This window comes from Pseudophryne corroboree, chromosome 7, assembly GCF_028390025.1.
Source record: "Pseudophryne corroboree isolate aPseCor3 chromosome 7, aPseCor3.hap2, whole genome shotgun sequence".
NCBI classification, from domain to species: domain Eukaryota; kingdom Metazoa; phylum Chordata; class Amphibia; order Anura; family Myobatrachidae; genus Pseudophryne; species Pseudophryne corroboree.
In genome coordinates, this window is record NC_086450.1 from 304,240,840 (window position 1) to 304,529,197 (window position 288,358).

Below are 288,358 nucleotides of genomic sequence, written 5' to 3' on the forward strand. Positions count from 1 at the left end.
TGGCCCTACACCGCAGTGCCATCAAGAAAGCGTATGAGAAGGGACAGAGCGAGCAGCCCTTTGCTCGACATTGCCTGGAGGCCAAACATAATGTTGCATCAATTAGGGCTATTCTAATAGATCATGTACCCAAGTCACATAGGGGGGGTGATAGGAATAGGACCCTTATGCAAAAGGAATCCAGATGGATATTTTCATTGGGGACTATTTCCCCTAAGGGCCTTAACGAGAATCTGGGTTTGCAATGCTTTATGTAATCATACTAATGGCTTTGTGGTCTTTACTTACGCACACTAGTTTAGTATACTATAGATGGTTCTAGTGTTTAGTATAAGCCATGATGGCACTAATAGTATGTATTTTTGTGTAATATTACTGCTATTAATAAGAAGGGACTTACGAGCTATTTATGTCAGAGCCTGTTTTTAAATGATGTTTATGTTTCACTTTGTTTATTTTAGATTTTTTCGATTTTATTTGCTATAGCCAGTACCAACAGGCGGCTCTATGGACGCAGTGTGTTGGCGTCCCGGTTACTATGGATGCTCCCTGCGACACGGCGCGCCATGATGACGTCACCCGCGAGACGCGGCAGTGCACCGGGAGAGCGGCATCGCTGGCGTGCAGTGGAGCAGGTGAGTGTCATTAGACCTTATTATGATTTTGATTTTGGTGGGGATTTAAGTCAGTGTGTTGTTGCACAATTGTTATTACTGCCCTGAGGACGGAGGAAACTCCGAAACATGTCGGTTGTTGAATAAAAGTTTATATGGAATTCAGACTGCTGAGTGCCGCCTGCTTTACCCTTGGATATATATATATATATATATATATATATATATGCGATAGCCCTCCCTTACTCACTCACTGACTCATCACTAATTCTCTTCCTGATATGTTAGGAAGATGACATTTAACATAGGTATTCTGCAGGTGGGAAATAGGAAAACTATGTAATTTGAAATTTAATAAACCTCCCCTAAGGGGATGAAAAAGGGGTTGACATAATGACATCATTAACGATGCGTGGCTTGCGTTGCGTGAGCGATAATGCCCAAGCGGACAAATGGATCAAAATTTGGATTGCACCTCTAGTGTGTAGAATTTAAAAAACTACAACAATTGTCCTGTCACTGTTTACCGAATCTGCTATGGGTGCTCCTCGAGTAACACCAAGAACCATGAATTAATATTTACTTACATTAAGATGTCTCAAATATACAGCTCTATAGATTTGCCAAATTTTTAAGACTTATTTATATTTACAACTGTGGAAATCAGAAACTCCCATATGAACAACGGGTAGAACAGCTAGTTTTAAATAATTAATGATATTTGTCGCACAGCTGTGGATGTTTTAATGTGAATAAATTGGATTAATGTGGAATATAGCATATATGAAATAATATAAACTTTTTTATTGAATAAATACCCATTTCAATATGGACAGCCGTTTCTACTTTTTTGGTTGTTGATGTTTATATATTGAGAGTAAGCATCTCAGTTTGAAATCTGCAGTTCATATCATAAGGTAATTATATTGAGAAAAAGTGTAGAAACTGACACACACCCCAACTAGCGCTTTCCTATTTTGTTTCCATACTCTCAATACTCTCTTCTCTCCTCTATACACCATGGCCTGTACCAACCAGGTGGTCACCTTCTACATACCTCACCCTCATCTCCACACTCGATAACATTGCCCCATCTCCTTTGCCCCCTCCCCCATTACAAACCCCAACCATTGTACGCCAAACTGACCCAGCTCCTGCAAAAAAGCTTGTGTACTGCAGAGTGGCTCTTGCAGAAATCTCCCTCTCTTGCAGACTTCCTCCACTTTAAGTTCATCCTCTCTTCCTACAGCTCTGCCAACTCCCTTGCCAAGCAATCCTTCTTCCAGTCACTTATCTCCTCTTAGTCCTCCAATCCCTGCTGCCTCTTTGGTACTTTCAAAATTCTTCTTCACCCCAATTTAACTCTCTCTGCAAATGTTATATCTTCCACACCTGCAGTGCACATGGTTTTGCCCAACTGCTAATAAATTTGCTGCTACGATCAACTCTGAATTAGGCCCTAAGTCACTTGTGCAATTGTTGTTTGGCACAGTTTGGATCTAGTCACTTAATCTAGAGATCGATGCAGCTGGGGACTACACTCTTGAAGTTGCCATTACATTGCTTGAGTGGGAAGCTGGCTTGCTGTGAGTGGGACAGCTAAGTTTTTGAAATGGATTCTGGGTCCCGACATTCAGCAGTTCATCAGGTTAAACTGTCAAAAGAGAAGGTAATCGCTTATTTGCACCGAACTGTTCTCCCTAAGCTGTGGGTCGATTCATAAAGCAGTTTAGAGATAAGAATATTGGAGGTTATAGAGATCTGATCGCATTGTTGCAAAAATCACAGTCAGGTATCAGCAGCCTGCGAATGCGCCGCAATCGCATAGTCATTGGCAGGCAGTCAGGGAGTGGCGGCGCAGCGTGGGTGAGGAGTGGTGCAGGAAACGCAGGCATGTCATGGCCATTGTCAGAGCATCCAGGTGATGTCACCTGCGTTTCCTGCGTTTGCCCATGCCCATGCACCGCGACCATGCACCGTGACCAGGTGACATTATTACATGGGTCCCTAACATCTCTAAAACTATCACTTTATAGAAATATATATATAGGTCTTACCTTCAAATAGAGCCATTATTAATGTGTGATCTGCAATGTAGAAACCTGTGCTATATAAAAAACCTGAGGGTTAATGGGAGGGCTGCCATTACCAGAGAGAAGGAGACTTGTCTTCCAGTGTACAATATATACACAGATATAGAGGTGGGGAAGGGGGGAGAAGGGGGTGGACTGCACACCTTATTACTAAAGATATTGAGAGGTGTCACCATGTTTCGGCTTTCAGTAGCGCACGCACAACTGCAGTAGCGACCGCGGAACTGCAGCAGCAGTAGCAAAGAGCTACAGCAAATAGCTCTCTGCAGTGCATAGTGAAAGTCCGGGGGAAGCTGCTGGCTTTGGAAGCTCCTCCACATCACCTCCCCCCTTCCTCACAAAGCTCCTGCTCCTAGTCCATGGTGGTATGTATATCACCATATATTGTATGATTGATATTGATATTGATATTATACATATATGTGTGTGTATTTATATATGTGTATTTATGAGTATATATATATATATATATATATTTATACCCATACTGATAGGTGCAGCATTCCTGGTGTCTTAAGTAATGCAGGCTCAAACAGGCATAGGTAATAGCAACGTTTCAGTGCCATTTATTACCGGCACTTTCGTCAGTGATGAAAGTGCTGGTAAAAAAGGGCACTGAAACATTGCCATTACCTATGCCTGTTTGAGCCTGCATTACTTAAGACACCAGGAGTGCTGCACCAATCTGTATGTATATATTTATCCATTGGGCAGGCACCCGGTGCATTGTGACTTATACAAGGAGAGTCGGATCTCCCATGTATTTTATATATATATATATATATATATATATATATGGAATCTGTATGTTTTGGTTGGTGGCTTGGACCCACCAATTAAGTGGAATACCCTGTGGATGTCAGGATTCTGGCATCGGTCTCCTAAACAGGGGTATCCCGACAGACGCCATTTTAAGTGCATCCCATATATATATACACTGCTCAAGTGTTTTTCCACTTTAATTTTGAGGGTGACTCCACATCCAGACCTCCATGGGTTAATAAATTTGATTTCCATTGATAATTTTTGTGTGATTTTGTTGTCAGCACATTCAACTATGTAAAGAACAAAGTATTTAATAAGAATATTTCATTCATTCAGATCTAGGATGTGTTAATTTAGTGTTCCCTTTATTTTTTTGAGCAGTGTATATATATGCTTGTATATATATATATATATATATATATATATATATATATATATACACAGAGAAAAAACCACAGGGGTGCATGAGAAAGCTAGTGGCCACGGTTAATAAGAGCTAACCATAGATTAACCCCATCGTATACACACAGAGAAAAAACCACAGCACTCACCACACCAGAAGCGGGGCACAGCCATGCACTTACCACTCACAGGGTGGGGTGCATGTAACACAGCACTCTCCACCACAAAAGCGGGGTACACAGCTGTACTTACCACTCACAGGGCGGGGTGCATGTAGCCCATGACCACATCGCTCTAATAAATACAAACAAAGAACCCAGCACTCACCAAAGTAAACTCACTTATCCTCAACAATTCAATAAATAAATGATGGGGGTTTAGTTGGTGGATTGGCCAATGCACGGAAGCCTGCATACCGATTTTCAAGGTACCCCACCTTCATGCAGGGCCTACACTATCACAGAGTCTTAAAACCTGACTACTTCACTGCTGTTACACACATCATCTGCCTGCTAGATTTAATGTGTACCTGCCACAGACTTTATGGCTTTTAAAGGCACACTAGTCACCTATTGCACTGGCTCAAAGATGATTGCTAAGGAACAGGTGAGACAGGTTCAGGATAATAAAGTCCACACAGGGGTGCATGAGAAAGCTAGTGGCCACGATTAATAAGAGCTACCTTGAAAATCGGTATGCAGGCTTCCGTGCATTGGCCAATCCACCAACTAAACCCCCATCATTTATTTATTGAATTGTTGAGGATAAGTGAGTTTAGCTTGGTGAGTGCTGGGTTCTTTGTTTGTATTTATTAGAGCGATGTGGTCATGGGCTACATGCACCCCGCCCTGTGAGTGGTAAGTACAGCTGTGTACCCCGCTTTTGTGGTGGAGAGTGCTGTGCTACATGCACCCCACCCTGTGAGTGGTAAGTGCATGGCTGTGCCCCGCTTCTGGTGTTGTGAGTGCTGTGGTTTTTTTCTCCGTGTGTACACGATGGGGTTAATCTATGGTTAGCTCTTATTAACCGTGGCCACTAGCTTTCTCATGCACCCCTGTGTGGACTTTATTATCCTGAACCTGTCTCAGCTGTTCCTTAGCAATCATCTTTGATCCAGTGCAATAGGTGACTAGTGTGCCTTTAAAAGCCATAAAGTCTGTGGCAGGTACACATTACATCTAGCAGGCAGATGATGTGTGTAACAGCAGTGAAGTAGTCAGGTTTTAAGACTCTGTGATAGTGTAGGACCTGCATGAAGGTGGGGTACCTTGAAAATCGGTATGCAGGCTTCCGTGCATTGTCCAATCCACCAACTAAACCCCCATCATTTATTTATTGAATTGTTGAGGATAAGTGAGTTTGTATATATATATATATCTTTGTTTGTATATATATATATATATATATATATATATAAAATAGAAAAGTGCAGTTTGGTGAGTGCACTTTTCTATTTTCTATATATGAACTTCCTTATTGGACTTCCTTAGTGACACCCCGGTGGCTGACTACTGAATTGATGAGAGTGCGACCCACACATATATATATATATATATATATATATAGAGAGAGAGAGAGAGAGAGAGAGAGAGAGAGAGAGAGACATACACACCCATGGAAACTACCTTGGATAAATCCTGCATTTGCCCCTGGCTTCTAATACTATGCTGGCGGAAGAAAAATGCTGATGCACTCTCAGTAGCACTAAGAAAACTGTTAGTAAAAATAATTTTGATAGACTCTCACAATTAGAATGGAGTATAAATGAAGCTCTTAGCACACATTTGTGCAAATATGTGGGCCCATGCACAGCGACCGAGTGACTTCATTACATGGTTCTCTAACATCTCAAATACTATCACGTTATATAAATTAATTTAGGTCTTACATTCAAAACAACTACCTGGTGTGCTTATATACCTGATGCTGTTTGCATGTATCCACTATGACATTAACAAAGTTAAAAAGTTCCATAAGTACTACTAACAAGCTAATTGCTAACTACTAAAAGTTTCTACTAATACATTGTTGGACTCTGTGTGAACTGAACCTATGTAAAATTGGCATTAAAAAATAAGCTTTGCTTGCCAAGTCATTAACAGACTAAGGGCCTAATTCAGGTTGGATCACATAAGCGATCTAACAAACAGTTTCCCGCAAATTTGCTCGGATATTGGTCCCAATTGCAAGCATTAATTGAACAAGAACTATACCTGTCTCCCAGCAGTATCATTCCTTTCCATATAGCAGGGGATTTGAATAAGAACTGGTCCATTTACTGCTATTGATATTATGACAGCCTGCCAAGAGCTTATTTAAACAGAGATAACATTTTCAAGAGTATTTCTCTGTTTATTATCAATGGTTTATTTTATATGCTTTCATATGGGAAATTGTATTGTCAAATAATTTGTATTATATTCATACTTTATCCACTTTGCTTTTACTACCTTTTTTATTTTATTATTCATCATCAAGGTAACAAATATTTGTGAAAGACAATCCGTTGTCTCACAGGTTTTGTGATTCTTGCACTGATACACTTTTCTCTATTTTGCATCCTTCAGTCAACAGTTGGTAAGTCTTGAATTCTAGCAGTGTTCTTTACCTACTTTGTCAAAAATAATATCTCATTCATCACTCCATTCATCTCTTATTATTGTTCTAAGTAAAGTTTTAATAACCATTTAGATCATTCTAAAGAGAGCCTAGAAGGTATAGTATAGTTCCTTTCTGATTTTTTTATTTGTTTATGGATAAGGAAAAATCAGAAGGGCTCAGGGCATACAGTATTCCCAAGGAAAAATGGTCCAAAGGGTTAATGCTGGCAATATAGAACTGCCTGAACCCTTCTTTAGAAATATTTGTAGTACACCTACAGGAGAAATACTTCCAGGCAAAGAGACATATACATATATATATATAAACATATACATGCAAATTATATAAGCCTGGATAAGGCCATTAAAAGTTGTGTCTACTTCCTTATCTTCATCACTAACTTGAGTGACATCTGGTCCTGTTGTATTTAGCAGGAACATTCTCTTTTATGTAAATAAAGTATCAGTTGTTGAGAATGGGGTACGTGATACTTGAACTCAAGTCAAGATGGATGAGTTACATTTTCTAAAGCCAGATTAGTTTTAAAATTATTGCTTCTCTAAAAAATTGGACAGACTCACCAGAATCATGCTGAGGATTGTATCTCTCAGGCTATTGCATTTGCACCCAGAATTTCGTTTTACATAGCCACTTCAACATAACACAATTATCGTTGGTATTGAAATATCAAATGAGTGAATGAACTCAATAGGATAAATGTTAAATATTTTCCACAAATGCTGTGTAATAATGAAAAGTTTATAAAATATCATATCTAAATCTACAGCAATTGTTAAATAGTGATTTATTTATTTTATTATTGCAAAATGGGAGATAATTTAAATAAATCTATAAAACCAATAATTTAAAAATAATATATTTGTTAATACTAACTGTAGTTTTCTATAAATATTTTATAAAATCAAATGTTTAATAAAGCCTAGTTCCTCTGCAATTAAATGCATGATCCATTGCCATACAGATTGCTTGCCAATTAAAATAAAGCCCATCCAAAAGCTGCAATAAAACCACATGCTTTTGTCTAAGTTTTCATGAAAAATGGTAAAATCCTTATTTGGATATACAGTATCAAGCAATACTTTTGAAACAATGATTCTCACACCATGTTTTATGTGCAAACAGGTAGTATTTCAATAAAATGTCCCTTTAATGTATACAAGTTGTTATCACCACTTTGTTTGCTACATTCATATTTTACATAATTAGATCAAGACTACACAGCTGTTTAATCAGTGTGAGCATTACTAGAATGTTTTAACAGTGAAGCACTACACAGGTTGATCTGCTGATCCATAACTTGCACTGATAAGATGTAACATTAAACAGGCAATTTGAAAAGTGGATTTATACTTTATACTAAGGAAGTATCATTAAGCAAGTAGCTCTAGATCAGGAGTGTCAAACTTGCGGCCCCTGCTGCATCCTTTTGTGGCCTGCGTGCAGGGGTCCTTTGCAGCCTGTTGGTGGTGGTTAACTTGGGCCAGAATGGGACAGAACTGTGTCCCCAGCATTTTCGCCTGCTTCCGCCCATGGTGACATTGCCCCACTGCCTGCACTGCTCACCGGCACCCATGTGGCACTGTGAAGCAGCCAGCAGGCCTGATAGACAGCTGCAGCCCTGACTACCACAGCTCTTAAAGCTGCAGCCCTTACAGCTGGAGCCCTGATGCACTGACCCCTGAAGCAGCAAGCCCGCGAAGGAGCATCTGCTAATGTAAGTTTCTGTAGCATGCATGCTGCACTGGGGATGGGGGTGCAATGGGGGCATTATGTGTATCAGGCACTATACTGGTGGACATTATGTGTAACTAGAACTATGCTGGGGGACATTATGTGTAGCTGGCACTATACTTGGAGAAATTTTGTGTAGCTGGCACTATACTAGGAGACATTATGTTAACTGACACTATGCTGCCAGTTACAACTGTAACTGCCACTATGCTGAGAGAAATTATGTGTAACTGGCACTATACTGTGGACATTATGTGTAACTGGCACTATACTAGGGACATTATGTGTAACTGGCACTATACTGGGAGACATTATGTGTAACTGGCACTATACTGGGGGGCATTATGTTTAACTGCCACTATACTGGGGGACATTATGTGTAACTGGCACTATACTGGGGGACAGTATGTGATGTGTAACTGGCACTATACTGGGGACATTATGTGTAACTGGCACTATACTTGGAGATATTATGTGTAACTGGCACTATACTGGGGGGCATTATGTTTAACTGCCACTATACTGGGGGACATTATGTGTAACTGGCACTATACTGGGGGACAGTATGTGTAACTGGCATTATACTGGGGACATTATGTTTAACTGCTACTATACTGGGGGACATTATGTGTAACTGGCACTATACTGGGGGACAGTATGTGTAACTGGCATTATACTGGGGACATTATGTTTAACTGCTATGCTACTAAACTGGGGGACATTATGTGTAACTGGTACTATACTGGGGGACATTATGTGCAACTGGCACTAGACTGGGGTACATTATGTGTAACTGGCACCATACTGGGGGCATTACTTGTATCTGGCATTATACTGGGGGCATTATGTATAACTGGCACTATAGTGGGGGCATACAAATATTCAGAAGTATGGAATAATCCCTTATTCCCAAAAAAACATGCTTCTGGTCCCAAGCATTCTGTATAAGAGATGCTCAACCTGTATATATAATCTCTTTCTTTATATTGCTCCCTACACAACACTTAGACCTTCATAATTCAGCCCAGTTGAGATTTTGAGTTTGACATGCCTACTATGGATGCAAAGTTGAGTAATACGGGCACATACCTCAATTCACAATCCTTCATTTGAAGCCTAAACTTTTAATTTGTGGATTGGTGGTATAATGATGATTTACTATACTTTACATTATCAAGCAGGTTTTTTTTATATACTAACTGTCTCCAGAGCATTTTCTTTATACACTCATGTATTTTTTGAGCAGAGATTGTTCCTTTTTACATTCTTTGAGCCAATAGACTTACAAAATTCCCAGAAAAGTGTTATGCAATAAAATATTCCACATATACTTCAAAGTACATACTGTAATACAGATGACTAGTAAAAAGACGGCAATATGTAGAGGAATATTGATGACTCAAAAATACATTAACACTGCTGATAATAAGAGGCATCCATAAATATCTACTGTAGAATATTCCAACCAATACAAAGACATTGGTCTTCTCTGAGTAATTGTTTATAGCTGTTCTTTACAGGAATGAAGTATGTGTATATAAATCTCAATGTGAGGCACGCAAATTTAAAATGTAATCTTCTTGCTGAAGTTCTCTGTAAAGACCATAATTTGTATTCCAAATGTCATCTTCAATCTCCTCATTAGAGGTAACAGAAGATGCTATGTATGATTCTCCATCATGTTCTTCATATATGCACATATAACAATCATGCTACGATTCAGTAGGCAGGAGGTACCGAAATGTACATCATTTATATAACTTGATCTCGAGTTCGTTTGAGGCCAGTAACTCTGGCAGCCAAGAGAAAGGCCATCCCAGTGAGAACTTCTGTGATAAAGGATATCCATGCCAAAGCCAATGACCAACCAAACCGTATTTCAATTTCAGACAGAATTTCACTACCTACAGAGTACAGTGCATAGTTAAATGCTGCAGCTGAATAGGCAATATAAATGCTGATTCCAGTGAGAGTTACCAATGCTGAAAGGAAAAGAAAAAAAAATATTTAACATATTAGAACATCAGTATTACTTCAAGAATCATTAAGAACCTTATTTATTTGACAATGAAATACATTATGGAAATAATTAGTGTATAAGAGCATTATTGGCGAAAATATAACTTATTAATACATTTTCTTTGTTTTTTCCTAATGGCCAGCTGTATTACATTTTGTAGTGAACTTAATATACCAGGAATTTTTATTTATATTGTGTGAGATTTACACAGAAAAACAAGTTTTTTTAAATTAAGTTTCACAATTGACTAATATTGACACTTATAAACAAAGTATATCTGTGGCACCTAATAAGAGTTTTCCAAACCCAAATGCAGCCTCAGAGGAAAAACAACTTAAGAAAATCACACAAAAAAATCATAAATAAGATAAAAACAATGAGGGGTAAACACCTTGAAAAGAAAAAGGTGAGACAACAATATTCCAATAAACCATACATCAATGAAGGTAAAAAAAAAAAACCTTGTAATACTTATACGTATCTAGTCTATTATGCCATGATGGAAATTATATTTTTCATTCAGTCCTAGTATATGACACTAGAAGAAATAGTTTATCCCAATGGTAATTGTCAATACTGAAAGTTCTAGAATGATAAAGGAAAGTCTAAGATGGTACTTTTCAATGCCCGTGCAATATATTGAACAGGAAAAAAATTAAAGTATAGTAATATTCTCTATGCTAATAGGAAAAAAAGAATCAAAATGAGCAAACATCTGGTGGAATGCTCTAAAATAACCTGAATGTCTCCTTTTAATTTCTTTGGAGTAGAAAGAACATCTGATTCAGGATTACCTCCAAGTGGTTTTTAATGAAGAATATACATATAAAAAAGACTGTCACACTGTGCAGTATACTGCACATGTATTTTATGAGGAGGGGGAGGGCGCAATTTATGGTGGAGAGGGCTGCTAGTCGCCACCAATATTTGTGCAGGAGGAGAGGCCTCATATCATCCAGAATAAGTACCATCCTGAGACTGAACACGGGGACCAACCAATCATTGTGGTCCAGAGATCATCGGCATGGAGAAGACTTTATGAAGACCGTGGAAGCTTACCAGGATGATGAGTGGATTAACCACACTGAAGAATTGCAGCACCTGAATCCTTGTTTAACCAAAATATAAATAAACTATATACTACAGTATTTTGTCCATAAAAACGGGGGAACAATAAGGGTATACATTCGCCTCTATAAAGTATTTGTGTAATAATCCTTGATAGTGAAATAATTAAAGAGAAAAATAGATACGCTCATAAACCCTAATATTCTGCACCTGAAGTGTGTCAGCCAAAGAAGTCCAAAAACTAATAATAAATTAGAATTTATTAAAAACAATTGTATATGCTATATCACTAAAAACATAACGTGTTTATGTAGCAATACTGTAACAATTTTTCAAGCAATTGCAAACGTTGTTATATCCTTGTACCAAATTATACTGTTTAAAAAGTACTGTTGTCATTCAGGTATAATACCGGGCGTCCCCGTCTCTGATAATTGGCATTTAACTGGAATTGCTGTGGTGGAAAAGCAATAGAGCTAAGTAAAGCCGCTGAGATGGAATAGCTGTTTATTGTTACCAAGTCCAGTAAAGTGGTGGATAACATGGGGCGGAGGCTGAGTAGCTGCTGATGTAAAATAAATTGCCGCGGTGAGGTGCCTTAAGCTGCCGTGTCCATGCCGTGTAAATATAAATAGTGGATGGAGCTGTCAGTGTCGGCGGTGTATGAACCGCTCCAGCAATCAATGATGATAGCCACTGATTGAGGCGGAGAATGTGGTCTCGCAAGTGGATGTAAAGGATTGCAGTCAAACAGACAAGCTGGAGGGAGATTTTCTGCCCATCTCCCGTGCAGTGCTTGAAGCGATTTGTGATAATAGGCGATGTCTGTGATGTCCACCTGAGACTGGCTTGCGGCAACAGTGGGCGGAGTCCTGACGCATTTCGTCACGACTACACGTAACTTTTCCAAAGAGATGACTCCCAAAGTCGAGTATGCTCTATTTAAGGAACTCCCAATAAAGCAAACACCTGTGCAATTGATGTGTTTATACAGAACTGCTGCTATATACATGGTTAATTAGGACTTCAATGGCTGCAATTTTAATCTATTCATTGGACCAACCTTTATATATATATATATATTTATCATGACAATTGCTATCAAATATAAATATAAGTACAGTAGACATATTTTAAATAAACCGCTTAGGTAAACAATGGTATGAGAAAATATAGCTCTTAAAGGCATAGTGAATATAGAATCTATTATACTATTTAGATTCTTATAAATTATACTCAACTAAGTTCACATATCAGATGATATATATGATTAACATACTAACGATTTACCCAAATACAATAGACACTGTGAAATAAAGATAAAGAAAATAAGTATTAAAAAAACAGATTATAAGACAAAATAGGCTGTAATAGAGAATAAGAAAACCAAAAATTGTTTTCTAATGTAAAATAACCGGAATTATTACATGTTGTTTATAATAATAACATAATCCTGATTCATGTTTTATCTTTTAATTTTTAGTGTTCATTACTTAATTATCTAAAGAAGAAAAAGGTGAAAAAAGAACCAAGTATGGTGGCTCCTGCAACGTTTGTATTGAGCCGCCATATATAATGGTTCACACATGAACTAAAGGAGAAGGGGGAGAGATGAACCTGATAGGGATGTGTCAGGGGTCAACCTCAATACACTCATTGACGCCATTGAGAGCGAGGGTCCTCAGTTTGTGGATCCAGAAGTTTTCCCTCTGACACAGTCTATTGTATCTATCTCCACCCCTTTTGGTGAGATTGATAGTTTCAATGCCTATCAATTTGTTATGAAAACCAAAAAAATGTTTGGAGACCCCATGATTCAGAAAACCCTTGGAAATGTTGCGTCTATGTTCTAAAAAATGAATTCTTAATTTGCGTGTGGTTCTGCCCACATAGTGGAGACCACAGGGGCAGATTAATAGATATATTACATATTGGCTGTTACAATTTATGAAGGATTTGATGCTGAAATCTTCTCCTTTAGAAGATGTAAAGGATTGAATGTTGTTTCGGATGTGAGAACAGGTAATGCAATTACCTGAACCACAACGAAAACAACCTTGGGGTTTCGATGTGAGCCATGACAAGGATGATTCTTGTATATCAACATTTGGTGTTCTTTTGTCTACAAATAGACACGGCGCCAAATGTTGTGTAAGGTTCTCAGATTTTTTGAAGATGATTGAAGGGGCATGTCCAATCTCTGGTCTCAAAATCTTGTCAGTTAATAAAATCGGAAGTTGTTTTTAAAGATCTTTTTTTATCTTCCCTGAGGCACTATTATACTTTGAACAGAAGTGTGGAGATCTTTATTGAAGGATGTGTTCTTAACCTTGTAATTGAGAAGATGATCCCGATCCAATAGATCAGCTTTACTCAATGCAGATTCAATTAAACTTGTGGGGTAACCTCTAGTGCATAAAGCACTAGTGAGTTCTTGCGCTTGTATAATAAAATCACTTATTAGTGCAGTTGCGTCATAACCAACGCAATTGACCTAGGGGTATATTTTTCACCCATGGTTTGGAGTGCATGCTGTCATAATGAATGAAATTAAAATTATCCACTTCCTTCCTAAAGGTTTTCGTGGTGATGGTGCCATCAATAATAGTTATGGCAATATCTAGAAAGGATATGGACTTATTGTCCGATGTGCTCGTGAACTGTAAATTATATTCATTTAAATTTAATAGTGAGGTTGAATCGGTGAACTGTGAATAATCCCCATCCAAAATAAAAAAACAAATCAGACATATAACGGCCATAGAAGATGAGGTCTGCGCCCAAGTCTCGCCCCCATATGTGCGCGTCCTCGAACGTGCCCATATATATGTCGGCGAAACTAGGTGCGAACCTCGTCCCCATGGCCGTCCCAAGTGACTGTAAATAATAAGTGTTATTAAACAAAAAATATTGTGTGACAGTATAAATGATATAGAATCCACAATAAATCTCTGCAGTCTCTCTGACATGGTATCTAGATTGTTCAACTATTGTTCAATTACTGCAACTCCCTTATCATGGGGAATAATGGAATATAGTGAATTAACATCACATGTTACAAAAAATATGAATTTTCCCACTCAATTCTTGAGATAGAGTTTAAAAAAGCAGTAGTATCTTTAATATGAGATCGCAGAGAGACTGCGTGGGTATTTTTTTTAAAGTCAACAAAATGGGATAAATTAGCAGTGAGGGACTCAACACCCGAAATAATAGGTCTACCCGGTGGAGTTAAAAGTGACTTATGAATTTTGGGGAGGTGATAGTATATGGCTGTGACTGGATGTGAAGGGATTAGATATTTAACCTCTTCCATAGATAGAGCTCCATCGTTAAATGCCTCTTGTATCATTGTAGTCATGGCAGCTAAAAAGGTATTGGTTGGATTATACTTCAATTTGATGTAGATATTAATGTCCCCCAATTGTTTTTCTGCCTCTAAAAGGATAAACAATGGTATTCTGAATGACAATTCCTCCTCCCTTGTCAGCCTGCTTGATGACAAGGGAGGGGTCTTTCTTGAGCCTCTTCAGAGATGCTTTCTCTTTATTGTGCAGATTATGTTTATATTTGATGTTCTTAATTTCCATGATACATAATTCATCAAAATCGTCCAATGTTTTATTATAAAATATGTCAATTTGGGGACTCCTATGGTGCAGAGGAAAAAATTGAGTCCTGCTTCTAAATTTAGTTATTCGTTCATTATATCTGTCTGAACTATAAATAGGCATGGTGACTGATGATATATTGCTCTCCAATTGGAGTGACTAGAGCATATCTATACCCAGTCTATCTATATCATTCAAAATAGTAAGAGAACCAATGTCATTGTTTCCACCTACTTTTTTTGACGCAAAATATATTTTCCTCGCTAAAGTTCTGACATATCTGTTGAGATCAACAAATAAGTTAAAATGGTCAGGGGGTTTAGTAGGGGCAAATTTCAGCCCTGGAGTTAATAATCTAATATCATCTACATTAAATTTAATTGAAGATAAATTATGAATGGTAGATTTACCTAGTACTTCACGTCTCTCTTGGCCTCTATGCTGGGGTCTCTTCATCTTTTGGGAGTATTAAGCCAAAGTAAACTGTATCTGTTCTGATGATGATGATATGGAGATAGAGTGTGATAGTCTCTTTTGTGTTTTCCTAAAAAAATAGAGTTGCTTTTCTGCTCCTGACTCTCATTATTGCTGTAAGAGACCTGTTGTTTGGGTCTCACTACCATTCCATCCCTCCGATGACTATCAGGAGATGGTTTGGAATATTGATGCATGTCATCATGAGTAACATGTTCATATCGGGAAGATGTAAATCTCTGATTATTTTTTGAGGTGTTACTACCTACCCGGGAAAAAGAATGATTGGCATATTGATACCTCCCATTTGATCTACTTTGAGGTCTCCCTCTATAGCTCTGTTTCTTATTGAAAGTACGGACTTGATTATTACTATAATCATCTGAATCTCATTCAAATTTACAAATTTTACTGTCAATAATCTCCCTTTCGTAGGTCTCAAGTTTATGATTCAATTTTTGGTCATTATGTTTGTATTGTGGGTGTTCTGAATAGGTTAAGAGTATTTTCTTTGTCTCCTCAATCTCTTTAGAAATAGAGGAAATCTTTTAATTACGATATTTGATAAGTAAGTCCATTAAGGCAAATGAACACCCATCCAAAATGGAGTCCCATTTCCCTTTCAAGGTAGGATCATCTATAAAGGAAAGTGTTTTAAAATCCTAAGACCTCTCGGAATTTTTTTACTTTTTACATATTTTTGTAAAGTCACCATGTCCCACCAATGTCGGGTTTCTGTTTTTAACAAATCTTCTAATGTGTAAAAAATGATGTTAAATTCCCTGTCTTTATCTATCAGAATAGTGGAGGGAACAATGGAATCATAATTATCATTAAGTTCTTCAACATATTGTTGTCTCCTCTTTATTCTTTCAGAGAAACAAGTAAGTTCAGCCATTCTACTTTTAGAAAAATGGAGTTGAATTAACTGTCAATTAAATAAAGAATTACCAATAAATAGTTTTTTCAAATGAAGTAACAGTCTGGTTATATGAGACCGGCAGCTGCAGATATACACAAATTAAAGAACAACCACACTGAAGAATTGCAGCGCCTGAATCCTTGTTTAACCAAAATATAAATAAACCATATACTATTTGGTCCAATAAAACGGGGGAACAATAAGGGTATACATTCGCCTCTATAAAAGATTTGTGTAATAATCCTTGATGGTGGAATAATTAAAGAGAAAAATAGAAGCGCTCATAAACCCTAATATTGTGCACCTGAAGTTTCTCAGCCAAAGAAGTCCAAAAACTAATAATAAAATAGAATTTATTAAAAACAATTGTATATTCTATATCACTAAAAACATAACATGTGTTTATGTAGCAATACTGTAACAATTTTTCAAGCAATTGCAAACGTTGTTATATCCTTGTATCAAATTATGCTGTTTAAAAAGTACTGTTGTCATTCAGGTATAATACCGGGCATCCCCGTCTCTGATAATTGGCATTTAATTGGAATTGCTGTGGTGGAAAAGCAATAGAGCTTGGTAACTATAAACAGCTATTCCATCTCAGCAGCTTTACTTAGCTCTATTGCTTTTCCACCAATTAAATGCCAATTATCAGATCCGGGGATGCCCGGTATTATACCTGAATGACAACAGTACCTTTTAAACAGTATAATTTGATTCAAGGATAGAAACATAGAAACATAGAAACATAGAATTTGACGGCAGATTAGAACCACTTGGCCCATCTAGTCTGCCCATTGTTTTTATCCTTTAGGTAATCGCAACCCTCTTGGAACCTTAATTCCTTGTAAGGATATTCACATGCCTATCCCAAGCATGTTTAAACTGCTCCACAGTCTTAGCCGCTACCACCTCTGATGGGAGGCTATTCCACTTATCCACTACCCTTTCTGTGAAATAATTTTTCCTTAAATTTCCCCTGAACCTGCCTCCCTCCAGTTTCAGTATATGTCCTCGAGTTCTAATACTTCTCTTCCTTTGAAAAATGTTTCCCTCCTGAACTTTGTTAAAACCTTTGGTATATTTGAAAGTTTCTATCATGTCTCCCCTTTCCCTTCTCTCCTCCATACTATACATGTTAAGATCTTTTAGCCTTTCCGGGTAAGTTTTGTGATGTAGGCCATGCACCATTTTAGTTGCCCTTCTTTGTACACTCTCTAATGTATTTATATCCTTCTGGAGATATGGTCTCCAGAACTGGACACAGTATTCCAGATGAGGCCACACCAATGACCTATACAGTGGCATTATTACTTCTCTTTTCCTGCTACTGATTCCTCTCCCTATGCAACCAAGCATCTGACTTGCCTTTCTCATTGCTTTGTTGCATTGCTTTCCTGCCTTTAAGTCACTTGAAATAGTGACTCCTAAATCCCTTTCCTCCTCAGTAGTTTCCATTATAGTACCCTTGATACTATATTTAGCCTTTGGGTTTTTGAGACCCAAGTGCATGATTTTGCATTTTTTAGCATTAAACTGTAGTTGACATGTTCTTGACCATTTTTCAAGCCTAGCTAGGTCATCAATCAATTAGGATATAACAACATTTGCAATTGCTTGAAAAATTGTTACAGTATTGCTACATAAACACGTTATGTTTTTAGTGATATAGCGTATACAATTGTTTTTAATAAATTCTAATTTATTATTAGTTTTTGGACTTCTTTGGCTGACACACTTCAGGTGCACAATATTAGGGTTTATGAGCGCTTCTATTTTTTCTCTTTGATGAGTGTATTGCTATCTTCTGTATGTCTCGTGCAACCTTTGATTACATCCTGGGCTTACTTACCCCAGCACTTGACATGCAGACCACCAGGCTTAGGAGACCCATCGAGGCAAGCAGGAGGCTAGCCATTGCATTGTGGTGGTATGCTACCCCGTGAGAGTACCGCACAATTTCGTGCTTATTGGGTGTTGGGATCTCCACAGTCTGTGTCATAGTCCACCATGTGACTCAGGCAATGGTGTCTACCTTATACAAGTGCTTCATATCTTTACCACAAGGACAGTGCTTATAGGATACCATAGAAGGATTTGTGAAGTGAGGCTATTCGCAGTGTGCAGGAGTGATTGATGGGACACACATCCCCATTATTGCCCGACGTGACAACCCTGTAGACTATTTTAACACGAAAGGCTGGCACTGGACCACAAATATTATTAAGTGGTTTTTTTTGGGTGGTGGGATGATTTGCATGGGTGTTTTACAGTATAACTTTTTTAAATTTAAATGTATTTCATTTTCCTAGATGTGTTTATTGGCTGGCCAGGATGATCTCATGACTCCCATGTTCTTGCCAATTCAGATCTTTTCAACATTGTAGAGGAGAAGCAGGGTGGCTGGATGTACCCCAAAGAGGTAAACATTTTTTTAAATGATCTCCTATGTGCTGTACTTTAGCTGTAATGGTTGTATATAATTACCTAAATCAATTTTTATCCCTATCTTATTATAGTTTTGACTGACTCCTCTGCAATATATTATTTTCTCTATTTTAAAAAGGTATTCTAAGATCGTGAATGGGGTGGATATCCCTGTTCACATCATCGGGGATGCAGCATACCCTTTACGCCACTGAATTATGAAGGGCTACACCCAACAGGTCCAGTTGAGCCCTGAAAAAGAAACATATACACACACCCTGAGTTCGGCAAGGATAGTGGTAGAGAACGCCTTTGGCAGGTTAAAAGGAAGATGGCGTTGTTTGCTGAAGCGAAATGATGTTGACCTAAAGATCATGCCTAATGTAGCAGCTGCGTGCTGTATATTGCACAACATCTGCGAACTTAAAAATGAACTATTTCTACCTGAGTGGACTGTGCAGGACCCTGATGTTGGAAACCCATCTGTTGGATGTACATTTTTTGGTGCTGACACAAACTCCACAGCAGATCAAATCCGTGACACTATTACGGCAAACCTTGCAGCACAGTTACCCTTTCATCATTATTAGAAAAGTTGAGTATTAGAAAAGTCATCACAACATGTTTGGTCAATTATATTTTGTTTATTTTGATTACCACCTTTGTGTTTTTTGTAGCCCAAAAATGAAACACATTAACAGCATGTGTACTGTATATATGGTGAAACAATAGTTTCTATTAGTTCCCAAACAAGGAAAACATGGTCTACAGATATGCACATTTGGGTACATTATGCATATATGGGGTCATTCTGACCTGTTCACACGCAGCAGTTCTTCGCTGTGGTGCGAACGGGCCAGAAATGCGGCTGCGCAGCACCTGCAATGACCAGAAGAAAGAAGAAAGTGATCACTAGCGCAATCGCAAGAAGATTGATAGTGGGGAGGTGTTCCGGGGCTTCTACTCACCATTTTCTGGGCATGGAGATCCGACGTCGGCGTGTCCAGGCGTTTGGAGGGCGGATGTTTGATGTCAATCCCGGGACCTTCGTCGCTGGATCCATCGCACAGGGTAAGTAGGTCTGACCCTGGTCTTGTTTTGCAGGAAAATTTTTTAGCATAGTAGAGCTTCACAAGCGAACGCAGCCCTGCTATGCTAAAATACACTCCCCCATAGGCGGCGTCAAGTTGATCGCACGAGCAGCAAAAAGTTACTAGTTGCTATCAACTCAGAATGACCACCATAGTTTCACATACCTTTTGAATTCCCCCCCAAAAAATGCACACTGGTAGGCTTTTAGATACAATTACACCAATGTATAGCCACAGTAACCCTGCAGTATATTGCAGTGAAAAATACAAAAATAACTGTTTATTTTGAGGTTTGTACATACTATACAAAATAAACACAACAGCCATAAGAAACCCTCTCTCCTCCCATAACAATTCCATCCCAAACAAAAATTGCAATAAATAAACCATTAGAATTAAACATAATGAACAAACAGTTGTGCATAAACACTTTTTTATTAACCACACTGTGGTTATTTATCAACAAGTGATACATTTTACTGTGAGTGATAATTTGCTCCAGCCAATCAGCACCTAACTGCCATCTGTTATAAAAAAAAACACCTGGGAGCTGTTTGGATGGTGCAATTTATCACTCACATTGAAATGTATCACTCATTGATAAATGTGCCCATAAGTTCAAGTTAAATTAGGGTATACACTAAACTCTGTGCGTTAGATGCTGCAGTACTTGTGGCACAGTATGGGCCAGGATTAAATGTTCCACTCCCTTGGAACGCAAGCCACTTCCGGCGGATGTCCGGTCCGGGCCTTATAAGATCCTAGGAATCTCTAAACTGGGCCCACGCCCATTCGTCCCCTTCTCCTTGTTCCCTATGAGTGACGGAGGCGCAGTTTGGACGGCCTCCGTCTTCATTAAGTGCCCAGTTTAGAGATTCCTAGGACCTTATAAGGCCCGGACCAGACATCCGCCGGAAGTGGCTTGCGTTCCAAGGGAGTGGAACGCAAGCCAGTAATTAGGGTTTTTTATAGGTTTTGCTGGTATTTTCTAAGCATGTGTTTTGTTTAAGTATTTTTTCACATCTTTTGCTCTATACTACATATATTATCTATTTCTCAGTCCAGTAATAAGGGCTTATTTGATGTTTTATAATTAACCTCCTGTCCCCGCCCCCTAGGGGGAAGGACTGGGATCTTCTGCTATAAAAAGATAGTATTTACTTCACACACTTACCTTGAGAAAGACTGTATGTCGAAACGCGTTGGTTTTATTTGGAAGGCACCTGTTTACTTGGGGGTTAAGTCCCTAGGAGTGTGACGGTCCGGACATCATCACTATCCAGGTTCTGTTTTTTTCATCTGTCCCCCAAGTCACATGTGCTTCTGCTCACATCATTGGAGATGTTAGTTTAATGGTTTATTATTAAATTTGTGTTTTTTTATTTAATTTGTGGACAACCCCTTCATTTATATATACGGGAATTATTGGGAGTATACCCATCTCCCATATACTGTGACACGTGAATTGACCGGCTTATCACCCACAACTGGTTCCCTGTTTCTGCTTGTTTTCCGTGGTGCCACGAGAGAAAGCAGAGAGAAGGAGGCCTTTGGAACTACCTTTCCTGCTGGAAAGCGAGTATTGTCCCCAGGAAGATAGAATACCTGTAGGAGACATCATTTAAAGATACCTTTATGAGCTTCGTTCTCCGTCTCTTCCATGTGAGTTCGGTACGCACCATTTTAAGACCTCCCCCCACTTTTCAGTTCACCTGTTAAAGATACCTTTATATGAGGACCTCTGTTTATGTCTATGTGAGTTTGGTACGTTTCTTTTGTCTGTATCACCTCCTTTTTACCCTCACCCTTTCCACACGAGTGAGATATACCACACCATTAGGGTTTTTTTACCGCTTATATTTCTGGTCCGCCTGGGATAGTATCCATCACTACGAATGAAGTTCTAATAAGAGGACATCAACCAGACGAACCACTGACCAGAAAAAGAACAAAAAAGAAACCTTTATGAGCTTCTATCATCCAGAATCAACGTGAGTACGGTGTGTACCAAGAAAGAATACCAACTCCTGTATCTTAGGATATTCCCTCCTGTAAATTATCCATCAAAGATACCTTTATATGAGGATTTGCATACGTACCAACTTTCTTCACTTTTTTCCGAGGGAATCATACACCCGTGTTTGAAGAACCTCCTACCCCCATGGATACCCCGTCAGTGAACTCCGGATGGGAAAAGAAACCCTCACGAACATTGATTTTCCCTTGTTCATGTGAGTACAGTGTTGACCCCGGGGATTCTTCTCCTCTTTCAAGAACTCCCTTCCGTGAACCTTTCTTTTTCAAGACAAGAGACTTCTTCATTATTTGGGACACTAATCAATCATTGTTGGGATATCCCCATTTATGTTTATATATTTATAATACATTGTGATTGGATAGCGCGTTAAGGTGGTAGAACTTTCTTTTTCTGTCCATTTGCCCCCTTGGAGATTGTGTGACATCTCCCTCTATCTACCTTTCGCAGCAGTCCAGAGGGCGCGGCAGGATTTTCTCCAATTTCAAAAATTTTCATAAAAATAGCAGCATTAGCAAACGTGTTTGTGGCATTAACACACTAGCTTAACTCTGCAACAAGTTACAGTGATCTTTATATCTAGTGCAGTGCAAACTATATCCCGTGGTTCTCAATGCAGGCTTTCTGAGCATGGCAATCCTGAACATATAGTAATTAGTCATTATGGTACCCCCCCTACCCTGTCACCAAGTACATACGTAAGTACATACCTCCATGTCCCCCTGGGTGGTGGATAACCCCACAGCCAACCCTAAGCTTTCCCCCCTCCCTACCCTAACCCCCTTTTCCTGACTGCATACTCAACTCCCGTGGTCAGATGTTCAGGATCCTGACTGCCAGTATTGTCACCACATGTTGTGAAAAAATTGGGGAAGTGCAGCAGTGTAGAAAACGGCCACCCACCTTTAACACTGGCTCATATTTAACCCTATGCTGTGCTATGTATGTTTAAAATTGAAAAAAATATACTTACTGTTTTTCTGCAAAGTTGGGTTGACGGCGACGGCACTTTGCACAGTCACACTGTCACTGGACTGAGCTTCCACGACCTCATCAATGGTGTCAGTTATACTGTCATCATGGCTAGATGTATGCGTGGACAGGTGGGTGAATGTGTCATGTTCATGTTCGCTATTCCCAGGTGTGTCCTCAATTAACAGGGGTGATGGTGGGCAGACTTTACTGGTTGTCTGTGTATCTTCAGGACCTTGACTGCCTTCTGTAGCAGTGTACTGAGAACTGGAAGACAGACTCACAGGATTGCAGATAGCTTTGTGTCCAAAGACATTTGCGCAGATATCATAGTATTGCCACTCGATCCGGCCAGCCCCACTCTTTTTACAGTTTTTATCATGCACCTTCAAGAACTGCTTTTTCAGAATCTTCATTTTATTAACAACTTGCTGTTGTGTAATTCCTCTGGCTTCAAGCAGTTTGCAATGCTTTTATAAATAATAGCATCCTTCACTGTGCCTGTTATCTGTCTCTTTATTTTCTTTTCCCCCTTATGCTGAGCAGCTCTCTGATATCCATATCAGTCCAGTTAGCCATATTGCCTGTCTCCTCCATTTCCAGGATGCTTCCCAGGGCTCTGGATGATGACATCATCTTTTCTGAGCCCAAGAAAGCTCCAATGAGAGGCCTTTTAACAGTCCCTTGTACTGAATACCGGGTAGGGCCCATTCACACTACACTGCATCCTGGGACGATTCCGGATTCAACCCAGGAGACCTGGGATGAAATGCCGGGACGCTCGACCCGGTATATTCTTTCAGTACCCTTTCACACTGAGCAATGCGCAATCATATGCAATAACCGGGGAAATATTTGTCAGTCTGAAAGGGGTATTACTTAGCACCAATGTCTTATCAAATAGGTATTCCGCCCTTTAACTAGAACCAGAATCATCAGATGTTAATTTTTTATAAGAAACCACTCTAAGATATAAAAAAAAAGGAATTCTCTTTGACCAAAAGAGACACCATGGGGGCAAGCTCCAGAAGTAAACACAGGAAAATATTAAAAAACAAATAAACCTAGAAAATTCATCTCATCTATGTCAAACATCTCTAACACTATGATGAAAATGTTCAATTTGAGCGTCAATGCATTAACAGGAACAGAAATGTCTGTCCTCATGAAATGTTTAACCCTTACATCAAGTATCAATTTGTTGGAATTATATTTTGTTTTGCATAAATGTATCCATGAGCAATGTTTAAAACAATTCTTCCTAAATGGAAAGGATACTATGACCATAGAGCGAGGCAATTATTAAGGAAATAATAACCCTGCAGTGGAAAGGTCAGGAATTTTCAGAAACACAAGAAGTCTACATTAAGACTAGAAACCTAATTCAGACCTGATCGTAGCTGTGCAAAATTTTGCACGGCTACGATCAGTTACTCAGACATGCGGTGGGATTCCCAGCACAGGGCTAGTCCGCCCCACATGTCTGGCCCTCCCCCTCCCCCCGTACAAGTACAAAAGCATTGTGGTGATGCTTTTGTACTTGACGAGTAGCTACCTACCTGTGCAGCTCCTGCACGCTGTCAGGGAGCTACTCATCACTGCCCGGGTCGCAGTGGCCCGCCCTCAGCATGCAGGTGTGCCTGGACCTTGCCCCCAAAATGGTGTCCAAATGCCACCGGCCCGCCTCCTCCCGCCCAGCAACCGCCTCTGCCTGTCAATCAGATCACTGGGCTGAGATGGGCTGAGATGGCCATCAGCTGTCTGGCATGCTCCAGCGCACTGCAGCACTGGCACATGCACAGTTCAGACCTGATCTGCTGCTGTGCGAAAACACACAGCAGCGATCAGGTCTGAATTAGGCCCAATGTTAGCACCAACAACAAACTTGTTACAGATAGTTTCAAGGAAATTTCTAAAAAAAAAACTAATAAGGAGTTTAACAATTAAACATTTAAAGAAGGAGAAGCATTGAAACATGTACAACAAAATAACTTGCTGGTCATCAAACCAGCTGAAAAGGAAGGCAGGTAATATTCATGGACCATGCTAAGTATGAGGATGAGGTCTATAGACAATTAATAGAGGGCAGTACTTATTTACTATTAAAAAGAGATCATATAACTAAAATAGTAGATGTGAAGAACTTATCAAAAAAATATAAATGCAAATGCATGTATAAATCCTTTATAACCACCATATAAATCCTACCAAAGGTTCATATAGACTAGTCACACACTAGAGAGGCCTGTTGTATCTGGAATAAACACAGTTACAGCCAATTTCCACTATTTATGTCTACCTACTTACCTTAAATAAACTAATGAAGTCTTGGTAAATAAAAAATAAAGAATTTAACATGGAAGGAGAATTATGTCAGTTGTCGGTGACAACTGACATGAAGTCACTTTTTACTATTATGGATCAAACACAAGGGATTAATGCCACTAAAAAGTTTTTTGCTAAATTCAACTACGATCCCTCATTATCAAAAAGCAGAGAACTTATATTCAAAAATTATTATTTTGGTGCCAACATGGACAGCAGAAATGCCCCTAGCTCTATCAATTTCTTCATGGCCTTCTGGGAAGACCTAGCAGTCTGGAATGGCCATGAAAAAAGTAAGTCTGGTATCCTGGTACAGGTACAGTACATTACATTTCTTTTCTTTGGGAAGGTGACAGAGATAAATTGAACAATTGATGTAGACATCTTAACAATAATGAAATGAACATTGCCCATACTTTTGAAGTTAGTTAGCTCTCAATAAATTTCTTGGCACTTACAATCTACAAGTATGTCCAAGATAATATTTTAAATCAGGGGCATATCTAGAGTGGAGGGGACCCGTGTGCAGTCGCCGTGTGTGGGCCCCTCCTCTCCCATAGCCGGCACTGCCACTGTTAGCGCTCTGAGCACTAGAGACTCTGGCACTGTGCCAGAGTCTCTAGTGCTCAGAGTGCTAACAGTGGCAGTGCCGGCTACGGGAGAGGAGGGGGCCCCCACCCGGACACCAGACATGTAAGTATAGAAGAGATTATTGCAATGGGTGCGCTGTGGGCCCCCTCTCGACCCAGGGGCCCGTGTGCACTGCACACACTGCACCCATTATAGATACACCACTGTTTTAAATACATAATGTAAACCTATAAGAATCCAACAGACTGTAACTTCTAGTAACAAAGTAAGTAAACAGTGCTCTAGGATGGTAATAAATGTGCAGTGGTGCTAAGAATTATCACTTATTTATTTATTAAAACATATATGAATCTAATAAATTTTCTTTGAAAAAACCTGCAGGTTGTAGAAACTAGTGAAAGACTAGCAAGACTAGTGAAACTTTGTATTTTTGTTCTATTTACAAAGTAACTGTTGCCTGTGCCAGGTAGCATTACAAAGGAAAACATCCTTTACCGGGCTGTGATAAGAATCTTGTTCTCATGTTTAAAGGAACTATTAGTGGTGTTCAGAGATAATAATCGCAGCACCTTTACAGCATACTACTATTTTTACACTGGTGCAATGTTATTGCTTTTAAGAAAATTGCATCTTGTGACCATACCAAGGTGATTATTGATTTGCTTTTTAATACATCACCACACAACTGGGATTACCTCAGTGCCACTTTAACTAAAATTGGCTATACATGGCCATTGGTTTACCACAGCACAAAGAAAAACCATTCCCAGATAATCCAGCAGTCTACTGAACAAAAACTGATATGGATTAGCACATCAATGTTTGCCAAAGGGCTAATCTTGCAGGTGATTCCTGCAAAAGCAGTATAACATAATTTTATTGAGGAATTCACCAGCCTCTAATTATTGTTTATTCAGCATCACGCTGATCATCACTGACTATATATGGCTATAAGTTCACTGTTACGCTGATGAATTAATCAGTGTCAGAGGCAGAATTTCCATTGGTGCAGCAGGTGCATTGTACTGTGGCCCCTAAGGACTAAGGGGCCCACTGGTTCCCAGACCAGCAATGAGTTATCCACTGGCAGCCCCGCAGACCATTTTGAGAAATGTTGGATGAATGGTCTGGTGAAGAGAGCAGGGTGGGCTCCACTCCCTGAGGGATCGGCCCTTTACCTTAGGAAGACAGAGCTGACTTGGTAAGGTATCCAATTTGCCATGATCAATAACCTCAGGTAATTGTATTGCCAGTGGCTATCCAATTAGCCCTGATTTGGTGCACTCCTTCCTCCGATGCCGGTACTTAATGGGTATTATACTTTGGGTGTCTCAGGCATCCGAAGCATTATCCGTGATAAGTGGCCTGCCGGAGCCGCAAAATCACATGGGATTGGGAGCTTATCCCGGATCCCATATGTTATAACAAGATCTCCCGTACATTTTTGGCTGATCAAATTGGATACTGCGATAGTGACCATTGGTCAAAAATCACAATATGCGGTAATTTTGCTTGTACCCCTGTCACCCATTGTTTATCACTGTCACCCACTTCCTTCCCCTGTATTCTGCTGTCACCCTCAGCCTCCACTTTGCCTCTTCCAGTAATCCAATGTTGTGTGGCATATTATTAATTAGGTTGGAATGGAAGAGGGGGACCCAAATTATATTTTTGCACCTGGGCCCACCACTGACAAGTTCCATCACTGATCAGCAGTCCCACTGAGAAGACATCAGTATGCAACAGTGTCCCTTACAACTATAGTAGCTGTCATTCCAATATCACAGATTTTAACAACTGCTCTACATACAGAATAGCATATTTTGGCATGAGAGACTTTTAACTCCAGATTAACCTTTGCAGCATCACTCTTGGGACATATAGAAGTGTGTCTTTAGTACCAGGTATATGTAATACTCTCTGCTTATTGATATAATAATTTGTATAGTGCTCTTTCTCCTATAGGACTCAAGGAGCTTAACAGATAGAATGAACATAATACAGTACAGAACAATGAAGTACAGAGCTTTTTATTACTATATGAGTATATATTAATCACATGTATTAGTGTTTATAGTAGGGATGAGCAGGTCTGGGTCTTGGAGTACCGGACCCACCCAAACTTCCCGATCCGAGCTGGAATCCGAGTTCGGCTTGGAACTTTCCACCTTACTCTGATCCCAAAATGAGGCAAAATATAAAATCATGTAAAATCAAAGAAGCAATATTTTACAGTGATAAAAAAAGTACAGTTAGCTGATGAGAAACATAAAATTGGTAATATGCCATTCACTACACAAAGTGGCAAGAAAAGGCTAAGACTTTGGCCTGTGTTTATGACTGGTGGTTCTGCATCTCATAATGAAGATGTAATCCCTCCTCCCTGTAGAAAAGTTAAAAAATGAATCTTGTTAAGGCACAGGAACCAACTGTGCATTCAGAAATATCACCAATTCCCATCCAAGTGTGTCCGTGGTTGCAATGTATGAGCCTGACTTTTCCAATACTGTACTGGAAGAGGAGGTGCCTTCCACCATTCAAACACCCTCTGCAAGTGTTGGGAGGAGCTGTGCCAGTAAATGTGCTGACATTGAGATTGAGTATGTCACGGAAGAAGTTCACCAGGATGAGGAGGATATTGGTGTAGCAAGCGCTAATGAGAATGTTGACGATTAGTATTCTGATGATGGTGATGTTGTTTGTTTAAATAAGGCTCCAGTGGAGATAGTTGTTGCCCATGTTATGAAAAAGCCCATTGTCATGCCTGGGCAAAAGACAAAAAAATCCACCTCCGCTGTGTGGAATTATTTCTACCCAAATCTGGACAAGTGTCAAGCCATCTGTAGCCTTTGTAAAGCCATAGTAAGTAGGGGTAAGGACGTTAACCACCTAGGAACATCATCTCTTATACTGTAAATCACTTGCAGCACATTCATCAAAAGTCATTTTCAAATTTAGAAACTGTGGCTAAGAATGTAACAAGTCCAGCGACACCTAGCTCCCTTTTCTCTGTTGGATCCAAGTGGCTGCAATCCAAACCACCAACACCCTCATCATCAATTTCCTCCTTATTCAGGATCAGAAGTAGTCTTGTATGCATTTTCATAGGCATGACTGACACCTATCCGGGATTCCTCCAGAGGATCCTGAATTGCTATACCTACTGCTGCATCTGTTACTGCTAGGAGTCGATTGTCATCTCAGAAAAGGACCATGAAGATCATTTGAGGTTTAACAAAACAACTGACTGTTCAACAATCCTTTGCAAGGAAATGAAGAATGACAGCAGTCACCCAGTTGCAAAGAGGATTACTGAGGTCATAACAACTATGCTGGTGTTAGACGTGCATCCAGTATCCGCCATTAGTGCAGTGTGTCACGATCCATGCAGTTTCTCCTCCATGCTTGGGGTGGCACTCTCTGCTCTGGTGCTCAGCACTCTCTGCTCTGTATCTGCAGCTTGGTAATTAGCTGTTACCACAGCTGTGAGCAGCACCTGAACTCACTATATAGGCCAGCCACACAGGCTCCCAGTTGCCAGTTCATCGTGTCAAGGTTGTCTCAGTTTCTGGTCCTGGTTATGCTGGTCTCTACTGCTGAAATCACCCATAGTACTGCCAGGCTCCAACAGCTATCCCGTGTAGCTACTCTGCTACAGTGCAATCCTGTGATCCTGCTACAGTGCAATCCTGTTATCCTGCTACATTGCATACTCTACCACAGTGCTATCCTGTGATCCTGCTACAGTGCAATCCTGTTATCCTGCTACGTTGCATACTCTACCACAGTGCTATCCTGTGATCCTGCTACAGTGCAATCCTGTTATCCTGCTACATTGCATACTCTACCACAGTGCTATCCTGTGATCCTGCTACAGTGCAATCATGTTATCCTGCTACGTTGCATACTCTACCACAGTGCTATCCTGTGATCCTGCTACAGTGCAATCCTGTTATCCTGCTACGTTGCATACTCTACCACAGTGCTATCCTGTGATCCTGCTACAGTGCAATCCTGTTATCCTGCTACGTTGCATACTCTACCACAGTGCTATCCTGTGATCCTGCTACAGTGCAATCCTGTTATCCTGCTACGTTGCATACTCTACCACAGTGCTATCCTGTGATCCTGCTACAGTGCAATCCTGTTATCCTGCTACGTTGCATACTCTACCACAGTGCTATCCTGTGATCCTGCTACAGTGCAATCCTGTTATCCTGCTACGTTGCATACTCTACCACAGTGCTATCCTGTGATCCTGCTACAGTGCAATCCTGTTATCCTGCTACGTTGCATACTCTACCACAGTGCTATCCTGTGATCCTGCTACAGTGCCTTCACAGTCCACAGTGTCTCAAGTGTTTCCACAGTCTACACCGTTTTCATGTACTCACAGTCTCCCGGCATCCCGTGTATTCACAGTCTCCTGGCATCCCGTGTATTCACAGTCTCCTGGCATCCTGTGTGTTCACAGTCTCCTGGCATCCCATGTCCCCTCAGTTCTCCCTTTCATTTTGTGTTCTCTAATTATTCCTGGTTTATACTTATTGTTTACAGTTGTACACTGCTTTAATAAACTTGCTATTGTACCGTGAACATCAGTCCCTGCGAATATGTTCTCACAAAGGGAAATCCAAATGGATTCTGACACAGTGGGATTTAGACAGTTGATACTGTGTCTCCGATACCAAATCCTGTCTAGATTCCACTTCACTAGACAAGAAATTCACAGACTGTACAAGGACATTAAAAAAGTGTCATTAGTGTCCTCAGAAATGCCGTTGTACCCACTGTCCACTTAAACACAGACATGTAGACAAGTGGAACAGGGCAAACTAAAGACTACATGACTGTGACAGCCCACTGGGTAGATGTATGGCCTTCTGCATCATCAACAGCAGCAGCAGCAGCACCAGCAGCATATCACAAATGCCAACTAATTCCTAGGAAGGCTACGCTGTGTACCACCAGTTTCAGTATGAGGCACACCACTGAGAATCTCTTAGAAAAACTCAGGAACATCATTGGACTCTCCTCGAGATTTGTGATATCTGACAATGCCACCAATATTGTGAGAGCATTACAGCTGGGCAAATTCCAACATGTCCCATGTTTTGCTCACACAATTAATTTGGTGGTGTAAAATTTTTAAAAAATGAAAGGGACATGCAGGAGATACTGCCAGTGGCCTGAAAAATTTCTGGCCATTTTCGAAATTCAGCAACTGCATGTTGAAGACTGGAGCACCAGCAAACACTCTTGAACTTGCCCTGCGATCACCTGAAGCAAGAGGTAGTAACAAGGTGGAATTCTACCCTTTATATACTTCAGAGGATGAAGGAGCAGCAAAAGGCCGGGAAATTACATAGGCAAAGGAGCGGGAATGCACCTGAGTCAAGCACAGTGGAGAATAATTTCCATGTTGTGCAAAGTTTTCAAACCCTTCGAAATTGCCACATGTGAAGTAAGTTCAGACACTGCCAGCATTAGTCAGGTCATTCCCCTCATCAGGCTTTTGCAAAAACAGCTGGAAAAAGTGAAGGAGGAGCTGAAATGTAGTGATTCCGCTAAGGATGTCGGACTTGTAGATGAAGCCCTTCATTTGTTTTGCCAGGATTAAAGGATAGTTAATCTCTTGAAATCAGATCACTATATTTTGGTGACCATACTTGATCCTAGGTTTAAAGCAGGGATGAGCCACTCTGGTTCCAGAGGAACCAAACTCCCCTGAACTTTGCTATCCGGCTCGGGACTTCCCGCCTTACTCAGATTCCAAAATGAGGCAAAACGTGATCATCCCGCTGTCGGATTCTTACGGGTTTTGGATTCTATATATGTCCCTGGTGATTGGCGTCATCTTCACTCCGGCATTGGAGAGTGTACTGAATGGACGTGTCCATCTACAGTACTGTGTGGCATGGCATGGTGTGGGGCAGGTGCTCTGTCTGCTGTATCTGAAAGGGGTGCTCTCTCAGATGTGTCAATTCAGGGGTGCCATGTCTGTTGTATCAGTCCTGGTGTGCCCTGTCTGCTGTATAGGTCCAGGGGTACCCTATCTGCTGTATCAGTCCAGGAGTTCCCTGTCTGCTATATAAGTCCAGTGGTGTCCATTCTGCTGTACAAGTCCTGGGGTGCCCTGTCTGCTGTATACCTCCAGGGGTACCCTGTCTGCTGTATAAGTCAAGGGGTGCCCTGTCTGCCATATCAGTCCCAGGATATCCTATCTGCTGTATTAGCCAGGGGTGCCCTGTTTGCTGTATAAATCAAGGGGTGCCCTGTCTACTGTATAAGTCCATGGGTACCCTGTCTGCTGTATAAGTACTGGGTGCCCTGTCTGCTTTATAAGTCCAGGGGTACCCTGTCTGCTGTACCAGTCCCAAGGGTACCCTGTCTGCTGTATTAGCCAGGGTACCCTGTCTGCTGTATAAGTCCATGGGTACCCTATCTGCTGTATAAGTACTGGGTGTCATGTCTGCTGTTAAAGTCCAGGGGTGCCCTGTCTGCTGTACCAGTACCAAGGGTACCCTGTCTGCTGTATATGTCAAGGGGTGCCCTGTCTGCTGTATCATTCCAGGAGTACCTTGTCTGCTGTATAAGTCAAGGAGTACCCTGTCTGATGTAAAATTCCAGGGGTGCACTGTCTGCTGTATCAGTCCAGGGGTGCCCTGTCTGATGTATCAGTCCCGGGGTACCCTGTTTGCTGTATCATCTAAGGGTGCCCTGTCTGCTTTATCAGTCCAGGAGTGCTGCTAAGTATGCAGTATCAGTCCAGAAGTGCTGCAAAGTCTGCCATATTAGTCCTTGTGTGCAGCGGCGTAACTCCCAGGCACAATGGAGACATTTGATGCCAGGCTACAGCTGTCAGAGGGGCCCTGAGAAAGAGAGAAAGCTTCTGATCTAGAAAAGATCTCTTGCCACTCATTTCATAGTGACTTGCTGCAGTCACTGCTGAATGCTGTCCAAGCTCAGAAACCTCATTCGAAGACCCCTTCAGCTGAATAGTCTAGAATGTGTCTGATAACAGATCAAAGTGTGTACACTGTTCTACAGCCATGCTGCTGTGTCTTATATGAGGAAAGAAAGGAAAGAAGTAGTTGGGATTAAGAAAATGCACTATTCATTATAATAAAACTTTTAAGGAAGGGTATTTCTCAGAGCATGGAGAGAGATATAATTGTGAGAGATAAAGTAGCAACGAATTCGCTCCTGTCATTTTTCAAACACCTGGTACTTTATCTCTAACAATTTTATCTCTCTCTGAGCTCTGATAAAACCCCTCCTCAGGGCTATATTTATTATCATTTGCAGCCAGCACCTAAAAATAAATATTCCTTTTCACCACAATTAGCTTTAATAAAGAATCTTTATTCTTCCAGATTCTACCATTTGCAAGTCACTGGGATGTCAGCATGTGCTAGTCGGACTCACTGGCGGGGTCACCACCTTCTATTTTGCCTCTGGAAGCCTGGCATGAGCTTATGCACCTGCATGGGTGCCCTGTCTGCAATATCAGTCCAGGGTTGCTGCTAAGTCTGCCGTATCAGTCCAGGGGTGCCCTGGCTGCCATATCAGTCCAGGGGTGCTCTATCTGCTGTATCTGAAAAATGGGTGCTCTGTCTGCTGTATCTGAAAGGGGTGATGTGTCTGTCCATCCAGGGGCTCCACCCCAGTGTAAAATTAAAATAATAAAAGTAAATACAAAAGCCTAAAATTATAATTATAAAAAATACATACTTTTTTATTGTTTGTGCTGTACCCCAGTGTACTATACAATTTTTATTTTATTTTTATAAGTACTGTGACACTGCCGGTCAGACTGCAGTATATTATGTCCTACTCATAAATGCATTGTGCGATGCTGTTGGTGAAGTCAACCGCAGTGTATAATTATTATATATATCTCTGACTCATTTGTGTGACACTGTAACCGCTGGTGTGTGATATAAAAAAACACTTCTACATATTTTTGACTAATTTGTGTGACACTGCTGGTGCAGTCAACTGCAGTGTGTAATTATTATATATATTTCTGATTCATTTGTGCGACACTATCACCACAGTGTGTGATATAAAAATAATATATAGATTTTGTTTTAAATTATTATTTTGTGATGTGTCATCCCAGTATACATCCAGGGACTGCAGCTGCTCCATCCATCTAGGGGTGTTCTGTCAGTCCACACTATATACAATAACATGTTTTTTTTTATATTTTGTGCTGTATCCTCCCAGAATACATCCAGGCATGCTCCGTCCATTTCAGGGTGTGGTGTCCATAGCTCATATCCTTATTTTATAACTTATTGTCCTATTTTCTAAATTCTTCTTATCAACACATTGTGAATAATTCAAATTAATATTATTAATGAAAATTATAAATTAGCTACATTTAAATTAAATTAATTAAATAAAATAAACTCTCCACACTTGTATAATGAACTTTCTGCATACCCAAGTTATCTCTAAGGAAATTAAGAATTTGATCCTAAATAAATTAAATAAATTAAATAAATTAAATTAAAATAAATATAAATTAAAATTAATTATATTAAATAAATCAAAGCTAAAATATTGTGTTTATTATTCTTTGTCTTAGTCATCTTTTTGTGAACTGAAATCTTGAGCCTTGCATAATGCGTTGGTTTTTTAAATGCATTCTTTTTTAAATATTTTGTCCTCACAGTATATACATCCAAGGACTACTGCTGCTCCATCCACCTACCTCGGTGCAACCTTTTGGCTTAAACTGAGTAAACACAATATTGTGAGCTGTGAGGTATTCAGAAATTAGTGGAAATGAATGTTATTGAGGTTAGTAGTACTGTAGGAACAAAAAAACTCCCAAATTCTGTTATTTTTGCTGTTTTTATTTTTTAACAAAAAATACAGATCCAAAACCAAAATCAAAACATGCAAGGGTGGTTTTGTAAAAACCAATACAGATCCAAAACACGAGGGAGCTACAGATCCGAAACCACAACACAAAACCCGAAAAATGACTCGGCACATGCCCTTAGTGCAAACATAGAAATATGGACTCAGCAAAGGAGTGAGAAAACCCTCAGCAGCAAAGGGGATATTTGACTGAAAAATGCAAAATAATAAATGGATGACAAAGCCTCCTAAATTATATAAACAGTACTTAAACCACTATGGTCAATGATCTGTTTAATTTTGAGCACAGATATACTGTAGTTTATGGCTCATACTTTATTTCATTTTATTTTGAATATAGAACAATCGCAAGCCATACACAACATAGTACTATGTAAATAGAAAGGAGATTCTGATTGCAAAATTGCTTATATGCATACATTTGAATTAAAATATATTGTAAAGAAAAAAAAATATTCTTTCTTACTGTACTTTTAGACAGTTATTTTTGCTTTAAGGCAGTAAGTAGAGAGCACGAATGTCTTTTGCATAACTTGATAAAACTGCCAACCTTAAGCTAAAACTGAATTATTGACACTAATGCAAGTTTTGTCACTGTGCTTTCAAGTAAATTAGACAGGTGTTTTACATGTAATACATTCCCCTCGAGATCAGAAGTATATTTTATGCTATTTGATTTATGGATGTGCTTTAAGTGATCATAATTCATTTTCTATTCCATTACGGAATAGCAAGAGAGATAGCTTTTCTTTGTTTTTAAGTATTGAAAGAAGCATTGAAATATCACATTTATTCACAATTATCGCTAGTTTATTTTGCAATAAACTAGCATGCATTATTATTATTATTAATAATAATAATAATAATAATAATAATAATATATTAGAGCCATTTAGTTTGTTAATGTTATTGATGCTTGTTCTCATCTGTACCTTCGGCAGTTGCATTTCTCTTGTGCTTGAAATCTGTACACTCCAACAGTTTCAGCATCATTTTAGTAGTAGTGACTAGCCCCACAATAGTCAGTTGCAAAGCACATTTAGTCAGGATAATATTATTTGCATTATTTTTCCAATTGTTGAGAAATGAAAAAAAAGTTTACCACTATAATCCCATTAACATACAGCATAAGTCACATGCACACATGTAGTATGGTAGGATCCTTTGTAAATACTGGAGATGATACAGAGCTGTATGCAGGTAAAGCATTGGGCACAAGCTCCCAATGTGTTACCTATACACATGCGCCTGAAGAAATAATATTATATAAAATAAAGTTTAACGGAACTGCAAAGGTTAACACCAGTCACTCTCTGATACCCCTTTTCCACTGGCTGTTTTTACCCGTGTTTTTGCACGGGGGCGCGCATCGACACGGATTTTTAGTAGGTGGAAACGGGTCAACACGGGTTGAGTGACCCGGGAATCCAACCCGGCTATTTACCTGGGTAGAACACGCTAATGACACGGATAGCGGTGCAGTGGAAACGGTCATTACACGTGTTTTCAGACCCGAGTAACGCTCTGAGACGCTGATTGGCTGCTTCTGGGGCACTGGAAGATGATGTCATCCCTGGGAAACACGCTGGGCACATGCAGGCACCGCAGCAGCAAACAACACTACGCTGGGCACATGCAGGCATTGAGGCAGCTTGCAAACAAAACACTCTGAAGTCGCGCTGGGTACATACAGATATTTTTATTGCAGCAGCTTCCAAACAAACAGACAATATACAGCAGCAGAAGCTCCAGCACAGCAACATGGCTAGCCATACCTGGTCAGACACAGAGATCAAAGAGCTGCTTAATATTCGGGGAGAGGAAGAAATAAGAAGGCAGGTGACTGGAACAGTTAAGGATGCTATCGTCTACAAGAACATATCCCTTATGCTGGCAGAAAGGGGCATCCAAAAAACCCAGCAACAAGTCGTTAACAAATTGAAGGCACTACGCAGACAATTCACCAAAGTACACGACCATAACCGCAAGAAAAGTGGTGCTGGGCGTATGGAATGGCCATATTATGACCTATGCTATAGTGTCTTCGGCAAAACTGCGATAACAAATCCCATAGCACTTTCGTCATCCAGCTCTGCCAGTCGCCAGATGTCAGTCGACGAGGACTGTGACGAAACACATCACAGCCTTCCCAGCTCACAATGCAGCCCATCATCCCCGCTGCTTATATCGGACAGCAGTTTCGAAGACTCGACCGTCAATGATGATTCCATCAGTGCCACTATTGAGGACGTACCACAGTCTCAGGCGGAGACGTCGCAACCCCCCAAGACCACGACTTTGCGCTCAAATAGTAAGTATTACTATTACAAATACAGTTGCAGCAGTCCCTATATGTAAAGGCATGGTAATGTTGCAGAGTATAGCTAGTGTGCAGGTGGGAGAAGGCCACAAACACGTATATGCTACCACTGCTATTTTTATATTGTTGCTTACATTCTGTTTCATCTCCTTCACAGTCTACAACGATCCACAGCGGAAAAAGAAACTGAACAAAACAGAACAAACGGTCAAAGCAATGAAGTCCATTATCGTGGATCACCTGCGTGAGGCAGATAGTGAGCTCAATGCCCAGGAAGATGCACGGCTTGAGAGATTTCTTGTGTCAGAAAAAGAAATGCATCAAACTTTTATGAGTCAGTTAATGACCATGCATGATAGGCAGATAACATTTTTTGAACGCACGTTTGCACGTACCATAGGGAATACCACACAAACACAACAGCAAGACACAGCCTACCCACAGCACCCATATGGTCCATACAACTATGAGCCTCCCTCAAATCCCCCAACACAAATCCCGCAATCCTCAGAATTTTGGGTATATAGACAACTGCCTTAGAGCAGCGGGTTATAAAACAATGTTTGTGTTTTAAAGGTTCTGTTTGCACTGTATCCTCAACCCTGATACCTACAAATGCAAACATTATTTTTATTTTACAGAGTGCCCTGTTGGCACTTTAAACTTTTATATTGTTACCTCAGTAAATGGGCAGTGGGATCCAGATATTGGGGCTACCTTTTTATATTGTTACCTCAGAAAATGTGCGGCAGTGTGATCCAAATATTGGGGGTAACCCGATACCTGCCAAACCAAACATTAGGTTTTTTTTTTTACAGAGTGCCCTGTTTGCACTTTACTCTTTTACCTCAGGGCAGGTGTCTTCACCATGTGGCCCTCTAGCTGTTGTGGAAACACATAGCAACACATGCTGGTACATGTTGTTCCACAACAGCTGGACGGACACATGTTGAAGACCCCTTGCGTTATGTGGAATTTTACAGTGACATGTTTGCACTTAAATATTTTATATTGTTACCTCAGAAAATGTGTGCCAACTGTTTAAAAGAAAAAATATAATAACAACTTTTGAACCAAATTTTTATAACTGAAAAACGAAATAAACAAAAATTGTTTGCACACAAAAACTTGTCTGTCTTCTCTACTGCAACATTGTTTGAAGATTAGCTGCAATGGTGGCCCTTATGCACTCGCTGGCAGCGTCATGCCCCCCCACCAAGCCTGGTGCATCATGTACAGCGACCCCCGCCCCATGATCATGTATATTCCACTCGGGGAGAAAGTTTTCCTTTTGAATCTCACATATGTTATGGAGAATGCAGCAGGCCGCTACTATATCTGGCATTATTTTCAAGTCCACATCATTCCTCTTCATGAGGCAGCGCCAGCGTCCTTTTAAACGCCAAAACGCATTCTCCACTGCCATACAGGCCGAACTTAGGGCATGGGTATATGATGTCTGTTCGGGGGATAAGTGAACATGCTGGGTGTAGCCCTTCATTAGCCAGCGCTGTTATGGGTATGCTGCATCACCATTGAGATGGACCGGGATGTCCACACCATGTACGATCACTGATTTCTGTTAATAAAACATTAATATTATTACAGGGGTAAAACTTGACTATTGGTTTATGGGCGAACATTAGTTTAAGTAATAAATAATCTTACCTCTCGAGGGAAAAGCCATCCACCAAGCTTGTCCTCAGCAATACTGTAAAGATCGGAGTTGGCGAGAACCCTTGCATCATGTGACCGTCCGGGCCACCCTATGAAGACATCTGTGAAACTAAAAATAAAGGTTTATGCATTATCATAAAACAGGCCAAGCCTATTTCAAACACATTAGTGAAACAGTGCTTACCAGTATTTGTGGTCCACTACCGCTTGCAGAACAATGGAATGCCAACCCTTACGATTGTAATAGTCTGCTGGGTTGTCACGGGGGGCGATGATTGGGATGTGGGTCCCATCTATGGCACCAGCACACTGTGGGTAGCCACGCTTCTTAAACCCTTTTATAGTCTCATCTAGCCGCTGTCCTTGTGGCAAGGAAATAAAGCGATGGTACATGGTATCCAGCAATGCCCGCGTGACCTGGTAGACAATCTTGCAGACCGTGCCAATCCCTACTCCAAATAAACTGGAAACTGTGCGATACTCTCCAGGGGTAGCATACCACCAGAGAGCAATCGCTAATCTCCTGGCTGGCTCAATGGGCTTACGGAACCTGGTGGTCTGCATGGTTATTGCGGGGGACAGTAGTTCCAAAACATACTCGAATGTAGCGCGAGACATCCTGAAGTTTTCCTTCCACTGCTCCTCCTGATATGCTAGAATAGTCTGCATGAATGCTTCCCCATGTCTGCGATCTCTCATCCACATTCTTCGGCTTGGTGTACAGTTCATTGTTATGAGAGAAATAACAACAGTGGATGATATACGCGCTCTCCTCCTTTTAAAATATTTGCGTCGATAGGTAGCCCTCTCTGCAAAGAATTGAGCTCTCCTTCTCCAGCTCTGCAGTAGGTAGCACAAGGTGAAAAGCTGCATCAAGCTGTCTGTAGCAGAAAGCAGCAGTAAACTGCAAACAGTCTGCGACTCCATGCTAGACACAGCTACTGCACCGGCGTCCATTGCTGCAATGCTGTGAGCAGGCCCCACCCCTCTATTTTGGTCCTTTTGATGACATCATCTTGATGAGACAGTAAAAAGTCCATTTGTAATGACAGCAATAGGCTTTTACAGAGCTTACCCGGGTTAGGTGGAAACAGATCAGACACGGGAATAACCTGTGTCGAAGTGTAGTGGAAACGGGGGAGCCGACACGGGTTGTAGCCGTGTTAAACATCCCGGATCGGACACGGTACGTAGGTGGAAAAGTGGTATGAGTGTGTGTGTACTGCCAGCTGTGTTACCTACAGTCCTCTCACTTTGTACTCAGCCTGAGGTGAAGGGTGCTGCTCTGCTTCCATCAATCACTGCTGGTGTCAGTGACTCAGCGCTGAATGCAGGGCTGCATTGAGTTGGAGAAGTCTCAGCTCAGCAGCATTACAAAAGAGTCACAGCTAAGGTGGGCTGCTGGTGTAACTTTTTTGTTTGCCGCTTAGGATAGCTGACTATTGTAGCTCCATCTTTCTAAAGGGTGCAATGCATCATGGGATTTGTAGTCTCTCCGTTACTGCTCAGAGTCTGAGAGGTAACAGACATAACTACAAATCCCATGTCACTCCACTTTCTTCTCTGCTGTGTGTGTCAGACGTAGCCAGTTCCCAGTGCCCTGTAAAGTTCGGTTACCCAGGATACTCGGGCGCCTTAAGTATGGGATGCTCCAACAAGCTGCGGCCTCGGAATAGGGGAAGTCACCCCCACAGAGGTAAACAAAAAACAAATATAGAGGCTGCTCTATTCCAAAGATGTACCAACAATGGTATAAATGTATTAATAATACTTTTTAATATTAAAATATCTAAAATAATGTGGTGAATACACCATAGGCATGCAACATTAAAATATGCAATGAAAAGTAAAAAACATGCAATTTTGAGCTGTATGTATTAGTTAGGTTACCCAAGTTAGCAGGAATTGGAAATGATTGAAGAGTGGAAAGTCCGTTCCTATATAGTCCCCCAAAAGAGTATAATGTCCAGTTCAAGCAATTTAAGGAGATAAGCAATGTCCGATTTAGTAGCAGGTTACCGCTAGAGGTTGTGATGCTCCAGAGTTATAGATGGTGAGCTCCTCATGCGATGCGGTGGAAAGAAATCATCGGTTCGACTTGCTATTGGAATCCTCCATAAACAGATTGTAATCTGGATTGATATGGCGGTGGTTCGGTCTTCCAGCAATTAATCCAGGCTTGGGTCCTGATGTATCTGACGCGTTTCGCTGCTGTCAGCTAGCAGCTTTTTCAAAGGATTTATTATGTGTACAGTATTACTGAACTGAAATAGATGCATGGAATAACTGCACTTTCCTACAGTATATAGCTAAAAACTGTATGCTCAATTTTACCATTCTCTCTCTCATCCCTCTTTAATAGATTAAAATGATAGGAAGGTCTTACTACAGTATTCTTAGTTTTTAAACCTGTATGAGATCCTATCAGAAAGATGTTGTAGGTGAGACCTACTCTATGTTTTCTTAAAAGCCATCTCTATGTTGTTCCTGTTTATATTCTATTGGTGCCCCATATTTATTCTTATTGGTGCCATATATTTATTCTTAACCACTACTGCATCAGAGTGGCTAGGAAGAGACCATGTGAATTTTCTAGACTCAATTGATTGGCATAACAAGTATACCTTATTTAAAGCAATACCACCACAAATGAAAATAATTGTTCTGTGTTCCAGATTGCTAGATTTAACAAGTGTCCACTAGTTGACAGAAACAGTATGCCAGTTTTTTTTATCAAATCTATGAAGCACCTTACCTAATATATTAGAGATCAGAAAACTCTCCATGTTTTATTTTGCTAAACAAATTAAATAACCGGTATGCTGTGGTAGTTTAGAAAGTCAAATTTTGAAATATTGTAGATAGAGTTTAATACTGGACCCCAGTCCCTTCTCTTTGACTGCACGAACAGCCTATATTGATTTAATTACATGACCATACTCTGAAGCTACACCCACAGCTTCAGCAAAAGCTTATGTTGCGCACTCAGTTTAAGAAGGGTGAGCTCATTAAGAAGCTAATGCCCTTCACAGTCATTTCCCCCAGCCTATGAAGCTCTCAAATAAAGTATTTTACTTAGCTTTAGATTTCACTAATAATAGCAGTACTTTTCTTCCTAAAAATAACTTATCACATGTGTATCTATAATGGTGCATGGTGTGTGGTGCACATGGGCCCCTGGGTCCAGGGGGGTCACACCGCACACTCTGCACCCATATAATTATACTTACCACTCGCAGAGCCGGCCCTAGGCTTAGGCAAACTAGGCAAATGCCTAGGCATTGGCTATGTCTAGGGGCACCAGCAGCTTCTGCTGATTAAAATGATATGCAACATGCCTATATTCTGCTTGTAGCATTTCGTATGCAGATACAGCTACAGTTGCACACAGAATAATATCATTTTAAACAGCAGAAGCTGCTTGTGTATCCTAGGCACATAGCAATGCAAATAAGATGCATTTTCATCAAAAAGGACACTCAACGTTAGCAGAGCTGCTAGCTGACCCATGCCAGGCATCTTCTGCTGCATGGTGTATTGAGGCAAGATTTATGAGGACACATCTGTATCCAAGCAGAGGCAGAGGTCACAGTGTAAATGGGCATGTGAGTGCTGTGTGTGAGTGGGTTGGTTGTGCAATAGTATTCGGTATATGTGTAAGGGGCATTATGCATGTCATGTGTAAAAATGCATTAATAATGTGCGGCATATGTGTAAGGGGCACTATGTGTGTCATTGTGTGTATAAGGGCATTAATGATGTGCAGTATATGTGTAAGGGACATTATGTATGTCATTATGTGTATAAGGGCACTATTAATTGCAGCATATGTGTAAGGGACATTATGTGTATAAGGGCATTAATAAAGGTTGGCATAATGTGTAAGGTGCATTATGTTTATAAGGACATTAATAATGTGTGTTATATGTGTAAGGGGCATTACTGTGTGGTATTATATGTATAAAGGCATACTAATGTGTGGCATTATGTGTATAAGGTGTCTACTGTGTGGTGTTACGTATAGAAAGGGCACTACTGTGTGGTCTAATGTGAATAAAGAGCAATATGGTATGGTGTAATGTAAATAAGGAGCAATTCAGTGTGATAATAAAGTTGCAGTACTGTGTAGCGTAATTTTAATTGGGGGTACTATTGTGTGGCCATGCCTCTTGCCAGCAAAAACACACCCCTTTTTGGGTGCACTGTTCCTATTTAAAATATAGGTAGTAGGAACACCAAAATAAGGACTTCTATGGGTGAGGGGTGATGGTGCTGGGAAAGGGGTGCAGGGTCATAGGCTGAACTAGCGGTGGTGCTAGGGGGCACCAGCCAAAATCTTGCCTAGGGCATCATATTGGTTAGGGCTGGCTCTGACCACTTGGGAGTCCTGTGGCTGGCACCAGAGCCATCCCTAGGCATAGGCAAACTAGGCAAATGCCTAGGGCATTTGGTATGGCTAGGGGCACAAGCAGATTCTGCTGATTAAAATGATATTCGGCATGCCTATATTCTGTGTGTGACTGCGGATGTATCTGTATACAAAATGCTACTTTACATCACAGTGTTTTCTGGAAATCACTGTAACATAGCATTTCATATGCAGCTAGTCACACACAGAATATAGGCATGCTGCATATAATTTTAATCAGCTGCTTGTGCATCCTAGTCACACAGTTCATCAAAAAAAGGCACCCAACATTAGCAGAGTTGCCAGCTCACTTACACCAGGCATCTCCTGCTGCATGGCGTACTGAGGCAAGATGTATGAGGACACATCTGTATCCAAGCAGAGGCAGAGGTCACAGTGTTAGCAGCCGTGTGAGTGCTGTGTGTGAGTGGGTTGGTTGTGCAATAGTGTTCGGCATATGTGTAAGGGGCATTATGTGTGTCATGTGTATAAATGCATTAATAATGTGCAACAAATGTGTAAGGGGCACTATGTGCATCATTATGTGTATAAGGGCACTAATAATGTGCGGCATATGTGTAAGGGACATTATGTGTATAAGGGCATTATTAAAGGTTGGCATAATGTGAAAGGTGCATTCTGTTTATAAGGACATTCCTAATATGTGGTATTATGCGTATAAATGCATTACTAATATGTGGCATTATGTGTAGGAGGTGCTCTAGTGTGCGGCATAACATATAGAAAGAGCACTACTGTGTGATCTGATGTGAATAAAGAGGAATATGTATGGTGTAATGTGAATGAGGAGCAATTCAGTGTGATGTAACGTTAATTAGGGACACTATGGCATGATATAATGTGAATAAAGTTGCACTACTGTGTAGCGTAATTTGAATTAGGGGTACTATTGTGTGACCATACCTCTTCCCAGCAAGAACACTCCCCTTTTTGGGCTGTGAGCTGAATGTGCGCACTGTTCCTATTTAAAATATAGGGGGTAGGAACACCAATATGAGGACTACTATGGTCAAGGAGTGAAGGTGCTGGCTGATGTGCAGGGTCGGAGGCAGAACTAGCAGCAGTGCTAGGGGGCACCAGCCAAACTCTTGCCTAGGGCCTCATATTGGTTAGGGCCTGCTCTGGCTGGCAGTGAAGACATAAATAACTGGGAAAATGGCTGTCGTGGCCATTTTCCTAGTGATTTCTGCATGTGCAATTTGATGTCTCCAGGAACAAGGTGTGGGTGACATGTTCCCAAAGACCTGTGCATGCGCAGTAGACTCTGGCAGTAGTCTGCTTGCTGACAGAGAGGAGGCAACCCGCACGGATTCAGGATGCGGAGACTTCTCCTATCTTAAAAAAGCCCCTGCTTGTCAAAATACTTTCTTAAGCAAACATTACTAAGTTTCACTAAAAAATACAAGTTTTAAAATAGAACCATAAAAAGTAGAGCCTCTACCAGAATTTCAGTTGATAAAGCTGCCAAAATGCCAGCGAAACGCGTTAGAGGACCAGCCTTGACCCTGACTTTTGGAAGCCACCATCAGGATACCTGGGCAGTCATTGTCATTTTGGACATTTCCTATCCATGGACGTGGAAAATTAATACAGGGATAACCACCAAACATCTGTGTCGGATCGGAGACAGCCTCTGGACCTTCGCTAGATGGGATACCCGGCTAATCCACTAAAATTCTGGTAATTATACCACAAGATTGGATACGTCTACAAATTGCTATTAAGGATCCTGTTGATATTGTGACCGGTCACAGGGACATTACCATTATTAATAGGTGTGCCTATATATATATCAATTGTCGGTGGTCAGAGACTGGCTATAGAGGCTCTACTTTTTATGGTTTTATATGTGCAAAATGATATTACTTTTACATGCTGAGTATCATTAAATAAATGTGATTTATTTTATGAAAACACCTGTTTTTTAGATTATCGTTAGCGCTGTTTTTTTTTCTTTTATCTGTGTAATTTCCAGTTATATGAGAGATTGACTGTCTCTCACCCTGATAGCAGCTTAGAGGACCAGCACAGTCATAGCGCCAGAACCTGTATTAAGCAATTAATACAAATACATTACCTTTGCACAAGTTTTAAAATAGGTATGCAAGATTTACAAGAGACATGGAAATGCATATAATTTTGCTGGCATGATGAACTACAAGTGCAGTACAAGTTTCCTATTGTGCATACCCGGGAAGTGCACTCAGGGTAGGCAGGAGAGGCAGTGCCTCACCTGTCATACACCAATATACTCCAATGTATTGACTATAAAAATGATTTGAATAATGCAGAAAAAAATATATTTATAACTTATAACTATCATCATGTGTAAATCTGTCTCTGATATTTGCCAGTGTCTCACCAGCTATTGACCTCATTTCACTTCACTGGTACATACTGTATACCATGACAGTATTTATAGAGAAGGTCTAAAACAGGGATATACTGAGCCGACTTTGTGGGGTCCAAGCCTTGGACCTATGCTTAGTTAGGGACCTCCAGCAATAGAGCAGCCGTGAAGTGGCCTTGAGGCTTATCATATCTTTTGCAAAACATATGTAACGAAGAGCTCTAAATTTCCTATTATTACATAGTATATACTAGTTCTTCTTACTAACAGCCAGCAGAGTGCGTGGGAAAATCCCTTTTGTATTTCTTGTCTAGAGTAACCCCCTCCCGCAGCACCTGGGGATTGTTACCAGCTTGATTAGAGCAGTTTTCCACTATTTATTGCATATACTGTAGGTTGAACTTGATACATACAGTACTGTAGAGTACTTTACTAATGGTGCTCTTATTTAAAGTTTAGTGTATAAAATAAAAACATAGGGATACATGCATGTACATGAACATGAAATAAATGGATACAACTTTCTAAAAATAAATGTATACATTACCTCCAAATAGAAAAAGCATTCCTGCCAATAGCAGCAGCAGGTACGCCCTTGCGAGTATACTAACAAATCCAGTCATTCCTCCAAATATCATCAGAATCAGACTGAGGGGTAGTAAGATCACTAGTGTCCCATGCATACCTGCAAAATAAAAGGTTACTCTTGTAAAATTGCTCCTTTCATTTCATGAAATTACCATGTAACATGTGTAATTACTGTTTAATAGCATGGCAGATTACTTTGTACTTTACATATATATGACAGTAGTGTATAGTCCCAGTTTCCATCAAAAGGAACCTAGGGTGGGCGGACTGCGCACCGAGGTGCACTATGTTACGGGGAGTGCTGCTAGTGTGTAACAAGTCGGTCCTTCTTGTTATCAGTCAATATAACAAAATTAGAATTACACTGCGCTCAACCCCGATTTCTTGTCGTGTATGAATATATGGGCTTGTCAAATGATGCAATAATGTATACGTTGCATAAATAAATTTATTAAATCAAATGTGTGATAACTGTTGTTAATTTCAAAGTTCTGAGTCTCTGATAAGAAAAACGTCCAAAATACCATGGTATTCGTGCTGTGATGTTGGTGATTTGATCAAGCACTGGCTGAATTGTCCAGGGGTGCAATTGGTCATGTAAGTTCAATTTAGGTTGTCCAAATGAGGCAAATAGAAAAGGGAAAGAAAAGTCCTTGTTTAAAACCAGATTGTGGCGTCCCGCTGATCTGTATATGTGATAGTGCACTTAGAGGGATGGAAGCTGTGCTTGGTGTGCAGTTAAAGACAGCTTGTGGAGGTATGAACAAAAAGGGGGTCTCCGGACTGGTCCTCCGTCCTCTAGCTACCACCGCCGGCGCTGTGACTATGATTGGTCACGTGCCGGAGGCCGGTCAGCCCTGGTTCGGTGCCTGTCTTGGGGGGGGGGGGGGGAGTGTGCACGATGGCAGCTCTCAGAGCGGCTCGTTGCTGCACTCCCTCCGCCTACAGAGACTCACCTTAGTTCTCCTCCGACGCTCCCTGCATCCAGCATAGGTTTCCTCCCAGATGACTCTCTGCCATTCGTAGACTGCTATCACTTCCTGGTCCTCAGTCACGTGACCAGGTGTCATCTCGGGTGATGCTGCTCCTTCTTCTTCATAGCGCTGTTGACGTTCGTGGTTCTGTAGTGCGCCAACGCGTTTCGGCCCTTGGGGGCCTTCCTCTTGGAGAAAAGTGTATGGGAATTTCTCCTATAGTGGGTTTAAATAACCTAATGTGTGTTCCCTTCAATTTGGTTGGTTCTCGTTATCCGTATGGTGATAGGTTGCTGTTCCCATCAATCACATATTACGACCAATTGGGATATGGGTGGTGTCTTCACCTATATTAAATCCTGTGCTGTCCCTGGTTGGTTGCTGTTTCTGTCAATCATGTACCCTAACCAATAAATTTAAATGATGTTTCTGACTGTGATGTTTTCAGTTATTTTACAATGTATCCTTTGGACAATAGTGCTAACCTGATTAATGGATTGGAATCGGTATGCATGACGGTCACAGGTAGAAAATAATTGGTCCTAGATATTTGAATTGTCACTGATAGATGATTACAGGTATATTATGTGGCTATTACTACTCATTTGCATATAATGGATCTGACCTTATTATCAAAATTAAGTCCTTTGGGTACTAGTGTATCCATCTCAATCATAACTCTTAGTTCCTCTTTGTTGATGTGTTGAATATAATCGCCCCCTCTCCATTTCGGTTTCACTTCTTTTAATCCTATGAATGTGAGTAATGTAAGGTCACTGTTGTGGAATTGTTTAAAGGATTTAGATAGTGGGTGTTCCTCTGACCCTTTTGTTATGTTTCGAATGTGTTCACTTAACCTTATCTTAAGCTGTCTGACTGTTCTACCTACGTACTGCTTGTGGCATGGGCATTCAAGAATGTACACCACCCCCTTGCTGTGACACGTCACCATGGTTCTGATGTGCATTATTTTCTTGTTTGAGGTGGATGTAACTTTGTATACAGGTTTGGTGCTCCTGCTTCTGGTAGTCGTGCATGCTTTGCAGGAGCCGCAGTAGTAAAATCCTCCTTTCATGCTAGTTTTGTCAATGGTACTCTGTATCTGTGTTTTGGGTGCAATGTGATTCCTCACAATTTTCTGCTTAATATCTGGTGCTCTCCTGAATATTACTTTGGGTTTTGATGGTAGTACATCCACCAGTGTTCCATCTTGTAGCAAGATGGGCCAGTACTTGTTACTTGTTAATGAACTTTCAAACCTGATGTGAATTACTAGAATATTGTGTGATAAAATATATGTTGTCATCTAGGGCTTGTTTCTGCTTGTGGTTGTATTGTAACAATGGTTCTCTATCCATTTCCCATACTTGAAGGTTTCTTGAATAGTAACGCTATTGTATTTCTTTTCTATAAACTGGCTTATTAGATTTTGTCCCTGTGTGTCATAATCTGTTAGTCGTGAACAATTCCTCCGTAAACGTTTGAACTGTCCCGTAGGGATGTTCTTCAGCCAGTTGTAATAATGGCCGCTGGATGTAAGGATGTGACTGTTCACGTCTACTGGTTTGTGAAAAGTGTTCGTGTGGATGGTATTATTTGCAATGAAGATATTAAGATCTAAAAAATAAACTTTTTCTTTGCTGTAATTGGTGGTGAAATTCTGATCGTTGTTGTTAATGTAACTTAAAAAGTTTTCGAGTGATGTTTGGCTACCCTTCCATATGAAAAATATATCATCTATAAATCTGGACCACAGGACGAGGCTCGTGTCGAGCTCCGACATGGACCAGATGAAGAGGACCTCCCAGTGGCTCATGAAAAGATTTGCGTAGCTCGGTGCGAACCTCGACCGTATGGCTGTGCCGGTAACCTGAAGGTAAAATTTGTCCTCAAACCACAAGTAGTTGTGGGTGAGTATGTATTGTATGCAATCTATGATGAAATCTCTCTGAGCGGGTGTCATTGTTTCACCTTTGGTCAAGAAGTAGTGTACACTAGAGATGCCCTGACTATGATCTATCACTGTGTATAGTGATGTTACATCACATGTGACTAACCAATAGTCTTCCTGCCACTTAATTTTCTGTAGTTTGTTCAGTATATCAGTTGTATCTTTTAAATGTAATGGTTGTGCTGCTACATATGATTGTAGAAAGGTGTCTATACTGAGAGAGGTTAGAGGTGAGTGAGTCAATTCCTGATATAATCGGTCTACCTGGTGGATTTTGTTTGTCTTTGTGTATTTTGGGAAGATAATTAAATACTGGCATTATTAGATGTGATGTGTCTAAAAATGAATGTTCTTTTGGTGTCAGGATCTCTGTGTCCAAGCCTCTCCTAAGGAGTGACCGGAATTCTTTTTGAAATTTGGCCTTGGGGTCTGTGGGCAATTTCTTATACGTGGTAGTATCATCAAGTATTCTATGTGCCTCCTTGAGGTAATCTTCGCTGTTTAATACAACTATTCCCCCTCCCTTGTCGGCTGGTTTCACTACAATAATCGCATCTTTACTTAAGTCCGTGAGTGCTTTAAGTTCAGCTTTTGTCATGTTGTTCATGTGCCTTGATGGTTGATCACAGATTTTAAGTATGTCATGTTGGATCATGTTGGTGAATGTCTCTATCTGTTTTCCCATTACATAGCTGGGGTAAAAGGTGGATGCTGGACGGTGTTCAGTATATTTGTATATGTCTGTAGCTGGTGGTTTGTGTTGTGGTAATAGTGTCTGTTGGAAGAATTTTTTAAGAGTGAGTTTGCATGTTAATTTTTGAATATCCAGATATGTGTTGAATATGTTTATGTTGGATGTTGGGGCAAATTTAAGGCCTTTGTCAAGTGCGCTTATGTGTACTTAATGTTGCATTGCTAAGGTTAAAAATTCCCTTTCCTGGAGTGACGTGGATCCTTGGTCCTGTCTTTTTGCAACTTTGTCCCCTTTTACATCCTCATCTACCTCCTCCTTTTTTCTTTTCAGTGGTTTCCTCTGTGTTGTGACGGGTTCCACTTGTGGGCCCGTTTCCTGATCTAAAAAATGCTGATTGGCACATGATTTGTCTGGAATTAGCTTTATTAGGTTCAGTCTCAGTTGTAATTGTTTGTGATTCTTCTGGTTGTAATGCGAGTAATGGCTGTATGTCACGCCACCCTTGTTCTAGAGAGTGTCGTGCTGTCTCAAATTGTAGGTCGTCCTCTATGTCATGTAAAGAGAATGAGATGTCAGTGGTTGAACTGATGGTAGATAAGTTGTCAAGATCAATAATGTCTGGGTCCCAGTTTCCATCAAACTTGACAGTTGCTCCTCTCACATTTGATTCCACGTCTCCTTTTGATATAGATGTGGCATTAATTGGATATCAGATTGATATCCAATTTTTAAAACATTTGTGTGAGAATACCTCGTACACAAGTTATTTAGTAACTTGATCTTATTATGACTAGCCAAAAAAAGCAGAGTATGAAAAAAGGCATATTATACGGCTATAATGCCGGGTAGTTATTGTGGATTGGACAAATATTATAAGGATAATAAAGATAAATATAAAAGTGGGGTCTGCTAAAACACAGTTACTACAACAAGATACCTATTCATCCACAGTGTGACAGGTTCTATAGGCTTGACAGTTGATATAAAAAACATAAAGATCCGGTGCCAAGACAATAGCTATCAGCATGCATTATTTCTGTAACTATAGGTTGTACTTTCATTCACATGAGAAAAAATTAGACATGGCTAAAAGTGTAGATAGTTTCAGAAAAATAAGGATTGTTTTAAATATACATTAACTATGCATTGGAAGTTTCCACACCTTAGTCATCATGTGACAATCACTGTTCAAAAGACTTGAGCTAACCGCAGGGGGCTGATTCTGTCACAAAAGAACAGAGATTTGTCTTCATGAGGAAAACTACAGGCCATGTGTTAACACGTCCTAATGGAGGGTTTAATAGAAACAAAAGACTTGAGCTAACCGCTTGGGCTGGTTCTGTCACAAAATAACAGAGATACAGTAGATTCCTATGAGAACAGCTACAGACATGAAATAACGTACTTTTGGCTTTTTATTTTTAAATGCATCTGATAGAGCTTCATTCATAGTGTGTAATATAACAACTTGATTCCTTTTTTAAATATATATATATATATATATATTATTTTCACCATCTTCATTCAAGAATATACGGTCGCTTTTATTAGCATGAGATTTGAAAATTGACATGTAGAACAAAAATAACTAAAATATTTATATTTTTACCTGATAGAACTTCATGCAGAATGTGTAGTATAACAGCCTGACTCCTTTTAAAAATTTTTTTATATTTTTACCCAGCCTAGACTAGTTCCTTTACATAAAAAAGATAGATCTTGCAAAAGTATAACGAGGATTTTAAAAATATATACATTAACCACTAAAGATAAATTTAAAACAACAAATTGAACAAACTTGGTCTTACCTTTATACATTAAAAAAATCACCACATGTGCTCGTCCACGGAGCCCCAGGGACGAACTTCCAGAAACGTCATCCCATCCTGACAATCCTGTCCAGCAGATGACGTGACCCGAATGTATAAAGGTAAGACCGAGTTTGTTCAATTTGTTGCTTCTGACGACGGTTTTAATAAAACGAAACTTAAAGCTTTAGAATGGAGTGATCTCTATTCATTCTTTTAAAGTCCGTGAGTGCCGCCTATCGTGGGTTTTAAATTGTTGCATAAGCTGTGAAGGGCGCCGGGCAAGCTGCATGTTATATGATACCAGAGTGCAGAATATCTTCACTGTATATATATATATATATATATATATATATATACAAAGAAATATGTTGCACAGAGTCTGCTCAGGTCCTTATTATTGCTTCCAAAGCAAGTTCTTTGTCCTTAATATAGAAGTTTAGTGCTGCCTCCTCTGGTTTGAACCTTACCACAGGTTCATCGGACACATGTAAAAAACAGAAAGTGAGGGGCGCACCAGGTGAGTATAAAAGTATCAATGATTTAATGATTTTATTACAAAGTAAAAGGTTCACATACATCTGAGAAAGAAATCATCAGCCTCACGCTGCTTATGCGATACCTCCGGATGGCTCACAGTGTAAAACCTGTACAACAATAATTTAACTAAAAATTGGTGTCAAATTGAAGAGCATGATTTGTAGAACATTATTCTGTATAATAATATTTTGGTTATAATTATTTGAGTTATCAAGAGAAAAATAATTAGATTAATAAACAAATTAAAAAACAAACCAGACTGCAATTGTATACACTCACATGTTTTCAAAGTGGATCAGAATAATTCAATCATATATATATTGCTTTATAATAGATGTTGTAATTTTTATATTTGTTATAATTCATTTACTAGTTTACTATAATAGATCTTTTCAGACTGTGTAATAATTGTTTAGTGTTCAAGCGTAGTTTACTTTTGATTTAAATTGGAAATATTTTTAATAGGGTTAGGTTAGTAATAATTCTATTAATACTGCGTATATTGTGTGTTTTAGAATGGGTATTGTATTTCAACATTTGTTATAATATATTTACTAGTTTACTGCAATAGATTTATCAGACTTTCTGAGATCATTTTAATTCTAATACTTGTTTAGCATCAAATGCTGTTTACTGTTGCTTTAAACATGCTTTTTAGATGTTATGGTCTTGTTTATTGAATTGCTCATCATAGATGTGTATGTATTTCATGATTGTGCGTATATAGATAATTATTACGATTGCACATTTTTTGTGCTACAAAATGGGGCTCTATAGGCCTGTGTACAGTCTGTGTTTCATTTTTAAAATTATACATATAGAAATGATTAGAGGTATCATGAGAGAGAATGAGCCATCCTGTAGTAATGTTATCTTGTTTCATAATTGTGATAATTATTATGATTACGCATTTTTTGTGCTACAAAATGGGGCTCTATAGGCCTGTGTACAGCCTGTGTTTCATCTTTAAAAGTAGACCTATAGAAATTAATAGAGGTATCATGAGAGAGAATGAGCAATCCTGAATTAATGTATCTTGTTTCATAATTGTGATAATTATTATGATTGAGTGTTTTTGTGCTACAAAATGGGCTCTATAGGCTTGTGTACAGTCTGTGTTTCACTTTTTAAATTATACCTATAGAAACAATTAAATGTATAATGAGAGAATGAGCAATCTTATATTAATGTATCTTGTTTCATAATTGTATACTGAAAGTTTTCTGTTTCTCTATTAAACTATATAAACGTATATATATTAAACTATATATCAACTACATGAGCCTACTCAAGCTGTACAATGAAGGTTTGTTATTTGTATGAAGCATTGTATGTCTCTGAATTAAATTGCTACATTTGAACCATTGAATGATTGTTATACACTTATTTCAACGTTTGCATTTGTTAAGTAGAATGCTTGTCTTTAACATGTTTGAAGTCAATAATTTAAATACTGCTATCATTGTAAAATTGTATTTATTTGTTTAAAATCAGTAAACTATCACTATAAGCATTGAAATATCTTTAAATATATAATATAAATAATGTGTAAAAGATCTAAAAATGGCATAATCCATGACGCGACACCGCAATGTCAAATCATTTTATAGCATATTAAATATGTGATGGTGTTATTATTGTAACTTATAATACGTTAGAGAACTAAGAGTATGCAAATATGAATATCACATTATATGCACAAACAAATTTATACTTTAAACAGCTCAAATAAACCTTACATGTTTTCACAGTCAACAAATCAGACACCCTTGATTACTGATGATGAGTGTGTCACGAGTCTTATGGATATGGAAGACAGTCTTAGCTATTAACAGCATAATGGTGAGTGGTCATAAATACCTTGTTTTAACAGCTGAAATTATTTATTTATGGCAAACAAAGTTTTAATTTTTTGTTAACGGTTGTAACGGTTACTTGCATTTGAAAATATCTAATTATGCATCCACAGGTAGTGTAAACTATGCTGGCTATGGCGAAATGGGTGCAGAAGGGCCAAATGTCAAAAATTACTCTTACACGGCTGATCAGTATGGTCTTACACCATTTCAGAACTATTACCTGTCATATGATGACTTATCAAGACCACCAGTCAGCTGTAAGTTTGTTAAATAAAGAGTCTTATCTATTAATTGTATCTTTAAAAAAAAATATGCTATGTAATTCACAGTTAGCCCCACAATTCCTCTTGATGTATCAATCGCTGGAAGAAGCTATGTTCCACTGCCAGCTTCTCAGGAACTGGTACCAGACATGGCTCAAATGCCCTTAATGCATAGTAAGTTAAACAAACTACACAAAACTATATGGCTAATAGCTGACATATGATCCTGATAGAACTGACAAGAACAACCATGCAGCAGCTGACAAGCAATAACATTGCAGAAGTCCTAAAACATTAACACCACTATACACACAGCATCGTTTAGCTGGTACTGAACCAACGATTATGGAACATCTTTATTCTAAATAAAAAAATAAACGAATAAGAGGTACAACACAACTGTTGAATGATCTAGGTTTAAACCAGAATATTGACTGCCTAAAGAGAAAGTTATCTTACCCAGAAGAAAGTTGGTGTTAGGATCTCCTGCTCTGTGCTGCCACGTCGCCATGGCAACCGGGAGGCAAGTGTTAGCAAAGTAACCTGAGCGCAGCTGATACTCCGGTCCGGGTTTTTACTGTGTAGTGGTTACAGGCTCTGTGCACGGCAGGGAATCTGGCGCTGGTTTTGTGCTTACAGTCTGTGAGGTCTGAGTGGGGCGTGGACAGCACCTGCTATATAAACCATCCTCTCAGGCTAGGCAAATGCTGCTGAATCTTTGTTTGTTAGTCAGTTCCAGAGAGTTAGCTAGTACTGTGTGACTTTGTATTTACTTGTTGCTTACTGCGAATAGGCCTTGGGATTCGGTACTTCATTCTGCCAATCCGGACCTAGCAGTAAGACTGGAGTCAGTTGTTTGACCTGCTGGGGTTCTTTTGTTATTCTGTGAACCCAGCAGGTTAGCGGCTGTACTCTCAGACCTGCTTGCTTAATCCTCCCTCACTGTGCAGGGCGTCCAGGTGTCAGTTTAGTGGCAGTAAGCTGAACCTGTGCCCTGCAAGTGGGGGTTAGGATTGTGGATACTCTCCTTGTGTCTATATTTCTATCTCTGACCAAGGAGTTTATTCCCACACCCGTTGGTAACCCTTTGGGGTTTTTTCTGTTGCTCTTAGCAACATCATTTCAGGTGCTCCACATGTTAAATCACTACACATCGCTTCATTGTCCGCTCTATTCCATCTGAGCATTCCTGACACTAGGGAGACACCCAATTCCTGAGCCTTTGGGCTTCTCCGTTCACTTTGTGTTTATTAGTTATTCCATCACCTCCTGTGTATGTTATGTTATACTGTCTGTGAGTTCGTTTGCTTCGCTTCCCTCTCTGTTCATACACCGGTATACTCCTGTTAGCACTGGTGTGCGTAACATATTCAGCAGCCTTACTCCTGTTGAAATTTTGTGTGAATATGGAGCATACCCCTCAAAATACTTTGCAACAGGTGGTCGATCAGGTGCAGGTCCTGACTCGACAATTTAATGAGATGTCCATTAAAATGAACACCCCGCAGGCCGCTAGCGGAGCTCCCGCAGCAGCAGCGGCAAGTTCAGGGGTTAAGGAGCCGAAAGTAAATCTCCCGGATCGTTTTTCTGGAGATCGCTTTCAGTTCTTTTGTTTCAAGGAGAGCTGTAAGCTATATTTCAGGCTTAGGCCCCAGTCTTCTGGGTCGGAGATTCAGCGGGTGGGCATGGTGATTTCCTTGCTACAAGGAGACCCACAGGTCTGGGCATATGGGTTACAGCCTGACTGTCCATCGCTTAAAAGTGTTGATGCTTTTTTTTTTACGGCACTGGGCATTTTGTATGATGACCCTGACAGGATGGCTTCAGCCGAGGCTCAGATTACGGTTCTTAAGCAAGGGCGACGGCCAGCTGAGGTTTATAGTACGGAGTTTCGGAGGTTGGCTCATGATACCCAGTGGAATGACCCAGCCCTGAGAAACCAGTAACGAAGGGGCCTTTCTGACCAGATAAAGGACCAACTGGTACAATATCCCTCGCCTGATAGCTTAGATCAGCTCATGCAGTTATTCATCCGGGTGGATAGATGGCTGAGAGAGCGTAGGCTTGAAAGGGAGACCGCAGTTTCCTTTTTTCCCAAGGGAACCTCAGACTCTGAGGAATATTCCGAGGAGCCTATGCAGATTGGGGCTACCCGCCTCTCCTCGCGTGAGAAGACGCGGAGGAGACAGCAGGGTTTGTGTTTGTACTGTGGGAATAAAGGTCATGTTGTAGTATCATGCCCAGAAAAACCGGAAAACTTCAGTGCCTGAGGGTGATGGGAAATATCCTGTCATGCCAGAAGTCAGAATTTCCTAAAAAGACTTTTCTCATTCCGGTGACTTTGGAGATCCTCGGTCAAACTGTCAAGACTGAGGCCTTTCTTGACAGTGGGGCCGATGGGGTTTTCATGGACCGTCAATTCGCCCTGGAACACTCTGTTCCCTCAGTACCTTTGGCATCAGAGATTGAGATCTGTGGGTTAAACGGGGAACCATTGTCCCAGGGTAAAATTACCTCCTGCACCAGCCAAATTCCTTTGTTTATTGGAGCCACACACTCTGAAAATTTGTCTTTTTATGTGACTGTCTGTTCTTTTGCCCCATTGGTTTTGGGGTTACCCTGGTTAAGGGCCCATAACCCTCAATTTGACTGGGTCTCTGGGGAGATTCTTAGTTGGGGTAGTGATTGTTTCAGGAGTTGCTTGAGCCTTCCAGTCAGGCTCTCGCAGCTAAGTTTGCCAGGATTGCCAGGATGTTATGCAGATTTTGCGGATGTGTTCTCCAAAAAAGTTGCGGAGGTACTACCTCCCCATCGCCCCTATGACTGTGCCATTGATTTGTTGCCGGATGCTAAGCTTCCCAAGAGCAGGTTGTACTAGCAGGTTGTACTCCCTGTCACGTCCTGAGACTCAGGCTATGGCAGAGTACATTCAGGAGAACTTGGCTAAGGGATTTATCAGACCCACACAGTCCCCAGTTGGGTCGGGGTTCTTTTTCGTGAGTAAAAAGGACGGTTCGTTGCGACCCTGCATCGACTTCAGGGAGTTGAACCGTATCACGATTAAAAACTCGTACCCACTGCCTCTCATTTCGGTTTTGTTTGACCAGCTTCGTACTGCCACCATTTTTTCTAAGATTGACCTACGCGGTGCTTACAATCTAATCCGAATAAGAGAGGGGGATGAATGGAAGACTGCCTTTAATACCCACTCAGGGCATTATGAATATTTGGGGATGCCTTTTGGGCTCTCTAATGACCCGGCAGTCTTCCAGGAATTCATGAACGATGTGCTCAGGGAATATTTGGATAGATTCTTAGTTGTTTATCTAGATGACATCCTAATCTTCTCTCATTCCCTGGAGGAACATCGGAAGCATGTAGCTTAGTCCTCCAGAAACTCAGAGACCACCAGCTTGGGGCGAAGCTGGAGAAGTGCGAGTTTGAAGTCCAGCAAATCGCATTTCTAGGGTATATTATCTCCTCAGAAGGTTTCCAAATGGAGGGTTCTAAGGTACAGGCAGTCCTGGATTGGGTGCAGCCCACTAGTTTGAAGGCGCTTCAGCGTTTTCTGGGCTTTGCGAATTTTTATAGACGGTTCATCGCTGGATTTTCGTCTATAGTGGCCCCCTTGGTGGCACTCACTAAGAAAGGGGCGGATGTTGCTCACTGGTCTTGTGAGGCCAAAGCGGCCTTTGCCCGTCTCAAAAGGGCATTTGTCTCGGCCAAGGTGCTGCGACACCCAGATCCAGAGCGTCCTTTTGTGGTAGAAGTGGATGCCTCTGAGATAGGTATTGGGGCAGTGCTCTCTCAGATGGGGGTGTCTGATAATCACCTTCATCCCTGTGCTTACTTTTCCCGTAAATTTTCGTCTGCCGAGATGAATTATGATGTGGGTAACCGGGAATTGTTGGCTATAAAGGATGCACTCGGGGAGTGGAGACACTGGCTTGAGGGGGCTAAGTTTGTGGTCTCAATTCTCACTGACCATAAGAATCTGGCATATTTAGAGTCAGCGAAGCGGCTCAATGCCAGGCAGGCACAATGGGCTTTGTTTTTTGCTCGCTTTAATTTTTTGATAACATATCGCCCTGGGTCAAAAAACATCAAGGCTGATGCGCTCTCGCGGAGTTTTGCTCCAGTTCAAGAGACCATCGAGGAGCCATTGCCCATTGTGTCCCCATCATGTATTAAAGTGGGCATTACCCAGGACCTCTTGTCATTAGTCCTTAGAGCACAGGAGCAGGCTCCTCCAGACCTTCCGGTAGGTCTCTTGTTTGTGCCTCCTAGGTTAAGACAGCGAGTGTTCCTGGAATTCCATGCCAAGAGGCCGGCAGGGAATCCGGGTATTGCCAGAACTCGGGAGTTGCTGTCTAGGGCGGTGTGGTGGCCCTCGGTGGCTAGGGATGTGGATCAATGGGTTCGGGCATGTGACGTTTGTGCCCGAAATAAAACTCCTAGAGGGGTTCCTGTCGGCCCATTACATCCACTCTCTATTCCGTCTAAGCCATGGACCCACATTTCCATGGATTTTGTGGTGGACTTGCCCAAATCCTCGGGGATGACAGCCATTTGGGTTGTCGTTGACAGGTTTTCGAAGATGGCGCATTTCGTTCCACTGGTTGGGTTGCCATCGGCCAGACGCCTGTCTGAGTTATTTATGCAGCATGTTGTGCGCCTCCACGGGTTGCCACTTGATGTGGTCTCTGTGGCCAAATTCTGGAGGGCATTTTGTTCTGATCTCCAGATTTCTGTGAGCTTGTCGTCAGGCTACCATCCACAGTCTAATGGGCAGACTGAGAGGGTGAACCAGTCCTTGGAGCAGTTCCTCAGGTGTTATGTCTCCAAGTGTCATACTGACTGGGTTGCTCATCTGTCCATGGCGGAGTTTGCCTATAACAACGCGGCTCACTCTGCTACAGGGATCTCTCCCTTCCTTTGTGTGTATGGGCATCATCATAAGGCCAATTCTTTTGACCCCCTGGATTCCACGTCTGGTGGTTCCTCTGTTGTTTCGGTCCTTAGGGGTATTTGGAGGAAAGTGAAGAAAGCCCTTGTGTCTGTGTCATTAGTGACCAAAAGGGTTTTTGATAAGCGGAGAAGACCCTGCAGCTTCAAATTAGGAGACTTCGTCTGGTTGTCCACCAAGAATTTGAAGTTGAGACAGCCATCTCATAAGTTTGGCCCCTGGTTCATCGGCCCTTATAAGATCACCAGGGTTATCAATCCGGTGGCATTTCAGTTAGATCTGCCCCGTTCATTGTTCCCTTTTAAAACTGGCGGTTAGTAATCCTTCTTCCAGTGGAAGACCTTCTCCTCTTCTGATACGGGGTCAGAGGGAGTTTGTGGTTGAAAGGGTTCTTGACTCCAAGATGGTTCGGGGTCAGCTGTCATTTTTGGTGCACTGGAAGGGGTATGGCCCGGAGGAGCGGTCGTGGGTGCGCAGTTGTGATCTTCATGCCCCCAGACTGATATGCTCTTTCTTCTCGCAGTTCCCCGATAATCGCGGTGGTAGGGGTTCTTTGACCCCTCATCAGAGGGGGGGTACTGTTAGGATCTCCTGCTCTGTGCTGCCACGTCGCCATGGCAACCGGGAGGCAAGTGTTAGCAAAGTAACCTGAGCGCAGCTGATACTCCGGTCCGGGTTTTTACTGTGTAGTGGTTACAGGCTCTGTGCACGGCAGGGAATCCGGCGCTGGTTTTGTGCTCACAGTCTGTGAGGTCTGAGTGGGGCGTGGACAGCACCTGCTATATAAACCATCCTCTCAGGCTAGGCAAATGCTGCTGAATCTTTGTTTGTTAGTCAGTTCCAGAGAGTTAGCTAGTACTGTGTGACTTTGTATTTACTTGTTGCTTACTGCGAATAGGCCTTGGGATTCGGTACTTCATTCTGCCAATCCGGACCTAGCAGTAAGACTGGAGTCAGTTGTTTGACCTGCTGGGGTTCTTTTGTTATTCTGTGAACCCAGCAGGTTTGCGGCTGTACTCTCAGACCTGCTTGCTTAATCCTCCCTCACTGTGCAGGGCATCCAGGTGTCAGTTTAGTGGCAGTAAGCTGAACCTGTGCCCTGCAAGTGGGGGTTAGGATTGTGGATACTCTCCTTGTGTCTATATTTCTATCTCTGACCAAGGAGTTTATTCCCACACCCGTTGGTAACCCTTTGGGGTTTTTTCTGTTGCTCTTAGCAACATCATTTCAGGTGTTCCACATGTTAAATCACTACACATCGCTTCATTGTCCGCTCTATTCCATCTGAGCATTCCTGACACTAGGGAGACACCCAATTCCTGAGCCTTTGGGCTTCTCCATTCACTTTGTGTTTATTAGTTATTCCATCACCTCCTGTGTATGTTATGTTATACTGTCTGTGAGTTCGTTTGCTTCGCTTCCCTCTCTGTTCATACACCGGTATACTCCTGTTAGCACTGGTGTGCGTAACAGTTTGTAACTTCAGCCTTGATGGTAATGCAGTGATTAATGGTGTACTCACAGCATTTAAATTCCAAGGTTGTTTTTATCATGGTTGTGGTGCCTGTTACAATGCAGATGATGAAAACAAACTCAATAAAATGACCTACCGTTAATTGCGTCACAAGATGGAGGTGAAAATACATTTTCTGAAAAACTGCAGTTTTAAGGTGCGCATTTTGTGGGAGTGTGAGTGAAAAAAAACTGCTAGAGACTGATTCATTCAGGTTGTTCTGAAGGGTAAAGATATACCCGAACCCTTGGACCCACGATCAGCACTTTACGGCGGTGGTACAAATGCCATAAAGCTGTATCATAAAACACAACAGGATGAGCAGATACACTACTGTGATTTTACTAGTCTGTACCCTTTTGTACACAAAACCAAAACTTACCCAATAAAACACCCAAGCATCATTTATAAAGCTGACAAGCTTTTTGAATACGCATTTTTACAGCACAATGAGGTGTCTGCTTTAGACTTCATATATTTTGATATGGTCATGGTGAATTGGAAGTATGCAAAAGATCATTAATCCAGTAATACAACACCAATATTTTCACTGCTGCAATGACCATTGCCCTTACAAGGATTGAAATGTACAAACTATTGAATAGATTACAAGATAGTTGTCTTTACCATGATACAGACTCTGTGATTTTTGTCAGCAGGCCCTGTGATTGGAATCCGCAATTTGGTGATTATCTAGGTGAACTGACTAGCGAACTGCCACCGGGGATGCATATAACTGAGTTTGTCTCATCAGGCCCCAAATCATATGGCTATCGTCTAAACAATGAAAAGACCAGTTTTACAGTTAAAGGCATAACGCTCATTGTTGATAATGTTCAACACGTTAATGTTGACAGTCTGTAGGACCTGGTCTTAAATTATCCTTTAAACAACGAGGGCAACGATCAGAAAAAATAGTGTTCCACCAACCTGGTATAGTCCGGTTTAAAAAGTACTGGCAGATTGAAACGCGCATGGTGCAGAAAATGCAAAAGTGTGTTTACACTAAACGGAAACTTACTGCTAACTTTACACCAGTTCCATTTGGGTATTAAGATGGATACCCATTTTCAACACCCCTTCTCATGTATTTTAGCTGGTTCTTCCAATTGGGGGAAAAGTTATTTTGTGAAAATGTTGCTGCAAAACGCCTCTACGTATCTATCGCATGTAACTTAAAATATTGTTTAGTTTTATGGCTGTTGGTAGCCTATGTACGATCAGCTTCTGCGTGATTTCCCAAATATTTTTTTATAGAGGGTATACCTGAGACTTTTAATGATGACCAACTTTTTCCCCATGATAGGATTCATTTAGCGGTTGTTGATGATCTGATGGAGTTGGCTAGTAATAATTCTGAGATTGAGAAAGCTTTTACAAAGTATGTACACCATAGAAATCTCAGCATTATGTACCTTGTGAAAAATGTATTTTGTCAAGGTAAAAAGAGCAGGACAATACATTTAAATGCAAAATATATGATCCTTTTTAAAAACCACCAGAATAAATTGCAGGTGACAAATCTGGAGAGACAAATGTATCCAATTAAAAGTAAATACCTTTTAGATGCTTTTGAAAATGCTACTAGCCCACCTTATGGAAACTTACTGGTTGATTTAAGAACTAATATGCTTAAAGTGTACTGTTTACGAAGCGGGTTATACCCAACAGATGCACCAGTTGATTATGTCATTAAAAAGTGTAGTTCTAAAAAGCTATAATTCTACAACTTTTAGTCATTCATCATAACTCTTTCAGCTGTGAACATGTCAGCTCAAATACGTCGTAATTGTGTATTTTTAAAAACGCTAATAAAGGCAACACCAACCCAAAGAAATGCTATTTTACCCATGGTTTCAAATGATTTAGTGACAGCCATTTGTGAGATAGCCCTCAACACTCTTAAAGATAAAATACCATTTACACAATGACAGTTTAATTACCTTTAAAAAAGTGCGGTGTTATAAAGACGCTTTGCAATAATAAATGCTCCATTGGTAAAAAGAAGTGTTTGGTGAAACAGTCTGGTGGTTTTATTGGTTCACTACTTGGTTTTGCTATCCCATTAATAATGGGGCTTCTGACTAATCGTTGATGGAATACATTGAGAAAATGTATCTGGTGCCTCAGCATCAGATAGAGCATTTACACAACAAACCAAGTAACAATGATACACGTAAAACAGCCACACAAGGTCTAGATGTGGAGATTGTAAATATACAGAACAACAGTTTATCAGAACATGATAACTTACCTTTAACTTGTACTACTCTACGTTGACATCTCACCAAATCCAACAGATTGCATTCCTGCTCTGAGATACACATTGGATTGAAACCTCTGCATCTCTCCACTGAGAAGTCCTTCAGTTTAGCATCTACTGTGTTCTGCATTGTAAATCCCAGGAAAGGTACTGTGGACTACAACCTGTCTTTGGCTCCATCCAGCCTGTCACTTAGACATCATAAACCTATGTTCTCTGAGTAACAAATAACTTTGACTTGTTGCATTAATCAACTAATATACAGTATATTCAGGCTCTGAATTGCTAAAGGGTCACTGTTCATTTCAAATCGCAGGACCCCAGTCATTCTCCAGGACACATTATCACTACCCCCACAAGAAATCTATTCCAAAGGCCTCTCACACTGAGATTTTTAACACCTACACAACAGGAATTGGATTTTAACACCTTTCCACAAGTCTTCTTTGTCCTAGAATAATTGACTAAATCAGCAACAGGAAAAGCAAAGTTATTTTATTTATCACTTGTTTCAAATTTACCCGTTGGATTAAAGAGCAGCAATGTTTTTTTTTTGTTGTTGATTTTTTTTTGGAGGGGAAAAAAAAGTGTGAGGAGAAAGCCAGAGGGAGGGGGTTGAATCAGGTGTGAGTAATCAGGAGGAGGAGTGGCTGACTAAAGCAGCTGGCTGAGCCTATATAATCAGTGATTAGACTCATTGGAGCTTGCTCATTGTAAGGGCTTGTATTTTAAAGTGTTGCTTGGATTTGTAAGTGTTTGTGAGTTGGAATCAGCAGAAGGTTAGTTAGAATACAGAAACAGGTGAGTTTTATAATATGCAATCAGGAACACACATATTTGCAGTATCATTAAACTTCTGGTGAGGCTGCAAGGGGCTGACCTTGTGAGTGAGTGAGAGGGTCTCTTACTTGGAGTAGCAGAGGGGCTGTGATTGTGCGTGTGTGAGGGGCATTTTTTTTTTAGCAGGAGCTGGAAGCCGAGTGAAAAGGAGGTGCAGTGAGCTGGTACAACTGCAACTGCTAAGTGGAGTATCGGTGCCGCAGGAGAGGTCCCACTCAGAGGGGGCACTGGAGTACTACGGCTGCATAAAAGCGAAGGACCAAGAACCGCAAAAAGATAGATAAGTATAAGCCAGCTTAATTATTGTATAAGTGAGTATTTGCCAAGATTGTTTGTCTTCTACTTTTTCTTTTTGCTTCTTTTTCTTTGAGAGTAACAGGGAGTTAGACCTTACAAACAATATGGGAGGGGCTGTGATTGGGGACCTCACTCAGTGCATGTCGTGCAAAATGTATGCACACTTGGAGCTACCGGCCCAGTGTGATTACATCTGCACGAGGTGTGCGCGAACGGTTGCCCTGGAAGCCTAGGTAACTGATCTAGAGCAAACCGTTACGCCACTGTGGGAGATTCACAATCTCGAGCGAAGTTTAGACAGAACGGTGGAGGAGTTGCGGGAGGGGTCACTGGTAGAAGAGGATGATGATCAGGTAGCCAGCTGGGTCACAGTTAGAAGGAAGAAAAAGAGGGGGAGGCTCGACATCTCCGAACTATCAAACCCGAACAAATTTGCCTGACTGGACGAGGAATCAGAGGATGATAGTGAAGAAATGACGGTGCCGGAGGAGACTGCTCCCTCTAGCATCCAGAGGAGCTGTCTATCTGGCGCAGTTGGGATAAATGATAGTGAGGTACCTAGTCAGATGGTGGTGGTAGGGGATTCTATCATCAGGAAGGCAGATAGGGCAATCTGCTTCCGGGACTATGATTGTTGGGAGGGGCTGGGAAAGACCCGGCGGTCTTGGTGCACATTGGCACCAATGACAAAGTTAGCGGAAGGTGGGATGTCCTTAAGAAAGACTATAGGGACTTAGGAAAGAAACTTAAGGCAAGGACATCTAAGGTAATATGCTCCGAAACATAACCCATGCCACGCGCTGGTCCAGGGAGGCAGAGGGAGATTAGGTAGGTAAATGTGTGGCTTAGGGATTGGTGCAGGAAAGAGGGGTATGTGTTCCTGGAACACTGGGCGGACTTCTCAGTAAGGCTCCATCTCTTTTGTCGTGACGAATTGCACCTGAGTGAGGAGGGGGCAGCGGTGCGGGGGGAAGGATGGTTAGAAGGTTGGAGGAGATTTTAAACTAGGATCCTGGGGGGAGGGTTTAGCTAGAAACTACGGGTCATGCAGTGAGAGCAGTGGGGATGGCGGTAGTAAATGAAATGGGGAGAAGTTGGGGGGAGGGTAAGAGCAGGTGGTAAGGTAACTAACATGGGTACTAAAAGAGATTTTACCAAAGCACTAACCAATGACGATTGCTACATAAGGTGAAAGATGTCCCTAACGCAATGGAAAATACTTATCTTAGTTGTATGTATGTAAACGCTAGAAGCATTACTGGTAAATAGGGCGAACTAGAAATACTTGCAGCAAGCAAACAGTATGATATTATAGGCATTACTGAAACTTGGTGGGATGAATCTCATGATTGGACAGTCAATCTAGAGGGCTATACACTGTTTAGGAGAGACAGACTAAATAAAAAGGGTGGAGGGGTGTGTCTTTACGTAAAGCCGTTTTTAAAACCTGATATACGGGAAAATATTCAGGAGGGGACTGTAGACACTGTCAAGACATTATGGGTAGAAATTGCATGCGTGGAAAAAGGAATAAAAAAGTTAGTATTGGGTGTATGCTATAGGCCGCCTGGTATCAACGTATCTGATGAGGAATTGTTACTAAAAGCAAATTGAAAGAGCAGCAGGAGTAGGAGACATAGTAGTGATGGGAGATTTTAACTATCCAGAGATAAACTGGAAAAACCATTCATGTTATACTGCTAGGGGCAATATGTTTTTAAACACACTTAATGATTACTTAGTTCAACTAATTGAGGAACCAACTAGGTACAATGCAATCTTAGATCTGGTATTAACAAACAATCGTGATTTGGTATCAGGTATTATAGGGGAACCCATAGGAAATAGCGACCACAATATGGTCACATTCAATATCAGTTTTCATAAACAGCCCTATACTGGCTCAACTAGGACTCTAAACTTTAGCAAAGCGAATTTTGAAAAGATGAGGGTATTTTTTAGGGATATTGAATGGAAAGGTTTTTTTTTAGGAGAAAATACTACGGAGAAATGGGAGGTACTAAAATTCCTGCTAGCTAAAAATACTCTCAAATTTATTCCTACGAGCAGCAAAAAAAGGATTAAAAATCATAAACCGATGTGGCTTAACAAAAAGATAAAGGAATTTATGGGCAAGAAAAGGAGAGCATTTAAAAAATACAAATCTGACGGGGAAGCAGAGTCATTTCAGCACTATAAGGAATGTAACAAAATATGCAAAAAGGAAATAAGAGCGGCTAAAGTAGAAACTGACTAATTTTTCAGTAGCAAAGGAAAGCAAAGCAAATCCCCAAAGATTATTTAAATACATTAATAGCAAGAGATTAAAGAAGGAGAGTATATGCCATTTAAAAGACAAGTTAGGATTCTTAAGCAAAATGATAATGACATAGCGGACACACTAAATGAGTTTTTTTCAACAGTATTTACTAGAGAGGACCCAATTCAGGGACTAACACATAATCTCAATAATGAGAATATCCCACTGATAGGTACTTATTTAAGGGAGGAAGTAGTCTGTGACTGATTAAAACATTTAAAGATTAATAAGTCACCAGGTCCCGATGGTATTCACCCAAGGGTTCTAAAGGAACTTCACTCTGAACTTGCAAAACCACTATTTTTGATCTTTAAGGATTCAGTAATATCAGGTAAAGACTGGCGTATAGCGGATGTAGTGCCTATATTCAAAAAGGGAAGTAAAGCTGAACCAGGTAATTATAGACCAGTTAGTCTTACATCTATAGTGGGGAAAGTATTGGAAGGTATTCTAAGAGATAGTATTCAGAAGTTCCTTGAAGTCAATAAGGTCATTAAAAGGAATCAACATGGGTTTATGAAGGACAGATCCTGTCAACCCAACTTACTTGGCTTTTATGAAACAGTAAGCGCAAACCTAGATCAGGGTAAAGAGGTGGATGTAATCTTTTTAGATTTTGCCAAAGCATTCGACACTGTACCACACATTAGACTGATCTACAAGCTACAAGAAACAGGGCTAGGAAGCACAATATGCACTTGGGTCAAAAACTGGTTAGATAATAGGGAGCAGCGCGTTGTGGTTAATGGATCTTTTTCAAATTGGACTGAAGTGCTAAGTTGTGTGCTGCAAGGCTCAGTATTAGGACCACAATTGTTCAATATTTTCATTAACGACCTAACAGAAGGTCTAGAGAGCATGGTGTCCATTTTTGCAGATGATACCAAATTGTGTAAAGTTATAAATGCTTAGGGGGATGCTGAGTCACTTCAGAATGACTTAGTTAAATAAGAAGCTTGGGCAGCGAAATGGAGAATGCGCTTCAATACAGACAAGTGTAAGTTAATGCACTGTGGTAACAAGAACAAAAATGACACCTACCTACTAAATGGGGTAAAAGTAGGGGATTCTGTGTACAATTCTGGGCACCTTACTACAAAAAGGATATCCTGGAGCTAGAAAAGGTTCAGAGGCGGGCGACCAAACTAATTAAAGGTATAGAGACCCTGGAATACGAGGAAAGGCTTGCAAGACTAGGCATGTTTACACTGGAAAAGAGGAGATTAAGAGGGGACATGATCAACATTTACAAATATATAAGGGGACAATATACAAATATTGCGCAGGACCTGTTTTTGGTTAGATCAACACAGAGAACTCTTGGATACTCGCACAGGTTAGAGGAGAGGAGATTCCGCACAATACGGCGTAAAGGCTTTTTTACGGTAAGGACGATACATGTTTGGAATTCCCTGCCTGAGGGCGTTGTAATGGCCAACTCAGTCAACACCTTTAAGAATGGGTTAGATAAATTCCTAATGGATAAGGATATCCAGGGTTACGGGGCATAGTCACGCACTATGGTTATTATAAAAAAAGAGGGGTAAAACGTAACGGCAGTCATCAACTTCAGTCAAAATTTGATACAAAATAATCGTGCATAGGAGACCACAAATAGGTTGTACTCGATGGACAATTGTCTTTTTTCAACCTTAGATACTATGTTTTATGTTAATAAGTTATAGTGATAACTTTGTTCATGAAGCCATTATAATTTTTGGATCACATAACATTATAAATGAGTTCAAGATGGCACCGCGGATGGCTGCCTCGGTGCTGCTCTTCCAAGCAACCTTCTTTTTTTATATGTTTTTATATATATATATATATATATATATATAACCCGGTCTACTCCCACAAGAATTTGTCTCAACAGCACTGGTGGGGGTGTATATTCCCCCCAAGCACAAATGATGCCCTGCAACAGCTGGCCACCAGGATACCAGATACAGAACTCAAAAATCCAGACTCACTGCTTATAGTACTGGGAGACTTCAACAATGTCAACCTGAGCCAGGAGCTGCCGAAGTACAAGCAGCAAATCAAGTGCCACACTAGGGAGGGGTGAACCCTGGACCACTGCTATACTGTACCTCCACCAAGACAGCTTACATGTTCATCCCCCATGCAACCCTAGGCCTCTCCAAACACTGCATAGTCCACCTGCTCCCCACATACATCCAGAAGCTGAGGAAGGAAAAGCCTGTGGTCAGATCCGTCAAACGCTGGACAAGCGAAGTAAAGCTGAAGCTTTAGGCCTGTTTTGACTACACATATTGGAGGTTTTTTAAACTTCTGCTACCGACCTGGACATCCTGGCTGATGTAGTGACATCCTACAACAGCTTCTGTGAGGACACATGTGTGCCAACAAAAACAGTCCGCACCTTCAATAACAACAAGCCTTGGTTCAACTCCCAGCTTAGGAACCTTCATCGGGCCAAGGAGGAGACATACAGCAGTGGGGCAAGGCTCTGTACAAACAGGCCAGGAACACCCTGACATGCAAAATCAGGCTGGCTAAAAACCGATTCTCCAACAAGCTGACTAACAACTTTTCGGCCAATGACTCCACGTCAGTTTGGAGAGGTATGCAAGCCATAACCAGCTACAAGAAAACCTGACAATCCACTGTCATGCACCAGGAACTGGTGGACGATCTGAACAACTTTTACTGCAGATTTGAGAAGGAGGCCGCCTGTCCCAGACCTACCTCAGCTGACCACCCACCCTAAGCTGACCAACCACTCCTCTATCCTGGTCTAACACTCCCAGGCACTGCGGGTGGATCAGAAAGAGGTAGAAGGAATGTTCACAAGGGTCAAACCTAGGAAAGCCACAGGCCCGGATGGAGTATTGCCATCTGCCCTAAAGAACTGTGCTGTTTAGCTCACCCCCATCTTCTCCAGGATCTTCAACACCTCAATGGAGATGTTCAAATTTCCTTCCTGCCTTAAATGTTTAACAATCATCCCGGTTCCAAAGAGCGCAATTGCAATAGCCCTAAACGACTACAGACCGATCGCACTAACATCTGTGGCAATGAAAGTGTTTGAATGGCTGGTGCTGAACCACCTGAGAGAAGTGAACAGGACTGTTGAGGATGCAGGTAACTTGGGGCTGCACTACATCCTACAGTACCTAAACTGATTAGGCTCTTATGTGAGGGTCCTATTTGTCTACTTCAGTTTGGCATTCAGCACAATCATCCCCAGTATCCTGCAAGCCAAACCTTTCCTTAGGGGTCCCAGAATCAACACGCTTTTGGATCATCGACTTCCTGACAGCAAGGAAACAGGTGGTGAAAGCTGGGTCATTCACGTCTAGTGGGTGCATGATCAGCACAGGGGCCCTTCGAGGATGTGTCCTCTCCCCCATGCTCCTCTTTCTATATACCAATGACTGCACCTCGGCCGAGCAATCAGTAAAAATGATAAAATTTGCAGACACCACCATCATCAGCTTAATCGAGGACAAAAAGCTTCATAAGGAAATCCAATGCCATGCAAACACTCCTCATTTATGACAGTGTGGTTTCGTGGGTCGACTCAAATTCTTAGGGTCAAAAATTTCCAGAGGCCTTAAATGGGGACCCAACATAAGCGCTGTCGTAAGGAAGGCCAAGCAGTAGATGATCTGTCTGAGGCAACTCAGGAAATTCAACATCCCGCAGAAGCTGCTGCTCATCTTCTACACAGCAATCTTAGAATCGGTCCTGTGGTCCTCGATCACAATCTGATATGGAGCTGCCAATGAGAGTGACAGATGGAGGCTGCAAAGGGTGGGAAGACAGCTGAAAAGATTGTTAGGGCTGACCTCTGTCCCATCCAGGATTTATACAAGTCAAGGGTCAGGAAGCGAGCGGAGAAAATCGTGGCAGATATGCAGCACCCAGGTCACAAACTGTTTGAGCTACTTCCATCAGGCAGACGCTACAGGTCCATTCCCGCAAAGTTTACCAGATCCATTAAAAGCTTCTTCCCACTAGCTGTCCACCAGCTGAACAATATATAAAAAGTCTAACATTTATAATATGTCTAATATGTCTATCGTACAGTTGTAATGTGCAGCATGAACTCATATGTTTAATGTTTGTAATGTATGCTACTTTTTTCCCCTTCTTATGCTATGTATTCCCCCTTCATTTTGCTGCTTGGCAATGCAGTGTACTGCAAAAAAAAAATCCTAGTGTACGTGAGTATACCTGGCCAATAAAGCTGATTCTGATTCTGATTGTGATAAGGCTACATGTTACACAGCAGCGCTGCAGAAATATCTGGTGTGGAGTAAACAGGGTGATAGAAAATTGTCAACTTTAACTCTTATAACGCAAGCACTGTGCATTAAACAACTAACTCTGAGCAGTCTGATACTGCTGATGGTATTTATCATGAAATGTTGGATGCTGTTAATTCAAGGTATATGAAAAACTGTGAAATATGACTGAGCAAATTGATGCGCTACAAACATATTACAAACTGGAATGCTAAAGGTGAGTTTCTGTATAAAGGCCAAGCTCTACCAGGTTCCAAAATGCTGGATTTAATAAGAAACATTACGCAAAACCAAAGCGTGTCAAGCTGTAATGTGCAAAATGGCTGGCCTGAATTTAAGCGCACTATGTCTGAATTCATTATTCCATCTACAGTTATTGGTAATACAGCAAATAGGTTGTACCTAGACCATTTGAAAGCAGAAACATAGGATGCTGATAGTGGTTTTGCAACATTGACCGCTCCATGTCAGCCCCTTAAAAAAAGACACATAAATGTTTTCATTTTCCCTGGACTAACAACACCCCACGGCTACTTGATACCTAGAAAAAGTACTGTTGATCTGTTTCAGGAAGCACCATGGGTGACTCTATAACATATGCCTGTTTTATGCTATTTGTATACATTAGAATTTGTAAGTTTGTTTATTTTGAACCATGGTATTTGTATTGTGCTAAAACTGAAATGTATAAAACTGTAAAGAAAAAGCTTTGTTATAATATTTAATCGACTATGTATCTGTAAATATAATTTTTATGTTATAATAAAATATGTTTATGGTTTAGAAAGACCTGTTTTGTTCTTTATTTATAAGCAGGGATTTTAGAAGAAGCTTACGTTCACACATCAGCATAAAGTTTAAAAACATTGTTTATTATAAAATCATGATAGTTATGACACATCGTACATTTAATGCTTCAAACACACTGGTAATTACAAGTTACACATTTCTGTATAATTATATCCATATAATGGATCAAACAGTAACTTCTTGGCAGCCGCATTACAAAGTTTGAAACTAAACAATCATTACATTGTGTATCAGTACTAAAATGGGTCAATATCTCCTATTATTTGTAGCTTTTACACATAAAAAATATAAAGTAAATACGACATTGACCACATATATCACTTGAAAAGTCTTGCAACTTTTGTTTTTGGTGATAAATACTTTTTGAATTAAAATGTAAAAAATGTGTTATACTCTTTGGGAATATGACACTTTCCAGTGAGAGACCATAAGAATAAAAAAAATAACAAACACCTGACTCATTAAAACAAACGGTCAACCAGTGTTTACCGGGTTGCCTGCTACTATGTGTATTGATTACAAATACACTAGGATATTGTGACAGTTTATCGGTAGGCAACAAATAGCATGGATAGGTTCCTTTAAAAACATGCCACGTGATTGGTTATGCATACAAAATACAATTTATCTGTAGTGTGTTCATTTTTCAGCGTAATTACTATCGTTAAAATATGCGTTAAAATATTAAAATAAATTATTTCACTTATAGGCAATCATACATCACATCTTTTAAATAAAGAAATCTTTCTATGGCGCTGCAAAATGGAGCTGCAGAAGACAGTACAAATAGGTCACCAACCTACAAAGACAATATGTAACAGAAAAAAACAGTCTCACTTTCTGCGCTCCAAATGTCCCCTTGTTTTAAACGATCATCACAGCGATGTCATGATATGCATGAAAAAAAGAAAAACAAAATACAATAGTGTAATCCTGTATGGACACTACAGTTCTTTCCACTGTGTAAAGGGGAAACTAGGTGATGAAGATGGTCCCAGAAAAGAGATACGACGTCCACCTTCTTATGGGGTCACCCAAAAGTGATGCCGTGAAGATACGGTAATGAATCCTTACGTGTATGCTTACTTGAAAAAGTGAGATAGAAAGCACATAAAGGTTTCTTTTCTGTGGATATTATTTTCTCTTTCGCCCGTATAATGAGTATGGATATCACTCATATGGTGGGTATGTAATTAAAAAAGGGAAGCCAATTAGGGCAAAGGAAACCCTTTTTAATTAAAATTCACAAATAGAACACAAATAGACAACCGGCCATACCAATTTGGGGAACAGAGATGGAATTCGACTGACATGACCACACAGGAGAGTCCACATATCAGTGTCATATACACTGTTTAATCTTGATAAAGATGCCGCCGAGCGTCGAAACAGTGCAATATTGATGTCCTAACCGGTTCATCCATTGAGGGGAGCATATGACAAATTGTTGTGATATCCGGACAATTTCATGTCAGTCGAATTCCATCTCTGTTCCCCAAATTGGTATGGCCGGTTGTCTATTCCACGGAAAAGAAACCTTTATGTGCTTTCTCTCTCACTTTTTCAAGTAAGCATACACGTAAGGATTCATTACCCTATCTTCACGGCATCACTTTTGGGTGACCCCATAAGAAGGTGGACGTCGTATCTCTTTTCTGGGACCATCTTCATCACCTAGTTTCCCCTTTACACAGTGGAAAGAACTGTAGTGTCCATACAGGATTACACTATTGTATTTTGTTTTTCTTTTTTTTATGCATATCATGACATCGCTGTGAGGATCGTTTAAAACAAGGGGACATTTGGAGCGCAGAAAGTGAGACTGTATTTTTCTGTTACATACATCACATCTTTGATTAATCTCAATGATAATATCAAATAGAGTATATATTATAACATTAACTATATGGTCCAATGCTTCTGCAAAGGGGAATATTAGCATGTAGATTGCCGGTTCTTAATAGCGATAGGTGTTCAACACACTCCTGTTTAGGTGACAGGTCAAAAGCAAATAGCGTGTAGCCATCAAGGTACTCTTCGCGGTCAATCAGTATTCATGAATCTGACTTCTGTTTATTATTGATCTGTATGAGTGACATGTATTCACGAATGGCATTACCGTGTACAAAGTCCAGTTGAAGTGGCATAGCTGGGTGTGGGGATCCGTCCCAGTAAAGGGATGCAAAGGTTATATTCAAAACATAATGGATTCTGATCATAGGCTTCTGAAAATGCTTACAAGCGCCGCTATGACTATTTTTGGTACTTGACCTAAAAACAAATTTTCTAGATTAAACACTGTACTGCCTACAGGCACACAGTAGACCTTTATCCCAACACAGTCAATCACGTATTTTGCATTTCCATTTAACAGTGCCTGCCCGTGTCCGATCCAGACAGTCATCGAGACCTGAACTCTTTTCACAGATGGGGATGCTGCAACGATCTTTATTTTATAAGCATCTGCCTCTGCTGACATTAAGCAGAATACATCTTTGTTTCTGGTAAGTTTAATCTTCAAATCAACTGCGCTTAAAATGAACTTATGTTGGTGAAAAAGGTCACAGTGCAGGGGACCCATTAATTCAACCGTGTGACTCTGTGCAGTCACTCTTGCCCATTTTATAAAGCCTGTAATTGCTCTATCCAGAGATTTTGTGTTGTGTTCTCCAGCTACATCTTAATAAAATAAGCCTGTTGTGTGCTTTGTTGATAAAGCGTCAGAGCTGTACAGATGGAGCCTCCGTTATCTTTGCTGGCTGAGGCGTTAGTTGCGATCAGGCATACGAAGTGTGCCTGGGCGCAAGGAGGTTTGCCTAGTCATAGGGAGGTGGACATAGCGTTTGGCGTTAACTTTGATTGTAATACCTGCGATCATCCACCGGATGTGCTTTTTGAAATCACCATTACACATGCGTGTGGTCTCCATTAAAATACAATACTGAACTACAGCATAAGAACTACTTTACTGGTGCATCTCATTATGCTACAACATGCTACAGTATGTCATACAGTATATAACAGTATATACAGTACAGACGCAAATAGTACAGCATATACAGATGCAAACGAATGTGTTACAGGTTCAGTATGGTTTATTGGTGTTAGGGATATGTGAGCGTCCAAATCAAGTAGTATTAAGTATAATCGGGAGAAAGCTCCTTCCTAAGTTCCTGGGTGCCAAATCACCTTGCTTAGCATCTCTGTACAGTATTTTGTATTTGAGTACTAAATAGCATGAACAGCTTGTACACTTGTTACAATAAATGTACAACACAAATTTGTACTGTATATGAAAATCAGATAGAGAACTGCAGTCGCTTTGATAGATGTGTAAATGGTACAGTAGCAGTGATCCCTTCTTATAAAGTACAACACAGATTCTCTAACACCGACGATCTACAGTATTGTGTTGCTCGAACAGTTAGTTGCGTCAGAATACACTAATTTATATTAATTGGTATGTCTATGGGTCCTCATTGCTGCTGTGTATTTTAGATAGCGGAATGAGTCACTCCTGCCGATTTACCCTGATTTATGTAAAACCTGTGTGCACACTTCTATTGAATGTGAAGGTATATCACAATAGCTTAAAAAGAAAAAAGAAAATAAAGAAAGTGATTGTAAGGAAAAATAAAAATACACTTGCACTTTGGGAATCCAACTCGGGACTCTCAGCATGGGCGGCGGAAGACTCCACTACTTGGCCCACACCACTTTATAGAAGATACACAAGCTCATGTGTAAAAGTACTGTAAGCAGCAATTCCTTCCCATTGGTGTTTGTTTATGCCATTAAGGGACTTGGACATTCATATTGCAGACCACGGTATTTAGCCACCACCTCCCCCTACCCCCATCCCACTTACCCCTTGGGAGCCTGCACAGTTCATACAGTAGACAGAGAAGGGGGGAGGTCAGGTTACAATAAATGTACAACACAATACTGTACTGTATATGAAAATCAGATAGAGAACTGCAGTCGCTTTGATACAGTAGATGTGTAAATGGTACAGTAGCAGTGATATCTTCTCATAAAGTACAACACAGATCTTTAACGCAGACGATCTACAGTACTATGTTGCTTGAACAGTTAGTTGCATCACAATACACTAATTTATTTTAATTGTTATGTCTACGGATCCTCAAACCTGTGTGCACACTTCTATTGAATGTGAAGGTATATTACAATAAATGTAAAAAAAAATTAATAAAGTGAGTGTCAGGAAAAAAAATACACTTGCACTTTGGGAATCGAACCTGGGACTCTCACCATGGGAGGCAGAAGACTTCACCGCTTGCCCACACCACTTCATTGAAGATAAGCAAGCTCATGTGTAAAAGTACTGTAAGCAGCAATTCCTTTCCATTGGTGTTTGTTTATGCCGTTAAGGGACTTGGACACTCACATTGTACAAAACATACAGTATACTGTACATACTTTAATGTCAATGAACTACATTATTGCTTTCACACATTAGTTGCATCTTCATACAGTTTATTAATTTTTACTCTATTGCTTTGTCTACAGAACTTGGATGATCACATGCAGTAACATGGCAATTGACAAGCATTTTAATACATTCGTTTGTGTCTGTACAAACTATATATTTTTGTTTTAATTGACCCTCTCCATCTGACCATTGGTCTGTGTGTACATTAACATTACAGTCGTCACTGACCATTTTTGCGACAGTTTGTACTGTAGATCATTCTGCCGCTTTTCGCTCTAAAGTACTGGATTAGTGGAGCTTTAGCCACCCAGTGGTGGAGATGTGTATTGCATGTTGAGTAACCTAAACTTAGCAACCTAAGCTATCGCCTAGGTGTGACTAAACCTCCATTTAGGTGGAGAAACAGCCAAGATAACGGAGGCTCCATCTGTAATTCAATATATTCTCAATGTAGGCTTGATAGGCATAAAAATTGTTGGATTGTGATATGAGTCTGTCACCCAAAGAAACATCCACCTGACTGAATAAAGTCGCTATGGGTTAATTAATAAGGGCAACCCGAGCCCCTTGGGTATCAGATTGTTATCAGGGCATACGATCTTCCACGTCATGTACAGCAGCATGTTGTTCAGATCGTAGTAGTGTTCGCCGCTGGCTGCTATATAAAATTCAAGCGGTGCTGTCTCGGATAATGCCGCTAAAGGTTGTAGTTCAACGTATAGACTTTTCTCTATGCTAATTTGCATTGGGGGTACATCAAATAGATCCAGCTCTGATTTTGCACATTCAGCGGACTCTGTATATATAAAAGACATGATGTTTAAAAAATATCACCAACCCTTTGCGTCAATTTTATTTTTTTATTTAAAAGTGGTATGCACCAAGGCACCAATGGTATACCGCGTTTCTGTTTTCTTTTATCCCCACCTTTTCTTGTATATATTAACCCCAAACAATCTTGACTTGGTTGTTGCACCTCATGCTATTTATTCATAGCAGCTGTTGTGGCATGTCCGATAACATCTTTTGCAAAATTCTGTGCAGCCTTCCTCATGTGTGGCTTAGCTAACTCTAGACCCCTTCGGAAAAGAGGCACCACTTTTCTGAACAGACTTCGAAAAATACCGCCTAATCTGCATGCAACATGTACGCGTTACCATGAAAACTTGGTAAACCATTACCCACTTGCGCTTTATAATATTGTGCGTAAAGCACCGGATCACCATAATTTTTAACAGCTACCATTCTGATTATTTAATAAAAAGCAGCCTTGCATCATCTAAAGTGTAGTTTCGCAATTGCTTTCCCAAAGTTAAATATGATGTTCTCATTCTGGTTGTTCTTTATCTCTATGGCTTTTGTGTCAAAATGCGCTCTGCACAAATGTATGTAATCGGGCTTCTCTTAGCGTATTGTGACCATATAATTGTTATGCCCCTTAAATTCAACATTACGTAGCAGCAGCACAAAAACTGTCACCGACCCTCTGATGTTCAATAATGTCTGTGTATACATATAGCATATATTGACTACCATTGATGTTGATACATGGTTTAAGAAACTTAGTTTTAGGTTTTAGTATGAGCCTTTATCATGATGCCTTACTGTAGACAAATCACATGGCCCTATGTGGGCACTGTCATTATGTAATGTTATAACTGCTGATATCAGTGAATCATCCCCCCTCTCTTTCTGGTGTTGGTTTGTGACCCCTCCCCCTTTAAAGCACCTGATTTATAATTATCTCCAGAAATGATTGAGCAACTACCACTGTTTGTCTGCATGTGTGAGAAGGCATTTGATGGGAGCAGCATGTGAAGGAATGTTGTTCCTTGTAGTGCTTATGGGAGATCTTGGGGGTGGCTCCCAGGTAAGTTAGTCCTGTGGATGCAGTTTTAGAATGACCCTTTATCATGAGGCTTTACTGTAGACAAATCACATGGCCCTATGTGGGCACTGCCATTATGTAGTGTTAGAACTGCTAATACCTGTATCATAGAAGCCTTGATGCGGCCAGCAGCTAAACATGTCTTTGCAAATGCATGTGACCAATTTCTCTGAAATTCTATTACCAGATAGGTGCAGGTATTGTCACAGGTAATTTTTAGTGTGCTGGGGGGATACCGGGGGGGGGGGGGGGGGGGAAGCATCCCCTTCCCTGTCTGCTGTTAGTTTTAGGTTGTAAACCAAGTATTCTTGTCAGTTTAGAGCTGGCAGTGAGTTGACACAGTGGCTTACTGTCAAACGATACACTGCGGTCAAGCGGTTCATGACGTAGTCTTAATCTACCCTCCAGTTTATGTTGTGCAATTTCTGCATTGATTACATCGAGCAGTGAATTGATTGTTTCATAACAACCGGGTTTCACGCACACATTTGTGATGTTCACGACCGGACCATCCTACTTTGTTATTTGCAATACTGTATATCCAAAGTATTCCATGTGTGTGGATATTGTATTTCTGTAAGAATTATTTCCCATTCACAATTTAAGTCTATCACTTTTGCCAGTTTTGTCGTATACTTAGAAATCTTATTATGCGGGAATGCATCTGCTGAGGCATTACTTGGTAGGGTTATGTGGAATGATTTGTCATCCATTGCTTGTCTTGTTTAGGGAGAGCATTGCATTTTATATATCTTTTATCGCTGATGCAGGGACCCAACTATTACATTTTGTGGGATACCCACGCCACTTGACTAACACGTATTTCCGATATCTGACTGTCTTAATTTTTAAATTCATCTCCCCTTTGTAAACTCTATTATAGTTTTTTGGTATGCTTTGATGTTCTTCAGGGTAAAAACTGCCGGTTATACTGTAGCTTCACCATACAGGTCCACCAACATATAAAGCAGCTTATGGCCTTTAGTGTTCACGCCGTGTATTACAAATATTTCCTCGGAAAAATTCTGTTCATAACCTTTCTGAAATATGTCCTTTTATTTGATAATGTGTACATGATCACCAATGGCAAAATGTGGCTTGGTTTTCTTAGTTTCAAAGTAATCGCAGTATGTTGTCTTGAAAACGCTCAGTGTTAGAGCGATTCACTTCACACGGTGCACACTTAATCATTCTATGATAAGTGTTATTATAGCTGTGTATGAAGGCCTGTAAAACATCTATATATCTGTAAGTATTCTGTGTTGTGAAATAACACCACATCCATGTTTTTAAAGTCCTATTGAAGCTTTCTATAACAGCTGCTTTCACATCATTATTGGTTGTGAAATGTTGTATACAGTATTTTTCTAACAATTTTTTTAAGTTCCTGTTTAGAAACTCTACCTTGATCAGTTTGCAGCTTCTTTGGTATGTGTCCCTGTTGAAATATTTTTCAAAAGCTTTAGCAACACTTATAGCGCTCTTAGTTGTTAGGCTTACAGCCCAGGCCATCTTACTAATTATATTGATAATGGTTAAAATATATTTAAAACCATCATTGTACTTTGCAAGATCTATGAGCGAGATCAAGTCGCATTGCCATTGCCGTTTATACCTGATACGCAGGTCATGTCCCTTATATAGGTTTTTCTTGCAGGCTTATGTAATGTATAGACATCTTGCTGTAGTAACCATGTTTTATAAGCCCCCCTTTTAAATGTATCTTTATTAGCCCTATAATATTTGTCCATTGCGCCATAACTACCCGGCATTAATGCATGTGTTATGCAAAAAGTTATGCATGTGTTCATGAGTGTTCTGAGGCCGTGGTATATAAATAGTATGAGAAGACCCAAAGAGGAGAGAGCTCTGGATTTATAACAGCATTGTCGTTGGCTTTTCCAGGAACTTTTTGAATTCCACTAACCACTGTGCTCCTACAGCCCCATCTACCACGCGTATAATATGCCTTTTTCATACTCTGCTTTTTTAGGCTAGTCATAACAAGATCAAGATACTAAATAACTAGTGTACGAGGTATTCTCACACAAATGTATTAAAAATTGGATATCAATCTGATATCCAATTAATACCATATATATATCAAAAGGAGACGTGGAATCAAATGTGGGAGGAGCAACTGTCAAGATTGATGGAAATTGGGACTATACACTACTTCTGACACTGCTGAATTGGATTAATAAAATGCATTTAATTTTCCTGAAATATAAATTGTGTTTCAAATTACTGTAGTTAGTGCTTTATACATTTGTTAACAAACTATTTTGTAGTATATAATTAACTTTTTTACATTCCGTTCATAACGCTAAAGGTAAAACAGCTAATAAAAAATGTTCATGTATAACGTGAAAGGAATAGTTAACGCTGTGTTTTCCTAAAGATATTAATGTATTTTAGATTTATTGAACACTTAGATATATTGTAGGTTGCATGGGAGAATTCGTTTTGAAAAGGGGTTTTTAGTTTCATGATTTGAGAATTTATTAATTTCTGCATTCCACCGAACTCAATGTTCAAAAATCTGAACACTCTCGTGCTCCCAATGAAGCCACATATCAAACATTTTGCTGGCACTGGGTTGCTGGATTTTAGAATTTATGAGAAAGGCTTGCAAACATCTAATAAAAAAATATACACAGCTTCGCTGTAGTAAGTGTGTGAGAGTGTATGGAAAATCCCCACAAATATGGATTAAATAGTATATAAATCTCATTGAATACACATACCTTGCTAGAAAAAATCTAACAATGGAAGAATACTAGTTACTAGTCAATACTAATAATACTTAACTAATTCAGTGTATTAAAATTAACATATTACTAGCTATTGATAACATAGATAAGCATCAAACAAAAGTAAAAGTGCTGCTTTTAACTAGAGATGAGCGCCTGAAATTTTTCGGGTTTTGTGTTTTGGTTTTGGGTTCGGTTCCGCGGCCGTGTTTTGGGTTCGAACGCGTTTTGGCAAAACCTCACCGAATTTTTTTTGTCGGATTCGGGAGTGTTTTGGATTCGGGTGTTTTTTTCAAAAAACACTAAAAAACAGCTTAAATCATAGAATTTGGGGGTCATTTTGATCCCAAAGTATTATTAACCTCAAAAACCATAATTTACACTCATTTTCAGTCTATTCTGAATACCTCACACCTCACAATATTATTTTTAGTCCTAAAATTTGCACCGAGGTCGCTGTGTGAGTAAGATAAGCGACCCTAGTGGCCGACACAAACACCGGGCCCATCTAGGAGTGGCACTGCAGTGTCACGCAGGATGTCCCTTCCAAAAAACCCTCCCCAAACAGCACATGACGCAAAGAAAAAAAGAGGCGCAATGAGGTTGCTGTGTGAGTAAGATTAGCGACCCTAGTGGCCGACACAAACACCGGGCCCATCTAGGAGTGGCACTGCAGTGTCACGCAGGATGGCCCTTCCAAAAAACCCTCCCCAAACAGCACATGACGCAAAGAAAAAAAGAGGCGCAATGAGGTAGCTGTGTGAGTAAGATTAGCGACCCTAGTGGCCGACACAAACACCGGGCCCATCTAGGAGTGGCACTGCAGTGTCACGCAGGATGTCCCTTCCAAAAAACCCTCCCCAAACAGCACATGACGCAAAGAAAAAAAGAGGCGCAATGAGGTAGCTGTGTGAGTAAGATTAGCGACCCTAGTGGCCGACACAAACACCGGGCCCATCTAGGAGTGGCACTGCAGTGTCACGCAGGATGTCCCTTCCAAAAAACCCTCCCCAAACAGCACATGACGCAAAGAAAAAAAGAGGCGCAATGAGGTAGCTGACTGTGTGAGTAAGATTAGCGACCCTAGTGGCCGACACAAACACCGGGCCCATCTAGGAGTGGCACTGCAGTGTCACGCAGGATGTCCCTTCCAAAAAACCCTCCCCAATCAGCACATGATGCAAAGAAAAAGAAAAGAAAAAAGAGGTGCAAGATGGAATTGTCCTTGGGCCCTCCCACCCACCCTTATGTTGTATAAACAAAACAGGACATGCACACTTTAACCAACCCATCATTTCAGTGACAGGGTCTGCCACACGACTGTGACTGATATGACGGGTTGGTTTGGACCCCCCCCAAAAAAGAAGCAATTAATCTCTCCTTGCACAAACTGGCTCTACAGAGGCAAGATGTCCACCTCATCTTCACCCTCCGATATATCACCGTGTACATCCCCCTCCTCACAGATTATCAATTCGTCCCCACTGGAATCCACCATCTCAGCTCCCTGTGTACTTTGTGGAGGCAATTGCTGCTGGTCAATGTCTCCGCGGAGGAATTGATTATAATTCATTTTAATGAACATCATCTTCTCCACATTTTCTGGATGTAACCTCGTACGCCGATTGCTGACAAGGTGAGCGGCGGCACTAAACACTCTTTCGGAGTACACACTTGTGGGAGGGCAACTTAGGTAGAATAAAGCCAGTTTGTGCAAGGGCCTCCAAATTGCCTCTTTTTCCTGCCAGTATAAGTACGGACTGTGTGACGTGCCTACTTGGATGCGGTCACTCATATAATCCTCCACCATTCTATCAATGTTGAGAGAATCATATGCAGTGACAGTAGACGACATGTCCGTAATCGTTGTCAGGTCCTTCAGTCCGGACCAGATGTCAGCATCAGCAGTCGCTCCAGACTGCCCTGCATCACCGCCAGCGGGTGGGCTCGGAATTCTGAGCCTTTTCCTCGCACCCCCAGTTGCGGGAGAATGTGAAGGAGGAGATGTTGACAGGTCGCGTTCCGCTTGACTTGACAATTTTGTCACCAGCAGGTCTTTCAACCCCAGCAGACTTGTGTCTGCCGGAAAGAGAGATCCAAGGTAGGCTTTAAATCTAGGATCGAGCACGGTGGCCAAAATGTAGTGCTCTGATTTCAACAGATTGACCACCCGTGAATCCTTGTTAAGCGAATTAAGGGCTGCATCCACAAGTCCCACATGCCTAGCGGAATCGCTCCCTTTTAGCTCCTTCTTCAATGCCTCCAGCTTCTTCTGCAAAAGCCTGATGAGGGGAATGACCTGACTCAGGCTGGCAGTGTCTGAACTGACTTCACGTGTGGCAAGTTCAAAGGGCATCAGAACCTTGCACAACGTTGAAATCATTCTCCACTGCACTTGAGACAGGTGCATTCCACCTCCTATATCGTGCTCAATTGTATAGGCTTGAATGGCCTTTTGCTGCTCCTCCAACCTCTGAAGCATATAGAGGGTTGAATTCCACCTCGTTACCACTTCTTGCTTCAGATGATGGCAGGGCAGGTTCAGTAGTTTTTGGTGGTGCTCCAGTCTTCTGTACGTGGTGCCTGTACGCCGAAAGTGTCCCGCAATTTTTCTGGCCACCGACAGCATCTCTTGCACGCCCCTGTCGTTTTTTTAAAAATTCTGCACCACCAAATTCAAGGTATGTGCAAAACATGGGACGTGCTGGAATTTGCCCATATTTAATGCACACACAATATTGCTGGCGTTGTCCGATGCCACAAATCCACAGGAGAGTCCAATTGGGGTAAGCCATTCCGCGATGATCTTCCTCAGTTGCCGTAAGAGGTTTTCAGCTGTGTGCGTATTCTGGAAACCGGTGATACAAAGCGTAGCCTGCCTAGGAAAGAGTTGGCGTTTGCGAGATGCTGCTACTGGTGCCGCCGCTGCTGTTCTTGCGGCGGGAGTCCATACATCTACCCAGTGGGCTGTCACAGTCATATAGTCCTGACCCTGCCCTGCTCCACTTGTCCACATGTCCGTGGTTAAGTGGACATTGGGTACAACTGCATTTTTTAGGACACTGGTGAGTCTTTTTCTGATGTCCGTGTACATTCTCGGTATCGCCTGCCTAGAGAAGTGGAACCTAGATGGTATTTGGTAACGGGGGCACACTGCCTCAATAAATTGTCTAGTTCCCTGTGAACTAACGGCGGATACCGGACGCACGTCTAACACCAACATAGTTGTCAAGGCCTCAGTTATCCGCTTTGCAGTAGGATGACTGCTGTGATATTTCATCTTCCTCGCAAAGGACTGTTGAACAGTCAATTGCTTACTGGAAGTAGTACAAGTGGGCTTACGACTTCCCCTCTGGGATGACCATCGACTCCCAGCGGCAACAACAGCAGCGCCAGCAGCAGTAGGCGTTACACGCAAGGATGCATCGGAGGAATCCCAGGCAGGAGAGGACTCGTCAGAATTGCCAGTGACATGGCCTGCAGGACTATTGGCATTCCTGGGGAAGGAGGAAATTGACACTGAGGGAGTTGGTGGGGTGGTTTGCGTGAGCTTGGTTACAAGAGGAAGGGATTTACTGGTCAGTGGACTGCTTCCGCTGTCACCCAAAGTTTTTGAACTTGTCACTGACTTATTATGAATGCGCTGCAGGTGACGTATAAGGGAGGATGTTCCGAGGTGGTTAACGTCCTTACCCCTACTTATTACAGCTTGACAAAGGGAACACACGGCTTGACACCTGTTGTCCGCATTTCTGGTGAAATACCTCCACACCGAAGAGCTGATTTTTTTGGTATTTTCACCTGGCATGTCAACGGCCATATTCCTCCCACGGACAACAGGTGTCTCCCCGGGTGCCTGACTTAAACAAACCACCTCACCATCAGAATCCTCCTGGTCAATTTCCTCCCCAGCGCCAGCAACACCCATATCCTCCTCATCCTGGTGTACTTCAACACTGACATCTTCAATCTGACTATCAGGAACTGGACTGCGGGTGCTCCTTCCAGCACTTGCAGGGGGCGTGCAAATGGTGGAAGGCGCATGCTCTTCACGTCCAGTGTTGGGAAGGTCAGGCATCGCAACCGACACAATTGGACTCTCCTTGTGGATTTGGGATTTCGAAGAATGCACAGTTCTTTGCTGTGCTGCTTTTGCCAGCTTGAGTCTTTTCATTTTTCTAGCGAGAGGCTGAGTGCTTCCATCCTCATGTGAAGCTGAACCACTAGCCATGAACATAGGCCAGGGCCTCAGCCGTTCCTTGCCACTCCGTGTGGTAAATGGCATATTGGCAAGTTTACGCTTCTCCTCCGACAATTTTATTTTAGGTTTTGGAGTCCTTTTTTTACTGATATTTGGTGTTTTGGATTTGACATGCTCTGTACTATGACATTGGGCATTGGCCTTGGCAGACGACGTTGCTGGCATTTCATCGTCTCGGCCATGACTAGTGGCAGCAGCTTCAGCACGAGGTGGAAGTGGATCTTGATCTTTCCCTAATTTTGGAACCTCAACATTTTTGTTCTCCATATTTTAATAGGCACAACTAAAAGGCACCTCAGGTAAACAATGGAGATGGATGGATTGGATACTAGTATACAATTATGGACGGGCTGCCGAGTGCCGACACAGAGGTAGCCACAGCCGTGAACTACCGCACTGTACTGTGTCTGCTGCTAATATATAGACTGGTTGATAAAGAGATAGTATACTCGTAACTAGTATGTATGTATAAAGAAAGAAAAAAAAACCACGGTTAGGTGGTATATACAATTATGGACGGGCTGCCGAGTGCCGACACAGAGGTAGCCACAGCCGTGAACTACCGCACTGTACTGTGTCTGCTGCTAATATAGACTGGTTGATAAAGAGATAGTATACTCGTAACTAGTATGTATGTATAAAGAAAGAAAAAAAAACCACGGTTAGGTGGTATATACAATTATGGACGGGCTGCCGAGTGCCGACACAGAGGTAGCCACAGCCGTGAACTACCGCACTGTACTGTGTCTGCTGCTAATATAGACTGGTTGATAAAGAGATAGTATACTCGTAACTAGTATGACTATAAAGAAAGAAAAAAAAAACACGGTTAGGTGGTATATACAATTATGGACGGGCTGCCGAGTGCCGACACAGAGGTAGCCACAGCCGTGAACTACCGCACTGTACTGTGTCTGCTGCTAATATATAGACTGGTTGATAAAGAGATAGTATACTCGTAACTAGTATGTATGTATAAAGAAAGAAAAAAAAACCACGGTTAGGTGGTATATACAATTATGGACGGGCTGCCGAGTGCCGACACAGAGGTAGCCACAGCCGTGAACTACCGCACTGTACTGTGTCTGCTGCTAATATAGACTGGTTGATAAAGAGATAGTATACTACTAATATTATATATACTGGTGGTCAGGTCACTGGTCACTAGTCACACTGGCAGTGGCACTCCTGCAGCAAAAGTGTGCACTGTTTAATTTTAATATAATATTATGTACTCCTGGCTCCTGCTATAACCTATAACTGGCACTGCAGTAGTGCTCCCCAGTCTCCCCCACAATTATAAGCTGTGTGAGCTGAGCAGTCAGACAGATATATAATATATATAGATGATGCAGCACACTGGCCTGAGCCTGAGCAGTGCACACAGATATGGTATGTGACTGACTGAGTCACTGTGTGTATCGCTTTTTTCAGGCAGAGAACGGATATATTAAATAAACTGCACTGTGTGTCTGGTGGTCACTCACTATATAATATATTATGTACTCCTGGCTCCTGCTATAACCTATAACTGGCACTGCAGTAGTGCTCCCCAGTCTCCCCCACAATTATAAGCTGTGTGAGCTGAGCAGTCAGACAGATATATATAATATTATATATAGATAGATAATAGATGATGCAGCACACTGGCCTGAGCCTGAGCAGTGCACACAGATATGGTATGTGACTGAGTCACTGTGTGCTGTGTATCGCTTTTTTCAGGCAGAGAACGGATTATAAAGTAAACTGCACTGTCCTCACTAGTAAACTCTCTCCACTCAGTCTCTACACTTCTACAGTAACAGTACTCCTCCTAGTCAGCTCCAGTAAATCTCTCTCAGTCTCTTATAATCTAAATGGAGAGGACGCCAGCCACGTCCTCTCCCTATCAATCTCAATGCACGTGTGAAAATGGCGGCGACGCGCGGCTCCTTATATAGAATCCGAGTCTCGCGATAGAATCCGAGCCTCGCGAGAATCCGACAGCGTCATGATGACGTTCGGGCGCGCTCGGGTTAACCGAGCAAGGCGGGAAGATCCGAGTCGCTCGGACCCGTGAAAAAAAACATGAAGTTCTGGCGGGTTCGGATTCAGAGAAACCGAACCCGCTCATCTCTACTTTTAACACCTACATCACCAAATTAATTAACATTGTAAACTACTTCTTATCACACTAAGGATGATTTCTCCCACAAACTTCAGAGGGGTGTAAAAAAGGCTAGGCAAGTCATTCATTTCCTCATGTGTTTCCAGTTCAGAGACACAAATAACTGTCCCATAAGTTGGCCTAATTAATAAAGGTAATACTAAAGCTGGGTACACACTGGAACAATTTCTGCCTGATATGCCATTTGCAGCCAAATCGGAACAACATTTCAGGCATATCATTCAGTGTGTATGCCGGATATGCAGGCGCTCGCAGTTGCTAGAGACGTTGCCCGGTCAACCCTGGGGCACGGCCAACCGGGCGATAAGGCTAGTGACATAGTGTATGCCAAAGATGGAACAGTGATCGTTCTGTCCTTCATTAGATTGTTCTTCTCAGCAGGTAAGAGTTAAAAAAAATAGTGGCACTAATAAGTGCAAAACACACTGGGTTTTGCACTTGATATTAATTTACATTTTGAGCTCAAACCTGCCACTTTAGAAATATAACGATGAATGCCAATATAACCTTTGTGCAACTCTGAAGATGCTGGTTTTCTGAATCAGAAAGAGCTCCAGTCTGTGGATTGGTTTGTGCATTTCATTTTAAGGATTTTTTTTTAAACTGAGCTATTATGCATAAACATAAACTTATCCAAATTTATATGGGGGGTATACAATTACCAGCCGTCAATGAGTGCGGGTAATTGTATCTTGGCTAATTGGATATCCCCCTATGAGTGCAAAGGAACACTAAGCTTGCCTACAGAAGATTAATTAATACTGTAATAAAAATAAACTAAGTTCCCCCACCCCGTGTAACTTTCAAGAAACTTTATTTATTGAAGCACTAAATCCGATTCAAATATAAAATACTAATATTGCATAGGAATAAGAAAATACAGGCACAGGTACAGAATAATACATCAGCATTCCATTGAAGATACATGTAAAATAGAATAAAACCAAAAAAGAATAAGTTAATGAACAAGGAATTAAAGGAAGGTCCTGGATAAATGTACTGAAAAATAAAATAAAAATATGAAGAGAAAGACTAGCAGCTGCAACTTACATAGAACACAGACTGGCTGAAAAAGAAATACACAGTAAATTTCTAATGTGAGATATTTCTTCATCTGCAGAATTCCCCATGTACTTCATGGAATATCTACATGTAATCTTAACAATTAAAATTCAGAAATGAAAACTGCATGTCATGCCTGTTTGGTGAACAGACCACCAAATTGGATACAATGTTAGTAGTTATGCTGAAGATTCACAGTAAATCTAAATTAACAAATAAGTGAATATTTCAGGTGTACTATGAAATACTGGCGCTCGGGATCCCGGCGCCCAGCACACCGGCGCTGGGATCCCAACTGCCAGAATGCCGGTAGTGGGGTGAGCGCAAAAGAGCCCCTTGCGGGCTTGCTGCGCTCACCATGCTTACAGGCAATGGTTTTACGTCTCCCTCCAGGGGTGTCATGGACACAGCAAGAGGGAGAATAGTTGTCGGTATCCCAGCGGTCGGAGTCCCGGCGCCGGTATGCAGATCAGCGGGATCCCGACAGCTGGGCTATCAAGTGCCTTACGAATATTTCTACAAAATAAAACTTTAGACTTTTTTTCATCTTTATTTATTGACAGAAAAGAAACTATGGGGTATATTTACTAAAATTCGTATTTTTCTGAATTAGGTTAAAGTTCAAACACGAATGACATCGAATGTGTGATTTTGCAACTTTTTGAATTTTGTACGCCTCATTTACTATGCTGTCGTATTCTGCATTTTCGTTTTTTTCCGATATCGATGTCATTCGTATTTTCGGCAAGTGTTTTACGGGAGTGAATAGTAAAACACTGCCGAAATTAACACAATGAATCTCTGCCGAATCTGTGAGATCTGTGCAGGGATTCATTGTGCACCTTTAAAAAAAAATTAAAGTATTAAAAATCAAGAAAAAAAATTGCGTGGGGTCCCCCCTCCTAAGCATAACCAGCCTTGGGCTCTTTGAGCCGGTCCTGGTTGTAAAAATTTTGGGGGGAAATTGACAGGGGTTCCCCCATATTTTAACAACCAGCACCGGGCTCTGCGCCTGGTCCTGGTGCAAAAAAATACGGGGGATAAAAAGCGTAGGGGTCCCCCGTATTTTTTGAACCAGCACCGGGCTCCACTAGTCAGAGAGATCATGCCACAGCTGGGGGACACTTTTATCTTGGTCCCTGCGGCCCTGGTATTAAATCACTAACTAGTCACCCCTGGACAGGGTACCCTGGAGGAGTGGGAACCCCTTAAATCAAGGGGTCCGCCCCTCCAGCCACCCAAGGGCCAGGGGTGAAGCCCGAAGCTGTCCCCCACATCCAAGGGCGGCGGATGGGGGGCTGATAGCCATAGTGTAAAAAAAAGAATATTGTTTTTTGTAGCAGTACTACAAGTACCAGCAAGCCTCCCCCGCAAGCTGGTACTTGGAGAACCACAAGTACCAGCATCCGGGGGGGAAACGTAGTTCTACTACAAAAAAAATACCCCCAAAAAAACAATACATAGACACCGTGAAAGTATAACTTTATTACATACATGCACACTTACATTCATACATACTTACCTATGTTGACACGAAGAGTCGGTCCCCTTCTCCACGTAGAATCCTGGGGTACCTGTAAATAAAATTATACTTACAAAAAATCCTGTGTAGATCAGTCCTCTTCTTATAAATTATAATCAGTGCACGGCAGAGATACAATGTAGCGCATAGGTGCTACATTGTATCCAATGGTGGGAACTTTGCGGTCAGCGGTAGACCGTGAGGTTATGTGAGGTCACTCTTGTGGTCTACCGCTGACCGCAAAGTTCTCTGCTGTGCGCTGCCTGACTGACAGCTCAGGAGCGCACAGCCAATCAGGAGAGTGCCATGACGTGGTGCTCCCTGATTGGCTGAAGGGACCCTCTTTGACAGGAGTCATGGGGGGTCCTGGCAGTCGGGGAAAGGGGATCCATGTGTAAACATGGATCCCCTTTCAGTGCATGGTTCGGGTAATGCGTTTTATTGTTTTGCCAAGTCCCTGGATTATAATTTATAAGAAGAGGACCGATCTACACAGGATTTTTTGTAAGTATAATTTTATTTACAGGTACCCGAGATTCTACGTGGAGAAGGGGACCGACTCTTCGTGTTAACATAGGTAAGTGTGTATGAATGTAAGTCTGCATGTATGTAATAAAGTTATACTTTCATGGTGTCTGTGTATTGTTTTTTGGGGGTATTTTTTTGTAGTAGAACTACAGGTACCAGCGGGCCCGTTTTTCCCCTGCATGTCGGTACTTGTGGTTCACCAAGTACCAGCTTGCGGGGGAGGCTTGCTGGGACTTGTAGTACTGCTACAAAAAACAATATTCTTTTTTTTACACTATGGCTATCAGCCCCCCATCTGCCGCCCTTGGATGTGGGAGACAACCTCGGGCTTCACCCCTGGCCCTTGGGTAGCTGGAGGGGGACACCCCTTGATTTAAGGGGTTCCCACTCCTCCAGGGTACCCCATCCAGGGGTGACTAGTTAGTGATTTAATGCCAGGGCCACAGGGACCAAGATAAGTGTCCCCCAGCTGTGGCATTATCTCTCTGACTAGTGGAGCCCGGTGCTGGTTCAAAAAATACGGGGGACCCCTATGCTTTTTGTTTCCCCTGTATTTTTTGCACCAGGACCAGGCGCAGAGCCCGGTGCTGGTTGTTAAAATATGGGGGAACCCCTGTCAATTTTTCCCCCATATTTTTACAACCAGGACCGGCTCAAAGAGCCCGAGGCTGGTTATGCTTAGGAGGGGGGAACCCACACAAAAAAAAAATTCTACTTTAACACTTTCCCACCCCTTCCCACTGATAAACATGCACGGATCTCATGGATCCGTGCATGACTATCAGAACACGGTAAAAAAAAGCAGGTCTGTTTTAAAACTGCTTTTTTTTTACGATTTGTATTTTTTCACGGCAGTGTTTGGCTATTGCCAGCAGTGGTTGTGAATTTGAATTTTTAGTAAATTACAGAGTTCTATACCTAAACAGCCGCGTTTCACCGATGGTGTAATCATTCGTATTTTTTATCTTTGAATTTCAAAAAAATACGAATGCCCTCATCACTGCCAAGATTTCAGTTTAGTAAATTCCCGAGATGACACTTTGATGAAAAAACATCAAATCGGTCAAAATCGGGAGCTTAGTAAATATACCCCTAAGTTGGCTTTACCTTTTCAAAAAGCATTAAATTCTCTCACACTATTTAATTAAGTGAATTTTCTCATTTCCATAAGTATATTTTTGAGAATATGAAGACCTCTCAGTACATATATACTGAGAGGTCGATCTATATAGGTATTGTTCAAGACCTGCATTTCAGTGTGGCAATTTTGCACAAGAATATATACTCATGCAAGAGAACCATGGGTGTGTTGAGGTGTGTCATGGCCATGTAGCCAAAGTTACTCACTGTTCTGAGTTGTGCCTCTGCATTCTGGATGCCAAATTCAGTTGGATGTCCTGCACCTAGCATGGTGTAGGTAAATGCCAATGATACTGATCATGACTATTCTCATGTACGAGAACAGTGGGGCAATACAATACAGATTAAGACATGCATATAGCTGCATAATCATTCTGTTTGCTATCCTTTCCTATTAAGGATGTGGTCACACTCAGACACATAAATCAGAACCACACTCCATTGGATACCACAATCTGGGATCTGGTTAACAGTGGAACCATGTGATGCAGTTTATATATATTATAGTATTATGCAGCCCAAGCTGGCTAGCTTTGCTTCTGTAAGGGATAATGAATATGTTTTTAATTATTTGGTAATTTTGTGTATCACTGATATACAAAATAGTTGGTAACTTCAATATCATAAAAGGGTGTTTTAACTTCATCACTGAGCAAATCCATTATATAGTGGCTTAATAATGTTCATAACTGGGAGTGTGGCCTAAATACTTAAGGAGGCAGATGTACTTTTGTAGAGCTCCTTCTCTGATCCCTTCCCTAATCCCTATAACCTTCTCTCCAAGCCGGTGTGACCCTGCTCCCCCTCATCTTGCAGACCTCTCGACAACTACCAGCACTCCTGGAGCTCCCGCGGATTGCGGCCTACCTGACACTGATGAGCAGCGGCCTTGATTCTTGGTGACTGCCAGTGGACGGGCCTCCGGTGAAGCTCGATGGGGGTTTCCAGACCTCTGGCCACAGAGCTGACTCCCCACCGCTGCCTCTCTTACCGCTCCAGCAGGGCTCCCTCTATCTAGCTTGCTGCTCTGCAGCCACTCATCCCGTCCTGCACAGACGCTGCCTGGACGGCTGGCCTCAGCTGAGCTCCTCTCTGATGGCGGCCACAACAGCTCCTGCCAGCCCCAACCGTCCGGCGTGCCTATCACCCTGCAGAGGGCCCTGACCTTCTGGATACAAGTGAGGGTGCCCGAGTACGGCGCTGCTTCCCCTGCACACTCTCAAGGCAGTGGATGGCGGCCATAGCTGTGTGTGCTACCTGTGCTTCCACGTGACCCCTGCACTGAGAGGTGACCCCCTCTGCCACACGCATGGTCTGATACTGAGGACCCTGGTTGTTGTCTGGCCCAGGTCAGGTGTCCCTTGGTGAAAACGTCCTTCAGGATGCCTAAGGTCCCACTCACGGAAGCTTCACGATTTCCTGCAGGTGGAGGTGGGGTAAGTTTACAGAGATCACTCCTTTTCTCTCTATTTGATTGTTCTACTGGACCCATCTGAGATTCCAGTCCCTCAACCCCCTGGAGACCCCTTCATTACAGGCTATTTTACTCTGGATTGTTTTAAAGAAATATAACAAAGGAAGGAGCACCCAGATATCATACTTTCTGCTCCTGGCAGCTTACACAGCCTCTCCATTAATAATCCTCCAGCACCATCTTGTGGCCAAATCAGATATAGGTCTGCTACGACCTCACTGTGGATTGAAAGGTGTGATTGTTTCCGAGAGGATTTGAAAAGTGTGTAAAGATGAAATTGGCCTCCTAAGCTCACCCACTCACTTCTTCGCTTCTTATTTATTGGAATGACCCTTCTGTATGTGTAACTGCTCCATGACAGAGTTTTCTCTTATATCTTGCTGGTTTCGTTATCGGTCACTGATTCCTGTAGTCTCCACTATGCCTCCTAAACATCAAAAGGATCAACCCTCTGTCCTCACAGTGAATTTCTTCAAACATTCCCCGTCGGAGTCGGTCTCTAAAACCTCTGTTAAAGGCGACATGGAGACAAAGCTTACTCAGAGTCAAAGGTCCAAAATAGATCACCTTCTCACTGATAATACACCCAAACAAGAGCAAGGTGATGACTCGCCGCTGACATTGGGGCTTAGGAAACAACTGCTGACTTCATTTAAAATCGACATTGTGGCTGACTTCACGGCTGCCTTACAGACCTGTCAACAGTCTGTGGATGCGGTTGGACAAAGAACGGACCACCTCAAAAATAAGCTTGAGGAAGTGGTTAAGTCCCACAATGAAGTGATCGATAAATGCGAAGATTTACAATCTGAAGTCACAGAATTCAGACGAAAAAACATGTGACTTAGAAGATAGATCACAACATCAAAACATTAAAGTCAGAGGGATCCGTGAAGATGTCGCAAACTCAGATTTACCCCAATTCATCACTGGCATATTTATGAAACTGATATTAAAAATTAATTTACTGCGCTTGTTAAATAAAAAAGCTGCTTTCTTAGAGAATAGTATTATGATAGTAAATAGAAAGCGCTATAAGGGCTAAATGGTTATATATAGAAATGAAATGGATAAAATGTTATTTAAAACAGAAATATGCGGTACCTGTAAAAAAGATTTTTGGTTAAATGAAAATGTTTACACTCCTTTGAGTGAATATGTGATGGAGTAGCCAGCAACACTAAGTTTGATTGATCCTGGTTTGCAGGTGATTGCCCTACCTTTCCCTGCGCTACGATGTTCCTGAGCCTCTGCGGCTGTGATGTCTCCTGCTGTGCGGCGGCCTGCGGGGTTGGTGGCGCTTCAAGTCCCGCTGCGTCCAGCGGGGCTGTGCGCTGTTGTAGTCTCTCTCCTGTCTCCAGGTGCAGCCGTTAATAGCTGCTCGTGTTGCGGCCGATGGCAAGGCCGTGCTGTGGGCTTCCTCCTTGTTAAAAAAGACTCTCCAACGCGTTTCATGCAAATAAATGCACTTTTTCGAGGAGTGAAAGTGAATTAAATGTCTTTATTGAATTAGATTTTTTTCATATTAAAAATACCGGTACTTCCGGACGGAAATGACATCACTTTTTGGTGGGAACCATATGTTCAGTTTTACACTTATATAGGAAATATAAAAGGGAAAATGAAATATCTAGTTTAATAATATATTAGAAAATTATATCAGGTACCGCACAAATGGGGATATTGTTCATTTGTTCTTTTGTTTATTTTATGAAAGCAAAAATAATTTTAGATTACTATAAACGAAATATTAATAAATTACTTTTATCTGGAAATTTATGGTCTATATTTTTGTTCCTTATACATTTCATGCTGTTATTTTTGAAGAAATGGGTTTAGTTCAATTTCTACATTCAGGCCTTTTGGAGTCATAGTTTTTAGGTCAAAAATCCATTTTGTTTCTGCCATTTTTAGTTCCTCCGAAATATTGCCACCTCTCCAATTAGGTTGAACTTTTTTAATCACCATGAATTTTGTTCCTGTAGGATTTTTATTGTGAACTTCTGAATGTTTTGAAACATTATGGGGTATATGCAATTGCGGTCGAATTCTAGAAATTGTCGAATTTCGGGTCATTTTCGCCCAAAAAAAAAAATTCGCCTATGCAATTCAGTGCTTTCCGACCAAAAAACGGACTTTCAAAATTCGACTTTTTGAAATTCGAATTTTTGCAAATTCGACTTTTCTGCAATGATACAAGTGCTGCAATTCGACCAAAGCATATTCAATTCAAGTTTGGAAATTCGACAGCAGTGCTTTTAGACAGCAAATTCGTCATTTTCAATCCGCCACACTTTGGAGGGTGAAAACAATAAAAAAAAATTTAAACATGTTTTTTTTGTGTTTTTTTTTTAGGAATAGCATATCTATTTATATTAGAAGGGATTAGGTACTTTTTTTTTTTGGAGGCACAAATATTATTTATATATTTTTTAAAATATTATTTTTTTTTTATTTTTTTTATTTATTGCTGGAACGGTAAAATCCTAAAAAAAAATGGTGTGGGGTCCCCCCTCCAAAGCATAACCAGCCTCGGGCTCTTCGAGCTGGTCCTGGTTCTAAAAATGCGGGGGAAAAATTGACAGGGGATCCCCCGTATTTTTAAAACCAGCACCGGGCTCTGCGCCTGGTGCTGGTGCCAAAAATACGGGGGACAAAAAGAGTAGGGGTCCCCCGTATTTTTAACACCAGCATCGGGCTCCACTAGCTGGACAGATAATGCCACAGCCGGGGGTCACTTTTATGCCGTGCCCTGCGGCCGTGGCATTAAATATCCAACTAGTCACCCCTGGCCGGGGTACCCTGGGGGAGTGGGGACCCCTTAAATCAAGGGGTCCCCCCCCCAGCCACCCAAGGGCCAGGGGTGAAGCCCGAGGCTGTCCCCCCCCCATCCAATGGGCTGCGGATGGGGGGGCTGATAGCCTTTTGTGATCATGAAAAGATATTGTTTTTTCCAGCAGTACTACAAGTCCCAGCAAGCCTCCCCCGCAAGCTGGTACTTGGAGAACCACAAGTACCAGCATGCGGGAGAAAAACGGGCCCGCTGGTACCTGTAGTACTACTGGGGAAAAAATACCCAAATAAAAACAGGACACACACACCGTGACAGTAAAACTTTATTACACACTGCCGACACACACATACTTACCTATGTTCACACGCCGACATCGGTCCTCTTCTCCAAGTAGAATCCACGGATACCTGAAAAGAAAAGTTCAATATACTCACCTCAGCCATGGTCCAGAGATAAATCCACGTACTTGGCAAAATAACAAATCGCAAATACCCGACCACCGGACTGAAAGGGGTCCCATGCTGACACATGAGACCCCTTTCCACGAATGAGACCTGTCAGTGACAGCTGTCACACAAAGGTCTCTAAAGCCAATCAGGAAGCGCAACTTCGTTGCGCTCACCTGATTGGCTGTGCGCTGTCTGAACTCAGACAGCGCATCGCACAGCCCCGTCCATTTTATTCAATGGTGGGAACTTAGCGGCTAGCGGTGAGGTCACCCGCCGGTCAGCGGATGACCGCGGGTAACCCCACCGCTAGCCGCTAAGTTCCCACCATTGAAACTAATGGAGCAGCTTTGCAATGCGCTGTCACAGCTCAGACAGCGCACAGCCAATCAGGTGAGCGCCACGGAAGTAGCGCTTCCTGATTGGCTGAAGGGACTTCAGTGACAGGAGTCACGTGATGTCCCGGCATTCGGGAGAAAGGGGTCTGATGTGAAAGCATGGGACCCCTTTTAGTCCGGTATGGAGCGGGTGTTCGGTTTGTTTTTTTAACAAGTACGTGGATTTATATCTGGACGTGGATGTACCTCTTGACGCTGGAAGGTGAGTATAATTTTTTCACAGGTACCCTCGGATCGTCGGAGACCGTGGCAGTCGGCGTGTCAACATAGGTAAGTATGTGTGTGTCGGTAGTGTGTAATAAAGTTTTACTATCAAGGTGTCTGTGTACTGTTTTTATTTGGGTATTTTTTTTCCAGTAGTACTACAGGTACCAGCGGGCCCGTTTTTCTCCCGCATGCTGGTACTTGTGGTTCTCCAAGTACCAGCTTGCGGGGGAGGCTTGCTGGGACTTGTAGTACTGCTGGAAAAAACAATATTATTTTCATTATCACAAAAGGCTATCAGCCCCCCCATCCGCAGCCCATTGGATGGGGGGGGACAGCCTCGGGCTTCACCCCTGGCCCTTGGGTGGCTGGGGGGGTGGACCCCTTGATTGTAGGGGTCCCCACTCCCCCAGGGTACCCCGGCCAGGGGTGACTAGTTGGATATTTAATGCCACGGCCGCAGGGCACGGCATAAAAGTGACCCCCGGCTGTGGCATTATCTGTCCAGCTAGTGGAGCCCGATGCTGGTGTTAAAAATACGGGGGACCCCTACTCTTTTTGTCCCCCGTATTTTTGGCACCAGCACCAGGCGCAGAGCCCGGTGCTGGTTTTAAAAATACGGGGGATCCCTGCCCAATTTTTCCCCGCATTTTTAGAACCAGGACCAGCTCGAAGAGCCCGAGGCTGGTTATGCTTTGGAGGGGGGACCCCACGCCATTTTTTTTTCTCGGGTTTTTCCCGTTTTTTCCCGTTTTTTAAAATCGCGGCAAAATCCGCCAAATCGGCCGATTTTCGCCCGCGGTTCTGTCGAATCCGATTTTCATTGAATATGGTGAATTCCGGCAGCCACCTGCCGGAATTCACCTGTCGAATTGAGTCGAATTAAAAAACGGCGAAAAATTGCCGCGATTCGCCGTGAATTGCATATACCCCTATGTGTAATCAGTCCTTTTTTGATATTATTAATATGTTCTGCAAATCTAACCTTTGCTTTTCTTTTTGTTTGTCCCACATATTGAAGGTTGCATGGACATTGTAGGAGGTAGATAACTCCTTCTGTATCGCAGCTTAGCACTTGATTAATGTAGTATGATTTTCTTGTTGCTGTGGATGAGAAGTTTGTAATATTCTTCGTTGTTCTATCACTTATTCTGCATGCTTTACAATTTAGACATTGTCTGTATCCTTTGTTAGTGAGATCATGGTCTTTTTTACCTTGTTGATGTAAATGGCTTTTTACAATTGTCTGTTTGATGGATTTAGCTCTTCGGTAAATAATCTTGGGATGTTCTGGTATTATATGTTTGAGTGTCTCATCTAATTGTAGGATGTGCCAATGTCTGCGTATCATCTTCTCCACTGCTATTGTGTTGCTGCTGTATTGGGTGATGAATGGCAGTACAAGAGAATTTTCTTTTTTATCTTTATATTTGATCAGTTCCTTTCTGTCCATTTGTTTCAACTTATCGATGTGTTTTTGAATTTCAAAGTCCGAGTATCCTTTTTCTACGAAGTTCTTTTTCATAAGTTCACTTTGTTCTAGAAAGATGTTGTCGTCCGTGCAGTTTCTTCGTAGTCTTTGTAATTGGCCTCCAGGAATATTTTTGATCCATTGTCTGTGATGATTGCTATGAGTAGGTAGTGTGTTGTTGCCGTTAACCTCTTAAAAATGTGTTTTGGTTTTGATTTTATGATGTTCAATGAAGATTTCCAGATCTAGAAAAATGACTTGTTCTTTGCTGGTTGTTGTAGTGAATTCCAAATTTAATGAGTTACTGTTGATGTACATAATGAATTGTTGTAGTTTATCTTCTGGTCCGTCCCAGATGAACAGCACATCTATGTAACGATACCAACCAATTAGATTTTTTGAAAAAATATTTTCTGTCCAGATGGTGTCATCTTCTCATTTTGACACGAAAAGATTGGCATAACTTGGGGCTAAATGTGTGCCCATGGCTATGCCGCATTTTTGAAGGTAGAATTTGTCGTTGTACCAGAAATAGTTGTGTTTTAATATGAATTCAATGTTTGCCATGATGAAGTTGATTTGCTGATTGGGAATTGTAGTTTGAGTGGAGAGGTAGTGTCTGGTGTGCATGCATCCTGCTTCGTGTTCGATGCAGGTGTACAGTGATTTTACATCCGCTGTTCCTAGTATGTATGATATTTTCCACGTGACATTTTCCAAAATTTGAAGAATGTTAATGGTGTCCTTAAGGTAACTTTTTTGTTGAGTAAACAAATTTTGTAAAAAATGATCGGTATATTTGAATAAGTTTGATGTAATGGAATTAATGCCAGAGATGATGGGTCGTCTAGGTGGATTTGTGAGATGTTTGTGGATTTTTGGCAAGAAATAGAACGTCGGAATTTTGGGGTTTGGTTGTATAAGATATTCAAATTCTTTTTTATTAATAATGCCTATTTCTAGGCCTTCTTCAAGATGTTCTTGTAACTCTCTCGTGAATTCTTGTGTAGGATCTTGCTTTAAAATGATGTACGTCTCTAGATCCCCTAATAGACGCTCTGCTTCTGCTTCATACATGTCTCTTTGCATTATGACAATCCGCCTTTATCTGCGGGCTTAATGACTATCGTTTCATCCTTTTTTAGTTCCATCAAGGCTGTGTTTTCTTCTTTTGTTAAATTGTGTCTTATTTTTTGTTTTTGAGGGATTTTGTCGATATCTTCCTCCATGGCTTTTTGAAATGTATTGATAAATGGACCTTTACAGTGACCTGGATTAAATATTGATGTGGGTTTGAAATGAGTATGTTGATATTCATCAGTAGGTATCTGTGGAACTCCAATTTGTGTGTTGTGAAAGTATTTCTTAATTGTTACTTTTCTTGTAAATTTTTGTAGATCTATATATAGATTGAAGTTGCCCACCTTGGAATGGGGTGAAAATTTGAGACCTTTTTTTAGGAGTTGTTTTTGTGATGGTGTTAATTCTTTTTTGCTCAGATTAAAGATGGTTGTTTTTGTTTCCAAGTGTTCTATTTTCTTTTTGTTTCTTTTTCCACCTCTTGTTCCTCTTTGACTTGTTCTTTGTTTTTCTTTGATTTTTTGTTCATAGGCGATGTTCTCTGGTCTGGTGGTTTTCTGCCTATATGGCTGTTCTCTAAAAAAACTTGTAAATCTTCATCTGAGGAATATTCATCCGTATCGTCACAATGATTTCTTTTGGTTGATTGTTTCCTTCCTCTATCTACTTGTGTGAATGTTGATTTGTTTTCTCCTTGTTGGTGTTTCTTCTGGATTGTTTCTAGGAGGGACGAGAATTGTTTTTCATCTTCTTGTCTTGCCATGTCTTGACCTTGATTGTATATCAAGATACACTAGCAAGAACCTCATACAAAGTTTCTTTGGTTATATGGCTTATATACTCTTTGGTTTTTGATTTGAGGTTTCTGTTTTATTAGTGGTCTCTTTCCTATTGGTTGTTTGTAAGGGGTTTTCACAGAAAATTTTCTTTGGTTTTTTGTCTCATTATATGTGAATTTTCTGCCTATGTTCTGTATTGGTTTGGTTGTTTGTGTCGTTCTTTTCTCATTTTGAGATTTCTGGTAGATCTGTTGTTCATCTATGTCACGTTTAAATTTTCTTTGTTTTTGAGTCAATGTTATTTTCTAATTTGTTAATTTTTTCATCTGTCATTTTCATGAGATTCTTGAAATCTTCCATATTTGACAATTGCTCGAACCGTTTTTCATAGATTTGTATGTTCTCACTGATTTTATTTATGGATATTTCTCTGTCTTTGATGATTAATTTTATTAAATCTTTTGAACAGGTGTCTAAAATTTGATTCCATTGTGTGTAAAAGTCTGTTTGTGCAGGTTCAAATGTAGCATTTTTTGGACCCTCAGACCTTTCCTATATAAGTGTAAAACTGAACATATGGTTCCCCCCAAAAAAATGCTACATTTGAACCTGCACAAACAGATTTTACACACAATGGAATCAAATTTTAGACACCTGTTCAAAAGATTTAATAAAATTAATCATCAAAGACAGAGAAATATCCATAAATAAAATCAGTGAGAACATACAAATCTATGAAAAATGGTTCGAGCCATTGTCAAATATGGAAGATTTCAAGAATCTCATGAAAATGACAGATGAAAAAAATAACAAATTAGAAAATAACATTATGACTCAAAAACAAAGAAAATTTAAACGTGACATAGACGAACAACAGATCTACCAGAAATCTCAAAATGAGAAAAGAACGACACAAACAACCAAACCAATACAAAACATAGGCAGAAAATTCACATATAATGAGACGAAAAACCAAAGAAAATTTTCTGTGAAAACCCCTTACAAACAACCAATAGGAAAGAGACCACTAATACAACAGAAACCTCAAATCAAAAACCAAAGAGTATATAAGCCATATAACCAAAGAAACTTTGTATATCAAGATACACTAGCAAGAACCTCATACAATCAAGGTCAAGACATGGCAAGACAAGAAAATGAAAAACAATTCTCGTCCCTCCTAGAAACAATCCAGAAGAAACACCAACAAGGAGAAAACAAATCAACATTCACACAAGTAGATAGAGGAAGGAAACAATCAATCAACCAAAAGAAATCATTGTGACGATACGGATGAATATTCCTCAGATGAAGATTTACAAGTTTTTTTAGAGAACAGCCATATAGGCAGAAAACCACCAGACCAGAGAACATTGCCTATGAACAAAAAATCAAAGAAAAACAAAGAACAAGACAAAGAGGAACAAGAGGTGGAAAAAGAAACAAAAAGAAGATAGAACACTTGGAAACAAAAACAACCATCTTTAATCTGAGCAAAAAAGAATTAACACCATCACAAAAACAACTCCTAAAAAAGGTCTCAAATTTTCACCCCATTCCAAGGTGGACAACTTCAATCTATATATAGATCTACAAAAATGTATAAGAAAAGTAACAATTAAGAAATACTTTCACAACACACAAATTGGAGTTCCACAGATACCTACTGATGAATATCAACACTCATTTCAAACCCACATCAATATTTAATCCAGGTCACTGTAAAGGTCCATTTATCAATACATTTCAAAAAGCCATGGAGGAAGATATCGACAAAATCCCTCAAAAACAATAAATAAGACACAATTTAACAAAAGAAGAAAACACAGCCTTGATGGAACTAAAAAAGGATGAAATGATAGTCATTTAGCCCGCAGATAAAGGCGGAGGGATCATCATAATGCAAAGAGACATGTATGAAGCAGAGCGTCTATTAGGGGATCTAGAGACCTACATAATTTTAAAGCAAGATCCTACACAAGAATTCACGAGAGAGTTACAAGAACATCTTGAAGAAGGCCTAGAAATAGGCATTACTAATAAAAAGAAATTGAATATCTTATACAACCAAACCCCAAAATTCCGACATTCTATTTCTTGCCAAAAATCCACAAACATCTCACAAATTCACCTGGACGACCCATCATCTCTGGCATTAATTCCATTACATCAAACTTATCCAAATATACCGATCATTTTTTACAAAATTTTGTTACTCAACAAAAAAGTTACCTTAAGGACACCATTAATATTCTTCAAATTTTGGAAAATGTCACGTGAAAAAAAACATCATACATACTAGGAACAGCGTATGTAAAATCACTGTACACCTGCATCGAACACGAAGCAGGATGCATGCACACCAGACACTACCTCTCCACTCAAACTACAATTCCCAATCAGCAAATCAACATCATGGCAAACATTGAATTCATATTAAAACATAACTATTTCTGGTACAACGACAAATTCTACCTTCAAAAATGCGGCACAGCCATGGGCACACCTTTAGCCCCAAGTTATGCCAATCTTTGTGTCAAAATGGGAAGATGATACCATCTGGACAGAAAATATTTTTTCAAAAAATCTAATTGGTTGGTATCATTACATAGATGATGTGCTGTTCATCTGGGACGGACCAGAAGATAAACTACAACAATTCATTATGTACATCAACAGTAACTCATTAAATTTGGAATTCAATACAACAACCAGCAAAGAACAAGTCATTTTTCTAGATCTGGAAATCTTCATTGAACATCATAAAATCAAAACCAAAACACATTTTTAAGAGGTTAACGGCAACAACACACTACCTACTCATAGCAATCATCGCAGACAATGGATCAAAAATATTCCTGGAGGCCAATTACAAAGACTACGAAGAAACTGCATGGACGACAACATCTTTCTAGAACAAAGTGAACTTATGAAAAAGAACTTCGTAGAAAAAGGATACTCGGACTTTGAAATTCAAAAACACAATCGATAAGTTGAAACAAATGGACTGATCAAATATACTGATCAAATCAAGAACTGATCAAATATAAAGATAAAAAAGAAAATTCTCTTGAACTGCCATTCATCACCCAATACAGCAGCAACACAATAGCAGTGGAGAAGATGATACGCAAACATTGGCACATCCTACAATTAGATGAGACACTCAAACATTTAATACCAGAACATCCCAAGATTATTTACCGACGAGCTAAATCCATCAAACAGACAATTGTAAAAAGCCATTTACATCAACAAGGTAAAAAAGACCATGATCTCACTAACAAAGGATACAGACAATGTCTAAATTGTAAAGCATGCGGAATAAGTGATAGAACAACGAAGAATATTACAAACTTCTCATCCACAGCAACAAGAAAATCATACTACATTAATCAAGTGCTAAGCTGCGATACAGAAGGAGTTATCTACCTCCTACAATGTCCATGCAACCTTCAATACGTGGGACAAACAAAAAGAAAAGCAAAGGTTAGATTTGCAGAACATATTAATAATATAAAAAAAGGACTGATTACACATGTTTCAAAACATTGGCCCTCATTCCGAGTTGATCGCTCGCAAGGCGATTTTAGCAGAGTTACACACGCTAAGCCGCCGCCTACTGGGAGTGAATCTTAGCTTCTTAAAATTGCGAACGATGTATTCGCAATATTGCGATTACAAACTACTTAGCAGGTTCAGAGTAGCTTCAGACTTACTCGGCATCTGCGATCAGTTCAGTGCTTGTCGTTCCTGGTTTGATGTCACAAACACACCCAGCGTTCGCCCAGACACTCCCCCGTTTCTCCGGCCACTCCTGCGTTTTTTCCGGAAACGGTAGCGTTTTTATCCACACGCCCATAAAACGCCGTGTTTCCGCCCAGTAACACCCATTTCCTGTCAATCACACTACGATCGCCGGAGCGAAGAAAAAGCCGTGAGTAAAAATACTATCTTCATTGTAAAATTACTTGGCGCAGTCGCAGTGCGAATATTGCGCATGCGTACTAAGCGGAATTTCATTGCGATGCGATGAAAATTACCGAGCGAACGACTCGGAATGAGGGCCATTATTCAGAAGTTCACAATAAAAATCCAACAGGAACAAAATTCATGGTGATTAGAAAAATTCAACCTAATTGGAGAGGTGGCAATATTTCGGAGGAACTAAAAATGGCAGAAACAAAATGGATTTTTGACCTAAAAACTATGACTCCAAAAGGCCTGAATGTAGAAATTGAACTAAACCCATTTCTTCGAAAATAACAGCATGAAATTTATAAGGAACAAAAATATAGACAATAAATTTCCAGATAAAAGTAATTTTTTTAATATTTCGTTTATAGTAATCTAAAATTATTTTTGCTTTCATAAAATAAACAAAAGAACAAATGAACAATATCCCCATTTTTGCGGTACCTGATATAATTTTCTAATATATTATTAAACTGGATATTTCATTTCCCCTTTTATATTTCCTATATAAGTGTAAAACTGAACATATGGTTCCCACCAAAAAGTGATGTCATTTCCGGCCGGAAGTACCGGTATTTTTAATATTAAAAAAATCTAATTCAATAAAGACATTTAATTCACTTTCACTCCTCGAAAAAGTGCATTTAATTGCATGAAACGCGTTGGAGAGTCTTTTTTAACAAGGAGGAAGCCAACAGCACGGCCTTGCCATCGGCCGCAACATGAGCAGCTATTAACGGCTGCACCTGGAGACAGGAGAGAGACTACAACAGCGCACAGCCCCGCTGGACGCAGCAGGACTTGAAGCGCCGCCAACCCCGCCGGCCGCCGCACAGCAGGAGACATCAGAGCCGCAGCGGCTCAGGAACATCGTAGCGCAGGGAAAGGTAGGGCAATCACCTGCAAACCAGGATCAATCAAACTTAGTGTTGCTGGCTACTCCATCACATATTCACTCAAAGGAGTGTAAACATTTTTCATTTAACCAAAAATCTTTTTTACAGGTACCGCATATTTCTGTTTTAAATAACATTTTATCCATTTAATTTCTATATATAACCATTTAGCCCTTATAGCGCTTTCTATATTTATGAAACTACTTGGTACGGTGATGATGCACAAATTTTTGATAGACCGCATTCACAGGTTGCCAAGAGCTAGAAATGCTCCAAGGGACGCACTTAGAGACACCTTGCTGATGATGCACTATTACCATATCAAGGAGAAAATTCTCCGGGCGGCTCTCCCTTCGACCACTTCGTCCGCTATCTTAGGCGATCTTCAAATATTTGGTGACCTCTCTGCGGCAACACTTGCTATGCGGAGATCCTACTACCCAGTAACCAAAGCGCTTCGATCAGCGGACATCCCCTACAAGTGGGGCTACCCTGTAAAACTTCTGATCTGATGTAATGGAACTACCACCTCAATCACCACTCCGGAGGTGGGTATTCAGCTTCTGACTACCTGGAATTTGACTGACCCTTCCGCTAAATCTCCTCGTGACCTCAAAGTGGAACAAGAGTGGACAGTAGTGGGTGGTTTAAAATGATCCTTTCTTCATTCCAGCAGGTTGTATGATAAGGAGAATGTGTTGTCTTTTAATCTTTTTACAGGTATGGACTTTACTTGACCCTGTCTGATATTTACCTGGACTCATTATTGCTCTAAAAAGTTTAAATTTCAGATTGCCTATTCTCTCTCCTCTTTTTTCCTTCCTGACAGGGAAAAGTTAGCATTGCTAGAACTGTGTTTATTCCGGTCTGTAGGATGTTTCATGTACAGGTTGACACAGGGTCCATCGTGAGGCGACGTGTCTGTTGGTTTCTTCACCATGAGTGACATATATGGTATATCTGTCCAATGCCGTTTAGCCGTTACATGAGTGTTTCTTGTTTTACATGTGTTTATGGTAAGTTATATCGTTCGCTGGTTGCTTCTAAGATGGTTGCTTTCTTCAAGGCAATGACCCGAAGTAAAGATTATTATCTGGCCGGACCGCAAGTTCATATCTGAAACTATCTTACTAGATTTATGACAGCACTGTTCTCCTTACCTAGTTTTATAGTTACATTTATTTGATACTGCCGTCCAATGGGTTTTATTTGCATCATTGTTTACTTTGTAGCGATGGTGGGCTTTTTGACCCCACCACTTCCTTGTTGTGTTGCCTTCTTGGGCAGCCCCCGGCGACACCTAATAGGTGCCCTTTTTTTCTCCCTTTTCCCTTTACTTTTTTTCCCCTCCCTATGTTCGATGATTCCCGCTCTCTCACGAGAGATCTTGCAATAATTATGGTACATCTACTGGTTCTTTTTATGATACTCGCTCCCTCGACAAAGATAGCCTGCTTTTCATTTCTAAGCAACCCTTTCTTTGGGAGTCATTATGGTTAATATACTTTCAGTTAATGCAAAGGGTTTAAACTCCCCAAACAAATGCAAAATTGCCATGAACTATTTTGCTAAACAAAAAGCCCACATTGTGGCAGTTCAGGAAACGCACTTCATAAATTCTAACCCCCACGTTGTTTATTAACAACAAATTCCCTCATTGCTATACAGCAAACGGCCCCTCCAAAAAAGCAGGGGTTGCAGTTCTCATATCTAATTCGTGTGACTTTATACTGGACAAATAATTATCTGATCAAGAGGGTAGATACATTATTTTCCAGGGGAAATTGAATAATAAACCATTTACGTTAGCTGCTATTTATGTTCCCAACACTAAACAAATTTATTTTCTTAGGAAATTCTGTAAAATCCTCCAGAAAAATATTGTGGGGCCTCTCTTAATCTTGGGCAATTTTAATATCGCTCCGGATCCACTAGTGGATAGGTCATCCACTCGACGCCTGCTGCGCCAGACCATGACATATGATGGCTCCCGAGCATTTCAACATATTTTCCATGAGAATGAACTGTATGATATATGGAGGGCTAAGAATCCCTCCGGTAGGGACTTCACCTTTTTCTCCCCAGTCCACTCCTCTTTCTCGAGGATCGATCTTGCTATTTCTTATAAATGGACTCTACAATGTGTTAAAAAGGCCTCTATCTTGCCAGTGTCCTGGTCGGATCATTCTGCACTACTTCTATGGTATATATCCTCTCCCTCTAAAATCCCTACTAGAATATGGCGCTTTGGGGATTATCTCCCGAAGGACTCAGTAGCTCAGCAATCTCTTGCCCTGGCCATTTCTCAATACCGAGAGGTAAACCGCCTGGAGGACACATCTCAATTCAATAATTGGTGTGCCCTGAAGGCTGTAATTAGAGGTGGAGCTATTCAGGCTGCAGCTCATATTAAAAAATGTCACTACAGAAACAGGTGGAGTTGGAGGCTCTTATTTTGGACTTAGAAAATAAACTCAAACTATCCCCTGATAATAAAAAAATCTACTGAACCCTTGTGACTGCTAGAGAAGAAATTAATAAAATCTCGCTTCAAGAGGTCCACAAAAACCTATTTAAATTACAGCAAAAATGTTATACCCATGGTGACAACGCAGGCAGAATGCTCGCTCGTAAACTGCGGGGTAAAGCCGCTCGATATCGTGTTAAATCAATCCACACTCTCAGCCCAACGAAGGTTACCAATCCCTCTGACATAGCAAATGCCTTCACCTATTACTATACGTCCTTATATAACTTTAAGGATGATCCCTTGACCCCTCAACCCACATTACCATTAATTGAAAATTATTTGAATGGCCTTAACCTCCCGTCTCTAACCAAGGAAGCTTTACAGTCCTTAACTTTACCATGGTCCCTAGAAGAAGTCTCAGCTACTATCGATTCCCTCCCATTAAATAAATCCCCAGGTCCGGATGGGTATACCAATAATTTTTACAAAATATTTAAAGAATCCCCGGCCCCTCCCCTGACTGCTGTCTTTAACCATGCATCTGAATGTGGTGTGTTCCCGGATGAGATGCTGGAAGCTCACATAATCACTTTCCCGAAACCGGGTAAAAACCCGGCACCTATGTCCAATTATCGCCCGATAGCCCTTTTGAACATGGACATCAAAATCTAAGCAAAACTAGTCATAAACCGATTGTGCCCCTATCTACCTACTCTGTTGCATCAAGATCAAGCTGGATTTGCCCAGGGTCAACAAGCCCCCAACAATACTAGACGGATTATTGATCTGATGGACGTATACTTAAACACTAATTCTCCTCTTTTGCTTTTATCGCTAGATGCCGAAAAGGTATTTAACCGTGTTCATTGGGGCTATATGCGAAAAGTACTGGATAAGTTTGGATTCTCGGGTAGAATCTTGTCCTCCATACTCACCCTCTAAACCAACCCATAAGCCATGGTGTTCATAAATGGCATGCTTTTCTCAAAATTTCCAATCACAAATGGGACACGACAAGGCTGTCCCCTTTCCCTGCTGGTATTTGCGTTATTGATTGAACCCCTTGCCGAAAAAATCAGATCAAACCATAATATAAAAGGACCAGAACTATTAGGCAAAACTTACATAATTTGTATTTTTGCTGACGATGTTCTTCTTACGTTAGAGGACCCTCACTCTTCGCTTTCCCATCTCTTTCCAGTACTAGACGACTTTTCTACGATCTCGTATTATAAATTGAATTGTGCCAAAACCGAAGCATTACCTATTTGCCTGCCCACTACTGAGATCTGCAAACTGAAAGCTGCATACACATTTGACTGGCAAGGTGGAGGTCTGAAATACTTGGGTATAAAGATCACAACAACTGTTTCGGATATATCAGCTAACTATCTACCCCTACTGCGACAAATCACACTATTAACGACAGACTGGATGCTATATAATGTGTCTTGGTTCGGTCGTATAGCGGCTCTAAAGATAATGGTCCTCCCCAAAATTCTATACTTATTTAGAACTATCCCAATCCTTCGCCCCAAACACCTGATGAATAAATTTTATTCCGTTTTTAATAAATATGTCTGGAAGGTTAAAAACCTTGATTGTCGATAAAAATAATGTCGCTTGACAAAATGGAAGGGGGCCTGGCCTACCCAGATCTCCATAAATACCAAGCGCCATGTATTTTATCACAATTGGGTTCCTGGATGACCTTAGATAACTCCATGACCTGGGTAAGGCTAGAACACGAGAAACCTCCCTTTACCTCTAGCCGATCTCCTTTGGCTTTCATCAGCTGAGGGTAAATCTTATACTAATAGACTACATTCCGTGAAGGCTTTCCGTAAAATTTGGTTGGACTCTATACATATCTTTGGAGATGTTTGCCTCCCTTCCTCCGATTTATCTTTACCAGGTTTAGCGTCCCTCATACCAGACTTAAGATTAGATGACTGGGTTTCATGTGGTTTACCTACTCTGAATGATATGATGGATGGCGACTCCCTCACTTCATTCACGAAAATTACTACCCCATTTTCAGTGTCACATCGAGAAGTTCTTACAAATAAGTCACTGGTGGAAGCAGACCATATCCTCATAAACTCTCTCCAGTGACATATCACGTCAATGCTGGCGAGAGTGTGGCAATGTATGATCTTTATCACATATCTTCTGGTCATGCCCAGCTGTCACTAGTCTATGGATTTCTGTATTCTCCCTTATATCTGAAGTTTTAGGCTTTAGGGTATTCCCTCACCCCAAATTGGCCCTCCTTCATATCTACACGGGACACCTTTCGAATAACGACAGATATATAATGAATCATATCATAATTGCCACCAAGATACTCCTTGCATACCACTGGTGCACAAGCATAATTCTCACACAGGAGTCTATTGAAAATGCGATTCAATCACATTTCGAGTTTGAAACCGCAGGGGTGGCTTACTCCTCTTCAGCCTCTTGTCCACATATTAGATGGTTCCCATGGAGTGTTTATAGAACCTTAAGGGACTCTGGTGCCCATTCGCAATTATTATAAGCCTGCACTATAGACTACCTACCTGTCCCTTCCATAACATTGTTTAGCTCTTCTTTATTTACAATTCCCTACTTCTCTTGCGGCTTATTTGTCCTACAGTATGTCTACGACGATGTGTTTGAGCTCTATTGTTAATTGTTATGTCTATGTGAAATTTTCGGTACCTGTTTGTAGCTGTGCCAATATTATCGGAAATCTGTCTGTACCATACTGCCATACTCCCCCCTCCCCCTCCCCTTTTTCTTTCTGTGCCCCCATTTCCCCTTCTACTACATATGTTAAAACTAAAATAAAAATTTTATTTGAAAAATAAAAATAATGTTCACAACTGTGTGTGTTCCAAAAATGATAGTGGCATTATATGCAGAGTCTGATTTATGTAGTTTTTTGCTGTGTCCAGTCTTTTTATTTTCCTATTAAGCCATTACAGGCTTAATTACAAGTGTGTTGTCTAACAGATGGTCTACATATTTTGAATCATCAGATCTAGCATGTATTCTAGGGGAGCCACTCAGTGGGAATAGCTTGCCAATTTAAGTGTATCGATGGCCGGAATCTTTTAAGTTTGGGTATCAGAGTCTTTCTTGTCTGCTGCCTCCCTGGAGATGATAAAATATTTCTCCAAGACGTTTCAGGTATTTTTGCTGGTCTCACACATTAGTCAAAACCCATAGCTGCACAATGAATGCTCTGGGCCTCATACAATTTATTCCCTCTGCTATGTATAAAAGTAGAGACACACTTGATCTTGTCTCCCAGAATGTGTGAGAAGTCCCAAGCTTAATAACCCAGTTATTTAGTCATACCACACTACATTTGGTTCTCAGTTGTAACCACTCAAAATAATGGTTGCCAAAGTAAATGACCAGTTATTGCCTAATGATGACTGTTACTTCCCAGGATATGACAACAATTCTTAATTTCTCAAATATAGTGGGTGCCTGTGAGGATTCCTGTTCTGTTACTTTAAGAATGTGATTGGTACACAGGCTTGAAAAGCCATGGTAGAAGACTCCCATAGTAGGATAAACTAAAAAAAACAAAGTATTCCAAAAAAATTCTAGTACCCTATTAAGAACTTAATGTTCCTGTCAAGCAAGGCACAGGCAGAAACAAACCCCTCACTTTTTACATATCCGGGAGAAGCTTTGCAGACCAGCATGTCTGAAGCCTTATGCAATCCTCTCCCAGTCAAGGTGCAAATCATTTGCAATCTTCTATGCTGAAAATGTATCCTCCATACAGACTGGAATTCCAGCAGTACAGCAAATGAATGACTTGTAAATGTGAGTTATCTGGACTCTTGGACTAGCTTTTTGACCCCTGAATATAGAAGATATTGTTAAAAATCTTAATTTCTCAAATATAATGGTTGCCTGTGAGGATCCCTGTTGTGTTACTGTAATACAAACGTGGTGGGTACAATGGATTCACAGGCTTGAAAAACCACGGTGGAAGACTCCCATAGCAGAGGATAAACTAAAACTAATTAAGAGTTCCCAAAAATACCAGTCCTCAATAACCTATACATAACTTAAAGTTCCTATCAAGTGAAGCACAGTTGTATCCCATTACTTGTAATCTGGACACAGCTCCAACAATCCTTTTAATAGGGTATAATGATGTAATTGGTCCAGTACTTGTAAAAATAGTCCAGTTTTGCTTCTAATCATATTTCCTAAACTAATACATAAAAGGTGAAAAACATTGCTAAACATGCTACTAATCACTAAATAAAAACAGAGAGCTTGACTACATACATCGTTCCGTAAAATGTTTGGTCCAGTTCAAGCAAAAGTTTTTCTTTTTTTACTATAAGAAATCAATTCATATTCTCAGTACCATTTTTATCTCTTCACTGTACTTTGGATCAGGAATAAGTATGATTTAAGCACAGTGCCAGAAAAGATAAAACAAATACTGTATGTCTAGTGCAGATAAAACCAGTAAAAACCAGTAAAAGAAATTTTAGGGCATATACATCATCCATTATCTGTCACAATAGTTTTAGAGTTTGAAAGGGAAACTGTTTGCAGACGGGGGAGGGGGGGGGGGCCTACAACCTCTAGTGCCACATAGCCCAGTAGTTAGGTGATGGCAGGGAGGGTACACACACAGCAAAAAGGTGCTATTGGGGGAAGGAGGGCTGCGGCTGCAGTGGTAAGGGTTGGGTGACCGTGCGGGGGAGCATGGCTGGCACATCAATAAGGTGGTGGGGGAGGGGGTCCGTGGCTGCAGTGTTAAGGTTCATGGGTCATGGCTGCTGCCAAATACAACAGCAACAAGGTGCTGGTGGGTGAAGGGGGGCTGTGGCGGTTATGCTGGGAGGGCTCATGGAAAACACATCAATATGGTGTTGGGGAAAGGGGTCCACGGCTGTGGTGGTAAGGTGTGGTGAGGCCGCAGCTGCAGTAAGACAAAACAGCAACAAGGTGCAGGCGGGTGGGGAGAAAGCCAAGTGGACCTCTGCAGCCAGAAGAGAAAAATATCACTTTCCAAAAAGCTGTCTCCGCAAAAGGAGCAGCTTTTCGGAAGTGAAACATTTAATATGAAACAATGATGAATGCCAAAAAAACTGAATGAGAAGGCTGAGAATTGAAAACTAAAAATTCTCAATTCACATTTTTTTATGATGAATATGCCCCTTTATTACATTAAAATAAGGTCACAAAAACGATCGAGCTGAATATAGTACAGAATAAAATATAACAAATCAAGCATCAAGGTTTTGAGTAAACAGTGTAAGTTAATGATTTATCCAAAGGGGGAATTCTACAAAGGGGTTCATATAACCCCAGATTCCAATCAATATATTAATAAGCATAACATCATCCAAATTGGCTCCAATGTGTTCCGAACAGCCTATTTATTCACTTAAAGAGAAATTGTAGGGTCAACAAAGAGTTTTTTTCTAAAGTAGAGGATATGAGCCAGATGTTCATTGTGCAGGGTTGTAAAGAAAGTGAGAAAGAAGATAGAAGTAAGAAAGTAGATTCAACAGTACAAAAAAAATATAAAAATACAGAAAGTTTTAAGAACTACGGAAAATTCATGTTGTGGTTGGGTACCATTTGGAAACATTGAGGCTTCATATATAGGGCACCAGTGAATATTACACTTTGTTCTATGATTTTTTTCCTAAACTGTTACATGAAGCAGCTGTTAAACCTCTCATACAAATCCTTTTTTAAATCCAGACAGATTGACTAACTACAGAGCAGTTTTTTTTTTTTTTTAAACCTTCCACTTCTACGGAAAGATATTGAGAAAATGGTTATGACACAACTGGAATGATTTTTATCATCCATTACAGCTAGAAGTGTGCTATTACTGCAAATGACAGCAGTATATTTCCCACAGGTAGCAGTGGAACCTGAACAATGTTCTGCTTCATACAACAATGAATTTGAACTGAAGACTTGCTCGTTGGACTGTAGTAGGTAACACATTTTATTTTATAATATTCAAAAGTGTGTGCACATTTCAGGGATTAGAAATTGGGTATTAAAGAGAGTGAGAAAATAGGCTGAAGCTTTGCTTACGATGCCACTGTCTTTGGCTTTTTAAAAAAAAAAATTCTATTAAATAAATGTTGTTTGTTTAACACTGTAACCCTAATTTCTAACCCTTTATCAAAAGTGCAAACATAAATATATCAGTTTCAAAATAATGCACTTATAGTAGATCCCTATCTACCAGTGGTGCAAGTGTGTGGGTACGGGTGGGTACGGCGTACCCGTAAGAATTTAGCCGTGGGTACGCCGTACCCACACCGACGGGCCGCCGCTCCTCTTCCCTCCCTCCCTCTGCTGCTCCCCGCCGTCCCCGCCGCACCGCCGCTGATGTGAGGGAAGGAGAGCGCAGCCTGCACCCTCTCCTTCCCCTCAGTCTCCGGCGGGTGTCTCAGTTTAATTCAGCGCCGATCCGTGAGCCAATCAGAGCTCGCACTCGCACATAAAAATAATAGTAGTACACTGGGGTATAGTATATATATATATATATATATTGTGGAAACAAAGAAAAGTACTGCGCCACAGATGGAAATAATGTCCTTTCTTAAAAACCACAAATAAGTTAAATTATATCGGACACTCCCTGTTTGTGGGTGTCAGCTATGCCCCCAAATACAATCGGGATGGTAAGCCCACGAATTGATTTGTGTTTATAAAGGGAAGGGATGGGGGCAGCGACCACTGGTGTCTATAAATAATAATAACAGTATATTTAAAAAATATAAAACATAAACATTTATTTAGAATCTGATAACAGGACTTTTCCTAAAAATGGGATAAAAAGGCTAATGCACAATTATAAAAGCAATAAAAGCAATAAAGTGCAAATAACGTATTAAAGTGCTTATCTGAGTCAGAGGTCATCCATTTGACCTCTGACTCAGATAAGCACTTTAATACGTTATTTGCACTTTATTGACAATCAATTTCACATGCTGTTGTGCAAATGGAATAGACACCAGGTGGGAATTATAGGCAATTAGCAAGACACCCCCAATAAAGGAGTTGTTCTGCAGGTGGTGACCACAGACCACTTCTCAGCTCCTATGCTTTCTGGCTGATGTTTTGGTCACTTTTGAAAGCTGGCGGTGCTTTCACTCTAGTGGTAGCAGGAGACGGAGTCTACAACCCACACAAGTGGCTCAGGTAGTGCAGCTCATCCAGGATGGCACATCAATGCGTGCTGTGGCAAGAAGGTTTGCTGTGTCTGTCAGCGTAGTGTCCAGAGCATGGAGGTGCTACCAGGAGACAGGCCAGTACATCAGGAGACGTGGAGGAGGCCGTAGGAGGGCAACAACCCAGCAGCAGGACCGCTACCTCCGCCTTTGTGCAAGGAGGAACAGGAGGATCACTGCCAGAGCCCTGCAAAATGACCTCCAGCAAGCCACAAATGTGCATGTGTCTACTCAAACGATCAGAAACAAACAGACACCATGAGGGTGGTATGAGGGCACGACATCCACAGGTGGGGGTTGGGCTTACAGCTCAACACCGTGCAGGACGTTTGGCATTTGCCAGAGAACACCAAGATTGGCAAATTCGCCACTGGTGCCCTGTGCTCTTCACAGATGAAAGCAGGTTCTCACTGAGCACATGTGACTGACGTGACAGAGTCTGGAGACGCCAAGGAGAATGTTCTGCTGTCTACAACATCCTCCAGCATGACCGGTTTGGCAGTGGGTCAGTAATGGTGTGGGGTGGCATTTCTTTGGGGGGCCGCACAGCCCTCCATGTGCTTGCCAGAGGTAGCCTGACTGCCATTAGGTACCGAGACGAGATCCTCAGACCCCTTGTGAGACCATATGCTGGTGCGGTTGGCCCTGGGTTCCTCCTAATGCAAGACAATGCTAGACCTCATGTGGCTGGAGTGTGTCAGCAGTTCCTGCAAGATGAAGGCATTGATGCTATGGACTGGCCCGCCCGTTCCCCAGACCGGAATCCAATTGAGCACATCTGGGACATCATGTCTCGCTCCATCCACCAACGCCACATTGCACCACAGACTGTCCAGGAGTTGGCCGATGCTTTAGTCCAAGTCTGGGAGGAGATCCCTCAGGAGACCATCTGCCACCTCATCAGGAGCATGCCTAGGCATTGTAGGGAGGTCATACAGGCACATGGAGGCCACACACACTACTGAGCCTCATTTTGACTTGTTTTAAGGACATTACATAAAAGTTGGATCAGCCTGTAGTGTGTTTTTCCACTTTAATTTTGAGTTTGACTCCAAATCCAGACCTCCATGGGTTAATACATTTGATTTCCATTGATAATTTTTGTGTGATTTTGTTGTCAGCACATTCAACTATGTAAAGAACAAAGTATTTAATAAGAATATTTCATTCATTCAGATCTAGGATGTGTTATTTTAGTGTTCCCTTTATTTTTTTGAGCTATATATTATAGATAGATATATATATATATATATATATATATATACACACACACACACACACACACACACCGGAAAATATGAAAAGACGAAAAGAGCAGGGAGCGCCAATAGTGCATTAAAAGTGTAAACAATTTATTTAAATCACATCCACGGTAATCAAGTAAAAACCCGTACCGTAAAAGGTGGTTAAACCACCGCTTGTATAACCAGCATGAAATTATCCCACAGTGTAAATCAGCATTCGGGATTCAGTGTCCGCACGTCAGACCACGCCCATACACGTTTTGTCATCAGACTTCGTCAGTGGGTTTGGTCTGAAGTCACAATCACATTATTTAAATACCTGCCACAGCATTCTGATTGGCCAGTACAAAATGTGTTAAAAAACCACAAATAATCCATACAGCGGCATACCCCCATGATGGATTCATATATCTAATACTACATTTTATACACACTTAGGCAATAAGGATAATTCATAAGGCATCAAAATACAATAATATGTACATAGCATCAACATTAAAAATTAAATAAAAAAAAATATATTAAAATATAATACAAACGTGTACAAACAACGCCAGGAACTGATCATATTTAACTATTCAAATATCTGAAAGATGGATAATCTCGTAATCTACGATATCCTATATATACACACTATAATATAATAAGTAGTAGTGACTCTGCCCATAAATACATCACTTTTCATGAATTAAAGACTATGTCAGAGTAGTGTGAGCAGTGTTCACTTCTATGTTACATACTAGTAAACCATGTGTTGATTGTAACCTCGTTACCATTAGTAACCCCACCAAGGTGATTAGGCAGACAGATTTTTTATGACATCGACAGGTTTAAATGATGAACTAAATATAAGGACATAGCAAATATACCCATGTCCAAAAAAGCCCTTTTTAACATTAACATTTAACCAAGGAGAGACTAAAAGTTGGTTGAAAATCTTACCACAACCAGAGAAGATTCTTAAATAGAGATATAATGCTATTAAGGTAAATGCTCAGGAGGAACGTCACATAAAACAGAATGATTTAACAAACTGCACAATAGGCGGAGAGGCCTGACCTATTTGAGGAACGGAGTAAGTTCATACCTCTCATTCAGACCACTTGGATGTAGAGTATTCAGTGTAAGTATCCAAAATGTTTCTCTTTTGTTCAGCATGTTTTCTCTATCTCCGCCACGCTTATCAAGTGGTATGTGCTCCAAACCTATGAATTTTAACGAGGCTGGATTGCTGCAATGATGCTGCTTGAAATGACGAGGAACACTATGATTTTCAACATTGTTCCTGATAGTTCTTAGGTGCTCTAAAATTCGCAACTTTAGCACTCTCTTCGTCTTACCAATATATCGCATCCCGCATCCACATTCTAACAAATAGACGACGTATGTAGTATTACAGTTGATAAAATTATTTATTCTAAAAAATTTTGCTATACCTGGACTGCTAAAGGATTTTGTACCTTTTAGTCCGTGTTGACATACCTTACATTTACCACATGTATAGAATCCATTTACTTTAGGCAGCACAGTGCTATTGGATGAACGATCTTCTTTGTTATTCAAGACTGGCAGCAAACTAGGTGCTAGATGGGTTTTAAGAGTTTTCGCTCGTCTAAACACCATATCTGGTCTTGCTGGTATATGTTGTGATAATACCGGATCCATTTGTAGGATGTGCCAATTTCGTTTGAGGCTCTTCTGAATTTCATAATTGGATGAATTGAACTGAGTCACGAAAGGACAGAACATCCTCTCATTTTTCACTTGGTTCTTATCCTCACGTTTCTTATACTTAATAAGCTCTGTTCTATCCAGCGCACTTGCTTTTTTAAAGGCCGCTTCAATTAAAGGCAAAGGGTAGCCTTTTTCTAAAAATCTCCTTTTATATTCTAGAGCTTGTTCTTCAAACTTAACTACTGAGGTACAATTTCTTCTCAAACGTATTAATTGAGAAAAAGGTAGATTGCTCTTCCATTTCTTTAAATGGCAGCTATTATAGTCCAAATAATTATTACTATCTACCTCTTTAAAGAACGTAAAAGTTTCTATGGAATTAGTAGACACATAATCCCTAGTATCAAGAACTAGGTCTAAAAACTCAATTTGTTTTTCTTGTAAGTTAGATGTGAATTGAAGATTAAATTCATTGATGTTTAAATATTGTACAAACTCATTGAATTCCTCATCCGTTCCACGCCATATGACCAAAACATCATCGATATAGCGTTTGAACAGGATGATTTTATCAAGAAAAGGATTATTAGCTAATATATGACCCTTTTCCCACTCACCCATATACAGGTTGGCGACACTGGGGGCGCAAATCGTCCCCATCGCCACACCACATACCTGTATAAAGGATTCTTCCAAAAAGGTGAAATAGTTGTGTTTGAAGATATACCTGACACAATCTATAAGAAACTGCACTCTAGGCATGTCCATTTCCAAATCACTCTTCAAAACCTCCTCCAAACAAAATAAACATTTATCATGTGGTATTGAAGTATAGAGTGATATAACGTCGATTGTTCCCCACTTATAATCATCGCACCAAACAATATTCTCTAATAACTGTAAAATATGGGTTGAATCTTTTACATATGTCTCGAATAATGGAACATATTTCTTTAAAAAAATATCTACATACTCAGAAACACGGGAGGTAAGAGAATCAATCCCCGAAACTATAGGGCGACCAGGGGGTTTAGATTGATTTTTATGGATCTTTGGTAAATAATATATTGTGGCAATCCTAGGATGTTCATTCCACAAATATCCAAATTCTGCCTCACTTATAACCCCCTTTTTGCAACCCTCATTCAATAAATCAAGAAGTTCTGACAAAAAATCTTTAGTGGGGTCATTCTTTAGCTTGAAATAAGAAGTAGGGTCCGACAATAGCCTATACATTTCAGCTTCATAGTCGGATCGATTCAATAAGACCAAACCTCCCTTCTTGTCGGCCAGCTTGATTACTAGTGTCGTATTCCCCTTTAATTTATCTAAAGAAAGCTGTTCTGCCCTCGTTAGATTTGGAGTTATTTTCCCCTTTTCATTAATTTTGTCAAAGTCTTTCTTGACCGACTGAGCAAATAAATCGAGGTGTGTACCTCGTGATTCAACAGGGTAAAAAGTAGACCTTTTTTTTAAACCTGAGACATTCACTGTTTCCTCACTTACATAATTTTTTAAAGGAGCCAAAGATTTATTACCTTGTCTAATGTAGTGTCTCTTTAAGGTCATTTTACGTACATAAAGATTAAGATCCATATATAGACTAAATTTATTCACTCCTGCCGTGGGCGCAAAAGATAAACCTTTCTGTAATACGTTTACATCTGTGTCAGTAAGTTTCACATCTGAAAGGTTAAAAATACCCACTTTCTCCTTAGCTAATGGGGTTGTATTGAGGCTTTTTTGTGGGGCACTCTGTCCTCCTCTCTTCCCTCTTTGTCTCTGATTATTTTTCCCCACATACGTAGGGGTACCTGACTCAAACCCTGTTCTCTTTCTTGTCTCATAGAATCTCCTCGTTTCCCTAAAAAAGACCCCTGCCTCGGGGAATATTCCTGACCCTGTAATTGTTGGAGAGTATCAAACCTATTCTTGGTTATAAACTTAGGGGAGTCCACCCATTCAGTTTGTGGTCTCCATGATCTGTCTCTCCCTACCTTTTGCCATCGCTGAGCAAATCTCTCACGCTGGGGTTTAGGTCTAGAATAATCAGTATTCCATTTATCCCTTTTATCGTTATTGTACCTCAATTTATTATTGTATTCATTAGCATATGTCTGTCCTCTTTGTCTGGATTGATCTCTGTCTAGAAACAAACCTTTTTCTCTGTTGGAATTGAGGTTCTCATCTGCTCATTATCCAATTTAGCCTGTGACCAGTTTCTCACCTGACCTGTCTCATAATCAGTTTTATCTCTGATAAACTTTTTCCTTTTAGTTTGTAAAATATCACCCTCAATCTTGGCAATTTTCTGTTCCATATAAGCTGAAAATTCCTTAAATTCAGCATCGTCCCTTTTAGTATCACAATGCTTTTCAACAGATATTAATTCTTTTTCTATCTCCTGTAACAATTTTTTCTTCTCATATACAATTAGTCTCATAAGTTCTAAAGAACATTCATCTAAGATGCGATGCCATTCTCTCATGAATTTCTCATTAGAAGATCCGAATGTGGGGTTTTTTGTGATTCGTAATCCGTGAGGTACTCTCTCGCATTTGATATAATTTTCTAAACCCACAATATCCCACCACATTCGGGTTTCCTTAAACAGGCGTTCCGCCTTGGAATAATCATCTTCAGTTGTACAAGCCTCAAAGGTTTTCTCTGATATTTTTTCACTAAACAATTCAGCACATTGTAGTGATCTCTTTGTTCTTACATCTACAAATTTAAACATAATCCTTGAATGGCAGCTACAAATATACGGAATAAAAACACAACGTATAAAGTAAAAAGTATGAGCGCCAAGAAAAGGAAAAGTCAGAGTCCCGTGGAACTACAAGTCCCAGGCTGGACGAGAAGCAAATGTTCCTCACAATCACTGACACCAAGTCTCTCTGGTCAATCGATCTTTATCAGTGTGCACCTCTGGAACTTCCAACTGTCGCTTCCCCACCACAACCCGATTCCGAACGGGTAATGATTCTGCCGGAAAATATGAAAATAGCAGGGAGCGCCAATAGTGCAAGAAAGACTTTGACAAAATTAATGAAAAGGGGAAAATAACTCCCAATCTAACGAGGGCAGAACAGCTTTCTTTAGATAAATTAAAGGGGAATACGACACTAGTAATCAAGCAGGCCGACAAGGGGGGAGGTTTGGTCTTATTGAATCGATCCGACTATGAAGCTGAAATGTATAGGCTATTGTCGGACCCTACTTCTTATTTCAAGCTAAAGAATGACCCCACTAAAGATTTTTTGTCAGAACTTCTTGATTTATTGAATGAGGGTTGCAAAAAGGGGGTTATAAGTGAGGCAGAATTTGGATATTTGTGGAATGAACATCCTAGGATTGCCACAATATATTATTTACCAAAGATCCATAAAAATCAATCTAAACCCCCTGGTCGCCCTATAGTTTCGGGGATTGATTCTCTTACCTCCCGTGTTTGAGTATGTAGATATTTTTTTAAAGAAATATGTTCCATTAATAGAGACATATGTAAAAGATTCAACCAATATTTTACAGTTATTAGAGAATATTGTTTGGTGCGATGATTATAAGTGGGGAACAATCGACGTTATATCACTCTATACTTCAATACCACATGATAAATGTTTATTTTGTTTGGAGGAGGTTTTGAAGAGTGATTTGGAAATGGACATGCCTAGAGTGCAGTTTCTTATAGATTGTGTCAGGTATATCTTCAAACACAACTATTTCACCTTTTTGGAAGAATCCTTTATACAGGTATGTGGTGTGGCGATGGGGACGATTTGCGCCCCCAGTGTCGCCAACCTGTATATGGGTGAGTGGGAAAAGGGTCATATATTAGCTAATAATCCTTTACTTGATAAAATCATCCTGTTCAAACGCTATATCGATGATGTTTTGGTCATATGGCGTGGAACGGATGAGGAATTCAATGAGTTTGTACAATATTTAAACATCAATGAATTTAATCTTCAATTCACATCTAACTTACAAGAAAAACAAATTGAGTTTTTAGACCTAGTTCTTGATACTAGGGATTATGTGTCTACTAATTCCATAGAAACTTTTACGTTCTTTAAAGAGGTAGATAGTAATAATTATTTGGACTATAATCGCTGCCATTTAAAGAAATGGAAAAGCAATCTACCTTTTTCTCAATTAATACGTTTGAGAAGAAATTGTACCTCAGTAGTTAAGTTTGAAGAACAAGCTCTAGAATATAAAAGGAGATTTTTAGAAAAAGGCTACCCTTTGCCTTTAATTGAAGCGGCCTTTAAAAAAGCAAGTGCGCTGGATAGAACAGAGCTTATTAAGTATAAGAAACGTGAGGATAAGAACCAAGTGAAAAATTAGAGGATGTTCTGTCCTTTCGTGACTCAGTTCAATTCATCAAATTATGAAATTCAGAAGAGCCTCAAACGAAATTGGCACATCCTACAAATGGATCCGGTATTATCACAACATATACCAGCAAGACCAGATATGGTGTTTAGACGAGCGAAAACTCTTAAAACCCATCTAGCACCTAGTTCTATACATGTGGTAAATGTAAGGTATGTCAACACGGACTAATAGGTACAAAAACCTTTAGCAGTCCAGGTATAGCAAAAAAATTTAGAATAAATTATTTTATCAACTGTAATACTACATACGTCGTCTATTTGTTAGAATGTGGATGCGATATATTGGTAAGACGAAGAGAGTGCTAAAGTTGCGAATTTTAGAGCACCTAAGAACTATCAGGAACGATGTTGAAAATCATAGTGTTCCTCGTCATTTCAAGCAGCATCATTGCAGCAATCCAGCCTCGTTAAAATTCATAGGTTTGGAGCACATACCACTTGATAAGCGTGGCGGAGATAGAGAAAACATGCTGAACAAAAGAGAAACATTTTGGATACTTACACTGACTACTCTACATCCAAGTGGTCTGAATGAGGGGTATGAACTTACTCCGTTCCTCAAATAGGTCAGGCCTCTCCGCCTATTGTGCAGTTTGTTAAATCATTCTGTTTTATGTGACGTTCCTCTGAGCATTTACCTTAATAGCATTATATCTCTATTTAAGAATCTTCTCTGGTTGTGGTAAGATTTTCAACCAACTTTTTAGTCTCTCCTTGGTTAAATGTTAATGTTAAAAAGGGCTTTTTTGGACATGGGTATATTTGCTATGTCCTTATAATTAGTTCATCATTTAAACCTGTCGATGTCATAAAAAATCTCTGTCTGCCTAATCACCTTGGTGGGGTTACTAATGGTAACGAGGTTACAATCAACACAGGGTTTACTAGTATGTAACAAAGAAGTGAACACTGCTCACACTACTCTGACATAGTCTTTAATTCATGAAAAGTGATGTATTTATGGGCAGAGTCACTAATACTTATTATATTATAGTGTATATATAGGATATCGTAGATTACGAGATTATCCATCTTTCAGATATTTGAATAGTTAAATATGATCAGTTCCTGGCGTTGTTTGTACACGTTTGTATTATATTTTAATATTTTTTTTTAATTAAATTTTTAATGTTGATGCTATGTACATATTATTGTATTTTGATGCCTTATGAATTATCCTTATTGCCTAAGTGTGTATAAAATGTAGTATTAGATATATGAATCCATCATGGGGCTATGCCGCTGTATGGATTATTTGTGGCAGGTATTTAAATAATGTGATTGTGACTTCAGACCAAGCCCACTGACGAAGTCTGATGACGAAATGCGTATGGAAGTGGTCTGACGTACGGACACTGAATCCCGAATGCTGATTTACACTGTGGGATAATTTCATGCCGGTTATACAAGCGGTGGTTTAACCACCTTTTACGGTACGGGTTTTTACTTGATTACCGTGGATGTGTTTTAAATAAATTGTTTACACTTTTAATGCACTATTGGCGCTCCCTGCTCTTTTCATATTTTCCGGCAAAATCATTACCCGTTCGGAATCGGGTTGTGGTGGGGAAGCGACAGTTGGAAGTTCCAGAGGTGCACACTGATAAAGATCGATTGACCAGAGAGACTGGGTGTCAGTGATTGTGAGGAACATTTGCTTCTCGTCCAGCCTGGGACTTGTAGTTCCACGGGACTCTGACTTCCTTTTCTTGGCGCTCATACTTTTTACTTATATATATATATATATATATATATATATCTTTTTTTTCAATTCTGTATGGGAATTTATTTATTTTTTTACTCTGGGGTCACACCCCTACTTTGACAAAGCACCTCTTGATGGACAACGCAGCACCTCTGGGGATGGACCATCTACAGTCTCATAAAATAATTGTGTGATACACTGTGGTCCGACTGGCAGTATAGTACACTGGGGTATAGCACAAAAATAAATATTTGTTTTTCCAATTCGCACCCCTAGTTTGACAGAGCACCCATGGATGAACAACTGGACAACGTAGCACCCCTGGAGGTAGACCACCTACAGTGTCACACAATATGGTATGATACTCTGCAGTCTGGCTGACAGTGTCACAGAAAAATAATTGTATATTACACTGGGGTATAGCAAAAAAAAATGGGGGTTAAAAATAAAAATTATATATATATATATATATATATATATAATTATTGTTTCCAGTTCTATTTATGGCTTTAATTTGTTTTTTACGCTGAGGTCACACCACTAGTTTGGCAGAGCACCCCTGGATGGACAACACAGAAACCCTGGTGGGGACGAACCACCTATAGATATGTATAAATATATATGCTATGGGCAGCTTCTCCACTGGTCCACTTCTCCACTCTTTTAAATGATTGATATATCAAACTGTGTATCTCTTTTGACAGTCTGTCAGTTTGCGAATGGTTTTACACTTTTCTGGGCTTTTTTTTATCATACAGTGTACATATTTGCTCTTTACCCCATAGAAAGAATTTGAGCATAAGATTTTGTGTTATTATTTGACATGAAACTACAGTACAGTGTGAACAGACTTTACAGTACATACTTAAGTACTAGATCAGATCATATGAAAAATATCAATTCATTTGTGCCCCACCCTGCCTTTTTCCATCTCTTCTCCCTCTCACACTATTAAGGTATTGCTGCAAGGATTATTACTAAACTAATACTATGGATGTAAAGTTAGTCACAAAGATATGAATAACCATTGGCATATCTATAATTAGTGCATGGTGTGCATTGCACATGGGCCCCTAGGTCCAGGGTAGCCAACACCGCACACCAGGCACCCATATAATTATACTTACCCCAGCAGAGTCCTGCGGTGGCCAGTGCTGTTGACATAAATCAGGAAAATGAAACTGCTGCATTTTCTCTGTGATTTGCACATACTGTATGCAGTAGATATGTCTCAACGGGAATATAGGCTTAGTGAGATTGGACACCACACTGGATTTCTGTTTGCGGAGGGATTTGCATATGCCTTCACAGAGACCAACAATATGTAACAAATAAATGATGCCTATTATGGGTATCTATTGTGTATCTGTATATGTTGGTGGTGCTCCCAGAGTCAGTAATACAAGTGGTAGTTTTGGAAAGAAAAAGAAAGACTCTGTGTTGGAGCACACTTTGGAAATATGAAATATGTTAAAATTTTATGTTTATTAAAGTTAATCTTCAGAAAAAGGATCGACATAGACTTCAGTATAAAAACAAACACCTATAGGATACTTAAATTATGTAAATATTAGGGTTAAAATGCCCTCTATTGACACTAATCATATTTCATAGTGGGCAATGTTAATTTGAGATTTACACCTAAGGTAAAAAATATTTCAAAACAGAGATATATATGATATCTAAGTTTATCAGGAGTACATTTACTATTGTTACAAAATTAAATGAGTATCGTGTAAACTCCTTGATAATTGCTCCCTTGGTGCTGTGGGTAATCAGCTGAACAAAGGTTAATTTTTTGGTATTTGAATATGTGTCATTAGATTTCTTTTCCTAACAAGAGGATGTAGATATAGAGGAAAAGCCAATGTTTCCTCCACCACTTCTGCTGTTTGCTGGGAAATAGTGCTACTGCACCTGATATTCCAAGGTAGTCACCTTACCTTGAACTGATCAGGCCTATACCCTGCTTAGTTTCCAAGATCAGACGGTTTTGGGCGTGGCCAGTGAAGTGTGGCAGTAGTATTGTGACCCAACAAATGAGAGAGCTTATGGTTTTGGCATGTATACCAAAAGTGAGAACTTCTACTGTCCCGCTAGTCTACCCCAAGTCCCTGTTACAGTGTGCATTGCAGGAAACTTGATGTCTGGCAATGGATGAGAGAGTTCTCGAATAAGTAGGGATAGAGAGGGTGCACCCCTACTTCTGCTGTCCAATGTCATATACGGTTATAGAAGTCATTGGATGAGAGAGATGGGGTGCTGAAAGTTTTTAATAGAAATGTATGACAGATATTTCTACCAGGTGGTTTGTAAACATCATAACCTTTTCTGCCATAAATGTGTGGTAAAACTGTCACCTTTTTCCAGACAATGGTTTTATTAGGTATTGGTGGACATTATAACCTCCTTTGTCAGAAATGCATGACAAGTACTTAGTAGAAATAAGCACAAGCACCTTAAGCAGTAGGTGATAATTAATGAGCAATGAGTTAACACATATCAGTAATTTGTATATTCAAAATGTGCCCTCAAATTCCTGTGGCTTTTTAAATAAAGTCTAAAGCATATGTTGGTACATCAAATTGGGAAAAGCAATAATGACCCCTTATAAGGAAAATGGATTGATCATAGGCACATATCCTGTATACTGACTGATTACAATGGTTCTATGAAGCTTATTCAGAAAAAATGAGATTCCAAATATCAGATAAACTTATCAGTTAGCAAAACATAGGCATAGATAATTAAAGGCCCAAAAGGGCTATATAACCTTTTTTGCCAGAAATGTAAGGTAAAACTTTCACCTTTTCCAGACTGAATGGTTTTTATTAGGTATTGGTGGACATTATAACTAGTGATGAGCGGGTTCGGTTTCTCGGAAACCGAACCCCCCCGAACTTCACCCATTTTACACGGGTCCAAGCCATACTCGGATTCTCCCGTATGGCTCGGTTAACCCGAGTGCGCCCGAACGTCATCATCCCGCTGTTGGATTCTCGCGAGATTCAGATTCTATATAAGCAGCCGCGCGTCGCCGCCATTTTCACTCGTGCATTGGAAATGTTAGGGAGAGGACGTGGCTGGCATCCTCTCCGTTTATGTTGATGCATTGCAAATATTTTGTGCTTGCTTATTAGTTAATTGTTGGGACTGGGGAGCAGCTGTATATAGGAGGAGTACAGTGCAGAGTTTTGCTGACAGTGACCACCAGTAATACGTTGTCTGCCTGAAAAACACTCCATATCTGTGCTCAGTGTGCTGCATATATCTGTGCTCACACTGCTTAATTGTGGGGACTGGGGAGCAGCTGTATTATATAGCAGGAGTACAGTGCAGAGTTTTGCTGACAGTGACCACCAGTATACGTTGTCTGCCTGAAAAACACTCCATATCTGTGCTCAGTGTGCTGCTTTATTGTGGGGACTGGGGACCACCAGTATAATATTATATAGGAGGAGTACAGTGCAGAGTTTTGCTGACCAGTGACCACCAGTATATAATATATAGCATTACGGTACAGTAGGCCACTGCTGTACCTACCTCTGTGTCGTCATTAAGTATACTATCCATCTAGATTCTATACCTGTGGTGCATTTCAGTTGTGCAGTTTGCTGACACAGTGACCACCAGTATACTATATATAGCAGTACGGTACGGAAGGCCACTGCTGTACCTACCTCTGTGTCGTCATTAAGTATACTATCCATCTAGATTCTATACCTGTGGTGCATTTTAGTTTTGCAGTTTGCCGACACAGTGACCACCAGTATATATAGCAGTACGGTACGGAAGGCCACTGCTGTACCTACCTCTGTGTCGTCATTAAGTATACTATCCATCTACATTCTATACCTGTGGTGCATTTTAGTTTTGCAGTTTGCTGACACAGTGACCACCAGTATACTATATATAGCAGTACGGTACGGAAGGCCACTGCTGTACCTACCTCTGTGTTGTCATTAAGTATACTATCCATCTACATTTTATACCTGTGGTGCATTTTAGTTTTGCAGTTTGCTGACACAGTGACCACCAGTATACTATATATAGCAGTACGGTACGGAAGGCCACTGCTGTACCTACCTCTGTGTCATCATTAAGTATACTATCCATCTACATTCTATACCTGTGGTGCATTTTAGTTTTGCAGTTTGCTGACACAGTGACCACCAGTATACTATATATAGCAGTACGGTACGGAAGACCACTGCTGTACCTACCTCTGTGTCGTCATTAAGTATACTATCCATCTAGATTCTATACCTGTGGTGCATTTTAGTTTTGCAGTTTGCTGACACAGTGACCACCAGTATATATAGCAGTACGGTACGGAAGGCCACTGCTGTACCTACCTCTGTGTCGTCAAGTATACTATCCATCTAGATTCTATACCTGTGGTGCATTTTAGTTTTGCAGTTTGCAGACAGTGACCCCCAGTATATATAGCAGTACGGTACGGAAGGCCACTGCTCTACCTACCTCTGTGTCGTCAAGTATACTATCCATCCATACCTGTGGTGCATTTCAGTTGTGCGCAGTATATATAGTAGTAGGCCATTGCTATTGATACTGGCATAGAATTCCACACATTAAAAAATGGAGAACAAAAATGTGGAGGTTAAAATAGGGAAAGATCAAGATCCACTTCAAAGCAAAGCAAAGAACTGTGCGTTCTTCTAAATCACAAATCCCCAAGGAGAGTCCAATTGTGTTGTTTGCGATGCCTGACCTTCCCAACACTGGACGGGAAGAGCTTGCGCCTTCCACCATTTGCACGCCCCCTGCAAGTGCTCGAAGGAGCATCCGCAGTCCAGTTCCTGATAGTCAAATTGAAGATGTCACTGTTGAAGTACACCAGGATGAGGATATGGGTGTTGCTGGCACTGGGGAGGAAATGGACAAGGAGGATTCTGATGGTGAGGTGGTTTGTTTAAGTCAGGCACCCGGGGAGACACCTGTTGTCCGTGGGGCGAATATGGCCATTGACATGCCTGGTCAAAATACAAAAAAAAAAAAAAAAATCAGCTCTTCGGTGCGGAATTATTTCAACACAAATGCGGACAACAGGTGTCAAGCCGTGTGTTGCCTTTGTCAAGCTGTAATAAGTAGGGGTAAGGACGTTAACCACCTCGGAACATCCTCCCTTATACGACACCTGCAGTGCATTCATCATGTCAGTGACAAGTTAAAAAACTTTGGGTGACAGCGGAAGCAGTCCACTGACCACTAAATCCCTTCCTCTTGTAACCAAGCTCCTGCAAACCACACCACCAACTCCCTCAGTGTCAATTTCCTCCTTACCCAGGAAAGCCAATAGTCCTGCAGGCCATGTCACTGGCAAGTCTGACGAGTCCTCTCCTGCCTGGGATTCCTCCGATGCATCCTTGAGTGTAACGCCTACTGCTGCTGGCGCTGCTGTTGTAGCTGCTGGGAGTCGATCGTCATCCCAGAGGGGAAGTCGGAAGACCACTTGTACTACTTCCAGTAAGCAATTGACTGTCCAACAGTCCTTTGCGAGGAAGATGAAATATCACAGCAGTCATCCTGCTGCAAAGCAGATAACTCAGGCCTTGGCAGCCTGGGCGGTGAGAAACGTGGTTCCGGTATCCACCGTTAATTCAGAGGCAACTAGAGACTTGATTGAGGTACCGTGTCCCCGGTACCAAGTACCATCTAGGTTCCATTTCTCTAGGCAGGCGATACCGAAAATGTACACAGACCTCAGAAAAAGTCACCAGTGTCCTAAAAAATACAGTTGTACCCAATGTCCACTTAACCACGGACATGTGGACAAGTGGAGCAGGGCAGACTCAGGACTATATGACTGTGACAGCCCACTGGGTAGATGTATTGCCTCCCGCAGCAAGAACAGCAGCGGCACCAGTAGCAGCATCTCGCAAACGCCAACTCGTTCCTAGGCAAGCTACGCTTTGTATCACCGCTTTCCAGAAGAGGCACACAGCTGACAACCTCTTACGGAAACTGAGGAAGATCATTGCAGAATGGCTTACCCCAATTGGACTCTCCTGGGGATTTGTGACATCGGACAACGCCAGCAATATTGTGCGTGCATTACATCTGGGCAAATTCCAGCACGTCCCATGTTTTGCACATACATTGAATTTGGTGGTGCAGAATTATTTAAAAAAACGACAGGGGCGTGCAAGAGATGCTGTCGGTGGACCGAAGAATTGCGGGCCACTTTTGGCATTCAGCCACCGCGTACAGAAGACTGGAGCACCACCAAACAGTCCTGAACCTGCCCTGCCATCATCTGAAGCAAGAGGTGGTAAGGAGGTGGAATTCAACCCTCTATATGCTTCAGAGGATGGAGGAGCAGCAAAAGGCCATTCAAGCCTATACATCTGCCCACGATATAGGCAAAGGAGGGGGAATGCACCTGACTCAAGCGCAGTGGAGAATGATTTCAACGTTGTGCAAGGTTCTGCAACCCTTTGAACTTGCCACACGTGAAGTCAGTTCAGACACTGCCAGCCTGAGTCAGGTCATTCCCCTCATTAGGCTTTTGCAGAAGAAGCTGGAGACATTGAAGGAGGAGCTAAAACAGAGCAATTCCGCTAGGTATGTGGGACTTGTGGATGGAGCCCTTAATGCGCTTAACCAGGATTCACGGGTGGTCAATCTGTTGAAATCAGAGCACTACATTTTGGCCACCGTGCTCGATCCTTGATTTAAAACCTACGTTGTATCTCTCTTTCCGGCAGACACAAGTCTGCAGAGGTTCAAAGACTTGCTGATGAGAAAATTCTCAAGTCAAGCGGACTGTGACCCGTCAACATCTCCTCCTTCACATTCTCCCGCAACTGGGGGTGCGAGGAAAAGGCTATGAATTCCGAGCCCACCCGCTGGCGGTGATGCTGGGCAGTCTGGAGCGAGTGCTGACATCTGGTCCGGACTGAAGGACCTGCCAACGATTACTGACATGTCGTCTACTGTCACTGCATATGATACTCTCACCATTGAAAGAATGGTGGAGGATTATATGAGTGACCGCATCCAAGTAGGCACGTCAGACAGTCCGTACGTATACTGGCAGGAAAAAGAGGCGATTTGGAGGCCCTTGCACAAACTGGCTTTATTCTACCTAAGTTGCCCTCCCTCCAGTGTGTACTCCGAAAGAGTGTTTAGTGCAGCCGCTCACCTTGTCAGCAATCGGCGTATGAGGTTACTTCCAGAAAATGTGGAGAAGATGATGTTCATCAAAATGAATTATAATCAATTCCTCCGTGGAGACATTCACCAGCAATTGTCTCCAGAAATTACACAGGGATCTGAGATGGTGAATTCCAGTGAGGACGAATTAATAATCTGTGAGGAGGGGGATGTACACAGTGAAAGGGGTGAGGAATCGGAGGATGATGATGAGGAGGACATCTTGCCTCTGTAGAGCCAGTTTGTGCAAGGAGAGATTGATTGCTTCTTTTTTGGTGGGGGCCCAAACCAACCAGTCATTTCAGTCACAGTCGTGTGGCAGACCCTGTCGCTGAAATGATGGGTTCGTTAAAGTGTGCATGTCCTGTTTATACAACATAATGGTGGGTGGGAGGGCCCAAGGACAATTCCATCTTGCACCTCTTTTTTCTTTCATTTTTCTTTGCATCATGTGCTGTTTGGGGACAATTTTTTTGAAGTGCCATCCTGTCTGACACTGCAGTGCCACTCCTAGATGGGCTAGGTGTTTGTGTCGGCCACTTGTGCCGCTTAGCTTAGTCACACAGCGACCTTGGTGCGCCTCTTTTTTTCTTTGCATCATGTGCTGTTTGGGGACTATTTTTTTGAAGTGCCATCTTGCCTGACACTGCAGTGCCACTCCTAGATGGGCCAGGTGTTTGTGTCGGCCACTTGTGTGGCTAAGCTTAGCCATCCAGCGACCTCGGTGCAAATTTTAGGACTAAAAATATTGTGAGGTGTGAGGTGTTCAGAATAGACTGGAAATGAGTGGAAATTATGGTTATTGAGGTTAATAATACTATGGGATCAAAATGACCCCCAAATTCTATGATTTAATCTGTTTTTCAGGGTTTTTTTAAAAAAAAACACCCGCATCCAAAACACACCCGAATCCGACAAAAATTTTTCGGTGAGGTTTTGCCAAAACGCGTCCGAATCCAAAACACGGCCGCGGAACCGAATCCAAAACCAAAACACAAAACCCGAAAAATGTCCGGTGTACATCACTAATTATAACCTCTTTTGCCAGAAATGCATGACAAGAACTTAGTAGAAATAAGCGCAAACACTTTAAACAGTTCACTGTGAACAAGTCACACAGTGGTGAAATGGTCCGTCTATGGGGTTTATTTACTAAAGTCCAGATTTTGTCCGAATTTGTGTTTTTTTTTCAAAGGTCAACACAGGAATTTACGAAGCACAAATCTCAGCAGTGTTGGCTCTATTCGTAATGGTTTTCACGTCAGAGGTCAGAAATACGAATGAATAGACCATCAACCAAACGCGGCTGTTTGTTGATACAACACAGTAATTTACTATTCATTCGTATTTGGATGTTTGTCCGTGAATGTTCAATTGTGGTCGTATTTTTTTGCGAATCACAAAAAAAAGCAGCAACAAAATAGACCTTTTTCCTGGTGTGTTTACATGTGTGGCAACTTCAACATCAATCACACCTGAATTAGGATGCCTATAAAAGGACCCTAGGCCCATTTCAATCATCCCTCACTCAGAAATGGCTGATTTTCTATGGTGCAGTGATGTTTTGTGTGCTGTGGGATTCCTGAGACTCAGACATCAGCCTGGAAGAAACCAAGGCCAGGAAACTGAACATGGTCAGCAGGTTGTACAGGTGCCGCGGAGGCCTCATTTTTTTAGGGGGCGTTTAAACTTAAACGCATTGGCCGATAACAAGGTCCTACAGATGTTCCGTCTAAATCGAGCAAACATTTTCTGTTTGTATGACTTTGTCAAACTTAACCTAGACCCTGAGACAGCACGCTCTCGCCCTGTCTCGGGCCTGCACAAACTCCTGGCTGTGTTGCACTTTATGGCTACTGGTAGCTTTCAGGTTGTGTCTGGCGATGTCATTGGGATCTCACAGCCCTCCTTTTCCAGAATCCTAACACAGGTGACGTACTGTATACCTAACATCCTCATCTGTTATTTTTTTGTTTGTTGTAGTAATGTCAGTACACAGTGATGATGTTATGTAATTTATTCTCAATACCCTTTTTTTGCAAATATACACACAGGTTTTGGATGTTTTGCAGCCCCACATCGATGCCTCAATCTGCTTCCTTACCCAGGAGTCTCAGTGGCATGCCATCAAGGTAGCTTTCTATGGCCTTGTTGGCATGCCCAATGTGCTGAGAGCCATAGATTGCACACACTGGGAGCCATAGATTGCACACACATTCAGCTGAGACCACCTGGGGGCCAATAGACATCTTGACCACTCTACGAATGTCCAGGCGGTTTGTGATGCAAAACTTAAAATCATGAGTGTTTTTGCTGGTTACCCTGATGGCTGCCATGACTCCTTCATCCTCAGTCAGTCATCCCTCTTTGATAAATTTGAGGACAGACAAATGCCAGATGGATGGCTGCTGGGTATGTGACTTGATATGTGTAGTACTATGTATACTACGCTCAAATCCACTGTGTTAGTTATGTGTTGCTGTATATGTACTTTACACATGTTACTATATATGTCTTTCAGGTGATGGGGGATATGGCTGTTTCTCTTGGCTTCTGACTCCATTATCCTGCCCTGATTCCCCTGCTGAACACAATTACAATAATGCACATAAGTCCATGCGGAATGTGATAGAAAGATGTTTTGGGGTGCTGAAATATAGGTTTCAGTGTCTGGATAAGTCTGGTGGGCTTTTGTTGTATAGTCCCTTAAAGGTGACCAGAATTGTGTTCTGCTGCTGTTTTCTTCATAACATGTGTTTGCAACAACATCTGCCACATGATGAGGAGGATGAAGAAAACAGTCAGCAAGCAGAGGAGCTAGATACATCTAGCGACACTTGGAGTACAGATGTAGGGAGGCAGGTAAGGCAAGAGCTTGTAAATCTACATTTTTAAGGTAAGTGTATGTGTATCAGAATTATTTGCATTTTTATTTTGCCGCATTATTAATATTTGAAACCAACTCAAACATGTTATTTCAACAGAATGTGGATTATTCCAAAGACAGAAAAACATACACTGGTTTAGTGGCATACAAAAGCAGCATGTGTATTGTGTGTTCTTGTTTTGAGTACACATCATATTATGGTGCACATGTCTTAATGCTGGAGAAGTCATTAAGCATTGCTAAGTGGAAGGTGATCAAGCACTAGGTAATCCTGAATGTTTTTGTAACTACTAATTGCTATCTGAATGTCTGCTACGTATTAACTTTACACTTCGCAATGATTTTTCTCTTCTCCATGCTAAATACATCTGGCCTTATGTGTGGTGTTCCATGATGTTTAAGGAACACAAACATCGTACCATCCAATATGTTTTATTTGTTTCGGATTGCTTGTTAAAGTCAGCATGTTTTATAGACACAACACAACAATGGCCCTCATTCCGAGTTGTTCGCTGGCAAGCTGCTTTTAGCAGCATTGCACACGCTAAGCCGCTGCCTACTGGGAGTGAATCTTAGCTTAGCAAAATTGCGAACGAAAGATTCGCAATATTGCGAAAAGACTTCTCTGTGCAGTTTCTGAGTAGCTCTAGACTTACTCTTCCAGTGCGATCAGTTCAGTGCTTGTCGTTCCTGGTTTGACGTCACAAACACACCCAGCGTTCGCCCAGACACTCCTCCGTTTCTCCAGCCACTCCCGAGTTTTTCCCAGAAACGGTAGCGTTTTTTCACACACTCCCATAAAACGGCCAGTTTCCGCCCAGAAACACCCACTTCCTGTCAATCACACTCCGATCTCCAGAACGAAGAAAAAACCTCGTAAAGCCGTGAGTAAAATACCAATCTTCATAGCAAATTTACTTGGCGCAGTCGCAGTGCGAACATTGCGCATGCGCAGTTAGCGGAAAATCGCTGCGATGCGAAGAAAATTACAGAGCGAACAACTCGGAATGACCACCAATGTGTATCCATTATTACACAAATTACTTTTGGTGTTGCAAGGAAAGTGGGATTTGTTTGAAGCATACAAACAAATGCTCCCATAACGCCTTTTTAGCACACACAAACATGGCAGGACAATAATGACAAACCGGCCAAAATCATTTAATCAAAAACCTCCCATTGTAGTTTGCCCATATTCGGACACTTGCTTGTTGAACAATACTGTGGCGAGAAGTTTTAAACAATTTACCTTTCTCACAACTCCAACAATTAGGTTGTATGGGTCATGTGTTAATCTGCATGGCTGTGCTGTAGACAGGCTGTTATATGATTGTAATTATTATCTGGAATTAATCAAAAGGGAATCAAAGACTGTTGGCTCATTAATGCATGCAACTCACAATGTGCATGCCTGTGCAGGAGACTGTGCTTTTTCATTTACTTATGCCATCTCCAGCCTATTACATCTGAACCACTGTGTGTGATACCTTGTACCGGGCAAACTGACCCAAAACACAGCGTACAATGCATTCTGATGAAAATGTGACGAAGGGGAAGCTTGGTGTTTGTAAATTAAAGGTCGCCCATAAACCCTACTTAACTCTCCAAAAATAGATAAACATTTTAAGTGTCATTCCACATACAATACTGTTATGTGCTACGGTTGCTTTTGTGTTATCCATCAACAATTCCAATGGTTTTGGTACCATGTACTCCAAGCAGTAAGTGACGCCCTAGCCCACATGACACATTAACCAAACCAAAAGTTAACCACAAACAAAATACAGTATGTGATTAGGAAAAACCATGCTCACCATCCTGGCTGGGACGATCAGAATCATGGACATGTGTTGCTGCCACAACTTCAGGAGGTATTAAGCTCCGCATGGGCTCCTCGTACTCCAGAAATCTGTAAATGAAGGGCTGACCCCCACCGGTCTGATGAGCAGACTTCACCTCCTTGGCCACTTTGGACTTCTCATGGCACTTGATATCATAGTACCGTTTGCAGCACGTGTCCTCGGTACGCTTGACCACCACCTCACTATTTACAGCAGCAACAACTTTAGCCCACAACACCATCTTCTTCTGTGATGTCACCTTTGTGGACTCCGGCCCAAATAGGTAATGCTGATATTTAATTAGCTCACGCACCAAAGTCACATTCTTAGCATAACTAAACTTGACATTGCGGCCAGTCTTAGTAGTGGTTCGTGGCTGTGGAGCTGCATCACTGTCACTGTCACTAGAGGCTGCAGAACCAACCTCACCCACCTCCTCCACCTCACCCACCTCCTCCACCTCACCCACCTACCCCACCTCAGAGTCAGACATAATTTGGACAAACAACAAGTAACACTGAAAAAATAAAATACAAACACACTCCTCCACTACACAACACACACACACTAACAAGAGACTCCAAAAATAAAAAACAAGGACAAAAATTGACAAAAAAAAAAAAAAAAGACTACAAGAATGACAAGACTACTTTCAAACACAATACAACACTCAGAACTCGCCTAAAAAACTCCTCAAAAACCAAACTACTCACCAAACTCCACAGTACAACCTCTCTCCTCACCACTAAATAAACCCACGAGGTGCGAATGGTTTGGGGCGTATTTATATGGTTGCGCACAGACACTCCTACATCAGAAACACAACCAATCACGAACGAAGGACAAAATCCAAAGTAAAAGTGGAAAAAACCCTACCGCGTTTAAAATAGTCACATTCCATGGAAAAAACACACAATCCTGACCGAACAAGTGATTTGAGGCCAGAAAAAAAAAACCATTGCCATCGAAAAATACGAAAACAACAAACTCGACAGCATAGTAAATTAGCGTAGATGGTTTCAAAAAGTTGCATGAAAATCCGTCTAATAAAATTTGAGATAAAACTCAACACAAATCGACTCAAACACGAATATTAGTAAATAATCCCCTAAGAATGTGAACCACTGGAACCAGACAGTGCACGGTCTGGTCCACTCTGTCCTCCCTTGGTATCATATAGCCCATTTGGACCTTTAATTATCTATGTTTATGTTTTTCTAACTGATAAATGTATCTGATATTTGTAATTTTCTGAATAAGCTTACATAGAACCGATTGTAAACAGTCAGTATACATGTGCCTGTGATCAATCCATTTTCTTTATAAGGGGTCATTATTGTTTTCCCAATTTGACGTACCAACATATGCTTTGGACTTTATTTAAAAAGCCATAGGAATTTGAGGGCACATTTTGAATATACAAATTACTGACATGTGAAAACCCATTGCTTATTAATTATCACCTACTATTTAAGGTGCTTTCATTTATTTCTACTAAATACTTGTCATGCAGATCTGACAAAAGAGGTTAAAATGTCCACCAATACCTAATAAAAACCATTGTCTGGAAAAAGGTGACAGTTTTACCACACATTTCTGGCAAAAAAGGTTATGATGTTTACAAACCACCTGATAAAAATATCGGTCATACATTTCTATTAAAAAATTTCTCTTAGCACCCCATCTCTCTCATCCAATGTCCTCTATAACCGTATATGACATTGGACAGCAGAAGTAGGGTGCACTCTCTCTATCCCTACTTATTCGAGTACTCTCTCACCTATAGCCAGACATCAAGTTCCCTGCAATGCACACTGTAACAGGAACTTGTGGCAGACTAGCGGGACAGTAGAAGTTCTCACTTTTGGTATACATGCCAACACCATACACTCTCTCATTTGTTGGGTCACAATACTACTGCCAGACTTCACTGGCCATGCCCAAAACCGTCTGATCTTGGAAGCTAAGCAGTGATAGGCCTTGGAATATCAGGTGCAGTAGCACTTTTTCCATGCAAACAGCAGAAGTGGTGGAGGAAACATTGGCTTTTCCTCTATATCTACAGCCTCTTGTTAGGAAAAGAAATCTAATGACAGATATTCAAATACCAAAAAAATTAAACTTTGCTCAGCTGATCACTCACAGCACCAAGGGAGCAATTATCAAGGAGTTTACACGATACTTATTTAATTTTATAACAGTAGTAAATGTACTCCTGATACACTTAGATATCATATATATCTCTGTTTTTAAATATTTTTCACCTTAGGTGTAAATATCAAATTGACACTGTCCATTATGGAATATGATTAGTGTCAATAGAGGATATTTTAACCCTAATATTTACATAATTTAAGTATCCTATAGGTGTTTGTTTTTATACTAAAGTCTATGTCGATCCTTTTTCTTATGATTAACTTTAATAAACGTTAAGGTTTAACATTTTTCATATTTTCATAGTGTGCCCCAACACAGAGTCTTTCTTCTTTCCAAAACTACCACTTGTATTACTGACTCTGGGAGCACCACCGACATATACATATACACAATAGATACTCATAATAGGCATCATTTATTTGTTACATATTGTTGGTCTCTGCGAAGGCATATGCAAATCCCTCCGCAAACAGAAATCCAGTGAGGTGTCCAACCCCACTAAGCCTATATTCTCGTTGAGACATATCTACTGCATACAGTATATGCAAATCACATTGGCCCACATTGAACCTGCACATGGGTCCCCTCCTCTCTTAATCCTCCCCTGTGAATAACAGCAGTTACAGTAAATCCAGCTAAAATATCGCCATTTTACCAGTACGTTACCTTAAGTATATGGGATCTAACTAAAAATAATCCTAATATAAATGCTGGTAGGGTTCATTGTCATTTAAAATAAGCCCAGAGAGTTATTTAGCAAGTGTCCTTGCAAAAACATGCAATGCTGTGGTACATAAAGTCTTTAGAACTAGGGGTAATTCCTGAAGCTTGTGAGAAAGTTGCATAGGTATGTATTTTATTTAATATTATTGCCCCCTTTAAATCCAGTGGATGAAACTGACAAATAAATGGTGGCTTAAAAAGCACAGTTTAGTATATTTACCCCCATTTGGATGAAACCGCTTAAAAAAAAAATTACACGCCCACAATAATTGTTTCTAGAAAAAAAAACCTAGGGTTTGATGGCAGGAATAGCCAATTAAATTAAAAGGAGAGAAAAAAAATATTGAAAAGAGGTAAGTAGAAATAGATATACAATAGTTGGCACATAAATTGGAGGAACAAACAAGGACTCAAAGATTTATACATATCTAAGTAAAATGTACAGTGTGATTCAAGAGTCGCAGTACACACTTTTGTTTAAAAAACTGTGCAGGAAATGGGAAAACTGAATACTCCAGTAAGGTATGGATGAGGTGGGCTATCTTTTAGGGTATGTACTGAACATAGGCGCCATCTTGAATCTAAGTCAGTTTTCCCATTTTATGCACAGTTTTTGAAACAAAAGGGTGTAATACGACTTTTGAATCACCCTGTATTTCCATTTTATCAAGATCTTTCTTCACAGATCTGCAGGAAGCCAGACAAAGGGAGAGGGAATTCCTGAAGAGCATCCATAGCTTAAGCAGTGCTGTCTGGGAGAGGGAAGAGGCACTGGGGGAGATGTGGCTGCATGGAGTAGAGACTGTGGGCATTTCTGTTAGGACCACCCAGCATCAGGCTGATTCACCGGGGATTCACTTCTGGTCCATTTATGCCAGCAAAATGTTTAGAGGCACCTGGTTCTCTGCACTTGTACCTGCATTCACCTGTGATGCAGGTAGCAGGTGTAAAGAGCCGGGTGCCTGTAAACATTGTTCTAGCACAAACTGACCAGAAGTGAATCTCCTGTCAGCCAGTCTGACATCTGGGACCACGATCACCACTTGAAGTCAGGCTGCAAGAAGACTTCCTGCAGCTGTGGCTTGGTGATCCATTTAGGATTGCCCTTTACTGTGGCAGGGGTGCTTGGAGAGCCCAGTGAGTAGAGGGGCTGACACTGTTTGTTAAGGCTACTGTCTTGTGAAAGATTACCTTCTGCTGACCACTGGTGGGAATTACTTATATGATCACATCAGTTGTGACAATACCAGGGAAACCCCATCTTGGTGGTGTCATATTTAATGCAACCACAACAAGCAAGTGGTTAAAGGTACAATGAGTATAATGGATACATTGGAGGAACTTGAGTGGGAGAAAATGCTGTCATTCATACATTGCATACCATTGTAGAACATCAATGTTTGTTGGAGGCTATAAAAACACTGTTCGGACAATGTAATTTTGAGTGTTCTTAATTCTATAATAAGATAACTATTTTATTTTAATAACAAATACTATTTACAAAAGTAAGCACAGCAATCGACACCAGTTTTCTTCATAGTTATACCAATCTTTTTAAGGCATACTCAATGATGTGGGTTAGCGGAAATCCTTTCAGGCAAACATAGGGTAATGAAAGGGATATTTATATAGGGTAATCTACAGGAGAGTCACATAATATAGATAGAAATCTTCTTCTTATACCCAAGCAGAATAAAATGTAAAATAAAAGAAGAATGGTTTGTTTAGGCATTCAACACTCAATATAGTTGACAATATAAAGGCATAGAAAGGATCTTCAATAAGCATTCGAATATTCTGAAAAACTGACCAAAACTTAGCCACATTTCACCCAAAAATCATAATTTTATCTACACGATGGGAACCAATTTCTAAAATCAATTTTTCAACACTTCTCTACCTAATACAGAGATAAGTGAATTAATTAGAATGTTATGATTAAAAACAAGACTTCTATACTTTTTTTTATATCACAGTTACTCAAACAGTTTATTATTTACCATAGTTGAAACATAGAGTATTGGTTGGAAAGTGAGTACGGAAATTTTATGTGCTCCACAAATTCCGTAAAAAATAATTACTACAAATGAAATAAAGCAAAAATGGAGTGTTATGCACACCAGTGCCTGCAGGAATGTACTGGTGTCTGAACAGAGAGGGATGCAAAACAAATGAACTCACAGACAGACTGGGAAATATGACATAACGTACACAGAAGGTGATAGGGTAACAAAACCAACACAGAGTGAACAGAGAAGCCCAGAGGCTAAGAAACTGGGTGTCTCCCTAGTATTAGAAATGCTCAGATGGAAAAAGCAAGATGTTGTGTTTTAATACGTAGAGAACCCGAAATGCTGTTGCTAAGGGCAACAGCAAAACCCTAAAGGGTTACCAACGGGTGTGGCAGTAAACTCCTTGGTCAGAGATGGAATAATAGACACAAGGAGAGTCTCCACAATCCTAATTCTCACTTGCAGGGCCCAGGTTCAGCTTACTGCCACTAAACTGACACATGGACGCCCTGCACAGTGAGAGAGGATTATGCAGGCAGGTCTGAAAGTACAGCCACAAACCTGCTGGGTTCACAGAATAGCAAAAGAACCTCAGCAGGCTAAACGACTGACTCCAGTCTTACTGCTAGGTCTGGATTGGCAGAGTGTAGTACCAAATGCCCAGGCCTATTTGCAGTAAGCAACAACAAATACAAAGCTACACAGTACTGGCTAACTTTCAGGAACTGACTAACCAACAAAGATTCAGCAGCATCTGCTTAACCTGAGAAGAGGCCTTGTAAAGCAGGTGCTGTCCACGCCCCCCTCAGACCTCACAGACTGAGCACAAAAACCAGCACCGGATCCCATGCCTGTAACCACTGCACAGCAAAAGACCCGAACCGGAGTATCAGCTGCGCTCAGGTTACTCCGCTAGCACTTGTCTCCCGGTTGCCATGACGACGTGGCAGCACAGGGCAGGAGACCCTAACAGTACCCCCCCTCTGACGAGGGGTCAAAGAACCCCTACCACCGGGTTTATCGGGGAACTGCGAGAAGAAAGAGCGTATCAGTCTGGGGGCATGAAGATCACAACTGCGCACCCACGACCGCTCCTCCGGGCCATACCCCTTCCAGTGCACCAAAAATGACAGCCGACCCCGAACCATCTTGGAGTCAAGAATCCTTTCAACAACAAACTCCCTCTGGCCACGTATCAGAAGAGGGGAAGGTCTTCCTCTGGAAGAAGGATTACTAATCGCCCGTTTTAAAAGGGAACAATGAAATGTTTTATTGATACCCAAAGAACGGGGCAGATCTAACTGAAATGCCACCGGATTGATAACCCTGGTGATCTTATAAGGGCCGATGAACCGGGGGCCTAACTTATGAGATGGCTGTTTCAAGTTCAAATTCTTGGTAGACAACCAGACGAAGTCTCCTAATTTGAAGCTGCAGGGTCTTTTCCGCTTATCAAAAACCCTTTTGGTCACTAATGACACAGACACAAGGGCTTTCTTCACTTTCCTCCAAATACCTCTAAGGACCGAAACAACAGAGGAACCACCAGGCGTGGAGTCCAGGGGGTCAAAAGAATTGGCCTTAGGATGATGCCCATACACACAAAGGAAGGGAGAGATCCCTGTAGCAGAGTGAGCCGCTTTGTTATAGGCAAACTCCGCCATTGACAGATGAGCAACCCAGTCAGTCTGACACTTGAAGACATAACACCTGAGGAACTGCTCCAAAGTCTGGTTCACCCTTTCAGTCTGCCCATTAGACTGCGGATGGTAGCCTGACGACAAGCTGACAGAAATCTGGAGATCGGAACAAAACGCCCTCCAGAATTTGGCCACAAACTGGGATCCGCGGTCAGAGACCACATCAAGTGGCAACCCGTGGAGGCGCACAACATGCAGCATAAATAATTCAGACAGGCGTCTGGCCGATGGCAGCCCAACCAGTGGAACGAAGTGCGCCATCTTCGAAAACCTGTCAACGACAACCCAGATGGCTGTCATCCCAGAGGATTTGGGCAAGTCCACAACAAAATCCATTGAAATGTGGGTCCATGGCTTAGATGGAATAGAGAGTGGATGTAATGGGCCAACAGGAACCCCTCTAGGAGTCTTATTTCGGGCACAGATGTCACATGCCCGAACCCACTGATCCACATCCTTAGCCACCGAGGGCCACCACACCGCCCTAGATAGCAACTCCCGAGTTCTGGCAATACCCGGGTGACCTGCCGACTTCTTGGCATGGAATTCCAGGAACACTCGCTGTCTTAACCTAGGAGGCACAAACAAAAGACCTACCGGAAGGTCTGGAGGAGCCTGCTCCTGTGCTCTAAGGACTAATGACAAGAGGTCCTGGGTAATGCCCACTTTAATACATGATGGGGACACAATGGGCAACGGCTCCTCGGTGGTCTCCTGGATTGGAGCAAAACTCCGCGAGAGCGCATCAGCCTTGATGTTTTTTGACCAAGGGGGATATGTTATCAAAAAATTAAAGCGAGCAAAAAACAAAGCCCATCGTGCCTGCCTGGCATTGAGACGCTTCGCTGACTCTAAATATGCCAAATTCTTATGGTCGGTGAGAATTGAGACCACAAACTTAGCCACCTCAAGCCAGTGTCTCCACTCCTCGAGTGCATCCTTAATAGCCAACAATTCCCGGTTACCCACGTCATAATTCATCTCGGCAGGCGAAAATTTACGGGAAAAGTAAGCACAGGGATGAAGGCGATTATCAGACACCCCCATCTGAGAGAGCACTGCCCCAATACCCATCTCAGAGGCATCCACCTCCACCACAAAAGGACGCTCTGGATCTGAGTGTCGCAGCACCTTGGCCGAGACAAATGCCCTTTTGAGACGGGCAAAAGCCGCTTTGGCCTCACGAGACCAGTGAGCAACATCCGCCCCTTTCTTAGTGAGTGCCACCAAGGGCGCCACTATAGACGAAAATCCAGCGATAAATAGTCTATAAAAATTTGCAAAGCCCAGGAAACGCTGAAGCGCCTTCAAACTAGTGGGCTGCACCCAATCCAGGACTGCCTGTACCTTGGAACCCTCCATTTGGAAACCTTCTGGGGAGATAATATATCCTAGAAATGCGATTTGCTGAACTTCAAATTCGCACTTCTCCAGCTTCGCCCCAAGCCGGTGGTCTCTGAGTTTCTGGAGGACTAAGCGTACATGCTTCTGATGTTCCTCCAGGGAATGGGAGAAGATTAGGATGTCATCTAAGTATACAACTAAGAATCTATCCAAATATTCCCTGAGCACATCGTTCATGAAATCCTGGAAGACTGCCGGGGCATTACAGAGCCCAAAAGGCATCACCAAATATTCATAATGCCCTGAGTGGGTATTAAAGGCAGTCTTCCATTCATCCCCCTCTCTTATTCGGATTAGATTGTACGCACCGCGTAGGTCAATCTTAGAAAAAATGGTGGCAGTACGAAGCTGGTCAAACAAGACCGAAATGAGAGGCAGTGGGTATGAGTTTTTAATCGTGATACGGTTCAATTCCCTGAAGTCGATGCAGGGTCGCAATGAACCGTCCTTTTTACCCACGAAGAAGAACCCCGACCCAACTGGAGACTGTGAAGGTCTGATAAATCCTTTAGCCAAGTTCTCCTGAATGTACTCTGCCATAGCCTGAGTCTCAGGACGTGACAGGGAGTACAACCTGCTCTTGGGAAGCTTAGCATTCGGCAACAAATCAATGGCACAGTCATAGGGGCGATGGGGAGGTAGTACCTCTGCAACTTTTTTGGAGAACACGTCCGCAAAATCTGCATAACACCCTGGCAATCCTGGCAAACTTAGCTGCGAGAGCCTGACTGGAAGGCTCAAGCAACTCCTGAAACAATCAGTACCCCAACTAAGAATCTCCCCAGAGACCCAGTCAAATTGAGGATTGTGGGCCCTTAACCAGGGTAACCCCAACACCAATGGGGCAAAAGTACAGACAGTCACATAAAAGGACAATTTTTCAGAGTGTGTGGCTCCAATAAACAAAGAAATCTGGCTAGTGCAAGAGGTAATTTTACCCTGGGATAATGGTTCCCCGTTTAACCCACAAATCTCAATTTCCGACGCCAAGGGTACTAAGGAAACAGAGTGTTTCAGGGCGAATTGGCGGTCCATAAAAACCCCGTCGGCCCCACTGTCCACAAAGGCCTCAGTCTTGACAGTTTGACCGAGGATCTTCAAGGTCACCGGAATGATAAAAGTCTTCTTGGGAAATTCTGACTTCTGGCCTGACAGGATATTTCCCATCACCCTCAGGCCCTGAAGTTTTCCGGCTTTTCTGGGCATGATACTACCACATGACCCTTATTCCCACAGTACAAACAACCCCTGCTGTCTCCTCCGCGTCTTCTCACGCGAGGAGAGGCGGGTAGCCCCAATCTGCATAGGCTCCTCGGAAAATTCCTCAGAGTCTGAGGTTCCCTTGGGAAAGAAGGAAACCTCGGTCTCACTTTCAAGCCTACGCTCTCTCAGCCGTCTATCCACCCGGATGGATAACTGCATGAGCTGATCCAAGCTATCAGGCAAGGGATATTGTACCAGTTGGTCTTTTATCTGGTTAGAAAGACCTCTTCGGTACTGGTGTCTCAGGGCTGGGTCATTCCACTGGGTATCATGGGCCAACCTCCGAAACTCCGTACAGTAAACCTCAACTGGCCTTCGCCCTTGCTTAAGGATCGAAATCTGAGCCTCGGCTGAGGCCGTCTTGTCAGGGTCATCATACAACATGCCCAGTGCCGTAAAAAAAGCATCAACACTTTTAAGCGATGGACAGTCAGGCTGCAACCCATATGCCCAGGCCTGTGGGTCTCCTTGTAGCAAGGAAATCACTATGCCCACCCGCTGAATCTCTGACCCAGAAGACTGAGGCCTAAGCTGGAAATATAGCTTGCAGCTCTCCTTGAAACAAAAGAACTGCGAGCGATCTCCAGAAAAACGATCCGGAAGATTTACTTTCGGCTCCTTAACCCCTGAAGGTGCTGCTGCTGCGGGAGCTCCGCCAGCGGCCTGGGAGGTGTGCATTTTAATGGACAAATCATTAAATTGACGAGTCAGGACCTGCACCTGATCGACCACCTGTTGCAACGTATTTTGAGGGGTATGCTCCATATTCCCACAAAATTTCAACAGGAGTATTGGGCTGCTGAATATGTTATGCACACCAGTGCCTGCAGGAATGTACTGGTGTTTGAACTGAGAGGGATGCAAAACAAATGAACTCACAGACAGACTGGGAAATATGACATAACGTACACAGAAGGTGATAGGGTAACAAAACCAACACAGAGTGAACAGAGAAGCCCAGAGGCTAAGAAACTGGGTGTCTCCCTAGTATTAGAAATGCTCAGATGGAAAAAGCAAGATGTTGTGTTTTAATACGTAGAGAACCCGAAATGCTGTTGCTAAGGGCAACAGCAAAACCCTAAAGGGTTACCAACGGGTGTGGCAGTAAACTCCTTGGTCAGAGATGGAATAATAGACACAAGGAGAGTCTCCACAATCCTAATTCTCACTTGCAGGGCCCAGGTTCAGCTTACTGCCACTAAACTGACACATGGACGCCCTGCACAGTGAGAGAGGATTATGCAGGCAGGTCTGAAAGTACAGCCACAAACCTGCTGGGTTCACAGAATAGCAAAAGAACCTCAGCAGGCTAAACGACTGACTCCAGTCTTACTGCTAGGTCTGGATTGGCAGAGTGTAGTACCAAATGCCCAGGCCTATTTGCAGTAAGCAACAACAAATACAAAGCTACACAGTACTGGCTAACTTTCAGGAACTGACTAACCAACAAAGATTCAGCAGCATCTGCTTAACCTGAGAAGAGGCCTTATAAAGCAGGTGCTGTCCACGCCCCCCTCAGACCTCACAGACTGAGCACAAAAACCAGCACCGGATCCCATGCCTGTAACCACTGCACAGCAAAAGACCCGAACCGGAGTATCAGCTGCGCTCAGGTTACTCCGCTAGCACTTGTCTCCCGGTTGCCATGACGACGTGGCAGCACAGGGCAGGAGACCCTAATATGGAGATGAGATTGTTCCTTATGTTCATCAGCTTTGCATGGTTATGCCTGATATCTCTATGTTGATACATTTATCATGTCGGCACTTTGGTGTCCCCCTCCGAGAGGTGACACCAAAGTGCCAACTCCTCCTCAGTGACAGGAGTTCGGTGCTGTACTGTAACATTATATGCAGCAACCGGTACCTGTCATAGTTTAGAAGTCGGAACTGTATGCTGAATAGTTCCCAGGGGCATCCTGCATCTCCTGGACCCCCAGAGTGCCAGAGTGACAAAAACAGTGGTCAGGGCTGGGAGACCACTCTCCCTACCTGTGAAGTCATGCCACCTACCCATGAGACCGTGCCCCTTTTTTGCCAGCATAAGCCTTCAGTGCACAAACATGTCCCCCTCCACCAGGTGTCAAAAAAGGTACAAGTGCCACTGATTCTAAGTGTTTACACTATATGCAAAATATGATGCAACTTTCAGAATAAAGTATGCAATCTGGGTAAAATGGCAAATGACAGGGTCCAATGCAAGTGACCCATGCCATGCCTTGTGCCCTCTTGCTGCTAAGCTAGACACCCTAATTTTGGGCAAGCGCCTTCGGTGTACACATTATTCCTAATCCCCAGATCTAAAAAAATTGGAAGTATGCACGTGTACTGCTGTGATACGCTGCCTAGTGATTTTCATGCACATAATGTTCAGCTATTATATTTAATATATACAAATATATCAAAACCAACAAGCTCAAGTCATGTGAACACTGTCAGGATTCTGATTTTGTCTGTCCCCGGCGGGGGCGCTAGTGGGTCAGTGTTGGTGTGACGTAATACACGAGGGGACCGAAGAATAGTCCTGCGCATAGGCCCTGATATTTATTATGTCACAGGGATCACACAGCAATTGAATAACAGGTGCAGTGGAATGCAATTGCAGTGGAATGCAAAACCAGAAATAACAGGAAATAAATATCCAAAAGTCACTGGTAACTATGATTGAAACAAACAGAACTCTGGTAATTGTAAAAAGCACACAGTCTCAGTATAACTCAGGATGAAATAACTTTGGATAAACAGAACTCTGATAACTGTACAGTCTCTATGAAGCACAAGTCCAGATAGCCTAACGGGCTTAAGCAGGAGACAGACTCTAAGCAAATAGATGTTAACTGCTGAGATGCACAGATGGTAACTGATAATGAGTGCACAAGTAGATAATGATAAAACACCTGAGGAGAGTCTCTTACTGCTGGTGGATTGTGGCTGGCTGTGGCTGAGTTTGTAGTTCCACAGGAACACTGGAACAGGGAGATGACTTGGAGATGCCAGAAATAGAAGACAGCTGGAAACAAAGGATTGAAGACTGGAACCTGGAACTGGAAACTGGAACGGAACTGGAACTGCTGGGACCTGTAGTTCCACAGGTCCAATACACAGGGGTAACTCTGCAGACAGAGGACTGCAAACAGGAGACGCCTGTTCACAGAATGTGACGTGTTGTCCAAGGCGATGAGACTGAGCCAGGAACTGGAGTTTATTAGAGATGAGCGCCGGAAATTTTTCGGGTTTTGTGTTTTGGTTTTGGGTTCGGTTCCGCGGCCGTGTTTTGGGTTCGACCGCGTTTTGGCAAAACCTCACCGAATTTTTTTTGTCGGATTCGGGTGTGTTTTGGATTCGGGTGTTTTTTAAAAAAAAACCTAAAAAACAGCTTAAATCATAGAATTTGGGGGTCATTTTGATCCCAAAGTATTATTAACCTCAAAAACCATAATTTACACTCATTTTCAGTCTATTCTGAATACCTCACACCTCACAATATTATTTTTAGTCCTAAAATTTGCACCGAGGTCGCTGTGTGAGTAAGATAAGCGACCCTAGTGGCCGACACAAACACCGGGCCCATCTAGGAGTGGCACTGCAGTGTCACGCAGGATGTCCCTTCCAAAAAACCCTCCCCAAACAGCACATGACGCAAAGAAAAAAAGAGGCGCAATGAGGTAGCTGTGTGAGTAAGATAAGCGACCCTAGTGGCCGACACAAACACCGGGCCCATCTAGGAGTGGCACTGCAGTGTCACGCAGGATGTCCCTTCCAAAAAACCCTCCCCAAACAGCACATGACGCAAAGAAAAAAAGAGGCGCAATGAGGTAGCTGACTGTGTGAGTAAGATAAGCGACCCTAGTGGCCGACACAAACACCGGGCCCATCTAGGAGTGGCACTGCAGTGTCACGCAGGATGGCCCTTCCAAAAAACCCTCCCCAAACAGCACATGACGCAAAGAAAAAAAGAGGCGCAATGAGGTAGCTGACTGTGTGAGTAAGATAAGCGACCCTAGTGGCCGACACAAACACCGGGCCCATCTAGGAGTGGCACTGCAGTGTCACGCAGGATGGCCCTTCCAAAAAACCCTCCCCAAACAGCACATGACGCAAAGAAAAAAAGAGGCGCAATGAGGTAGCTGACTGTGTGAGTAAGATAAGCGACCCTAGTGGCCGACACAAACACCGAGCCCATCTAGGAGTGGCACTGCAGTGTCACGCAGGATGGCCCTTCCAAAAAACCCTCCCCATACAGCACATGACGCAAAGAAAAAAAGAGGCGCAATGAGGTAGCTGACTGTGTGAGTAAGATAAGCGACCCTAGTGGCCGACACAAACACCGGGCCCATCTAGGAGTGGCACTGCAGTGTCACGCAGGATGGCCCTTCCAAAAAACCCTCCCCAAACAGCACATGACGCAAAGAAAAATAAAAGAAAAAAGAGGTGCAAGATGGAATTGTCCTTGGGCCCTCCCACCCACCCTTATGTTGTATAAACAGGACATGCACACTTTAACCAACCCATCATTTCAGTGACAGGGTCTGCCACACGACTGTGACTGATATGACGGGTTGGTTTGGACCCCCCCCAAAAAAGAAGCAATTAATCTCTCCTTGCACAAACTGGCTCTACAGAGGCAAGATGTCCACCTCATCATCATCCTCCGATATATCACCGTGTACATCCCCCTCCTCACAGATTATCAATTCGTCCCCACTGGAATCCACCATCTCAGCTCCCTGTGTACTTTGTGGAGGCAATTGCTGCTGGTCAATGTCTCCGCGGAGGAATTGATTATAATTCATTTTAATGAACATCATCTTCTCCACATTTTCTGGATGTAACCTCGTACGCCGATTGCTGACAAGGTGAGCGGCGGCACTAAACACTCTTTCGGAGTACACACTTGTGGGAGGGCAACTTAGGTAGAATAAAGCCAGTTTGTGCAAGGGCCTCCAAATTGCCTCTTTTTCCTGCCAGTATAAGTACGGACTGTGTGACGTGCCTACTTGGATGCGGTCACTCATATAATCCTCCACCATTCTTTCAATGTTGAGAGAATCATATGCAGTGACAGTAGACGACATGTCCGTAATCGTTGTCAGGTCCTTCAGTCCGGACCAGATGTCAGCATCAGCAGTCGCTCCAGACTGCCCTGCATCACCGCCAGCGGGTGGGCTCGGAATTCTGAGCCTTTTCCTCGCACCCCCAGTTGCGGGAGAATGTGAAGGAGGAGATGTTGACAGGTCGCGTTCCGCTTGACTTGACAATTTTCTCACCAGCAGGTCTTTCAACCCCAGCAGACTTGTGTCTGCCGGAAAGAGAGATCCAAGGTAGGTTTTAAATCTTGGATCGAGCACGGTGGCCAAAATGTAGTGCTCTGATTTCAACAGATTGACCACCCGTGAATCCTTGTTAAGCGAATTAAGGGCTCCATCCACAAGTCCCACATGCCTAGCGGAATCGCTCCGTGTTAGCTCCTCCTTCAATGTCTCCAGCTTCTTCTGCAAAAGCCTGATGAGGGGAATGACCTGACTCAGGCTGGCAGTGTCTGAACTGACTTCACGTGTGGCAAGTTCAAAGGGCATCAGAACCTTGCACAACGTTGAAATCATTCTCCACTGCACTTGAGACAGGTGCATTCCACCTCCTATATCGTGCTCAATTGTATAGGCTTGAATGGCCTTTTGCTGCTCCTCCAACCTCTGAAGCATATAGAGGGTTGAATTCCACCTCGTTACCACTTCTTGCTTCAGATGATGGCAGGGCAGGTTCAGTAGTTTTTGGTGGTGCTCCAGTCTTCTGTACGTGGTGCCTGTACGCCAAAAGTGTCCCGCAATTCTTCTGGCCACCGACAGCATCTCTTGCACGCCCCTGTCGTTTTTTAAAAAATTCTGCACCACCAAATTCAAGGTATGTGCAAAACATGGGACTTGCTGGAATTTGCCCATATTTAATGCACACACAATATTGCTGGCGTTGTCCGATGCCACAAATCCACAGGAGAGTCCAATTGGGGTAAGCCATTCTGCGATGATCTTCCTCAGTTGCCGTAAGAGGTTTTTAGCTGTGTGCGTATTCTGGAAAGCGGTGATACAAAGCGTAGCCTGCCTAGGAAAGAGTTGGCGTTTGCGAGATGCTGCTACTGGTGCCGCCGCTGCTGTTCTTGCGGCGGGAGTCCATACATCTACCCAGTGGGCTGTCACAGTCATATAGTCCTGACCCTGCCCTGCTCCACTTGTCCACATGTCCGTGGTTAAGTGGACATTGGGTACAACTGCATTTTTTAGGACACTGGTGAGTCTTTTTCTGACGTCCGTGTACATTCTCGGTATCGCCTGCCTACAGAAGTGGAACCTAGATGGTATTTGGTAACGGGGGCACACTGCCTCAATAAATTGTCTAGTTCCCTGTGAACTAACGGCGGATACCGGACGCACGTCTAACACCAACATAGTTGTCAAGGCCTCAGTTATCCGCTTTGCAGCAGGATGACTGCTGTGATATTTCATCTTCCTCGCAAAGGACTGTTGGACAGTCAATTGCTTACTGGAAGTAGTACAAGTGGGCTTACGACTTCCCCTCTGGGATGACCATCGACTCCCAGCAGCAACAACAGCAGCGCCAGCAGCAGTAGGCGTTACACGCAAGGATGCATCGGAGGAATCCCAGGCAGGAGAGGACTCGTCAGAATTGCCAGTGACATGGCCTGCAGGACTATTGGCATTCCTGGGGAAGGAGGAAATTGACACTGAGGGAGTTGGTGGGGTGGTTTGCGTGAGCTTGGTTACAAGAGGAAGGGATTTACTGGTCAGTGGACTGCTTCCGCTGTCGCCCAAAGTTTTTGAACTTGTCACTGACTTATGATGAATGCGCTGCAGGTGACGTATAAGGGAGGATGTTCCGAGGTGGTTAACGTCCTTACCCCTACTTATTACAGCTTGACAAAGGGAACACACGGCTTGACAAATGTTGTCCGCATTTCTGGTGAAATACTTCCACACCGAAGAGCTGATTTTTTTGGTATTTTCACCAGGCATGTCAACGGCCATATTCCTCCCACGGACAACAGGTGTCTCCCCGGGTGCCTGACTTAAACAAACCACCTCACCATCAGAATCCTCCTGGTCAATTTCCTCCCCAGCGCCAGCAACACCCATATCCTCCTCATCCTGGTGTACTTCAACACTGACATCTTCAATCTGACTATCAGGAACTGGACTGCGGGTGTTCCTTCCAGCACTTGCAGGGGGCGTGCAAATGGTGGAAGGCACATGCTCTTCACGTCCAGTGTGCGGAAGGTCAGGCATCGCAACCGACACAATTGGACTCTCCTTGTGGATTTGGGATTTCGAAGAACGCACAGTTCTTTGCGGTGCTTTTGCCAGCTTGAGTCTTTTCAGTTTTCTAGCGAGAGGCTGAGTGCTTCCATCCTCATGTGAAGCTGAACCACTAGCCATGAACATAGGCCAGGGCCTCAGCCGTTCCTTGCCACTCCGTGTGGTAAATGGCATATTGGCAAGTTTACGCTTCTCCTCCGACAATTTTATTTTAGGTTTTGGAGTCCTTTTTTTACTGATATTTGGTGTTTTGGATTTGACATGCTCTGTACTATGACATTGGGCATCGGCCTTGGCAGACGACGTTGCTGGCATTTCATCGTCTCGGCCATGACTAGTGGCAGCAGCTTCAGCACGAGGTGGAAGTGGATCTTGATCTTTCCCTAATTTTGGAACCTCAACATTTTTGTTCTCCATATTTTAATAGGCACAACTAAAAGGCACCTCAGGTAAACAATGGAGATGGATGGATACTAGTATACAATTATGGATGGACTGCCGAGTGCCGACACAGAGGTAGCTACAGCCGTGGACTATTGTACTGTACTGTGTCTGCTGCTAATATAGACTGGATGATAATGAGATGTAGTATGTATGTATAAAGAAGAAAGAAAAAAAAACCACGGGTAGGTGGTATACAATTATGGATGGACTGCCGAGTGCCGACACAGAGGTAGCTACAGCCGTGGACTACTGTACTGTGTCTGCTGCTAATATAGACTGGTTGATAATGAGATGTAGTATGTATAAAGAAGAAAGAAAAAAAAAACCACGGGTAGGTGGTATACAATTATGGATGGACTGCCGAGTGCCGACACAGAGGTAGCTACAGCCGTGGACTACCGTACTGTACTGTGTCTGCTGCTAATATAGACTGGTTGATAAAGAGATGTAGTATGTATGTATAAAGAAGAAAGAAAAAAAAACCACGGGTAGGTGGTATACAATTATGGACGGACTGCCGAGTGCCGACACAGAGGTAGCTACAGCCGTGGACTACCGTACTGTACTGTGTCTGCTGCTAATATAGACTGGTTGATAAAGAGATGTAGTATGTATGTATAAAGAAGAAAGAAAAAAAAACCACGGGTAGGTGGTATACAATTATGGATGGACTGCCGAGTGCCGACACAGAGGTAGCTACAGCCGTGGACTACTGTACTGTGTCTGCTGCTAATATAGACTGGTTGATAAAGAGATGTAGTATGTATGTATAAAGAAGAAAGAAAAAAAACCACGGGTAGGTGGTATACAATTATGGACGGACTGCCGAGTGCCGACACAGAGGTAGCTACAGCCGTGGACTACCGTACTGTACTGTGTCTGCTGCTAATATAGACTGGTTGATAAAGAGATGTAGTATGTATGTATAAAGAAGAAAGAAAAAAAAACCACGGGTAGGTGGTATACAATTATGGATGGACTGCCGAGTGCCGACACAGAGGTAGCTACAGCCGTGGACTACTGTACTGTGTCTGCTGCTAATATAGACTGGTTGATAAAGAGATGTAGTATGTATGTATAAAGAAGAAAGAAAAAAAAACCACGGGTAGGTGGTATACAATTATGGACGGACTGCCGAGTGCCGACACAGAGGTAGCTACAGCCGTGGACTACCGTACTGTACTGTGTCTGCTGCTAATATAGACTGGTTGATAAAGAGATGTAGTATGTATGTATAAAGAAGAAAGAAAAAAAAACCACGGGTAGGTGGTATACAATTATGGATGGACTGCCGAGTGCCGACACAGAGGTAGCTACAGCCGTGGACTACTGTACTGTGTCTGCTGCTAATATAGACTGGTTGATAAAGAAATGTAGTATGTATGTATAAAGAAGAAAGAAAAAAAAACCACGGGTAGGTGGTATACAATTATGGATGGACTGCCGAGTGCCGACACAGAGGTAGCTACAGCCGTGAACTACCGTACTGTGTCTGCTGCGACTGGATGACAAATAATGATATAAAAAATATATATATATCACTACTGCAGCCGGACAGGTATATATTATATAATGACGGACCTGCTGGACACTGTCTGTCAGCAGAATGAGTTTTTTATAGAATAAAAAAAAAAACACCACACAAGTCACACGACGAGTGTTTAACTTTTTCAGGCAATCACAATATAGTATACTACTAACTATACTGGTGGTCAGTGTGGTCAGGTCACTGGTCAGTCACACTGGCAGTGGCACTCCTGCAGCAAAAGTGTGCACTGTTTAATTTTAATAATATGTACTCCTGGCTCCTGCTATAACCTATAACTGGCACTGCTCCCCAGTCTCCCCCACAATTATAAGCTGTGTGAGCACAGTCAGATATATACATAGATGATGCAGCACACTGGGCTGAGCAGTGCACACAGATATGGTATGTGACTGAGTCACTGTGTATCGTTTTTTTCAGGCAGAGAACGGATTATATTAAATAAAACTGCACTGTCTGGTGGTCACTGTGGTCAGTCACTACTAAACTCTGCACTCTCTACAGTACTCCTAAGCTCCAGTAAATCAAGTGTCTCTGTCTCAAATCAATCTCACTCTCTCTCTTCTAATCTAAATGGAGAGGACGCCAGCCACGTCCTCTCCCTATCAATCTCAATGCACGTGTGAAAATGGCGGCGACGCGCGGCTCCTTATATAGAATCCGAGTCTCGCGAGAATCCGACAGCGTCATGATGACGTTCGGGCGCGCTCGGGTTAACCGAGCAAGGCGGGAAGATCCGAGTCGCTCGGACCCGTGAAAAAAAACATGAAGTTCGGGCGGGTTCGGATTCCGAGGAACCGAACCCGCTCATCTCTAGAGTTTATACCCCTTGGTCTGTGATGATTGGATGTTGCATCTGTGAGAACACACCCCGCCGGATTGGGTGTTCAGATCAGCTGTGAGTTAGCTGAAGCACTGTGTACTCCAGGCTGCAGTAGACTGAAAACTGGAACTGGAACTGAACTGAACTGCTGGAACCTGTAATTCCACAGTAGTGATGCGATGGAGAATGCAGATTCCTGACAAACACTTTCTATTTCTAAAATTATGCAAATAATGCCATCCTCCACAGGTATAAATTATACACCTAATTAAACATTAAAGCATTCTTTATTAACCACAGAACCTTTATGAAACCTTTTTTTTACCTAAAACCAATAAAACATTCCTTAATATAAACAATTTAAAAAAAACTTTTTGAAATATAAAAACAATAAAACATTCTTTAATAACAAAAAATATACAGTATTTTAAAACATTTGTTAAACAAAAACATTAAAACTTTATTTATTTATAAATAAATTACATAAAGCATCAACAGATTTTATTTCCTGTAGACATTCCCAATATTGTGGCAGTAAAGTTTTCGGTTTATAATATTTTAAAAATGGTTTTTGTGTCTTTTATTATTGTATAAACAATATCCATGGAGAAGAACACTGCATTTTGTACATCGTTTCTTGAACTCTACATAGAAAAGGAATGTCTGTGGAAGGTGAAGTCAAAATATTCAAATAAAGTCCTGAAAATTCAAATAAAGTCTTTTGAAGAACTGTTTGCATTAAGTAAGCCCAGTGCTTAAAGTGGTCCTAGAGAGGTGGTGGAACTCACCCCTCCTCCCCCTGTTGCCCATGCAATAAAGGTATTGCACGCCCAAAATGGGGTGTGGTCTCATAAAGAAAGAGGCGTGGTCACCCAATAGTATCCCCAATTAAAATTATGCCACACAGTAGCACAATCTTATTCACATTACACCATATAGTAGTGTCCCTTATTCATGTTATGACACACATTAGTGTCCCTTATACACAAAGCCCACAGTAGTAGCACCCTTAATACACATAATGCCCACAGTAGTTGCACCCCTTAATACACATAATGCACACAGCAGTAGTGCCCCTTTTACAATGCCCACCATTGTAGGGCCCCTTATGCAATTTCCACTGTACTGGTAATGCCCACAGTAGTAGTGCCCCTTATATAGAGCCCATAGTAGTGGTGCCCCTTATGCAATGCCCCCAGCAGTAGTGCCCTTTATGTCCCCAAGAGTGGTGCCCCTTATGAAGTGACCACTTTGCAATGCCCTCATTAGTAGTGCCCCAAGTAGTAATGGCCTTAATGATAATGCCCTCAGTAGTTATGCCCCTGTAGTTATGCCCCCACTAGTTTAGCCCCCAGTGGTAATACCCCTGTGGTTATGACCCCAGTAGTTTAACCTCCCTTTAATTTAGCCTCCCCCACAGGTAATGCCCCCAGTAGTTTAGCCTCCCTGTAGTTTAGCCCTCATGTAGTTTAGCCCCCCTGTAGTTTAGCCCCCAGTAGTAGTGCCTCCAGTAGTTTAGCCCCCATGTAGTTAGCACCCTGTAGTAATGACCCCCCAGTAGTAATGCCTCCCAGTAGTTAACTTCCCAGTAGTTGCCCCCCTCAGTAGTTAGCCCTCAGTAGTAATGCTCCTCAGTAGTTAGCCCCCTTGTAGTTTGCCCCCTTGCAGTTTGCCCCTAGTAGTAATGCCCCCCAGTAGTTAGCCCCTTTGTAGTTTGCCCCCCTGTAGTTTGCCCCAGTAGTAATGCCCTGCAGTAGTAATGCCCCCCAGTAGTTAGACCCCCTTGTAATTTACCCCCCTGTAGTTTGCCCCATTATAGTTTTCCCCCAGTAGAAACATATTAAATAAAAACAAAACACAATACTCACCAAGCCCCACTCCTGCGTATGACCGCTGAAGTCTTCTTGGCATCCGCTCCTCTGCACTATGGGAGAGACGTCATGATGTCTCTCCCATAGCGCACACTGACAGAGCCGGGAGCCGGAAGCTGGAGCTCAGTAGTGAGCTCCTATCACCAGCTTCCGCTGCGGAGAGAGAGCCTGGTGCCCGCTGGTAACACAATCTCAGCGGGTGCCCGGCATCTCCCTGCAGCACCAGGCACACCTTGGGTTAGGTGAGCCAGAGGAGGTGGAACTGTGATCCATCTCCAAGCACAACTGACAGAATGCAGTCCCGCCCCATTCCAGCTAACCCCTGAGTAAGCCCCATTATAGTTGTGCAGATGCAGATTGGATTCGCAAGATTACAAATTTATGTACAATATTTCTCAGGGAACACAAAAATAAAAGTGAATGCATCCATACAATCAGGGGCAAGAGCAGATGGCAGACATGTACCCACCCTGTGGTATTAGAACTTGCTGACATTTACTCTTGATCAGCACCCACAGAGGACTTCACTGAGGTTGCTAAACCCTAGTCTGGAAGAAGAGGATAATAGATTGTACGTAAGCTTACGAGCAGGGCCTTCCTACCTCTATGTCTGTCTGTTTTTACCCAGTTTTGTTCTATTACTGTCATTCCAATTGTAAAGCTGTGCTATATAAGAAACTGTTACTAAATAAAGATGTGGGAGAAGTTGCAGCATTGATTTGGTAAGTGGAAACACAACACACACACACAAGGCTGAATGTTCAACAGTAGGAAAACACTAAGCGCTCCGGTGAGTGGTAATGTAATATAATTGTCAGCAGCCTCTTGTAAAGGGAATTGCCAATCCCTTAAAACACAGAAATAGCAAACAAAACCAAGTGGCGCTTAACAATCAAACATTTGGAAACATTTATTTTAGAAAAATAAAATTAAATACAACAACCTCCCGGGGGTATATTACAATGTTAAAACATCACAATAATATTACTATATATAATATATAACTAAGCGTCTGAAATGTGGTTTGGACACTAATTAAGACAAATGTTAAAAGTTTCAATTATTGACAATCATATTCCAGGTTTCCATCCATGTGCATATACTGAATTCTGCACTGGCCACGTCCCCTTTGGGGTTATCAGTAATTGAACTTTTAACATTTGTCTTAATTAGTGTCCAAACCACATTTCGGACGCTTAGTTATATATTATATATTAATATTATTGTGATGTTTTAACATTGTAATATACCCCCGGGAGGTTGTTGTATTTAATTTTATTTTTCTAAAATAAATGTTTCCAAATGTTTGATTGTTAAGCGCCACTTGGTTTTGTTTGCTATTTGAATGTTCAACAGTACATGAGTTCAAAATTTGGCAGTTATTTTTTCACTAAATGAGTCATCCTGCTATGGCATTGCCGTCATACCATTAAAGTATATCAGGCACTCCTCCTACACTTGTTTGGCATGTGCAGAGGCTGTTGGTTCAAACCCTGTTGCCACAATTGTGTAAGTTGGCCTGTCTTGGTGAATTTTTTTCCGGAGAAAATGATGCAGTACACAGCATGCTATGATTACCCAGCCAATTTTGTGTTCATGCAGATTGATGGCTGTGAGAAAGTTTCTGAAGCGATTGCTCAAAATTCCAAAGGTACAGTATTTTCCACAATCTGCTGTACTCATGATGGTCTGTAGTAAAATATGCACCTCACCTTGGTGAGTGCCCTTTGCGCATATGGCTTCATGATTTTCTCATGAAGCGTGAAGGCCTCATCAGCTACAAACATAAAATTGACGTCATGCTTTGTTTCCTCAGCAGACAGGTTATTTAGAGATTTGGCCATCAGCTTGGCATAGAAAGGAGGAGTCTGCTTAAAGGAGCCACCATCAGAAACTCGAACATTCTTGCCAACATCCACAAATATAAATTCATAGTTGACATTGACCACAGCCATCAGAACAATACTGAAGAATCCATTGTAATTATAATAGTAGACTCCGCTGTTGGCAGGTAAGGTTATCTGCACACTTGCCATGTATGGCTCCCCCACGGTTTAGAAATTTCCACCGGGTATCGAATTCTCCTGCAATACTTTTCCATTCCTTCATAGTTGTAGGGAACTAAAACAAAAACTACAGATGTAGCCAGGCTCATTGTTGCCACGATGCGTACACATGTGCATACGCATCGTGACGATGACTAGCTGTGCCTGTCTGTGCCTATTCATACCCGTGACTAGGCAATGCGTATGCCTGAGCAGCCAAGAGCCAGAAAGAGAAGGGGTCACTGATGCACAACCATTTCCTCCCAATAAAAAGGTAAAAAAATATGGCACCACAGAGTGTGGACAACTACCAACTGTCACAGGAAGTGTTGGTCAGTGCACATTTACATAGTTACATAGGGGTAGATTTACTAAGCTCGGTGAAGTGATAAGGTGGAAGGTGATAAATGACCAACCAATCACATCCTAACTGCCATGTTACATGCTGGGTTTGAAAAATGACAGTTAGGAGCTGACTGGCTGGTGCGTTATCACCTTCCACTTTATCACTTCACCAGGCTTAATAAATCTACCCCATAGTTTGTGAGGTTGAAAAAAGACAATCAGTCCCTCGAGTATTTGAGTTCTCCTACTCTGTTTTATTTTCAGGAGTAATTTTATCTGTTGATGAAGTCGGCCGTTGTGTTGTATTTCCTCATTTTATTTTAACTATGGTACGTGATCTATCCTCCGTAACCCTGTATATCCTTATCCATTAGGAATTTATCTAGGCAATTCTTAAAAGTATTGACTGAGTCTGCCATTACTACTTTCCCAGGCAGGGAAGAATTCCAAACTCGTATTGTCCTTACTGTGAAAAAACCTTTCCGCCTCTGTGTGCGGAATCTCCTCTCATCTAACCTAAGTGGGTGTCTGCGTGTTTTCTGTGCTGGTCTTAACAAAAACAGATACCCTGAAAGCTCTGTGTATTGTCCCCTTAAATATTTATAAAAGTTGATCATGTCCCCTCTTAAAATCTTTTCTAGTGTGAACATGTCAAGCCTTGCAAGTCTTTCCTGGTATTCCAATGTCTCCACCCCCTTAATTAGTTTGGTCGCCCACCTCTGAACCTTTTCTAGTTCCAGGATATCCTTTTTGTAGTACGGTGCCCAAAATTGTGCGCATTATTCCAGATGGAGCCTCACTAGGGCTTTATATAATGAGAGTATCTCATCCCTTGCATCAATTCCTCTCTTTATGCATGCTAGTACCCTGTTTGCCTTTTTTGCCGCTATCCTAAATTGGGTGCTGCTGCTAAGTTTGTTATCTATATGAACACCTAAATCCTTTTCCAGTATGGAGTTCCCTAAAATTACCCCATTAAGTATGTAAATGTATTTTTTTCTTGCTGCCAAGGTGCATTACCTTACATTTATCTGTGTTAAACCTCATTCTCCATTTTGCTGCCAATGATTCCAGTTTAAATAAATCATTCTGGAGAGTCTCAGCGTCTTCCTCCGAATTTATATCCTTTCATACTGTAGTTTGGTATCGTCTGCAAAAAGTTGACACCATGCTCTCTAGACCTTCTGCTAGATCGTTAATAAAAATGTTGAACAAAAGTGGACCGAGAACAGACCCTTGTGGCACACCACTTAGTACTTCAGTCCAATTTGAATAAGTTCCATTTATCACAATGCGCTGCTCCCTACAATCTGACCAGTTACTAACCCAAGTGCATATTGTGCTCCCTAGCCCTAGTTCATGTAACTTATAGATAAGTCTCATGTGTGGCACTGTATCGAAGGCTTTAGCAAAGTCTAAAAAGATTACATCCACCATCTTACCCTGATCAAGGTTCGAACTAACTGTTTCATAAAAACCTAGTATGTTTGTTTGGCATGATCTATCCTTCACAAATCCGTGTTGGTTCCTAATAATAATCTTTTTGGCTTCAAGGATCTTCGGTACACTATCCCTCAGAATGCTTTCTAGGACTTTCCCCACTATAGATGTTAGACTAACTGGTCTATAATTGCTCAGTTCAGCTTTACTTGCCTTTTTGAAGATTGGCACTACTTCCGCTATACGCCAGTCTTTGGGAACCATGCCTGATCTAAGTGAATCATTGAAGATTAAAAATAGAGGTCTTGCTAATTTGGAGTGTAACTATATGAGAACCCTTGGATGGATACCGTCTGGACCAGGTGATTTATTAATCTTAATTTTCTTGAATTGGTCACAGACTTCCTCCTCATTTAAATAAGCACTAAGCAGTGGGACATTATCCTTATTGGGTTTGTGTGTTAGTTTATGCATCTGGTCCTGTATTGTAAATACCGATGAGAAAAACTCATTTAATGTATCCGCTATGTCGTTACCATTTTTCATTAAGCCTCTCAGTTTATCCTTTAAGGGACCTATGCTCTCCTTCTTTAATCTTTTGCTGTTGATATATTTAAAAAAATGGGGGGTTGATTTACTTTCCTTTGCTACTAGCTTTTCAGTTTCTACTTTAGCCATTCTTATTTCTTTTTTGCATAATTTGTTGCAAACCTTATAGTACTGGAATGACTCCTTACCATCTGATTTGTATTTTTTGAATGCTCGCCTTTTTCTGCCCATTATTTCCTTAATATTTTTATTAAGCCACATTGGTTTGGAGTTTTTAGTCCTTTGCTGCCCATGGGAATAAATTTAAGAGTAATCTCATCGTGCAGCGATTTTAACAACTCCCATTTCTCCGTAGTGTTTTTTCCTTGAAACAAAATTTCCCATTCAGTGTCCCTTAAAGCTTCTCTCATCATGTTAAAGTTGGCTTTGCTGAAGTTCAGAGTCCTAGATTAACCTGTGTAGGACTGCTTATGAAAACTGATATTGAATGTGACCATATTGTGGTCCCTGTTTCCTATGGGCTCCCCTACTATAATATTTGATATATATTTGATATCAAGTCCCCATTGTTTGTCAATAACAGGTCTAAGATTGTGTTGTGCCTAGTTGGTTCCTCGATTAGTTGAAGTAAGTAGTTATCATTTAGTGTGTTTAAAAACATATTACCCCTAGCAGTATCACATGAATAGTTTGTCCAATTTATAGCCGGATAGTTAAAATCTCCCATCACTATAATGCCGCCTGCTCCTGCCGCTTTATCAATTTGCTTCAGTAACATTTCCTCATCAGATATATTAATGCCAGGAGGCTTGTAGCATAGCCCCACTGCTATCTTATTCTTTCCCCAGCAAGTAATTTCAACCCATAACATCTCAACAGTGTTTATAGTTTTCTCATGAATATCCTCCCATACATCGTGTTTTAAAAACAGCTGTAAAGACAAACCCCTCCACCCCGTTTGTTTGATTTGACTCTCCTGAACAATGTATAACCCTCCATATTGACTGACCAGTCATGAGATTCGTCCCACCAGGTTTCAGTAATGCCTATAATATCGTACTGTTTGCTTGCGGCAAGGGTTTCTAGTTCCTCCTTTTTACCCTTTAGGCTTCTAGCATTTACATACATACAATTAAGATAAGTATTATTCCTTGCGCTAAGGACATCATTTTCTGTATGTAGTAATGGTGACTCATAAATGTCACTAGTCAGTAATTTGGCAATACCCGTGAAGTCTGTTCTTTCCCTCCCCACTTCTCCACCCCCATTTGGTTCACTACCATCACCTTTACTGTTCTCACTGCTTGACCAGTAGTTTCTAACTAAACCATCTCCCCAGGCACCTAGTTTAAAATCTCCTCCAACCTTCTAACCATCCTTCCCCCAGCACCGCTGCTCCCTCCTCATTCAGGTGCAATACATCATGACAAAAAAGATGGCACGTGACTGAGAAGTCCGCCCAGTGTTACAGGAACACAAACCCCTCTTTCCTATACCAGTCCCTAAGCCACACATTTACCTCCCTAATCTTCCTATGCCTTCCTGGGCTAGTGCGTGTCATGGGTAATATTTCTAAGAATATTACCTTAGATGTCCTTGCCTTAAGTTTCTTGCCTGAGTCCCTATAATCTTTCTTAAGGACATCCCACCTACCACTAACTATGTCATTAGTGCCAACATGCACCAAGACAGCCGGGTCATTCCCAGCCCCTTCCAACAATCTACCTACCTGGTCTGCGATGTGCCGCACCCGAGGACCCGGGAGACAACAGTCTGTACGGCGACAGCCCCCTGATGATTGTGGCATAAAGTGTTTGGATCACATCTCACCAATAGTGTATGCCATATGTCCGAGGACCAGAGGGTGCAGTTAGAGTGATTAGTGAATGACCTTTCAGTATGGTAGCCTGTTAGCAGTACAGTAATCCCAGACTGCCTCCTTACCATGAGTGTCAAATCTCCAACACACCTATCAGTCCAGCATTCCTACTAGCATTTATTCTGCAATAATGCAGTACCAAATCCAAACACCATCCCATGATGAGGTACAATTTTACAATTTATAATTATTGAGTTTTTGAATGTTGAAAAAGGGACCTACAGTATTTATCAACAACTTTTATCAAGCATAACGAATTTTAAAACTCATTGTGTATGATATATGTTGCTTCCACCAATCAGTTCCCAACTGTCATCTTTTTAACATGTATCTGTTATAGGACCTGATTAGCTGAAGCACCATATATCATACATAAGTTTTAAACTTATTGTGTATAATAAAACTGCAATGGGCCTAATATGTACAGTATTCTTCTGGTTTAAAAAGTATAGTTATTTTTGTCTGTTCTACATTACACAGTGTCCCTCTGCATCTTCCAGTGATGAACATTCCATAAATGATTGTGTAGTTTTAAATAAAATAAACTTTGGGGCCCATTTATCAATTACTTTTTTCATACGCAAAATCAGCTTGTGGCCTATGATAATTAGTGCTCCAGCAAATCAGCTCCTATAACTGTCACATGTTTGAAAAATGACAGTATAGAGCTGATTGGTTGGAACACCATATATAATATGCCAGCAGTTTAAAAACTTTATTACAAATTATAAAACTTGTTGATAAATCAGCCCCAAAGATTTTATTACAAAGTATAAAGAGTTTCTGAAGTTGTCTCGCCTCCTGGAGTTGTTTACATAGAGATCTAGAGGGAATGGATTGATTCTGAGACTTTAGAGGAGTTTTCTGTGAGCAGGCTTTAAGATGAGCACACTTCTGTATAGAGGTGCCATGGAGCACCACTTTTAAGGCACACAGCAGGTGAAAATAGATGTATCGTCATGGGTATTCATTTCAGTGTACAACATAATAGAGTCAGTAAGGGCTTGTAGATTCTCAGGATCAGTCAGTTGCATGCAGCATGCATGGATAAAATGATGACCTGTGTCCTAAATCTATAAAACCTGGGCAATAATCAGACCTCTTGGTATGCTGAAGGATTTGCTTGTCTAGGAGGATAAAATCAATTCTGGAGTAGATATAATGGACTGTAGAGATGGTATAATCTCTCTCATCAGGTCAATGGGTGTACCAGGTGTCATATAGATCAAAATTTTAGAGTCAATGACCAGATTGAAATCTCCCCCAAAAAATAAGGGTGCCTGCGCGAACTACTGTATTTCTTCAAATGTTTGTCATAGAAAGGGACTTGAAGGGAAATGGGGGTAACGGGAGGGGGGGGGGGGGGTATTCAACTATGTCTGTGAGAATAAGAAATGTACCATTTTTATCCTCAATTTTCCAGCGCAATGAAACAAAATAGCAACGCCATTACGTTTGAATGGACTATTGGCAGTTTAAAATACAGGTTATCTACAGTATGATCCTTAAATATAGCTGGTGCTGGAGAGGAGAAATGTGTCTCCTGTAAGCCACAAAATGAACTCTATGTTGGTAGAAACAGGAAAGGGCTAGCTTACATTAATGCAGAGAATTAAGCCCTTTGACAATAAAAAAGAGAACCTTAACCAGTACACAGAAACCAAAAAAAAAACAAGAATAAGAAGACATCCTGGATGAAACTGTCACAGAAAAGAGGCGGTAAGGCAGAAAAATAAAAAAACAGGAGAAAAAAGAAAGAAAACACAGTAAGGAAACAAAAAAAACAGTTGACCCTGGGCCTAATTCAGACCTGATCGCAGCAGCAAATTTCTTAGCTAATTGGCAAAACCATGGGGGTAATTGAGACCTGATTGCTGCTGTGCATTTTCACACAGTGTGCGATCAGATCTGAACTGCACATGCATTTGAGCTGCAAAGCGCTGACGCAATGGACTGGTCAGCGATGGGATGGTGCGAAAAATCCGAACGCACGGGCATTCGCAAGGTGATTAACAGGAAGAGACCGTTTGTGGGTGGCAACTGACCGTTTTACAGGAGTGTCCAGAAAAACATAGGCGGGATCAGGCATTTTCAGGGATGGTGTCTGATGTCAGCTCCGGCCCCGATCAGGAGGATACAATCACAGCGGCAGAGTAAGTCCTGGGCTGAGCAGAGATTGCACAAAATCAGTTTGTGCAGCTTTGTTACACATCCGCACGCACACTTGCACAGCAACTTCTCCCTCTCCCTGTAGGCGTCAACGATCTGATCGCAGATCAGGTCTGAATTACCCCCCATGTGCACTGCAGGGGGGCAGATATAACATTTGCAGAGAGAGTTAAATTTCAGTGAGTTATATTGTTTCTGTGCAGGGTAAATACTGGCTGCTTTATTTTTACAGTGCAATTTAGATTTCAGTTAGAACACACCCCACCCAAAAATAGCTCTCTCCGCACATGTTATATCTGCCATACCCCTTGCAGTCCACATGATTTGCCCATTAGCTAGCACATTTGATGCTTCGATTAGATCTGAATTAGGCCCCCAGTATATTGGGTCACAGTAGTTGCCGTAGGGACAGTGTACAACAAAAAAGTTAACAAATGGGAGTGGGCAGTCCACACTCCACTCATGAGGCTATTGTAAAATAGATCACAAAACCAGCACAATGGTAGAGCAGTAGCATACAGGCAAAAAAAAAAACTAAAACATAAATATAGTTAACATTTTATCAATAGAATTAGATCAAACTAAAAAAATTATCACAGTAAAATACAAAACCACATAGTCAAAGTAATAAGGCACACTATTAATAATAAAAAATAAAGTCCACAAATATATGCGACTGAGAGTGACAGGGCACATCACTCAAAAACATAAATTGTAGGTGCATGTACATACAAAATACTGTAAGTCGGCATCCTAGTCAGGGGGTCAAACCATCACTATTCAAAGTTAATACTGTAGTACAGCAGATGATGACCTAAACTACACTCACTCCATCCCAGCCAGCAAATGTCCAAACAAACTGGAAAGATCAGAACATAGAAACCTGTGGTATCCTTCACCCCTATTTGGGACCAGTCAGACTGAAGAGGGAGGTAGTAGAAACAGAAATATGTCACTTGGACAGAAGCTTGGTTCCAAAGACAAAATAACAAATGGAGATTCCATACTTCCAGACTAGAAACTTAACAGGGGATCCCCAGCTTAATATTGTAATACTGAAGTGCCTTTGTGATGGGTTGAAAACATCTGCTCTTGTTGATAGTATAAATTGAAAGATCTGGGAAGAGTAGGAAATTATCCAAGACACCCATATTCTCTGTCAAGCGGGCAGCCTCGAGAATGTCTTCTTTAATTGAAGAAGTGTAGAAGCAGAAGGGTGTCATGGGGAGCACTTCCTGGAGTGGAGGGGGGCTTTAGGAGATGATGAATTTGATCAATCAATAGGTCCCAATCCTCTGTGGTCAGTCATAATCTTTTTAAAAGGGTCAGAGCAAAGTCCTGAAGGGTATCATTAGACAGACTCAGGAACATCTTTAATCTTGATACTATTCCTCCTGGATCTGACCTCCAAATCAGCAACTTTATTTTAATTTTTCAAAGTTCTGCCAGGACTCAGTTATGAGAAGTGAGGAGATCTTTATGGGAAGATACCAATTCCTGCATTTTGTTATCTAGGTGTTTGGTACAATCGTCAACATCTGCCACTACACTCCCGAGTTGCTTAATGGAAGACTGGAAATTTGAGGTGAGATCTGCCTGGAATGCCTGGAGCATCTGGTGCAGTCTGTAGAAAGAAAGTGGAGCATCATTGGAGGGATCAGATACAGGGGCAAGTGATGAGGTATCCATTAAGACTGCTGACATGGGGGTCTTCCCAGTAGTCACTGAGGCAGAAGTCTTTTGGGAAGTAAATCTAATAGGGGGAGAATGAGTATTGAGTTTACCTCATCTGACAGACATAGTGGACCACTGTGATGTGGGAAGATAGCTGAGAAGATAAAGGAATGCTATGTGCTGGGTTAGACAAGGCAGGTAAAGGCTGTTGATGTGAGCACAAACACAGGACTCGCCATCAGCAGGATAAATAGGAAAAGGCTGCAAGTCCGGGCTTCGGGAGTTATCAGAGGCAGCTCTACAGGAGGACACAATGCTCAGACCAGCTAACAGCTGAAGTGTTCCAGGAACCAGCCGTGGTGAAGAATTAGCAGTCCCAAACAAATGGTAGCCCTGAGGGGAGATAAGCAGCCAACAGTCCCTCCACGTCTGGTCCTGGATAATGTGGTATAACACCACAGGAGAATCACTTGCTCAGAGCAGGCGCTGGGCATCAGGAGGACTTGTCAAGGCACTCTGGCCAGAGGGAGAAGGGATGCTGCATATGCACTGTAACTGCTGTAGCCATAATCTCCAAATAGCAGGCACCACCAGGGTCAGAGCAAAGTCCTGAAGGGTATCATTAGACAGACTTAGGAACACTTGCTGTTGAGTAGGAGCTGGGACAGGGTTCAGCTGAGGTAGCAGTGGTGATGGCAACGAGAGTCCAAGCCAAGTAGGATACTTCACTGCCATGACTGGAGTTCCAAAGTGGTGGGCACCCCCGGAGAGTAGGGCCAGATTAACAATGGGGCTGATGGAGCTGCAGCTCCAGGCCTCACATCAAAATAGGCCCACATATATTATTTTCCCTGCTACAACAGTCTGAAGTCCCCTGAAGCCACTGGAGGCCTCCTAACCCTTCCCTTTTCCACTGTTAGCGCAGCCACCGGAGCCCCCACCCAGGCTCTGGCTCACTGAGGGGAGCGAGAAGCTGAGCAGGTCAAGTGGGACTCTGGAGTCAGGGCTTTGGTAATGCCCCCTGCACCATAATATGCTCCACACAGTAATGCCCCCTCCACCATAATATCCCCAACACAATAATGTCCCCTGCCCCATAATATGACCCATTCAGTAATGCCCCCTGCACCACATTATGACCCACACTATAATGCACCCTGCACCATAATATGCACCACACAATAATGCCCCCTGCACCATAATAATCCAATTGTGTAACTTTGGGCCATAATAAGTTGTCCTGGGCAGTACTGTATGGGGCATAATAAAGTGTCAAAGGCATTACTGTGTATGATAAACAGTGTTGCCCCTGACATTTTATTATGTTCCACACAGTACTGCCCAGCATAACTTATTATGCCTCACAGTTATGCCCTGGCCTGACCCCATAATTGGTACCTTTTTACTCATTGTCAAGGGGTTTCATGCCATGGGCCACATCCTGTTTTGCACCCATGATCACTGTAGCATCTCCCGGCGGGTCCCTTCCAGGTATCTGTGTCCTCTTCTTTGAGAGAAGCTAGAGTTCCAGTAGGGCCTCTAGCATCTGTCTCCTCTATGGTGGGGGCCATTTTGAGTAGGACATTTCATCAGTATTCAGAATACTGCTGAAAATACTGGCTGTGGCGCCCCGTTCGATTGCACAGCTCGCCCGGTCCAAGAAACAGCCCTGCCAATATTCTATCAGAAGCTTTTAAGTACAAAATTGTTTGAGTGGTAATGCATCATATAGTTAACTATTTTTACCTCAAACACATTTAAAATTGGTTGATATTTGTGCTTCCTCTTCATGGCAACACACAAGAAGGGGGTTGGGACAATTAAACAAGCACCAGTCCAACCCCCATCTGCTGTCATCTGCATCTACCACAGGGCTTCTGTAAGAGTCAGGGGTGGATTTACCACTAGGCAACCTAGGCTCCTGCCTAGGGCCTGGGGGTCCCAGGGGGCCCATGACCACCCAAATTCCATGTGGATATAATGAACTATGGGTCTGATTCTGAGTGGCATGCAATGCAGATGTTTGGTGTGTACGCACAGAAGTTCAGATGCAGTTGAGATGCACAGTATCAGAAATGTCTTGGAAATGTGCTGAGTGTTCCTGGGCAATGACCTGGAGGTGACTATTAAAGTATTTGTGTACAGAGGGCCTAATTCAAACCTGATCGCATCAGCAAATTTGTTAACTAATGGACAAAACCATGGGGGGTAATTCAGAACTGATCGCAGCAGCAAATTTGTTAGCTAAAGGGCAAAACCATGTGCACTGCAAGGGGGGCAGCTATAACATGTGCAGAGAGAGTTAGATTTGGGTGGGGTGTGTTCAAACTTAAATCTAAATTGCAGTTTAAAAATAAAGCAGCCAGTATATACCCAGCACAGAAACAATATAACCCACCCAAATCTAACTCTCTCTGCAAATGTTATATCTGCCCCACCTGCAGTGCACATGGGGGGTAATTCAGACCTGATGACTAGGCAGCGATTTTTGCTGTCCTGCAACCAGATAGTCACTGCCTACTGAGGGAGTGTATTTTCACTGTGCAAGTGTGCAAACACATGTGTAGCACAGCTGCACAAACTGATTTTGTGCAGTCTCTGTTCAGCCCAGGACTTACTCAGCAGCTGCAATAACATCAGCCTGTTCTAGTCTGGAATTGACATCAGACACCCTCCCTTCCAACGCTTGGACTTGCCTGCATTTTTCCAGACACTCCCTGAAAATGGTCAGTTGCCACCCACAAACTGCCACTTCCTGTCAATCTCCTTGCGAACGCCTGTGCGTATGGATCCTTCACACAATCCCGTCATAGGGCGCCGTTCATCATAGCTACGGTGTGATGTTCCGGTGCAGTGAAGCTCTGACACATGCACAGTTCGGATCTGATCGCCTGCTGTGCGAAAAAGTACAGCAGCGATAAGATCTGAATTACCCCCATGGTTTGGCCCATTAGCTAACAAATTTGCTGCTGTGATCAGATCTGAATTAGGCCCCATGTGCACTACAGGTGGAGCAGATATAACATTTGCAGAGTGAGTTAGATTTCAGTGGGTTATATGGTTTCTGTGCAGGGTAAATACTGGCTACTTTATTTTTAACCTGCAATCTAGATTTCAGTTTGAACACAACCCACCCAAATCTAACTCTCTCTGCACATGTTATATCTGCCCCACCTGCAGTGCACATGGGTGGTCATTCCGAGTTGATCACTAGCTGCATTTGTTCGCAGCGCAGCGATCAGGTTAAAAAATGGCAGTTCTATGAATGCGTATGCGGCGCAATGCATACGCGCGACGTACGGGCACAACAAACGATGCAGTTTTGCACAGGGTCTAGCAATGCATTTCAGTCGCACTGGTTGCCACAGAGTGATTGACATGAAGTGGGTGTTTCTGGGTGGCAACTGACCATTTTCAGGGAGTGTTCAGAAAAACGCAGGCGTGCCAGGGAAAACGCAGGCGTGGCTGGGCGGGTGTGTGACGTCAAATCAGGAAATGAATAGTCTGAAGTGATCGCAAGCGCTGAGTAGGTTATGAGCTACTCTGAAACTACACAAAAATTTTTTGCAGGCGCTCTGCGATACAACCGTTCGCACTTCTGCTAAGCTAAAATACACTCCCAGTGGGCGGCAGCATAGTGTTTGCACGGCTGCTAAAAACTGCTAGAGAGCGATCAACTCGGAATGACCTCCATGGTTTTGCCCATTAGCTAATAAATGTGCTGCTGCGATCAGGTCTGAATTAGGCCCAGAGATGCTTTATCGTACACATTGGAGGCTACACTCAGAATGAAAATCTGCAAGGGCTGGTGAACGTTTTGGTGGTGTAACTGAAAGGTTCTCAACCGTGTTCCTCAAGTACCCCCAACAGTTCATGTTTTCCAGGTCTCCTCACAGGATTGCAAGTGAAATAATTTTCTCCACCTGTGGGTCTTTTAAAATGTTTCAGTGAATAATGAATACACCTGTTCAGGTGAGGTTGAGAACCACTGGTGTAACCAATGGTGGCATCTAAAGAAGCACCAGGCAGTATTACAGAGTTTCTAGACACTGAAAATGGGCATCTCAGTCATCACACATTCGGATGTACACTTGTACACCAGGGAAGTGCTTTGTAGCGGCATTTGCATAAAGTGCAGCAGAACGCATATTTTGGAGTTATTTAATATTTATGTAGTATTATTTATTATGTTTTTATTTTCTGTAAATTGCACTTTGTTCAAAGCAAAATATTGGAAAACTTAAAAATGTTCTGGTATGTTTATGGCAAAGTACTTTAAAATCAAAAATAGTTGCATATATAAAATATATAATAATAGTTTATGGTTTTTTTTGTATGCAATGGTCAATAATATAATAGATATGCATACTTTAAATAAGCTAAGAGGGGAGGGCACTTCAGATTGTTGAAGGTATACGGTAACTATGCCCTCTACTGTGCTAGCCACACTGCACAGCATAGACCACCATGCATAGGCCACACCCCAAAAACACTGGTCACCTTCCCCCATATAAGTAGTCACACCCCTGACATGCTGGTCACAACTGCTGCAGAGTAGATACAGTGCAATAGGCCCAGGAGCGGATCTGGGCACGAGCAAGCAGGGCTGGTGCCCGGGGTGCTGCGGCCCGTGGGCATGGCCGCAGTCACCCCACAGGCTCCCGCCACCCACCCACACCCCGCATCCTGCACTCCGGCTGCAGCAAGCGCCGTGGGCAGTGTTGACCTCTAGTGTCTGTACAGTGCTGCTATGGGAGAGACGTCATGTCGTCTCTCCCATGGAGAGGAGCCAGAGATGGAGCAGCAGCGGTTGGGAAGCAGGAGTGGGGCTGGTGAGTATTGTTTTTTTGTTTTTTTGTTTTTAGTGTTTGTAAGCGGCGCTACAAGTGGGCATCTCTACTGGCGGCACATCTAATGGGGGCATCTCTACTGGGGGCACATCTAAGGGGGCATAACTACAGAGGCATCTCTACTGGAGGCAAAACTACAGAGGCATCTCTACTGGGAGCACATCTAATGGGGACACATCAAAGGTGTATAACTACAAGGGCATCTCTGCTGCGGGCACATCTAATGGGGGCATCTCTACTGGGGGCACATCTAAGGGGGCATAAATACAGGGGCAGCTCTACTGGGGGCACATCTACTGGGGGCATAACTACTGGGGAACATCTACTGGGGGCAAATCTACAGGAGGAACAACTACAGGGGCCACACCCCTTCCCTATGAAGCCATGCCCCTATGTTTTTATGCACACGGTAGGCACGCACTAACCATCTTTCGTCCTAGGTGCCACAAGGTCTAGAACCGGCCCTGAATAGGCCCTTCATAAATTTCAACTCCAGGCCCAAATGGACATTAATCTGGCACTGCCGGAGGGTCATCCTCAGCTAGGTAAAAGCAGAGAGAACTACTGGCATATGATAGGCTAGCCTAGCCAAGGTAGCAGGAGGGAAGGTAAGGTGTGCCAGACAGTGATGGAGCCAGCATATGGGCAGGATCAGCCAGACACCACCGAACAAGATCTGAAAATAAAGACTACGGCTGCTGGAGGTTTGATAAGCCGAAGGCAAAGAAGTGCTTCAAACTGGCAGAATACGGCTCATAGAGGCCCAAAGGTATGAGGTAGCAAGTAGGGTACAAGCTGTAGTGCATGGGTATGGGGAAACCCCCGGTAGGAACCCCACCAGAAGAAACAACAATGGAGCTCCCAGAAATGCAGCAGTCCCAGCTTCTAGGCAAGCCATGCATTTCCCCCAATTATGGAAATTTTGAGCAAACCTTCCAGATAGGCGTGTGGTGTTTTTAAAGCAAACAATATATTGTTAATCAAACTATGGAACAATGCAAAATATATTGTTCATTTGTTTGTATGATTGCACACTGTGTTATGCACTATATCATTTGTCCAGTAGTTAAAGGTTACTTGGGAGGACCATTGTGTCATTTAAGCATCATCTAGTGTGTACCCAGCTTAAGATTCAAAATGTTTGTGACCGCTCATAGACATCCCCTGATGACCAACCCAGTAGACACTGATGAGATGACCGAAAATGAATGCCTTTTATTTTTTTTTATGCTGCACATATTGGGGCTCATTTATCAACTAGTTGTGAGTGATAAAACTCATTGCCTATGCTAAATGGTGCTCCAGCCAATCAGCTCATAACTCATGTGTTTAAAAAATGACAGTTGGGATCTGATTGGCTGGAACACCATTTGTCATACGCAACAAGTTTTATCATCCACAATAAGTTTTATCACTCTGATAAATGGGCCCCATTATTATGTAATTTCTGTACTGTACTTCACAGTTTTGTAGTTCTGTGTTATTAATTTGTAAATATATGAGATTTATACATATACAGTACTTGCTAAAATTACATATATTCTTATTTAAATGAGCTAAAAAAAAAAACAGCAGACATTTAGGAGATTTTGTTTAGTAATGCTAATAGCATGTAAGTAAATTACAAGTTAGTGTTCACACAATGTAAGTAGTAAATTATAAGAACTGATAGATCTGATGCTGAACGTCCTTGGAGTGTACTTGCTTACTCCCAGAGCCGGCCCTAGGCATAGGCAAACTAGGCAAATGCCTATGGCATTTGGTATGCCTAAAGGCACAAGCAGCTTCTGCTGATTAAAATGATATACAACATGCCTACATTCTGTGTGTTACTGCAGCTGTATCTGCATCAAGAAAGAAATCTGGAGCATTATGTGGCCTCTCCTCACCTCTGCCATGAGAACACCAGGACCAATGCCTACTTCTTCTGTGTCCAAGAACATCATGACTGCCCCCGGGACTACCCCCCAAGCTGAGCAGGGAACTGAGGGACGTGCGCATCAGGACCATACTTTGCTGGGTCAGTTCCATTGGACATTAGTGTGCACCCCACATTCTCACACCCACCCGCACTGCTCTCATGAGACCAGGACATTTATCTTTTTCACAAAATAATGTTAGTACAGTTTTTTTCCTGCAAATGTGTCTTTCTCTTCTCTTTCTTCTTACAGGGTACTTTCCCCCCACTGTGTGCTGTTCCTGTAATGTGTACCTCCATTGGTTGCACACCCTGCCAGCAGTAACCTATGCAGTGCGCCCCACATGGCTACCTCGGATGGTTCCCCTGTGGGCGGGGTGTGCTTCATTTGGATCTTTCCATGCAGGTTATAGCATACGCCTACACACGTGTCAGTTCTCCCATACATGCATTTGGCCCCTGTATGGCTCATCTCCCACAGTGTAACCTTGTAGTGCGCCCAACATGGCTGCCTTATCTGGGGCGCTTGTGGATGGGATGAAAAATGCGTTGACCTGATGTTTCTATTGGAACCCTACTCTGAACTTAAGGACTCTGCAATCTCCCCATTTTGTGTTCTCTTCTAGGGGTGGACTATTCCACCGTGGGTAATCCTACGCAGTGCGCCTAAGATGGCTGCCGCACCTGGTGCCTTGTGATGGTGGAATACACAACCCCTGGAGGTTATTACTCAAAATGCCTACACCAATCATGCATTATTCTTTCTGTGTCTTTGTCTGTGTGGTTTATCTTTTGATGTAATGCTTAAATCTTCTGTATTATGTGCATTATGTGAGTTCTAGTTGGCGCCGCGGATGGCTGCCTCGGTGCTGCTCTGCCAAGCAGCCTTAGTTTTTAGTCTTAAATGTATAATATGTCTACTGTACAGTTGCATATGTGCAGTATGAACTCATATGTGTAATGTTTGTAATGTATGCTACATTTTTTTCCTCCATGTTGCTGCTTGGCGATGCATTGTACCACAAAGAATTCCTAGTGTACGTGAGTACACCTGGCCAATAAAGCTGATTCTGATTCTGATTCTGATTCTGATATGAAATGCTACATTACTGTGTATTCCTGGAAATCACTGTAAGGTAACTTTTGGTATCCAGATACAGCCACAGTCGCACACAGAATATAGGCATGCCGCGTATCATATTGAGGCAAGATGTATGACACATCTATATCCAAGCAGAGGCAGAGGTCACAGTGTTAGCAGCCATGTGAGTGCTGTGTGAGGGTGGGTTGGTTGTGCAGTAGTGTTCGGCATTATGTGTATAAGGGCATTAATAATGTGCGGCATATGTGTAAGGGACATTATGTATCTAAGGAAATTAATTAAGATTGGCATAATGTGTATGGCTCATTATGTTTATAAGGACATTAATAATGTGTGTCATTAGGGGCATTACTGTGTGGTATTATGTGTATAAAGGCATTACTAATGTGTGGCATTATGTGTATAAGATACAGATTACCATTGTGTGGTGTAATTTGAATTGGAGGTACTATTTTGTGGCCATGTCCCTTCCCAGCAAGAATTCCCCTTTTTGAGCTGTGTGCCAAATGTGCACACTGTTCCAATTTAAAATATAGGGGGTAGGAGCACCAAAATGAGGACTGCTATGGGTGAGGGGTGATGGTGCTTGGAAAGGGGTGCAGGGTCAGAGGCAGAACTAGCGGCGGTGCTATGGAGCACCACTAAAATGTTGCCTAGGGCTTCATATTGGTTAGGGCCGACTCTGCTTACTCTACATTAATACATACAGTACCTTATTAGGAAATAGGGGCATAAGACACAAAGTTGAGATATGCCATGTAAATAATTTATCCCGCAAAAGAGTAGTATGACAACTAGTATCAACAGTAGCAGAAAAATAATAATATAAACACCAATATTAGGTTAAAGCTCACCCATGGGCACAATTTTGTTTAATACAAAGAGGCTTTCAGAATGAAATCTAATAATAGTCTGATCCCCAGCTAATACTGAAACAAACACAGTCAGTTGAATTCATCCAATTAGATCCACAAGCATTGTATAAATGCCTGCAAATATTGGTGCTCATTTATCAACGAGTGATCAAACTTGTTGTGATTGATAAAACTCATTGCGTATGATAAATGGTGTTCCAAGAAGTAAACAAATACATTAAAATATTATTTTAACCAATAGGATAAAATGAGGATCACGTTTGTCTTATTTTGGTAATGCTTACCAATTTTAATTGCAATAGAAAGGTTTAATTACAATGTTGCTAGGCTAGTAAATGTCAGATGTTTGCTTTAAAAAAATAGCAAGTGTATCTTATGAGTAGTGATGGATCCTACTTCCCAGAATTAGTTGCTTTTGGCAATTACAGTAGATTAGTGAAAACTACATATGAGAATACATTTTTTGTGACATATGTTAGCTGAATCTGTGCCTTATGATAGGTGACTGAGAGCTTATTGGCTTATATTAAGTAAACCTTGCAGCAGCACATACTTTCCTACTCTCATGGAACCTTTGGGACACTAAAGTTTTTCTATTGAATTGGGCAGGACAGGAAGTATAATGTTGTATATTGCAGGTCCAGGTGGATAGGGTAGGACCAATTTGATGCATTTCTATGAGAATCACATAATTTTGGACCTGCTGCCTCTTTAAAGTGATTCATGGCAGTAGACCTGAAGGGGGTGGGGACAATGAAACAAGCACCAGTCCAACCCCCATTAACTGTCATCTGCAACTCCCTAAGGGCTTCTCTAAGAGGCAGGGGCAGATTTACCATTAGCAACCTAGGCTTCTGCCTAGGTTCTGGTGGGTCCCAGGGGGCCCATAGCCACCCATTTTCCAACCTTGTCCATCACAAAGGCTTCTTGTCCTTTGGATGTTTTGCCGAGGTTCTGTGGTAGGGCTTAGGCTAGTAATATCACTAATACTGGCACTGGCCTCCGTTTTTATGCATCAGCAAAACATGTCCCAAAGGAACATATGCAATGGCATGACATCATGAAGTCACATGTACCCACCCCGCCCGCCTGCACTCCCAGTACAATGGGCAACACCAGTCCAGCAGTAAAGTGAGGAGCAGTGAAACTATCACAGAGAGATCCCTTCTGCACAGAAGTTAAGGACAGCTCATAAAGGAGCATGGGCTCTGATACTGGGTCTATAACAACCTGAAGCTAATTGTATATACACACATCTCTTTAGAGAAGGAGCATGTGTATGAATGAAGGAGAGAGTGCTGTTAGAGGTGGACATTGAAGGGGTCAAGGGGAGATATTGTACCTAGACCTCTCTTCACAGACTCTCACCCACAACTGTCCCCACAGACTCACACCCTGTCACCCACCACACCTGTCCTATCAGACAATCACCCATACCTGTCCCCCCTGTGAGGGCCAATGCAGAGCCGTAACTAGACTCTTTGGTGCCCTGTGCCAGAGGGAGAATTTTCACACACACCCCTCCCCCCATTTTTCCAATAGGGGCATAAGGCGCATCACAAGATTCATCCCAGAGAAAGCCCATGCCATGATGCTGTGTATTAAATAACACATTTCAATATACTGCCATACCCAGGATTCAAACCTATAAACTGTTGAATTCTAATCAAACACATTGAGCTATTTGATATTTGTTCCTGCATAAAAACTATGAACACTATATGAAGCTACTGGTACTTTGTAAAAAAATAATCGTCATTGCAATTGAGCAGATCTATGTAGTGTGCAGCCATACCGCAATGCTGAACATTTTTTCACAAAGTACAAGGGAAGCTTCAAATAGTTAGAACTATCTAGCTTTTAATTATCTACCTTTCTATGCAAGGGCAGATAGCTCAATGAATAGATTGTCTGACTTCAATGCCACAGGCAATGGGCATGAATCCTGGGTACATCACCATAGTGAACTGTAATAAAGGACATTGTGACTGAATAACAAAGAAATATCAAGTTGAGTTCATGAACGCTGTATAAGTATTATAAAAGCAAGGGGTCAGGGTAGGAGAAAGTGGCAATCAGGAGATGTTGGGCTACAAAATGGGGGAAGCAGCAAATGAAAGTAATTAAAACAGATAATTGAAAAGTGCCGCCAAAAGTGCCCCCTTCAAGCGGGGGAGTGCTGTGAGGTGGACATTGAAGGGAGGGCAGAGTGCTGTGAGGTGGGCAGTTGGGTGTTGTGAGGTGGACAGTGAAGGGTGGTGTTAGTGCTGTGAGGTAAACAGTGAAGGGTTAGGGAGTGATGTGAGGTGGATAGTGGAAGGGGCAGTGAGTGCTGTGAGGGACTCAGTGTTATATGTATGTATGGAACTGGCAGTGAGAAAGTTCTATGGAGGGGTTAATTAAAGACAGCTACTGTATGGAGGAGCAATCAGGGAAAAACAGAATATAGAGAGAACTCGATGAGACAGGAGCATGAATCAGGAACAAAAATATACGTAGTGCTATGAATTGTTTGACTGAGGCAAGTGGCCCAAAACCGGAATCTTGCCAAAGATCCCATAAGATTTAAATCCAGTACTGCCCAGAGGGGTTAAATTAAAAGTTGGCATGCATGCAGTAAGCAGTAGCATTCATAATCAGGGACACCATAAAAACTTGCTTTGCTCACACCTCCCTACTGTATATTTGTATAAAATATCTTGTCTTTGATATAATTTGTAAAGCTATCCTTACGGATGTTTAATGTCCATTTATATTACAGTAGTTAAGTATATTTTAGATATACAGGGAAGATACGAGTAGGGCAAAATGTAGTAGCGTATGAGGTGCCAGAGGTGCAGGACTTCCGTCCCCATATTTTAAAGCAGCAATCATTTACAAGGAAAAACCAACCTTGTTTTGCCTTGTAAATGGTTGCTGCTTTAAAAAAAATGGGCTCACACAGTACCACACCTCTGGCAACGCGCAGGCCATTACATTTAGCCCTTAATCTTAATTTGTAAATTGAAAGAGAAAGCAGTTACAATGGTCCTCCCCATATGCCCCTATACAATATGCATTTTTAGGAAATTGTGAAGTAACTCAAAAATAACATCAGGAATCTATGTTAATTTTAGGAGATTTCAATATGGCATCAGATCCCATTATGGGTCAATTGTATCTTAAAATTAAAAGGTACAGTCAGACAGTCAATACTATTATTTGTCATGCACACCATCCAATTGTGCATGATTAGCATTTTTTCTAAAGTACTCAAAATTAACTTCAGAATTTATTTAGTTATAGCTGATAAATAGGCACTTTAGCATCAGAATCAGTTTAAAATTCTCCCTTGCTCATGGTCAGATCACACATTTGTATTTACAGCATGGGAGATAGGTTCAGTAAAAATGACCTTGATACTCTGGAGAATGGCTGATCATATATTGTCCTCAACTGAGGCTAGACAAGAATTATGTCACTGACCTGAGTTATGTTTGTCAAGAAATAAACCTGTGGACACCTCTTTTTATGTGCTCCTAAACAGCAGTTCCCATTGGTACAAAAATACAGATCTCAGCCAAACTTCAAAAGGCTAATAAGCAATCGCAAAAAGATCCAAAAGACAAAATATTGCAATTAGAAAATCACCATAAATCTTCCCTATCTTATCTGACTTGACTTTAAGAGTTATCTAAGCCAAGGCAGGACTTGAACACCTATTGTCAAAAATCCCAAAATATCTTCTATTTGAATCAGAATTTTTTTAATGTTATATATGGGGGAACAGAGTAAGAATATTCCTAGTGAGCAATGTCTCAAATTTTTAATGTCACCTTACAGTATAACGGAGCGATGGAACAAACTTGAATGTGAACCACTCTGTGCCAGGAAAGGTTAAGTATTCTCAGGCAATAGAGTGGGGAGGGAACAGGACAGAGTGGGGAAAACAGGATTGCAGAACAAGGTGACCCAGCATATGCTGGGCTCAATATATTAGTTTTGGACTCATTATAATGGCCCCCTTTATTGTTATAAAATAAATATATTGGAACCTCGATATTATTATAATAGTAATTATAATGGTCCCCATATTTTACAGTTCATTATAATGAGCTACATACTTTGTAATTAATTATAATTGATACTCTTTTTTCTAATAATATAATGGACCCCATAATTTCATTTCAATTGTGGTCAAACCTATTATGCATTGAATGGTTTGGTTTAGTGATATTATGAATTACTTACCAACAGTGTTTTTTTCTTCCCTTGACCAAATACAGTTCAAGGGTTAAGTAATAAAAAATAAAAATGAAATTGAGGTTAAATAGAAGTCCAGCCAATCAGGACTTGTTTCTAATCACTCACACAAATTCCATCTAGTGATTCCACTGTATTCCCCTTCAGTTGTTCCCAAAACAACAATTTGGTGCTTCCTTAATCCCAAAATGAAGACTCTGCAACCTCTTAAAATTAATAGGCTCATGAATAATTGTGCAATGATGAGAGTATAGTGTAAATACTGTATGTGTGCCCTTTCTACAAAGCAAGGGAATGCATCTTTAAATGTACCCTCTTTACCACTCTATCAAAATTTAATAGCATCACTCTGCAATATTAAATCTAATAGGGGCACCAGTATACCTACCTACTTCATACTTATCATGGAATGTTTTGTTTCCTTCTATCAGCTTGTGCAGACTACTGTTCCTATGGCAATTATACCAAATTGCTCCCAAAATTCTCTCATATTGGTGAGAATGTAGGTGCACCAGCAAATCACAATGTTCCTCTGTATCTTATCAGATTGGAACTCCACATACTATTAGACCCGGATGCAGTTGGCATCAGGGGGAGGGTTAGGTAGGCTGTGGGAGGAGAGTTTAGGGTTAGGCACGGGGGGGGGGGGTAGGGTTAGCCTGTGGGAAGAGAGGGTTAGGCGGCAGAAGGGAAGGGTAAGGTTAGGCTGTGGGAGGAGGGGGAGGTTTAGGGTTAGGCTGCAGGTGGGGAGGGTTAGGATTAGAGGGAGGGTAAGGTGTAGTGTTGGCCTACTTACCAAAATGTATTGGGATTCTGACTGTCAGGTCAAGTCAACCTGAATTTCTTTACTTCTGTGTGACCAACACCAGAGTAAACACATTTACTTTTTGAGAGGACATTTAAATGGGCCCACCATACTCACAATATCCAACCCATTTTCTTTAATTTTCCCTAAATTCCTTTGAGTAAATCTTCCTGTGGTTCTCATTGAGCTGCTCCCTAAAAGTGATCTAAAACCTCTTAATGAAATCACACCAAGCAACTTGTCTTTAGTTCTGTCCCTATAAATGTTTAGTCACAATGTATAAGTGTTGTGTATTTACTGTGCCAGAATATTTTTTTAATAATTATTGTAAACCGGCATCTTACCATTATGTTCTATTTCAGGTCCTCTATATTCTCATGCTTGAAACTCCCAGCAATCTGAACAATCATGTTTGAAAGTGCATGACTATTCCCACTTACACTGGCAAACAAAGCCAACCTTTTTGGTTGGGGTTGAATAGAAGTCATTCGGCAGCAATCTGAAAGGATATCATACACCTTTAAAGGTTGTTTTCATTGCATAATGGCTATTCAAAGCCAAATATTCATCTAATCCAGGGGTTCCCAAAATCGATTTCAAGGACCCCCAAGAGTTCACATTTTACAGGTCTCCTCATAGAATCACAAGTGAAATAATTAGCTCCACCTGTAGATCTTTTAAAATGTGTCAGTGAGTAATGAGTACACCTGTACACTGGCTACCTGGAAAACATGAACTGTTTGAGACCCTTGAGGACTGAGTTTGGTAACCACTGATCTAATCCTTGGTCATAACTGGATGCAATGCCACCTGCTCACGAAATTTGATCAATGTACCAAAATCAGGCAATTCCATCACAAAGAGTGCAAGTATTTAGTAGTGATGTGCACCGGAAATTTTTCGGGTTTTGTGTTTTGGTTTTGGATTCGGTTCCGCGGCCGTGTTTTGGATTCGGACGCGTTTTGGCAAAACCTCCCTGAAAATTTTCTGTCGGATTCGGGTGTGTTTTGGATTCGGGTGTTTTTTTACAAAAAAACCTCAAAAACAGCTTAAATCATAGAATTTGGGGGTCATTTTGATCCCATAGTATTATTAACCTCAATAACCATAATTTCCACTCATTTCCAGTCTATTCTGACACCTCACAATATTATTGTTAGTCCTAAAATTTGCACCGAGGTCGCTGGATGGCTAAGCTAAGCGACCCAAGTGGCCGACACAAACACCTGGCCCATCTAGGAGTTGCACTGCAGTGTCAGACAGGATGGCAGATTTAAAAAATAGTCCCCAAACAGCACATGATGCAAAGTAAAAAAGAGGTGCAATGAGGTAGCTGTGTGACTAAGCTAAGCGACCCAAGTGGCCGACACAAACACCTGGCCCATCTAGGAGTTGCACTGCAGTGTCAGACAGGATGGCCGATTTAAAAAATAGTCCCCAAACAGCACATGATGCAAAGAAAAAAAGAGGTGCAATGAGGTAGCTGTGTGACTAAGCTAAGCGACCCAAGTGGCCGACACAAACACCTGGCCCATCTAGGAGTTGCACTGCAGTGTCAGACAGGAAGGCAGATTTAAAAAAATAGTCCCTAAACAGCACATGATGCAAAGAAAAAAAGAGGTGCACCAACGTCGCTGGATGGCTAAGCTAAGCGACCCAAGTGGCCGACACAAACACCTGGCCCATCTAGGAGTGGCACTGCAGTTTTCTAGCGAGAGGATGAGTGCTTCCATCCTCATGTGAATCTGAACCACTAGCCATGAACATAGGCCAGGGCCTCAGCCATTCCTTGCCACTCCGTGTCGTAAATGGCATATTGGCAAGTTTACGCTTCTCATCAGACGCTTTTAATTTTGATTTATGGGTCATTTTACTGAACTTTTGTAGTATACTTGACGACACAGAGGTAGAGCAGTGGACTACTGTACCGTACTGCTATATATATACTGTTGGTCAACAAAATTCTGCACTGTCCTCCTACTATATACTGCGCACAACTAAAATGCAGCACAGGTATGGATGCATAGTATACTTGACGACACAGAGGTAGAGCAGTGGACTACTGTACCGTACTGCTATATATATAGTGGTGGTCAGCAAAATTCTGCACTGTCCTCCTACTATATACTGCGCACAACTAAAATGCAGCACAGGTATGGATGCATAGTATACTTGACGACACAGAGGTAGAGCAGTGGACTACTGTACTGTACTGCTATATATATACTGGTGGTCAGCAAAATTCTGCACTGTCCTCCTACTATAAACTGTGCACAACTAAAATGCAGCACAGGTATGGATGCATAGTATACTTGACGACACAGAGGTAGAGCAGTGGACTACTGTACCGTACTGCTATATATATACTGGTGGTCAGCAAAATTTTGCACTGTCCTCCTACTATATACTGCGCATAACTAAAATGCAGCACAGGTATGGATGCATAGTATACTTGACGACACAGAGGTAGAGCAGTGGACTACTGTACCGTACTGCTGTATATATACTGGTGGTCACAGCAAAATTCTGCACTGTCCTCCTACTATATACTACAATGCAGCACAGATATAGAGCGTGTTTCAGGAAGAGAACGTAGCTATTTTCAGCACACTGAGCACAGATATTTGCAAGCACACTGAGCAGATATTTGCAGCACACTGAACACAGAAACTGAGAGAACGCAGCCACGTCCTCTCGCTATCATTTCCAAAGCACGAGTGAAAATGGCGGCGACGCGCGGCTCCTTATATAGAATACGAATCTCGCGAGAATCCGACAGCGGGATGATGACGTTCGGGCGCGCTCGGGTTACCCGAGCAAGTCGGAAAGATCCGAGGCTGCCTCGGAACCGTGTAAAATGGGTGAAGTTCGGGGGGGTTCAGATCCCGAGGAACCGAACTCGCTCATCACTAGTATTTAGACAGAGTCCAGATAATACAACAATAATGGACATTTCTCTTTAAATTTCTCTATAGTCATACTTGCCAGAATGGTACATGCACCATTCTCAAACACCTTCGGCATGTTCCATCTGCTATATTACGCTACCACCATCAGAAATGCACCTTTCGCAGCACATATACACACAGTACTACTGCTGCAACAGCAGAAACATCTCAAAAAGAGAAAATTAGATGGTATACTGGGCTTATCTTAGGCCAGCCCAGGATGACCAGCATGAAGCAATGTGAGTGACCATTCCCCATGATGCATACTTTCTTGATCATCTGTACAAGTTATCATCCAAGGATTCAAGTCAATTTATGCATGACTTAGTTTCCTGATTTCCCTAGCATTACAATAAATTCCTTGAATGTGCTATAAAACTACCTATGGTTGTCTCTCCTATGTTATCCCACTCAGCTGCACAAACACAGAGTAAACTTTTATTCAAGCAAGCTTAAAAAAAACATTAAAAATAAATGTAAAAAAAAAAGCAACTGACAATAGCATAGGAAATGCATTGAAGATATCAACGGCATTGCATAGCAAAAGGTGTACATGAATCATAGCATATATATTATATACATATACAACACTCCACAGAGACGGCACTGACCAAAGTAGTGAATGATCTAGTCACTGCTAGATCAAAAGGCCATTACACACTACTTATTCTTCTAGATCTCTCTGCTGCTTTTGACACTGTTGACCACTCTCTTCTCATACAAACACTACAATCCCTAGGTCTTTAGGATACAGCCCTTTCTTGGTTCTCATCCTACCTATCTAATCGCTCTTTCAGTGTTCACTTCTCTGATTCTACCTCCTCTTCTCTACCTCTATCAGTTGGAGTACCGCAAGGCTCAGTCTTAGGTCCTCTGCTTTTCTCAATCTATACCTCCTCTCTTGGTAAACTAATCAGCTCCTTTGGATTTCAGTATCATTTGTATGCTGATGATACTCAAATCTACCTATCCTCCCCAGATTTGTCACCACCAGTATTGGCTCGTGTCACTGGATGCCTGTCTGCCATTTCATCTTGGATGTCATCTCGCCACCTCAAACTCAACATTTCCAAAACCGAATTAATTATTTTCCCACCAGCTAAGAGTAGTTACCAACCTGATATCTCTATAACTGTTGACAATGCAACTATCCACCCCACCCCACAAGCTCGTTGCCTAGGTGTCACCCTTGACTCTGAACTGTCCTTTGTTCCACACATTCAATCTGTCTCTAAATCATGTTACATGCACCTTAAAAACATATCCAAAATACGCCCTTATCTTACACAAGACACTGCAAAAACTCTAATTCATGCACTCATCATCTCCCGCATTGATTATTTTAATAGTCTCCTTACTGGTCTTCCCAAACATAGGCTATCACCACTTCAATCCATTTTAAATGCAGCTGCGAGGCTAATCTTCCTCGCCAGACGTTCTTCATCTGCTGATCCGCTCTGTCAGTCCCTCCATTGGTTACCGGTATTCTACCGTGTCAAATATAAAATACTTTTACTTACATACAAGGCTATTAACCAAACTGCACCATCATACATCTCCTCACTCATCTCAAAATATCTCCCTACCAGACCTCTCCGCTCTGCACAAGATCTGCGTCTCTCATCCACATGTATTACCTGTTCCCACTCAAAATTACAGGACTTTACCCGGGCTTCACCCACTCTGTGGAATGCACTCCCACGCACAATAAGACTCTCCTCTAGTCTCCAAACCTTTAAACGTTCTCTGAAAACTCATCTCTTCAGACAAGCCTACCAAATTTCTGACCCACACACATAACCTTCACAGCTTCCCTATCAAGTTACATCCCCTCTGTACAGTCCACATAAACTCACATTTTGTCTTCCAACATTGCTGGGTGATCATATCATATACAACCCATTAAGAACCTAGCAACCTGGGGAACTATTATGTGACAAGTAGCATCTATCCTTGTGTATCAATGCCTATTTCCCTATAGATTGTAAGCTCGCGAGCAGGGCCTTCCTACCTCTGTCTGTCTGTCTGTCTTTACCCAGTTTTGTTCTATAATTGTTGTTCTAATTGTAAAGCGCAACGGAATATGCTGCGCTATATAAGAAACTGCTAATAAATAAATAAATAAATATACAACATGCTGAATAACCATTAACTATACAGATAGTTGAGCATACACAGTGTCGGACTGGGGCTTGTAGGGCCCACCGGGGTAATGCAGTGATAGGGACCCATGTTTAGGAGTGTGGCCAGTTTGCATAGGGGGTGTGGCCTGCCACCTCAATGATTTGACTAACCATTAGAGAGTGTAACATATGGGCCCCTTCATAAATATATACAGTAAATTCAGCTGCTGCATGCATGATAATGTACCAGATTAATAACAGCAATGCACTGTGGAGAATACACCATTGTGCAGTATAAGGTAACATATGTATGATGTAAAATTCAAGTGCACAGTCTGGAACCTGATCCTTAGAGCAGGAGGTGGGACCCCAGGCAGTGAGGCCCACCGGTGGTTTCCCCTGTACACCTGTGGGCCAGTCCAAACCTGAGCATACATTTACAGAAAGTAACATCAAAGAATTTCACAGTTTATAAAACTGTTACAAGACTTGACAGTAATAGATAAATCATGCAAAGAGGAAAAAAAAATATTTCAGGCATTTCACATGGAACACATGTATGTAAACCATGTTGACAGAGCAAATCAAAATATGTGAGACATTTATTATGGATACAGAGATACATCATTTTATTTATCAAAATTCTGGTAAGTACAATAATACTGATTTAAAAATTATTCCTGCGGCATAAAAACACTTATTATACAAGGTATCGTATATGGGATCCGGTTTCTAGGTCGACAGTACTAGGTCGACAGGGTCTCTAGGTCGAGCATGTTCTAGGTAGACAGGTCAAAAAGTCAACATGAGTTTTTCACTTTTTTTTCTTTTTTTGAACTTTTTCATACTTTACGATCCACGTGGACTACGATTGGGAACAGTAACCTGTGCCGAGCGCAGCAGTAGCAGAGCGAGGCACCTTGCCCGAAGTTCACTCACCATGCGAGGGGACACGGTGCACTAATTGGGGTTTCCTGTCACTGTATAGAGAAAACGACACCAAAAGAACATAAAAAACTCATGTCGACTTTTTGACCTATCGACCTACACCATGTCGACCTAGATACCCTGTCATCCTAGAGACCCTGTCGACCTAGTTACTGTCAACCATGCATCCCACACCCATCATATACTACTAGATGCAGGTAATTTTTTCTAAGGCACTAGCATATAACACTTTGCCTTTGTAAAGAATTCCCTGGAGTTTTGCAATAGTTCCCACTATTCTCTGTCACAGTCATGTCCACATGTTATTATTCCCTGCCACCAACACTATTATTTGCCTACCAGTATATTCTTATAATTGTGGGAGAAAACTGGACAAGATGGAGGAAACCCATGCAGACAGATGGAGAACATACAAATTCCACACCTGTAGTGTCCTAGTCACAGTATAGCTAAGGCATTCCCAACCTCGGTCCTCAAGGCACACTAATAGTCCAGGTTTTAGTGATATCCATGCTTGAGAACAGGTGACTTAAATAATACCTCAGTTATTTTGATTTAACCATCTGTGCTGAAGCCTGGATATCACAATAACCTGCACTCTTGGTGTGCCGTGAGGGCTAAGGTTGGGAATGCCCGGTCCCAGGAATGTATCAGTTTAAAAAAAATGTATGATATGCTATGTATTATACTGTATCAACTTTTTTTTTTAAATAAGCAAATCAACTAATAAAGAAGATCAATTTGTGAGTAGAAGAATGCTGTACTGTAATTTAAAATGTCATACTATGCTGCAATACTGTAAATGACCTGCAAGTGGCGACCATGCTCTAGTAAGAAAATATAATCCATATCTGTTCACATTTCAATCACATCCTGCAATAATTACGCTCTTTTTGAAAAGGTAAAATAAGAACTAAATGAATATTTATTTTATAGATAAATAGATGATATATATACTGTATGCAGATTGTGTCACATCACTTTCTGAGAATAATATAATTTCAACTCTTAAAATATTAATAAAGTTTTTATCAAAAATACATTTTCATATATGCATGTTTAAAATACTTGAGATAAAATTTGATTGTCTGCCATCTACAATCTTGTGTAACGAAAATGCATAGATTATTTTGTCTTTGGATTTATATTACTCATACAAACCCCATACAGTGTAGCTGCAGTATTAGTTTAATTATTGGAAATAATTAAATTTGTAGAAACATTCCATTTTAATTCTGTTTGGAGTACAATTAGTGCGTTTTAACCAGTGCAAGAAAAATCATGAGTTTCTAAAATACATTTTTCATTGACTATATTCATTATAATCTGAGAAATGCAAAATTGAACTCACTTAAAAGTTGTTTTTGTGAATCTGTAAAGTTTACGTTACCATGCCAGAAAGGATTTATCAAAGTGGAGCATTTGTCCTTGACTGTAAAAGAAAGAAAGATAAAAACCAAATTACTCCCTATAAATAGATGCTCACATATTCTATGAATAAGGTTACCTAACAAATGTAAATTCCTATGATACTTACATTTACATGTCCGCCAAAGTCCTGAGTGTGAGCTCATGGTCTCGGAGAAATTGTTTTTTATTTCCAGTTTAGAGGCATCAATAATATACCAAAAGTCAGTTCCGATAGCAACCACCAAAAAGATAAAGCTCAGAATACCTACAAAGGTAACAAAAATAGTCAGAATACTCAACTTGAGCTTCATTTTAGATAAGACTATAAATACTGTAAAAGGTCAGTGGTGATGGAAATAGTAGTATTCTGTGCTACAGTTTCCATTAGGATGAAGCAAGCATCATGTTCTATGAGCACAGCAGCAGAATCTGTCTTCCTCTCCTGTAGGTTCAAACAGTTCTAGTGATGTTGTAAAACAGCCAGTGGCAGGAGGGAAAATGCAGCAGACACTGCTGTGAGCATGCAACAAGCTGAATGCTGAGAGCTTTCTGGCCTCACTTATGAATAAGCAAGGCATAGACAGTGGGAAGTAATAAAATAATGTGAGCTGCAAATGCACAGTATATTTGTATTCGTTTTCAAAAGTCCCCATTGTATTTAACATACCAATGAGCAATGTACTACAAAAAAATGTAGTCATTTTAAATGTATCACTTAATTTTCAATGAATTAAATAATAAAGAAACAATTTATTAATGGGATTCTATGTATTTGATTTAGTTATATTACTTATTGTTGGCAGGAATCACAAGAATCATTTAGTTATCAGAATACAAAAATGCATGGTGAGACTACAGTATCTTTAACACTTTTTATCCAGACTCTTCTCACTTATAAGATGTTTATAAAAACCAGTTCCTGTCTAATAATAAAGCTTAGTGATGAAAACACGTATGTCAGCATGTCGTCATGCATGTGTACATATTCTACCTAAAGTGCTTGCTTTGAGTCTGACTCCAAACCTTAATAAACAAAATCACTCTACCTAAACCTTCTGCACTCCACTCCCTCCACCTCCCATCTCCACATCTATCCCCAACAGCACATTTACTGTACAGTAATCTGCTTCAGAGACAAATGCAGGTACTGGTTGTCAGATATCCCTGCTGTGCACATCAGGTCCCATGTGCACTCATTCGATGACATTGTGACTGCAGAGCGGCAAGTACTGAGGCTGAGAATAAAATACAGTGTAAGGGATGGAGTAGGTATAACGGAGTGGGCATGATTAAAAATTGTATTATTTGCATTGGGTGATTTATTAATGTATAGTTTGTAGAACATGTAATAGGCTGGCAACTGATTGAAACCCTTATTACTCTGCTGGGACACAGCTTGTTTACCCTACAGCTTAGAGGTGTCATATCACCCTTGATGCAGTTTGCTTGGAGAATGCATTAAGCGCCCTAAGGAAATCCCTCAGAGATGCTATGGCCAGCAGGGTGTGAACTGCCTTCCTGGGTGCTGTTGTAAAAAAAACAGTATAGACCGATTACCAGTCCAGGTCTAGAGCTTCAAACAAAGCCATAACGATAAGGCCATTCGCCCCTGCAAGAATGGCTGAGAAACCCCAGTGTAAGCTGAGACTCAATTCACTCTGGTTTTGGTTGAGTTAAAATGCTTCTGGGGAGGTGTGGAGGGGATGCCTTCAGTGGGTTTAAGTAAGAGAAACTCTGGCTGCAAGTTTATTGTTGTAAAGGGATCTAGATGATCATGATGAAACATATCTACCAGAGGAGACTTCATCTCAATCAGTGTTCAGCCCTGCCTAGGTGATATGAATGTTGTCACTTTTTTCCCTTATTTTATTTTTTGAAACTGTAATTATTAGTGTGACTATTTAAACTATTATACACTTGTAACCTTACTTTTTCTGTAGCTATAAGCGTTGAAGTTTTAATTTGGATTAAAAAATCTTAATCTTAGTTCTGGAATTTGTGTCTTCACACCCAAACCCCAAGAGGCTGATGTTACCTAATTTTTGCATATTAATAATGGTGTTTGGGGGTGAGAGCAGGAGCTCTCCCTGCGCTTGATCATCTAGAAACCCACTAGTCAACCAGGGAATTTGTTATACTGGTGCTGGGATTTACTAGGGCTTGCGGCCGCTCTCCCAGCTCAGGGTGCTATTCCACAGTGGTTTCCCACCTCTGAACTGGTCCTCCCCCACCCTCAGAGAGGCTCAGCAGCCATTTTGACATACAGGGAGCTGAAACTGCAGGTCTCCAGGAATGATGGGTCCAGTCTCTCTGTATACCTCTTCCAAGGGCTAGGTTATACAGTGCTGAATCCTACCAGCCACTTTGGTCTGTGTAGTTGATTTTAGTGCCCATTGCAGTTATATAGTTATTCTGCATTGTATGTGACTTGTGCTAGCTATGCTGTCTCACTTACTTTCTGTCAGCTTATACCTGTCCCTGTTTTTCTTATAACCCTAAGATACTGGTATATAGGGGTTCACTGTACTTCACATCTAACAGTATTTGTGAAGACTGTCACATTGCGTTATCTTTATATGCTCATTGTTGTGTTATAGTGTGCTGCATTGTTACTGCTGTTATGTCTAAAAATGATAAAGGTAACAAGGAGGCTGCTGCTCCTATGCTGGTCTCATGCAAGTCCTGTTCAGTGGGATTATCCCCTCAGGACATTGTACAGGATGGGTTGTGTACATCTTGCTATATCCCACCTAACCAGCCAGCCCCACAAGCCTCTGTTCAGGACCCCCCATAATTGTCTTCCTTTTCACAGGTGTTGGCACAGATAGTGGACTGCTTAGCAGCCCCCACTATACTTTTTCCCCAGGGATTCCAACAGCAGGTACACTCTGCTTTACCTGTCACTTCTATGTCCACTACCTGGGTGAATGTACTATTTCACTCAGTACAGAATCTTGCTCACATTTCTGTTGCATTTCAGCAAATGATATAGGATGACAGACCCTTAACCACTACAGCAACTAGGCATCCTGTGCCGTTCTCACAGTCTACGCAGCTTTCAGATTCTGAGGTGTCATCTGGGAAGGAAGAGGTTGCAGAAACCTGTCTCGCTGAGTCCACCACAGTTGAGGAGGAGCAAAAGTCTACATTGGGTATACCTGCGCTAGTGAGAGCAGTCAAATCTATTCTTCATATAGAAGAGGAGGAGCCAGCTCGTAAACCAAAGGCCCCACTATTCAAACACCTTAAGGTTCTAAAGGCTGAATTTCCTCAGTCAGATCAACTTCCTGACCTCATACGTGAAGCATGGCATAACCCTAGTAAAAAGTTTCAGATACCTACGGTTTGGATCATGGCCTCTGGATTACTTCTTTTATTGTACAGACCTTGGCTCTGTGCATTTGATTCCAGAAACAGATTGCTTCGTTGCCTACTTGCTTGTATGCAGTCCTTCCTCCAGTCATGAGAGATGGATCAGAGGAGCTGGTGTGGACCTCGGTTCACCCAGGACTCCACTATACCACCAGAGCTTTTTTTTACTGGTGCAGGTTAACCCTTTAGAGGCCACAGTACTGGTGGGTAATGCCAGCATAGGGGAGGCCAGACGTCTACCTGTTGCCTCTCCCCCTGCTCAAGGTGCCATTCTACTGCAGTTTCCCCCCACTGAGCTGCTCCAATGCCCCCTCAGAGGCCCTTACCTTCTAAGACCACTAGGTGAGTACTCTCCTCTCAATCTACACATACAGATTTAGAGGCATCATATGGTGAGGCAGAGGAGAGTAATGTTTCTCTGTCTGAGTCCCCCCCCCCAGTAGAGGAGGAACATCAGTCTCCCGTGGATGTATCTAACCTTGTCAGAGCTATGAAATATATCCTTTAAACAAAGGAAGGGGAGCCTGATCCTGAATATAAAAAATCTCAACTATTTAAGCACTAAAAGATAGTCAAATGAATTTCCGCAGTCTGAACATCTTATAGAGCTGCATAGTGAAGCCTGGAATAATCCTGGTAAAACGTTTTCACTCACTAAGCAACTAACTTCTTTCTACCCAGTTCCAGTGGCTGACTGTGGCAAGTGGGAGACTGCTCCACCAGTGGATTCCCACATAGCACGTTTAGTTAATTCCTCAACCTCCCTATTTCTTCAGCTTCTTCCCTGATGAAGACTACGGATAGGAAGGTTGAAGCTTGTCTTAAATCTGTCTATTCTCTTACAGGAGTTATTACTTGGCCAGCTATGGCCACTGATTGGGTGGTTAAGGCCATTGAGATCTGGACAGAGGCTCTGGAAGAAAACTTTCCCTCTGATGTTACCCTGGGAACAGCAGTCCAACATCTCACATATTAGGGAAGCAGCCTTCTATTTAAGTGAAGCAGCTTTGAATACTGGTCTCCTAGCCTCCAAGCTGTCTGCTACTTCAGTGATAGCCCACTGTGTCATCTGGCTATGCTCTTGGAAAGCTTATACAGATGCCAAGGCCCTCAAATCACTGCCATACACTAGGGAGATCCTGTTTGGTGCTGAATTGGACAACATACAGTAGTAGCTACTCTTACATCCTCTAAAACTGCTTTACTGCCCTCAGCATCTACCCTGAAGGCAAAGCTAAAGGTCAGTTCTTCCCTTGACAGTCGATTTCCATGGAGGCTACCAGACATCCAGCAGCCAAGGTTGAAGATAAACCCTTGGGCTGAAATTACTGCACTTCATCAACGTGTACTCAAGCTACTTCGCAGACGCTGTCAATTCACTCAGCAATGCAGGTCTTGAGGTCCATTGTCTCCACCTTTGACTTGGTGGAGTATGCCCAATTCCATTCCAGGCTCCTTCAACACCTAATCCTGTCCAGGTGGAATAGGCGGCATCATCAGATCCCAGACAATGGTCCTCTCTCTGGAAGTTAGCCTGTCCCTATCCTGGTAGCTTCAGACATCCAATCTCAACATCGGTCGCCCCTTCTGGATTCTGGATTCGGCAATCCTTACCATGGATGCCAGTCCTTGGGCAATACTTACCATGTATGCAAATCTCGGTTGGAGTCCAATGGCCCATGGAGACGGATGGGGAGCAGTGACCAGCCAACATTCCTTTCAGGGCCATTGTACTCAAACCGAGAGTTGCTTGCCAATCAATGTCCTGGAGCCTGTCCAAGTCCAGTCTGACAACACCATTGCAGTGGCCTACCTTAGTGAGGCACTCGCAGTCTGTTGGCAATGCAGAAAGTAACACACATTCTCTGATGAGCCGAACATCATCTCCTGCCATCTCGGCAGTGTTCATCCCAGGGATACTCAACTGGGGGTGGACTTTCTCTGCCATCACAACATACACGCTGGCAAGTGGGCTCTATGCCCATAAGTCTTCCAGCTCCTTGTGGACAAATGGGGCCAACCAGATGTGGGCCTCATAGCCTCACAACACAACCACAAGGTTCCAGTGTACATATCCAGAACAAGAGACCCCAAAACAGCCTTCATGAACACCCTGTGCAATATAGTGGACCTACATCTTCCCTCCAGTCTCCCTCCTTCCCAGAGATCCTCACAACTTTAAGCAAGAAGGTTGCACCATCCTGATAATAGTGCCAAACTGGCCCAGGCACGATTGGTTCACTGATCTGCAGTTTCTACATAGACTCTCCATTTCCACTACCTCTACAACCAGATCTATTGTCGCAAGGACCGTGTCTGCACCAAGACCTAGTTCACCCATCTTTGATGGTATGGCTCTTGAGTCATCCTTCCTAAGGTTTCTCCTGCTCTGTGATTCAAACCATGCTCAGGGCACAGAAGCCAGCCTCAGCCCACACCTTTTTACCGTGAGTGGCATATCTACTTCCAGTGGTGTGCTGCTAGACACGGCATGTTGCGTGGCTGGCTGGGGTTGGCCAGCTGGACTCTGCAGCCGCAGGCTCCTGCATCCCCTAGCTGCTGCACTTGAATGCTGTTGGCCATCCAGCACAGGGCAAGGCTGCACAGCATGCTAATGGTCGCCAGCGATGCAATGGCAATTCAATTGCGATTGCATCACTAAATAAGGAAGCCCCCTGCCTGCGCAGCCAGGCTCCAAAGGTAGACGGCACACCACCATTTTCCCAAAGTGCATGTGAAGTAACATGGACATCCCAAAAACAAGACAGGCAAGCCCCTGTTTTTGCCGCTGCACCACCGCAATGCCACCCCGTGAACACCTCTGTCTGTCAATCAGGCAGAGGCATTTGCATCAGTGCAATGCAAATGCATTTCCTGGTCCACACAAGTGCAGATGGGGTCCTGCATGTGCTCACTGGGTGGAAAATCAGCAGTATGCAATCGCATTGCTGATGCAATCCATACTGAATGAGGAACCCGCACTCCTATTTATTGTTCTTTACATTGAAAATAGGGGGTGTAGATATACAGTAGGGATGTGCTCGGCATCCCAGTGGTCAGGATGCCGGCGGACATGTGACCAATGCTGGAATCTTGATACCACTCTGGAGACTGTCATCTGAATACCGACAGTCGACATCCTGAAGGTGAGTATTGGAGTATGGGTTAGGGCACAGGGGGGAGGGTTAGGCACTAGGGGGGGTTGAGATTAAGCACTAGGGGAGTGGTTAGCCATAGCCAAGACCCCCCCAAGGGTTAGCCATAGCCAGTACCCTAGGAGGGCTAGGGTAGGGGGCAGGGGAGGTGTAGACTACTCACCCCATCCAGAGCCAGGATCGTCAGTGTCGGGATACTACTGTCGGTCATGTGACTGCCGACATCCTGACCATTGGGATAACATTCCCAATGTGTATTTATATGCTGTATATGGATGGTGGAAGTGGCATCATTGCCATTCATAGTAACATAGTAACATAGTATCTAAGGTTGAAAAAAGACAATTGTCCATCAAGTTCAACCTATTTGTGGTCCCCTATGCACGATTTTTTTGTAAAAAAATTCACTTGTTATACAAGAAGTGTATGTTATATGCAGTGTCTCTGCGGCCGTTGTCTAACATGTAAGCATCTAGTAAAGACACACTTGTGCTTTGAAGAATCATGTGAGGAATTCCACACAATCCACTTTATAATTCCCACTAAAGTTCTCAGGAATTTACACCTCCCCCACGCTACCTGATGTAGCCCCACACACTGCATCCCCCACTCCTTGAACTTTATTTGCAGGATGCAACCTGCAGCCAACCCAGCTGAAGAAGAAGGTCTGGTAATAGACACTACGTGAAGGGATATGTAGCCCCTGAAGAGCCCAAAATTGTGAGCAGAGATGTAAGCATAAAGGGGAGAAAGGAAGAACATGGGAATAATGATATATACAGTACACTAAATATAGATTTATTTATTTTTTTATCAAGAATTGCCCTGTAAGATTACCTAGATGAAGATTTAGCTGTGATCCCCAATTCTTCAATGGGTCTATGACAGATACCGCAAGAATCTTAGACTAGGTACCTTTATTCAGGGCCCCTCCTATACTCCAATCCAAAACTTTGCTTAGAGATCCAAAATATAGGTAAATAGTAATGTAATTTAGAAAGATTATGATAGTATGCCAATTATACCTAAGATTATATACAGGCATTATGGTGTCACCCTGAGCAACAATGTGTAAGCTATACAAAGGAAAAAGATTAAAAAACAGTGTTCCAAATCAATAGTGCAGCAATAAAGGCTTGAGATGGTCACCCCCACCTCCAAAAGTCCAAAGTTTAAATCAGTGGTAGCCAACCCTTGCCCACAAGAGCTACCAACAGTTCACGTTTTCCAGCTCACCTGGCAGGTGCGCATGTGCAGTTATTACTAACTGTCACATTTTAAAAGATCCACAGGTGGACTCTGTGAGGAGACCTGGAAAATGTGCACTGTTTGTAGCTCTCGAGGACCAGGGTTGGCTACCCCTGGTTTAAATCCACAATTAGCCTCTATGCGCAGCCTCTACAGTATCAGGGATTTTTAATAATATCTTCTCAAAGTCCCAGAAAGTCTTTCACAGGTGACTTCAATTCCTCCGACGACTTTGAATATGAACCTCCTTTTTCCCATATTCACTCTAACGGTGATGGAAATCTCTGTCCCTTCATAGACACTCACCAAAATAGAAGGAGAAATATATATACATATATATATATATATATATATATATTGTAAAACCATTTATTTATTCAACAAGCCTTAAAACACTTGTTTAAAAAGCTTTAATATTCATGTATGTACATAATCCACCATACAATCAGGCAGCTGTGCATACCAGAAACAATGGGGTGTCAATGCATGCACACCCTATACAGCATATGATGTTAGACAGGTAACTCCCGGGTTAATAGCACCGTCTCACCACTGGATGGGCACCACCAATTGGTCCTGGAGAATCGAATCTGCTACAGTCCGTCTGATCAGTTCACCAACGCGTTTCTGCTCTATGAGCCTTTATCAAGGTGTAAGGTAGACTAAAATCATCAGGATATTTGAACCCCTGGAAGTGATCTGGTTGGTCCATACTGTGCAGTTCTCCATTTACCCTCTAACATGCCCTGTACTACATTTTATATTCTTAAAATACCACTATAGGGGGATGCATGTCCGATTTACATTCTCATATACTTTTACCCCAGAAAGACCTTTTCTAACCACCATTTTTTTTAACTAAATTGCATGCATTCCAGCTCCCTAGAATGCATTTTACTTTCTTCTTCAGCCATGGGCTCCGTCACCTGGAACGCATATCCTTTCCTCATTCCGCTACCTGCCGTAGATCACAATAATAATGGTAAATCCTTCTTACAATACAGCATAAATCATATACCTTAAATAACAATAACAATTAAAATATCAATACAAATATTCAGATGACGATATTGGTGTTAAAAAACATCTGTCACCCTAGGAAATACATTACATATACCTTAAATGAACTATAATAATTAAAATACCAGTCCAATTAGTGCCTGTATAGAAAGCCTCATTCTAGAATAGTAAGATGAAATTCTGCTGACAGCATTAACCTTACAAAAATAATTTTAGCTCAAATTCCAAATTTAACCCTTTCGGTGCTAATGTCCCCATGTCATATATCCACTTCATCTCTGTTTGGGCAAGATTTGATCCCACTTCTTTCTTACGCCAGTGGTTATAAACAACTTTAATTCCCATTACTTTCCTAATTGACTGACAGTTCTTGTTATGAACTTCTTTGAAGTGGTTGGAAATTGAATGGTTTTCATACCAATTTTTTATACTGCAGATACGTTCCGCCCAGCGTTCTTCGAGGGGTCTGGAAGTACGTGCCACATATTGTAATCCACAGCTACATTCTACTAAATATATACACTTTTTCGTGTGACACGTAATGAAGTCTTGAATTTGATATGTTACCCCTGTGGTCAAAGAATGAAACTCTTCTGTTTTACTTACTTGCATAGTGTGATTCCTACACATTACACAAAGTAAATTGGAAACCCAATGTTTTAATTCGACCAGATTATTTAGGGGCAATTGCACTTCTTACTAATTTTTTATTCAAATTTGGAGCGTTTCTATATATGAACTTGGGTTAGGAGGGTATAATAGATTTTAAAACTGGATTCCCTAATCAAAAGGTGACAGTGTCTTTTTATTATTTTTTCTACATCTTTATATTGTCCGTTATAAGATGTAATAAAGGGCAAATTCATATCATTATCTTTTTTGGTACCTGATTTTAAAAGGAATTTTCTATCTACGTTCCTTAAATCCACAATGTGTTGGTCTATCACCACTTCATTGCAACCCTTTGCATCAAATTTATTTTTTATATCATTTGATAGTTCTATGTACACTTCTATATCTGTACAATTGAGTCTCATCCTTCTTATTTACCCTTTTGGCACATTTTTTATCCAATTGGGATGGTGGATACTATTTGTAGAGATATAAGGATTGCTGTCTGTTAATTTAAAAAAAGATTTGGTCTTTAATACTTCATCCTCTATATAAATAGTTAATTCTAAAAAGTTAATTTCTGTTCGACTAATATTAAAATCATTCATATTTAAAACATTACAAAATGTCTCCAATAGTTGTTCATCCCCTTCCCATATAAAATTAATATCATCAATAAAACGGTACCAAAATTTAATATTTTTTTAAAAACACATTCCCTTTTCTCCATATGTGATTATCTTCCCAAAAGATCATAAAAAGGTTGGTGTACGCTGGTGCAAAATGTGTGCCCATCACCGTAACTGTGTTCTGTTGGTAAAATTTCACTTTGTGCCAAAAAAAGTTATTATTTAAAATGAATTTAATACTTTCTAGAATAAAAGGTATTTTCATTTCCTCAAAGCCACCTTTATGTAGATGATACTCTATAGCTTCCATATCTTTAGTGTGATCGATAATAGTATACAGACTATTTACATCAGCTGTCCTTAGGATAAAATTGGGATTCCATAAAAATCCCAATGTGTAAGATGGTGCTTTGATGACCCCTCACATTTCTTTGGTCAGCATCTAAGAGGTACACATCATGGGTTAATAGGTAAAGTAAATGAACAATTTGATTAAAGGGCTTTGATATAATATGGCTAGACCGCCATGTCTTTATATACTTACAGTAGATATAAGTTAAGAGTTAAATATCAAGGAAAATACATTTCCCAAATCAGGATAACAGTGTACAGCAAAATATGGGAATCAAAGGTAGCTATAGTTTAAACAATATCATGTACATGTGTCACCTCAAAGAAAATTGTGGATTAATTTTGCTGGCATGTCAAGGGTTAAAGGATAGGCCAGAGTCAACCCACGTGTCCTGTATGTGAAGTGGCAGGATCTCATTGGACATGGCAATAAGAGCAAGAGGAGCCTTGTGGGAAGAAGAGGATGATGATGCATGTTGTTGGAGCAGATGCCATTGCGGGGAACAAATGTGTTCTGAGGAGCAAAGTAGAGCAGCTGCATTGGAGAGTTGGGCAGTTACGCAAGGCAGTGGAGAGTAATGCTGCAGCAGTGGAGTACTTCTGTGAAGTTGTGAGAGACACGACAGTGGTCATGGGACACCGCAGCCAGGGACTGGGCACTGCCATGTTGTACAGAGGAGCGGTCACCATGGCCATCTTAAAGAGGTATGAGGTGGTGATGAGAGTGGGTGCATAGTAGTTCTGGAGAAACTTAGTGAGTTACAGAGACTGTGCTTTTGTAAACCACTAGAGGGTGAGTGCTGAGCCCCACTTTCACTTTTCACATACATACTGTTGGCTGGCCTAGTTGGGTGTTGGCTGGCCTAGTACTGAAAATTTTACAGAGTGACCCCTGCTTGAAGGCAGCGCTAATCAGTACATAAACACTTATCATATTGATAGATCAGTACAGAGAAACTTATTGTTTTGTAAAATCAGTACAGAGAAACTTAATGTTTGGATGATCATTACAAAGACATGTATCGCTTTATATAGTAAATACAGAGGCACTTGTTCCTTTGGATAATTGCTACAGAAACAGTTTACTTATTTGGAGCATAGAGACACATTTGCTGCTAAAATCCCTGTGCATAATTTGAATACAGTGACACTGACTACCCTGACACAGCGAGTCTGGTGTTTAAACCCAGGACCTACATATTTTCTTAGAAAAGTGCTTAACCCCTTGTGCAACACATACAGTGTAAACCACAGACTCCAATGCAATAATGTGGTACTGTAGGATCTTTGAGCTCCAACCTATTCTAATTGACAGTGCAGATTGGGACTGTTTATAGGGTCATTTAAGGAGTCGTAAAGTGTATTTTTATGAGTCTCATTGACCGTAATCATCCTATTGCAAATTGTTTTCTTAATCATCTTCTCCATTGCCTTTTTCAAAAGTATAATCAGGAATATGCATATATCTGTGAGTAGATTGAGTATAACATTGAATTATTGAGTGATCCAGTGTATTGTGAGCTGTCAGTTGAATTATTTATCTTCAATACTACAAAGTTATTTCATCTGTTGCATGTCATTGTCTTAAATTGTAATTTTTGTTATTTTCTTCTTTTCTGAATCAGCCAACCTTCTTCTCAACCAGCATTCCTTGTGGAAAAATAAAGAAAACTCTTTACGGAGATTGCTGTTAAAATGGACCTCTCTGTTTACGTATCAATCTGTCCTACAGTACCTCTCTGAATCACACACAGTGAACAAGTTACAGGGAAAACATCTTAGGGAAACAGTCCACCTAACACTTGTGATACCTCTCCCAACCACACAGACACCAACCAACCCCGGGATGTTATACATACTGTATAGGAATCACTAAGATGTGTAATTAAATATATACTACTATATGCATTCCAATTAAAAATATGTTTGAGATTACTACACCAACTGATAGGTAACAACATTGATACTAAATAAAACTAATTTGCTAATAGATTATTATGCAATTAATAAAGCCATCTTAGATTGTACTTATACATTTATGGAGGTGATGTTTTATATACTGTATGTGGAGGAAGAAATTACACATGGTATACCAATATTTATGGAATCGGTTTCTTGGGATGCGAAGAAACTGATTTTTTGACCTTTAACTCAACAAGAACAAATTGTATTACATGCCTATAATAAGACACATACCTCTCATAGAGAGAGAACACAAATGTCAAAGCCCCTAAGGCTTAGATGACTCAATGGAAACAAGATGCAAGGTACAAAACATCACCAATACGTGGCAAAATTATAATTATCACTTAATCAGAGACCTGGGAAACTCAGTGGGCATTATCTCATAAATTTATGTCTATACCTTTTAGTTTTGTTGGAACAGAACTATAAGCTACTGTATAAAAGCTCTAAAAAGTGAATTGATGCTAAACAGAATGGTGATCGATTATCTCTGTTGTCCATATACAGTACGTGACTAATATAATGTTGAAGATGAAGATGTAATAGACCAACATACAGTAGTGTGCAAGTATATATATATATATATATGTGTGTGTGTGTGTATGTGTGTGTGTGTGTGTGTGTGTGTGTGTGTGTGTGTGTGTTAAATATAAAATACTTTTACTTACATACAAGGCTATTAACCAAACTGCACCATGATACATCTCCTCCCTCATCTCAAAATATCTCACTACCAGACCTCTCCGCTCTGCTCAAGATCTGCATCCACATGTATTACCTGTTCCCACTCAAAATTACAGGACTTTATCTGGTCTTCACCCACTCTGTGGAATGCCCTCCCATGCACAATAAGACTCTCCTCTAGTCTCCAAACCTTTAAATGTTCCCTGAAAACTCATCTCTTCAGACAAGCCTACCAATTTCCAAACCCACCCACATAACCTTCAATGCTTCCCTATCCAGTTACATCCTTTCTGCACAGTCCACATAACCTCACATATTTTGTCTTCCAACATTGCTGGGTGATCATATCATACAACCCATTAAGAACCTAGCAATCTGGTGGACCATTATGCAACAGGTAGAATCTATCCTTGTGTAGCAATGCCTTTTTCCCTATAGATTGTAAGCTTGCGAGCAGGGCCTTCCTACCTCTATGTCTTTCAGTCTTTGCCCAGTTTTGTTCTATAACTGTTGTTCTAATTGTAAAGCGCAAAGGAATATGCTGCGCTATATAAGAAACTGCTAAATAATAAACTATATATATATATATATATATATATATATATTAGAGATGAGCTTGGTTCGGTTCACTGAGAACTGAACCCCCCAAACTTCATGCTCCGAGCCCAGATCCGGCTCTGACACCTGACTTCCCACCCAACTCAGAAACCAGAACAATGCAAAACATCATCATCCCGCTGTCAAAATCTTGCGGGTTTTGGATTATATATAAACAGCCACGCATCACCGCCATTTTCACTCCGGACTTGGAGAGTGAGGGAGACAGATCTTCATTTCTCTCTGTGGGTGGTGGCGTCTGGTGGGGTTAGTGTGTGCTCTGCAGGGGTATTGCTGCAGTCACTGTGGTGTACCTGTGCTGTGTTAAGGGTGATGCCCTGGCTGTCCTGGTTGTCCTGACTGTCACTGGCTGTCACTGGTGTTTCATGTGCTGCAGCTGTACATGGGTGTTGCTGTCCTGGCTATCACTGTATTGTTCCTGGTGCAGGGGCACTGTCCTCCTGTATGCTGGAAAATATAGGGGTGCTGCTGGCCCTGTATGTTGTAAAAATTCAGAGGTGCAGTTAATAAAAATTAAAAGCACGCTGCTTCTTTATGCTGTAAAATATTGGGGTGCTGCTGGACCTGTATGTTGTAAAAATTCAGGGGTGCAGTTAAAAATTAAAAGCACACTGCTGTATGCTGTAAAATATAGGGGTGTTGCTGTTCTAATAATATTCAATAAATATTTAGGGGTGCAGTCTTTAAAAATTAAAAATGCACTGCTCCTGTATGCTATAAAATATAGGATTGCTGCTGGCCCTGTATGTTGTAAAAATTCAGAGGTGCAGTTGTTAAAAATTAAAAGCATGCTGCTTCTGTATGCTGTAAAATATTGGGATGCTGCTGGACCTGTATGTTGTAAAAATTCAGAGATGCAGTTAAAAATGAAAAGCACACTGCTGTATGCTGTAAAATATAGGGGTGTTGCTGTTCAAATAACATTACACTGGCCCTGTATGCTATAAAAATTCAGGGGTTCAGTTGTTAAAAATTAAAAGCACACTGCTCCTGTATGATTTAAAATATAGGGGTGCTGCTCGCCCTGTATGATGTCAAAATTCAGAGGTGCAGTTGTTAAAAATTAAAAGCACACTGCTCTTGTATGCTGTAAAATATAGGGGTGGTCCTGTATGTTGTAAAAATTCAGAGGTGCAGTTGTTAAAAATTAAAAGCACACTGCTGTATGCTGTAAAATATAGGGGTGCTGCTGTTTAAATATCATTACATTGGCCCTGTATGCTATAAGTAAACAGGGGTGCTGTTAAAATTAAGGGGCACTGTTCTGTGTGCTGTAATAATAAAGGAGTGCTGTCCTGTTAAATGGAGAACAACAATTTGGAGGAAAAAATTGTGGAAGATCAGGAACCACTTCCAGTACTAGTGCTGAAGCTGCTGCTGCCACCAGTCGTAACATTGATAATGCAATTCCATCGACGTCATCTGATAAGGCAGATGCCCAGGGTAAGGCTGATTCCCCTACATAGAGGGCATGTACAATCAAGAAGCAAAAATTAATAATCAGAAAAAAATAAATTATCTGATGAGAAACGTAAAATTGGAAATATGCCATTAACGACACGAAGTGGCAAGGAAAGGTTAAGGCCTTGGCCTATGTTCATGACTGGTGGTTCAGCTTCTCATGAGGATGGAAGCCCTCCTCCCTCTCAAAATAATTAAAAAAATGAGGCTTGTTAAAGCACAGGAAAATACAACTGTGTGTTCATAGATATCACAAATCCCCATGGAGAGTCCAAGTGTGTCCGCAGTTGCGATGTCTAGGCCTGACCTTCCCTAGACTGTATGGAAAGAGAAGGCTCCTACCACCATTTGCATGCCCTCCGCAAGTGCTGGTAAGAGCACCGCCAGTCCATTTGCTGATATTGAGATTGAGGATGTCACTGTAGACGTGCACCAGGATGAGGAGGATATAGGTGTAGCTGGCACTGAGGAGGAATCTGACGATGAGGATTCTGATGGTGATGTGGTTTGTTTGAATAAGCCAGTAGTGGAAACAGTTTATGTCCGTGGGATGAGAAAGCCCATTGTCATGTATGGGCAAAATACCAATAAAGCCACCGCTTCGGTGTGGAATTATTTCTCCACAAATCCGGACAACAGGGGTCAAGCCATGTGTTGCCTTTGTCAATCCATAATAATTAGGGGTAAGGGTTACCCACCTAGGAACATCCTCCCTTATACATCACCTGCAGCACATTCATCATAAGTCATTGTCAAGTTCAGAAACCTTGGGTAAGAGTGGGAGCAGTCCACTGACACCTAAACCCCTTCTTCCTCTTGTACTCAAGCTCATGCAAGCCACACCACCAACTCCCTCAATGTCAATTTCCTCCTCAGTCAGGATCGACAGTAGTCCTGCAGGCAATTTCACTGGCATGACTGACGAGTCCTCTCCTAACCGAATTCCTCCAGAAGATCCTTGAGTGGTACACCAACTGCTGCTGCTTCCAATGCTGTTGTTGTTGCTTGGAGTCGATCATCATCCCAGAGGGGAAGTCGTAAGACCACTTGTACTACTTCAACTAAGTAATTGACTGTCCGACAGTCCTATGTGAGGAAGATGAAATATGACCCTGTTGCAAAGCGGTTTACTGAGGCCATAACAACTATGCTGGTGTTAGACGTGTGTCTGGTATCCACCATTGGTGCAGTGGGATTTAGACAGTTGATGGACGTACTGTGTAGCCGGTACCAAATCCCTTCTAGATTTCACTTCACTAGGAAAGTGATTGCCGGACTGTAAAGGGACATTAAGAAAAATGTCCTCAGTGTCCTGAAAAACGTGGTTGTACCCACTGTCACTTAACCACGGACATGTGGACAAGTGGAGCAGGGCAAACTAAGGACTACATGACTGTGACAGCCCACTGGGTAGATGTATTGTCTACCGCAGCAACAACAGCAGTGGCACCAGTAGCAGCATCACACAAACACCAACTCATTCCCAGGCAGGCTATGCTGTGTATCACCAGTTTCCATAAGAGGCACACCACTGACAACCTCTTACAGAAATTGAGGGACATAATCGCACAATGGCTTACCCCACTTAGACTCTCCTGGGGATTTTTGATATCAGACAACGCCACCAATATTGTGCATGCATTATATCTGGGCAAATTCCATCATGTCCCATGTTTTGCACATACAATTAATTTGGTGTTGGAGAATTTTTTGAAAAATGACAGGGGTGTGCAGGAGATGCTGTTGCTGGCCTGAAAAATTGCGGGCCACTTTCGACATTCAGCTACTGTGTGCCAAAGACTGGAGTGCCAGCAGACACTTCTGAACCTGCCCTGCCATCACCTGAAGCAAGAGGTGGTAATGAGATGGAATTCAACACTCTATATTCTTCAGAGGATGGAGGAGCAGCAAAAGGCCATTCAAGCCTATACATCCACCTATGGCATAGGCAAAAGAGGGTGGATTCACCTGACTCAAGCGCAGTGGAGAATGATTTCCATGTTGTGCAAGGTTCTCCAACCATTTGAACTTGCCACACGTGAAGTCAGTTCAGACACTGCCAGCTTGAGACAGATCATTCCCCTCATCAGGCTTTTGCAGAAGCAGCTGGAGAAATTGAAGGATTCAATTTCTTCCTTCATTCGCTTTGCCAGGATTCAAGGGTGGTCAGTCTGTTGAAATCAAAGCACTACATTTTGGCCATCGTGCTCGATCCTAGGTTTAAAGCCTATGTTGTATCTCTCTTTCTAGCAGATACAAGTCTGCAGAGGTGCAAAAACCTGCTGGTGAAAAAAAAAGGTCAACTCAAGCAGAATGTGACCCGTCAACAGCTCCTTCTTCATTGTCTCCACAACTGGAGCTGCAAGGAAAAGGATAAAATTTCCTAGCCCACCTGCTAGTGGAGATGCAGGGCAGTCAGGAGCAAGTGTTGACATCTGGTCCAGATTGAAGGACCTGCCAACGATTACTGACATGTCTACTGTCACTGCATATTATGATGTCACCATTGAAAGAATGGTGGAGGATTATATCGGTGACAGCATCCAAGTAGGCATGTCAGACAGTCCGCATGTATACTGGCAGGAAAAAGACAATTTGGAGGCCCTTGCACAAACTGGCTTTATTTAACCTAAGCTGACCCCCCTCCAGTGTGTACTCCGAAAGAGTGTTTAGTGCAGCCGGTAACCTTGTCAGCGATCGGAGTAGGAGGTTACTTCCACAAAATGTGGAGACAATGATGTTCATCAAAATTAATTATTAATTTCTCCAGGAAGACCTTTACCAGCAATTGACTCCAGAAAGTTCACAGGGACCTGTGATGGTGGATTCCAGTGGGGATGAATTAATACTCTGTGAGGAGGAGGATGTACACACTGAAAGGGGTGAGGAATCGGAGAATGAGGATGACATCTTGCCTCTCTAGAGCCAGTTTGTGCAAGGAGAGATGAATTGCTTCTTTTTTGGTGGGGGGATTAATTGCTTCTATTTTGTGGAGGCCCAAACAAACCAATCATTTCAGACACAGTCGTGTGGCAGACCCTGTCGCTGAAATGATTGGTTTGTTAAAGTGTGCATGTCCTGTTTATACAACATAAGGGTGGGTGGGAGTGCTCAAGGACAATTCCTTATTGCACCTCTTTTTTTTCTTTGCATTATGTTCTCTTTGGGGCCTAGTTTTTAAAACTGCCATCCTGTCTGCCATTGCAGTGCCACTCCTAGATGGGCCAGGTGACTGCACATCCAATAGTAGTATGTCTGGTATTATATATAGGCTTACAATACTATCCCCTTAAACTGGGACACTTATGAATTACAGTACACAGGTTCTGTGGCTGACCTATTTCAAGTCTGCATTTCACCTGGCTTTAATCAGCTAGAGAACCTGTGTAATTCATGTGAGTGCCCTAGTTTAAAGTGACAGCATGGTAAGCCTAATTTTTTATATATATATATATATATATATATATATATTTATATATATATATATAAAGGCACTCGCTTTTCCAGCTCATTGGAAAAAGCAAAACAAGCCAGCACTCACGGTTTAGATGAGAAAACGAAGAAGATTTATTCCATATCAAGGCGACAAGTGTACATACAGGCACAGCCCAACAGCTGTTTCAACCGATACAGGTCTTCCTCAGGTCCTCAGACCTGTATCGGTTGAAACAGCTGTTGGGCTGTGCCTGTATGTACACTTGTCGCCTTGATATGGAATAAATCTTCTTCGTTTTCTCATCTAAACCGTGAGTGCTGGCTTGTTTTGTTTTTTCCAATGAGCTGGAAAAGCGAGTGCCTTTATGTTATTTTACTGCCTTGCACCATCTATTCATTCTGTACTATGGTTTTGAGTGCTGTCATTTTTGCTCATATATATATATTATATATGCATCCTAACTATTCTACAGTATGTGATATGCCTTACTAATATTATATTTATGTACAAGTTAAAGGGGTATATTTATTAAGGCTTGGAGAAAGATAAAGTGGACAGAGATAAAGTAATCTTTTATATAGTAAATTGTCATGACTGTGGTTTTGTGAACCCGGTGTTAGTGAAGTCTGTGCGGGCGACTGGAGGACTATGTGAATACTTTCACTGACCTGGTTTGGGAGTGTTGTGGGCTAGGGGTTTCTTCCGGTGACCGGGAAGAGGAACCGCAGCAGAGATGGCCGAATCTAGGTTTTCCTCATGCAGGATTTGGTCGGCAGACAGGAAGCACGTATGGATGCTGGAGGTCTCCTGAAAGACAGAACTTGAAAAGGTGCTGAGGAATGAATTAAGGAGTACCGGATGCTGGAGACACCAACTACGCTTGTGAGCACTGGGTGTTTGGAGGCACTGAGGTGCTTGGAGGCACTGAGGTGCTTGTAGGTGCAGAAGTGTCTGGAGACACTGAGGTGCTTGGAGGAACGGAAGTGCTGAGGCACGGAGATGCTGAGGCACGGAGGTGCTGAGGCATGGAGGTGCTGAGGCACGGTGGTGCTGAGGCACGGAGGTGCTGAGGCACGGAAGTGACAGGGATAGGGGAGCTCTGGAGATCACAACTACAACAGCAGTAAAGATGAAACATGGCAGCTGTGGTTTTCAGTTGAGACTATGGAATACAGTACTGTGCCTTTAAGATGAACCACTGCAGCTGTGCATTTACATTGAGACACGTGGAAATAGTGAATATCAGTGGCAACACAAAAGTAAACCAAACGGGGTAACAAGGGAACAGAGTTTCCACAGGAACTAAAGTACAAAGGTTACCTTTAGGGAGCTCAGCTTTAAGGCTCACACAGAGCTGTGTGTGACACAAGGAACTGGCCCAGTTTCCAACTCAGTCTCCCAACTTATACTTCCTGGTCCTTGGTGATTGGTGAGCAGGATTAGGTGATGCAGAGAGTCTCAGGCTGGCAGAGGATTGGACAACTCTGGGTCAGGTGAACAGTCACTGTCATGTGAGTACTCTAGACTAGTCTGTGATGTAGAGTGAGGCCTAGCAGGCCGAGAGAACACTGAAGCCTGAACTTCTGCAAAACATAGGATGCTGGCTTTTAGGCCTAAACTTCAGATTACTGAATTCAGCCTCACACAGGAGATCACCACAGGTGGAGCTAATTACCTTTCAGGCAGAGAACTCAGGAAAACTCATAGTGCTGACAAGCTGTTTAACTCAGTGGGTAAAAAGACACAGGATCCGGGACAGATGGCAGGGGTAAGTCACCAAATATGAAACCTACAGTCAGGATTGTGACAGTAACCCCCTCTTCAAGGGTGGACTCGGGACACCCATCTTGAATCTTCGAGGAACTTGAGAAATTCATACAGAAGAATTTAGGACCTTCGTTGATGCCTCTTCTTCTTACGGGAACATTTGGTTTTGACCAAGGAGAGCGGAATCTCCTGTTAAGAAAAACCTTCCTTAGAAAACATGGGACCTCCCAAGAAAGGAGTAGCATCATGAACTGGATCAAATTCAGAGTCTGAGTCCAAGTCTAATGGAAGATATGAATCCCCCTTAGATACACAGTTTGCAGATGAAAAGGAGGTGCACTGGAGTTTTAAATTCTCTGGGCTAGGAGAGACTCCTACATGAGCAATTTTAATGGTCAGATTCTTACCGAAGGAGATTCTTAGACTATCCCTGGGAGGACAGCACAAACTTCCTTCTGCATTCCCTTTAGAGCAAGATTCTTTTACCGAGTCAGATTCCAAAGGTTTAGGACTAAATTCTTTAACCACAGCATTACTAAAAGTCCGTAAGTCATGGAACACAGGATCATTACTCTCAAAAAGCATGTTGGCCCACTCCAAAGCTCTTCCTCTGAATGCCAGGAACAGATATTGAGTAACGTTGGAAGGAATTACTGCACCTGAAGGATCAGACTCCATCAGAGAGAGAAATTGTTCAACCATAGCGGCATATTGCAATAAATCTCCATCAAAGTAAATAGGTGGTAAACCATCAGACGAAAGCTTAGAGGCTGAAACTGGAGAAATCTTTGGCTGGACGAGTAGGACTGGATTGGATCCGAGGATACTTGAATTGGCTGGAGCCAACGGAGACTGACCAGGCTGGTCCTGGAGTATCGCTGGACCGGATGGAACCGGGACGGACTGACCAGGCAGGGCCTGGAGTATTGCTGGACCGGCTGGAACCGGGACGGACTGACCAGGCGGAGCCTGGAATATTGCTGGACCGGCAGGAGCCCCCTCTTCACGGGGCTGGGCTGAGGCAGGAGCCCCCTCTTCATGGGGCTGGACTGAGGCAAGAGCCCCCTCTTCACGGGGCTGGGCTGAGGCAAGAGCCCCCACTTCACGGGGCTGGGCTGAGGCAAGAGCCCCCACTTCACGGGGCTGGGCTGAGGCAAGAGCCCCCACTTCACGGGGCTGGGCTGAGGCAAGAGCCCCCACTTTACGGGGCTGGGCTGAGGCAAGAGCCCCCACTTCACGGGGCTGGGCTGAGGCAAGAGCCCCCACTTCACGGGGCTGGGCTGCACTCTGTAGACTCTCTGGCTGGGCAGCACTCTGTAGACTCTCTGGCTGCGCAGCACTCTGTAGACTCTCTGGCTGGGCAGCACTGTGTAGACTCTCTGGCTGGGCAGCACTGTGTAGACTCTCTGGCTGGGCAGCACTCTGTAGACTCTCTGGCTGGGCAGCACTCTGTAGACTCTCTGGCTGGGCAGCACTCTGTAGACTTTCTGGCTGGGCAGCGCTCTGTAGTCTCTCTGGCTGGGCAGCGCTCTGTAGACTCTCTGGCTGGGCAGCGCTCTGAAGACTCTCTGGCTGGTCAGCGCTCTGAAGACTCTCTGGCTGGGCAGCGCTCTGTAGTCTCTCTGGCTGGGCAGCGCTCTGAAGTCTCTCTGGCTGGGCAACACTCTGAAGACTCTCTGGCGCTGGATCCTCTGAAGAACCCCCTCCTGGGGCTGGACACTCTGAAGAACCCCCTCCTGGGGCTGGACACTCTGAAGAACCCCCTCCTGGGGCTGGACACTCTGAAGAACCCAATCCTGGGGCTGGACACTCTGAAGAACCCCCTCCTGGGGCTGGACACTCTGAACCCCTCACTGGGGCTGAAGACACGGATGCCCCTCCTTGGGCTGTAGACACGGACGCCACTCCTTGGGCTGTAGACACGGACGCCACTCCTTGGGCTGTAGACACGCACTCCTCTGTGACTCTAAATGGCTTGAACATTCTTCTCTGGACACCCAACTTGGGATAAGGTCTTTTAAACACCGGACCCCAGTCATAAATTTGAGTCTCTTTCAGAGTAGCCATCTTGATACCCCTGTCAGCAGTAGCAGGATCGGCTACTGTGGATGACTTGTAGACATGAGCACTGTGATACTGGGATTTGTCACCATTCCCTGGCTTACGAAGAATGCAGTCTTTAACAAAATGACCGGAATTTCCACAGTAAAGACAGAGGTGTAGCTCCCTACGCCGCTGACGTTCAGCTTCAGAGAGTTTGGGCCGTGGATAGCTCTGATGAACAACTTTTCCTTGCACAGAGGAAGAGACTCTATTAACTGGATGGGACAAAACAGGATCAACAACGTTGGTAGTATTCCTGAAGAGGTCAGGCATCACAGAAAGAATACTAGACAAAAGTTCTTGTAACTGTAATAACATCTGGTAGAAAATCTGCAGTTGGTCAGGAGTCTTAGTGCAGAAGGTCAGAGAATCTCTGGAGAACGAATTCCGCTGCAGACACTGTGCCAATTGATGCTGAGTCGACTCCAGACCTTCCAAGCGTCCTGCAATATTGTTCAGGAGGTCCTGCGTCAGACAAACACTTTCGGCCAGGTCCATGTGGCCAGTTCCTACTGTCATGACTGTGGTTTTGTGAACCCGGTGTTATTGAAGTCTGTGCGGGCGACTGAAGGATACTCAGTATTCATATGTGAATACTTTCACTGACCTGGTTTGGGAGTGTTGTGGGCTCGGGGTTTCTTCCGGTGACCGGGAAGAGGAACAGCAGCAGAGATGGTCGAATCTAGGTTTTCCTCATGCAGGATTTGGTCGGCAGACAGGAAGCACGTATGGATGCTGGAGGTCTCCTGAAAGACAGAACTTGAAAAGGTGCTGTGGAATAAATTAAGGAGTACCGGATGCTGGAGACACCAACTACGCTTGTGAGCACTGGGTGTTTGGAGGCACTGAGGTGCTTGGAGGCACTGAGGTGCTTGGAGGCACTGTGGTGTTAGGAGGCACTGAGGTGCTTGGAGGCACTGAGGTGCTTGTAGGTGCAGAAGTGCCTGGAGGCACTGAGGTGCTTGGAGGCACTGAGGTGCTTGTAGGTGCAGAAGTGCCTGGAGACACTGAGGTGCTTGGAGGCACGGAAGTGCTGAGGCACGGAGGTGCTGAGGCACGTTGGTGCTGAGGCACGGAGGTGCTGAGGCACGGAAGTGACAGGGATATGGGAGCTCTGGAGATCACAACTACAACAGCAGTAAAGATGAAACACGGCAGCTGTGGTTTTCAGTTGAGACTATGGAATACAGTACTGTGCCTTTAAGATGAACCACTGCAGCTGTGCCTTTACATTGAGACTTGTGGAAATAGTGAATATCCGTGGCAACACAAAAGTAAACCAAACGGGGTAACAAGGGAACAGAGTTTCCACAGGAACTAAAGTACAAAGGTTACCTTTAGGGAGCTCAGCTTTAAGGCTCACACAGAGCTGTGTGTGACACAAGGAACTGGCCCAGTTTCCAACTCAGTCTCCCAACTTATACTTCATGGTCCTTGGTGATTTGTGAGCAGGATTAGGTGATGCAGAGAGTCTCAGGCTGGCAGAGGATTGGACAACTCTGGGTCAGGTGAACAGTCACTGTCATGTGAGTACTCTAGACTAGGCTGTGATGTAGAGTGAGGCCTAGCAGGCCGAGAGAACACTGAAGCCTGAACTTCTGCAAAACATAGGATGCTGGCTTTTAGGCCTAAACTTCAGATTACTGAATTCAGCCTCACACAGGAGATCACCACAGGTGGAGCTAATTAACTATTACCTTTCAGGCAGAGAACTCAGGAAAACGCATAGTGCTGACAAGCTGTTTAACTCAGTGGGTAAAAATACACAGGATCCGGGACAGATGGCAGGGGTAAGTCACCAAATATGAAACCTACAGTCAGGATTGTAACAGTAAATAACCATATACTGCACTATGGGGAATATCTGATATCTGTGAAGTTTTTGGTGCTGGGTTTTAATTGCAGAAGACAGAGGATGAATTAATTATAGAAATCGGACTATAAACAAACAATTTTAAGACACACAATATTTTTGGGAATAGTTCAAAACAAAGAACACTTTCTGTTGTTTGTTTATTTCTAGATCAATGCTGGTTGGAATTATGTGAAAAAAGCATTTACCCAAACCCCACCACCACCATCACCACCCTGCTTCCTCCATTCTGACCCTACACCTGCTGCTCCATCCCTCCCCTCCCTTTCCACTCTGATACTTACATCATTCAGGCAGAAGGTCGTCCTCCTCTCTGGCAGCTGCCTAGGGTCTGTCCCATCTCCCTCGAAGTGGGAGAGCTGTCGAGGGGCAGGGCACAACCTAGCTTCCACAGTACGTGCCTTGAAAAGACAGGACAGAAATATACAGCGGGTAAATTAAGTAATGAACACATTTTTCACAGTAAATATATTTGTAGTGGGGCTACTGTAATGAAATTTATACCAAATGTCCACAACAACCCATGCAATCCACACATGCAAAGAAATCAAACCATAGATGTCCATAAATTAAGTTATGTGTATAATGTGAATTGACACAAGGAAAAAGTATTGAACATGAAGTATAAAAACATGAAGGTGCAAAAAGGCATGGAAAGCCAAGACACCAGTGTAAATCTATCAGTAAATAGAAAGCAATCCTGGCCCATGCCAGTGCAAATTAATAGCATTTGATCCGTTCCCAACTGATGGCCTATAAAAAGGTGTCTCATTACCAAGGTGTCACAAAAGAAACATCTCATGATGGGTAAAAGCAAAGAACTCTCTCAAGACATTTGCAACCTTATTGCAAAACATACTGATGGCATTGGTTACAGAAGGATTTCTAAACTTCTGAATGTTCCAATAAGCACTGTTGGGGCCATAATCCGGAAATGGAAGAACATCATTTCACCATAAACCGGCCACAACCAGGTGCTCCTCACAAGATTTCTGACAGAGGTGTGAAAAGAATTATCAGAAGAGTTGTCCAAGAGCCAAGGACTACTTGTGGAGAGCTTCAGAAAGACCTGGAATTAGAATGTACACTGGTTTCAAAGAAAACAATAAGTAATGCCCTCAACTGCCATGGCCTGTATGCATGCACAACGCAAGACTCCACTGCTGGAAAAAAAGCATGCTGAAGCTCATTTTGCTACAACATTTGGACAAGCCTGTGAAACCATGGAGGAATATAATCTGATCTGATGAGACTAAAATTTAACTCTTTGAATGCTATAATACAACCCATGTTTGGAGTCAAATGGCATGTCACATCATCCCAAAAACACCATAACACTAGTGAAGTTTGAAGGTGGGAACATCATGGTGTGGGCTGATTTTCAGCAACCAGTAATAGACATTCTTGATAAAAATCTGCTGCCATCCACCAGGATGCTGAAGATGAAATGAGAGTGGACATTTCAGCATGACAATGATCCTAAACACACAGCCAAGGACACTCTCGGTTTCTGAGAAAGAAAATAAAGCTGCTAGAATGGCCCAGCCAATCACCTGACTTGAATCCAATTGAAAATTTATGGAAAGAACTAAAGCTCAGAATTCATAGAAGAGGCCCACGGAACATTCAAGATTTGAAGAATGTGTGGAAGAATGGGCCAAAATCACACCTGAGCAATGCATGCAGGGCCGAAACTAGGATTCTCGGCACCCGGGGCAAGGCAGTAATTTGGCGCCCCCAACCCCGCCCCCCCTCCTGAAATTTTATATATATATATATATATATATATATATATATATATATATATATAAATTAAAAATAAAAACCATTAATTAAAATATTTACATTTTTAAAAAAAAATTTAAGTTTTAATAATTAAACGTTAATTGAAACATTTTTTTTTTTTTAAACATTAAAACTACACCACGCTGTAGTGCAACCTTATTCTCATCACACGGCACAGTAGTACCCCTCATTAGATTATGCAGCCCCACAGGGGAGAGATGGAGAAAGAGATGGGAGAGCAGAGAGAGACAGAGATGTGAGGGAGAGAGATGGAGGAGAGGGAGAGAGAGGGGTGAGAGAGAGATAAAGATTGGAGAGAAGAGACTGAGAGAGATAGGAGAGGGGGTTGAGGGAGAGATGGGGAGAGAGAGAGGGATGAGGGAGAGAGGGGTGAGGGAGAGATGGGAGTCACTGCTGTCACTATCAAAATGTTTCACATATATTCTTAAGACAGTTTCCAACTTTACCTATCACAGCTGTGGCTCTCCTCCTAATGTGCACTTCAAGCCTGTAGTGCTGTAAATGCATCTTGTGTATATGTGTTCTTGGATTCCAATGGAGGCAGCCAGTAATGACAGGGCGCATATTTCTTTTATCATCAGCTGCCTACTGGCCATCTGCTCCTCCGCCCGCCGATACATCCTAATAATCCAGCATTGTCACGGAGGGGAGGTGGTAGCTATTGCATCCTGCAGGGCATATGTTATCATCAGCTGCCTACTCTGGACTATACCAGGTTACCTGCAATCATTCACATACTGACACGCTGACCGCGGCCCACTCACACAACAGTGCTTTGCTGCACTCACGATCGGCAGCACCAACACTTTACACTATCCGGCTACCTGCAATTTCATATTGTCACACTGACAACGGTCAGCACATTTAACAGTGCTCTGCCTCCACTGAACTTACAATCGGCGGCACTAACATCCCGTGTGGATGTTAGTGCCGCCGATTGTAAGTTCAGTGGAGCACTGTTAAATGTGCTGACCGTTGTCAGTGTGACAATATGAAATTGCAGGTAGCCGGATAGTGTAAAGTGTTGGTGCTGCCGATCGTGAGTGCAGCAAAGCACTGTTGTGTGAGTGGGCCGCAGTCAGCGTGTCAGTATGTGAATGATTGCAGGTAACCTGGTATAGTCCAGAGTAGGCAGCTGATGATAACATATGCCCTGCAGGATGCAATAGCTACCACCTCCCCTCCGTGACAATGCTGGATTATTAGGATGTATCGGCGGGCGGAGGAGCAGATGGCCGAAGGAGTCGGGCAGAGTTCTCGGCGCCCCCCTCCTTCCGGCGCCCTGCAGGATGCAATAGCTACCACCTCCCCTCCGTGACAATGCTGGATTATTAGGATGTATCGGCGGGCGGAGGAGCAGATGGCCGAAGGAGTAGGGCAGAGTTCTCGGCGCCCCCCTCCTTCCGGCGCCCGGGGCACGTGACCCCTTAGCCCCCCCCTAGTTACGGCCCTGATGCATGTGACTAGTTTCTATCTACAGGAGGCATCTTGAAGCTGTCATTACCAACAAAGGCTTTTGTACGAAGTATTAAATAAATTTTAGTAAGCGTGTTCAATACTTTTCCCCGGTGTCATTTCACATTATTACACATAACTTAAATTATGGAAATCTATGCTTTGATTTCTTTGCATGTGTGGATTGCATGTGTTGTTGCTGACATTTGAAATATATGTACTGAGAAAAATGTTGACGTTTTAGAGACTTACACAAAAAAAAGGCTATTTTACACCCCAATGATAAATAGCTTTATATAATTATAGTTTTTGGACTATCAAGTTATCTTCATATTTTTGAGTGAAATCAATACTGTATGGAACAGATAACGATTCTTAATATTTTATTGATTTGTGGCAATTAGTATGGTAATATGTTTGATCATTCATATTCAGCACAAAGGACAATCAATTATATAATTGTGTATTACAGATGTGTCTAAAGCAAGATTGTTGGACACTGAATACAAGCCCACCTCCTTCTGGTGACATTGAAAAAGAACAGAGATTGAGATCTGCCAAGAAGGCCTGCCCTCCCTCCCCTCACAGCTCTCCCTGGCTGCCTGCCAAGGTGAATAAATATTTATTTATCTATTGTTGGGCAGAGTATTCTGCATTGAAATTCTGCGCTATGCTTATGCAGAAACATTACTTTTAAATAAAACGTTTGATACGTCTGCTGGATCAGACAATCAATAATTATCTTTATTAAATGCAAAACACAAGCACAAGACAAATTACTTAGTAATCAGTCAGAAAATTACAACATTCCAGCAATCTATCCTTCCCCTGCGCTCTCTTGAACCATTAACCCCTGGAACTCTTAACACTTAATATAAAGCAGTAGCAAGGCTTATATAAGGCTGATGAATTACATATCGCATATGTAATTACATTGGTTTGGAATCACACAATTAGAATGATTGAATAACTATTTCAAAAATATATCTTGGGCTCATGGATGCCTTGGCCGTTGCTCTTGCTTCTAAATGCTATACAATTTCCAATAAAATGCTTATACAAGCAACTGAATAATATTATATACTGCATTTCTGTCATGTATTCACTGATGTAATGTCAGGTTACAGCAACAGAATAGTTGAAGTTTGTTCAATCAACTATATGAAGTGATATCAACATGTTTTCTTAAGAGCTGCTCATAGCATAATAATAAACAAAACAATAGCTATAAATGGAGAAGTCACAATTCAATGCACCGCTGAGAGGAAAATTATAAGATAATCCTCCTATTTAATCATTCATTGGCTCAGCTGTGCATATATAGTAATATAGAAAGTACTACCACTCTATGCAAAGAACACAGCTGTTGCCATGGCGAAGTTATAATGTGGAATGTACTTTGTCTACTTTGTCACCACTATGGCAGTATCCAGCTGGGAAGAATAGGACAAGTTATGGGTAAAAAAAAAAAAATATTTTGTCCTCTATGTCAATTTACTTTCATACTACAACTAAATAACAATATTTTGCTTCTCATGAGCTAAATTTTAAATGGGACAGAGCAAAGAACATTTGAAAACAGCTACTAGATATACTGTCTCTACTAACTATTCTTTCACCAGTAATGAAAATGAACTGAACAGGGAAACAGGCACCTACTTTCAGAAGTACAGTACTAAAAACCTTCCGCAAACAAATTGGAATGTATTAGAAAAACCACATCACATAAATGGATTCTCCCTGAATCTGTTGACCACTTAACGCCAACTCGACCTTTAGGCAGCTGCCTGCCAGGATCTGTGGGGTAACAAAGTAATGAGGGAGGCAAGTCAGATGCTTGGTTTCATAGGGATAGGAATCAGTAGCAGAAAGAAAGACGTAATAATCCACTGTATAGGTCATTGGTACGGCCACATCTGGAAAACTGTGTTCAGTGCGGGAGGCCATATGTCCAGAAGGATATTAAAAGATTAGAGACTGAACAAAGAAGGGCAACTAAAATGGCTCATGGTCTACACCAGAAAACTTACTAGGGAAGACTAAAAGACTTAATTTTACAGTTTGGAGCAGATAAGGGAAAGAGGGGACATGACAGAAACTTTTAAATATATCAACGGTTTTAACAAGGATAGATAGGCAGAGAAGCATTCTTTAGAAAGTAAGCTCTCACAAGTAGGGCCAGCTTCCCTCATGTGTTTATCCTTTTCACACATTAATAATCTTCGACTGCACCAAATCCTGCTGTGTTCTGCCACCCTGATAATTTCAGTGTCATATGCTGATGTAGCTATGATTATTTACCCCGTACTTGAACTATATTGTCTTCAACTGGTAAGGGGGGTACACACGTATGAGATGTGTGCTGAGTGATCTAGCACAGACCACTCAGCACACAGCGCGATGTGTTCTGAGCGGAGAGGGGTGGACGGGGGGTGCTCACTTCACACAGCTGTGAAGTGAGCTACCTGACTAGACTTGGCATGCATGGGATGCACGGGACCGCACATCGCTATCGCTGGCACCCTACACACGGAGCGATGTGTGCTTAATTTCTAAGAAATCTAGTCAGATTGCTTAGAAATTAAGTAAAAATCGCTTTGTGTGTACCCTCCCCCCCCCCCCCCCTTAAGTCACTGTTATATCCTTACAATCTAATCTAATAAGGTTTGAGGTAACAGTGAGGTCAAAAAAGTGGCAGACTAGATGGGCCAAGTGGTTCTTATCTACCTTCACAAAATTTTGGATGAATCTGAGAGAGTCATACTTGTTATACTTAATGCAGGGTGACTGTGGAACCCAAAAGACACAACCTCCACACTTTCACCTGAGGCGCTGTGAAGGAGGTATTGGAAGCAGTAGGGAGCCAACAGGGGTGGATCTAGGGGTAGGGAAGCAGGGCAATCACCCAGAGAAATGCTGCCTGAGTCGCAGTCACCCCGCCGGTGCTGTCAATCTGACAGCGCCTGCCCTCTCTCACCCATCACCAGTGCCATAATTAGACTCACTTTTGGCCATGTTAAATGTGGTACTGCCTGTCAGCCAATCAGAGATTACGGTCTGTCAGCTGTGGCTCATGGTTGGCTGCCGGATCACAAGCTTTGATTGGCTCATGGGCTGGCAGCACCCGGAGTGCTTGGCTGCCTGCCTGGATGCTTCTTCCCGATTGCTGTGTGTGGAGCCGGTCCAGGCACCTGGCTGTGGCTGCTGCTCTGTGTAGGCCCAGCTTGAGGGAGAGTCCTGCAGAGTGTTCACTGTATGCAGTGCTGTTAAATGAATCCCAGCTCCGAGCTCCACCTGCAGGCTCTGGTGCAGGAAAAGTGGACTTGAGCCAAAAGGAGCAACATGGAGTATGGGATAAGCCAGGATTGCTTGACAGGTGAGTGGTGCCAGAGGTGAGAGGGACCCTGAGTGAAGGAGTCTTTGTAAGAAAAAAAGGCATTTGGTTTCCCCCAGCACCCTGAATGATAACAGTAACCAAATGCCTTTTTTTCTTGCTCAGAAATACCCCTCCCTTTCGAGCACCTGAATGATATCACTAAGCTAATTGAGCATCTACCAATATATTTACTTATTTATTTATTAACAGTTTCTTATATAGCGCAGCAAATTCCGTTGCGCTTTACAATTTGAAATAACAATAACAAACTGGGTGATAACAGTCATAGAGGTAGGAAGGCCCTGCTCGCAAGCTTACAATCTATAGGGAAATAGGCATATGTACACAAGGAAAGGTGCTATCTTTTGCATAGAATGAGAAGACATGTGAGGATATGTGTGGACTGTACAGAGTGGATGTAATTTGATAGGAAGGTTTATGAAAGTTATGTGGGTGGTTCAGGAATTTGATACGCTTGCCTAAAGAGGTGAGTTTTGAGGGAACGCTTGAAGGTTTGGAGACTAGAGGAGAGTCTTATTGTGCGTGGTAGGGCATTCCACAGAGTGGGTGCAGCCCGATGAAAGTCCTGCAGTCGTGAGTGGGAGCGAGTAATGAGTGTGGATGAGAGACGCAGGTCTTGTGAAGAGCGAAGAGGTCGGGTTGGGAGATATTTTGTGATAAGTGAAGTGATGTACGTTGGTGTCGTTTGGTTAATGGCCTTGTGTGTGAGTAAAAGTATTTTATATTGCATGCGGTAGAGTACAGGTAACCAATGGAGGAACTGACAGAGTGGATCTGCAGACGATGAACGTCTAGCGAGGAAGATTAGCCTCGCCGCTGCATTCAGATTGGATTGTAGTGGTGAGAGTCTCGTTTTGGGAAGACCAGTTAGGAGACTATTGCAATAATCATATATGTCTGAAGGAGTCTTTGAACCAGATGGGTTCGTCCACAGGGAACAGCTCCTTATATGTGCAGAAGAGTTGGACTGATGTGCATGAATCATATCAGAATTTGGGGACTTGGTCAAGACTCTCTCAGTCAGATGCTGCAATAATTTAAATCATTTAAAATGGCCACTGGAGACCAGACTTAGTGATGGGGTAGGAGAGGCACACATTGCACTCTTCTGCCCCCAGACACAGATGTCAGTGGTCCAGCGGAGGCAGCCCAGCAGCAGAGTGGTGGCGGCGACAGTGGAGTAGGATGCCTGGGTAATTGAGCACTGCTAGGGACATTATGTGCATGTGGCAGTACTGGGGAAATTGTTTATATCTGTCACCAGGGTTGGACTGGCCCACAGGGGTACAGGGGAAACCACCGGTGGGCCCCACTATCTAGGGGACCTTCCCCTCCACTATAGATCAGGTTCCAGACTGTGCACTTGAATTGTACATTATACATGTTACCTTATACTGCACAGGACTATGGTGTATTAATCTGGTACATTATCATGCATGCATTAGCAGTATTTACTATATATATATTTATCAAGGGGCCCAGACCATGCACTCTCTCATGGCTAGGCAAACCAATGTGGTGGCTGGCCACACCCCTTCAGGAGACTGGCCACACCTCTAGACACGGGCCCCTACCACTGCATCCCCCCGGTGGGCCCTTTATGCCTCAGTCCGACACTGTCTGTCACTACTGGGGACATTATGTGTAACTACTACTGGGTGGCTTAATGTTCAAGGGGCACTATTACTGAGTGGTGTACTGTGCAAGAACCACTTCTACTGTGTGGCATACCATTCAAGGGGCACTAATACTGTGTGATGCATCGTGTATAAGGGAAACTACTGTGTGGTGATACATGAATTAGGGATACTATTGTGTGGCTACACCCCTTCCCCACGAGACCATGCCTCTTGTTTGGACTGTACCTTCTGTGCCTGTTTAAAATATGGAGGGACCACCAAGGCTCTTTCTGGCAAAGTGCATCAAAATTTCAAGTTATGGCTCTGTTGGGGAGGGAGAATCTGGTGTCAAGAGTGGCATGACAGGAATATTAGATGCAATCACTGAGATATACAGCAGGAAGCTACAATTACCTGTGGACCCCTATCACCGCTAACTGGTCCCTCTTCCCTTATCATGGTGCTCTCCTATCATGTTTTTCTAGATCTGCCCCTGAAGGGGTCAGTAATGTAGTGTATGGTATAGAGGGGTCAGTAATGTAATGTAGAATATAGAGAGGTCAGTGATATAGGGTGGGTTATAGAGGAGTTAGTGATATAGTGTAGGGAATACAGGCATCAGTGATGTAGTGTAGAGTATAGAGAGGTCAGTGATGTAGTGTGGGGTATACAGGGATCATTGATAGAGTGAAGGGTGTAGAGGGATCACTGATATAGTGTTGTATAGGGAAGTCAGTAATAGAGTGAAGAGTGTTGAAGGTTCAGTGATGTGGAGTAGGGTGTACAGGGATCTATGATGTAGCGTATTATGTAGAGGGGTCAGAGATGTAGTGTAAGGTATAGAGGGTCAGAAGTCAGGGATGTAGTGTAGGGTATAGAGGGGTCAGTTAAAATACTAATCCCAAGTACTTAGTACATCATTATTGAATTAAGTCACAAAATGTAGGAAAAAGTATGCAATCTGGGTACAAAAAAAAAAGTCAGAGAATCAATATGACCTGCACCCTGGCTTGCACCACATATTGTTCTGCTCAAACTAAGATATATTCTTTTTTTTTTGGTGGGGGGGAGGGTGGAGGGGGACAGCAAAGGACATTTTTGCCCTGGACTCCGCTTGGTCTAGAACCGGTCCTGGATGCCAAGAAACCTTGCACAAAGCCTGCAACCTGTGACATGTGAAATTTAATGTAGAATTGACATAATCCATGGGCCAGGCAAAGTAAAATAAAAGCTAGTTTATTTCATAGACAGCCATAATCTGCAGAAGGTGCAGCATTTTTAAGATACAGTATGTCTAACTAAGGTCAGAGCACCTTTTTTTATACAGTATGTACAGCCTGCATATCCAATGAATGTACAGTTTTGAAACAGGCAGAAATACAAAAACCTTATCATAATGTTTACAGCCGCAAATAATGTTTCTGCATACCTTTATTCAGGTTACATCACTCAGTAGTGCCCTTTATTCACATTGCACTACACAATGGTACCCTCTATACACGTTATGGCACACAGTAGTGCCCCTTAGATACAATGCCCACAGTAGTGCTCCTTATACACAATTCCCACAGTAGCAGTGCCCCTCAAACATAATGACATCAGTAGTGCCACTTATGCGCATAATGCCTATAGCAGTAGTTGCGCTTATATACAGAAAGCCCACAGTAGTAGTGCCCATTACACACAATTCCCACAATAGTAATGCCCCTTACACACAATGCCCACAATAGTAGTGTCCCTTACACATAATGACCACAATAGTTCCACTTACACACATAATGCCCACAGTGTGCCGTTTATTCACATCTATGCCTCTGTCACTCCAGAAGCTCACCACCTGTGTCCCTCTAGCAGCTCCATGGCCTGTATCCCTCCAGCAGCTTCCCTACCTCTCTTGTACCTCCAGCCCCCACTCATATTGTCTTCAAGATGTACAGAGCCTGCTTCTCTTCATGGCTGATCCTCACTTCAGCAGCAGTGACAGCATGACATCAAATACGCTGTGCCGGAAAATACTCTACTGGGACCTGAGGAGAGGATGAATACTGTCCAACAGACACAGCATGTGTGTGTACCAGGTGGGTTGGCTGTAAATGGAGGAGGACTATGGAGCCAGCAGGACCTGAGGAAGGGGGAGGTGGCTGCAGCTCATCAGTAACACTAGCACTGCCTGCATCATCTACTGATGTAGGTGATGGGGCAGGTTTTTCTTTTGGAACTACTGTGCAGGGAAATGGAGGTGGTGGAACTAGTTCCCCCTACCATTAGTAACAGTAACATAACATAGTATCTGAGGTTGAAAAAAGACAATTGTCCATCGAGTTCAACCTATTTGTGGTGTCCTATGCATGATGATTTGACTAAAATTTGTGACTGATGCTGCTGTCAGCCATTGCATTTTATCCCTATTTATAGTAACTATAATGCATGACTATGCACCATACACCTGGATATCCTTATCCAATAGGAATTTATCTAACCCATTCTTAAAGGTGTTGACAGATTCCGCCATTACAACTCCCTCGGGCAGGGAATTCCAAACACGTATTGTCCTTACCGTGAAAAAGCCTTTACGCCGTATTGTGCGGAATCTCCTTTCCTCTAACCTGAGCGAGTGTCCACGAGTCCTCTGTGTTGATCTAACCAAAAACAGGTCCCGCGCAAGCTCTGTGTATTGTCCCCTTATATATTTGTAGATGTTGATCATATCCCCTCTTAGTCTCCGCTTTTCCAATGTAAACATGCCGAGTCTTTCAAGCCTTTCCTTGTATTCCATCGTCTCCATGCCCTTAATTAGTTTGGTCGCCCTCCTCTGTACCTTTTCAAGCTCCAGGATATCCTTTTTGTAGTATGGTGCCCAGAACTGTACACAGTATTCAAGGTGTGGCCTCACTAGTGATTTATATAACGGGAGTATAATACTCTCGTCCCTAGCATCAATACCCCATTTTATGCATGCTAATATCTTATTAGCCTTCTTTGCTGCAGTCCTACTTTGGGTACTACTGCTTAGCTTGCTATCTATGAGGACACCTAAGTCCTTTTCCAGTACAGAATCCCCTAATTTTACCCCATTTAGTAGGTAGGTGTAATTTTTGTTCTTGTTACCACAGTGCATTACCTTACACTTGTCTGTGTTGAAGCGCATTCTCCATTTGGCTGCCCATGCTTCTAATTTAGTCGTTCTGAAGAGACTCGGCATCCTCCTCTGTATTTATAGCCTTACACAATTTGGTATCATCTGCAAAAATTGACACCATGCTCTCTAGACCTTCTGTTAGGTCGTTAATGAAAATATTGAACAATAGCGGTCCTAATACTGAGCCTTGCGGAACACCACTTAGCACTTCAGTCCAAGTTGAAAAAGATCCATTAACCACAACGCGCTGCTTCCTATTATCTAACCAGATTTTGACCCAAGTGCATATTGTGCTTCCTAGCCCTGATTCTTGTAGCTTGTATATAAGTCTCATGTGTGGTACAGTATCGAACGCTTTGGCAAAGTCTAAAAAGATTACATCCACGTCTTTACCCTGATCTAGGTTTGCGCTTACTGTTTCATAAAAGCCAAGTAAGTTGGTTTGACAGGATCTGTCCTTCATAAACCCATGTTGATTCCTTTTAATGACCTTATTGGTTTCAAGGAACTTCTGAATACTATCTCTTAGAATACCTTCCAATACTTTCCCCACTATAGATGTAAGACTAACTGGTCTATAATTACCTGGTTCAGCTTTACTTCCCTTTTTGAATATAGGCACTACTTCCGCTATACGCCAGTCTTTGGGAACCATACCTGATATAACTGAATCCTCAAAGATCAAAGATAGCGGTTTTGCCAGTTCAGAGTGAAGCTCCATTAGAACCCTTGGATGAATACCATCGGGCCCTGGTGATTTATTAATCTTTAAATGTTTTAATCGGTCACAGACTACTTCCTCGCTTAAATAAGTACCTATCAGTGTGATATTGTCATTATTGAGATTGTGTGTCAGTCCCTGAATTGGGTCCTCTCTAGTGAATACTGTTGAAAAAAAACTCATTTAGTGTGTCCGCTATGTCATTATCATTTTTGCTTAAGACTCCCAACTTGTCTTTCAAAGGGCCTATACTCTCCTTTTTTAATCTCTTGCTATTAATGTATTTAAAGATTTTTTTGGGATTCGCTTTGCTTTCCTTTGCTACTAGTTTTTCAGTTTCTACTTTAGCCGCTCTTATTTCCTTTTTGCAATTTTTGTTACATTCCTTATAGTGCTGAAATTACTCTGCTTCCCCGTCAGATTTGAATTTTTTAAATGCTCGCCTTTTCTTGCCCATAAGTTCCTTAATCTTTTTGTTAAGCCACATCGGTTTATGATTTTTATTCCCTTTTTTGCTACTCATAGGAATATATTTGAGTGTATTTTTAGCTAGCAGGAATTTTAGTAGCTCCCATTTCTCCATAGTATTTTTTTCCTAAAAACAAACCTTCCCATTCAATATCCCTGAAAAATACCCTCATCTTTTCAAAATTTGCTTTGCTAAAGTTTAAAGTCCTAGTTGAGCCAGTATAGGGCTGTTTGTAGAAACTGATACTGAATGTGACCATATTGTGGTCGCTGTTTCCTATGGGTTCCCCTACTATAATACCCGATACCAAATCCTGATTGTTTGTTAATACCAGGTCTAAGATTGCATTGTACCTAGTTGGTTCCTCAATTAGTTGGACTAGGTAGTTATCATTTAGTGTGTTTAAAAACATACTGCCCCTAGCAGTATCACATGAATCGTTTTTCCAGTTTATCTCTGGATAGTTAAAATCTCCCATCACTACTATGTCTCCTACTCCTGCTGCTTTTTCAATTTGCTTTAGTAACAATTCATCATCAGATGCGTTGATACCAGGCGGCCTATAGCATACACCCAATACTAACTTTTTTGTTCCTTTTTCCCCGCATGCAATTTCTACCCATAATGTCTCAACAGTGTCTACAGTCCCCTCCTGAATATCTTCCCATATATTAGGTTTTAAAAACGGCTTTACGTACAGACACACCCCTCCACCCTTTTTATTTAGTCTGTCTCTCCTAAACAGTGTATAGCCCTCTAGATTGACTGTCCAATCATGAGATTCATCCCACCAAGTTTCAGTAATGCCTATAATATCATACTGTTTGCTTGCTGCAAGTATTTCTAGTTCACCCTTTTTACCAGTAATGCTTCTGGCGTTTACATACATACAACTAAGATAAGTATTTTCCCTTGCGTTAGGGACATCTTTCACCTTATGTGGCAATGATGACCTGTAATCATCATTGGTTAGTGCTTTGGTAAAATCCCTTTTAGTACCCATGTTAGTAACCTTACTGCCTGCTCTTACCCTCCCCCCAACTTCTCCCCCATTTCGTTTACTACCGCCATCCCCACTATTCTCACTGCATGACCCGTAGTTTCTAGCTAAACCCTCCCCCCAGGCTCCTAGTTTAAAATCTCCTCCAACCTTCTAACCATCCTTCCCCCCAGCACCGCTGCCCCCTCCTCAGTCAGGTGCAATCCGTCACGACAAAAGAGATGGCGCCTGACTGAGAAGTCCGCCCAGTGTTCCAGGAACACAAACCCCTCTTTCCTGCACCAATCCCTAAGCCACACATTTACCTCCCTAATCTCCCTCTGCCTCCCTGGACTAGCGCGTGGCACGGGTAATAAATACGAGAATATTACCTTAGATGTCCTTGCCTTCAGTTTCTTTCCTAAGTCCCTATAGTCTTTCTTAAGGACATCCCACCTTCCGCTAACTTTGTCATTGGTGCCAACGTGCACCAAGACCGCCGGGTCTTTGCCAGCCCCTCCCAACAATCTATCTACCCGGTCCGCGATGTGCCGTACCCGAGCACCTGGGAGACAACAGACTGTACGGCGATCACGGTCCCGGTAGCAGATTGCCCTATCTGCCTTCCTGATGATAGAATGGTGGGGTGAAGTCCAGATAGGACGAAACGCGTTGGTGTTATGATACATACCTTCTCAAAAGCTAAGAACCTTATTTATACATTTTTTTATGCTGATCTTATTTCCAATTTTTTTTTGTTAGGACATTGATCCTCCTGTCTCATATCAGTTTGTACTATCAATTTTACATTAACTTGCATATTTGTATGCAGTTCCAGAGATGTGTTACTTATTTTATTGGTTCTTTGTATAGGGCTTCTGTTTTATTTACTTTTGTATTGGTGCTAATTATATTTTATTCAATTTTTATCATTTTTAAATTTAGTCTCCTTTGAGTTCTAAGACATCATTGGTCGCTTAAAACCACTTTATCCACTTTTTCTTTTACAATATATATATATATATATATATATATATAAAAATAACCAGCGCAAAGTAGAAATCAGTGTAGCCTCCGGACAGCCAACACCGACAATCACCGTCGCTACCCGAATATCATGGGCCGTTGTGATTTCCCAGCTGCACGGACTCAAACCCAAACCACGGACGCCGATCAGACTCCGGTCGATAGGTTACACGCGCTGGTTATCTTTTACCTAAATGTATGTGAGTGATTACACAATAGTAAACTACTGATTTATTTGATACTCACCTATGCGCCCTTCATTTTTCTCTTTTTAAATTTACCTGAGGAGTACGGGTTGACTCTCGAAGGAGGATAGCTACATACTAAATTTATGGACTGATACTTTTCACAGGATTGACTGTTCGAATGCACAGCTATATTTTGTCTATATATATATATTAGAGATGAGCGGGTTCAGTTCTCAGAGAACCGAACCTTACCGAACTTCACCATTCGAGTCCGGATCCGAGCCAGGCTCGGGTTTTCCTGCCTGACTCAGAAACCAGAACAAGGCAAAGCGTCATCATCCCGCTGTCGGAATCTCGCGGGGTTTGGATTCCATATAAGGAGCCACGCGTCCCCGCTATTTTAACTCCAGCATTGGAGACTGTAGAGAGAGGAATATGTCTCCATTCTCTCAGTGTCCTCAGTGTCCGTGTCTTGTGCTGAATCTGTCCAGTCACAGTGCCTGTGTCCTCTGATACCATATATCCAGTGCTGTCCAGTGGTGCTGTGTTGTGCTGCATCAGTTCAGTGGTGGTGTGATGTGATGCATCAGTCACAGTGGTGGTGTCCTCTGCTGCCATTTGTCCAGTGCTGCTGTATAATAAGTCCCTTACAGTGTTGCTGTGTTGTCCTGCATCAGACCAGTGGTAGTGTCCTGGGCACCAGTCTAGTGACCATTCACCGTGGTGTCCTCTGCTGCCATATGCCCAGTGCTGCTGTATAATTAATTATCAGTGTTGTCCTGCATCATTCCAGTGCTAGTGTCCTGTGCATCAATCAGTCCAGTGACCATTCACAGTGGTGGTGTCATCTGCTGACATATGCCCAGTGCTGCCGTATAGGGTGAAAAGAAAGAATATACAGCGCTGCTTGACACAATAGAGTTTATAAATGAATGTTTTAATATATAATATAAAAGATTTTTTATGGATAAAAATGCAAATACTTTAACACAATAAAAAACTAATACGTCTCTTGAATGACTACAGGTGGACTTGGGAATTTGTTTATGCTGACTTCCAAATAATTTATGCACACACCAATATAAAAAATCCATAAAAAATCTTTTATATTATATATTAAAACATTCATTTATAAACTCTATTGTGTCAAGCAGCGCTGTATATTCTTTCTTTTCTTCTTGTAATTTCAAGGGGCTGACTACCCCTTATATATACAGCTGCTAGGGAAGACATACTCATCACAGCGCCCATATATATACTTGTTATATATACCATCCCCGCTGCCGTATAGGGTGCTGTGTTTTCCTGCATCAGACCAGTGCTAGTGTCCTGTGGATCAGTCAGTCCAGTGACCATTCACAGTGGTGGTGTCATCTGCTGCCATATGCCCAGTGCTGCTGTATAATTAATTATCTGTGTTGTCCTGCATCAGACCAGTGGTAGTGTCCTGGGCATAAGTCAGTCCAGTGACCATTCACAGTGGTGGTGACATCTGCTGCCATATGCCCAGTGCTGCTGTATAATTAGCTGTGTTGTCCTGCATCAGACCAGTGGTAGTGACCTGTGCATCAGCCATCAGTCATTCCTGTTCCGCATATTGTGTTATATAACGCCAGAAAAATAATGGAGAACAAAAATTTAGAGGATAAAATAGGGAAAGATCAAGAACCACTTCCTCCTAGTGCTGAAGCTGCTACCACTAGCCATGACATAGATGATGAAATGCCATTGTCGTCTGCCAAGGCCGATGCCCAATGTGATAGCAGAGGGCATGTAAAATCCAAAAAGCTAAAGTTCAGTAAAAAGACCCCAAAAAAGAAATTTAAATGGTCTGAGGAGAAACGTAAACTTGCCAATATGCCATTTACGACACGGAGTGGCAAGGAACGGCTAAGGCCCTGGCCTATGTGTCACACACCAGAGGCGGCGTTCGCCGCGCTTACCCCTGCGTGTCTGCTGGTCGGTGTTGCGGCCTCTGCCTTCGGTGGGCCACGGGCTCCGGCGTCTGGTTGGCGCGGCTACCGGTGGTTCTCCGGGGCATGGGGGCCGCCATGACACCCGGCATCACGTGGACGGGGGGCAGGTGATGTCATCAGACTGCTCCGCCAATCCAGCGCTGGCGGGAGATTCAAAATCAGACACCGGACAGAGCTTCAGTGCCTGAGTATCGTCTTTCCCTGACGTAGATGCCAGTGCTCTCGTTCCCGGCAAGGATCTCTGCAGTCGTACTCCAGTGTCCCCGGCATTTCCAGCTGCCAGTTCACTGCTCCAGCTTCAGTGTATTCAGCGGCCGGTAATCTCTCTACATTCCAGTCATCCGTGCTCCTAGTAATCAGCGTCCCAAGTCTCCGTTCTCAAGTTCTACAATCCAACAGCGTCTAAAACCCCTGCACTTCAATTCTTCACAGTTCTACAATCCAACAGCGTCTAAAACCCCTGCACTTCAATTCCTCACATCATCAGTGTCTCAGTCTCCGTTCACAAGTTCTACAAATCCACTGCGTCAGAAACCCCTGCACTTCAAATCCTCACATCATCAGCATCTCAGTCTTCGTTCACAAGTTCTACAGATCCACAGCGTCAGAAACCCCTGCACTTCAAATCCTCACATCATCAGCGTCTCAGTCTCCGTTCACAAGTTCTACAGATCCACAGCGTCTAAAACCCCTGCACTTCAATTCCTCACATCATCAGCGTCTCAGTCTCCGTTCACAAGTTCTACAAATCCACAGCGTCTAAAACCCCTGCACCTCGGTTTCTCACATCATTAGCGTCTCTGTCACCATTCACAAGTTCTTCAACCATCTGTGCTAATAATCATCATTCATAAGTTCCACAAGTTATCAGTGACTTTTAAACATCACCCACAGTTTCTTCAATTACCAGCTTTCCCCCTACTGCTCACTTAACCCTTCAGTGGGTCTGGACATTCCCTTCATTTATTCCTTTTGCATTTGACTTTAAGTTGTTTTCTTTTGCAATAAAGCTCTTTCATATTTCAACAAACTCCACTGTCAGCGTCCTGTATGAGGAGATCCTATATCAAGCCCTCCCTTTTCCAGCTCAGTTGTGGTTCCTCTTCCCAACCATCGGAAGAATCCCCGAGTTCACAACACCCTCAGTCTAGGCCAGTGACAGTATATTCAGGCCACATGGACCCGGGGAATCGGAACCCAGAGGCAAGCGCCATGAAGGACCTAGTTTCCCGAGTACAGAGTCAGTAAGCAGCACAGAATCAGGTGATGCATTATCTACAGGAGTTATCTGGTCGGCTGGATCAAATTCAGACTTCGCTGGCTTCAGTGGTTCCAGCTCCAGTTCCAGTATCCGCTCCAGTGGTTGTCTCTGGCAATGTTTCCTCCTTGTCTGGAGCCAGGTCACGCCTTCAGCTTCCCACTCCTCCTCGTTATAACGGGAATCCAAAAAATTGCTGTGGATTCCTCAATCAGTGTGAGGTACATTTCGAACTCCTCTCACACAACTTCCCTACTGATTGGTCTAAAGTGGCATACATTATCTCATTACTTGAGGGTTCAGCGTTGGAGTGGGTGTCACCGTTGTGGGAGCGTTCTGATCCGTTAGTTTCCAGTTATACCAATTTCTTGGCGTCATTCCGAAGGATCTTTGATGAGCCTGGCAGGACGACTGCTGCCTCAGCTGACTTGCTCCGAGTTCGACAAGGTTCTCGTACAGTGGGACAGTATGTAATTCACTTTCAAACTATAGCTTCTGAACTGAGCTGGAATAATGATGCCCTTCGGGCTGCTTTTTGGAATGGGCTCTCGGATCGTTTAAAAGATGAATTGATTACTACAGATTTGCCAGATTCCTTGGAACAGTTGATCTCACTCTGTGTAAAGGTGGATCTTCGTATACAGGAACGTGCTGGTGAACGTAGTCGGTCTGACCGGTCGAGGCTCCGATCTCTTCCTTCTAAGCAGACAGTCAATTCCAGTCCAGACGAACCCATGCAGATTAATCGGTCTTGGCGGTCCCCAGAAGAGCGTCAGCGTCGGCGCGAGGGTAGACTTTGCCTCTACTGTGGAGCCGCGGATCATTTCCTCCAGTCTTGCAGTCCTAGCTTGTTCCGGAGAAGTCAAGCTAGGGGTTGTTTCTCAATCTTCTCCGGCAGTGGACTGTCTACTTTCAGTATCTTTGTTTTCTGAGTCAGAAGTCAAAACCGTTAAGGCTCTGTTGGACTCAGAAGCTGCGGGGAATTTTATTTCCCTTTCCTGCGCCCAGAGTTTGGGCTTGATGTTACAGTTGGTCGAACGACCTATTAGGATAACTGCTATTAATGGTATCCAAATTCCTAATGCTTTGATTACAAGTCATACTATGCCAATTAAGCTGCAAGTGGGAGCTTTGCACCAAGAACATCTGGAGTTACTTGTGATTCAGGAAATGTCTCACGATCTCGTCCTTGGTCTTCCTTGGCTCAAGCTTCACAACCCTCACGTCGACTGGAGGTCGACACAGATAATTTCTTGGAGTCCTTTCTGTCACTCGAATTGTCTTACTCCTGTCTACCCACTTCGTGCATCGTCTAAATTGGACGTAGTGTCTATTCCAGAGGCTTATCGGGAGTTTTCTGATGTCTTCTCGGAACAGGCGGCTGATAAATTACCTCCGCATAGACCCTGGGATTGTCCTATTGAGCTTATTCCGGGGAAGTTGCCACCTCGAGGTCGTACCTATCCTTTGTCAGTTCCTGAGACTCAAGCCATGTCAGAATATATCAAGTCTAATCTGCAGAAGGGATTCATCTGTCCCTCCACTTCCCCAGCGGGAGCAGGCTTCTTCTTTGTGAAGAAAAAAGATGGAGGCCTGAGGCCATGTATCGATTATCGTGGTCTAAATGAAGTCACCATTAAGAACAAGTATCCTCTGCCACTCATCACAGAGCTTTTCAATAGAGTTTGTGGAGCTCGAGTCTTTACTAAGCTCGATTTAAGGGGAGCATATAACCTAATACGTATCCGACAAGGGGACGAATGGAAGACGGCCTTCAATGCTAGGGACGGGCATTATGAGTACCTGGTAATGCCGTTCGGCCTCAGCAACGCCCCCGCCGTCTTCCAGGGGTTCATTAATGAAGTTTTCCGGGACATGTTATACCTAAATGTGGTGGTATATTTGGACGACATCCTCATATTTTCGAAGTATCTCTCTGAGCACAGAATACAAGTTAAGGAGGTACTTCGGTTGCGAGAGAACCATCTTTATGGCAAAATTTCCAAGTGCACCTTTGAGGTCCCATCTATTCCATTTCTGGGCTACATTATTTCAGGAACAGAGTTGCGTATGGATCCGGAGAAACTTTCTGCCATTCGGAACTGGACTCAGCCTCTTTCTCTGAAAGCAGTGCAACGATTTCTAGGGTTTGCAAATTACTACCGGAAATTTATAAGGGGTTTCTCAACTATTGTGGCGCCTATTACTGCCCTAACCAAGAAAGGGGCTGACCCAAGCCTTTGGTCCTCTGAAGCAGTAGCAGCGTTTGCTCAGTTGAAGGCAGCCTTTATGACCGCTCCGATACTTCAGCAGCCAGACTTCCTAAAACCATTTTTTCTGGAGGTTGATGCTTCTACGGTAGGCATAGGTGCCGTACTCTCGCAGTACGCTCCAGATGGGAAGTTACATCCGTGTGGTTTCCATTCTCACAAGTTCTCCCCTGCTGAATTAAATTACACCATTGGAGACAAAGAGCTGTTGGCAATTAAATCTGCTTTAGAAGAATGGAGATATCTTTTGGAGGGTGCTAAACACTTAATTACGATTTTTACGGATCACAAGAATTTACTGTATCTCAAGACGGCCCAGTGCTTGAATCCCCGTCAAGCAAGATGGGCGCTCTTCTTTGCTCGATTTTATTTATCATTAAGTACCGGGCTGGAACTCTTAACACCAAGGCGGATGCCCTATCTCGTTCCGTAATGGCTTCGGATGAGGAGAATACCGTTGAAAAGGCATTGATTCTCAGTCCCGTCTCTATCTCTGCGGCTCCCACTGCGTTGGGTCCTCCTCCTGGAAGAATGTCTGTGCCAGCTAAATTTCGACCAAGATTGTTGCAGTGGGCTCACATTTCCAAGTTTTCTGGCCATCCGGGAGTTCAAAAGATGTGGGAATTTCTGCAAAGATCTTACTGGTGGGACACTATGAAGAAGGACGTCCAAGAGTATGTCAACTCGTGTCCTCAATGTGCTCAGCACAAAACTCTACGTCTGCCTCCTGCGGGATTGTTGCACCCACTGTCCATTTCTAAGAGGCCTTGGACCCATATCTCCATGGACTTTGTTACTGAACTACCTCTCTCTAAGGGTTATAACACCGTCTGGGTGATTATCGACCGATTTTTTAAAATGGCACATTTTGTTCCGTTGACCGGATTACCATCAGCTTCTAAGTTGGCTTTGTTATTCATTCGGGAACACTTCCGCCTGCACGGGTTACCTCTGGAAATAGTCTCGGATCGAGGGGTACAGTTTACGGCAAGATTCTGGAAAGCCCTCTGCACGGCTCTACAAATAAAACTCAAGTTTTCATCTGCTTATCATCCACAGACCAATGGGCAAACTGAACGCGTCAATCAAGATTTAGAGACTTTTCTCCGTGTTTACCTCTCTCCCTCACAAGATAATTGGGTGCAGTTGTTGCCTTGGGCCGAGTTCGCCCATAACCATCTATATCGCTCTTCGACTGGTGAGTCTCTATTTTTTATTAATTACGGATTTCATCCCCAAGTTCCGGAATTACTCATTTGTCCTCCAGAGGAAGTTCCTGCTGCAGCCTCTACTCTCCGACATTTCAGTCAAATCTGGAGTCGAGTTCATGCCAATCTCAAGAGAGTTTCCGGTTGCTATAAGTTCTTTGCGGATAGGAAGCGACGGGCAGCTCCTCAATACAAGGTTGGTGACAGAGTATGGCTCTCTACCAGCAATCTTCGTTTAAAGGTGCCCACTATGAAGTTCGCTCCAAGGTTCATCGGTCCTTATCCCGTGTTACAAGTCTTGAATCCGGTTGCCTGCAAATTGGGGTTGCCTTCCCATCTCCGGATACCAAATGACTTCCATGTCTCTCTTCTTCGTCCTCTTGTTATGAACCGGTTTCATTCCAAGTCCCCAAGGTCAACCTCTGCAGAGGCTGAAGAGGGTACAGACTTCGAGATCAAAGCTATTCTTGATTCCCGCTATCTTCACAAGAATCTACAGTACTTGGTGGAATGGAAAGGTTTTGGCCCCGAGGAAAGGAGCTGGGTCAAAGCTACTGAAGTTTCGGCTCCCCGACTGGTGCGGATGTTCCATTCCAGACATACAGCAAATCCTGGAAAGTGTCCAGGGGCCACTCCTGGAGGAGGGGGTACTGTCACACACCAGAGGCGGCGTTCGCCGCGCTTACCCCTGCGTGTCTGCTGGTCGGTGTTGCGGCCTCTGCCTTCGGTGGGCCTCGGGCTCCGGCGTCTGGTTGGTGCGTCTACCGGCGGTTCTCCGGGGCATGGGCGCTACCATGACACCCGGCATCACGTGGACGGGGGGCAGGTGATGTCATCAGACTGCTCCGCCAATCCAGCGCTGGCGGGAGATTCAAAATCAGACGCCGGAGAGAGCTTCAGTGCCTGAGTATCGTCTTTCCCTGACGTAGATGCCAGTGCTCTCGTTCCCGGCAAGGATCTCTACAGTCGTACTCCAGTGTCCCCGGCATTTCCAGCTGCCAGTTCACTGCTCCAGCTTCAGTATATTCAGCGGCCGGTAATCTCTCTACATTCCAGTCATCCGTGCTCCTAGTAATCAGCGTCCCAAGTCTCCGTTCTCAAGTTCTACAATCCAACAGCGTCTAAAACCACTGCACTTCAATTCTTCACATCATCAGCGCCTCAAGTCTCCGTTCTCAAGTTCTACAATCCAACAGCGTCTAAAACCCCTGCACTTCAATTCCTCACATCATCAGCGTCTCAGTCTTCGTTCACAAGTTCTACAAATCCACAGCGTCAGAAACCCCTGCACTTCAAATCCTCACATCTTCAGCGTCTCAGTCTCCGTTCACAAGTTCTACAGATCCACAGCGTCAGAAACCCCTGCACTTCAAATCCTCACATCATCAGCGTCTCAGTCTCCGTTCACAAGTTCTACAGATCCAAAGCGTCTAAAACCCCTGCACTTCAAATCCTCACATCATCAGCATCTCAGTCTCCATTCACAAGTTCTACAAATCCACAGCATCTAAAACCCCTGCACCTCAGTTTCTCACATCATTAGCGTCTCTGTCACCATTCACAAGTTCTTCAACTATCTGTGCTAATAATCATCATTCATAAGTTCCACAAGTTATCAGTGACTTTTAAACATCACCCACAGTTTCTTCAATTACCAGCTTTCCCCCTACTGCTCACTTAACCCTTCAGTGGATCTGGACATTCCCTTAATTTATTCCTTTTGCATTTGACTTTAAGTTGTTTTCTTTTGCAATAAAGCTCTTTCATATTTCAACAAACTCCACTGTCAGCGTCCTGTATGAGGAGATCCTATATCAAGCCCTCCCTTTTCCAGCTCAGTTGTGGTTCCTCTTCCCAACCATCGGAAGAATCCCCGAGTTCACAACACCCTCAGTCTAGGCCAGTGACACTATGTTCAAGACTAGTGGTTCAGCTTCACATGACGATGGAAGACCTCATAACTGAGGCCTTGATACTTATGTTGGTGTTAGACTTGTGTCCGGTATCCACCATTAGTGCAGTGGGATTTAGACAATTGATGGAGGTATTGTGGCCTTCGGTACCAAATCCCTTCTAGATTCCACTTCACTAGGCAGGTGATACAGAGATTTTGCCATTTAATTCCTGCGATTTGGGCTTATAATTCCAGTGATTTGGACGTATAATTCTAGTGATTTTGCAGTATAATTACAGTGATTTTGCAGTATAATTCCAGTGATATTTTAATTTAATTTCAGTGATTTTGCCATTTAATTCCAGTGATTTGGATGTATAAATCCAGTGATTTTGCAGTATAATCCCAGTGATTTTGCAGTATAATTCCAGTGATTTTGCCATTTAATTCCAGTGATTTGGACGTATAATTCCAGTGATTTTGCCATTTAATTTCAGTGATTTTGCCATTTAATTCCAGTGATTTTGACGTATAATTCCAGTGATTTGGACATATAATTCCAATGGTAATTGTGTCGCTTGGCTTAGTCATCAAGCTACCTCATTGCACCTCTTCGACATCTTTGCATGAGGTGCTGTTTGGGGCCTAGTTTTTGAAAAGTGCCATCCTGTCTGATACTGCCATATGAGTCCAGGGATACTGCTGTATTAGTCCTGGGGTACTGCCATATAAGTCCACCAATTGCAGATTTTTTTTTAAAATGACAGGGGCATGCTGGAGATGCTGTCAGTGGACCAAACAATTGCGACCCACTCTCGACATTCAGCCACTGCATGACACTACTAGATGGGCCAGGTGGTTGTGTCACTTAGCTTAGTCATACAGCAACCTCGGTGCACCTATTTTTCTTCTTTGCATCATGTGCTGTTTGGGGACTATTTTTTTAAAGTGCCATCCTGTCTGACACTTCCATATATGTCTAGTGGTACTGCCATTTAATTCCAGTGATTTGGACGTATAATTCCAGTGATTTTGCCCTTTAATTCCAGTAATCCTGCTGTATAATTCCAGTAATCCTGCCATATAATTACAGTGGTACTGGCGTATAATTACAGTGATCCTGCTGTATAAATCCAGTGATCCTGCCGTATAAGTCCAGTGATCCTGCCATATAAATCCAGTGATCCTGCCATATAATTACAGTGGTACTGGCATATAAATCCAGTTCAGTGATACTGCCGTATATATATATACCCTGTTGCAAAGCCGATTACTGAGGCCATAACAACTATGCTGGTGTTAGACGTGCGTCCGGTATCCACCATTAGTGCAGTGGTACTGCAGTGCCAACCCTAGATGGGCCAGGTGTTTGTGCCACACACTTGTATCACTTAGCTTAGTCATACAGCTACCTCATTGCTCTCTTTTACTTCTTGGCATGATGTGCTGTTTGGGGACTATTTTTTTAAAGTGTGATCCTGTCTGACACTTCCGTATATGTTCAGTGGTACTGCCATTTAATTCCAGTGATTTTGCACTATAATTCCAGCGATTTTGCCATTAATTCCAGTGAATTTGTCATTTCATTCCAGTAATTTGGAGGTATAATTCCAGTGATTTGGATTTATAATTCCGGTGATTTTGCCATTTAATTCCAGTGATTTTGCCATTTAATTCCAGTGATTTGGACATATAATTGCAGTGATTTTGCCATTTAATTCCAGTGATTTGGACAGGTGTAGTATTGCACCTCTTCTACATCTTTGCATGAGGTGCTGTTTGGGGTCTAGTTTTTGAAAAGTGCCATCCTGTCTGACACTGCAGTGCCACTCCTAGATGGGCCAGGTATTTGTGCCGCACACTTGTGTCGCTTAGCTTGAACATACAGCCACCACGGTGCAACTTTTAGGCATAAAAACAATATTGTGAGGTGTGAGGTGTTCAGAATAGACTGGAAATGAGTGGAAATGAATGTTATTGAGGTTAATAATACCGTAGGAGCAAAATTACCACCAAATTCTGTAATTTTAGCCATTTTTTTTTATTATTTTTTTCAAAAATCATCCAGATCCAAAACCAAAACACGAAAGGATGGTTTTGGCAAAACCAAGCCAAAACCAAAACACGAAAGTGGAATTAGAATCAAAACCAAAACACTAACACGGAGCCACCCAGGATTCACCCCCAGCTGCCGGGAATATATGGAGCATCACCGGGCAACATCAGAGGATAACAGATCCTGGGAGGGTAGGCAGGGGTACTTCACCCATTCTCCCCGGTTGATCTCTTGCCCCCAGAAGGGGTTACCATGACCTCACTACCCCCTCCAGCGGACAACAGGCGATGCAAGCTTTTCTGACGGAAGCCAGAGGAGGGAGGACGGCGAACCAAGGCGTACCCAAGAGCAACGTGGTACTTGCCTCTTCCAGAAGGGAAGCAGCACAGTTGGCCACCGCGGCAAGCGCAACAGAGGGGCTGACGACAGAGGCGGTCGCCCAGGCAAGCGCGGCGTGGGGAAGCAATGGATCGTCATCACACGGGAATGGTAAGATCACTAATGCTTGTAATGTTTATGCTGTAAATGACATGTTAGTGCAGGGTAATAGCGCACAAAGTGTTGCGGTTTTCAATTTAGCACATGGCGGTTTACATAGCATTGTGCAGAGCCCGTGGGCGTTGGGTACTAATGTTAGCGAGCAGACTGAAGTGGTGGAAAGCGAGTCTGAGACAGAGGATGATGAGAAGTGTAAGGAGCTAAAGGAGCAGCTGCGCTTGGCACGTGAGAATATTAAGAAAAAGAAGTTGCCAGCCCCAGGGGCTGATGCGATATTGAACAGAATAGGACAAGCTGAGACGGTTAAGTCAGGTTTCTTGCAGCAGGGAGTAGCGATAGACCATGAGCAAGACACGCTAGACTCACACCAACAATACGGCTCAGGAAGGAGATTGTGAAGGGAGACTTTATAGATATATGCTCCCTTACTGAGGAGGGCTGGATGGAGGAAGAAAGATGTAGTGAGAAACAGAGTTGGCAGAAGGAATGCTATAAAACTATTGAGCACTGGGTAACTGGAATGTTGGCGTACTCAGGCTGTTATGTGGCGGCGTACCCCGACACTGCGATGAATATGTTGAAGTACATTAACCTCATCTTCTCCATGTACAAGGATCAGAGGGTACAAGCTTGGCTAAGATATGATGAGGCATTCAGGCTCAGAGCGCAGGGACAGAAGCCAATTAAGTTTGGCACAAGAGACATCGGACTATGGTTTAAAGCGCAATCTAGGGGCAGAGCCAAGAAGGGTAGCGCGACGCAAAAGCTAGCAGGGAGGCCTGGCACGGCCAAGAAAAACAAGCTTAACGGCTATGCCTTTATTGATGTCAGACCCTTCTGTAGATTTAAACACGCTTGTACCCTCTGTAACGGCCGGGAGTCACCCAGCAAAAGAGTGCTTTAAGCAGAAAGGACAGCAAGGAGAGAAGGTATCCAGGGTGACTGTCTCTGGCAAAAGCATCTAGCCCAGTGAGGCTAGGGGGAAACTTGGAGTGCCTATCCAGATACCCCATGCGGCCAGAAGCCAAGCTGCTACAGGAGGGCTTCCTGGGGGTTTTTAGGATCCCCATAAGGAAGCCCATCACCCCAAGCACATGCACCAAGAACCTGCACTCCATCTGCACGCAGCCAGAGGCGGCACGCAAAAAATTGTTAAGGAATTGGCCCTAGATTGGATGGCGGGTCCATTCAAGGCCCCTCCGTTGCCAGGTTTGGTAATTTCCCCTTTGGGCCTAGTACCGAAAAAAACAGTAGGGAAGTTCAGACTCATTCAGCACCTATCTTTCCCGAAAGGGGAGTCAGTAAATGACGCCCTAGACGAGGAGCAATGTTCCATGTAATACCAGTCATTTGATCAGGCGATTGCTATGGTGAAAGGGCAGGGGAAAGGAACATTGTTAGCAAAGCTAGACATTGAATCAGTGTTTAGACTGCTCCCCCTGCACCCAGACAGTTTCCATCTCATGGGGTTTTGCTTTAATGGTTATTTTTTCATAGACAAATGCCTGCCCATGGGCTGCGCCATATCCTGTGCATTGTTTGAAACATTCAGCTAATTCCTGCAATAGTGCCTGGAGGTGCGCGCAGGGCACAAGGCGGTGGCGCATTACTTAGATGATTTTCTCCTGGCAGGTCCAGTGCAATCAGATCAATTCGGCTAGTTGCTGCAGGAGCTAGAGCATATGTTAGGCGAATTCGGGGTTCCAATTGCCATGGAAAAGACAGAAGCCCCAAAAACAATAATTTCTTACCTGGGCATAGAGATAGACACGGTGAGAATGGAGTGCCGGCTTCCGGCAGAGAAGATGGAGAAGCTAGGCCACAAAGTAGGGTCATGTGCCAGGGCTAACAAAGTCATCCTAGAGAAGATGCAATCATTGCTAGGCCTCCTCAATTTTGCCTGCCGGGTAATTCCAATGGGTAGAATTTTCAAGAGATGATTAGAAAGGGACACTGCTGGTGTGAAGAGAAGACACCACCTCATACGCATCAGCAGGGACCTGAAAGATGATTTGTTGGGATGGGAGGTGTTTTTGCAGCACTTCAATGGGGTACGCATATGGCCTAAGACTGCGCAGTCAAGCCACGCGTTGGAGTTGTTCACGGACGTGGCAGGGGCCACAGGTTTTGGTGCATATTGGAAGGGCGAATGGTGTGCAGAGCCATGGCCAGACAGGTGGAAGGAGAAAGGCCTCACAAAGAACCTGGTAGCCTTACAGTTATTTACCATAGTGGTAGCGGTAGGCATCTGGAGCCAGAGGCTTGCAAATAGACGCATTCAGTTTTGGTGCAACAACATGGGAGTGGTGCAAGCAATAAACAATCAGTCTGCTCCATCACCCCCGGTAGAAAAATGACTGCGAGGTTTAGTGGCGACATGCCTCCGCCACGACATCACGTTCAGGGCAAAGCATGTGCCCGGCGAGCAGAATGTGATCACAGATGTGATGTCGTGTCAAAACTGGGAGCTATTTAGGGCAGCAGCACCGCTTGCACATGAAGAAGGCTTAACATGCCCCTCTCATCTTTGGCAGATAGTCGAGCCTGTCTAAGCGAGCTGGTGGAAAGGTCCCTGGCACCTAAGACGTGGAAAGTCTACAGGGCAGCATGGGGGAAGTAGCAGCAATTTCAGGAGCGAGGAGCCTCGCAAGGGCAAGACCCCTTGTGGCAGTTACTGTCCTTCCTGGGTAAGATGAGGCAGGAAGGGGTGTCGAAAGCCAGCACCACACTAGCAGGTATTTCCTTATTTTCCAAGTTTCACGGCAAAGGGGACGATACTAAAGTCTTTTTAGTGCGCACCGTAATGAGGGGATGAGCCAGGGCAAAGCCAAGAAGGCCGGATAAGCACGAGCCAGTAACTTAGGAAAGGCTCAGGAGCATTACCCACGTCATACCAGGTGTGTGCAGAGATAAGTACGAGGCAGAGCTGTTCAGGACAGCTTTTTACTATGGGGTTTGGCAGAGCATTTAGAGTGGGGGAGCTGGTAGCGCAATCAAGCAAGGCATCAGGAACTGGCCCGCTATTCAAAAACATGGTGGTGAATGAAGACATGGTTTTGTGCAGGATTCACAGGTCAAAGACAGACTAAGGGGGAAAAGGGAGATGGATCCGGCTAGGCCGGCATCGTGACTCAGCAATCTGCCCGGTTGTGGAAGTGCTGAAGTTCTAGGAGGTCAGGCCAGCGGAAGGGGAAAATTTTCTTATTCCTGAAGATAGGGTGGCCCTCACCAGGTACCATACAAAAACAAAAACAGCGCTTCCATAGAATCGTGTAAAATTTATTCAATTACACATATATATAAAAAGTAAAACTAAAATCACAATACTGGCCAGTATTGAATTATATTACACAACTATCTCATATAGACAGATAGTAAATTTACATAACCACATACATATAATTAAAACATCAATAGCTACTTCTCAGTGGACAATTAAATCAAAATCCATAGGTGCATTAATCCCGATTAATTGTCCACTGAGAAGTAACTGTTGATGTTTTAATTATATGTATGTGGTTATGTAAATTTACTATCTGTCTATATGAGATAGTTGTGTAATATAATTCAATACTGGCCGGTATTGTGATTTTAGTTTTACTTTTTATATATATGTGTAATTGAATAAATTTTACACGATTCTATGGAAGCGCTGTTTTTGTTTTTGTATTGTGTTGTAAAATACAGGTTGAATAGACCCTATATAACAGCAGCTGAAAGAACCGTGTATTATTTATTAATCATAAATTTACCATTGCTATAAAATAATTGTGTGGTTTTTATAAGAAAAGCCTTGCCAAGATCATTAAGCGCCGAGTTCTTTCTCTTGTGTGTGCTCACCAGGTACCAGTTTGCCGCAGTTTTTAAGAGATGCGTGGCAGCAATGGGCTGGAACGCAAGCAAGTACAGGACGCAATCCTTTAGGATTGGCACGGCAACATCCGCAGCCAGTCAAGGGCACACCACAGAGGAGATAAAGGGGCTGGGGAGGTGGAGGTCGGACAGTTATAAAACGTATGTCAGCCCAATGGTAGCGACAACGTCACAAGAGCTATCGTAACCTGCTGACACCTCCCTCTCTCCCCCCCCCCCTTCCCCCACGTGCTTCACAGGGATCGGTATGATGAGGAAGATTTAGATTGTGGGCCATTCATACATGCATTGGGCAGCGCAGCGTGCTGCAGTAAGGCCATACGGGCGGCAGCTGGGGCTGCAGCAGGAAGTGGGGAAGGTATTTTTGTACGGCAACAGCGGCATGACATGGGCACAGGTCAGAGAGACACTGTGCAAGGCAGAGCAGATGGCAGGGCTGCCAGACATGATACTGTTGGCGGGAATGATCTGGGCAAGATCAAGTCGTTAGACATTATTAGGATGGCTCAGGAGGACATTGTGTTGATAAAAGGGCAGTGGAGCAATGTTCACATAGTGTGGTCGAAAGTCATCCCAAGGCTAGCCTGGAGGGGAGCCAGTTTATGGTCAGGAATTGACAGGGCCCATATGAAGGTAAATGCAGCAATCAGCAAGTTGGTCACAGCCAGTGGTGGTAGTGTCATTCAGCACAATGAGCTGGCCTGAAAATGCAGAGGTTTGTACAGGAGCGATGGGGTGCACCTGTCCAACATAGGCCTGGACATTATCAACAATTCCTTGCAGAACGCCCTGGAGCGAGTAAGGGGGTAGCTCAGGGTGGGGCTTCGGTCCCCGCCCTGCGGGGACCTCATGTGGCGGAGAGGGAGCGGTGCACAAGGCATTAAAGTAGGGGATTTACAGAATGCCTCACATATTCACCAATAGGTGGCCGCACGCCTGGTTCCAGCATTAATACGGCAGGGGCAATATTGGTTGCGCGCCAAGGTAGGGTGCTGTGCGGATGGTAGCTGGTCCCAAAATGGTAGGGGGCGTTGTCCCGTAACCACATGGTGGGCTCGGGCATGCCCCGGGTAGTACCAAATTGTAGGAAGCGGGGCCACATACCCACAAAGGCGGGGTGGCCACGCCTCAGCTCGTACAACGTTGCGTGAGCCTGGCGCACCGCTCCCCTTTTTTTTCTTGCGGTTGTTTTGGTTGTGATTATGCATTTAATCACTAAAGCTGTGACCTTTTGATTTGCCCAAGAAACGAAGTTGCCTTGTCTCAGTTATTTATTGACCAAAGTGAGGTGCCGTCATGTTGCCCTCTCCCTCATTATTAACATTAGGCGGCTCAGGTGGAAGCGGCTTTTGCTATATAAACTGTGTAATGCATCTGATAGGCCAGCCTCCTGACTAAGTGACATACGAAATGTGTTGGGGCGTGGCCTGCCAGATGCCCCTTCCTCCATTTGAGCTGCCTTCCTGACTGATTCCCCGGATCGGTGTCCCGACGAATCATGACTGTAACCCACAGCCGGCGGCGCAGTGTGAGGTTCCGAGCGGTGGACTGCAATATGTGGTGTTTGCCATTTTGAGTACTGTATATCTTATCATGTGGTAACCAGCCCACAGTGTGGGTTCTCAGGGTACGAGTCTGCAATATCATTGTTTGTCTGCCTTGAGATGGTTTATTATTAAAAATAAAAAGTAATCTGCACTATGAGCGCTATCTTCTCTACCTTTTTCTAGAATCAAATAAATATATATATATATATATATATATATATATACATACATACATACAGTACTGTGCAAAAGTTTTAGGCAGGTGTGGAAAAATGCTGCAAAAGAAGAATACTTTCAAAAATATAAAAATATAAGTGTTAATAGTTGAACACTTTAGTTTAACTCAGAGGAAGGAGGAGCCATGTTGGCTCATCACTCTTACACACTGGGTACCTGCTGCTTATGCTACCAACTTTAGGCACTAGTATCAGCACCTTCCTTTCACTGCATGTACGCACCAGTCATTTAGTTAGAAATACATTTATAAAAAAAAACCCGTTGGGACAATAAAGTTCAGAGATCTACACAGAGAGGCTGATACAGAGCATTGCGTGTTCTGTCTCCGAGGAGAGGGGCAGAGTGATATAGCATCAGTGTGAGGACTCTGGTGAGTAGGGCTCTCTGTGTTGATGGAGGAGAGAGAGGAGAGCTGTGTGGGCTGAGAGGGCTTTCCTCAGATATCACAGAGGATGGCCAGCTGTAAAACAGAGACACTGCTTTAATAGACTGTAACAGCCCAGGGAACTGCTCTGGCCGGCTGTAGAGGAGACCCAGGGTGTGAGCGAGGCTGTAGCGGCTGTGTGCAGGCTCCAGCAGCTTTGACAGGAACCCTGTGCTCTATGCAAGGAAACAGTGGAATTCTACGCTGTTTAAAGCGCTGGAAACTGCAGCCAATCAGGAGCGGCCGCACGGCAGATTTCTAATGGTGGCGACGGTCATAGGGACCGAAGGCCAACTCCACACTGCTGCTGCCCTGGGCCTTCTCCTCCCTGCTGGCCACGTCCTCGTCACCGCCGCCGCCAGACATGTCTTCCTCACCACCGACGCCGGACACGTTCTCCTCACCACCACCGCTGGCCACGTCTTCCTCACAGCGGGCCAAGTCCTCCTCACCACCACCGCCGGCCACGTCCTCCTCTGCACCGCCACTGCCCTGGGCCTTCTCTTCCACACTGCCATTGCCCAAGGCATTCTCCTCACTGCAGCTGACTACAGCCCGCTCTGTTGCTCAGGTACTGTTACCCTGCTTCCCTATTTTCCTTTGTCACTCTTTCTGTCACTGCTGTCACTCTCCCTGTCACTCTCTTTGTCCCTGCTGTCACTCTCTCTGTCACTGTCCCTGTTGTCACTCTCCGTGTCCCTATGTCCCTGCTGTCACTCTCCCTGTCCCTGAATTGTGCATCATACTGCGTGGCATACTGTAAATTGTGAAACATACCGTGGGGCATAATGTGAATTTTGAATCATACTGTGTGGCATATTGTGAATTTTGGCTCATTCTGCATGGTGTAATGTGAATTTTGGCTCATTCAGTTGGCATAATGTGTAAGGAGCACCAGTACTAGATCGTGTAAGCGGTCCTACTATTATGGTGCATAATGTGTATAAGGGGTATATGGTGTGGAACACTACACTTAAGGATATGCCCCCTTCTGAGTGGCCACACCCCCTTTTACGGTGCGCATGCACCTTTGGCGCCTGCATAATTGCAACCTTCACTTTTCCATACCCCGGCTTCCAAATTTCCACTTACAGTAGATCACTGTTTGTATATATATATATATATATATATATATATATCAAACAAAAGATCTCACAATCCAAAAATATATTGGTAGGTTAATTGGCTTCCAACAAAAATTGACCCTAGTGTGAATTAGAGATGAGCGGGTTCGGTTTCTCTGAATCCGAACCCGCACGAACTTCATGTTTTTTTTCACGGGTCCGAGCGACTCGGATCTTCCCGCCTTGCTCGGTTAACCCGAGCGCGCCCGAACGTCATCATGACGCTGTCGGATTCTCGCGAGACTCGGATTCTATATAAGGAGCCGCGCGTCGCCGCCATTTTCACACGTGCATTGAGATTGATAGGGAGAGGACGTGGCTGGCGTCCTCTCCATTTAGATTAGGAGAGAGAGAGATTGACCTGAGGCTGATACTGTAGAAGAGAGTGCAGAGTTTAGTGACTGACCACAGTGACCACCAGCAGTGCAGTTGTTTTATTTAATATATCCGTTCTCTGCCTGAAAAAAACGGTACACACAGTGACTCAGTCACATACCATATCTGTGTGCACTGCTCAGCCCAGTGTGCTGCATGCCTGCATCATCTATGTATATATTATATATCTGACTGTGCTCAGCTCACACAGCTTATAATTGTGGGGGAGACTGGGGAGCACTGCAGTGCCAGTTATAGGTTATAGCAGGAGCCAGGAGTACAAGACAGTCACATACCATATCTGTGTGCACTGCTCAGCCCAGTGTGCTGCATCATCTATGTATATATTATATATCTGACTGTGCTCAGCTCACACAGCTTATAATTGTGGGGGAGACTGGGGAGCACTGCAGTGCCAGTTATAGGTTATAGCAGGAGCCAGGAGTACATATTATATTAAAATTAAACAGTGCACACTTTTGCTGCAGGAGTGCCACTGCCAGTGTGACTGACCAGTGACCTGACCACACTGACCACCAGTATAGTTAGTAGTATACTATATTGTGATTGCCTGAAAAAGTTAAACACTCGTCGTGTGACTTCACTTGTGTGGTGTTTTTTTTTTTTATTCTATAAAAAACTCATTCTGCTGACAGACAGTGTCCAGCAGGTCCGTCATTATATAATATATATACCTGTCCGGCTGCAGTAGTGATATATATATATTTTTTATATCATTATTTATCATCCAGTCGCAGCAGACACAGTACGGTAGTTCACGGCTGTAGCTACCTCTGTGTCGGCACTCGGCAGTCCATCCATAATTGTATACCACCTACCCGTGGTTTTTTTTTCTTTCTTCTTTATACATACATACTACTACATCTCTTTATCAACCAGTCTATATTAGCAGCAGACACAGTACAGTACGGTAGTTCACGGCTGTGGCTACCTCTGTGTCGGCACTCGGCAGTCCGTCCATAATTGTATACCACCTAACCGTGGTTTTTTTTTCTTTCTTCTTTATACATACATACTACGACATCTCTTTATCAACCAGTCTATATTAGCAGCAGACACAGTACAGTACGGTAGTTCACGGCTGTGGCTACCTCTGTGTCGGCACTCGGCAGTCCGTCCATAATTGTATACCACCTAACCGTGGTTTTTTTTTCTTTCTTCTTCATACATACATACTACGACATCTCTTTATCAACCAGTCTATATTAGCAGCAGACACAGTACAGTACGGTAGTTCACGGCTGTGGCTACCTCTGTGTCGGCACTCGGCAGTCCGTCCATAATTGTATACCACCTAACCGTGGTTTTTTTTTCTTTCTTCTTTATACATACATACTACGACATCTCTTTATCAACCAGTCTATATTAGCAGCAGACACAGTACAGTACGGTAGTTCACGGCTGTGGCTACCTCTGTGTCGGCACTCGGCAGTCCGTCCATAATTGTATACCACCTAACCGTGGTTTTTTTTTCTTTCTTCTTCATACATACATACTACGACATCTCTTTATCAACCAGTCTATATTAGCAGCAGACACAGTACAGTACGGTAGTTCACGGCTGTGGCTACCTCTGTGTCGGCACTCGGCAGTCCGTCCATAATTGTATACCACCTACCCGTGGTTTTTTTTTCTTTCTTCTTCATACATACATACTACTACATCTCTTTATCAACCAGTCTATATTATCAGCAGACACAGTACAGTACGGTAGTTCACGGCTGTGGCTACCTCTGTGTCGGCACTCGGCAGTCCGTCCATAATTGTATACCACCTACCCGTGTTTTTTTTTTCTTTCTTCTTCATACATACATACTACGACATCTCTTTATCAACCAGTCTATATTAGCAGCAGACACAGTACAGTACGGTAGTTCACGGCTGTGGCTACCTCTGTGTCGGCACTCGGCAGTCCGTCCATAATTGTATACCACCTAACCGTGGTTTTTTTTTCTTTCTTCTTCATACATACATACTACGACATCTCTTTATCAACCAGTCTATATTAGCAGCAGACACAGTATGGTAGTTCACGGCTGTAGCTACCTCTGTGTCGGCACTCGGCAGTCCGTCCATAATTGTATACTAGTATCCATCCATCTCCATTGTTTACCTGAGGTGCCTTTTAGTTGTGCCTATTAAAATATGGAGAACAAAAATGTTGAGGTTCCAAAATTAGGGAAAGATCAAGATCCACTTCCACCTCGTGCTGAAGCTGCTGCCACTAGTCATGGCCGAGACGATGAAATGCCAGAAACGTCGTCTGCCAAGGCCGATGCCCAATGTCATAGTACAGAGCATGTCAAATCCAAAACACCAAATATCAGTAAAAAAAGGACTCCAAAACCTAAAATAAAATTGTCGGAGGAGAAGCGTAAACTTGCCAATATGCCATTTACCACACGGAGTGGCAAGGAACGGCTGAGGCCCTTGCCTATGTTCATGGCTAGTGGTTCAGCTTCACATGAGGATGGAGGCACTCAGCCTCTCGCTAGAAAAATGAAAAGACTCAAGCTGGCAAAAGCAGTAGCACCGCAAAGAACTGTGCGTTCTTCGAAATCCCAAATCCACAAGGAGAGTCCAATTGTGTCGGTTGCGATGCCTGACCTTCCCAACACTGGACGTGAAGAGCATGCGCCTTCCACCATTTGCACGCCCCCTGCAAGTGCTGGAAGGAGCACCCGCAGTCCAGTTCCTGATAGTCAGATTGAAGATGTCAGTGTTGAAGTACACCAGGATGAGGAGGATATGGGTGTTGCTGGCGCTGGGGAGGAAATTGACCAGGAGGATTCTGATGGTGAGGTGGTTTGTTTAAGTCAGGCACCCGGGGAGACACCTGTTGTCCGTGGGAGGAATATGGCCGTTGACATGCCTGGTGAAAATACCAAAAAAATCAGCTCTTCGGTGTGGAACTATTTCAACAGAAATGCGGACAACAGGTGTCAAGCCGTGTGTTCCCTTTGTCAAGCTGTAATAAGTAGGGGTAAGGACGTTAACCACCTCGGAACATCCTCCCTTATACATCACCTGCAGCGCATTCATAATAAGTCAGTGACAAGTTCAAAAACTTTGGGTGACAGCGGAAGCAGTCCACTGACCAGTAAATCCCTTCCTCTTGTAACCAAGCTCACGCAAACCACCCCACCAACTCCCTCAGTGTCAATTTCCTCCTTCCCCAGGAATGCCAATAGTCCTGCAGGCAATGTCACTGGCAATTCTGACGAGTCCTCTCCTGCCTGGGATTCCTCCGATGCATCCTTGCGTGTAACGCCTACTGCTGCTGGCGCTGCTGTTGTTGCTGCTGGGAGTCGATGGTCATCCCAGAGGGGAAGTCGTAAGCCCACTTGTACTACTTCCAGTAAGCAATTGACTGTTCAACAGTCCTTTGCGAGGAAGATGAAATATCACAGCAGTCATCCTGCTGCAAAGCGGATAACTGAGGCCTTGACAACTATGTTGGTGTTAGACGTGCGTCCGGTATCCACCGTTAGTTCACAGGGAACTAGACAATTTATTGAGGCAGTGTGCCCCCGTTACCAAATACCATCTAGGTTCCACTTCTCTAGGCAGGCGATACCGAAAATGTACACGGACCTCAGAAAAAGACTCACCAGTGTCCTAAAAAATGCAGTTGTACCCAATGTCCACTTAACCACGGACATGTGGACAAGTGGAGCAGGGCAGGGTCAGGACTATATGACTGTGACAGCCCACTGGGTAGATGTATGGACTCCCGCCGCAAGAACAGCAGCGGCGGCACCAGTAGCAGCATCTCGCAAACGCCAACTCTTTCCTAGGCAGGCTACGCTTTGTATCAACGGTTTCCAGAATACGCACAAAGCTGAAAACCTCTTACGGCAACTGAGGAAGATCATCGCGGAATGGCTTACCCCAATTGGACTCTCCTGTGGATTTGTGGCATCGGACAACGCCAGCAATATTGTGTGTGCATTAAATATGGGCAAATTCCAGCACGTCCCATGTTTTGCACATACCTTGAATTTGGTGGTGCAGAATTATTTAAAAAACGACAGGGGCGTGCAAGAGATGCTGTCGGTGGCCAGAAAAATTGCGGGACACTTTCGGCGTACAGGCACCACGTACAGAAGACTGGAGCACCACCAAGAACTACTGAACCTGCCCTGCCATCATCTGAAGCAAGAAGTGGTAACGAGGTGGAATTCAACCCTCTATATGCTTCAGAGGTTGGAGGAGCAGCAAAAGGCCATTCAAGCCTATACAATTGAGCACGATATAGGAGGTGGAATGCACCTGTCTCAAGTGCAGTGGAGAATGATTTCAACGTTGTGCAAGGTTCTGATGCCCTTTGAACTTGCCACACGTGAAGTCAGTTCAGACACTGCCAGCCTGAGTCAGGTCATTCCCCTCATCAGGCTTTTGCAGAAGAAGCTGGAGACATTGAAGGAGGAGCTAACACGGAGCGATTCCGCTAGGCATGTGGGACTTGTGGATGGAGCCCTTAATTCGCTTAACAAGGATTCACGGGTGGTCAATCTGTTGAAATCAGAGCACTACATTTTGGCCACCGTGCTCGATCCTAGATTTAAAGCCTACCTTGGATCTCTCTTTCCGGCAGACACAAGTCTGCTGGGGTTGAAAGACCTGCTGGTGAGAAAATTGTCAAGTCAAGCGGAACGCGACCTGTCAACATCTCCTCCTTCACATTCTCCCGCAACTGGGGGTGCGAGGAAAAGGCTCAGAATTCCGAGCCCACCCGCTGGCGGTGATGCAGGGCAGTCTGGAGCGACTGCTGATGCTGACATCTGGTCCGGACTGAAGGACCTGACAACGATTACGGACATGTCGTCTACTGTCACTGCATATGATTCTCTCACCATTGAAAGAATGGTGGAGGATTATATGAGTGACCGCATCCAAGTAGGCACGTCACACAGTCCATACTTATACTGGCAGGAAAAAGAGGCAATTTGGAGGCCATTGCACAAACTGGCTTTATTCTACCTAAGTTGCCCTCCCACAAGTGTGTACTCCGAAAGAGTGTTTAGTGCCGCCGCTCACCTTGTCAGCAATCGGCGTACGAGGTTACATCCAGAAAATGTGGAGAAGATGATGTTCATTAAAATGAATTATAATCAATTCCTCCGCGGAGACATTGACCAGCAGCAATTGCCTCCACAAAGTACACAGGGAGCTGAGATGGTGGATTCCAGTGGGGACGAATTGATAATCTGTGAGGAGGGGGATGTACACGGTGATATATCGGAGGGTGATGATGAGGTGGACATCTTGCCTCTGTAGAGCCAGTTTGTGCAAGGAGAGATTAATTGCTTCTTTTTTGGGGGGGGTCCAAACCAACCCGTCATATCAGTCACAGTCGTGTGGCATACCCTGTCACTGAAATGATGGGTTGGTTAAAGTGTGCATGTCCTGTTTTGTTTATACAACATAAGGGTGGGTGGGAGGGCCCAAGGACAATTCCATCTTGCACCTCTTTTTTCTTTTATTTTTCTTTGCGTCATGTGCTGTTTGGGGAGGGTTTTTTGGAAGGGACATCCTGCGTGACACTACAGTGCCACTCCTAAATGGGCCCGGTGTTTGTGTCGGCCACTAGGGTCGCTAATCTTACTCACACAGTCAGCTACCTCATTGCGCCTCTTTTTTTCTTTGCGTCATGTGCTGATTGGGGAGGGTTTTTTGGAAGGGACATCCTGCGTGACACTGCAGTGCCACTCCTAAATGGGCCCGGTGTTTGTGTCGGCCACTAGGGTCGCTAATCTTACTCACACAGTCAGCTACCTCATTGCGCCTCTTTTTTTCTTTGCGTCATGTGCTGATTGGGGAGGGTTTTTTGGAAGGGACATCCTGCGTGACACTGCAGTGCCACTCCTAAATGGGCCCGGTGTTTGTGTCGGCCACTAGGGTCGCTAATCTTACTCACACAGTCAGCTACCTCATTGCGCCTCTTTTTTTCTTTGCGTCATGTGCTGATTGGGGAGGGTTTTTGGAAGGGACATCCTGCGTGACACTGCAGTGCCACTCCTAAATGGGCCCGGTGTTTGTGTCGGCCACTAGGGTCGCTAATCTTACTCACACAGTCAGCTACCTCATTGCGCCTCTTTTTTTCTTTGCGTCATGTGCTGATTGGGGAGGATTTTTTGGAAGGGACATCCTGCGTGACACTGCAGTGCCACTCCTAAATGGGCCCGGTGTTTGTGTCGGCCACTAGGTTCGCTAATCTTACTCACACAGTCAGCTACCTCATTGCGCCTCTTTTTTTCTTTGCGACATGTGCTGATTGGGGAGGGTTTTTTGGAAGGGACATCCTGCGTGACACTGCAGTGCCACTCCTAAATGGGCCCGGTGTTTGTGTCGGCCACTAGGGTCGCTAATCTTACTCACACAGTCAGCTACCTCATTGCGCCTCTTTTTTTCTTTGCGTCATGTGCTGATTGGGGAGGGTTTTTTGGAAGGGACATCCTGCGTGACACTGCAGTGCCACTCCTAAATGGGCCCGGTGTTTGTGTCGGCCACTAGGGTCGCTTATCTTACTCACACAGTCAGCTACCTCATTGCGCCTCTTTTTTTCTTTGCGTCATGTGCTGATTGGGGAGGGTTTTTTGGAAGGGACATCCTGCGTGACACTGCAGTGCCACTCCTAGATGGGCCAGGTGTTTGTGTCGGCCACTAGTGTCGCTTAGCTTAGTCATCCAGCGACCTTGGTGCAAATTTTAGGACTAAAAATAATATTGTGAGGTGTGAGGTATTCAGAATAGACTGAAAATGAGTGGAAATTATGGTTTTTGAGGTTAATAATAATATGGGATCAAAATGACCCCCAAATTCTATGATTTAAGCTGTTTTTTAGTGTTTTTTTAAAAAAACACCCGAATCCAAAACACACCCGAATCCGACAAAAAAAATTCGGTGAGGTTTTGCCAAAACGCGGTCGAACCCAAAACACGGCCGCGGAACCGAACCCAAAACCAAAACACAAAACCCGAAAAATTTCAGGCGCTCATCTCTAGTGTGAATGTGCCTGTGTGTACATGTGTTAGGAAGTATAGATTGTAAGCTCCACTGGGACAGGGACTGATGTGAATGGCCAACTATTCTCTGTAAAGCATGGAAAATGTGTGCGCTATATAAATAACTAATAATAATAATAAATAATAAATAAATGTGTATATATATATATATATATATATATATATATATATACAAAACCAGCGAGATCCGCGGAAGGATGGCATTTTGCCTGGAATTGGGATCCGAGGTCGGCTGGCAGATTCAAGCCTCATTTAAGATCCCCTCAGATCCAGCCTGCTCATTTCTAATTTTAGCTAAGTATGTACAGTCTTGGTATCACGAACTTTAGGTTTTAGAGGAAATCCGAGCGATGACTTAGGTTTTCTCACCAGACTCGGGCTCCAAAATGAGGCAAAACATAATTTTCCCGGCGTCGTATCTCACGTGTTTTGGATTCGACATACAGATGTAGCCAGGCTTGTTCATCCCAAGATGTGGCAGCAGGGGCATATGCATGGCGGCAACGACTTTGTGCGATGGGCTGCGACTATCCACACCTGTCACCTAGCTAATGTATTCTCTATGGCCATGCATGTGCATATGCATGTGTGAGGCCGTTCATGGGTACACATGGGGGTGGCTATATCTGTAAGTCCCCCCCACAGTGATTCAGGTGCCATTTCACAGTGAACACTGGACAGAGGCCCTCATTCGAGTTGTTCGCTCGCTAGCTGCTTTTAGCAGCTTTGCACACGCTAAGCCGCCGCCTACTGGGAGTGAATCTTACCTTTGCAGAATTGCGAACGAAAGATTCGCATAATTGCGAATAGAAATTTCTTTGCAGTTTCTGAGTAGCTCGGGACTTACTCTGCCACTGCGATTAGTTCAGTCAGTTTCATTCCTGGTTTGACGTCACAAACACACCCAGCGTTCGCCCAGATTCTCCCCCGTTTCTCCAGACACTCCCGTGTTCCCAGAAACTGCAGCGTTTTTCCGCACACACCCATAAAACGGCCAGTTTCCGCCCAGAAACACCCGCTTCCTGTCAATCACACTCCGAACACCAGAACGAAGAAATTTCTTCGTTAAGCCATGAGTAAAATACCTAACTTTTTGGCAAATTTACTTGGCGCAGACGCACTGCGAACATTGCGCATGCGCAGTTTGCGACAAATTGCTCCGTTGCGAAAACCACTAACGAGCGAACAACTCGGAATGAGGGCCAGAGAGCACACTAGACTGCCAGAGCAGCATGAGATTCTTTTTTATTGGTGCATGCACACATCCCAGACCTCCTTCATACAGGGCAACATTATATTCTGTTGTTTGTAATGGTGTAGACAGTCCTCAGAGCACATCCTAAGGCGCAGCATTATATTCTTATGGTGCACATAGCCTCCAGAGCTAATATACAGGGTGGCATTATAGTATACTGTATATTCTTTAATGTACTGCTGCACACAGCCCCAAAGCTCCTCCTATTATATAGGGCAGCATTATATTATTTTTGTACTGTTGCACACAGCCCCCAGAGCTCCTTCTAATATACTGTACAGGATAGCATTCATTGGCATTAACCTTTTATTGGTGCACTGCAGTTACACTGGTGCTGTAACTTAACTGCCCACAGTGCAGTCCAGAGCTCCTAATACATGGGCAGCATTAGCCCTTGGTGCAAACTGGTGTTATTTTTATCACTGCCCGCAGTGCAGCACAGAGCTTCTAATACAGGACAGCATAAAATCTTAGAGCTAAAATACAGAAATGCTGTACACCACCCTAGCTCAACCAGGAAGGCAGCCTATGGTACATACAGTACACGTGGGTAACCCTAAATCCATAGGGAAATGCTGATAAAAGAAATAGTGTGCAATAACCAAATGCACCGAACCGTGAATAAATAAAATAAAAATAAAATACTGTACTTCCCTCTTGTAGCACTTGAGCTCAATAAATAGGTTTTTCATGCATACAGGGAGATAGATACAACAAAATATAGAGCCTAATTCACTAAGGATTGCAAATTCTGCTAATTAGCAGAATTTGCAATCCTTTCGATCGCATGCTGGGGGCTGCCCATCGCATAGCAAGGCCGCCTAGCATGCTGACCGCCACCTCCCCCTCCTTAATGAACCAGAAATTGCGATCTCATCGCAATTTCTGCTTCACCGCAGAAATTATGGATGCCTCGTGCCAGTGCACTTAGCTGCGCCCGCAGGAGGCCCACCACCATGTTCCCGATCGTGGCGGCTGCGTGTGACATCATGAAGCCACCGCAATCATGCCCCCGCCATGCCACGCCCCTGTTTGCATTGCACAGCCCTCCGTTTGGCTCTTTGCCCCGCCAGCGCGATCGCAACCTGAATTAGCCCCATAGTGTGATATTGTCACAGAAAAATAAAATTCATTAGGCATAAAATAAATTAGCTTAATGTTTTGGTCATTATTAAAGTTCTCCTCACCTGTGCATTATGTATTACACATACTATTTTAGCTATTTATTGTTTAGAAGATCATTAACATTTACTTCTTAATAGTAAACACTCTACAAGTTTTCAGCAATAATTATTAAACCTTCAAGGTAAAGTTAGCATGTCTTACTGTATATAAAGAAGCTGAACATAACAAATTTCCTAGGTAGTTTCAACTTTACAAACTTATTACAAATAAACATGGATGTAATCAAAGCAGTGGGCATTAATATTATTTTTACTAGTGTCTTGGGAAGAATGGACCGGATTGATGGATATGAATGGAATATATTTTCAACAATATGTACAACCCTGCCATATCTATTTACCATCTCCTTTTATTTTGCTTATTTTATCCTGCTCTACTAATATCAAATAATTCTTGATGTTATAAATCAGATTATTAGTAATAAAGTCCATAAGAAAACAATCTTAAAACAAAGTACATTATGGGGGGTATTCTATTCAAGTCAGAACTGCTGTCTTGTCGGAAAGACGGCAGTTTACGACTTTTTTAGGTCGGATAGTGTTCCGACCTATTAAATTGGGCTGCCGTTTTTCCGACAGGTCGGCAATTCCGACTTGCCGGAAAACATGTGGATCGGCGGATTAGCCGTGGATCCACATGTTTTGTCGGATTCGCAAATCTGACAGGTTTTAGCCCCGTTTCCGACAATGTTAATCTGACTTTAAAAAAAGTCGGATTGACATTGTCGAGAATGGACAAATCCTGTCTGAATTGGCCGCTAATTGAATACTTAAATGTCAGAAAGGATCCTACATCAATTGAATACACCCCTACTGTATATCCTAAAGAAATATAACCATAAGGGTGCAATTAAGGTTTAGAACTAATATTAATATCAAACATGACATTTAAATGCAGGTGGCAGACAGACATACAGTAATATAATTCTTCTAAATATAACCTGTTTCTGTGCAAACTACAAAAAATGTTTTCCTGTGTTTATCAGGCACTATCAGGGGCCACCCAGAACTTTGTTGGCCACACAGCAACATTTTGAAGGAGCCACTGCTCCAATGCTTCTAAAGAAACACCTCTCTCTGCAGTTGTTGTTCATCTTATGCTTCACCGCCCTAGTTAATTTTATGCCTATAGTAATGCCCTAGTTGTATTAACCATTGTATTAACCTTGGTACTGTAGTGTGCAAGTTCACATTATACCACACAGTTTCACAGTTTATATTATGCCACATTGTAGTGCTGCAAGCACATATTATGTCACATTGCTGTAAACACAGTTTATATTATGTCACATTGCAATGTCCCCGTTCTTGGGGCAAAACAGTGCCACATGCTCATATTATGCGACATTACAGTGGCCTTAATTTCACCTTTTACATTACAGTGCCCTTCAAGTCATAGTATGCTAGATTACAGTTGCTCCCAGTTCATATTGTCAGAGGCGTCACTAGGGTTGGTGTCACCCGGTATGGTAACTTATGGTGTCACCTTCATGGACCTCCTTCCATATCACTCCACACGGAACACTTAGTAATGTTTTTGTACTAGTAATTATGCTTGCGTGCTGCAGAAAAGGGGTTGTGGCCACTCAAAAGGGGGCATGTCCTTACGTGTAGTGTACCACACCATATACCCCTTATACACATTGTGCACCACAATAGTAGAACCCCTTATACTATCTAGTACTGGTGCCACTTCCACATTATGCCACACTGAATAAGCCAAAATTCACATTATGCCACACAGTATGAGCCAAACTTCACATTATGCCACACAGTATGATCCAAAAATTCACATTCTGCCACACAGTATGAGCCAAAATTCACATTATGCCACACAGTATGATCCAACATTCACATTATGCCACACTTAATGAGCCAAAATTCAAATTATGCCATGCAGTATGAGCCAAAACAGTGCTGCTGTTTACAGTGAGTGTATAGACTGTGGAGGAGGGGGCAGGGACCATGCAGCTCATACCTGAGGGGGATACTTCCTAATAAGGGATATTCTATTTTGAAATTTACTAAATTCCAACACATTTCCTGGAACAGTTCTAATCTTGGAGATCAATACCTTCCTCAAAGGTGGCACTTGATATGCCGGCTGTCGGGATCCCAGTGCTCAACATACAGGCGCCAGAATCCCGACAACCAGCATACCGAGAACTATTTTCCCTCTTGGGGCGTCCACGACACCCCTGGAGGGAGAATAAACAGCGTACATGCGCCACCGTGCCCGCGGCGTGGCAAGCGCAGCAAGCCTGCAAGGGGCTCTTTTGCACTTGCCCCGCTGCTGGTATACCGGCGGTCGGGATCACGGCGCTGGTATGCTGGGCAACGGGATCCCGACCGCTGGCATACCGTAGTACACCCCCTGCCTCACAACTCACTACACAAAGGCTGTAATCAAGGAGAAGACTACTCACAGTGATTAGCTCAGCTGTGTCGGGGGTGGGGGGGGGGTGGAATGGGGGAACAGAAGCATGGCAGATGGATGTGAAATGTGAAGCTTTATTCAGAGGGAGAGTAAAAGACTGCTACCTGAATGAGCACTGACAAATACACCTTTTCAGGCCAGCCAGTGGACCAGCCACAATTGCTTAGCAGAATTCTGGTAATTTGGTATACAGCTTTACAGCATGACCTGGGTCCAGGGTTTCCTTAAGCCCCATAGCAATGACACAACCTACTCTCATTATCGCTAAGTCCACTACTCTGTTGGTACCTATAGCAGTGCCATGGGCTGCTGTTGCAATAATTATGCACTTCAACTCAACATTTAAAAGACTCTTCTAATGTATAAACATATAAATCAAAACTTTAAATTTGAGTATTGCCATGTACAGTTTAATAAATTATAATTATGCAATAAATTAGTATTTTTTTCTACTTATTTTAATATTGTGTCAAATTAACATGCATTATCCTCTGATACATTAAGCATTAATGTGATTCTATTACCAGTAAAGGTTTCAAAGGATCCTTAAGCACAAATAAATGTAATCTATATTCATTTTGCATGCACAAGTTTAAGAACAAATTAACTTGCATCAGTCTAATTACTCCAATATGAGCTCATTATGTTTAATTGGACATTGCTGTTCATTATCTGAAAACCATTAAAAAAGTTTGCAATTTATTTTGTCTCAACCATTAAAATAATAATAAATTCAGATTTCATACTAAAATGTGTTATTACAAATGGTATATAAGAAGGTACAACTAAACACAAGCTGTTATTTTGCAAAAAAGTAATAAATGGTTAATAAGTTTGCAAATGTTATGCTAAAAAGCAAAAATAAACAGATAATTAATTTGTTTGGCTCAGACTTCAGTAGGTATGTTGTATCCAAATTACGAGTAGTCTCTAGGGCTGCCAGATCATCCCTTTGAAAAGGAACATTGGCCCTCATTCCGAGTTGTTCGTTCGCTAGCTGCTTTTAGCAGCATTGTACGCGCTAGGCCGCCGTACCCTGGGAGTGTATCTTAGCTTAGCAGAATAGCGAATTAAAGATTAGCAGAATTGCTACTAAATAATTCTTTGCAGTTTCTGAGTAGCTCCAGACCTACTCACAGATTGCGATAAGCTCAGTCCGTTTAGTTCCTGGTTTGACGTCACAAACACGCCCTGCGTTCGGCCAGCCACTCCCCCGTTTCTCCAGACACTCCCGCATTTTTCCCTGGATCGTCTGCATTTTTTAGCACACTCCCGGAAAACACTCAGTTACCACCCAGGAACGCCCCTTTCCTGTCAATCATTCACTGATCAGCAGTGCGACTGAAAAGCGCCGCACGAACACCAGCAAATCTGCTAAGTTTTTAGTTAAATAACTAAGCGCATGCGCCCTGCATGCCTTGCAAATGCGCATTTTGCAACAAATCACAGCATAGCGAAAACCGGCAACGAGCGAACAACTCGGAATGACCCCCATTATACAGTATGCGTCAGACTGACTTCAATGGGTAAATTTACTAAAGGTTGATTTTAATCTATTTTAAATCAATAAAAAAGCAATGAAAACAAATTTTAGTAAATATATTCCCCAGTTTCCATTTCACCTGGTTTCAGCCACAAATGCTGTGTAATTCATATGTGTATGTTATTAAACAGAAGATATGGAAACCCTAGTAGTCACTTTAGTTCAGTGTTTCTCAGAACGTGGTTTCAAAGTATCCTCAGAAAAAAAATTGTGCCATCTATAGATCTATTGCTGGTCAATTAACTCAACCGTGCTCCAGCTACATGGTCTAAAATAAATAAATAAATTAATTAATTAATAAAACAGATTGATGTGGTGCTGGGTCTTGAAGAAATAAATGTATACATTATAAACTTTTCTAAGAGTTTAAAAGTGACCCGTATATAAAAGATCATAAAAATGTTTAGATTAAGAAATTTAGTAGAATACATATAAAATTGCCCAATGCTTCCAGGATTGGGAATCAGGAAAGCAAGAAAATAATCAAATATACAGTGTACAAGGAAATAGTTATACCACTATGTAGATATAGGTCAAAGTAAATACTTTGTCAATGGAACAGTCTGTTAGTGTCAATTGAAAAGGATGAATACCATATCTCATATCAGTGAGCACGTAAATGTCTTAATGGATAAAGAGAGAGTAGGATTTCTCTGTATACTGTATATAATGAAAAAAGACAAGTGTTAAACAATCACCAGGTGCTCTCTGCTCCTCTGTATAGGATTTTCTAAGTAGCTGCTAGTATTGGACGGTTAAGAAGGTCCTTGAAGTGTGATATTTTAATTGAACAGCTGGTTGTATGGAACAATGGGAGGAGGGGGATCCACTCCTAGTGAGGGATGGCCAGCTGTAGGTACCAGTGATGGGTAAAATTGATGGTGTGAAACCATCTGCAATGGAACGATCAATTTTTTCACCCACGGATGGTCATCCATTCTTTACAATTAATTTGGCTGTGTGCCAATGAGAGTGCATGGGTGGAGATTTTCAGGAGTTTTAGGTGGCAGAGCTAAGCTCTGTGGCACTTTGAAAAAATAAAATAAAAATGTACTGCTTGTGTATCATCTATGGTGGGAAACCATCTGGTTATTTCTGTTTAAAAAAAAATCTAAAGTCTTTTAATAAAACTTAATGGTAAAGATAACAGTCCCTCATTTCCCTATGTCATTGTACATTAATTTGGTGTGGAGGCAGTTACAAGTTGAAGTACAGTAGCTTTACCCCGTACCTGGTATAACCCAATGATGAATCAATCTATAAAAGAAGAGGAACTTCTCAGTACTAGTGCTGCATACATTTTACTTCTTCAACATCTAATTTTAAAAGATTGTCCAGTGGAAATAAGAATGTAGATGAAAGGGCACTTCATACCTAAAAACAATGTTTGACAATCTGTAAGAAATGATAACCTCTAACTATGAAGGGAAAAAATTACTGTCAGAAAACTTAAAATTACCAACATGCCAAACACCACACACAGTGGCAAGGAAAGGTTCAGACATTTATTTATGAGTTGTGGTCCTGCTACTGCTCTTAATGCACTAGAATGTCTATTGTGAAAGCCAGGGCCAAACACAGTCAGGCACCACCTTCTCTGAGTCTAGATGTATCACCTCTAAAACAGATGAATCAGTGCATGGAAAAAACACTAAGGTTCAAGAAGAAATTGTGTGTTCACAAACTTCACAGATGCCTGAGAAGAGTGTAATGGTGTCCAGGAGTGCGTGAGTCTGACATTTCTGATTCTGACACTAATCCTAGAGTAGCCTCTTTCCACCAATTCTGAAGCATCTGCAAATATTAGCATGAATAGTAATAAGAGTAATGATGATGATGGCTTACACATAGAAATTGATGATGCTACTAGTTGTAAATGTGCAAGAGGATGAGGGGGATAACAGGGTATCTGACACTAAAGAAGATCTTGATGATGAATGTGTTGGACAAAAACATGTTGATAATATTAAGGAGGAGGAAAGTATATGAGCATTGTAACACATATACTGTATAACATATTCTGTGTATTCAATTAATAAAATATTGTATTCTAAATCCTTTTTAGATATTTTTGAATTTATGTTACTAGTCTTAATAGCAACAAAGGCACAAGGGATACAACATGTATGGTTGCTTTCAAAAATCCTAGAACTGTTTTTACCTGACAACGTGCCATTATTACCTGTGGGTGCATTTTTATGGAGAAAGAAAAGGCTAGACAAGAGATTATTTATCAAATCCTTTTTTTCTTAAAAAATACAGCAGGAGTTGGGTCTAATTGATTCTGGGGAGTGGGATTAAACTTCAGTTGTATATAGTCATGTTTAATAATCCCCCTAATTTTATTTGAGGCAACAATGAATGTGGATTTTACAGGACAAGCTTCCATGTCTTTGTATCCCTTTTGTGTTGTTCTTATTCCTAATGTGTAGAGAAGATGAGTACATAAAGGCTTCATCTAGGATAGTTTGAGGGTAACCCCTTGACTCAAATGAAGTGAGAAAGTTATCTGCTTGCTCATAAAGGTGGTAAGTAATGTACAGTTTCTACAGAGAAATTTTTTTAACACATAGAGGGTCCCCATTCCAAATGAATAAAATAATATCGTGACTATAGAGAAAGAGGTTTGCACTGAATAGGCCATCCTTTATGAAGGTTTCATCTAGGCAGCCCTTAGAGAGATTGGCAAAACTCAGCACAAACCTTGTCCCTGTCACTTTACCAAGAATCTGATCTAAATGAAAATAATTGTGAGTCAAAATAAATTTGATAGAAGAAAGAAGATATGTTCTGTGTCTCTATGAGATTCAATAATCCAATGAAAAATAATGGTTGATAGTTTCATTTGAAGGAGTATGAGGGATACAGATGTAAAGGACCTTTGCATCGCATGTTACAAATCAGTAAGTGGGCATCAAGATGAAGCTTTTCAACATATTGATAAATTGGATGGTGTCTTGTGTGTTGGAACTCAAAGAGACTGCATGAGTTTGAAGAAAAAAATCAACACAAAAGTACAAGTTAAATGTAAGACCTCCAATACAATAAATAGTAGGTCTTCCCAGTGGATTGGGTAGTCGCTTATGTCTTTTGGGGAAATGGTTGTAGACAGGTGGGTTAAGATGCTGTGGGTGAAAAAAATTAATTCTGATTTAGAGAGAACCCTATTCCAAAGCACATGATTTTGTAAACATTTAAGTTCTGATAGGTAAGTTGATGTAAGGTCACAGTCTAAAATGTTATAATGCTTCTATAACATAATCGTAAGTATTCTGGACAATAACACCGTCCTCATTGTCTGTTTCCTAAATATTTCTGTTCAAAGTTAGTCTCGTCTTAGTGTGAAGTTTATATTGATGTCTGTACTTATGATATGCCTTGATCCAATTCTAACTGTAGTCATCTAAGTCTTTCCTGATCTTTTCTTCTTTATATAAATAATTTATTTCTCATATTAACCGAACAATGGGGTATATTTACTAACATTCGTAATTTTCGGAAAAAGGTCAAAGTTCAATTACGAATGACATCGAAAGTGTAAAACTGCAACTTTTTGAATTTATTACGCCTAATTTACTAAGCTGTCGTATTCGGATTTTTCATTTGTTCCGATGTCGATGTCATTCGTGTTTTTTTCCCGTTTTTTACGGCAGTGATTAGCAAAACACTGCCGACTTTATCACAATGAATCTCGGCCGGATCTGTGTGATCCGTGCTGGGGTTCATTTTTTTTTTTTTTGTAAATAAACACTGTAAAACAAAGAAAAAAAATGCGTGGGGTCCCCCCTCCTAAGCATAACCAGCCTCGGGCTCTTTGAGCCGACCCTGATTGCAGAAATATGGGGAAAAAAATGACAGGGGTTCCCCCATATTTAAGCAACCAGCATTGGGCTCTGCGCCTGGTCCTGGTTCCAAAAATACGGGGGACAAAAAGAGTAGGGGTCCCCCGTATTTCTAAAACCAGCACCGGGCTCCACTAGCTGGACAGATAATGCCACAGCCGGGGGTCACTTTTATATAGTGCCCTGCGGCCGTGGCATCAAAAATCCAACTAGTCACCCCTGGCCGGGGTACCCTGGGGGAGTGGGGACCCCTTCAATCAAGGGGTCCCCCCCCAGCCACCCAAGGGCCAGGGGTGAAGCCCGAGGCTGTCCCCCCCATCCAATTGGCTGCGGATGGGGGGCTGATAGCCTTTTGTGAAAATGAAAAGATATTGTTTTTAGTAGCAGTACTACAAGGCCCAGCAAGCCTCCCCCGCATGCTGGTACTTGGAGAACCACAAGTACCAGCATGCGGCGGAAAAACGGGCCCGCTGGTACCTGTAGTACTACTACTAAAAAAATACCCAAAAAAAAGACAAGACACACACACCTTGAAAGTAAAGATTTATTACATACATCCACACAAACATACATACATACTTACCTTATGTTCACACGAGGATCGGTCCTCTTCTCCAGTAGAATCCAAGGGGTACCTGTTGAATAAATTATACTCACCAGCTCCAGGGTCCCAGGCTCCTCGTAGCATCCATTTGTAATCCACGTACTTGATTAAAAAAAAAAACGGAGAGCCGAGCCACGCACTGAAAGGGGACCCATGTTTTCACATGGGCCCCCTTTCCCCGAATGCCAGAAACCCACTCTGACTGATGTCTAAGTGGGTTTCTTCAGCCAATCAGGGAGCGCCACGTTGTAGCACCCTCCTGATCGGCTGTGTGCTCCTGTACTGTCTGACAGGCGGCACACGGCAGTGTTACAATGTAGCGCCTATGCGCTCCATTGTAACCAATGGTGGGAACTTTGTAGTCAGCGGTTGACCGAAAGTGACCTCACCGCTGACCACAAAGTTCCCACCATTGGTTACAATGGAGTGCATAGGCGCTACATTGTAACACTGCCGTGTGCCGCCTGTCAGACAGTACAGGAGCACACAGCCGATCAGGAGGGTGCTACAACGTGGTGCTCCCTGATTGGCTGAAGAAACCCACTTAGACATCAGTCAGAGTGGGTTTCTGGCATTCGGGGAAAGGGGGCCCATGTGAAAACATGGGTCCCCTTTCAGTGCGTGGCTCGGCTCTCCGTTTTTTTTTTTTAATCAAGTACGTGGATTACAAATGGATGCTACGAGGAGCCTGGGACCCTGGAGCTGGTGAGTATAATTTATTCAACAGGTACCCCTTGGATTCTACTGGAGAAGAGGACCGATCCTTGTGTGAACATAAGGTAAGTATGTATGTATGTTTGTGTGGATGTATGTAATAAATCTTTACTTTCAAGGTGTGTGTGTCTTGTCTTTTTTTGGGTATTTTTTTAGTAGTAGTACTACAGGTACCAGCGGGCCCGTTTTTCCGCCGCATGCTGGTACTTGTGGTTCTCCAAGTACCAGCATGGGGGGGAGGCTTGCTGGGCCTTGTAGTACTGCTACTAAAAACAATATCTTTTCATTTTCACAAAAGGCTATCAGCCCCCCATCCGCAGCCAATTGGATGGGGGGACAGCCTCGGGCTTCACCCCTGGCCCTTGGGTGGCTGGGGGGGGGGCCTTGATTGAAGGGGTCCCCACTCCCCCAGGGTACCCCGGCCAGGGGTGACTAGTTGGATTTTTGATGCCACGGCCGCAGGGCACTATATAAAAGTGACCCCCGGCTGTGGCATTATCTGTCCAGCTAGTGGAGCCCGGTGCTGGTTTTAAAAATACGGGGGACCCCTACTCTTTTTGTCCCCCGTATTTTTGGAACCAGGACCAGGCGCAGAGCCCGATGCTGGTTGCTTAAATATGGGGGAACCCCTGTCAATTTTTTCACCATATTTCTGCAACCAGGATCGGCTCAAAGAGCCCGAGGCTGGTTATGCTTAGGAGGGGGGACCCCACGCAATTTTTTTTAAGAAAATAACCACTTTCCCACCCCTTCCCACTGATATACATGCACGGATCTCATGGATCCCTGCATGCCTATACAATCACGGATTAAAAAAGCAGGTCTGTTTTTTTTTAGCACTTTTTTACGAGTTGTAATTTTTCACGGCAGTGTTTTTTTTTTTTTTTGCTTTGCACTTCTTAGTAAATTACCGAGATTCATACTTAAACAGCCGCGTTTTGACCGATGGTGTATTCATTCGTATTTTTTTTGTTGGACTTCCAAAAAATTACGAATGCCCTCAACACTGCCGTGATTATTGCTTAGTAAATTACCGAGATGACACTTTGATGAAAAAACGGCATCTCGGTCAAAATCGGGACCTTAGTAAATATACCCCAATGTATTAGTTAATGTTTCCCTTTCTTAAAATGTACATTGGTCTTAAATGTCTCCATGAGGGTCTGAGTAGTTGCCATCTCTAATGTTTTGATCTTGGTCTCCCTATAATCAATAGTCAAAAAGCACACTGATCTAATATCTTATTCCATTTATATAAAAAGCATGGGTTCTCTCCAAGTCAAAGAGACTTAAAAGTGTGTAGTCCCCTTGGAATAAGGTTTAATATATTTTTGAAGAGTAGTTTTGTCATGCCAATGGCCAATAAGTCTTCTGATTTATAGATACAGTTAACAAGTTCCAAACTGTCATTAATTTAAGTAGGTTTTCTGCAATTAAATTGTTTAAAAATATATTCTCTCCTTTGTGATTCATTGTTAAAGTAAGTAAGAGCTATGATATAAACTAATACATCTAGCAGCCCTGTGTAAGACTAAACAAGTAAAACTAATTAATTTGTACTCTGTGCAAATTCCCAAAATATTATAATATTATTAAACATAGTATATAATGTAATCTAATGATAAGTTGTTATTTTGCTAGGTTATAGTTATAAATGTTATGCTAAAAAGCCAAGCAAAACTAAACAGATATTTAATTGTATGGCCTCTGACTTCAGTAGATAGGTTGCGCTTTCAAAGTGTCCTCCAAGAGAATTAGTACCACCTGTATAGTAGATCTATTGTGTTAGTGGATTAACACACCTATGCTCTAGGTAGATGATCTGGAAAACATGCATGGTTATGGTTCTATTAGAAACACTGCTCTAGTTTATTCTACAAAGGGGCAGATCATGCATCTCACTTTTTTTAACACAAGGATTGATCCTGTTCATAATGTTGGGAGACAGCAGTTTATAAACTTCCCAACATTTTATACTTGTAGATCGGAACCCCTCCACATGTCGAAGGTGTAACATGGCGTGTGTGAACGAAAAGAAGTGTTACACTGGCATTGTTCGGACACTCCTCCTTAATGATGATGGTTTGGGGGCATGATAGTATGTCACAACCCCACATCACACCAGGGAGAGACTAGCACTCCAGTATCTGCTGGGCTGCCCCCGCCTCCATGGTACACCAAATGGATGTCACGCACATGCGTGCAGCATCTATTCACCTTAAAGCATATCCTCCACACCTCCACACTCCCAACCACTCACAGGACACTGCAGCCCACAGGTGGGACAGCGGGACAGTCTTTAAATAGTGGCTGTTAGGAGGTATGAGTTTAGACAGATTACACTCTCCTTCCTCCTCCTCCCTGGGTCAAACAATAAAATATAGTAATTTGTTGCTCTCCTTAATGAATAGTTTTTTGTTGGAATCTTGAAGGGTGGTTAATGGATCAGACAGAGGTTACACATTTTATTCTCTCTACATGGAGCTTATTCTTGAACCCCTGGATATCGTCTTGTCTATAGAATATATAGGGCTGGCATGCCCTCTATAATCTAGTTCAATCATTGTCATGTCTCTCTTCAGATGGTAAAAATTGACAAGAAAATAATTGTCTACTTTAGTCTTTAGTGAATATTATTTGGTTCACTGGGTTTAATTGTGATTAATTCAGTTAACCAATTAATTCCGCCTGGGTTCAATTAATGCCTTTTGTAGAGTTAATTGGTTTATATGCAGCCTAATTTAAACACTGCTATGTATATTACATGGATATGCCCAATGAGGAAGTCTGGCAATGTTGAAACCGGTCTGGGAGGTTTGACTGTGACAGGGCAGATGTGACATCTGCATGTGCTGATCGAGGCTTGGACTGTAACCTGCTTCAGGGTTGACTCTGGGAACTTCCAAGACGCCGAGAGTAGCGGAGTCTCTGCATGGTGCTGAGTGTCTGGTGATCTAAGACCTCTGTTTTGCATTATATGCCTGCTTATATCTTGCTCTTTGTGGGTGGATTATTTATTCACATATACTTTTTTTATAGACATACCTCACTATAGTGCGCCTCTTGTATTTTCTTCACAATACAGATTCAGCCCGTTGGATAGGGCTCATAAGGGGAGCAGTACCTCATGTGGACTTGCAATAAGTGCAGGACGATATGTAATCATTTTTTAGACATTGGACTTGCACAGAAAGGACTCTTCTGTGTGTGTGTGTGTGTGTGTGTGTGTGTGTGTGTGTGTGTGTGTGTGTATATATATATATATATATAGCAGCTATTCCTGGCACTCCTCCATATACACAGCCCAAGGATCCTTGCTCCGGTGCCCTCCTAGGTGTCAAAGTCAAAAATATTACTTACACAGCACATGTAAACTCCAATCAGATGAGTCACTGTGCGTGCAAATACATGTAGCGTGCACAGCAGTATATGATAGCATACGCATTCACACAGACAAGCCACAAGGATATATTCAACACATATTTCATACCACACATAAATGAAACATGTCAAGCACTAGACATTGTAATGCATTAAATTATATAATAGAGTATAACATCATGTATATGTATTATTGGAACAGAACAAGATACACATGTCATGCTTGGTGTCAAAATAATCAGGGGAATGAGTGTGTTGGTTTGATAGCTGTGGTTCGATTATAGCACATTGCAACAATTAGTTATGATTAAATGTAGGAATATGAAGCCACAATTCTAATGACAACAAAGAACATTCCAAAGAAAGCATGTGGGCAGGAAACTAGTGGCCAACCCCTATGATGTCATCTTCAAGGCTGGACGTTGCTTGCATATGAACTGACCAATAACACATCATGAATGAGAAAGTTCCCTCCCCTGGACCAATAACAGAAGACATGTACTCCCCCAAAATACACAGTATATAGGTGATTCGGGTCACACAAGAAGCTCTGTTTTGCTGGTTGCTGTTCCAGTTGCTGTTTGTTTGCTGTAGAGGGAGAGCTAAAGATGGAGACGAATGTTCACTGAGCATTGAGAGAGAGGGAGAGAGGGAGAAATGGAGGAAATGTTCTATGGGAAAGGGTAATGTATGTATGCTGGCTGTATGGATTCTTTTGTAACAACTGCTTCCTGTGTAATTGTAAATCTGTAACCATATATATATACTGTACTTGTGATATATTGTACACATATCCTTTTAATATCAAATATATACATCACTGAGCGTTGGAACTCAGACAATGGGGGTAATTCTGAGTTGATTGCAGCAGGATTTTTTTTAGCAGTTGGGCAATACCATGTGCACTGCAGGGGAGGCAGATATAACATGTGCAGAGAGAGTTAGATTTGGGTGTGGTGTGTTCAATCTGCAATCTAAATTGCAGTGTAAAAATAAAGCAGCCAGTATTTACCCTGCACAGAAACAAAATAAGCCACCCAAATCTAACTCTCTCTGCACATGTTATATCTGCCTCCCCTGCAGTGCACATGGTTTTGCCCAACTGCTAAAAAAAATCCTGCTGCGATCAACTTGGAATTACCCTCATTGTGTGCGAGTGCTTGTTTTCACTTAACGGATGTAGTGTTTGCGACGTACAGCGCACATTTATCGTATATGGTAATAAGATGCACCTTGCGTCCACAGCATATATTAACACTGTAATTTTAAATATTTATTAGAAATAATCTGAACTTCTCATAGGTATACTAGTACCATAGTTATGTAGACTTGATGAGGCAGCACTCAGGAGACGATGTTATAATGGTGAATCAATCTTTATTTGTGTTCATATCCAACGCATGTTTCGGGACAGCGCCCATTGTGTTTTCTTATAGAAGGTAGAAGAAAACAGGTGGCACTCACCAGACTTGAGATTCAGTATTTGTATTAATACATAGACAGCATGTGAACCGACGTTTCAAGACCGCAGCAGGTCTTTTTATCAAGGTGCTGTTAGCAAGTAGTTTAAAGAGCTTTTAAAAGGACCTGAGATAAGCCTTTTTATCTATCATATATTGTACAGGTCCACTCATATTGTGAATTCACGCACTGTGGTGTTGTTAATATTTTATTTGCACTAGTAGACGCTCCTGTCCATTTTTGTATTTTATATATATATATATATATATATATATATATAGGTGAAGAAGTCAGCGGCACTCAGCAGACGGTATGATAAATAGAAAGTGTCTTTATTAGCGTCCTACGCCGTTTCGGGGACTAACCACGTGTATGATCTGTCCCTGAAGATGGGGGTTAGTCCCCGAAACGGCGTAGGACGCTAATAAAGACACTTTCTATTTATCATACCGTCTGCTGAGTGCCGCTGACTTCTTCACCTATCTACTTGGATCTTGCCACAGATCACAGAGGGCACCGCAGCAAGTATTACGCCATATACCCACTTGAGTGCCGAACCTAACCGCTATTTATATATATATATATATATATACACACACATAAATACATGCATTCATACCTATCTTATAGTGTATGCTCAGCATGCAATGTTTCCGACAAACTGACTCCAATGTTTCCACTTAAATGCTTGAGAATAGGACCCACAACATTTTAAAGGGTCAATCAACTTTATTAAACATTTTAAAAAAAAAATTGTTTACAGCCCTGTGTTCAATCCAAGGATACATATCAAAGGGACACAATGGACTTACTCAATTTTCATTTCTTAAAAAACATTCCACCAGACACCTTGTTGGTGACATTTGATATAGTCAGCCTTTACACAGGCATACCACACAATGAGGGTACCCAGTCAGCTAAGACCTTACATACATCATCCAATCTTGTGAACATAACTTCTCCTTTTTGGTAAATTTATTGATGTTAACCCTTAATAACTGTAAAATGGATACTCTAAAATAAGGACTCGTGAAGCAGGTTTTCCGGTTAAAACATGTGTCTTTACTGGCACCAGACACTGTAGAATAGCATACGCAGAGTTAGACCTGGTCATACAGGTAACAAACATAAAAAGTCCTAGCACTCCTTGTGCTCAATAGTTAGTCCACTGCAGTGGCTTGCAGCCACACCTGCAATAATCTCCTGGCACGGCTAATGTCCACAGTCACTGGCACTACATAGTGGTCCCTACTCACTGGCCTCTAACAGGCATCAGCACAATGCACAGTGGTTGAATGGGAGTTTTAAACCCCTCTCCTGCTTCTAATTTCCTGCTTTCTCTGGGTGAGCTGGAAAACCTGGACTTCTGTTTTTCTAGTTGCAGCTGTGCAATCCATCCCAGAGTTATAAATCTCCACTGCAGGTTGCAAATGTGCAGGTCTTATTTTCTTCTCCCTTGGAGGGAGCTGATACCACCAGAATGTGGGCAATTGTGGTGAGACACAAGCAATCTCACCATATAACAAATATTTTGTTTTAGAAGAGACTTGTTTTTGTAACATAAGTGTGTGGTGATGGTGTTATCTATGTCCCCTGACTGTGCCAATAGCTATCTGTTTGAATTCCAATCAAACTTTTTTTTTTTTTTTTTTGCTCATCCTGCTGTTTCCAGATATGATTTTTCTATAAACATTACATCAATGACATTTTGATGTTATGGACTAGAGATGATGAGATCTTGAATCTGTTGATTGAACACATTAATGCCTCTGAAAGTATTAAATTGATACTGAATAAGAGCTGTGATACCATCAATTTCTTGGATGTGTCATTGACGGCTGATAATGGTGCCTTTGAGACTAATATTTTTGTGGAAATGACTGATGTAAAAACAGACTATTGTACAGTATATACCAATTTTCATCCTCCATCTCCTCAGTCTGGCCACCAAAAGGTTACAATTTATTCACATATGCCACATTGCTAATGTTGAAGTTAAAGCACTTGAAACAATGAAATTACTAAGCAAATATGTCATTGACCATTATTTATTATTATTTATTACCAGTTATTTGCCATATCAGACAAGTCATGTTAATTTAAAAGATTTCTTAGTCTGTCCATTGACTGTTTCTGAATTTGGAACCTTTCAATCTAAATTACCCTTAATTAAATGCAAAGGTTGTTTTATTTGTGTGTTTTTTTGCATCACTTGTAGAAATGTGCTGACAGGACAATTGTTTTGTCATAAAGCTACAAAGATAGACTATCCCACTAATCATTGTCACATGTGCTACTTCTTTTGTTATCTACGCCATAATCTGCCCATTCAGTATACAAGCCCTGCATATATCTGCAATTAAAAAATCTCGGTTTTGTGGGAAAAATGATCAACTGGGCACTGACCATTGTGCTAATGAAATACATTCTTTCAAGTCTATAAAATACATGATCATTGACCATTTGCCCCCTCTTCCTGAGGGGGAGAAATTATAAGAATAAATTACTTAGGTATGAGACTAGATCAGTGGTTCTCAAACTGTGTGTCATGGCGGCACCCTGGGGTGCCTCAGGGCAGGGCCAGATTAACAATGGGGAGGATGGTGCTACAGCTCCAGGCCTCCACATAAATATAGGCCCATCATAATGACAGCATGATGATCACCAGCCACCAGCTGGCCACACGGTCAGACATAAATCAATAGTATTGAACTATACTTCTATTTTCCACACAACATGATGCAATTATTGTACTTTTACATATTTAGGGAGACATTGGGGCTGATAGTGTACCTGGTCTACATGTATACATGGCACTGGCCACACCCACACACAGGCCCGGATTGGCCATGGCCCAACCGGGATGTTCCCCGGTGGGCCGACTGGTGGTGGGGCCGCCTGTCATGTGTAGCCCCACCCTCATCAAGCGTCACCCAGCCATGAGTTTTGTGCCTGACAAAAGCCGTGACCACGTGACGTGCTATGGGGGGGGGGCACAGATGACAGGCGGCACCGCACACTAATCAGAGCTGACTTCCTTCGCCACTGCCAGGACCCCAGGGAACGGGCACTGTTTCCCCCCTTCCCCCTGCAGCGTCATCTGAAGGCAGCCGCACTTCAGTGGTGGAGCGGCTGTTGCCAAAGGAGCGGGGAGACCACAGGGACCGGGATGCGGCCACTATCTTGCCGTCGGCTTTTCAACTGCCTCCGTCACTGGATCCTCATGGGGCTGAAAGGAACAAAGAGCTATACAGCAAGGCTCATACCATCCTGCCGCTCGCTCTCCTGCCTGGCTGCTTCTTCTGCTCTGGAACTGATCCTCACCCCAGGCATTGGCAGTACTTTTAAGTCAGGTCATCATCCAGCACCGGGATCAGGCCTCCTCCAGCTCCAGGCCCACCCCTCCTGCGGACACCACCAGGTCTGGGCCTGGCTCTTGAAGTGCTCCATACCTACTCCACAAGGTGAGCGAGGAGCTGAGGGGGGTGCACACTAGGACTGCCCTGGGTTCTGATTGGGAGGAAAAACAGTTCCCTCACTTCTGAGGCACAGTGACCACCATTGATGCTGCAGACAGCATCACATCAGCTCCAGGCATCCACCTTCTCAGTCCATCTGCCAGTGCAGCGTACCTGTGAGCCCTTTGTCACACCTGGCTGCTGGACTGGATCCCATTGCACATTTGGGTACTGTGGGCATACTCACTCTCCTAGGGGAGCGGCTATACTATTTTGCTGTAGTGTGTCTCTGATTTTGCATCTGCTACGGGAGTGGTAGGGATGGGGGGTGTAGTACTGGGACCAGGTCAAGGTCACCATTTTGCAGCATGCTGGCTGCCCCACCATCAGTGCCTCTCATTGCCTCTGCCACAGGTCCACCTGGAACTGCACTGGAAGAGAGAACTGGTCAGACCAGCGACCTGCCACCCATTCCCCGGTTTATCACTTTCCTTTCACTGCCGGTATACTGTTTGCTAAACATGCTGATCATTCCATGATTTTTACAATGTAATTCCACCCCACTTTATTACTAGGCCTGTGTGCAGGTTCTTCATACAGGGTATTTCATATGAATACATGTGTGCCAGTTTTCTCATATACGCCTGTATGGCTTATCTCCCACAGTGTAAACTTCGCAGTGCACATAACATGGCTACCTCACATGGTACGCTTGTGGATAGGATTAAAAATACATGTATCTGACGGTTATGTTAGGACCCTACTCCTAGTATTGGTACGCTGCAACCACCCATTTAGTGTTATCTCTTCTTGGTGTAACCTATTCCACCCATCCTACGTAAAAGCGCCCAAGACCGCTGCCTCACCTGGTACCTTGTGTGAGTGGAGTGGACAACCCATGGAAGTTAATACCCAAAATGTCTGCACCAAACCCTACACAGAGAGAGGAGACAAGAGTGTGAGGATTTGCCATAGGAGAGTACACTAATACCCTTTCACACCGCACAAATAACCCGGTATATTGCCCGGTCGAGGTGTGGTGTGAAAAAGGTATGTTTGCATTTCCCGGGTCAACCAACCCGGTATTTCAACCCAGGAATAAAGCAGGGTTATTCCCGGGTTGAAGTGCAGTGTGAACTGATTCCCAGGTTGATGCAACCCAGGACCCGTTGGCGGTGCTTGGAGATGATTTGATCTTCAAGCGCTGATTCTGCACACGTTACCAACCCGGCCATATACCGGGTTGGTGACGGCAGTCTACAGAGGTCTTTAGCGGGTCGCACACGGGAAGCACCAGTGTACAGGTCCCAGGTGCGACCCACTAAAGGCGATGTGAAAGCGGTATAATATATACAATAATTGAAGGTGAGGGGCTGGGGGTGGAGGGGCAGAGGTGTTTTGGTTCCAGCGGCGGCAGCTCCTGGCTTTGATAGCAGCAGCAGTTGCAGCTCGTTCTGGTGGTGGGGGTTTTGTTGGTGGCAGCAGCGTCCGGTCCGGTGGTCGGGAGGGGGCCTTAGCATCTGGACTGGTGGTCAAGAGGGGGTATTACTTATTTATTAACAGTTTGTTGTATAGCGCAGTAAATTCTGTTGCACTTTACAATTGGAAACAACAATAAAACAAAACTAGGTAATAAACAGTCATAGAGGTAGGAAGGCCCTGCTCGCATGCTTGCAATCTATAATCTATATAATAGGGGCTCACATAAAGTTGGATGTATCTGGGTGTTCTGTGTGTGAAATATTAATTTCTCTATTGCACACGGTCAGAAAAAAGACTTGCGTCTATAGGCTGATTCGATTTCATCTTGCACTTAAGGCTACTTATGCTTAGAGAGGCAGAATGAGGTTGGGTAGAGGCGAATATGTTTTCGGTGAATACAGTAAGGGCATGTTCATGAAAATTCAACCAAGACAGGGCTGAAAACAGAAGCATATTTGCCTCTTGCTCAACCTATGCTTCAAAATATGATGATGTCTTAGCGCCAGTCTGGTAGGGGTGGTATCAGAGGTGGCGGTAGGTCGGGGGGAAGTGTAAGTAGCGATGGCATTCCTTGTTTTTAATTGAGCACAGGTTCTCAAACTCAGTCCTCTAAATAGTGCATGTTTTCCAGGTCTCCTCACAGAATCACAAGTGAAATAATTAGATGCACCTGTGCATCTTTTGAAATGTGTCACTGAATAATGAATACACCTGTGCACCTGCTAGGTGAACTGGATAACGTGAGCTGTTTGGAGTCTTGAGGACCAAGCTTGAGAACCACTGTAATAGAGTATAGCATGAAGTAGCTATAATTGCTTTAAAATGTATTTAATGAGTGTGCAGCGGATTAAATGTGACCCAGTTTTAATTTCTTAACTACTTCTGCTATAACATAATAATTTCTAAACTTTTTAATGTATTCAGTCCAGCTAGTATGGCATGCTCTGCCTTTTGTTGGTGTAACTCTGCCTACATTACATTTTGAAGTAGTAATCCCGCCTTCTTTGATATTGGTCCTGCCTACAGTTGATTTGGTGCGGCCCACATAGGGCCACGTCTAGAATTTTTTCCAGGGCCACTTTTATTTCCCAATCCTTCCCTGCCCACACAGCATTGGTCACACCCCCACTGCTTTTTATAATAGACCATTTAACCCAGAGGTTCTCAAACTCGGTCCTCGGGGGCACACACAGTGCATGTTTTGCAGGTCTCCTCACAGAATCGCAAGTGAAATAATTAGCTCCACCTGTGGACCTTTTAAAATGTGTCAGTGAGTAATTAATACACCTGTGCACCTGCTGGGTTACCTGCAAAACATGCACTGTGTGGGCCCCCGAGGACCGAGTTTGAGAACCTCTAATTTAACATTTTAAGCCTCAGGCCCATGAGGCTCTTAATCCTTCCATGCCTCAGGACCAATTCAAATAATATAAGGTCAATGTAATAGTCAAAACCAGTGCTTGTGGCTTCCAATCATAAAATATGTGGACAAACAGAAGCAAATCTTGTATTCACCACACAATTGAACCTAAGGATGACATATAAACACAATGTACTTAATATTTATTTCTACATTTCTCAATAAAAAAAATTTGGCCTAGAGGTTGCCGTGAAAAAAAATTCTGATACTCTAGGGCGCTGTGATTAAAAAAAGTTTGGGAACGACTGGGGTAGATGGATATTCACCCTTAATACATTGACATCACTTGGCCTAAATAATAGTGTTTTTGTAATGTTTTTAATAAACCACCTTTTTCTAGTATATTTGTTTTATTTTATTTTTATTTTTTGGGGGGGAGGCGGGGGTGTTACATATTTCTTACAATTTTCATTTTTAAATATTTATTTTTTACCATAATGCTATAAATGATGGTATTTCCTTCATATTTGTATAAGTGCATGATGCTATACACTTCTGTGATCTTTAATTTTTGATCAAACTTGTGGTGTGCACTACAGTATCAGTTGATGCATATTAGTTTTTACTGTATGATGTTTTTGTGGTTTCAATAGTTCGTTAATTGTTTGGTTATGTAGTCTTTTATACTTTCAGACTTTATTTACTCCTGAAAATTAATTTATTTTTACTAGTATTTCTTAGGTATTAGTCATTCCACACCTTATAATATTGCCAACTTCACTTTTCTGCTGTGACTGTAATATCCCATTATCTCCATCATATTGTGCAGAAGTAAACATGTGGATGGCAGCCTATTCCCTGTATGATAAGGCCTATGTATCATAGTATTAGTTTTTAGCTTATCTGTCAGTGTGGCTAAGTCAGCAGCACTAGTGGCTCCCACTTCCCTCTCCTCCAGTCCTCTTTTTTTCCTCCAGATGCCAGTGTGTCACTCACATCAGGGGCAAACACAGTATTTATTCAGGGGGGTTTATGTGTGTACGTGTATGCGTGTGTACGTGTGTGTGTGTGTGTGTGTGTGTGTGTGTGTGTGTGTGTGTGTGTGTATAGATAGATAGATAGATAGATAGATAGATAGACAGACAGACAGACAGACAGACAGATAGATAGATAGATAGATAGATAGATAGATAGATAGACAGACAGACAGACAGATAGATAGATAGATAGATAGATAGATAGATAGATAGATAGATAGATAGATAGATAGATAGATAGATATAGATATATACTGTGTGTATACATATATATATATATATATATATAGAAGATGATAACAGGCAGCACTCACAGCATTGTAGAAACTGGTAAATAAACGGCCATACTCCGTAATGATAGATCAACGTTTCAATTTCATTGTAAATTGTCATCAGGATACATATAAAACACAAACAATCTCACCTTATATCCCCACCGTTGTGAACATTTCTCCCGCTCGCCGGAGCGCCAGCGCAGGACGCCGGAGCGGGACACTGTCTGATGACGTAGCGGCTGAGAGACGTCACGTCCTCTCCAAACCCATCACCATAGTGACCACCTAAACATCACAAAGCGCTGCAATAAGTTATAATACATAGATCTGAAAGCCTCCTCATTTAAGGGTTTAAAGAGCTAAACAGACAAAATATACCAGTGTACCTCAAGAAGGCTTCCGTATCACAGGAACATACAACTGGTATCACAGATAAAAAACATCAATCACAATCGTAATGATAAAGCCTTAATGGTACCTATATTAATAAGTGTGATAGATCTAGTAGTATAATAGATCTAAACGAATATAATAGATCTAATAGTACCCATAAGCAAAAATTAATGGTCTTGCAAAGATTAAGAATAACATTAGCCAGTATAAATGAAGACATATATAAAAACACTAATACGGGCAGGTTGAACAGGTAAACTCCTAGAAACATGACAGGGGAAGAATTTCATTGAGACCTCGTGGGGCTAAGACATCCAATTTGGATATCCACCTAGCCTCACACCTAAGAAGGGCAGCCCCTCAGTCACCTCCTCTTAAAGATAAGGGAATGTGGTCTATCATGCAGTACTTGATATTGGCTACACTGTGTTTTAATTCAGCGAAATGTCTGGCCACTGGCTGATCGCTCGTGCCAGCGGTCAAAGCCTGCCTGATGGCTGATCTGTGTGCCATCATCCTCTCCTTAAATTTTCTAATGGTTTTTCCTATGTAGGAGAGCCCGCATGGGCATATAATCTGATACACAACATAGGTACTCTCGCATGTTAAACGGTGGTGGATTTTAATCTTAGTGCCTAAGAGAGGGTGACAAAAAGTGTCCCCACTTATTAGGTACTTGCAAGTGGTACAAGGGCACTTGTAGCATCCCACTTTGCCTAAAGACAAAAAAAATTTTGATGGTGGTTTCCCTTTACCTGTGATGTCAGTTTTAACTAAGATATCCCGCAAATTACTAGATCTAGAAAAAAACGGCATCAGATCAACTTCACCCAATTTCAGATGTTCATCTGATTTGATGAGGTGCCAATGTTTTTTGGTAATTTTGCAAACCGTTTCAGACCGTGAGTGGTATTGATTCACCCAAGGAAGATAGGAATCCTGTGTTGTCCTGACCTTCTTAACTAGTAGATCCTTTCTATCCATGGCCAGTACTTTTTCTTTATCAAGCAGTAATTTACGTAATTGATAACCCCTAGCTACAAATTTAGATATTAAGTCATCAATTTGGATAGATGCTGTAGATGCATCATCATTTATCCTTCTAATTCTAATCATCTGTGAGTATGGCAAGCCATATTTCAGACTTCTGGGGTGACAACTATTCCAATGTAGAAATGTGTTCCGGTCAGTAGGTTTAGTAAAGACCGTGGTGGAAATCCTATCCTCAAAAAGGGAAATTCTAACATCAATAAAATCTATCACCTGTCTATCCATCTTAAAGGTGAATTTAACCAGGCTAGCAGAATTATTGTGTGTTTCCATGATCAATTAAAATTTTTCTTCCGTGCCCCTCCAAATAAACAAAAGACCATCGATAAATCTTGTATAGAACACAATATCTGCTGCAATCTCCGGATCTTTAAAAAATACATAATTCTCCACTGCAAACATAAAGATGTTAGCATACATCGGAGCAACTGCGGAACCCATCGCACACCCTTTGGTCTGTAGGTAAAAATCACCATCAAAAAGAAAATAATTCTTGGTGAGGATGAGTTCCAACAGTTGCCCCACAATTTCTATGTGTGTTTCATTAAGAGAGCTAAACTCCGTCAAAAACTTCTGAACCGTTTCCAAGCCATCAGCATGGGGAATAACAGTGTACAAACTGCACACATCTGCAGTAATAAGCCATGCATCACTAGGAACAGTACCCAGATCAATCAATTTATTGAGGAGTGCTGTGGTGTCCAACAAGTAATTAGGGTGTATCTGCACCAAAGGTTGCAGAATAGTATCTAAAAGGGTGGATGTGGGTTGAAATAAAGAGCCACGTGCCGCAATAATGGGCCTACCCGGTGGAGGTTCTAGACCTTTGTGGATCTTAGGCAGGCTGTAAAGTAATGGTACAATGGGGAACTCTGGAATAAGGACCTCAAAGCACTCCTCATAAATAAGTGAAGAATCCAATGCAATTAACAGGGTCTCTCTAAGACCTTTAGAAAAGCTAGAAGTAGGGTCCCCCTGGAGTTTTAAATAAACGCCAGGTTCCGCTAGCTGACGTTGTAGTTCAGATCTGTAGTCATGGAGGTCCTGGAGCACCACCGTGCCCCCCTTATCTGCAGGGTGGATGATAAGATTCTCATTGCTGGATAAAGACTTCAAAGCTTTGAATTCTTGCGAATTCAGATTAGATCTCATGGGGACTGGATCTTTCATAGTGTTCACCACCTGCTGATCAATGATGCGCATAAAAGTTTTAATACTTGGATTGTTGGAAAGAGGATCAAAGGAAGACGGTTTCTTGAATTGAAGTAAACTGGGGGGAATAGAACCTTTATCACTCATATAAGAATCAGGTTGTTTTTGTGAGAAAAACTCCTTTAATTTAAGTTTGCGTTGGAGTTGATGCTTTTCAATATTCCATCTTAGATGGTCAAAATCTCTAGACGGTACAAATGAGAAACCTTTTGAGGGGACACTTTTCTCACTGTGTGTGAGTTCCACGCTGGAGAGGTTAAAGATTATTTGCTCTTGTTGGATACGGGTGGCTTTTTTCCACGTTTGGCTGCGTCTGTATTGTCCGCCCCGTCGAGTAGGGCACCTTTGCGGGCACCGGTACATGTTGTCACTCCTAATGGGATATTAGGACCTCTACGACGATTACGGTTACTGATACGGCGGGGTTCAGAATCACTGGCCGTACTGGTATTTTCAGTTGAAGTTTCAGTATCAAGTGCTGTTCTCGGGTAACGTTGTCTACGAAAGAAAGGGCGTTTGTTCTCACCTTCCTTATTACCTGACAACCACCTATAGACCTGATGATTATCGTAGTCCTTCTCGACTTTCAGAAATTTTTCACGTTTGTATTTAATCAGGTCACGCTTATAGGTAGCAAGCTGGCTGGTCAATTTATCCAACCACTCATTATCTTTGTCAGCCTCCAATAATGGTATGTGTGTCCCTTCCAGCACTAAAATTTTCGCTTGAACAGATTCCACTTCCTTATTGGAGTGCTCAATGACCAGTGACATTAAGTCAGCCGAACATTTAATTAAAATGGAAACCCATTTTCGGCAAAAAGCAGGGTCCCATCTGCCTATCGTAGGACAGTTACGTACTCTGAACCCCCTGGGTATTTTCTTAGAGCGAAAATAATCACTAAGCGTAATCGCGTGATAGGTGAAATCAATCTCCTTTTTCTTTAAGCGTAATAGATCACGGAAAATCACATCTGTAGAAAGTGCCTCTATTTGATCAAACAGTTGTTCCTTATGCAGAATAATGTCAGTCTAATAATTTCAGAATAACTGAAATGTTCTTGTAGTGGAATCAACAAAGGATTAAAGATTTCCTCTGCCTTTAAGTACATTGCTTCTGATGGCAGTTAGTGGCCAGGTGATAGGTGGGAGTGTGGGTTACGTTAGGATCCATATGGAACATGTACTGTTTGTAATTACCAATATTTGGACTGTTATCTGCTGTTGTGAGAAGTTCCTGCAAACCTGACCTGCAAATCTTGCATAAAAGCTTGCCTGAGGTGGAAATAAAGACTGTTGGATTTTACTCTGCTTATTGGATTTCTGTCACTATATGTATTTAGTATGTGTTTTCTATTTATATAGTATTTCATATCATAACAAGTCTCACCATTGTTACTATCATATCTAGTGCCTAGTGACAGGGCCGGTGCAAGATCTCTCTGCACCCTAGGCAAAACTTCAGCCCAGCGCCCCCTAATCTACAAATACCCCGTCCCTCCCAAACTCCCGGAGGGGAGATGCAGGTGGCCAATAGGAGGGCTGGGGTGAAATGCATCATTATACATATACAGAGAAAATGGACAACAGTCAAAGACTTTTGAAGTGATAAAGTATTTTGTAACAAAGGGGGTCATTCCGAGTTGATCGCTCGCTAGCAGTTTTTAGCAGCCGTGCAAACACATAGTCTCTGCCCACGGGGAAGTGTATTTTCGCTTTGCAGGAATGCGAACGCCTGTGCAGCAGAGTGCCTGCAAACACATTTTGTGCAAACAAGACCAGCCCTGTAGTTACTTATCCTGTGCGATGATTGCTGCGACAAGTGACACGGTAATGATGTCAGATACCCGCCCAGCAAATGCCCGGCCACGTCTGTGTTTTTCCAAACACTCCCAGAAAATGGTCAGTTGACACCCAGAAATGCCGTCTTCCTGTCAATCTCCTTGCGTTCGGCTGTGCGATTGGAATCGTCGCTAGAACCAGTGCAAAACCACAAAGGACTTCGTACCCATACGACGCGCCTGCGCATTGCGGTGTATGCGCATGCGCAGATTAGCTGTTTTTTTCACTGATCATTATGCAGCGAACAACAGCAGCTAGAGATCAACTCGGAATGACCCCCGTTATCACCAAATTTTGCTTTCACTTTGAAAGTCCTTTAGTGCCATCTATTCTTTATGTATACACTCTAGCCAGGACGTTAGTTATCATATAGGTGTTAGGGTCTCCTGCCCTGTGCTGCCACGTCGTCATGGCAACCGGGAGACAAGTGCTAGCGGAGTAACCTGAGCGCAGCTGATACTCCGGTTCGGGTCTTTTGCTGTGCAGTGGTTACAGGCTCTGTGCACGGCAGGGGATCCGGTGCTGGTTTTTGTGCTCACAGTCTGTGAGGTCTGAATGGGGCGTGGACAGCACCTGCTTTATAAGGCCTCTTCTCAGGTTAAGCAGATGCTGCTGAATCTTTGTTGGTTAGTCAGTTCCTGAAAGTTAGCCAGTACTGTGTAGCTTTGTATTTGTTGTTGCTTACTGCAAATAGGCCTGGGGATTTGGTACTACACTCTGCCAATCCAGACCTAGCAGTAAGACTGGAGTCAGTCGTTTAACCTGCTGGGGTTCTTTTGCTACTCTGTGAACTTAGCAGGTTTGCGGCTGTATTCTCAGACTGCCTGCCTAAATCCTGTCTCACTGTGCAAGGTGTTCAGGTATTCAGTTTAGTGGCAGTAAGCTGAACCTGTGCACTGCAAGTGAAGATTAGGATTGTGGAGACTCTCCTTGTGTCTATCATTCCATCTCTGACCAAGGAGTTTACTGCCACACCCGTTGGTAACCCTTTAGGGTTTTGCTGTTGCCCTTAGCAACAGCATTTCGGGTTCTCTACGTATTAAAACACAACATCTTGCTTTTTTCATCTGAGCATTCCTAATAATAGGGAGACACCCAGTTTCTTAGCCTCTGGGCTTCTCTGTTCACTTTGTGTTTATTTTGTTACCCTATCACCTTCTGTGTACGTAATGTCATATTCCCCAGTCTGTCTGTGAGTTCATTTGTTTTGCATCCCTATCCGTTCAGACACCAGTACGTTCCTGCAGGCACTGGTGTGCATAACAGTTCAGACACCAGTACATTCCTGCAGGCACTGGTGTGCATAACATTAGGACAATGATGCCAATTTTACATTATTTTTTATATATATATATATATATATATATACTATATATGGGGTCTGGGGATATTTAATTGGGGTTGGGTTTGGAATGCCGACCAACTTAAGCCAGCGCCAGGTCTCCCAGCCCCAACCCTTGTTTACAAATGCAAACTACCTATCGGGCTGTAAGATGTGTACTGTCTGCAGACCCCCAAAACCCCCATGGCTTACTTACCTTAAGTTGTTACTTGTTTACCCTTTGCATTGGCAGCATTCCCCTTTGAGGATTACAGCAACGCTGCTTGTTCCAGACATGTAGTCAGGTGCTGCTGGCTGCTAGAGATCCAGGGTTCCAGAGGTCTAGAGGAGGCGCATCAGGGCTATGAGGGAGGAGTGCCTGTGTGGGCACCCCTCAGGAGTGATAGATACATCTGCCTCTTATGTGCCTTCACCTGACTTGATGTTACATGTGTCGGCATGAAGGATGCGCTGAGGCACTATGTGGTACAGCCTGATAGTGGTGGCTGCACCTGATTAGACCGGCAGCAGCAGCCAGCGCAGTGTAAAAGGAGGAGGCCGAATACAGTTTCAATTTTTTGCTACATAATTTCAGTGGCGCCCCTAGGCAGCCACCTAAAGCTGCCTAATAGTAGAGCCGGCCCTGCCTAGTCGTCCCACACCAGTTATTACTACAAACAGTATCCATACCTCCCAACATGACCCTCTCCAGGAGGCACAAAATGCTCTGCTTCTGCACTTTTCTCTTAATTTCTGATTGCCAGCACCTGTTTTGAACAGGTTAATGGATAAGAAAGGTGTTTTCAGCACAGGTGATGGTAATCATAAGTTAAGAGGAAAGTGCAGGAGCAGAGCATTCTGTCCCTCCTGGATAGGGTCATGTTGGGAGGTATGTGTATCCACAGTTGGTGAAATGCCCAGGGAAACCTTGCACCGCCCCTGGGTGCAGCCGAGTCATGTGATCAGCATTTCCATTTATTTCTGTTAGTATTCCTAATATTTAAGGGGGTACAAACGGAGAGATCTGTTCTTATAATCTCAGCAATCTGACTAGATTGCTTGTATTTTAAGCATGGATCTCTCGTGTGTATGCCCCCCAGTGATAGTGATGCGTGGCCCCACGCATCACTATGGCCGGTGCTAGATTGGCCTACATATATTGGCACCCCCTTCCCTTGCTCAGCACACATCGCGCTTTGCTGAGCGGGGGGAGAGATGTGTGCTGAGCGGTCTGTGACAGATCACTCAGCACACATCTCTCTAGTGTATACTGGCCTTTAATTTACTCCTGGATATTGATTTAGTTTTGGTATTTATTAGGTACTGTATTAGTTGTTCCACACCCTATAATATTGCCAACTGCACACACTTTTATATGCTGTTGCTGCCATAGCTGTTGTATAGGTTGCTATGCAACTTTTTAGCTGAAACCTATTGGCTAAAATAAGTCCAGTGTATGGCTGACTATTCTTTGTATGCTGAGACCTGCATCTCATAGTATTAGCTTTGAGCACATTGTTGCTAGGCAACACATTAGTACTTCTATCTGAGCAGGCGAGTCATTTGAGTAGTTCTTCCTCTTCGTAGATCTTCAAGCATATACAGGTTTGACTTTTATGATATTTCATGACCCATTTTACATTGTTCCGTGTTTCTGGTTTTTATGGTTAACAACTTTTTACATAATTGAACTTTGTTGAATAGTTACTTATTGTTGCTATCTTTCGCATTTGTATGCTTATATTCTTACTGTATGTTTTGTTGATAAATTGTTTATGCTTCTTAAGTTTTGTTTATAATTTAGACATTGGTTTGGATAGCTACATTTATTTTCTTTTTTCTTTTCTTTACATGGTGGTGAATATTTATTGGTGTTATAGTTTCATCCAGTAAACTTTATTATTAGTTTTGATCCAGTCTGTATACTGTTTTTTTTTAAATAATTTAATAAAGTTGATTGGCCCTTTCACATTTTGTAGGGAGTGTCCTGAAGCATTTAAGTTGAAACATCTAAGGTAATGATATAGCTTGAGAAAGGAGTCAGATTCTCCAGAACAACAGGTCATGCCATGAAAGGTGTACTCTGAATCCTTTTTGCTTCATCAAATAGTTTTGCATAGCTTTGAAGTACAGTGTGCTTAGATCATTGTACTGGTGCATTCTGTAATTTGTACTGACCAAGCGCTGACCACAGAGGATGCATGATCAGGGCCGTCTTAACGGCAGTGTAGGCCCCTGGGCACAGCAATGCATTGGGCCCCCTACCCATCCTCCAGCGGTAGTGGTGGGGGGTGCTATCAGTGGCAGCTTTGATGTCCCACGGGCGGTAGGGGGTGTTCTATCTTCCGCTCAGCATGTAGGACCTGGAGCAGTAATTTCTGCTAATTGCTCCTTTACTGCACAGATGGGGTGGGAGGGAGAACACTAAACTGTAGAAGGGGGCATTGGGCTGAATGAAGGCACCCTGGTATATGACTTCCGGGGTGGTAGGGGGTGTTTAATACGCAGGGGAGGGGTGGCTACTGGAGTGGGCTTAATATTCATCATTTTCTGGTGGGAGGGCAGCTTGCTTGACTGCAGATATCTCAAGTTCCTGAAAATATATTTCTTAGCTTTGAATGGGATAAAAAACTAGAGAGTCCCACCTTTCAGAAGGTTCTGTGAACTTGGGGATCAGAGGTCAGGAGCCAGAGCAATCCTCCAATGAATATATAAAACTGTATACCAGGCGTGTGGAGCTGGAGCAGGGACCAGCTGGTTATCTCTGGTTCTGGGCACAGTAGAGACAAGCTGACAGTGTCCAGCAAAAGGGGAGAGTCTCATACTTTGGATTATACCCTCAGAAAAACTCTATGTCAGACAGAACCTGAGATATCTGGCTGGGAAGAGCAATTAACAGGCTCGGATGGGGACCACTGCTTTCACGTTGAATATCTCCGGTTCCCCAAGGCCGATTTTCAAAAATCTGGTACCCCTGGAAAGAGGGGACCCTCAGCTATCAGCCTATGGCCCTTATACTCCGGGGGCCCTTGGGCAAGAGCCCATTGAGCCCATACGAAAAGACGGCCCTGTGCATGATAGTATAAAATAGAGTGGGAATCTTCTCTTTTATTATTCGTTGCAATCTCACACCTTACCAGTGCCCAAACAGGCCAATTTCTCTTGATCTGCATCTCATATATAGTCTCTGAGATAAACACCTCAAACATACTCTCATCCAGCTTTAATGCAGTTTTCCAGTCATCCACTGTATAAAAACTGGGTTCTTTTGCTCCTATTTGCCAATGTCAAATATGGCTTCTTCTTTGCAACTCTGCCTATAAAAACAGCATTGCTGAGTCTTCTGTCACCGATACAGATGACACTGCTATTTGGTGTCTACTAATTAAGGAAGCCACCAACTCAGGACCTGTATGGTGTCTGTTTCCAAAACGCTGCCTCTAATTCATTCCCTCTCCTGTGCATTGGTGCCTCTGGTCCTTTTGTTTCTTTTTCTATCCTGGACATATCTGATTTGCACTTTTCCCTTAAGGCAGTAGTGGGCACCTTCAGATTACTGGCAATCTGATACATTGGGCCTAATTCAGGTGTGGTTGAAGGTGTGCTCTGTGCCACAAAGTACCAATTATCAACACTTTGCCCATGCACGGGACCTGTTCTTCGTGTGCATAAACAGGTCCTGTGACACAGGATGCAGGACGGAAGCAGACTGTCAGTGATTGGCTAGTTCAAGAAATCTAAAAAAAAATACTTAAGAGAGAAAAAGGAACATTTTAAAATGGGTGGACTCTACCCTTAGTATAATAAGAAATAAAATCGATTTTATTTGATATGCCCTAAAAGATAAAAAGGTTTATTTACCAAAGTAACATTTACTTAGAAAGCATTATTAATATTTTTATATTTGATTTGGTTTTGATCAGCTTTGCCTATAATGTCTTATTATTAAACTCTCCATGGCTCATGCATTCCCACACTCCATGCACACCAACTTATCTATAAATAAATACACGGACAACTGTAATTGCGGTGAAATGGGTCAGCTTATTTATTGAGAGGGTTTAAACTAACTATTTTATTTTTATTTTTAGAACTAACTAAGGTATGGTGGCGGGATAAGAACGGCCTAGCGTAAGCAAAACGTTCTTAACCATAACTATATGAACTTGGGCCAACTGCCCGACAGGCAAGGAAGGGCCAACTGCCACTTTCCTTGTCCATCTGACTCGCCAAGGCAGGACCAACTGCCCACACCTTGCAGGGACAACACTCCAAACTGATGAGGCCATCTGCCCACATCAGCATCGACTTGAGGCAGCAGTTCAGCCATGCGTAAGGAGAAATGAGGCCCACCGGGTCCGATGATGTCCTCCATTCCGCCCCTGCTTACCATGCCCATACTCCTCCGTGACTGAACTGCTCCCCAGGGAAAATTAACCAATGCCTACCCATAACAATACCTAAGCCGTTCTGATACCGGCCAACACAAAGGTTTGCCAACAAACCTGCACCGCCACCATACACTAACACTTACCCCTAACCTAACCTAATCCCCCTAAAGATATCCTCCAGGAATCTAGCCATACCATCCTCTGACAGGTGCACACCATCACCTCGGAACAGGGTGTGCTCCCTATAGGAGATTGCTGGATGTGAGATCACGCCTCCCCCAGCAGCCACAACCACGCGGCCCACCACCGCGTTCACTCTCCTCCGCACCAAATCTATGGAACCCGGTCTGTCGGCACCCTGCCATACCAAATGCGGTACAATATCCGACCAGATTATCTTGCAAAATGGCCATTCTGCCACCAACTCCACCAACTGACGCCTGATCTGGCATCTGAGGTCCAGGGATGACCTTGACGTCAGATCGTTGCCCCCAAGATGGACAATGAGGAACAACGGGAAACCAAACCTCTGTACCGCTTCCTCCAACCTTTGCTGGAAAGCCTCCCAGCGCATGCCTCTCCAACCAAGCCAGCGCATCAATCCAACCTCCAGGTAAGTGGCGCAATCCGCCAGCAATGATGAACGAGCCGCCCAGCACACAAACGAGTGCCCTAGCACCCAAATAAACTGCTCGTCAACATGCTTTCCTGTAGAAGAATATAAAATTTCATTATTAACCATAACTTCACAAAAAACTTGAACTGAAAAAACCAAACCAGCAACTGCCAAGCAACAGACAACCACTAAATCGAAAAGAGGGTGCTAAAATTGGGCAACGTTCCTAGACCTAGTCGATGACGGGACAGGACTTTAGTGGGCACGGGTCTCCTAACTTGACTTGAGGCAAAAAACGCAAACATCCGACAGCCGGTAGAAACCGTAACTAAAACTGCCGGTTAAACAAAAAATTCCTCAAAACCCCCGCCTAATGGCGACGAGTAGCTAGTCCTCAAGTTAGGTTGCACCAACCAGGTCAACGTCTGACGTATCTCCGAAATACTCCAGACCTTCACCTGCTAAGTGCCCGGATCTCGTCCGCGGACCAACCTGCCGCGGCGGCAGCCGTAGCGGCACCGATACGGAAGGAATGCGTACCGTAGACATCCGGCGAAAGACCCAGGTGGAAGATACAGCGCTTCAAGACTCACCCGAATTGATAACGGGTCAACGGACTACCGTCGGCATGGATCAGCCAAGACCCTGGAATCGACGGACGTAGACCCACATAAGCCGCTGCCAAGGCCACAGGGCAGATCCTGCTTTCCGAG

General features: G+C 42.4%; 1 protein-coding gene across 1 annotated transcript; it reads right to left on the minus strand.

Moving 5' to 3' along the window:
* Positions 1-7,425: 7,425 nt before the first annotated feature.
* Positions 7,426-188,352, minus strand: TMEM114 (transmembrane protein 114). Its single transcript, XM_063934252.1, has 4 exons — positions 188,034-188,352; positions 187,848-187,928; positions 45,982-46,119; positions 7,426-10,209 (listed from the first exon to the last, which is right to left on the minus strand). Exons 1-4 carry the CDS (start codon positions 188,215-188,217, stop codon positions 9,980-9,982), a joined length of 633 nt encoding a protein of 210 aa, XP_063790322.1. The 5' UTR covers positions 188,218-188,352; the 3' UTR covers positions 7,426-9,979.
* Positions 188,353-288,358: the final 100,006 nt, after the last annotated feature.

Bases quoted from the DNA above. Each gene is read 5' to 3' on its own strand.
- TMEM114 (XM_063934252.1), bottom strand. From the start codon at position 188,217: ATGAAGCTCAAGTTGAGTATTCTGACTATTTTTGTTACCTTTGTAGGT. The intron at 187,929-188,033 runs GTAAGTATCATA...TTTCTTTTACAG, and splicing joins ACTTTGGCGGACATGTAAAT to TCAAGGACAAATGCTCCACT. The intron at 10,210-45,981 runs GTAATGTATACA...TTTTCCTTTCAG, and splicing joins AATGCTTTTTCTATTTGGAG to CATTGGTAACTCTCACTGGA.